Source organism: Artibeus jamaicensis, unplaced genomic scaffold, assembly GCF_021234435.1.
Source record: "Artibeus jamaicensis isolate MK-2021 breed Jamaican fruit bat unplaced genomic scaffold, CSHL_Jam_final contig_1582, whole genome shotgun sequence".
Lineage (NCBI taxonomy): Eukaryota > Metazoa > Chordata > Mammalia > Chiroptera > Phyllostomidae > Artibeus > Artibeus jamaicensis.
In genome coordinates this window covers 389,424-672,649 of record NW_026521309.1, presented here as the reverse complement: position 1 = coordinate 672,649, position 283,226 = coordinate 389,424, and the positions used below count along the sequence as shown (strand labels likewise).

Genomic DNA, 283,226 nt, shown 5'->3' with positions numbered 1-283,226 from the left:
TTTACAGTCTAGCAGCAAGAAGGACTGCCATATTGGTCTCTACGCTGACCCCAGCTCATGCCTTCCCTCCTTTACTCTGCATTTCACATTGGTAACCCCCCGGCTGGGCCAGCACTCTTCTTCCACACAAACGACTTTGCCTTCAAAGGCAAAGTCACCTCCCAGCCATGGTGTTCCTGCCGCTGGGGGTGGGGGGGAGTGTCTTCTGTGAAGGTTTACCAATTCCTGGATCCACAGGCAACACTAAGATGCTAGAGACATAATGCAGCTCTGTCCCATTCAACAAAGCATGGTCTAGAAGTGCATAAGAACTTCCCGCTCCCCACTTGTCTTTTGGAAAACGTCGAAGGTATCAAAATATATGGTCTACTGCAACACAAATGGGAACCTCCTTTCCTTTCCTCTCCTCTCTTCTCACTTCGCACCCCACAGCTGGTGCAAAGCTGATCTAGAAGCTGCCCATGAAACCTCTTCTATCCCTCTTTAAAGCACTCTGTTCCTTTCCTGCCCATCTCAATACTTTATTGTGTATATTTGCACAGTCTTTCCCTCAGCAAGCAATTCTTCCTCCTTCTGATAAGTGAGATGGGGGAGGAAGGAAATCTGATATAATTATCGAACCCTTTTGAGCCATCCAGGGAAGGAGGAAGTCTGTGAATGCATATGGGTTGTACCTATGGGAAAAACAACACAAGAGGTAAGAGCATCTGCGAGACAGCCAACCTCCCACGCAGTGGAGTCAAGGTGTTCAAAAGGCCATTTCCACATCCTGCAGGGCCAGATGGTGGGGTTCGTGGTAAGAATAGGACATCACCCCATACTTCTCTTGCTGTAAGGCAGCTTCTAGACCAGAAGCAATGTTGCAACATCCACCAGAACAACATATGAAGCAAGTTCAGGAATGGTGGTACTAGCAGAAGCATGATACACAAGTAAACTCAATTCAAGTCCCAAACAAGCATCTTTTGAGATATGGACAGATTGCTGATGACCCCACAACAGAAGAGTCTGGATGGGGTCACCTTAGCCTGGCTGGTCCCTAAGGAAGAAAGGCGCCATAGTGGATTCTGGATTGGTGCGATTTTGCTGCCAGTGAGCACTCCGGTCAGCCTTGGAGAGAGAAACCCTTGCATGGCCTCCTTCCCTCCCACAGTGGCCACTGTGGTCACGAGCCCACGGAGCAAGCTCTGGGCTGGCTGGGGGGCAAAGCACGCACAAGAGTATTTATAGGCCACAAAGTTATTGGAGCCTCCACAGCAGCGAGATGTCCCTTTGAGTCGGAGCCCAGAGTCAGGGAGCCTGGTGCCACGGGACTGCCCTAACAGGGAACGTGACCTCCATCAGCGATAAGGTGAGAGGCACTGAGGGTTGAGTAACCTCTGATAGAGCCCTATCTTAAATCAACTTCTTTCTCCTTGGGCCTCAAAAGCTGCTTTGTTTAACTTCATGCTATTTGGATAAAGTATATGATAAGGTCTCCAAAGTTTAAATAAACTTAGAAGTCAATGGACTCTACTAGCTGCCATTCCCTGGGAAGGGGGCTTAGCGAGCTGGGGACACGAGGCCTCGAGGGGTGGGGACTGACGTCTCACAGTCCTCTCTCTCTGGCAGTGCCCCAGTCCCAGCCAATTCCAACTGAGGTCCCCTTGAGTTTCTTTCTTTTCTTGTGGCTCATTTTGTCTACCAGTAGGGAACCCAGGACCAGAACATCGAACCACAAGAGCTAAGCCAGGGGTCCCAAACTCAAGTGTCTATAGAGGATGAATGGGAAATAAAAATTTGTACAAGGAGCCCAGTGAAAGGCAGTCAGTAGGAGACTTCCACATCCAAGAAAATGAAGAAGACGTGTTTCCCTTTGCCTTCTGCCAGCTACAACAAAAACCCCTGGGCTTTAGAGATAAAACAAACAAGGGAAGATTGAAAGTGGAGAGAAGGCAGACCAGCTAGGGACCTCTAGACCCAAGGATGTGTGACAATTCATGGTTGACATCGTCCGGCTGGTCACCTTCAGGCTCCTTGGGGCGCAGGGTGAGTGTCCTGGGTTTTCTTTTTCCCTCATGCCTCCCAAACATGGAACCGAAGAAGCAGACAACTGAGACACACGAACTAAAGAAATCCAAAAAAACCCTTGCTTTCTCTAGTGAAAGAACCAAAAAAGGGGCAGCCCAGAGAGACAGGAAACTTTTAGACAATAATCGCTCTCCTCTAGCCAAACACCAGAGATAAAGCTGTGGCCCCACCCCTCCCACACTACAAAGGCCAGGTTGGGAGCCTAGACTTCCACCCTCAAGGGGTTGTAACAAAGTACACCAATAGCCCCCGCCCCCACGGTGACAGGGGAAAACACATGGGAAGTCTAGCCTACACCCACCAGGTAGCAAAAAGGCACCACACCCACTCTCCACCAGGCTGGTGTCAGAGGAAGCCACCCCAACTGTGCAGCCAGGGGAAACCATCGGGGGAGCTGGAACTCCCACCCTTGCTCAGCAATAACAAGGAGCCACCTTCCTCCCTGGCCCCAGGTGTCAATCAAGAGCAAACAGGGAACCTGGGCTTCTACTTCTACCTGGCAATATAAGGAAGCCCCTCGCCCTTCTCCTGTAGTGTCAAAATAAAACAGAATGTTTAAATAAGATCCAAACCCTTGGAACATATTACAAAAATACCCAGGATTCGATTGAAAATCACTCATCATACTAAGTCCAGGAAGATCTCATACTGAGTGAAAATAGATGCCAACGCCAAGATGACAGAGATATTACAACTGTCTGGCATAGATCATTTTAAACCAACCATTTGATTACAGGAGCAATTATGAATACACTTGAAACAAATGAAAAATATAAAAGTTCAGCAAAAATAAATATATAAAGAAGAACCAATGAAAAGTTTGGAAATGAAAAAATAACTGAAATAAAAAATTCAGCAGATGGACTCAAGAACAGAAGGGAGGACACAGAGGAAAGAGTGGGTGAGCTAGAAGACAGAACAATAGGAATTACCCAGTCTGAGCAGCAGAGAAAACTAGACCAGAGAAAAATGAACAGAGCCTCAGGTAATTGTGGGACTACAACAAACATTCAACATTTGTGTAATCAGACTTCCAGAAGGTGAGGATTAAGAGGGCAGAGCTAAAAAAGTACTTGATGAAATAATAGCCGAAAACTCCCCAAATTTGGCAAGAGACACAAACCTACAGACTCAAGAAGCTAAGCAAATCTCAAACTGATTAAACCCAAGGAAGTGCACTCCAAATATCATGACCAGACTTCTGAAAACAAATGACTGAGGAGGGAAAAAATCTTAAAAGTGGCCAGAGGCCCTGGCTGGTGTGACTCAGTGGATTGAGTGCTGATCTGAGAACTGAAAAGTCACGGGTCGAATTCCCAGTCAAGGCACGTGCCTCGGTTGCAGGCCAGGTCCCCAGTTGAGGGTGTGCAAGAGGCAACCAGTCAATGTTTCTGTCACACATTGATGTTTCTCTCCCTCTCTTTTCCCCTCCTTTTCCCTCTCTCTAAAAATAAATAAATAAAATCTTAAAAACAAAAAAGCAGCCAGAGATAAATAAATTTTCCCTACAAGGGAAAGCAATTAGAATGACAGCAAATTTATCATCAGATACTATGGAGACCAGAAGGAAGTGAGATAATATCTTTCAAGTGCTGAAAGAAAAGAACCTAGAATCATACTTAGTGAAAATATTCTTCAAGAAAAAAGAAAATACCAAGACATTCACAGAAAACGGAAAATTAAGAGAATTTGTCTCAAGCAGATCTACCTCAAAAGAATTGCTACGATTGCTTCTACAAAAAAAATCTATAGAAGTCTACCCTGGCTGGTGTGGCTCAGTGGACTGAGTGCCAGCCTGCAAGCCAAAGACTTGCTTGTTTGATTCCCAGTCAGGGCACATGTCTGGGTTGCAGGCCAGGTCCCTAGTAGGGGGCACACAAGAGGCAACCACACATTGATGTCTCCCTCTCTTTTTCCCTCCCTTCCCCTCTCTCTAAAAATAAAATAAATAAAGCCTTTTAAAAAAAGAACATCTACAGAAGTCTAGCAAAAAATTTCCATAATAACTGAGTTCAGAAAAGTCCCAGGTAACAAGATAACATATAAAATAAAACATAAAAATAAAGTTTTTACTCTGTGGAAGACCTGGGTTAAGAAAACAAAAGGACAAGTTGTAGAGTGGGATAATATTTGCTAGCCACACATTCAACAAAGAATTTTATTTTTATTTATTTATTTATGTATAGAGAGAGGAGAAAGGAGGGAGAAAAACATCCATGTGTGAGAGAAACATTGCAGCTCCCAGTGGGGGACCTGGCCCACAACAGAGGCATGTGCCCTGACTGGGAATGAAACCGACAACCTCTTGGTTCACAGGTGGGTGCTCAACCCACTGGGCCACACCAGCCAGAGCTCAACAAAGTTACTATCTCAAATATATAAGGAACTCTCAAAACTCAACATTTTTTAAAAAAAAGCAAGCAATCCAAAAGGCATAAAGAGACATTTCAATGAAGAAGATAGTAAGCATAGGCAAAGATGTTTAACATCATTAGTCACCAAGGAACTGCAAATTGAAACCACAGTGAGATGCCACCACACACCCAGCAGAGTGGCAATACCAGGTGCCGGTGAGGACACAGAGAACCTGGACCGTGCACACACTGCTGGTGGGCATGTGAAATGGGACAGCCTTGCTGGGAGCAACTCTGGAGAACAGTGTGGTAGTTTCTTAATAAACTACACATGCGAGAACCGGAATTTGCCCTCCTAGGCATTTATCCCATAGAAATAAATACATGTTCACACAAAATCTGATGGTTACTTCCTGGGCATTGGACACTAGTTAGGAGAAAGGAAACAGGCTCACCTCCTAGCTGAGGGGACTCTTCTCTCAATTGCTCTTTTCTTAGCCCTTTGCTCTGTGGAATATTACACACACACACACACACACACACACACACAAGATTTTACCCAAACACACCTTGACCCCCCAACAGCTAAATCCTGCTCCACCAACTCCTGCCCAACCTCCTATAGGAAGCACTGCCAGACCAACACAGCCACAGAATTCTCCTTCCTACGGTCACTTAGCACTTGCTGCAGGGGTCCATTCCTGGAGCATCAGACCCACCTTGGGTCATGCTGCTGTTTCTGTACAGGAGGCTCAGGAATGTGTACGTGTGTAGGGATGTGTGTGTGTCTATGTGTGTAGGAACGTGCATGGGCACGGTGCCTCGAGCCCAGAGCCTCCCCCTCCTCCCCCACCCTCACGGCACCCTCCACTCAGAGACAGCCTCACCCCGCCCTCGTTCCCACCCTCTGGGGCACACACATACCACATACACTGCAGGCCCCAAGCACCACAGTGGTTTAAAAGCTTTATTGACTTCCAGCCAAGATGGAGGCATAGGTGGAAACACTGTACCTCCTCGCACAAATTTAAGGACAACAAAGATTTAGAAACAAAGACACAACCAAAACAGACAGAAAATTGAACTGTACCGAAGTCCAACAACAACCAACCGTTCATCCAGACCGGTAAGAGGGGCAGAGTTGGTGGCCAGTGGAGAGGGGTCCGGGCTGGAAAAGGTGGTGGCTGGTGACCCAGGCACGGGGAGGAAACCAGCAAACCCAGTGAGGCACACAAGGCGGCTGGCTGACCTCGGACACAGGTTTGAGCACAGATAAACCAGGCAAAAAAATGGGCAGTGAGACAGACCTCGCAACCCAGGGCCCCAGTGATGGGAATTAAAGACTAAAAGCACCAATTGGAAAAACTTTCAGGGGTTGAGGTGCCAGGAGAGGCTCCCAACCTCACAAAAGAATTCGTAGGAAAGACCCACAGGGTCCTAGAATGTACACAATCCTACCCACCTGGGAACCAGCACCAGAAGGGCCCAATTTGCCTGTGGGAAGCAGCAGAGGGAACTGAAATCCAAGAGAGAGAGCACAACAAACGTCATTGCTCCCTCTCTGACCCCACCCCCACATGCAGTGTCACAACCCAGCAATTGGGTTGACCTGCCCTGGTGAACACCTAGGTCTTCGCCCCTCATACATGATAGGTGCGAACAGACCGAAACATTATGGCTCAAGCAGAAAAACAGCTCAAAGCCCCAGAGCCAATACTTCTAAGTGATAAAGAGATAGCCAACCTATCAGATGCACAGTTCAAAACACTGGTGATCAGGATGCTCACAGAACTGGTTGATTTTAGTTGCAAATTAGAGGAACAAATGAAGTCTACACTAAGTGAAATGAAGCAAAATGCACAGGGAACCAACAGCGATGGAAAGAAAACTGGAACTCAAATCAATGGAGTGGACCAGAAGGAGGAAAGAAACAACCAAACAAAAAAGAGTGAAGAAACAAAAATTCAAAAAAAATGAGGAGAGGCTTAGGAACCTCCAGGACATCTTTAAATGTTCCAACACCCAAATTATAGGGGTACCAGAAGGAGAAGAGGAACAGCAACAAGTAGAAAACTTATTTGAACAAATAATAAAGGAGAACTTCCCCAATCTGGCAAGGGAAATAGACTTCCAGGAAGCTCAGAGAGTCCCAAAGAAGGTGGACCCAAGGAGGAACACACCAAGGCACATTCTAATTACATTACCCAAGATTAAAATGAAGGAGAGAATCCTAGAAGCAGCAAGAAATTAAGGGGACAGTCACCTACAAAGGAGTTCCCATCAGACTGTCAGCTGATTTCTCAAAAGAGACCTTACAGGCAAGAAGGGGCTGGAAAGAAGTATTCCAAGTCATGAAATCCAAAGATCTACAACCAAGATTGCTCTATCCAACAAAGCTTTCATTTAGAATGGAAGGGCAGATAAAGTACTTCTCAGATAAGGTCAAGTTCAAGGAGTTCATCATCACCAAGCCCTTATTATATGAAATGTTAAAGGGACTTATCTGAGAAAAAGAAGATAAAAAAGATGAACAGTGAAAGGACAGCAAACTCACGGTTATTAACAACCACACCTTAAACAAAAGCAAACTAAAAGGACAGCTAGATCAGGAGTGGAAACGTAGAAATGAAGATCTCATGGAGGGTTAGCCACAGGGGAGTGGGAGAAGGAGAAGGGGGGAGAAGGTACAGAAAATAACTAGCATAGACGGTAGGTAGAAAATAGACAGGGGGAGGGCAAGAATAGTATGGGAAATGTAGAAGCTAAAGAACTTATGACACATGGACATGAACTAAAGTGGGGGAATGTGGGTGGGAGGGGGTGTGCAGGGTGGAGGGGAATGAAGTGGAGGAAATGGACAACTGTAATGGCATAATTAATAAAGTATATTTTTTCCAAAAAAAGCTTTATTGAGGTATAATTTACATATCATATGACTCCCCAGTTTAAATTGTACTGTTGAATGGTATTTTAGTATAATCATAGAGTTATGCGTTCATCAGCACAATCAATTGTAGGACATTTTCATCACCCCCAAAGAAACCCTATACCTATTAGCAGTCACCCCCACTTCCTACATATTCCTGAACACCCCCACCCCAGCCCCTGGAAAAGCCTAATCTTTATAGATTTTTCTACTCTGAAGAGTTTCTGTAACTAGAATCACACAATATGTTACCCTTTGCAACTGTTATCTCTCGCCATAATATTTTTAAGGTCCACGCCTGTTGCTGTATGTGTCAGAATCTTATTCCTTTCCATGGCGAAATAATATCCCATTGCATAAATATACAAATCACTTTTGTTTGTCCATTCATCAACTGACATTTAGGATGTTTCCACTTTTTGGCTATTATTATTATTATGAATAATGCTTCTATGAACATTGTACAAATACTTTGTGTGACCATGTTTTCATTTCTCTTGGGTAAGTAGTAGAATTGCTGGGTCATATGATAACTCTACCTTTTCAAAAGCAACTGTGACTCTTCACATCCCCACCAGCATCATAGGAGGGTTCTCATTTCTCCACATTTTCTTCTTGATTCTCATCCCCTGAGTGAGAAGTGGTATCTCTGTGCAGGTCAGGTCTGCTTTGCATTTCTCTCATGATTAATGGTGTTGAACATCTTATCACATGCTTTGTGGTCACTTGTGTGTCTTCTTTGTCTATTCTCAACGTCTATTTAGATTCTCTGACAATTTTCTAATTGTGTTATTTGTTTTTCTATTATTGGTTTTTAAGAACCATGGTAGATATTAAGCAAAAAGCTCTTTGGAGCTGTTTTGCCCAGAGCCAAAGTCTATTTGCAGAGACTCTGAAGTTTGGCCCCTGGTCATGAAGCTTTCTGTTCTCATCTCCCACAGCCCTGCCCAGCGGGTGTTCCTCACTTGGGCCCCCCAACTGGCCTGAGTGAACCAGACCATACCCTTCTGCACAGATGAGGAGACTGAGGCTCAAGGTGGAAAAGGACTTGCTCAAGGTCACATGACTGGTGGTAGTAGAGACCGCCTCAAATTCAGGTTTGTCCAACTAAACCCCACACTTTCCCCACAGGGTTTCTCTGCACACTTGTATGCCCCGACTTGGTTGTTTTCTGGTTTACCACACACTTACATCATTTTCATTCTCATCACAGCCCCATGAGGTGAGCCATGTAGACATCATTTCCTTCATTTTACAGAGGAAACTGACCCTAAAAGAGGACACTTGACTTTCTCTAACCTCACAGCTAGCAAGAGACAGCTCACAGCACCCCACCCAGACACAACTAGCAGGGAACCCATTCTCTGACCAAAGGACCTGACCTCAGCCCTCCTCTAAGCCTAGCCACACTGCCTAGGGGTTCTGCCTCACTTCTGGGCCAGAGTCACCCCCACTAACCAGGAAATTAGCAGCCAGCAGTCCACTGAAATGGACCTAGGCTCCATGAACTTCCTCCATGGCAGCCCCCACCCAGCACCAGGTAGGCCCTCTGGTCGGGCACTCCCAGCCCTGCCCAGCCCAGCCTTAAGAGGCCCTGCCCAAGACCTTTGCCCCTGCAAGAAGTAGGACCCTGGCTGGTTTCCTGGGCCTCTGGTCCTGTTAACCTTCCTCTATTACCCCAGGGCTTGGGCACTTATTGAAAAGGACACAGGCTACATGCCTGATATTTGAGATCTGTGGAGAAAACTGGAAAAACCCCTAGGTCTGGCTAAATGAGGTTTCTTATCTAGCTTGGAAGTGCTCTTCCTTCCTACTAGTTACAAAGCCTTCTGATTCAGGTAACACAGCAGCGACCCATTATCAATCATTTATGCCAGGGCAGGCGAGATTGCAAGAACATAGGACAGGGATGCCCTTTCTTCCTTCAAGGCAAGAAACTAACTTTCTCTCGAGTAACCAGCACTGTTCTAGGCATTGTCTGTGGACATTCTGGGTGTCCCAATGGAGCTGACATACTGGAACAGAGAGAGAGAGAATAAAAAATAAATAAGAAAAATATAGAGTATGGTAGGTGGTGTTAAATGCTAAGGCGAACATAAAGAATGAAGAGGACAGAGCACTGTGGAGTGAGTAGTAGTCATTTTAAATAGCGTGGACAGGGAAGGAAGGCCTTGCTGGGAGCAAAGAGCTGAAAGGTAGGAGTCCTGTGGGTACCTGCAAGTGTCTCATTGTCACACGCACAGGGGCCCTGAAGTGGGAGCTTGTATTATACTGGAGGAATAGCCAGGAGATCCAAGAGCTGGATTGAGGGGAAGAGAGAATACTGGGAGGCAGTGAGGTTAGAGAGAGACAGACCAGTCAGAACCTCCAAGGCCAACTATGAAGGTCTCCAAGGAGGGTGAGGGACAGCCCAGGCGTGGAAGCAAGGGCATTGTGCAGGCACGTGTCTCTGACGTCTCACTCTTGCCCAGAGCAAATTTCTTTCACCACCATTTCATTAAGATGGATCCCAACCACGACTCGGAGCCTAGAGGGAGGGAAGACAGGGCTCTTTGAGGGGAGGGGACTAAAAAAGGAGAAGGGGACGGACTTGGGGTGGGGGGTACCGCGGGGGTGGGGCGAAGCAGCTCAGCTAAAGAGATTCAGAGTCACTGCGAGGAATAAGAGTTGAGAAAGCTGTAGCGGGGCTTGAGGGAAATTTTAGTTCAGCACTGACTCAGGGGCGTCTTTTGGGTGCCTTTGCGGGCTGTCCCTGGCTACAGAGTCCAGCCCTACAGGGCCGGCAACCCCATGGGCCTGAATCGGGCCAGAATCCGGAGCGGCGAGGGCCCCCTCAAGGGCCGGAGGGACAGAGCAGGTTTGCAGCTCCTCGCGCCGAATAGCCACGCCCACGCCGCCCCTTTCAGCCTCGGGGATCCGGCACTGCCGGCAGCGCCCCCGGCACCACGCCGCCCGTGCCAAGGACATCGAAAAATGCGGGCGCTCGAACCAAACAGACTGCAACTTGCGTTCCATCCCCGACCGGCCAAGGGGAATTAGTCTCCGAGCAGCGGGGAAGAAAGAGGCAGGGGCCTCGATGGCCAGGCCCCGCCCCGCCCGGCACTGCGCCGCCAACCCGGGAGCCGCACTCAGCTCTCCCTCCGCCCGCGCTCCGTCCAGGTGGGAAGAGGGGCCACGTCACTGTCCCCAGGTCCGGGAGAACGCGACTCCGCCCCTCCCGCCCCCGCCCCCCACGTAGCGCTGGGCACAAATCTAAGACCAATGGGCCGCAAGTCGGGGCCAGCTCAGTTGCCGCCGCCCACAAAGCTACAGGCAGGTGCAGACACAGCCGCAGCCGCAGCGCGAGCAGTCAGCGCGGAGCCGTTAGCGAGCGCGCGGTAGTCCCTCGGTCCGTCGGGGAGTCAGACAGTCGGCGCGCCGCAGTTCCTGCCGGGGCCCAGCGGCCGCGGTCCCTCGTCGTCCCTGCACCCGGAGCCGCCTGGCAGAGCCGGCTTTGGATCCGCAGCCATGTCCATGGGCCTGGAGATCGCGGGCACCTCGCTGGCCGTGCTGGGCTGGCTGGGCACCATCGTGTGCTGTGCGCTGCCCATGTGGCGGGTGACGGCGTTCATCGGCAGCAGCATCATCACAGCACAGATCACCTGGGAGGGCCTGTGGATGAACTGCGTGGTGCAGAGCACCGGCCAGATGCAGTGCAAGGTGTACGACTCGCTGCTGGCGCTGCCGCAGGACCTGCAGGCGGCCCGTGCCCTCATCGTAGTCGCCATCCTGCTGGCTGCCTTCGGGCTCCTCGTGGCACTCGTGGGGGCGCAGTGCACCAACTGCGTGCAGGACGACACTGCCAAGGCAAAAATCACCATCGTGGCGGGCGTGCTTTTCTTGCTGGCCGCCCTGCTCACCCTCGTGCCGGTGTCCTGGTCGGCCAACACCATCGTCCAAGACTTCTACAATCCCCTGGTGCCGGAATCGCAGAAGCGCGAGATAGGCTCTGGCCTGTATGTGGGCTGGGCGGCCGCGGCGCTGCAGCTGCTGGGGGGTGCGCTTCTCTGTTGCTCGTGCCCACCGTCTGAGAAGAAATATGTGCCCGCCAAAATCCTCTACTCAGCGCCGCGCTCCGCTGGGCCAGGCACAGGCACAGGCACCGGAACAGCCTACGACCGCAAGGACTATGTCTGAGGGGCAGCCGCGTTCCACCAGCCCACGCGCTGGTGCACCCACCAGTCCAGCGTGTTGCCGTGCATCGGAGACCAGCCCAGCACAGATCTCAGACACCTCTTCGCTGAACTTCGAGGGGTCAGCCCATCGCTCTCTTCCCCAGCCGCCACCCCTCTGCGTGCAGGGAACGGACAGTGGAGCCTGGGGACCAGCCCACATAGACAATGAAACCTCCCCCTCTGGAGTGCGGGGTAGGGTGGCCGCGGCTACTTGCCCGTCCCTTCGGGCCCAGTCCCCAAAGCCCTTGTTGGGCAGGCACCGGCAGCCTTGAAATTCTTCAAGGCCACTTGATATTCTTCAATAAAAGCCTTTTGTTTTGCAGTTGTCGGCGCGCCTCCTTGTCCTGAGTGCCAGGGCTGCCAACAGGTCTCCAGCCCCCTGCAAGGGTTGGTCTGGGCTGGATTATGCTAGGGGTGAAGCCTAGAGAGGGACAGAGGTTCAGTAACCAAGGAAGTGAGGTTGTAAACTGAACTGGGTGCTGGGTAGGTGGCCATTCGGCCTAGTCACTGGGGATTCAGCTGAGTGCGTTGTGGCAGAGAGAGCCATTGGGGTCGGGCGAGGTTGTCACGGACTCTCTTCTCCACACTGTGACTTCTGAGTTTGTGCTTGAAGCATTCGTTGTCCACAGCGTGGCTGCGCACCAGAATCTCCCCTGTGCTGCATGAAAGAGCACATTCAGTGCTATGATTTCATATTTGGAAAAGGGGACAAAAAGACCTATTGTTTTTTTGTTTTGTTTTTGCTTTTACCAAAAGTAATGCTGGGCAGAATCTTTTCACCTGGGGGAGAGATGACAGAGGGTCCTCGTTTTCTTCCTGGGATCCTCCAAGGAGGGAAAAGGGAGACTCAGAACTCTGGTGGCAGTGTGATTCTGGAGATAGACAAGTTTTGGAAGCACTGGCACCTTGGAGAAGGTGCAGGAGGTTCAGGCAGTGGGGAAGTGGGCCAGTGCCCAGGGCCAGGAAAGAGAAATTCCATGTGGCTGGATAGATAGCAAGGAGAGAGGGGAAGTGCCGATGAGGCCCAGGGGCACAGAAAAGACAAAGGCCCAGGGGGCCTCCCGGGCAGAATGACAGACTTTGGACCATACTCTGGTGTTCTGGGAGTCATGGAAGGGATGCACCTTGTCAGAGTTTTGTTCTAAAATAAGCTCTCCAGCAGCCCCTGCAGAACTGGGGTTAAAGGAAGCCAGTGAAAGCAGGAGACCATCTAAGAGGCTATGTAGCCATCCCAGTGAGATGATGTGGGCTGGGAATAAAGCAGGGACAGAGGGGCTGGGAGCAGGGCCTAAGGGGGCTGCTAAGGGAGCAAGATGAACAGGTCTTGAGAACCATTGGAATATATGAGGTGGGGACAGAACCCTAATTAGGAGAACCCTAATTTTCCACCTTAGGTCATTGATTAGATGGTGGTGCCATTTACCAAAACAGGAGACCAGATTGCTGGGGGGAAATGATGGGTTCATCTTTGAATGTACAGTTTGACAAGCCTGTAGGACCTCCAGGAAGAGGTGTCCAGGAAGTGACCAGGCATTTATAGAGCTCTGGAACTCAGGAGTAGTAAACTTGGCTGTTATCATCACGCAAAAGGGAACTGAAACCAGGTAGTAGATGAGGTCAGTCTAGAAACCAAAGGGAGAAAGAGTTTCTAGAAGGCAGGTATTGGCCACGGTGTCTGAGATTACAGAAGTGGTCATGCAAGATGAGACCTGAGGAGTAGCTGTGAGATTAAAAACTGCAAGGTGGCCCTGGTTGGTGTGGCTCAATGGATTGAGCACTGGCCTGCGAACTAAAAGATTGCTGGTTCAAATCCCAATCAGGGCACATGCCTGGGTTGCTGGCCAGCTGGGGGCATGCAAGAGGCAACTAATCTATGCTTCTTTCATACACTGATGTTTTTCTCCCTCTCCTTTTCCCCTCCTCCCCATTTTTATAAATAAATAAATAAACAGAACATGTAGATCCTGCATCCAAGGGGTTTGCTTACAAAAGGAGTCAAGACCAAGAGGGGAAGGGACAGCCCCAGGACAGGTATTTCTGATGGGGAAACTTGGAATTGCTTCAAAGTCACTGTATCTCAAACTTCTTTGCCTGAAGCAAAGCTGAGATAAAGGTTCCCAGCAGCAACCAGATCTCTCAGTAGAATACTCCACTTAGCTTCCAAAAAATTCCCCTCTGGTTAGCGAACACAGACAGGCTGCCGCCCCAACCTGTCTGACCCAAGGAGGAGACAGCAGGTTACTATGAATAGTAAGAGCGACCTACAGCACCCTCTCTGAGATTCAGGAAGGGACTGGGGTTGTCCTTACCTCTCTCCAGCCAGTTCCACCTTGGGAACCACTCTTCTAGCCTGTGGGGAAGGAAAGAGGGAGAGTGAACAGATATGATATAAAGCTGAGGGGGACAGTTGGTGGAGATAGGTCCTACAGAGAGCTGGAGAGGGGATGTGGGCTCAGAAAAGCAGAGGGGCTCTGCGGGGTGGGGGGGGAGCAGTCAGTGAGGGGGAGGGTCAGAGAAGGAGGAGGCTTAGCAATAGGTGAAGGGGAGACAACTGAGAGGAGAAATATTCTCTGGGCCTGTCTGGGATGGGATTTGGGGGTGCGCAGAGAGCCAAGGGGTTGCATCTGACTTCATCCCATAGTCTCTGGCCAAAGAGGTAGGTTGGGCCAAGTGAGAACTAAGTTGTACTAGGTGGCTTCTTTGTCCTCAAGTGCCCCGCAGTCAGGAACAAAGTTACTCGTTTACCACTTGCTTCGAGAGAGCAGCATGGTCACCTCACTGCCTGTGGCAGAGATACTGCCTGTGGCAGAGATGCAGCCTGAGGCCCAGAGCCAGCTGACCCACTCCCAGCAGCCCCAAGCCAGAAAGATGTGGCAGAGAAGGGAGGCAGAACCGCCCCTCAGAACCTTGGGTGGGGTGGGAAGGGCTCCAGAGCCTCAGACTTCCCGCTGGTCCCCTGGCTTCTCCCCAAGCCTGGGCTTCCCTGGAGCTTCTGGAGGGGTCGTGAGGTATCCTACTCTATCCTAGGTGCCCCCAACAGGCACACCCATCCTCGCCTGGCTTCAGGGTCTGTCTTAACTCACCCTATTCTTATCCCTTCTGGCGTCAGCGTCTTAACAGAGTTGGTGGAATTTTCAGCACAAGCTGAGGAGGGAAATCTTCAGATGGCTGGAGAAGAAAAAGGCATTTGGTGTGAAGGAACACTCTGGCCGGGGACTTAACTGCTTCTAGATCGGCTCTTTTTCCTGTGTGACTCGGAGCAATTCCCTTCCCCCTCTGGCTCTCTCGGTTTTTCCATCATTTCAATAAGGGTTTTGGACCAGATGCTTCATGAAGGCCTCTCTAACTTTCTTTCCATCCCCATTTTCACCCTTATCACCTCCTGCAGAAGGAAAATAGAACCAAAGGGACCAGGAAAGCAGGCCAGTTCATTCCTCCGAATCTTGGTTTTCTCATCTACAAAATGGGTATGATAATAGCACTGGGCTGTGTTGAGGATTAGCTGAGTCATCTTCTGGGTTCCTGTGTAGCCTACTCTCACCCCATCACAGCACACACTACACTGTGTTGTGTTGTTTTGCTTCTTGTCAGATTTCCCCAACAGAAGGTCACCCAAGGTCAGGGGCAGTGGCCTGCGTTTCTCTCTGTCTGCAGCACCCAGTGCAGGCCCGCAGGTAAAATAAAGTCACGCCTCTGTACATGAAAAGCACCTGGCACAATGCTAGGCATACAGTAGGACCTTAATTAAGGTGATTAAGTATTGTTAATATTGTAGTGTATTCGGCCAGGCAGGCACCTGGAAACATGAGGGAGATGGCTGGGTTGTGAGAAAGGTCCAGCGTTTCGTTACAATCCACTGCCCCGAAGCGCACTGCCAGGCCCTGGGGCTCTGGCCCACCCCACTTTCCACTGTGGTGCCGCAGGCCTCCTAGGTCCTGCCACACCTGTTCTAGCTCTTCCTCCTGCTGAGACCAAAAGCCAAGTGCTTTATCAAACAAACAGCATTTATTATGGCTCCCTCAAGGTCTGCAGGAGGCAGGGAAGAACAGATAGTACCTTCCTTCTCCCTCCCCTACCAGGGCTCCATTAAAGGTCATCCACGCCAAGACAAGTACGCTGTGCAGAGCAGGCAAAGAAGAGAGTGAGGACAGTGGCTCTGGTGCTCACTGAGGGACCTTGGGCAAGTCACTGGGCACCTCTCATCTGTAAGAGAGGTGATACTGTGCCTGGGAGCCCCATAAGGACCCTGCAATGTAGGCATTACACGGTGGGGCTGATGCTGAGACATCAGTCTGGAAGGAAGGAAACTGGAGCCATGGAAACATTTTTGTGCAGAAGCTGTCACCTCCCTGGGGTCTTGGTGTGCTCCCCTATATCTCTGGTTGTGGTAGATGCAGCTTTTCCTATTGTGTAAGCCAGTTCAACTTGGGGGTTCCAGTCAAAGGCATCCCAACCAGTACAACTTGGCTGCCACAAAAAAGGAATCGAGTACAATGTCTCCTGTGAAGAAGTCTTGCAGAAAAAGCAGAATAATAAATCGAACCTGAATCTGACCCATTTTCTAGATCAGGTTCCCATTAACACCCCACGCAAAGGAAAGAGGAACACATTAACAGAAAATACAATCAGCAAAATCCAGGTGTGGAGAACTCTACAGGACAAATAAATGGGTTCTTTCACACACACACACAAAAAAAAAAAAATTCAAGGGGAAAAAAAAAAGGAAGATGAAGGGAAACATGTAGATCAAAAGAAATTTAAAGATATATCAACAAATCACAGTCGTGGGCCCTAATTGGTTCCTGATTCAAACTGTGGAAAAGTTTACGGCATTTTTGAGACAATTAGAAAGGTGAACGCTGTGGATCGTTGATAACAGAGTCCCTTTAAAATGGATCCGGAGCTGCGGTGCCAGAGGAACTGCCTTACACGTCTTACACTTCAAACGTCGGAATGTTAGAACAGGGCAAAATCGCTTTAGCACCCGGCCTAGGCAAACTTGTGCCTCCTCCCCCACCCCCAAAAAACTGCTTGCGAAGATAACAAGAAAGCAGCTATTGTGACTAGTGTGGCTGATGGCTACGGGACTAAACATTAAAAACATTATTTAGAATGAACATCGCTGTGTTATATTGTCTTCCTTCTATTGATGGAATTGGTCCCCTTCCTCTTCTCCTAAGTACCCCTGGCCTTTGTTTCCTAGTTGGAACATCATTTGGACTTCTGCCTAAAATACTGATTCCTGAATAGCTGTTCTCAATAATCTCAAATAAATGCTTGTTTGCCTCTCACTTTGAAAAGGACTTTTCATTTTTAAGTTATCACAGGAATTACTACTTTTCCAAGTGTGTAAATGATATGGTGATTTTTGTTTAAAAAAAATAGCCCTTATGTTTAAAAGAAACGTACTGGAGTATTTACAGATGAATTATTTACAGATACGATGTCTGAAACTTCAAAGAAATGTGCAGGTGGGAGAGGAAACACGTAAGGTATAGATGAAGCAAGACTGGCCTTGGGAAGTCCTCATATGTCAATAGTCACCCTAAACGTAAATGGACTGAACTCACCAATTCAAAGGCACAGAGTAGCAGAATGGACTTAAAAACAAGACTCATCTATGTGATTCCTTCAGGAAACTTTTATCAGCTATAAAGACAAACATAGCCTCAAGGTGGAGAGGTAGAAGATAATACTCAAAGAAAATGACATCCAGAGAAAAGTGGGTGTAACCATACTTACATCAGACAGATTTAAAGATAAAAAAGGTAACAAGAGCCCTGGCTGGTGTGACTCAGTGGATTGAGCTTGGGCCTGCAAACCAAATGCTCACTAGTTCAGTTCCAGTCAGGGCACATGCCTGGGTTGTGGGCCAGGTCCCCAGTGTGGGGTGTGCTAGAGCAACCACACATTGATGTTTTTCTCCCTCTCTTTCTTTTTCCCTTCTCCTCTGTCTGGAAATAAATGAAATGCTTTTTTTAAAAAAAGGTAACAAGAGACAATGGTGGACTTTATACTGTGATAAAGGGGACAATTCCTCAAAAAGACATAACATGATAATATGCACCCAACTTGGGAACACCAAAATATATAAAGCAATTACTAATGGAACTAAAGGGAGAAACTGATAAAAAGACAATAGTGGCCCTGACTGGTGTGGCTCAATGGGTCGAGTATCGTCCTGCAAACTGAAGGGTCACTGGTCACTGGTTCCTGGTCAGGGCACTGCCTGGGTTTTGGGCCAGGTTCCTGGTTGGGGCACGTGTGAGAGGCAACTGATTTGATGTTTCTCTCCCTCTCTTTCCCCCCCCTTCCCCTCTCTTTAAAAATAAATAAGTAAAAGCTTTTTAAAAAACACAATTATAGCTCTGGCTGGTGTAGCTCAGTGGATTGAGTGCGGGCCTGTGAACCAGAGTATTGAGGTTCGATTCCCAGTCAGGGCACATGCCTGGGTTGTGGGCCGGGTCCCCAGTGGAGGACACATGAGAGGCAACCACACATTGATGTTTCTCTCCCACTCTTTCTCTTTCCCTTCCCCCTCTCTAAAAATAAATACATAAAATATTTTTTAAAATAAACTTAAAGAATCTACATTTAAAAATTTAAAAAAATTAAGAATAGAGCAATCCCTCTTCTGGGTATCTACTTAAGATTTTTAAAAACACCTCTTGGTAAAGATATATGTACCCCTATGTTCATTGCAGGATTATTTACGGTAGCCGAGAAGTGGAAACAATCTAAATGTCCTTTGATGGATGATTAAAGAAGCCGTGGTCTCTGTATACGATGGAATATTACTCAGCCACAAGAAAGGCTGAGAGACCGCAGTTTGCACGGACAGATCCAGAAAGTACATGCTGGGTAAAATAAGTCAGATGGAAGAGGACAAGAACCATGTGATTTCCCTCGTGTGGGATATAAAACAGAAAGCAACAAACAAACGAACTCATAGACACAGACAAGAGTAAGGTAACTGTCAGAGAGGATGGGGGGGGGGGGGGGAGAGAGGGCAAAGGGGACAAATGTACGGTGACAGAAGGAGACTAGACTTAGGATGGTGGGCACACGATGCAATACACGGATGACGCGTTATAGAACCATGTACTTGAAACTTGTGTAATGTATTACCCATGTTCCTCCGATTAATTTAAAAAAAGATCGGCCTTGAGTTGATAACTGTTGAAGTTGGGTGATAAGTACACGGAGGTTCCCCTTCTAGCTCCTTCCTTTTTATACTAAAAAGTTAACAAAGAAAAGGTAGGTTTGTAATGACAGAAAATATACCTCAGAAATACCTTTTCTCTTACATTATGAAACGTCACCGCCTCTCTACAGTATTCTTCGAATCGACATACAAAATGTTTAGGTATTTCTGTTCTTTAAAAGGAAAAGTGTCCCTGACTTCACATCTGCAAACAGATGCCACACCATTTCTCTGCTCACCTTGCCTCGAGTCATCTCACCCTGAACTTCACTCCCTCCCCTCCCACGCACCCGCCAACCAGCTGCTCCAGGCTGCTCCCAACCCCACCCTTTCACAACTTCAAGCTACTCCTGGCAAGGTCCCTGGGGGGCCTCCGGATTGCCCTGGCCAACAGCTACTTTTCAGTGTGAAGCTTACTCACAACTCGCAGCAACTTTTGGCATAATTGACCGCTCCCTCCCCCTTGGGACCAGCACTTACGGACAGCATCCTCACCTTTGTCCTTCCTCCCTGCCTACTCCTCCATCTCCCTTCCCTGGTCTTGCTCTACTTGCTCCAAGGGTCCTCTGTCCTGGGTCCTCTTCTCTTTCTCTAATGTGCTGTTTCCCCTTTGATTATCTCACCCATTCCCATGTTTTAACAGCCAGGTTTTAACATTCTCTGGCTTTGGGAACCTCTGCTCCAAGTTTCCATGCAGACATCCAGCTGCCTCCTTGGATACCGTGGAGGTAGTGGAAGGCAGCAGTTTACGGCATGACTCCTAGAGCCCAGCCACTTGGGATGGGGTCCTGCTCTGCAGCTTCCAGGCTGTGTGATCCCGAGCAATTAATTAACCTCTCTGTGGCTCAATTCACTCAGCTATAGAGGAGGAATTATAAATACTACATATACCTTTTCACAGTCATTATGAGGATCAAATGAGTTAATGGATATAAAGCACTTAGAACAGCACCTGGCATATGTTAAGCACTCAGTAAATGTTAACTATGGTTATGCCTCAGTATCCCCACGGGATTGGTTCCAGGACCCGTCCAGACACCAAAATCCAATGGCCCGGTCAGTGTGACTCAGTTGGTTGGAGCATCATCCTGCACACCAGAAGGCTGCAGTTTCGATTCCCAGTTAGGACATACCTAGGTTGTGGGTTTGATGCCAGTTGGGGCATATACGGGAGGCAACCAGTTGATGTTTCTCTCTCTCTCTCTCTCTCTCTCTCTCTCTCCCTTCCTTCCTCCCTCTCTAAAGTCGATAAACATGTATATATTTTTAATTTTAAAATAATTAAAATGTTGTAGTGCCCTTGCTGGGTAGCTTAGTTGGTTGGAATATTGTCCTTATACATCAAGGTTGCAGATTTGATCCCCAGTCGGGGCACATGCAATGGGCAGTGAATGCATAAGAAGTGGAACAACAAACTGATGTTTCTTTCTGTCTCCCTTCCTCTCTCTCTAGAATCAATAAATTAAAAAAAATTAATAAAAATAAAATGGTGCAGCATTTACGAAGAGGCTACAGCAAGGTAAGCCTACATATCATTTCATTCATATGAATTCAGGATGGTACTCAGCATGTGGCAAATTCGGGTTTTGTTTCTGGGACTTCATGAGATTTTTTTCTAAATATTTTTGATCCATAGTTGGTTGAATCCATGGCTGTGAGACCCGTGGCTATGGAGGACCGACTATATTATAACATGATATCTCACTGGCATCTCAAACTCAACAAGCCTCAGCTGGAACTCAAGATTCTCCTTATCCCACAGAGAAAAAAAATCATAAACGCTCCTCACCAGACTTCCCCATGCCAGAACTACCCACCCATGAGTTCAGTCCAGAAACCTCACCACCATTTTCCTCTCTACCCACCCAATTCTTCATCAAAGCCTATGATTCCAAGTCAAACTGTATCTCAAATCTGTCTATCTCTCTATATTTCCACAACCGCTCCCCAAAGTTACCATCACATCCTAACCAAACAGCCTGTTGGCTGATTTGCCTTCCTGTCCTCCATTTCCCCTTTAATCTGTCCCCCACCTTCTCCTATGCCGCCAAACGGTCCTATAAAAATGTAAATCATGTCTCTTCCTGCTTAAGTCCTTTCCTAACTCTCATTTCTTTTAGATTAAGGACCAAATGTCCTATCACTTCCCTGCTTGGAGCACCCCTGGTCCACCTCATATATGCCTTTCTCCCCTTGTTTTCTCTGCTCCACCTTCCTTTAACAAGGGGAGGTCTTGTGCACCTTACAGCCATTGCACTTGCTATTCCCTCTGCCCAGAACACTTTTCCCCCGGTGTTCAAATGATATAACTGCCTCCTTATCCTCCAGATTTCCCCTGACCTGAGGTCTTTCCTTATCACCCTACTTATTAGCTCCCACTCCAATTGTTATTGAACAGAACACCCTGATCCGTGAATTTATTACAATTATTGCTTATATATTTATTTCTTTGTTTATAGCCTGTCTTCCCCATCAGAGAGTGGAAAACCTGTGTGTGTGTGTATGCGTGCTCCTTGAGAAATAGGTCCATGTAATTGCCATATTCCTAGCTCCACAATTCATAGAGCTATAGCGAGCAACAGCGAGTGCTTGGTAAATATGTGTTGGGTGAATTATTAAGATGTCGACTTAAAAAGAAAATCATCTGGCTCTACTTAGTTGGTTAGAACATCGCATCACTATATGCCAAGGTTTCAGGTTTGATCCCTGATCAGGGCACATAAAACAATCAACCAATGAATGCATAAATAAGTGGAACAAGAAATCCATGTTTCTCTTTCTCTCAATCAATAAATAAACATTTTTTAAAAGATTTTATTTATTTATCTTTAGAGGGGAAGGGAAGGAGAGAGGGAGAGAAACATCAATGTACGGTTGCCTTTAGTGCATCCCCCGCTGGGAACTGGCCTGCAGGGAACCGGCCTGCAACCCAGGCATGTGCCCTGACTGATAATCGAACTGCGATTGTCTGGTTCGCAGGCCCACGCTCAATCCACTGAGCTACATCAGCCAGGGCTAAATAAAAACATTTTTTTAAAGTCTGTTGACAAAAGTATACGGCATTGTGGCAATTATGAAAGTCAGTCCCCCAACTCAGACATGTAATGACATCATTTCCTGGATGCGCCATTCTGCCCAGGCAGTGGAGAGCAAGTCAAGCTTTAATCCTCCTGAGGTTGGAACAGTTCCAGGGTGTTTAGCCGGACACATTTGCTGGGGCGGGGGTGGGGGGTGAGGAAGAAGTCTGGAGGGGGAGGGGGAGGTTGGACAAAATCCAGCTCTCGAACAACAGGAATCAGAGGCCCCTTCAGTCTTATAGTTTACACCATGTCTGTTTGGGTTTAGGACCTGGGAATATTTTGCCCGGGGTCCTGCCTGCCCAGCAAACCGGTGAGCCGTTCCTCTCTGCCATCCCTGCCAAGAAGCAGGTGGCAGACCCCTCCCCCTCCTATTCTCCGCCCAGACACTTGTCTCTGCTGAGGCATTCTCTTCCCCTCAGGGCTTCAGCTTTTGAAACACACAAACCAGCTTTTCTACTTTGGGATCTGCCACACATGTTCATCCCTGGGGGCAATGAGCACACAACCCAGAGCACAGAAAAACTGGAAAATATAAGAAGAAAGAAACAAGATTAACATATAGAAATACATTATATGTTGTAAAAGATCATGAGGGACCGAAATGGGTAAGTCCAGTGAGGAGGCAGCTTGCAGGGGACAGAAGTGAGTAGATACACCTGGGAGGTAAAAATCAACAGAACTATGTGAGGCATCACTGGGGGAGGGAGGGAAGAGGGAGGCATCATGAATGACTCCAAAACGATCCAGCACTGGGAGATGGGATGCCTTTGCCGAGGCACAGGGTATTCCCAATTTTGGATCACTTTCCTCCACTGTAACCCCTTCCCCTGGCCAACTCCCAGCTCTCCATTCAAGCAACGCTTCTTCAGAGCCAGCTGCCTCACCTGACTCCAGGGCCTGTCGAATTCCTCGGTTTTATACTCTCACTTTCCTTTGTATATTTACTCAGTGTGTGATCACACTCCCATTAGTATAGTCCTCACCAGACAGCCAGGTCTGTGAGTTGATCTGGGCTCCCCCTGGCATCCCCGGGGCCTAGCAGGCAGTAGGTATTCAATAAACGAAGGCTCCCAAATGCAGGCAGAAGAGACTGGCTTGCACCTTGAAGGCTGGTGTGTCTCAAGGGGGAGTGGAGGTCACCGGTTTTCAAAATACACGGATTCCCTCCACCACCTTCCCTCCAAGAGGGAAGGTGTCCTCATCTCACTCCCTTTAAGAATCTATGCGTGTGGTGAGACTGTCCTTGGGGTTACAGTGACTGTGCACTTGAGACATGGTAGGAAAGAAGTTCTGTGGTAGGACGAACGTTGTTGTTAGTAGAACCTGTCCAGGTTCTGGAAGCGAGAGACTGAGAATCTGTGGGCCTGCGGGGAAGCTCTGAGGGGAGGAGGTATGAGTGGGAACTGAAGGTGGCAGAGAGGCCCCCACAGGTGTTCTTGACACCAGGGCTAAGATCCTGAGCAGTCCCCCCCGGGCTTCCCCAACATGCTCAGAAGAAAATAAACACTCCGAGGAATGCAGGGGCGTGCGGTGCATGAGCTTGTGGTGTTTTCTTCACCGCTGTGACTAGGAAGGTGCCTGTGTGTGGAAAGGCACCTGGGAGAGAGGTTCCAAACGTGCTGATTGTAGAAGAAAAGGAGCTCGTGTTTTCAAAGCGCTCAGGGAGTCTGGGGGAGACACAGGAGATGCCACTCCCAGGTGGGAAGGCTCCTGTGTGGATTAGAAAGATAATGTGTAGGAAAGTCCTGGCAGTTTAATAAACTCAGGTTCAAACTCTGGGAAGAGAAGCTGAACTGGGGTGGTGGGGGGGGAGGATGGGATGGGAGGAGGCTGGGTGGGAGTCACAGAGGCACCCCCTGGGGACAGCCTCACGGGAAACCTACTGGGGTCTTCAGGAACCGCAGCATGACTGTCACCGCTGCCCCACCCGGCGGGCCCGCAGGAATTTGCCCTGGTGACCTCCCCAGGCAAACTACTGTCACCATGGCGACCAACCCCGGAACAAGCGGCCTGATTGTCCCTGCTCAGCGGGGCAGGTGAAACCCTGGCCACGTGACCGATACTGGTCCAGGTGCGGTTATGGGACACCCGCCACCTACCCGCTTTAACCCATTCAGCACCGCCACCACCTGGGTACAGTGTCCCAGCCTCCGCAGGCCGCACCCGCTGGGCCTGCTGTTCCCAAACAGGTGGGCGGAGCACTGCAGGAGGAGTCCCTCAGCCTGGGGAGGAATTAGGGCTGGGCGGCACAACGGCTAAGGGATTGGAGCTTGGTTACTTCACCTCTCCCTCTCCATTTTCACATCAGTAAAATGAGGATGAGAATGTCCTCTCACTTCACAAGGGAAGTCAGGACCCAGAAGTGTAGACCGGACCTCCTCAGAGGTAGCCAGAGTTATTCTACACTCCTGTTTCTCTTCCCCATCTCTACAGCCTGTCGGGCTCAGAAGGCCTCCCCTCCAGCAACTTAATGCCCACCCTCCAAGAGAGAGACCCTCCCCAACAGTGAGTCTACTGGCCTGTTCCCAACAAGCTGGGGTAGTGGTGGGAAGACTCCAGGTTGACCCTTCCCCAACACACTGTTACCGGGGCCCTTGCCAGGTAACAACAAATGCAAACCTCTAGCAAACTGCTTTTTCTGTTTGTTGACCCCATCCTAACCAGCCACGTGACAGAGTTGGGGGTCTCGAGGTTGTCTCTGCCCTTAGACCCAGAATTCTGGCTGGGGACTGATGGCGAGGGTCTGGGGCCAGGCTCAGTTTACTGGGCCAGACAGGCTGGTATGGGAGTGGGAAGCAGTTTCAAATACTACTTTTCTGAATTACCAGCGTTACATGAACTCACTTCCCCTTCTTCCAGCTCTAGCTAAACACTGATCCACTCTCTGAGGCCCCCTCCCAAGCCTTAGACCAGCCTCCATCCAGGGCTCAGGTGTCCTCCTCACTCCCCTTAATGATTATGCTGGTAACGGATGATCACACCACCTGTGATCAGAGTATATATAGAGTCTCCAGGTGTATATAGAGTCTCCAGGTGTATATAGAGTCTCCAGTGACTTCAAAGCCCTCCTCAGGTTAGAACAAAACACCTGCCAGTCCTCAGGTTGATTTAAGCTGGGAGCCACTGTATTAGGTAAGGCACTTATTAGGCCTTAGAGTGAGAATGCCTTCTGCTGGTCCTGACTCCATCTGGCCTACTCTCAAGAGGGGAGGGAGAGGTAGGTATCCCTTGCTAAACCAGGTTGTCATCTCCTGGAGGGGTCACAGACCCAGCCACCAGCTGAACCTTCAGTTAAGCTTCAGTTAAGCTTCAGTTACTGCCCTGAATCTCTCCATGATCATTCAGTAAAATTACTACCTCACTAAGCACCAGGTGAACCCCTAGTTTCCCCTGTATGAACTCCCGGTCCTCTAGGAGCCCCCAGCCTATGGTGGACATAGAGAGAAGGCCAGGTCTATAGTACTGTATAGTACACTGTGGAATGCTTTGAGAACATAGGGTGAAAGAGATTAGTTTCAACCAGGGAAATCTAGGAAAGCTTGAGGAGGGGGCAGAAGTTATCCTAGACTCAGCGACTAGCTCTCTAGAATGCAGGTGCAGCATCCCAGCAGGGAGAGTGGGGAGTCGTGGTAAAGACCTAAAGGGAGGTGTGCAGTGTGGTTCTCAGGGCGCCTCACTGGGGAGTAAGAGAATGGGGAGAATGGGTGGCAAAGTAGGGAGGATCGGACTGGCGGAGGCTTGGAATGCGGTGAAGTTTCAACTTTCAACTTTAGAGATGGGGAGTCCCCGAAGATTTCTGAGCAGAATGCTGTAGAAAGAGCAACCAATCTTGCAAACCGCCGAAGGACGGACTGCAGTCGAAGCGCAGCTGAGATGTGAGAGGGCATCACCACCGCCACCTCTACCCCAGACGAGGGAGGAGAGATGGCAGTGGGTGACGGTTCCAAAAAAAAGGTGATTTCTCTGCAGGATGTACTGAGTTCTAGGGGTGGAAGGACTGTTTATTGCTCTATTGGTAAAGGGGGGCTAAGGAGAAGGGAGTAGTTTTGAGCCATTTCAACTCAGATGCCACTATCAGTACAAACATCTAACCAGGGTTTGACCCTGGCCTCCCCTTTTGATCACATCATGAGCGGCAGGCAAAAGGTTCCCGTTTGCCTGTTTCCCCATCTGTAATGAAAGGGGATAAGAGATAGTTGAAGTTAACCTCTGGAGTCCCTCCTATCTCTTTCCACAGTCCACAACTTCCGCATGGGTAAGAGGTAACCCTTCCTGCCAGTCCTTTCCAACCCCCTCGCTGTGAAGCACCGTGCCTCCAAGCTGGAGCCCTAACGCTGAGGAGCCACTCCAGGTGCCTCTCGCCCGCGCCCCCTGGCGGTACAGAAAGTGTAGCACCCACCCAAGTCGTTGTGTGAGGGCAGAGGAGCTAGCTGACCAGGTGCGGCGCCGGGTGCGGGTCCTGGCAGGGCCTCCTAGCCTTGCCAAGAGCGTGCCCTGTGGCTGCCCAGAGCTCGTATCAAAATCCGGGACTTTCACAAAAGCTGGGACTGGATTCTCATATCACAGGACTCAGTCTCAGAACAAGGATTTTGCCCCAGGCCCGGAGAAGGTTCGTGGGACTGGGCCAAAGCCTTTAGTAGCTTTGTTCAGGGCGTGGCCAAGGGCGGTGCTTTCTCCAGTGGGTGTCTACAGGATTACATACAGGCACAAGGGGCAGAGCTAGAGGGAAATTGACTGTTCTCGGGGATTACGTAAGGAAACGTGAACGAAAGAGGGAAATTCCGAGATAGTGGGCGGGGGGGAGGGCGGAGCTCCAGTAGGAACTGGGCGGGACTCAGTAAAGACGAGAGGCGGAGCTAGGACACAGGAAGTGCTTGCAAGGTGAGTGCTGGGAAGTGGTTCCCGGGCATGCTCAGCTGGGCTCGCACGTGGAGGCTCCCGTGTGGGGGTCTGGAGCTCTCCAGAACTAGCTTCTTTAGGGTGCTTGTCGCACCCAGCAGCAGTGGCCAAGGCGGTGCCGAGCCAAGGTCAGTGAAGTGAAGGGTGCCCGGTGGGAGGCCGTCCTTCAACCCTCCTCCTCCGGTCCGGCCCCTATGGCCCCACCTTCTCCGCTTGGGCCCGCCTCCTCCTAGGCCTCTTCCAAAACGTCTTCCCCAGCGGACTCAGAATGTACCCCCATCCTTGCTCTATTCTCCAGACCCGTGCCGCTTTCCTACCAGCTTCTGGATGGAGAGGCGGGCCGCCCAGCCCTCGTATTTCTGCATGGGCTCTTTGGCTGCAAAACCAACTTCAACTCTGTCGCCAAGGCCCTGGCCCGACGGACAGGCCGGAAGGTGAGCTTCCGGGAGAGGAGGAGCCCGGGGAAGGCAGGGCCTGGTGGGCAGAATCAGGGATAAACTCGAGGCGGGGACAGCTCCTTCGTTCTTTCTCCTGGGCCCGAGCTGAGCAATGGCAGGGCTCTCTGAGCAAAAATGAAAATAGAGGTTCACCTTCTAAAGATGGATCCCACAGGGTAGGCCCTGGCCCTAAATGGACCCCCTTCATTCCCTCAAGCTCCCATCCATCCAGTCTATCTTCATCCGCATGTTGGAAACTGAACTGGGCTCCACTGTCCAGTGCCTAAATGCTGACATCCTCCCCGTTAAGAGGGCCCAACCCCCTGCTTGTTCATCGGGCATGTGAGGGGACTTGTCACTTATAGCAACCCATCCTGCTGTGCTTCAGCTGTTGGAAATTCTTGGCATCTGCTTTCTCTGGAATTGTCACCCAGGCAGGGCAGACCTACAGAGATGTGGTCACACTCCTTGGGTCTTCTCTTCTGTGTCAATGACCCCGGGTTCTTCCTCTGGGCCTTCTCACCACGTGGACCCTTCTTCCACTTAAGGATCTCTCTCCAGGTTCTCCACCCCCTCAACCCGCAGGTCTTCCAAGACTTTGTCTATGCCCTGAATGTGAATTCTGGTGCTGTCCCCCTCTCACCCAACTCCTCAGGTGCTGACAGTGGATGCTCGTAACCATGGTGACAGCCCCCACAGCCCAGACATGAGCTATGAGGCCATGAGCCAGGATCTACAGGACCTCCTGCCCCAGCTGGGCCTAGTGCCCTGTGTCCTCATTGGCCACAGTATGGGAGGCAGGACAGCCATGCTTCTGTCACTACAGAGGGTGAGTGGTCCCTATCTGGGCCTCCCTCCCATCCAGTATAAATCCTGAGTGCCCAGCAGGCAACCTGGAACTCAAAGGAGCCTGGGTGGTCCAGTTCAGGATCAGTGAATTATGCCTGTGACCTGCTGTGCATGCCCTAAGGCTGGTCCCCAGTCCACTTCTCTCCCACAGCCAGAGCTGGTGGACCGTCTAATTGCTGTGGACATCAGCCCGGTGGAGACCACAATCAGCTCAAAATTTCCAGCCTATGTGGCAGCCATGAGGGCCATAGACATCCCAAATGAAGTGCCCCACTCCTATGCCCGAAAATTGGCCGATAAACAGCTCAGCCCTCTTATCAAGGTAATACCCTCCAGTCCCCAGATGGTGGGTTGGGACCTGTCAAGGGAAGAGTGTCAGTGTCAGCCTGGGCCTCCCGCTCCCCCAACAACTGGGCCCCACCACAGGACCTGGTTTTGCGGCAGTTCCTGCTCACCAACCTGGTGGAGGCAGACGGGCGCTTTGTGTGGAGGGTGAACTTGGATGCTTTGGCCCAGCATATGGACAAGATCTTGACCTTTCCACCACGACAAGAATCCTACCCTGGGCCAGCCCTCTTCCTCCTTGGTGGAAACTCTAAATATGTGCAGTAAGCCAGGCTAGGTGGTAGGTGGAGCATGCGTTACAAGGGGGCCTGGGGAGCCTGCCTTGGGAAGGGCTTGGGTGTGGGCAGGGAGTTCCAGAGAGCTTGGAAACACCATGAGGCATGTGGCTATCCATCTCTTTCTGCTCTTTCTCTTCCCACTTTCACCCCTTTTGGGCGGCCTTTTCTTTGACGGACAGTCCCAGCCACCATCCTGAGATAAGACGACTCTTCCCTCGAGCCCAGATGCAGACCGTGCCTAACGCTAGCCACTGGATCCATGCCGACCGCCCACAAGACTTCATGGCTGCCATCCAAGGCTTCCTGGCCTAAGAGTTACTGGCTAGAGGGGCCATGTTTGAAGCCCCAGGCTTCAAGGTCCTGCGGCCTGTTCCATGTTTTTTCACATAAGGATTCACGCAGGTGCTAAGAGGGCACGAGGTGCAAAGGTGGTCAGACATCAGGTTTTAATAAATAAAGACATTGCTCTCAACGTTCAGGGCTGAGCTGTCTCACCACCAACGCCCCCACCGACCCAGGGGGAAAGGGACTCGTGCCCTGGCTGCTCCAGGTTCCGTGGGGACTCTCACAGTGTCCCCGGACTCTCTCTGCAGCTTACTGTCGACCCGCTCCCTCACCATCTGCTGCATATCCTCCTGGGGGCGGGAGACCAGGGTCAGCAGCAGACCTACCCACACCTCCCAGGCCCAGTTGGCATTCACACCCTACCTCCCAGGCCTCCACCTCCTGCCTCAGCCTCAGTTTCTCCTCCAGGACCTCCAGCAGCTGGGCCTCCACAGCTCGTAATTTGGCTTTGCATGTGTCCAGCTCAGCCTCCACTGCCTGCTTCCTGCAGGTGGCAGGAAGAATAGCCTGAGTCCTAGTACCTACAGATCTGATGCTGGGTCCTGGGGGTGGGCAAGTGTGGCCGCAACTCCTGCCTCATGACAAGGTGGTGGTTTGTGTGGCTTCTCTTCCAGAAATGCCTGGTTTCCCCCTCCTTTCTATCAGGACAGAATCCTGAGGGTGAGCCACCCACTGCCCCCACAACCCCCACAAGCAGGTGCCTCTCACTTGGCAATGGCTTCATCCCGCTCCTGAAGGACTTGGTCCAGCGAGGCCTCTACCTGGTTGTCCCCCAGTGCTCCAGCCACTTAGGATTCTGGGCTCTGTTGTAGGGTAGCAGAGGAAGGAACAGTGATCTTGGGTTTACTTGGATGAGATGCCTCATCCTGGTCTTGGTCTTGGTGCTGATATCAGGAGGGGACGGGTCTGAGACATTCCATACCAGCCCTTCAGTGCCCCAGTCTCCTGGACGTGTGAACGTACAGCACGGGGACTTACGCTGTGGTGAGAGTGTAGCAGGTGTAGTCTGTGCCTGCGCTAAGGTTAAGGAGAGAGGGTCTGGTGTTTGGACCCCCAAGGGGGAAAGGAGTTCTCACCTGACCCCTAGGAAAGAGACAGGTGGGTTGAGGAGGATACTTACCCCTCAAGGGCCCCAGACAGAGAGGGTGGCCTGGTGACAGGAACTCTTGTCAGCTGGGTGGGGCAGTTGGAGGACAGGGCCCTTTGCCCTCCCTTCCAGGCACTCCCTGTTTGGCACCGCCTCAGGCAGGCAGGCCAGGTCCCTGCCTCCCCTCCTAGATCCTGGAACTTTCTGTACCCCGAGGGGGCCCTCTACCTGCATCAGGAAATGAAAAAGGTGGGACAGACGGCTGAGACAGGTACCCCAGCCCCACAGCCTGAAGGTTTGGCGTCTTGGTACCTTGAACAGCATTTCCACACATATAACTATAACTGCACCGCAGCAGGAAACAGAAGGGGAAGTTTAACCATTCCTGGCACATTCCTACTAACATCTCCAATGTTCATCCTCTCTATTCCTCCAATATTTCCCCATCCTGATCCTTGAGCAGGGGTGGGTCAGCTGTGCCCTGGAGGGGGTCTCGGGTGTAAAAGGGAATTTTCCCTATTGAGAGGCTTCTTCAGCAAGGTTGCAGCTTGAGGACTAGGTTCTCAACTCAACGCTAAGGAAGGTGTGGGTCCTGGGAGTTGGAGGAGGTGTGAGGGGATAAACGGTGAGGGATGGAAACTTGGGGTGCTGAATACACACTACACTGTGCACATGATGAGTTGTGAAATTGTGCACCTGAAACCTGTATAATTTTATTAACCAATGTCACCCCAATAAATTCAATAAAAAGGGAAAAATAGTTCATCCAAGACCTCCCAGGAAATCCCCTACAAACATGACTCCTGGTTGTCTGTAGTTCCCACCCAGGTCACGTCCAGCTGCCAGACTTGACAATTTCTTTGCTGTAACCCCAGGTGAAGAGGTGGGGTTGCACTGTACCCCCAGCACACCACCACCTTTGTTGAGATTCAGTGTTTCAAGAGGCTGCTTTGTGCCATGATCCAGGCAGGACCCCTGCTCTCAGGGACCTCCAGGGCTAGCCAGGGTGAAGCATACGTATCGTCAGCACAGGGTTTCAGGGGCCATGGGCAGTGGGGGCACAAAGGCCCCTTATCCGCACTTAGCCAAAGGGGGTCCCACAGGAGCTCGTTCAGAATGAATCCTGAAGGCCTACAGGAGTCAGCCAGGGGAAGGGCTAGCACTCTTACCAGGCATTTTTTAAATTTTACATTTTTATTTGGGAACATTTTAAATTGCTCTTTGTTGTCCAAAAAATCTGATGTGGTCCCAAGCATTGCACTCAGTTGTCACATCTCTAGTCTTCCTTCCTCTAGAACAATTTGAAGGCTGAGTTTTATGACCTTGACATGTTTGAAGATTACAGGGAAGTTATTTCAGACCACCTTTCAACTTGGGTTTGCTAACATTTTGGGAAGAAATAGCACAGAAATGATGCCATGTTCTTGTATCCAGCGTCATTTGGAACCATGGCTGAGGGGTTACTGTTGACCACTTGGTTGTGGTTAATAAGTGTTGGGGAAGGGAGGTGATTTGAGGTGTTGAAACTTCCTCTTTTCATCCCGCTTCCAGTCATAGGTTTCAGCATCCATCACAAATGATGATTTTTTAAATTTCACCATTCTACATTTATTTGGTAGCATTCTATTGTAAAAAAAAATGGTCTCTTCACCCCCATTTATTCATTTGTATCTGATGGACTTGTGGTTTCCTATTTTATCCAATGTATTATAACCCACTTCTATCACTTATTTCAGTGCTCCAGTTGTCCCAGGTTTAGGCGGGCACCCCTTGCCGATGTCTCACCGCTTTGAAATGCACCACCATCCTTTGAACACTGCCTTTCTTTCTGGTTCAACAAGATAGTCCAGACTCATCTTGTTTTTCCCTGAGCCAGCCCTAGAGTCGGCCATTTCTGCAAGCATACCTGGGTTTTTTCTGTTGGTTTTTTTCTGGGGGGCGGGGGGAGTATTTAGAAACCAGGGTGTGCTTGTTGCAATCAGGGTAATCTCTGCTCCCAGGCCCACTCAGGAGACACACATTTAAAACACACAGACATGTTTACAACTATATTTCTTTATCTGTGTGATGTTAATTTTATGTGTGAATTGGACTAAACATTATGTCTGGGTGTGTCTGTGAGGTTGACTTGGTGGGCTGAGCAAAGCCGATAGCCCTCCCCCGTGTGGGTGGACATGATCCAGCCCGTTGAGGGCCTGAACAGAACGAAGAGGCAGAGGAAGGTTGAACTCTCTTTTTCTCTGACTGCTTGAGCCGAAATACTGGTGTTCTCCCGCCCGGGAATTGGCGCCTCTGCCGTTAGTGCTCCCGGTTCTCAGCCATGGTACTCGGACTGGGACTGGGACTGGGACCGCACCACCAGCTTTCCCCGTGCATCTTGCAGGCAGCAGATTGTGGGCCTTCTCAGCCTCCATGACCTGGAAGTCAATTCCACATAATAAATCTCTTTCTGTATATTTATCCTATTGGTTCTGGTTCTCTGGAGGACCCTAACCGATACAATTAGCATATATGGAAAAAATTTACATTTAGAGCTTAAATTCCAGTCCAACATCACAGGGTTCATCCCAGCTTTCCCCCTTTCCATATCTTACCCCTTTGCCCCATTTGCCTTCAGAGTGTTTCATAATTTGCTCAATGCCCCTGTATGTAGCTTATCTCCCAAAACGACTGGGCTTGCCCTGGCTTGAATGCCCTCTTTACGTGGGCTCAGTTCCTGCAGGGCTGCCTTCCCGCCCCACTCCAGTGCCTTCCTCATGCACGGCCTGGTTGCCACCAGGATATCAAACATTTCTAAGGCCTTTACAGTCATTCACTCAGTCCACAAATATTTACTGAGCACCTACTATGTTCCAGGCATGTTTCCACATGATGGACATAAAACAGGGGGACAGACTGAATTCTCTAGGACCTTATGAGCTCACATTCTAATGAGGGGAGGCAGTCAGTAAACAAATGAAGAGTATATCAGATGGTAGCAAGTGCTGTGAAGAAAAATTAAGCAGGGAAAGAGAATGAGGAAGGACCCAGAGACCACTATTTTATATAATTCTGTGCTACCCTAAGGAGATCACAAATATCAATCCATCCCTTAGATAAAAAAAAACATTCTCATGACTTGGAATAATATTTCCATCAGCAGCATCATTCATGGGCTCAAAATGTGCTGTATTTTTAAGCACAAGCAAAGATACCATTCTCAAGAAAACTATCAGGAAACTTAGGCCATGCCAGGGACAACATAGGACACTGAAAGGCAAAAATGCACATGAAGGGTTTGAATAAGCTTTCACAAAGCACAAAAGTAAAAATTGTTTCAAAATAAAGTTATTGTCTAAAGTATGTGATATCAAACATTTAAATTTTCTTTAAAATATTTATTTGTAGAGAGAGGGGAAGGGAAGGAGAGAAACATCAATGTGTGGTTGCCTCTCATGTGTCCCCTACTGGGGACCTGGCCTGCAACCCAGGCATGTGCCCTGACTAGGAATCAAACCAGCGACCCTTTGCTTCACAGTCCCGTGCTCAATCCACTGAGCTACACCAGCCAGGGCTCAAACATTTAAATTTTAAATATTTTAATGAAATATAAGCAGGGAGATGCTTATCTCATCTGCATCCTTAAATGTTTAAATTAGGATATCGGGCCAAAATTTTTTTAAGTCTGCTCATTGGGAGAAGGAGGGAATGACTTTATGTTCAGGCACATAGTGAATTCCATCCCAAGGCCCTTCCGCAGACATCACACACTGAGCGGTGGGACTTATCTCCAGCTGCCCACTTCCCACATCTCTACCCTGTCCAGCTCCTCGCTGAGATGGACTGGGGATGGGTCAGGAGCAGGGTGGAAGCTGCCAACTGGGCAGGGGGCTGCACTTTGTGGTCAGAACAGCTGGGATGTGTAACGCTGGGCAGCTTGCAGACCAAGTCACCCAACCCTCATGACCTTGGCTGTGTTCACCTCCCTGAGGTCATCCTCATCTGTGAAGTGGGCTCATGGAGGGCTGCACTGATAGGGTCACGGGAAGGGTTAGGTGAGGTACCTCACACAACGGCCAGTACTTTGATGCACCAGGGTCAGACTTCAAAGGAGAGGAGGAAGAGGGAGTAAGCCTGTTGGAGAGCCGCAGAAAAACGAGAGAATGTCAAACACACACACTCCCCACGGTTGTGCCCCAGGGGCAGTTTTGTTCCTGAATCCAACACAAGTTGCCTCCTTTCCTCATCCAGATGTCTACAGTCCTGTACTTCCCCATCATTGTCTTGTCACTGTCAAGGTGTTTCTCCCACCAGCTGGAGGGCTTCTGAAAGGCCAGTGGTGACTGGCATCACCCCAACCTCGGCAACAAGGGTGCTGAACTCTGACATCAGAGAGGCAGCACTGGCCTTGTCCAGCAGGTGGCAGCAGTTGCCAACATCAGGGATCCAATGGGCAAAGGGCCACCCTGGCCTTGCAGCCCATAGGATAGAAGCCCAGGGTCCTTGGGAGCTTTCAAATGGCCAGCCTTTTCCCAGAGCTCTATGGGAATACTGCTCATGCCAACATGCAGGTGTGTACCACTGACTCCACAAATACATTTTCAGTGCCAGCCTTGGTTAACCAATGAGAACGTGATCCTGTTCCTTCCCTTCATCTGATGAGCGGACACACCCCCACCACAGACTAGATCCACACAGGACAATGAGTGCTATTCCCCATGTGGCCACTTCCTACTTATACTTTAAGCCACAATTCAAATGCCCTGCCTCTGTGAAGTGGTCCCTGATTGCAGGGAGCTGGCCGCTCTGGGGACCCACGGCATCTGGTGCAGCAGTGTCCACTTCAGCCTTTGCCAGGTTCTGGCTCCTCTGTCTCCGCCCACCCTCACCTGCCACTTCCGCCTTCAGCCCTTGTTTCTTCTTCCACACACACGCACACGCACGCACGCTACAACCCCCACCTTCACACAAAATCAGACTGCTCCTGCCTCCCAAGTCTCCAGCCGGTGTTCTACACCAGCTCCTCCCCGAGGCCCTACGTGTCTTCCTGGATGTCGGGGCTACACATCCCGGTCTGAAGTCTTCCACTTCCCTGGGTCTGCGCCTCCTCCAAGCACCAGTCCTGCTCTCATCCGCGCACAGTCACCAGGGCCTGTGGTCACTAGTTCATAATATCTGTCATTGTTTTTGTTTTATGTAAGATGCAGTCTTTTTTTAAAAGATTTTATTTATTTATCTTTTAGAGGGGAAGGAAATAGGGAGAGAGAAACATCTGTGTATGGTTGCGTTTTGGGGACTGGCCTGCAGGGATCTGGCCTGCAACCCAGACATGTGCCCTGACTGGGAATCGAACCGCGATCCTCTGGTTCGCAGGCCTGTGCTCAATCCACTGAGCTACACCAGCCAGGGCTTAAGATACAGTCTTTTAATTATTGAAATACAATATAGTGATGTTAAATAAGTCTCTTGAGTGCCTTTGACACTTTCCTGCAGCCCAGTGGGTCCTGCTCACATTCAGATGGCCAGGGTCTCTGGTCTCTCTCCTGGGTAGTGCAGCAGGCTGCTGTAGACAGCTGCCCTCCGTGCTGCTCCAGAGGCCCCCTTCCCCCACTTGGAAAACTTCCTCCGTGCTGACCACTCCCAGCCTGGCCCTCTCCCATGAACCTCAGAGTCTACTTACCCTCCCCCATTGGGAAGTCTAATGTGCAACCCAAACTGAACAGGTTCCAACCCCGAATCCTGATTTACCCCCACCTTCAGCCTGCTCCTTCTCCAGTTCTTCCTCCGCCTCTGCACATGCAACACCCTCTGCCCTGGTGTTCAGGTCAAAACCCCTTGACTCCACTCTTCCTTGCGTTCTCTCTTTCTCTCAGCTGGCTCTACAATTAAAGTGTATCCAGAATATGGCCACTTCTCACCACTACCACTGCCATCATCTGTCCCAGCCACCTGCAATATTGCAACCACAAAATGATGTCCCTATGTCCTCTGTGTCCCCTTCAGTTTATGTTCCACCCAGCAGTCAGAGTAATCCCATTAAAGCCCAGGATGGATCCTGGCCCTCCTCTGCTCAAAACTCTCCTATGACAAAAACAAACAAGCAAACAAAAAAACAAAACCTCCTGGGCTCCCATCCCACTTAGAGAGTCAAAGCCAAAAACTGCCATCACTTCTTAGGGCCCTCCCTCAACTTCTCTGACGTTGGCTCCTCTGAGCGCTTCCTCGTCCACGACGCTGCACGCATCCTTGCCTTCTTGCTGTTTCTCTGACAGGCTCCCTGCTCATGGTCATTTTCCTCATGGTCAAGTTTCCCTGCTCATGATCGAGTTCCCAGAGGGCACTTCGAGTCCCTCTGCCCAGAATGCTTTTCCACCAGAGGCATGCGTAGCTCACTCCCTCACCTCTTTCAGATCTTTACTCAAATGCTACCCTCTCAGGCCTCCTTGACCACCTCATTTAAAATGGGAATTCCCACCTCAGACCCAGCACCCCCTACTCCTTCTTTCCTACTTTATCTTTTCCATAGTATATCATCACCATTATATATATATTTTTTGTTTACTATCTCTTCCCTCTACTACAACATGGACTCTATGAGGACAAACAAGAACTTCTGTCTATCTTGTTTTCTGCCACATCCCCAACACCTGCAACAATCAGCACATAGTAAATGCTCAATCATTACTTTTTAATTAAAGGAGTGAATGTCTGACCCTTGATCTCCTCCTTGTCTGCACAATAAAATTTAACATTCAAGCCCTCCTTCACTTATCTCCTATCCACGCTCACTCTCATACCTAAGCATAGCACCACAGCAGGCTCCTGCAGTCCTCCAAATGCTCCCGACCCGTGCCTTTGGGTACACTCCTTCCTCTGCGCGGGAAGCCCGCACCACCGCCTGCCGCAATCCCACTCCTCCAACACCCAACTCGAACATCACCGCCTCTAGGAAGTACCCTGGACCCCTCACATACTGAAATCATGCCTGTCTTTCCCACTACACTAGAAGCACGTTAATTTCAGAACAGGGGCCCCAGAGCATGGTTTCCAAGGTCATATTGGGTAAGTGATTGAATGAGGATAAAACATATATGAGGCCCTGGCTGGTGTAGCTCAGTGGATTGAGCTTGGGCTGCAAACCAAAGGGTGGCCAGCTCGATTCCCAGTCAGAGCACATGCCTGGGCTGCGAGCCTAGTCCCCCACTGGGGGCCATGTGAGAGGCAACCACACATTGATGTTTCTCACCCTTTCTTTCTCCCTCCCTTCCACTCTCTGTAAATGAATGAATAAAGTCCTTAAAAAAAACCCAAACATATATGAGAAAGGCAGAGTTTCAGGTGAAGGGCACATGTTCATTATTTATTTTCTATGTTATCATTTAATATGCATTTCAATACGTGATGCTTGGCATGGCATTTGGGATCTCTGAGGGTAGAAGCTGGGCCTCCTATTATTGCCCTCTCCCCATATGGCCAGGCACTGGGCCCTGGGGTACACCCACCCCCCACCCCACTGAATTATGCTGCGTGCACGAAAGCACTCTGCACCAGGAGTCAGGCAGCACCTTCCCTGCCGTTTGTTCCCTGTAACCCTGAGCCAGACCCTCTAGCAGGTGAATCCTGGTTTTGCATCTGTCAAATGGGCAACACCAAAAAGGGTGTGGGGAGGGGGAACACCACCAAGCTTGTTCTGTGGGACACTCAAGGTCTGGACAACCAGGAAGTGTGTGGCTGTCTCTCATGCCAGGCCACCTCTGAGCTACTTTTGGGCCAGATTTTCCATAGATGGCTGGAACAGTGTCTCTAGCCTGTTTACCAGCCAGCTAACCTGTGCTCACAGTCTGGGACAAGTGCCAGGCCCGGACATATTGGGCAGCAAGGGGCTGGCCCAGCTCCAGAGCAATACCTTGGCAGCCGTAGGAAAGGGAAAAGGGTGTTCTTGGCCTGAGGTCAAGAGGGTCTGGGCCAGGGCACAGAGGAGACAGCTGGTGTGTGTGTGTGGCTGCTGTCTCAACAAAATGCTGGCAGGGACTAGAAAAGGAGCATTTGCTATTGACTAGCCCCCACCCACAGCCCCTCTACAGTATTACTAAGATCTTCCCGTTAGTGCCAGAGGGAGCTGGGTCCCAGCTACTAGATAGGAAAGAGGATCTCAGGCTTGGAGCTGGGACTCAGGGCTGGGGATGCAGGGATGAGGGAAGGAGAGGGAGCTATAACCTTGATCTCCCTTCCCCAAAGATAGAAGTGTTCCTGTATCCTGCTGCGAGTGGAAACTACAGGAAAGGGGGGTGGCCACCCACCATCAGACTTGTGAACTGAGAAATACTTCTGGGGAAAGTGGGGATCAGGGCCTGAGTCTAAGTGAAAGGGTGGGAAAAGGGTGTAGGACAGGGGCTCAAAGGCTGGAACACCGGAGGAGGTTTTTGAAGGGGGGGTGCTGAAAGTTCCCAGCATTAAAAGCAAGAGAGGGGTTCAACTTCCAGCAAATCCCTGGGAATGTGAGGGACTGGGGCGGGAGAGGGTAGGGTCCAGAACGAAGCTGAGAGGCTGAGTCGAGGGAGGGTTGGAGAAAGGCTCTGAGACCCAGTCTAGGCAGGGATTACGGGTCAAGACGCAGGGGGACGAGATCCCAGGGATTTGACCCAACAGAGGTCCTTGTGGGAGGTGAGGGTAAGGAGCCCGACTTCCAAGTCCTATGCTACGTTAGAGCCTGGCGGGAAGGGGCGGGACGGACGCTGGGCGCGGCAGGGCTGGGGGCTGGGCCGGGGTCCCCGGGGCCGGGGCGGGGCCCGGCCAGCGCTGCGCAGCCGCGGGGAGGCCGCCGCGCATGCGGGACTCACAAGGCTGCAGCCGGCGCCGCGGACACTCCCGGGAGCATGAAGGACCGAACCCAAGAGCTTCGCACGGTGAGTTCGGCCTCCGCTCGCCTCCCATCCAGCGCGCGAGCCACTCCTCACTCAGCTCCTGTAGTCACCGGAGTGGCAGCCCCTGCGTCCTGGACTGGGACCGGAGATAGCCGGGCGGAACCGGGAACCCGGAGCCCCCAACGGGTCCCACCCCTCCGACCCACTCGGGGTCACGGACTGGCGTGAGCTCGGCCCCGCTGGCCGGCGGGCTGATGGATAGAGTCCGGGGTCCTGGTTAAACTTTTTCGCCCTTCCTTGTTGTGAGGGTGGGGGGTGGAGGGTCGAAGGGGTACTGATTGGATATCGATGGCAGGACAGAAGCCTGACCTCTCTCTGGGCCCGCGGAGCGAGTCCGGTCTCCATCCGGAGCGAGCCCACACGGCGCCTGATCACTGACCCTCCTGTCCCAGCTCTGGTATAAACAGACAACCGGACCGTGGTGGGACGGGGTCCGGAGGGGTCCCCTGCCCAGAGCCCCGCTGCGGGATGCGCTGCGGAAACCCGGCGGTCGGGTGGGGCCCGGCTCCATGGCGGGCGCTGGCTCACGGGGTGCCCCGCCTCCCCTATCACCTCCCATCACCTGTAGCTCCCATCACCTGTGGCTCCCCAGTGGGTCGCGATTGGGATCTGCTGCCAACCTGGTTGCGGGAGGGGTCAGATTCACCCCCCAGTCCATTTTCATGGCCTGCGGGCAGCCCAGCACAGCATTTTGAGACCCTTCAGGGGTCTGTGGTCCGTTTCAGACCTAAATCTGTTTCCCACCTGTGTCTCAGAGGTCCCGGGGTGTAGCTCCCGCGGCAGGATTTGCGGGGAGAGGGAAGATGTGCAAAGGTTCTGAATTAGAGCCCACCCTCTCGCAGCCCTGACAGAGACCCCTGCCGTCTGCTCTTAATCTATAGCCCTTCCCTCTCCCCTCGCTTCTGCTTTTTAGCAAAGTTTGTACCTCTGTCCTTAGGGATTATCAAGCTCGCAGGCCTGTGGGGCGGGGGTGGGGGGGCAAGCAGTGAAGGAAATGAACCCTGCCTGTGGGGAGTGGGGGACATCAGTGCTCTAGAGCAGGTTGAGTTGTGTCTGGTCCCCAGGCTGACCGGCGTGCTGGTAAGCCCTGCCTGCTGTTTTCTGTGGGAGCTTTAGCTCAGCGGCTCCCCAGGGCCCTTCCCCTGCTGCCCACCTTGGAACCAGAGACCCTGGTCCCCTCATATGGAAAGTTTCAAGTGTCCTTTGGGCTTTTGATCCCATGGCTTGTCCTCCTGCCCAGAGGCTCCCTGTGTTTGTGCCTGGGTCTTCCCCAGCATACCAGTCTTGTCCCCTGGGCAACCTGGGGCTGGGCCCTGTACATTCCTGCCTTTATTTCCTTCTTGCTCTGACTGCTAGCCCCCACCCTACCCAGCAGACCTGTGTTATTCCTAAGTGTCCAGCCCCCAGGGTAAACCCCAGGAGGTTTCAAAGGAAGAAGGCAGTCCCTCATGTCCTATGTGGTGTCTGAACACTTTCCTGCCAGCCTTTGCGGTTGCCCTCAAGTTTCCTGTGCTGTGTTGAGTCAGAAAGAGTAATCTGTGCAGTCAATGGTCTTGTGGTGCTTCTGCTGATGTTTGGGTACCAGGTGGGTCAGAGAAGAGTGTATGTGGGAACCAATGGTCAGAGGGAGGAACACAGTCCTCTCTACATAGGACAGAGCTTCTGGCTCTGCTGAAGGGGAAACTGAGGCACAAGAGAGCAAGTGGCTTGCCTGATAGATCAAGAGGGATGGTGGAAAGGGGCTTTGCGTAGTCCTGAAGGCAGGTGGACTGAGGCCTGGCTGGGACTCTACCAGGAGAGTCTGAGTTGTAAGGAGCTTGCACCCAAGTCTGTTGGCTCGGTCTGTGTTTCTGTGATCCCTCCACTCCATCCGCCCTGGTGGGTGCTTAGATGGTAAAGCCTGGTTTCTCTGTGAATCATTCCTCTCCAGACCCCAGCCCTCAGGTATTCTGAGCCCATGGAGGCTGCCATACTCATTGCCGGGGGCCTGCCCATTAGGGGTTTCTAGCACCCTGGGTGGGGTACTGGAAGGAACCCACAGTGGCAGGGGAGGGGTGTGGAATAGTTAGTCTGGGGCTGCCATTTCCACAGGTTTCCCCCTGGGCCTCAAGTTCCCATCTATGAAGTGGAGATAGGAAAACCTAGAACCCAGATTCTCAGGGCAAGAGGTGTGGTCACAGGACTCCTGGCTCTGACTCCATATTTGGGGGAGACCTTTAACCCCTGGAGCCAGAATTTTCAGACCAGAATTCTCAGGAACCAAGAGGCCAGTAATGGACAGAGGTGGTGCTTGGGACAGCAGCATGCAGTGCCCCCAACCTCCTCATTCCCCTTCCCCACCCAACCCTACCACATTTGGAAAAAAAAGGCCGGCAAAGGAAATTTATTTATAAAAGTCACTCTAGGTGAGGGGGCTGGCTCGTTTCCTCAGCATTGCAGGCCAGGTCCAGCCCTCCAGCCTTCTCCGGTCCCCTGATCTCCCCTCCTATCGTATGGAGAGTGAAGGGATCATCAGGGCCAGTGTGGGGCCTCAACACTGTGGACAGCCCTCAGAGATCAGAAGCACAACTGGAGGCTCAAGAGCAAAGAATAGCCCAGAGTCACAACTTGGGAGACTTTGGAGACAAGGTGCCCAGAATCCCTGCCCGGATGCAGCTGCCTCCTTCCCCCAATTAGAAGCCTCCCTGGTTTTCTTTCTGAGAACTTCTTGGAGCCGATCCACCCTCCCTGGGCCCAGCACTGTGTTTATGTGCATGCTAGGCCGTGCAGGACACAAGGGAGCTGCTGCAGCAGCCAGAGGACAGAGGGAGGAGAAAGAGTCTATGTGGCCAGACCCTGGAAGAAGCCTTCCTGGAAGAAGAGGACTTGGGATGACTCAGGAGGAGGAATTTGATATGAGTGGGAGGGGAAAGGTTGTTCAAAAGAAGGGGCCAGAGTAACCTAAGGCAGAGAGGTGGGAATGCCCAACAAGAGTAGGGGGGCGGGGTGCTGACACCAATCTGGTGGCCAGGGAGGGCCAGTGTAGGTAGGAAGTCTAGTGCCTCTTTGCCCACCAGTTTCCCTTTTCTCCCTCACTGCTAGGAAGAGACCAGGGGTCCCAGAGAACACTAGACAGGTTTGTGCCGTATTCTCTCTGTGCTCATTTCACCTATACAGTGGAGCCAGCAGGATCTGCCTTGAGGAATAGAAAAAATGGGGGTGTAAGAATAGGCCCTTCTTCCTTCCCTCCAGTGATCTCCTTGGGGTTTCCCAACAGAAACAATGGATTTGAGCACATTTTCATCTGGGATGCAGCTGGAATGGCCTTTGGGGACACTGTGGTCCAACCTCCTATCTTACAAGTTGGAAAACTGAGGTACAGAAAGGGTCAGGGGTTTTCCCAGGTTACACAGCAGCTGGAGCAGAGTCCAGCCCCTGTCCACCACCTGAAGCTGCCATCCTGAGTTCCTCTGTGGCCCTGCTGAGAGCAGGGATCCAGTGGAGGAGGGAGAACACAGGGTGGGGATCAGACTGGAGAGCCCTCTTGCCTGGAGACCCAGCTGGGCCTCTCACACACCCCACTCGGCTCTGGACTTCTGTCCTCTAATGATATTGACTTTGATTAGTCATTAAAAAGATGAAGGGGAAAAAAATAGCCCTTGAGGCAGACAACAGCAACTCCTACACAGGAGGAATGAATCAACCTTGCCGCTAGCCTGCTGCTGCCATCCCTGGGGACCGGCCTGCAGGCGCCTCTTGGAAGAATCAAGCTCTTGTTTCCAGGAAAGTGTCATGGAATCCTGGAGCCTCTGCCAGGCGAGACCACCAGGACTGCCTAGCCTCCACTGGCAAGAAGCTTAGGGCTTCCTAGTGGTTCTAGCAGGGATCCTCTCCCTCCTGAAGGTTGCTGTGGTTGGGGCAGCATCCCCTCCCACCCCACCCAGTTTTCATTCCTGCTTGCTCAGCCTGGAGGCGCTGAGGCCAGGCTGAGGCAGCCAGCGTGTCAGAAAAGAGTGAGACCAGACCAGAGGTTCTCAGTCTTCAGGGGCCTCACCATCCCCACTCCCATAAATTCTGATTTGATCTTTCTGAAGTAGGACCCTGGAAGCTGTTTTTTTCAAATCCATGGGGTTGAGAACCATTGAAAGATGAACAGAAAACACTAGGACAAATTGAATGCTGGCTGGGTGTGGGGGGAGGAGGGAGAGCGTTGACGTCTCCCAGTTTCTGACTCAAGGAGCCCTTGGGAGCAGGGGCTCTGCACAGGGGGTCTAGAGGAGGGGTGCAGGAGAAAGGGACAGAGCCTGTCTTTGGCCAGGTGGCAGGTAGCATGCCCACACGATGGCTGGGTGGGTTGACCCAGAGGACTTTTGAATCTTCAAGCTTGTAGTTGCCCCATGGCTCTAGCTGCCACTTCTGTGCGGGAGCTACCCAAGTACCCAGTTCCACCCCAGCCCTCGTTGTGGGCCTGTGACTACCACTCAGAGAGGATTGGTGGATTCCCAGGGGCCGGGGCCCTAATCATTCAACAAATACCACTTCCTGTATGTGTATGATATTCACTCTGGCCTGTCCAGGAGTGTGTCTGGGCTGGGGGCAGGGGAGGTAGCGGTGCTGGGTTCCTACATCCTTGTCATTTCTTCAGTGTCCATCGATGAGAACTGATTAGCGTCTGAGTTGATCTGGGGGACACCTCTAGAAAGGCGCTGTTCCAGGGCCGCGGCCTAGATGTGGGTGAGGTTGCAGGGCACGACAGACTCCTGAGCCATCAGGTTCTCACAGACTAGAACAAGGATCGGAACAAATGAAGAAATGAAACAAAAAAGTTCCTTCACACAAAGCCAAGATCTAACCAAGAAGACAGTGATAGGGAAGGACTTGAAGCTTTCCTTGGCAGGGAGTGCTATAGCATCAGATAATTTATGTGATCTCTGGCTGCATTAACAGAGGTAGAATATGTAGAAAGAGGGAGGGGATGGGCCAGCTCTTTGGCACTGCTCAGACCACAACAGCAACAGATTGCCTTTGTATCCTGTACTACAGGGGAAGACAGAGACCAAGCTGAACAAGTTATGGTCAGGAGCTATAATTTAGGGCCCCTGTGAAGGATCTGAAGGGGCGGGAATGGCCAACTTAAAAACTCAAGGAGGGTGTGGATGCTTCCTTCAGATTTCTGGCAGGGCCAGCCAGGGGAGAAGACACCAACAGGTTCTTTATGGCCAGGGGCCAAACCAGGAAAGGGAGGGATTTTCTAGCAATTGGGGTTACCCAAGATGGGCAGAGCTGCCTGGGGAAGCTAATGAACTCACTATTACAGGGAGTATGAAACTGGAAGCCAGGGTCAAAGAGACTTTGCAGATCCCTTGGGGTTTGAGAGTCTGTGACTGTGGCTCCATCAGGGGTGTGACTAGGGTGTGGGGAACCAGAGGAATGAGGTACTGACCCAAGGGAGCTTGGGAAGACTTCTGGAAAGAGGTGGCATCTAGGGATGAGGAGAATGTCAGTGTCATGGAATCAGCGTCCAAGGCAAAAGGAACTGCATGGGAAAGCAGGGAGGACTGTGGGTGGAGTGGAGGGGTAGGGATCAGTTTCGATTTCCCTGGAGCATCCCCTCAGGTTTTCACTTGGAGTGACAGCTGGTTTGACCAAAGCTGTGAGGTTAGGCGCTAGACTCTCCAGTTGTCTTTGGGGCCGATCGGAATGGCCCAACCTGGGTGCCCCAGTTAGACCCTGACTCACTGTCCTGTTCCCAGCTCTACTCTCGTAGATGGAGAGCCTGGAGGGCTTTCTTGCTAACCTTCTGTGGGAGCCTTCAGTCCTCTAGGGAGCCGTGAAGGTAGCAGGTCAGAGCTGGCTGGACATCTGGAGAAGATACATCACTGTTTTACAGATGAGCAAGCTGAGGCCCAGAACAGGACACCATCCCAGACCCCAGGGGTCTCTGGCAGTGACTCTTATTTCTGGTGACTCCAGTGCCCTTGCTTTAGGCCCTAGGGGGTCACTACTTTCTCTGGGAAGAGAGGCGGGAAATTCTTCTGCCCCTCTGAGTGCACCCCTGTCCTCCGGGCACTGGGACAGGGCGGGCAGGGCCCTGAATGGCGAGAGCTCCTAGGGTCAGGTGCCAACCTGGCAAGCTGCCCAGGAAAGGGAACTGGGCTCCTTCCAGGCTGCACTCTGCCTCAATTTCCCTAGAGAGTGCTCCTCTGGTTCAGCCCCTGGGCAGGGCATGGTCTGAAAGTGTGGAAATGGCTCCTAGATTTCCTGTGCCTATGAGTGGGCTTGGGAGGGGGAGGGGGGCCACCTGGTAGCCGCTGCAGGCACTTATGGGTGCCAGGATTTATTTTAGCTGCTGGGGGAGGAGGTGTGATCTCTCGATGTGAGGGGCCCCTCCAAGCTGTCTCCATAAGGCTCCTAGCCCAGCCCCACTTTGGTGGGGTAGTGGGACCCCGAGAGCCCTGGAGCACAGCCCTTCACAACATGTTGTGCTTCCCCATCCGTCCTCAGCCCTCCCTCCCTGCAGCCAAGTGTCCCTGTCCCCCTTTTGTAGAGGAGCAAATAGACCCACAGAGTGAGTCCCTTAGCTTCCCTCTCTTCTCAGCCTCTGCCTGTCTCTCTCCTGGGCCCTGACGAAAGAGAGAGAGGAGGTAAGGGCCAGTGCCTAGCCAGCTAGTACCTCCTCCCCTGGGGACACCGAGAAATGAGGAGGTGTGACTGAGCTTGAGAACCCCCATCTGAGAGGGACAGTCCAGCCCTGGGTATCCCGGCCTTGGCTGTGGAGAGGACCTGGGTCTTGCCAGTCAAGTGGGCGGACGCTGGCAGAGTCAAAGTGTGGGGTGGACAGTAACGTGCATGGCCAGCATGCTGGGAAGTCAGAGGTGTAATCACCACACCCCCACTCTGTGATGAGGGTGGCTTTTGTACAGCTGCTCCTGGAGCAGCAGAGTGGGGCTTGCACCTGTGGCTGAGGCCGAAGGTGGGCCCCAGCCAGGTTACAGCATGACCGGCCTCTTGTACCTGCTGGGCCCAGCTCTGGGCCTGGACAGAAAGAGGGTCATGTCCCCACATCAAAACTGACCAGGAAAGAGAGTAGCCTGAGAGGACTGAGTAGGTAAAGCAGGCACCTGGCAGAGCCCGAACAGGCAGTCCCTCTCTCAGCTCGTCTGGGGTGTTGTAGGGATGGCCCTATGTCTGAGCCATCTGGCCTTCTGGGAGGGAGGCGTTAGCATGTCCAGGCCCTGCACGGCATAGGCCTACCCCTCCAGGAACCGCCCAGGAAAGAGGGCTTGGGAAGGCCTAGCTAGGACAGTAGACAACTCTGGCTCCCAGGTGGCCTGTTTCAAGTGAGGTCTTATGAGTTGGGGTCGATGGCCTGGAGACCAAGCCCTGAGGTCTTCTTGCTCGGCCAACGGCAGGGCCTCCCGAGCAGCACTGTAGAATGAGGGAGGTTCTGGGAGGACCTCAGTCCTGTGGGGAAGGGCAGGCAGCTGGGCAGGGAGGGGAAGGAATCCGTGGCCTGGAGATGGAGACTTGGCCCTGTCACCAACTTGACAAGCAAGGCCCCTCTCCTTTTGCCAGGTCCCCAGGAATCTTTCAGGTCTCACTGTGGTTGTTCCTGCCCTGGAGCTGTAGCCTGCAAGCCTGCCATGTATGGATGCCAGGCAGTTTGGGCTCCCGGGTCCAGTGGTCCTACCACAGGTATGCTCACGTGTACCCACCCCTGTGCAGGCTAAGGACAGCGATGACGACGATGATGTCACTGTCACCGTGGACCGAGACCGCTTCATGGATGAGTTCTTCGAACAGGTGGGAGCCAGCACACCTGGCTTTACCCATATACTGGTGGGCCCTGGGTGACCACAGCTCAGCACTGAGCCAGGCCCTGCGCCTACATCCCCGTTACCAGCTCGGCAGCCTTCAGACACCAATTAAGGACCCTATTTAGAGGGTGAACAGACTGAGGCTCAGAGGGGAGCGGAGTTTAGGGTTGGCCCAGCCCACTTCTCCTCGCCCTGGTGTGGAAGGTACTTGGAGCAGCCAGCTCCCCGCCATGAGTGGAAGCCTGGCCCTGAGCCTCTCTCTGGCCCCACGCTGGATAAGCCGTGGGCCCAAGGAGCCTCAACCTTGGATTTTCTCCTGATGACCTGGCCTTGGCCCACAGGTGGAAGAGATCCGAGGCTTCATTGACAAGATCTCTGAGAATGTGGAGGAGGTGAAACGGAAGCACAGCGCCATCCTGGCCTCCCCCAACCCTGATGAGAGTGAGTGTGTAGGTGTGAGGGATGGGTTTCGGGCCCTATCAGCCTCCAGGAAGGCGCTGCGGCCCAGGAGGGGCACCTGGGCCTGGCCAGGATGGGGAGGAGGTCAGTGCCCAATATCACATGCCAGACCGAGGCCTCCCACAAAGACTTTGTGGTAGGATGGGTGGCCCTCCTCTGGCCTGGGTGGGGTCAGGCAGCCAGCCTGCCCTCCTCAGGTAAATGCTTTTTCCCTAAGGCCCTGGGCTGACTGCAGCCCTGGGGTTCTGGGAGGAAAGCATGGTGGGAGGGAGCTCCCTCTGATGAATAGGAAGCTTCTCGGCCCAGCCCCTCCCTTTCCCTTGCCTCCCTGGGGAGCAGATGGTGCTCTGAAGCAACAGCGCTGTAGGAGGGCAAGCTGGCCAAGCAGGCAGAGCTTCCGGAAAGAGCCAGCAGCCTTGACACCTGGCCACTGGTACCCTGGCACTGGGCATTCTCAGGACTCCAGGAAGTCACCTCCCTCCGCACAGGGAGCCTGTGTCCCCAGACACGTCTCCCTGACCCGGCTGTCCCAATTCCTGTTGAGGTGTTGATTACTACACTATTATATGCCAGGTTGATAAGGTGCAAGCCGGAGATCCTCTCCCCTGGTGGGGGCAGTGGCAGGAGCCAGGGGTCACAGCCTGCCACCCAGGCACTCAGGACTTGCTTTTAGTTTCATTTCCAGCACTACCTCCCTGTCCATGACCTTTTACCTCAGGCCCACAGGCATCCTTAAGCACCCAGAAAACTACCTCTCCACAGCCCCTTGGGTTCCGGCCTTGGACCGGAACCCAAGGCCAATGCCATACCACCAAACCCAGTGCCAGGCCCCTGGAAGACAAAATGAGTCAACTGGCAGCCTGGGTGACTGTCCCAGAAAGGGGTAGAAAGGAGGGGGAACCACCCAAAGCAGGGCACACACCACACATCCAGTGCAGTGGCCGTGCTTCGCCTCTCCCCACAGAGGCTTGTCTGGGACGGCAGCACATGACGTGGTTTGTCGATGTGCCCGTGTGTGTCCACGGTGGGTCGAAGGGGGCTGGCTGTGGGGCAGGAACTATAAAGAGCTGCGAATTTGGCCTCTCACCTGCTGGGAGGTGGAGCGGCATGGGGTGACGCACTGCCTAGCTCCCCCGCCAGACTCCCTCGTGCCACTTTGGCACTTCTTCCCATGTCACACAGCAGCAGCTAGTTCAGAATTGCCACCTGTGAACGGAGCAGTCAGGAGGTCGCTGAGACGGGCTGAGTGAAGTGAAGCATTCTAGGGCAAAGGCAGGCAGAGTTAAGGAAGAGTCACGAGAAAAGATGGCAGTGAACGGGGGGACTTTCCTGGGCTGAGGCTTGCTCTGCCTCCTCTGGGAGCAGCCATCCGGGCTGGGCTATTTTGGGTCTGTGCTTAAAAGGCTGAGACATTAGAGCGGCTGGTGCCCAAGTTTTCCTTTGTTCATACGAAAGAGGTTTCCCTCCTCCGCTCCTCAAAGCCCCTACTCTACCTCACTCATATTCTACTCTGGAGCAGCCCCACCTGATCCTCCACTGTAAACACCCCTCCCCAATCCTTTATAGACCCTTCTAGAAGAGACCCCAGCCCTGGAGGCAAGCAGAGGGTGGGTGAGAAAGGTTGCAGCCCAGAGCTCAGTTGTTTCTCCAGAAAGTGGAGTCAGGGGTGGGGGGCCAGCCAGCACCTGCGGGAAAGCAGCCATCTTGCCCCCTTTGCCAACCAACCGCTCACAGGGAGTGGGGCAAGCTGGGCACCCTCTTGACCTCTGCCAGCTTTAGGGAGATTGTTCCAGTTGGAACAGGGCCCAGAAACACCAGCTACCACCCTTCCTTCAACCTCTCCCTCTCATAGGCCCTCTGACTGCTTCCTCCAGGGGCCCCACCTCTTTGAAGCTCTTTCCCACCCAGGCCTCCAGGTGCCTCCTGACCCCATCCAGCCACTGGGCACTCAGCTGTTGGCCTCCACTGAGCTCAGCACCTGGGGAGGGGGACTTTGTGAGTAGAACAAGGTCTGGCGCCTGTCTCCCTTGCCCCCTGGCCCAGCGTGTCTCGATGTAGGGGCTGGCTTCTGCCTCCCTGGTCCCTGGTCCCACCTGCCCACTGGTGGGCCACCAGGTAATGCTAGGTGAGCCCATACCCCCCGCCTTTGAATCAGGCAAATATCAAGTAAATGCTCCCCAGTGCCAACTGCAGCATCACCAGCTGCTCCACAATTTATTTTTGCCTTAAATTTAGACCCATCTGTTATCTGCAGGGGTGGGGGAGCCAGGGAAAGAAGGGAGGCTCCTTGGAAGGCAGCACAGGAGGGGGTGAGACTGCAGCTGGTATGGCCCTGGCTCAGATTAGAGGGGCAGACAGAGCCTTAGCCAAGAAAGAGGGAAAAGGCAGGATCCAGGGTCTATCTAGAGCCCCCATTCGGCAGGCCCCCTGTGCAGGAGGCTGAGCCTAAACACTGGCATGGGGGAACCCAGGGTGTCTATCCCCACCCTTTTGCCCCCACAGAGACGAAGGAGGAGCTGGAAGAACTCATGTCCGACATAAAGAAGACAGCAAACAAAGTGCGCTCCAAGTTGAAGAGTGAGTCTGGGCTCCAGCTTGTCTAAGGTGGGGGGGCATTCTAGGCCTGTCTCATCCATGCAGCCCGCAGGGTTTTTTCAACTTAGAGGGAGAACACTGAGCCTTGCTTTCCTTTATGAGGCCGCCATCTTGTGCCATTCACTCAATAGCTACCTTGCAGGCCTGTTTATGCCAGGCTTTGGGCCGGCCCTGGGGACATGTGCCTGAGGCTTCATCCAGGGAGTGCTCCACCCTGGGCACTGTCCTCCACTTCATACCTGAGAGGAGTGGCTAGCACTGCCTGGATCCACACAGAGCCTCCATGCGCCTGGGTGGGCACAGACATGCATGCCTGGAATGCACAGGCTGAGTGCCTGTGTGCCCTGCAGGTTGCAGCCACCTGGCCCTCCCCACTCGGGCATGGCCTCATGTTGGTTGTACAGCCTTCCTGAGCACCAGAGAGACAGCATGGGCCTGAGCCGCCAGGCCCAGCATGTAGTAGGTGCTCACAAGTGGGGGTGCATATGTGCACACATCTACACATGCATCGTGCCTAGAAGGGCCCCTGGTGGCTCCTCCATCAGTTCCCAGCCCTCCCTTTTTCTCTCTTTTCCATGTGACTCCACTTATAGGTCACACAAGACTTCCCAGGGAGGTCCTAAGCCAGATCCTGGGGGTGTGGGTCTGGGGTCAGTGGTGAATGGGGGGCAGATTATGGCTGAGCAGCTCTCTGTTCCCCCAGGCATCGAGCAGAGCATTGAGCAGGAGGAAGGCCTGAACCGCTCATCCGCTGACCTGAGGATCCGGAAGACACAGGTGCGGGCTGGGCCTCGGGTGGGCACCTGGCCTCTGAGGCTCTCTGGCCATTCGGAACCGGGCCTGACACCTGCACCCCCATCTTGGACCCCCAGCACTCCACACTGTCCCGAAAATTTGTGGAAGTCATGTCTGAGTACAATGCGACACAATCTGACTACAGGGAGCGCTGCAAGGGCCGAATCCAGAGGCAGCTGGAGATCAGTAAGCTGAGGGGGTGGGGCAGGGGCTCAGGTGCCTGGCAGGGCTGCCACTGAACTCCCTGGGGAGGATTACACTCTATGTGACTCCTGCTTGCAGCTGGCCGGACCACGACCAGCGAGGAGCTGGAGGACATGCTGGAGAGTGGGAACCCAGCTATCTTTGCCTCTGGGGTGAGTATGGACCCCATAGGCATCCCTTCCACCGAGACCTCTCCCACCATGACCCTGGAGTGCTTGATATGGGCAGTGTTTGGACACAGCCACCTTGTGGGGCAGGTTTTAGAGAAGAGAAGGACGAGTCCCAGAGAGGAGGGGACCAGGTTGAGGTCACATAAATGTTAGTGGCAAAGGTCTCCTGGTTCCTCTCAGTGGATCCACTTCCTTGCCACCCCTGCCCATTCCCCACTGGCTTGGGCCTCCTTCCACCATCCTTAGGACCTTTTTCCACTTCCAGAGGGTGTGGTGCTCTTGGCCATCTCTAAATTCAGGTAAAGCTCTGTTCTGCTGAGCAGGGAGCTTCCTGAAGGAGGTGGCATACAGGTGAAGAGGCAGTGTAGGGGTATGGGTTCTGGGAGGACAAAGTAGAGGACAGCTGTATTTAGTAGAGGAGGAAAGGGGACTGGAGAAAGGCAGTGTAACACCCAGGCCAATTGGGCAGTCATCTTAGGCTCTGTACCATGCTGGTGATAAGAGCTCTCACTCGGCAGTTACCATGCACAAGCACAGGTAGGGAGTGTTAACAGACCCAAATGACAGGTAGAAAATCAGGTCTCAGAGAAGTTAGGTAATAGCTAGTAAGAGTTGAGCAGAAAGTGGGGGAGGGCCGCAACTAAGAAGGAAGCCTCAGGCTCTCCTTCCAGAACCTTCTGCTCATGCCACTGCCCATCCCAGCTGCTTTTGCAGTTGGCTTCCTGTTTTCCTGGTCCCTACCCCCTTTGACAAGCACCTGGGTCCCAGCCCACTGCTCCTGTCCCTAGATCATCATGGATTCCAGCATTTCGAAGCAGGCCCTGAGCGAAATTGAGACTCGACACAGTGAGATCATTAAGCTGGAGAACAGCATCCGAGAGCTGCATGACATGTTCATGGACATGGCCATGCTTGTGGAGAGCCAGGTGAGTGCCCAGAGCCCTGCTGCTCTATCCCCCATCCCACGGCAGCACCCAGGGCTGCACTAACCCCCACCCTTTCTGCCCGACACGCTGCCCTGCCTGGGAGGGACCATGTCTTCAGGTAACTAACCACTGGCTGTTGAAATTGCCTTCAGGGCCTCACCCCTGGAAAGTCCCCTCTGCATGGCTCTGCTTGGCCCTCCAAGATCCCAGGCCCTGCATGGCCCTACCCACCTCTTCCTACCTTATCCACCAGCTGTTTGTCATGTAGGCAGGGTGGATGGGCATTTTTCTAGGGATGGCTGAGAGCCAGCTTCCTGGAGCTGATGTCTGTTGGATGAAGAGCAGCATAAGTAAATGACAACTGTCATTCCAGTTGTGCCAAGTACTCAGGAAATGTTAGAAGGCAGCATGGAGATAGAACAGTAGTTCTCAAACTTCAAAGTACCCAAGAATCACTTGGAGGGCTTTTCTCGTAAGTTTCCCTGTTCTAATTCCCATTCCCAGAGATGAGTAGGTTGGGGTAGAAGTTTGCATTTCTAATATGCTAAAGGGTGATGCTGATGTTACTAGTCCAAGGGTAATACTTGGAGTACCACTTTGATACAGTCACTGTGGAGGCCACTTTGGATGGGATGGTTAGAGAAGGCCTCTCAGAGGAGGCAGTGTTTGAGCTCTAGAAACATCACAGAGGAAGAATGAAGAGCTGGCCCAGGCAGAGGGACCAGCAACACATATTTGAGGGGCAGAAAAGAGGTCCATGTGGCCGAGCACGGGGGCACTTGGAGATGAGGTAGACAGGGGCCTTGGCAGGTGGAGTCTCTTCTAGACTGGAGGGTCTTAAGTGTGGGAGTGGTGTGACCCACTATCAGGAAGCAGGGAGCTCCTGAGCATGCTGCTGCTGCCACCTAGGTGAGAAATTATGGTGACACAGACTCCTGTGGAAGCGGTGGACTTGGAGAGAGCTGTCAGTTGTCAGCACAGCACTGCTAGGAGTTTTGTGTGTGTCATGGTCAGAGTGGCCTCTGCAGGCTGCATGGGACCAGACGGCAGGGCCCAAGAGGGCTGTGGGGCTGTAGGGGGTATTCTTAAACATTGAAGATCCCCATCATGCCTGGAGAGGATGGAATCGGGGGCTCTCTACGGTCACCTTGTGAGCTACGGCCGCACTCCAGCCCATTCGCTCCTACCCCTGCCTTCCTCTGCCCCACACAGTCCTCTGCACCAGGCAATAGGGTCAGGGCCCCAGCTGAGCATTCTTTGCATGGTCTGCATGCCCTTGACTGACTGCATGGCCAGTTCCCTCCCCAGGATGGCTGCTCTGTGGAGAGAGGCGGGAGCTACCAGGGGTGCCTGGCCTGCAGGGCATAGGTAAGAGGCTGAACCCCATTCTCCTCACACCCCTTTTCTCTCTCTAACCTCAGGGCACTTTCCTGAAGTCCTGTCCCAAGCCCCCTCTGGACCCTGAGGAGGGCCCTCTGGAGCTCGCATGCTCCTGGCCCCACAGGGGGAGATGATTGACAGGATCGAGTACAACGTGGAGCACTCCGTGGACTACGTGGAAAGAGCCGTGTCTGACACCAAGAAGGCCGTCAAGTACCAGAGCAAGGCACGTCGGGTGAGTAGCCCCAACACTGCCCAACCACGTTTCCCATGTACCCATTGGTGATCACAGATCACCTCCTGACTCTGCCTCTGTCCCACCCCTCCCAAGTCTGCAGTGCCTCGTTGTAACCACCCCCAGGCCCATTCCAGGTCATCACCTTCCCCACAGTTAGCCCCCCAGCCTCTACAGCCCTCATCCATCATCACAGCCCCAGACAGACCTGAGACTGCTTATATATATGGGGCTCTGCCAGGTGGCACCTTTACCCACTCAGTCCTCTCAGGAGACTCTAATAGCCCCAGTCTCCTCAAAGCTCTGCCTAGCCACAGCTGCTCCCATGCTCTGACTGAGGACTTGCCTTTCCTTCTTGCTTCTCTGGTTCAGAAGAAGATCATGATCATCATCTGCTGTGTGGTCCTGGGCATTGTCATTGCCTCCATCTTTGGAGGTATCTTCGGATAGAAACTACTCCACTTGCCACTCTACTCTGGATGGTCCACCCTAAGGAAGCCCCCTGGCTGCTGACGCCCTTCGGCTCGGAACCTCTCCTTCCCACCCCACACTGCTCCTTTCTGTCACGGGGCCCTCCATACCCACCCTGCCCTGAGCCGTCGTGTGCATGATCTTTGTAACAGTGTGCGTCTGTACAAGAGAGGTAGAGGGGAGCCAAGCTGGGAAACAGCCAGTGGGGCAGGGACAGGTCAGCAAGGGACAGACTCAGGCCCTGGCCCAGGCTGCCTCACCCTTCCTAGGCCTCTAGTAATTCCACTGTTAAACTGAGGGGTCTGCCCTCTCTGGGTGTCAAGATCCTCTGGACTCTAACCTTGCCTCCTACTGACGCACTCACCTGCCCTGTCTTCTCCAGCTGTCCCCCTAAACCCAGCCCCCTGAGGGGTGGGGACCAGCTGGCCACATGGTGCTGCTTTTCAGGTTAGGGGAGGGATGGCCCAGAGAGACAGCCCAGCTCTAAGCCTCTTAACAGCCAATCACTGCCAGGGAGGCTCAGGGTGCTGTGGCCAGATGGCTTCTGGCCATGTCAAGACCAGGCTCCCTCCCCTACCTATGGGCAGAGTCCAATAGGTCTTCAGCTGCCTCAACCTCCCTTCCCACATTCCTAGAGTACCAGAAGCAACCTGGCCTCTGCCTGACCCCAGATCACATCCTGGAAGAGGCTGGCTGGTATCTGGTCTCCAGCTACCCTTGGAGCTAGAGAGGCAGAGCAGGCCCCAGTCAGGCCAAGCCCACAAACCTGGGCCAGCCATTCTCCTCAGCAGGCCTTTGTTAGGTCCTCAAGCCATTGTGTTGCATGTTTGGGACAGTGGTCCCTGCTCTCTTGTGCTCTGGGAAGTCAGGTGTCACTTCAGGCCTGCAATCACGTCCTTCCCTTGCTCGTCCCTCATTGATGTGCCACATGTCAGATGTCTTGGATGCAGTATTCAGCAGCTAGCCAGGGAGAGGTACCTCCCTCCCCACCATCTTGGGGCTTTTCAAGTCAGAAACATGCCCCCACTTCAAGACCCTTCTCTTCCTCGTTGACAGGCAAGGAGTGTGCATGCAAGTGCATGCAATAGGGAGTGGGGCCAAGTCTGAGCCTCACTTCCCTCAGCTTTGCTCCTGCCCAGTGACTGACCACTGTCCGTGTTGCCTTCTTTAATGACTTCCCTGCCCTCCTTTACCCCTTCACCAAAGGTCTTGGTACAACCAGCTGCCCATTTTGTGAAATTTTTATGTAGAATAAACATTTGTATCTGTACTGTGCCTCTGCTCTAGATTCCTTACTATTACGTTATGTATGGCCTTAGGACTTGGGGGTGAATGTGTGACAATATGGGGAGGGGGTTCAGCAGCAAAGGATCCCAGCCTCCTCGCTCAGCCTTCCACTCCCAGACCTGGCCCCTCCACTGCAGCCTGAATGTCTCAGCTCCTGCTCAGCGTCTGATGTCTGTTCTACATTGAGGGTGCAGATCTTCCCACTGTTCTCAAGTCACTGGCAACCAGTGGATTCTCTCTCACCATTCTTCAGTCCCTCACACACCCTAGTGTAGGGAGGACCTGCCCTTCTGACACCACTAGTGATCAGAAAGGAGACACCTGAGACAGCCAAGTGCTGGGCTAGTTGGTGGCTGCCGATGCAGTTCAGGGCCAAAGGTCAGCCCAGACTACTGGGCTGGACAATGCCTTTTTAAAAACTGATTTTAGACAGGGAGGGAGACAGGTACCAACTTGTTGTCCCACTTATTTATACACTCATTGGTTGTTTATTCCATGTGCCCTAACCAGGGACTGAACTCAACTGTAGCATGTCCGGATGACACTCTAACCAAATGAGCTACCCAGCCAGGGCTGGCTAATACCTTCTGACCACAGGGAAACCAGAGACTGGGCAGCAGCCTCAGGCCAATGGGCACCATGGATACCTTTCGTCTTGCCCATCCTTCCCAACTGTGCCTACTGTTATAAACCCTAAATTAATCTACCTTTGTTCTTTGTAGGTTAGGATAATGCTTTCATACAAGTAAGTTCTTTAAACCTAATTTGGACCCATGGAATCGAGGTATCAAGTGGTAGCTCCCACCAACAAAGGAACTTTTAAATTTGTGTCAGATCACAGAGCTGCAAAGTGCCCGAGTTGCACAGAAAGTGGTTTATTGCTTTTAGAACAAAATAAGAAGCTCTCGGAACTCTAAGAAGAAAATACTTTTAGAACTTTTCTAAACACTATTTTGTCAACTGATGAAGTAGACACTTCAATATATAAAACTTTCCAGAGGCAAGTGCCTGAGCTGGATGGCACAGCTCCCAACTGTGTGCACACCGAGCTGTCCCATCTGACGCAGCTAACTGCTTAGAAGTAGGGCTTGCGCTTTCGGCCAGTGTACTGAGTGTCAGGTCTGACTTCCCTGTGAAAAAATAAAGGGTGGGAGGAACATGAGTTTTGGAAGAAAGAACAAAAAACCTCTGGGACCCCTTCAAATATAGGTAAGCCTTTAGTTTTAATGGTCAAGACAGCCCTTTAACCCCAGCAGCCTATCCCCAATCCAGATACTCACTTGCCCTGACGCCTGCGGCGCTCCTTCTTCTCCAGCACCCACTCGCGGCTCTTTTTCACCACTCCGCTGTTCCTTACCACCCCACTCCTTGCAGTCCTATATGGGACCCTGTGCAGGAAACAGAGCTGTGAGCTGATGTTTGGAGCAGCCTGGCTAGCACCCAGATGAATCCAGACAGGGAAAAATGGTGAGCTTCCTTTTTATTTATTGATATATTTTAGGGAGAGGGGGAAGAGAAATACCTGCCTGTTCCACTTACCTGTGCATTCTTTATGGTTGATTCTTTTCTATGTGCCCTGACTGGGGGTGGAACCCACAACCTTGACATACCAGGACAATGCTCTACCCAGCCAGGGCTAAATGGTGAGCTTCCTTCAAGTTAGAGGTAGCCTCAGATGCCCCTTCTACAATAAAGTCCCACTTGTGGATACACCTCCCCATCCTGGGGTCAAAGACATTTATTTAAGTAGGAGGGCCAGGAGGTGCAAGGTCCCACTCAACTCATAGGCATCTTTGTGGCAGGTGACAGCTTATTGGGTCTGCATACATCCTTTCTGTGGTACGAGCAGGCGGGGCGGGTAAGGCTGCTTTTGGGGTAACCTAGACCAGAACTGGCTTTGTAAGACCCTAGCAGTATCCCCAGAAAGCTAGAGGCCCAATGCCCACTGCTGCTACTTAAGGCCCTAGTCTGGTTGTGAGGTCAGCATACCCCATCAAGTAGGGGTTCCCAGCAACAAATAAATGTCCGAGGCAGGAAAACACAGCTGCCCAACTTGTGGCAGCCCTGACAATAATCCTCAAGGGTTGATCTTGGCCTCCAGTCATGGCTGAGGAGAAAAGAAACCCCCTGCAGCCCCATGAGAGACAGGCCCTGAGAACAGGGAAAACTGCCTGAGCTCCCAAACCCCTTTCCCACCTGGCAGTTGGGATCACACTTTCCAGCCTAACTCCAACCAAACAGGGAAGCTTGCCATTTGCGTGATCACCATTTCCCGAGCACCTGCATGCACAGCCCATGGATATTCCATAATGGCTATGAACCCGCCTTGCCCTTGAAGAGTTCATGGCTGGGCTATGGCAGAGATCATTCACACATGCAAAGTAGAGAAAGGACCAGGAGCTGCTAAGGGAGTGACAGCAAAGTAATAGCACAGGGTCTGGCAAAAATTAGAGGGCCATGGAGATAAGCTGGTATTTCTACAGGCAGGTGGTGGACACAGAATTCCAGACAAGCAGCAATACATGAAACGAGATACTTAAAGGAGTAAATAGGGAACATTAGGGAAGAGGAGTCCTGTGTGCTTGGAGTCATGGGTATAGGAAGTGTCCAAGTGAGACTCTAAGGGTCTGTGGAGGATTAATTACCTCCTGCACAAGTTCCCTCCTGCTTGAGGACCAGTGGAAGCCGGACTGTATGACAGACCCTTTCTGTTGCTACTTTTCATGTTTTAGAAAAACTCAGAATCTTATTATTTTTTTAAATCAATCTCACTTGGCTGGGCCAGTTCATGGAGATGTGAACACCAGCAAGGAGTGTGCCCTCCCTTCAGTAAGCAGTGGGAAATCGATGATGTTTTATACCAAAGGAATGACACAACATGACCAAGACTTTATAGAGTGTAGGGGCAGTGATTCGTGAAAGAAACTTAAGAAAGTCCACAACTAGGGAGCAGGAAACAACTGCAAACTGGGACCTGGAGATGCAGGACTAATCCTTATGCATCTGTAAGGAAGGGCAAGCCGTGAGCCACAGCAGGAATGATGGTAGACAATCATCAGGGGACATTAAGGTAGCAGGTGAAGATGGTGAGTGGCCCAGACCACAGGTGGGTAACAGTAGCAAATGCCAGAGGTGGACTGAACCTTTCGAGAGTGGTTTAGAAGTGGTTCAGAAGCAGAGGGCAGATAGCAAGAATTAAGGAATGCACAGGTGAAATAATATTGACACAAAAGAAATAAACAAATCAAGTAAAGGTTTTTAAAACTTTTAAATTCACCTATTTATTTGTAAGTGGCCAGAATGTAATTAGAGAGAAGTGATAGTAATGGGTGAAGTTTGATAATCCTTCCAACAGGCAAAAGCCTCTGCCCTTCCCTCCCCAAATCAGGACTTGGAAGAGTAAGAGCCTGCCGAACCGGGGGAGACGATGTCTGTGCTAGCCACTGTGCCGAGTCTTGTAAAAACATGTTTTCTACTCCTCAACACACTGCCCAAGTAGGTGGCAATATCTCCCCTTTTTAAGTAGATAAATGTATCCTCAGGTCATAAAACTTACCCAAGTTTACAGTTAGAACATGCTGTCTGTAGACACCGGTGTAAGGACAAGAGGGATCCTAAGATGGATGGAGTGAGTTAAACAACCTGTACTTCATCTGTGAAGTAGACAGGACCACTCACTAAGAGCAAGTGTTGGGTGCCTTAGAGCAGAAAACATCTAGAAGAGCTCCTAAGTCCCCATGGGGAATGGGCTGAAGAAGCTAAGAGAGAACTACAAGGGACAAGGGAGCAAACTGCATAAATCTGTAGTAGACACAAAAACACAATCATTTTCACTATCAATGGGCCTTCCAAAAACTCATTGAATTCTCTCCCCTTTATTCCTCTTAAATGTCTTCAAAGTCTTAATCCCTTCCACTTATCAATCAAAAGTAAGAAATAATTCCTCCTTCACTATCCTTAATTCTTCATTCAACAAATATTGAATACCTTTTATTAACAAGACTCTCTTCTGATGTCAAGGATATAAAACCAGTCCCTACCAAGTTTTCATTCTCACTGGGGATACAAACAACCAAGTAAACAAATACATGACTTAGAGCACTTAAAGGTGTTAAGGAAAATAAAGGTAAGGAGAACTCAACTGAAGATAATAAACAAAGGAATTGCAAGATATTTTAACAATGAAAAAGGAAAGAATCAGCCTTGCTGCTGTTTGGAAAATGGAAAGAAGCAAAGATTGAAGGCAGGGAGACAAGTGGGCAGCTTTCTGTAATCGAGGAAAAACTGGTGGGAGTGGGGAAACGGGCTGGAATTGGGATATACGTTGAGGGGAGGGGTGCAGGATTCACTGACAAACTGACTGGGTATGAAATGTAAGGAAGGCAGGAATAGCTGAGAATGGTAAATAATGGAGGAAGGAGGCTTAGGGGTGAAAACCAAGAGCTCTGTTTTATTCTAGACCTGTGTGGGAAGTTCAGGTATGGATACTCAGAAGGCACTTTGGAAATCAGAGGCAGGATTGAAGCCAAGGATCTAAGTCTCAGACTTATAAACCTGTAGTTGGTATTTAAGGCAGTGCAGAGAGAAAAGGGGTCCAGGATGGGTCCCAGAGTGCTTCAGAAGAGGGGCCAGCAAAGTGGACTGAGAAGGAACAACCAGTAAGGTTAAGAGAAAACCAGGACAGTGAGTGGGGAGGCCAAGTGAGAAAAGTGTTAAGTGATGACACACTGCGTCAGCTCCTTCCGAGTAGGCAAGTTAAGATAAACAAAAAGTAGGAAAAAAGGCTGAGAAGTGACCACAGACTTGGCAAGACAGACTGGTGGTGGCCTTGACAAGAGCAATTTGTGATGAAACAGAAACATGAGCCAGAGAACAGGATTGAGAGAATGGTAGGGGAGAAGCAAGAAGAGGCAAGTAGTTTTGTTATGTTAAAAGAAGCAAATAAATAAGGTGGTAGCTTGGAGTTTTTAATGGGTAAAAGGAGGATCTCTTGGAAGACATGAGAAATTTGTGCAGCATGTTTGTGAACTGATAGGAATAATCCAGAAGAGTAAAGATTAGGATGCAGGAGAGGGGAGAGTCACAGGAGTCAAGAGGGAATGGGATCTAGGACGCAGGTGGAGGAGGCAGCCCAGGGAAGGAGGGGACAGCTTGCCAGGCATGGCAAGAAGGCAGGCAGACAGGAAGGCTGCAAGGCTGCTGCTCACAGACATTCCAGTTTAAGGCAGGAGCAGGCACAGGCATAAGGGGTTCCGGTTCTAATACCACCTTGGTGTCACTGCCACATCTGATCCTGAGACTTGGTGAAAGCAGAAGAGAAATGGAGTAGTCTTGCTATCTCCAGCTTCCTCTGCCACGTCTAACAAACCTAGCAGCAGCAGCTCCTTGAAGATGAGGGGTGTTCACCTATGGTTCACTTTACCTCTTATTCATGAATGTGGATTCCCTGGCTGCCTCTTCATCCTTAACTTCATTCAGGCCCTGTGGGAACCAAAGCACTTTTAGATCACCCTGGAGATCTCTCAACCCATCTGTCCTACCCCAGAAGGCCTGGACAACCACCACACCTAAGCCCTCCTGAAAGGGAGGCCAGCCTCACAAGAAGGGAACCCAAAAGACATGGGCCTGAAAACTCAGGCTCCCTCACCTTTGGCAGAAAGGTCGATGGTCCAGAAAATAAACAGAGGTAGAACCTGAAACAAGAAAAGTGCAAGGACTCAAAGCCTTGTAGGGCAAGACAAGTCCTCACCTGCCCTTCCAAAACCAGACGCTGTGCCTCAGGGACCCAATCACCAACACTACTCTGGTCCACACCACCACCCTCTGTCCAGCAGCACAAGCAGCACACTGGTCCCCAGCACTCACTTCTTTGCTTTGGCACTGTTGGGGTAGTCCACCACCACACCACCAGTGAAGCCAGCCTTAATGGCCTGGGTTGTAATCAGCTCCAGCTGAGGAGAGAACATCTGTGAGTCAGAGAAACTGGGGAAACATGGCTTTCCCTCACTCCCTGTAAGCCGGTCTAAGAACAGACTTTGCCTGGGGGAACTAAAGGTCTTCTTCATTAGATTGTTCTTAATTCTGAGTCCCCAAAAGCCATGTAGAGGAAAGTGCAAGCTAGAAACAGCCATGGCAACCACCTCCCTCAGGGAATTACAGAATGAGCACCTCACTTCTTAGCTTAGGGACCCATCTACCCACTCAAACCTCAGGAAAGAAATGGCCACCAGCTGGGAGGCTGATCCATTCATGGTATTATCCAGGGGCAACACACAACTTATCAAGGTCTATAACTCTGACCTCCTCATTACTCCTGCATATTGCATTACACTCCATAGAAAAGACAACTGTAGATGTTCTCTGAAACCTCCCCCATTTATATATTTGGTTATGGGAACGAGTAATATATCATATTACCTGTGATATCATCTTATCTATCACAAGATAATAAACAACCTACCCTACCCCCACAGATTATCAGTCCTGATGTCCTCCTTAGGACATCAGGTCATAAACGTGCCACCGGGGCCGCAGGGACCACTCTCATGCACTCATTCCATCATTTTCCCATCGAGCTACATAAATTTCCTTGTTTTGTCACTTCCCAATAGTAGGAAGGCAGGAAAAGGACAGTTTACCTATTCTGGGCCCCTCCACCTTCCCTGTACCTCCTGGTAGCCAAGAGGCTCACCTGCTCTGAGTTCTCAGGGTACAGCTGCAGAACAGCTCGGGCTCCCCGCACCTACAAGAAATGGAAACATTCACTACCTTACAAATCTCCCATGTGGTCAGGACCCAGACACTCCACCCTTTTGTATTCATTGATATTGGAGTTCCATTATGTACAAAGCACTGTTCTTAGAATTGGGGATACAGCCATGAACAAAAGAGATGGCCTCTGAACTTTTGCAGCAATGATTAAAAGCCAAAAAGAAAAATAAATGAGGGCAAAAGGATAGTGAATGACAAGAGACTGCTGAGTTTACTTTTGGTTCAAGGAAGGCCTCTCTTGGAGGGATACTCGAGCAAAGACCTGAATACAGTGGGAGTGGTCATTCAAACATGAGGGAAGGGCATCTCAGCAGAGAGAGAGAGGCAAATACAAAGGGCCTCAGAATTTCAGGGTTAGCCCCAGTGCACAAAGAGAAGAGAAACTTTGTAATGCATAAGACCAGCCAACCACAGGAACAACCCATCCTAGGTGAGATGGGGAGACTAAGGAGACCAAGAAACACCTGATTCTTTCAAAAATGCAAAATAACGTTTTTGGGACTTCCTGCTTCCCATCTTGAACATCAGCAGGTAGGAAGAGGAAGGGATGGGAGTTGGAGGATGTGGGCACTCTGGAAGGTATGCTCAGTGTGTCCTGGACATGATGTCCCTGTCCCCACTCTGTGGAGTCCATGTCCCCAAACCAACTTCTGATTAAAATTCAGGAAAGTGGACACAGAAATTGTAATTGGTCTCAGATTTTGACATCCGCATCTTTTGCATTTCATTAAAGAGTATTAAGCCCACTGAGCTCTCTGTTTAGGCTGAGGATCACAATAAGGTCCTGCCACCCCTTGCAGTCCCATGTGAATAGCCCTGCCTTGAGACTCTACTTCATCTCTTTACCTGCAGGGCAAGGGAGGGATAGGCAGCGAACCCAGATGGATTGATCTTATACTCACCAGCACAGAATAAAGAGAAGTGAAAAAGCAGTACAGGCGCTTGGCAGGGATGTCAGACTTCTTATTAGCATTACAAAGCCACTGCACAGCAGAAATGCTAAAAAAGTGGAAGGAACCTAGTCAGGAAAGTGACCAGCACACACTGCTCACCATACATCTTCAGGACTCATACACCACACATCCTTGATCTCCAGGTAAAACCCTCCTGCCCACTCCCCCCTCTTTCTTTTCTTGTACAGGTCCACTTCAGGTCACTATTCTACAACACTGGACCAAACAGGGTATACAGGTCAGCACTAACTTCCTTGCAGTCAGTTCAAAGAAACATTTTCTCAACCTTTTTCTACATGTATCTCAAGTTCAAAATTACTCAACCATATCAAAAGGCTCTCTCCCACCTACCTCTTAACGTTCCCTAGCTCCAAATCAAGGGAAATGTTTCGCAGTACTTACAAAGTCATTCACTTCCTCTCTTCCAAAATCAGATCCTTCAACTGTACTTGCCAAGTGTCTCCACAATCCCAATTAAAATTTCAAGCAACTACCACATTGTCCTTTCTGGCATTCACTTCCTCAGTGCTGTGAACACCCATCCACAGAACCTCAAACCCTGCTGATCTGTGCACTGCCTCTCCAAGGTTTTATTTTCCTCTACCCATCTCCTAGGTCAGCACTTATCCCCTCAATTATTTCAACAACCTCTCCTCTCTTCTAAATAATATTCCTAAACCACAGATCTTATGTTGTCAATCCCCAGCTCCCCATCAACCACTGAATAAAGCCCAAGCTTCTTAGGACAGAGTTAAAAATCTTCTAGAACTCAACTCCACACAATCTGAACTTCCATGAAATTTCGCACTCATGCCTATGATCTATTTGATAGATTCTATCAGACTCCTCTCCCCACCCACCTCCCTGCCTTTGCTCACACGATTCCTTCACTCAGAAAACCTCTCCATGACTATTCAGACTCTTCCCAGCCTTCAAGACCCAACCCCAGCCCCTCCTTTCTTAAGATTTTTCTGTGCTCTCTTGCTTCTCTTCACAATCCTGGCGTACAACTCCCTAGTACACCTCCACACTCAGCCTTGTGTTTAACTTGGTCCATGTCTTTTAAACATGGAGCCTTAAGAACAGGGACTGTATTTTATCTCTAAACTCCACAGCACCCTGTACAATGTCTTACATATAACAAACATTAAAAAAGAAAAAAGGAAGGCCTGCCATCCTATCTCACCTCTTAAAAACGAACTAAAAATGACTATTTACCATTAAAACACACAGATCATATAAATGGTAGTTTTCTACAACTTTAGAACATCTCACCTAATCATCACTAAGAAACAATTACTATCCTTGAAAGAACTTTTTTCTCTGATCTTGTTCCCAGAAGTGAATAAGAATAAAATCTTCGAATCCAAATTTTTACTCACCCAGATCCCTACTCCGCATCCTTACTGCTCAACCCACTATCACAGTTCTCTCCACCAGATAATGATTAAACTGACTTCCTCCCCATGCCCTATCTCCACTCCATCAACAAAACACTATGCTGGATACTGACCAGAACTTACCACCTAAGACAAAGAACAACTTTGTTTTAACAGTAACTTCAATTGCCTAAGATTCATTATTAAAGTACTAAGTACAAGCTAAACCTTGACTGACGGCCCAGAAAGGATTCCTAAGCTGCTGAAGATTTTGGAGCAGTCTAGGCAACACTCCACTGCAAACTTCTAATAAAGCAACAACATGGCTGGTAGAGCCCCCAAGATGGCTGCGGGGGCTTGATGAGATGGCTGGTGGGACCCACAAGATGGCAGCTGGGGTGCACAAGATGGCTCCTGTTCGCTCAAGAAGTCCACCCCTCCCCTACCACAAACACTCAAAACTGACAGAGAATCCATACCTATGGTGCCTGGACCTGGCAGTGCAAGACAAGCACAGGAGTAGTGGACAGTATTGAAATACAAAAAAAAAACAAAACATATTTTGGGGCCTTGCTCCAACCTTATATAAATCTAAAAATCCCATGGTATGTTTAAGTATCCCATATGACTCTGCTGCACAACCAGGTATAACAAAAAGGGCCTGCAAGTCTATAAGCAAAACATGAAAACTTTTACCTAATACAACCATCAAAGGAGCCTGGTTTAAAGGGGATGCCCTGGCCCATGTCCCCCAGAAGCAGGTCTCCTAGTGCTTCTCGGTCCAAGGCTGCATCTACATCGGAGGAGAATAAGGGAAACAGATGATATGCATAAGCTGCTCCATATTCATGAGTGTAGTCCACTGCAGTGCTAAATGCACTTACCTAAATGCACAACATACTTACCTAACATGGCGGGGCTGATGTCGATGCCCACCCATAAGTGCCCCTCATCTGTGAGATAATCTCCACTCAGCCCAGTACCACAGCTGGAAAATACAATCAAATAGAAACTCAATAGGATGAATAGCAAAAATGCCCCACGACCTAGACAATCTGCCTAGGCCCCATGATCTCACCCAACATCCAACAGGTAACAGGGCTTATCATCAGGCAGACAAAGGAGCTCCAATGCTCGCCCAGCCATCTTAGTCTGGATATCAATCATCCTAGAGCTAGGAAGGCAAAAACACAAGCAAGTGGTAAAGTCCTGGGCAAAAACTGCATCCAGACAATGATGATGACAACAACAAAAAAACCAAATGCACTTTCCCCGTCAACAAAGTCAACCACAACTACTTAAAAGTGACCCCAAATATCCAGATAACACAGTGTTTTATTGTGACACAAAATATAACTGTACTCAATGCAAAACTAATATAAAGGAATCAAAGCACATAACTAATTGGGTATTTTCAAATGTATCAGGCTTTGATGTTGTATTACTTAAGAACATTGTCTGGAAACTTACCCACCACACTCTCAGACATAAGGATCAACAATGCACGACAAAAATCAATAGCTGTGATATCCATGAGAAATATAACATAAGCCATATATGACTTTAGAGTAACCATGCTTCAAATGAAACTGTATAAAATTAACTGTAATAGTCCAATACACCTAAATAATATATTTTACCTAACCCAACATACTCAAGTTATTTCAATACGTAATCAATGTAAAAATGATCAATAAAGTACTTCACGGTTTCATTTTTAAGTTATTCAGATTAGATATGTTCTCATGGATGACTGATGGCTGGCTACTGGTTACCACTGTACAGAATAGGTCTATAATATATCCGGCTTTCCAAAAATCCAGTATCCGCAGAAGAATTTTCTATAGAGTGGTGTATCGGAAAGGACAGATCTGAAAGTCTCTGCTCTAGCCTTCTGTTATTTACTTTCTATTACAGAAATAACTACCCTCTACGAAACTCAGATGCCACACCAACATTTGTCAAGAGGACTTAATGATATAATACAAAAAGAGAACACAATAAACATTCTATGAACATTTCCTTTCCCCCAATAGCGCTAACCTCTTACACCTATCCACTGCTTCCAGCCTATGTTACCACATACCTAAAACCAAGTTGTCACAATAAACTTTGAAAACAACCCGGAGAAACACGGCATCATTCCCATATTTATGCTGAAGTAACTGATGGCCATTTGATTCAAAGATTTAACTGAAGTAGATTTTGCCACTCTAAAAAATTAGATGAACTCTGCTCCCTTCCTCCCACCTCCATCCCCAAAATTCTGCATGCTTTCCAAGCAATGTCCCAAATCAGGGTGACTTGCGGGTTGCCGACTCCCGACGCTGCTCAACATCCAGACCCCCTTACTTGCGTAAGTATTTCCGGGCTTCAGTCTTGTCATAAAACTGCGGGAGAGAAAAGGGGAGTAGGGGGAGAAATTAAGACACGAAGAGCCTGTAACAACCGGATGCCCAAGAGCCACACGACTCACCAGCTCCGGGGGTCCCCCGTACTCCGGTCTGCGTCCGCCACACGCCATTCCTTGACCTCCTCTGCCAGGTGGCTCAAGCGTCCGGCTTTTATACGAACAGCTCCACGCCTGCGTCGTAATACGCGTGTTCCACTCCTCCCTGCCTTCTGTTTTCTCGATTGGCTACAGGCCCGACACGTAGAGAACAAGGCACGTTTCCCATTGGCTAGTTAATGTTTGCACCGCCCTCCAGATTCATTCAAGATGGCAGCCAAGCTCGACCTGAGGTGGCCGCGGCTGTTAATGTGGAACCTGTGGTTGGTTCGGGGGCCTCCACAAAACCGGGTGTCGTGCTTGGGCTTAGAAGTGAGGGCTTATTCTCGGGGCGACGGCCCGTACTCGCGTACGGCGCTGTATGAGCTGCTCGGCGTTCCCTCCACGGCCACGCAGGCGCAAATCAAGGCCGCCTACTACCGGCAAAGCTTCCTCTACCACCCAGATCGCAACTCGGGGAGCGCTGAGGCTGCCGAACGCTTTACGCGCATCTCCGAGGCATACGTGGTGCTGGGCAGTCCCACCCTGCGCCGCAAGTATGACCGCGGCCTCCTCAGCGACTTGGATCTGCGCGGACCTGGCGTCCAGCCTTCCAAGGCTCCCTCAGGGGACTCTGGCTCGCCCCGCACCTCGCCGCCTCGGCCCCACAGCGGTGGTCAGACTGCGTCGGGCGCCAACCGCACTATGTTCGACTTTGACGCCTTCTACCAGGCACACTACGGAGAACAGCTGGAGCGCGAACGCCGTCTCAGGGCCCGGCGTGAGGCCTTTCGCAAGCAGCAGGAGGATCGGGCTAAGAAGGGCTTCCGTTGGGACGAAACCCGAGACACGACTTTAGTCTTCCTTTTCCTTACAGTCTTCATCATCATGGGCTTTCGTTTTTAACCGCAGAGAGAGAAGGGGAGCATCCCCCAGCCAGACCCCAGAAAATGGCCTTTCCTGTCTTGAACCCTTCGCCTTCCATAGTCTACCTCTGCTGGGGTCCGAAGGAACCGCTCTCTCCTCTTCCCCACCCTCCCAGCATGGCCCTACCCTTGCCGACCAGAAAAGGAGACTTTTTGGTGCCCAAGAAGGAGGCCCCAAAATGAAGAGCCCTGAAAGGCCCGAGAGTGAAGGGTTTTCTGGAATCCCTTGGGTACCTGTTTCCAGAAGTTGCCTTCTGATGTTGTCAACTTCTGGAACACTTACTCTGGCTTTTTTGTAGAACACTGAGAAAGAATTGTCTACTCCTGCCCCCATATTCGTACTGGGGGTCTCTGTAACCTTGAAACGTGCAATGTGACCAATTGTTGGCTGCCAAAAGAAAAATTCTGGGGTTGTACAACCTTGTCTTTCTGTGAGTTCCACAAGCCACAGGTGAGACCTGATGTAGGCACAAAATGTGATGTGTGGAAGCCTTGCTATTCTGTGGTCAGTCCCAAACTCCACTCCCCCTTCTATTGGTGACATGAGGGAGTGGGAAAGCAAGGTCATCGAGGATAAGGAATGAATGTTCCTGTGCCCATAGTTATCTAACATATGACCTTGGAGAAGTTACTCTGTGGGTATGACAGCAGAAAGCAAATCATTTGCTTTCTTGAGGTCTGTCACACTTCATTGTTTATAGGTCTAATGGGCTCAATGGTTAAAACATGCTAGTGGAGTCAAGTTTATCCTTGGATCAGTATACCTGTCTCCTGGTCATCCCTGTAACAGGAGCGAGCCCTATGGCTAAGGATACAACCCAAACCTCCTAGAAATAAAGCTTCTCAGTGTAGCCCACCCTTTTCAGCTTGCAGTGTTCCATGTAGGTCCTAAAAGCCATGTTCTAGAATCGTGCATGGTTGCTTGAGGCTGTGGGGAATTTGGGGAGTTTGGAGTTGGTGAGACTACTGAGGATTAGGAGGCCAGGGGTGGAAACTCGGTTGCTTGTTCAGAACTGCATGTGGATTTTTTTCTGTTTTGAATTTGTGCTATGCAGTTGGTCAGCCCACTTGACTAGAGTGGTAATAGTTACCCTCTCTTAACCCCTAGTAACTGCACATGGGGAGTGTATGGCTGTGAGGTTGTCAGTGCTGGAATGTTTACGTACTGGGGCTGAGTGTAAAGCTGTATGATAGAAAAACCTTTGCAAGAGATCTATAGATCCACAAGGGTACAGGTCTGAGTCTAGAGCGTAGACACAGCCAGAGGTGCTTTAGTATATTCGTACCAATTCCTGCATTCACACTCCTGTGTGAAATCCCTGTGTAAATTGGGATAAACCCATAGCTAGTTCAGTTTGGTCTCTTCAATTCTCTCTAGTCTTAGAAAAGTCAGGGGCAAGCCCTTATGGCAGTGGTCCCCAACCTTTTTGGCACCAAGTACCGGTTTCGTGGAAGACAGGTTTTCCACAGACCGGGTTAAGGGGGATGATTTCAAGATGATTCAGACACATTACATTCAAGCTCACCTCCTGCTGAGCAGCCCATTTCCTAAGAGGCCCAGACCAGTACCAGTCCACTGCCTAGAGGTTGGGGACCCATGCCTTATGGGTTTGTAGTAACCACACAGTTCAATAGTAAAGATTTGAGCCCACCCTGGTTCAGGCCAGTTGTGCTTAGTGAGCCTGAATTTGTGGGGTGAGGCATATGTACTTTGGAAAGAACATTTAATGTTAATTATGTTTCATATTTGAAAAACAAGAGGGAGCGTCTGTTCTTGAAATAGAAATTTCTGGTAGTGAAGCTTAGTAAAATGTACAAAAACTAGTGACTCTCAACCAAGGAATTGGGGCATAACAGTGTCCTTGGGGCAATATGCTATCAAAAGGAGTTGGAGTTCTTTTGGATCTTGTTTATAAAAGCACTAGTGATTTGTAATAGCTGGGATCTTTTGCATGGGGTCCTTGACATAGATATTTCAAATTTGTTTTCTTTTTGTGAAGATCACAATCAAGAACATTTCTTGGGGCCCCAGCACATAGAAAGATATAGACATTTCCAGAAGATTTCAGATGGGGTGGGGGCATGGTCCAGACTATGTGACATTTCTGGAATATTCCAGAATATTTCATGCAGGGTAGTCAATAAAATTTATTAACTGTCTAACTCAGCTTCTCCTTAGGCATAGAACTAGTAAAGTACTCCTGTAGTACCATTCTCTTGCCTCAGGTTTGTTTTTTGTTTTTAGGACAGATCTGAACTCTGAGACACTCCACTTTCTACCACCCCTAAACTGAGTCTGGGAGATAATGTGGTAGGCTTTTTGAAGGACCCGCCTCCCAATGTTACCTTGTCCCCATGGTAGCATTTCTTCCTTCCTACTCTGGAAAGGAATCAGGCTGTCGGCATTAGTCCCTGCCTTCTAGGGTTTGTTCCCCAATTCCTCATAGTGGAGGAAGGCTCAGATATGCTTAACTTTATTCCCTTTTCCATGAGAGATGGGCAAAAGGGGCCCAGCCTATCGGGCTATGCTCATTGGGATGGGATGGGATAGCAAGTATAGTACAAGGCTGAACATACAGGTCCTAAGTAGGGAGACACAGGCAACAAGATAGGGTCAAATGTGTATGTGTTTAGGCAATTGTGATATTTATTGTCTTTGGAATTGATCAGGATTTGATTTCTCCTGAGGCAAGCTACTTTTCCCTCTGTTGCCCTTTATTTATTGCTGGGTGAAATCCTTTACCCACCCCAGTGATGAAGGAGTAGGATTTCTTGCTTCCTTTTGAGGTTCTGGCATTTTGTTCATAGGATGTACCTTGCCCGTTATAATGGTTCCAGCATGAGCCAGAACAAATAAGAATAGCCTGTCTTAGGCCAGTTAATTATCCATATGGTCATATTGTATGTACATACATATATACATACAATATGTATATGTATGTATGTATATATATATATATATATATATATATACACACACACACACACACACACCCCTTACAGCCTGAGGTTGAGGCACCAGGGGTAGAGCCCAAATGAGTGGCCACCACACTTCCTTTTGGGAAAATGGTGACGGGACCGAGGCTATATCTTGGACCTTTGGGCTTCCTGGAAGGTCACCATATCTCATGAAGAAAGGCCGAGAAAGGACAACTGGTAAGTAGTGGCGCAACTTTAATTTACTTTGTCTTGAATTCAGTGCACTGGAAAAATGGTCTCTCTCTTGGCTTTTGTCTCCTTTCAGTTCCTCAGCCCTGTGATGAGATCATACACTGCTATACATCTAGCCTATGGTCAGGATCATAGGACAAGGCCTGCTTTGCCTGCTCTCAGGCCAAGCTTGTAGCCCTGGCAGCCATAGGGTTTCTGCAGAGAACCTGAGGGTCCTCTGTTAGTTTGTTAGGATGACAATAAGACCTGAGTTTGGACCTCATGAACTTGCATATGCTGAGAACACTCAGTGCGCTCATCCCTAAGAAGCCAGTGCAGGGTTCACCTTCACCATCTGTTGTGAGGTCATAGTGTCAGTATGCATGTAGCCGTCATGCCTCTCTTAAGACTGTCCGAGCCTGGGGTCCTGTCACTAGTCTTGAGGTAGGTTGGCCCTACCCATCCTGTTTTTGCCTCCTCAGCATTCACACTCTCAGTCCTGGGAAGAGACTGCCACTAGACAAAAGAAGGCCTATTTCAGAATGACCAAGGACAGACCAAGATTCATGGTCACACAGTGTTTTCCTGTGGCTGGCACAGCATCTTAAAATAACTTTAGTCAACATTTGTAACTGAGGAGACTTTGCATAAAAATCTAGATTTCTAACTTCTCTCAAAAAATGAGAAAATGTGCCACCATTGAGCTAACTCAGTTAACTGCATTACTGCCTGGGAGAAGCTATAGCATCTGCCTTTTAGACGGGGTATTTCTCCACATTTCGCTGCACTCCCACCATCAGGGGAATTGTAAAAGGCCTTGATGCACACACTTGCACCATTTTGCTCACAGTAGAGAAATATCTTTATATCCCATGTCTATCAAAAGGGGAAATTTTGAAAAAGGACCATGCATTTCCAGAAAAGATGGGAGAGTGTGTATTTATTTGTGGAAATGGACTGCTTTGCACCTCTGTGATCTTACTGGACCCTGCAGGCATTTGAGTGTACATCATATATAGGAACTCACACTTTATGCAGGTAGGCAGAGTGAAAATCTTATTTTCATGTAGGACCAGAAGAATCTGAAGAGGTATACAGCAGTGGTAAGGTCCTACACAAAGGTCCTCCCTCTGCAGAGTATAGTAACACCAATTCCTATGCTCAATCTTTTGTGTACAGTCCTTGAATAAATTAGCTAAACCCACAGCTAGTCCAGCTTGGTCTCTTGGAAACCATTTTTCTCTAACCTTAGAGGTCAGGAGCAAGTTCCTAGCCATGGTTCTGCAGTGACCACATGATTCAGTGTGGGCAATATTTGAGCCCATTCTGGTAAGCCTTGACTGGCAAAAAAAAAGACAAGAAATAAGTAAAACCCCACATTTAATGATATGTTTCTTACTTGGAAAACAAGGGAAGAAGCTTAAGGAAATGCAGAAGCTAGTGATTCCCAAACAAGTGGGTACACACACTTTCTCAAGAAGCAAGAATTCTTTATCAGAAAGGGATGAGAGTTTTGTTATTTGGACAACTCTTCACTTTTACTTTATAAAAGACTGATAGTCTGTAGTAGGTGGTGCCTACTCATGGGCTTCTTGATATAGACCTTTAAATTTGTTCTCTTGCAGAGGATTATGGTCAGGATCGTTCCCTGGGGCCCCAGAACCTGGGAACAAAAGTTCTAGTAGGTTTCAAGCAGAAAGAGCCCTGCCTGCAACCTTTCAGAACATTCTATGTATCTTCAAGCAGGAAAGTTAGTGAAATTTATTAACTGTCCAATTTTAAGCCTTTCTCAAGTCCCAGAACTAGACCCATTCCACGCTGGTGGTATCTGTACCCACTTGCCACAGTCTTTTCCAGGCTGGAGCTGAACACTAAGGGGCTTCAGTCCCTAACCCCTCTAAAAGTCTGTGCTCCCTGAGGTAGGAGTGGACTTTGGAAGGATCCCATCCAGTTCCACGATAGCACTCTTCTCCCCTCCTTGTCCTTCCATTGCTTGGGTGGTTAAATTTCTTCTTAATTGCTCTGGTGAGGGGAGGCTGAACTCTCCTTTTTGAGGCTGCTCCCCAATTCATGATAGTGGAGGAAGGCTTAGACATGCCCAACCTTAGCCCCTTTTCTCCTTTTAGTTAAAAAAAAAAAAAAAACTGCCTGGAAGCATGGATCCAGAGTGGGAGGCCAGGGCAAGGAGGGCCCATCTTGCTATAGGTCGTACATAGAATTTGGGAGGTTTTCCAGAGCTGTTTTGTCTATCGTTCTCTCAGGCAGAGAGGATTGATGTCCCTCAGCCTCTAGCAGCTCAAGTGCTAACAGGAAAGGAGGAGAACTAAGGCCAATTGGATGGAGGGTCTAAAGGGGGCACTATCAGTACTTTCTTTGATTGTATCCCTACGTGATAAATCTGGACTCAAAGGGCTCTCAAAGGCTCAGATGGGCTAGGCCCTCTAATGCCTAAATCTCTGTAAAGATCAGCCTCACTCCTGCTATTCACACAACTTTAGATGGAGACATCTACTTCATATAGCAGCCCTGACTTAATAGCCTCATAATGAGCCAAAATATGGCTCCTTATGGTTTCCATCCATGGGTCTAGGCTCTGACTTCTGGCTCTACTTGGTTCCCTCAACTGTTCCACGTGGGACTTAGCCCAGTCCTCTTTCTTATTACTACTTCAAAGGTGCTGCTTTGGGGGAATCCCTCTTACAGTGTAAAATTTCAGTAAAAAGCCAGCCCAACACTTCCCTCTGTTTAGATGGTTATATTTCTGTTAACATCGGCCAAAGTCACATTCACTTCTGGAGCACTCTGACTGTCCCCTCTCTCATTTGTAAGAACTTCCATGCCTCTTGGCCAAACTTTATCTCATCAGATTTGACCTAAGCTGATTTGAGTCATGTTTCTACTCTCCCCTCTTCTTGCCCCACACTTATCAGCCAAGCTGGCCACATAGTGTTTATCCTAGCTGTAGACCTCTTCAGTGCTATAGTGCTCCCTCCCATCACTCAGTGGGGGTGACCATTTGGGAGGCCAGAGAAGGAGCATGTACCATCTTGACTGGGCATACAGGCAACCCAGGCGTACAGGTGAGGCAATTGGAGAACAGTAAAGAAGTAAAGTGTGCTTCAGGCCAGAAGTACCAGGAAATGAAGAGTTAGGAAAGTCTCCCGTGGATTGGTAATCAGAAAAGGTTTCACAGAAGAGGCGGGAACAGTGCTGGGCCTGAAAGATAGCTGGGTTTTGGATGGGCAGAGAGAAAAGGGCATCTGAAGAGTAGGAAGTGCAGGAACGGAGATGTAGAGGTTGCAACAGCAGATTGGCTGGTTGAGGGAGCAGAGAGAAGTCCAGCAGCATCATCATCCTCATCATCACATTTATTGACGGCCCCTGGGAGGTGGGGCTGGGGACAGAACATACAAAGACAAGGACCTGCCCTCAAAAATGTTCCATTCTAAGGAGACAGGACAGAAAAATACAGAATGGTCTTTCCTGGGGATGGCCGACTCTCACCTGTGCAGATCAGGAGTCCCTGGCCTACCTTGTCCCAGGGTCTGGAGCATGAGTGGGGTCCCAGGGCCATGGTGTCTCTGACCCTGCAGCTGGGACCTGACCACCTGGCTCCTAGGCGGTGGGCCCCAGGGGGAAAGGTAGGCTCAGTACATGACAGAACACACTCCTGTCAGCCTTGGCATTGTGCCTGCCCATTGGAGTGGTAGGGTGCAACAGGCCCATGAGGCAGGGCCCCTTGAGGGAAGTGGGCACCTTCCTAGGTTGCCATGAGTCAAGTTCTTTCACTGGGTCTTACCCATCACCTGGGAGGCTCCAGCCAGGAACCAAAAAAAAGAGGCAGAGTTTCCTCAATGCCAGAGGCATAACACCCTGCCTGCCCACCCCACCCCAAGCCCTCTCTGGGCATCTTCCAGGAGACCCTCCTCCCCAGCTCAGCCTCCAGGGCCAGGGCCTGCCTGAGGCCAAGGGGAGGGGCCTGCCCCTCCCCCCACCCAGGCAGTGGGGGAGGAGGAGGAGCCACGCATCAAGTTTGTCTTGGCCCCCTACTGGGGAGCCATACCCTGGATCCTACCGGTGGGGGGGCTCTGGCTGCGAGGGCCGAGGGCTCAGCAGAGGGGCTGGGCCAAGGGAGCACCCGGGGGAGCCCTTCAGTGGGGGCACTGGGCGGGAGTCCAAGGGGGGCAGGCTCCGGGGCACTGCTGGTGGCCCCCGGGCGGCCCCGGTGGGCAGGACCGCTGCAGCAGGGAAGGGTTTTGGGGGATCCGCAGCAGCAGTCGGGGCTGGCTGGGAAGACCGCTCCCGGCGCCGCAGCAACTCCTGCAGCTTCTCGGCCTGGGTTCGCCTCAGGTGGGCCAGGGCACGGCCTCGCTGGAAAGCGGGCAAGAAAGCCTCCAGGCTCTGCTCCCCCAGCAGCAGCTGCTCCATCTGCTCCTGGGACAGGAGGAAGGGACAGTTTGGGGAGCACAACCAAAGACTGAGGACTGGCCCTCTCTCCCCCCCATCCTGAATCCCTTCCAATGGCGACCACTGCTGGGGGACAGGCCGCTTGAGTTCCAGCTTGGGTATGCCTCTGAGTTGCTGAGTGACTGCAGACGAATGTCCCCTACTTTCAAGCCTCTATTTCCTTACTATCCCCAGACCTGCTGGGTCAGAGATGAGGCAGGATCAGCGATGGGGACACACTTAAGTAGACTGAGGTGTCACTCATCAAGGTTAGGGCCAGGGTCCCTCCTCCCCTACCTCCACTGACTCACTGAGCACTATGCTCCCAACCTGGCACTGAAAAGTCTGTCCTAGCTCCTCTGTAGACCCAGCCTACATATCCCTGAGACATTCACTGGGGAGTTCGCCCGGGGAGGGGCCTGGCACTCAGGACAGACTTCCTGGAGGAGGGGCTCTCAAGCCTGCAAAATGTAAAAATGAAGGGGAGGAAATGACAGGATGGGTCTCTCACTCTCCCCAGGCCCAGCCTCCCCTCCCCTCACCTCAGCCTCCTGCTCAGCCTCTTCCAGCTCAGCCTGCAGCCAGCCCAGTGCACAGTGGGGGCTCCAGCGATGCATGCTCTCCTCTGAGGGCCACAGAGGGACAGAGTGAATAACCCCTGCCCTCAGGACCTGTCACCCAAGACAGACAGGCCACAGCCCCAGGGCCCAATCCTGACTCTTACTGACCCTGTGTGTGATTCTGCGCTTCCCTTCCCCTCTCTGGCACCTCAGTTTCCTCATCTGTGCAATGCCCACGTCATCAGTTTATGCACCTTCCCCCAAGGACCTATGCACCCCTAGTACAAAGAGGAAGCAGGGGCTTTGTCTCCTAGAGCTCTGCAGGCCCATGGGTATTAGGCCCCCTTTTCTCTCACTGCCAGAGCCCCCATCTGGCCTCTACAACCCAGCTCTGCTCACCAACGCTCACTTCCCTTACTGAGTTTTCCAGGAGTAGCACCCACCAAACTTACCCCGGAGAATAGGTCTGCCCAAGTCCCACCTTTCAGAGCCTAGCACTTCCCAAAGCCAACTGCCACCCACCCCAGGCAGTTCTCCCAGCTGTCCCCTCACCCAGTCGCTGCAGCTTGTCCGCACAGCTCTCAGCCACCTCTCGAAGCTCTTGGTACTTGATGGCCAGGGCAGCCCGACCCATCTCCAGGCGGGGCCGTAACGCTAGGTTCTCCTTGGCTAGTGCATAGTTGGAGGCCAGGCATGCCTCGCGCTCCAGCTGCAAGCCCTGGAACTGCCACCAGAGAAGAGCCAAGAGGTGCACTCAGGGAGTCTGCCCACATCCACCTACTGCCACCCTGAGCAACAGTGGCCACGGGTCAAGCCGAAAGCACCCCAATCTCAGGATGAGGAGCCAACAGGTGTAAGGGCTGCAAGAAGCCAAGACAGCTTTACCTCTAGCTCCCTCTCTGGGCCTCAGTTTCCTTCTCTACAAAGTGAGCTAAAAAACACTACCTTATAGGGCTGTGGTGAGACTGAAGTGAAGAAAACTATGAAGGCCTCTACAAATGTTAGTTAATTTTTAATTTTTCAATTAATATGTCTGCTCAGGTCCCTGAGGAGTCCCCCTCCCTCTTCTGTCCCATTTTCCATGCATGGGCAGCTAGCTTCCCTCTCATTCCAGGCCTTTGTCTGCTTCCTCCTCAGGTGTTTGTGCTGAAAACACTCCCACCCCTGCTCTGACTCTCCAGAGTGGTCTTCACCCTGTCCCTGCATAGTACCCCCTCAAGCCACCCTCTCTTCCCCTCACACCTCTTCTGCCCTCCACTGGAATCCCCACACCCCCAAGGAATACACACCCCCTTTTCCTCCCGGATTCCCTAGCACCTGCTCCCAGCTTTCCTTCTCTTGCAGAAAGCAGAGCCCCTTTCTTTCCTAGCTCTAGAGAATGCTTTTTCCTTGTTTCTAGGAGCGCCCAGCCTCCCCTCTCTGCCCCTGGGAACACACTACCCTCCATCTGTCCCCTATAAGATGCACATGCCCCTCCTGTCTGCCTCCCTCCAACAGACACTTTCCCTTTCTACCCCCCACAGCCAACCAGCCCGGGCCTATCGCCTGTGAAATATACAACTTTCTCTTATGGTGGCCTACGGAATACACACCTCAGCTTTCAGTACCCCTACCCAAAGAAAGACACAAAGCCTCCTCTTGCACCCCCAGGATGCTGGCCCTCCCACAACAGTCCCCCCCAGGTGTTAAACAGGCCCTTAGTTCTTCCCATGGAAAGCACCTCCCCTTTCTGGCCCTACAGATCGTGGGTGTGCGAGCCAGGGCCCCCACAACACAACCACCCCTGTCCCCCGGAACACACCTCCCTGGAGCATCCGCTGTAGGACACGCCTCACAGCCATCCCGGGGGTGCATTGGCGCCTCCCTAGGTCTCCTAGCGCCCCACCCGCCCCAGGCTGGCTCCGGGCGCCCCCTCCCCTGGGGGCGGCTCCGCGGGGCCCACTCGTACGTGCCAGGCTCCCGCGCCCACTGGCGGCCCAGCAGCCCGGCCCGCGCGGCCCTTTGGTTGCTCGGCAGGTTCGGCAGGCCGCGGCCCGTCCCCCGCGACCCCCGCCCGCGACCCCCGCGCTACCTTTCTGCTGAGCCGCACGATCCGGTCCAGCTTAGGTTCATCCTGAAGCAGGTCTCGGAGCTGCCCGGTGCTGAGGATCCCAAAGCGCCCCGGGCTGCCGGGCTCAGGCCCCGCCCGCGACGCCCGGGCCCGGTACATGCCGCCCGCCCGCGCCCCCAGCTCGGCTGCTGGCTCGGCCCGCTCGGCCCGCTCCGCCCGCTCCGCCCCAGCTCCGCTCGCTCCGGCTCCGGGATCTGGCTCCGGCTCCAGCCGCGCGCGCCGCTCGGCCGCCAGAGGGCGCCCCGCCCGCTCTTAAAGGGGCCGCGGCGCGGGGACTGGGGGGTGGGGTGGAGAGGGGACGAGCCGCACCCCTCTCACCCCGGCAATGCAGCGCCGCGCCGCGCCTCCCGCACCCTCGGACTGGCAGGCAAAACCATCTTCCCGCCGCCATCTGGATATCTGAGGCCGCCTCTCTCCGCACTGCTCCTCTCGGTCATCCATCATTCACCACGCCCCCCAAGCACTGATTCTCCCACCCTAGGCGTTTACAATTTGCAGGGCTATTTCACATTTCCCACCCCCACCCCCCAATTCGCACAATTTTCTGAGTTTGACCGGGCGCTAGGAGCTCCTGCCCTGCAGCTAACTTGGACAAGTCGTTGCCTTTCCAAGCCTCAGTCTTCTCTTCTGCTAAATGGGGTGATGATGTGCAATGTGAAGATTAGAGATAGTGTTGAGTGTGACCTGTAGTAAATGAATACCTAGTATGCTGTTATCTTACAGATGAGAAAGCAGATTCACAAGGATGATGTCATTTTCCCAAAGTCACACTACAGGTAAATGATGGGCAATCTCAGTTCTTCCCTTCTGCGCAGGGTGCACAGAGCTTATAATGTCTGTGTACTGGGCTAGGCCCTGTGGGGGAACCCTTTCTTCCCTGGCAGAGCTCATGGATTTAGAGAGAGTCACATTCTCACTCAGCTTACTCTAGGACAAGACAAAATGCTAAGTGTCACCGCATGATGGCTGCCTGTGTGATTCCTATATGATGCCCAAGGATGTCATGTACCTTATCTTCACACTAGACTTGTCCAGTGCCATTGTCAGGAAACAGATACTCAGAGAGTAAGCAACTTGTGTAATATCAAACAGTAATGAGTAACCTTGTTCCACTTTACCATACTAAGAAAGCACAGAGGTGGGACCAAAGCAATCAGAGAGGCTCACCAGAAGAAGTGACATTTGATCTGGGTTTTGAAGGATGAACAGAAGTTCTGAAGTTGAAGGAGAAAATAATGAAACCAAAGAGAAATCCATTAGCCCAGGTATAGGGGCTGAAAGAACTCAACAAAGACTCTTGCAGCCCACCCAGCCCACACTGGGCAGATGCCTGAGAAGGAAGAAACAAAACTGTTGGAGTGGGATGGGACAGGCTTGTTGACGAACTGTAAAGCCATTTTTCTACATTGTTATAACTGAAATTTGGTTTCCCCTTCAAGACTCAGCGGAAACATCACCACCTCCAGGAAGCCCTCTACACCCTACACGGGATGTGTTTTGTGCCCCTCTCCTCTGAGATCCCACAGTCCCTGTTCTCCTTCCATCATGGTCCTGGGCATTAGTGAGAGCCTCTCCACACATCCCAGTTTCCTGGCTATGATCTCCCTGGCTCTGCTCTGCCACCTCAGAACCCACCATTTTCACTAAGCTTCCAGGGGCCTTCTAGACAACCCTACATAGCCCTCCTTTGGCCCCTTTCACTCTGGGCTCCAAGCCTTTTTCACCCTAACAGTACTGGTAAGTAAGACTTGATGGGAAGCCCCTGCCTCGGCTTGCCCCCTCTGTCTCACCAGTTCCCCTTTGTTCAGCCCATTGGGCACCCTGTTGAATGCCCCACAACCATGAACTCTGTAAACTTTCCCCACGCTCTTCAGACCCCTAAACCCCCTCCTGCCTGTCTCAGTAGATAACTCTGCTGTCCATCACAGGGAGAGGCTTTTGCTGCTTTCTGCCTCACCTCTTTGGATTTTTTTTTTAATCTGCCTCTGTGTCCTTCCTTCCCTCCCGCCTCCAGAAAAGGTAGCCACTCCTTTCTAAGCCAATCCAGGTATGCATTCTATGGATCTCACCTTTACCTGCCTTCTCCAAGATGCCTTGACCTATTCCATCAGTTATCTCTCTTTCTCTCTGCTTTTACACTGACAACCTCCCTTTCACACATTCTCAAATATTTTGAAAGTACCTATTATGAGCTGAATGTTTGTATCCCCACTCCAAATTTGTATGTGGAATCCCTAACCCCCAATAAGATGGTATTTGAAGATGAAGAATTTGGGAGGTTATTAGACTGGATAGCATCATGAGATTGGGTCCCCCATAATAGCATTAATGTCCTCATAAGAAGAGAGAGGAGAGTTGTTTCTCTCTCAACGTGAGAGCACAATGAGAAAATAGCTGTCTACAAGCCAGGAAGAGGGCTCTCACTGGAAACTGTTGCTAAATCTGCTGGCACCTTGATCTTGGACTTCCCAGCCTCCAGAATTGTGAGAAATCAATGTTTGTTGTTCAGGCCCCGGAGTCCGTGGTATTTCACTGTGGCAGTGTTAGGTAGCCACCAGGAATGAGCGGCTGGAGGGGAAATAAAGCAGGGCCCCCGCCCAGTGCAATCTAATGAAGAACTTAAACTAGGAGTCTAGAAACAAAAGGGAGACATGTTTCATCCATTGATTCAGCAGCCCTAAGCCCGGTCCGATAAGATTGCCAGGTGTTCCAACATCACAAGCAAAACTGTGATAGTGCAGGAGGAGGGGAGCCCTTGAAATTCAGTGTGTATCATTTCCACTGGCTGGGAAAGAAGGCTTTTGTGACTGTATTCTATTCCAAAGGTCTGGAAGGAGGAGGAGGATGAAGAACCCAGGAGCTGGCTAAAATATATAACCCCTAAACCCCAATAGTCCGGGCACTCAGATTAGCTAGGTGCCCACTTGCAGCTCTGAGCTCAAGTGTATAGAACAAACTGACTAACAACTTTATTTCCTCCATACGTGGGGCATTCAAACCAGCTGGGTGACTGTAGTTTCATGCTGAAGTGTATTTCATAAATAAACTTGTTATGTCATTTCCACTATATGTGTTTGTCACTCGCCTGAATTCTTCTCTTACGAGCAAGGAAAGAACCAAGGAGGGCAAGCTGACCGGGGCACACCTTCTGCAATCTGCATTCCCTGTGTTCTTTTCTTAGCCTTCCTTATTTCTTGACTTGGTCTGATCTCACCCCCCTCTTACCACTTCAAGGGAATTTCTCCAGCCAAGGTCATTGACCACATCGTCACTTCCAGGGCCCCTCTTTTTCACATTCAACACCACTGACTGCTGTCTCTTTCTTGACCACACAGCAGTCGGAGCCCAGAAACTTCATGGTTGTCAGGTTGACAAAAATCAAAGTCAGATAATAGCAAGTGTTGGTGAAAACAAGGATGACAGGAATGCTATGTGTGACCAGGAGGGGAGAAGCTCACTGTGGAGAGCAATGTGACAAACCAGTAATTCAAAGATGCTCATATCCCACTGCCCAGCTGTTCCCTTTGTGGTAGGCAAAATAATGGCCCCCAAAGATGTCCATGTCCTAATCCTGGACCCTGTGAATGTTCCATGGCAAAAAAAGTATGTGCAGATGTTATAAGTCAGAGGTCTTGCGATGGAGAGATTATCCACCCGATGCAATCACAAGGGTCCTTATAAAAGGAGCCATGAGAGTCGAGGTCAGAGAAGACGTGACAATGGAAGCAAAGGGCCAGAGTCGAAGGAATTTGAAGACACTGTGTGCTGGCTTTGAAGATGCAGTGAGGAGCCACAAGCCAAGGAGTGCAGATGGCTTCTGGAAGCCCCCCCCAAAAAAAATCAAAAACAAAAAACAAAAAAACCCCAAGGAAGTGGATTTTCCCATAGAGACCCTAGAGGGACCGTGACCCTGCCAAAACCTTCACTTCAGCCCGGTGAGACCCATTCAGACTCTCGGCTCCAGCGCTGTAAGATAATGAACCTGTGTTGTTGTCAGCCACTAGTGTTGTAGTCATTTGTTTCACAGCAGTCATAGGAAACTAATACCAACTCCTAGGAATTCTCGCTCTCTAGGACCAGGAGACATGACCAAAAATGTTCATAGCAGCTTGACTTGTAGTAACAAAAAACTGGAAGCAACCCAAACGTCCAAGCTGAGGACAGTGGCAGAGGAACTGGTGTACCTCTACACAGTGGAATACTTCATACTCTACAGTGACAGAAATGAGCAGAGTGTGACACACCTGTCAACCTGGATGAACCTTACAAACAACAATGAATGAAAAACGGCATCTCAGAGGGTACATTCAGTATAATGTGTTTATATAAGGCTTAAAAACACGCAAAACTATACTTCGTGTAGCTTGGAGATACATACAAAGGAAAGCACGGGAAATATAAGCACCGAATTCAGGAGCACGGTTCTATCTAAGAAGAGGGACAGCATCAGAGATGAGGCAGAGGAGACTTCAATGGCATTGAGAGAGAGAGTTTGAGTTCTTAAGCTGAGTTACACTTTTGGTAAGTCTGAAAACTTCTATATAAATTTAAGAATTATCTTAGGGTCTATTTTTAGAACTTAGCTTTGGAGTCAGACAGACCTGGGTCAGACATTCTGAGCTCTGCCACTTCCTATGTAACCAAAAGCGAATCCTTTAATTATATCATCTGTACAATGAGGAGCTGAAGGATTAGGTGACTTTTTATTAGCATCTAGCATGGTGACTAGCTATAGTCAGTGCTCCAAAATCAGTAGCTGCAATGGGTTTATCTTTCTGGAAATGCTCCCTTGGTTTGTGACGAATGGAGGAACTACTATCTCCCAGGAAATTCCAAGAGCTGACTGTACAAAGGGGACACTTCGCCTCCATGGTTCTCCTCCTTGCTTCAGTCTGTAAATTCATTGTTCTCCAAGGATCTGATCCCTGGCCACTTAAAAAAAAATCAGCTATATTGATATATAATTCACATGCCATATAATTCAAAATTTAAATTGTACAACTCAGTGGTTTTGGGTATATTCACAGAGTTGTGTAATTGTAGGCACCATCAATTTTGAACATTTGTCATCACCCCAAAAGGAAACTCTGTACCCACTAGCAGTGACCCCCATTTCCCCAGTCCCACCACCACCACCACCACCTGCAGCCCTAGGCAATCACTAACGTACTTTCTATCTCTATAGACTTGCTTATTCTTGATACTTCACACCAGTGGAATCTTGTAATACGTGGTCTTTCTTGACTGGCTTTATCATTTCACATAGTGCTTTCAAGATATGTTCATATTGCAGGGTGTATTAGTAAATGATCCCTTTTGCTTTTTAAAATATGTTTATTGATGAGAGAGAGGGAAAGAGAAAGAAACACCAGCTGGTGTGGTTCAGTGGATTGAGCACCAGCCTGTGAACTGAAAGGTCACTAGTTCGATTCCGGGTCAGGGCACAAGCTGTTCCTTTTTAAGGCTGAGCCATTTCCGGTCCTATGTATAGGCCACAATTTGTTTGTTCATTCATAGGTTGACGAACATTGGGATTGTTCCCACTTTTTGACTATTATAAATAATGTCACTATAAACATTCACATGCAATTTTTGTGTCACATGTTTTTTCTCTTGGTTATATACCAAAGAGTGAATACATGATAAACTATAAATTTCACCTTTTGTGAAGAAAGATCTGACTATTTTCCAAAGTAGCTGCACTATTGTACGGTGCACGAGAATTCCAGTTTTTTCACCACCACTCGTTGCCGTCCATCTTTTCTACTACAGCTGTCCCGGCAGATGCGAAGTGGAAGCTCCTCACTCTGAACTGCGCTTCTCTCGTGACCGATGACATGGAGCACGTTTCCCTGGGCTGTCGTTCACTTTCACATCTTCTTTGGAGAAACAACTATTTTGATCCTTTGCTCACTTTTCAACTGGGTGTTTGTCTTTTTATTGCTGAGTCATTAAGAGTTCTTTGTGCAGTCTAATAACTAGTCCTTTATCTGATATATGACTTGTCATTTTCTCACTCTGTAGGTTGTCTTTTCTCTTTCTTGATGGTGTTCTTTAAAGTACAGGAGTTTTTATTTTGATCAAGTCCAATTTACCTATTTTTGGTTTGGGTGCTTGTGCTTTGGCATCAGATCTAAGAACCCATTTCCTAATTCAAGATCATGTTTTCTCGGGGTTTGTATAGCTTTCGGCCTTCCATTTATGTGGTAGATGCATTTTGAGTCCATTTTGGTGTGTGGTAGGGATCCAACCTCATGCTTTTTTATATGGCTATCCAGTTATTCCCTCACACATATATACCCTCCCCTTTTCAAAGCCTGGACCTCAGGTACACAAACATAGATTAATATTAATCCTTGTTTTTCTTGTCGATTGAATATATCACCTTTAATATAATTTTAATATATCTAATCTTTAGTTTATATGTGGCCTGATTTTATTCCATTTATTCGTGAATTATTAATATGTAATGAGTGCCCGTGAATTCACCACCCAACCTCAGGACTGGAACCTCGCCAATCCCCTAACAAAGCATGTGCCCTTGCCTGCCCACACCCAAGGTAACGACACTTCTAAATTTGGGATTTATCACTCCCTTGCTTAAAAAAAATAGCTTTATTGAGGTATAACTGATGCACAATAAACTGTACATATTTAAAGTGCACAATCTGATGAGCTTGGGCATAGTATACGACCCTGCAACTATAACCAAAATCAAGGCAATGAACATGTCTACCACCCACCCAAATTCTTTTACTTTCTTGTAATCCCTCTCTCCAGCCTTTCCCATGCTCCCTAACTCCATCCCCAGGTAAACCCTGACCTGCCTTTTGTCACCCAGGTTAGACTGGATTTTCTAGAATTCTATGTAAATGGAATCATACAGTATATACTTTTTTGTGTATACTTTTCACTCAGAATAATTATTTTGATATCTTGGCAGGTTGTTCCTTTTCATTGCAGTGTAGTGTTCCTCGTATGGAATTCCACTGTAGTGTCAGTATTGTATGGATGTACCACAGTGTGTCTATCCATTCACCTGTTGATGGGCATTTTGGTTATTTCCAGTTTCTTTTCTTCCCTTTTTTCTTTTTTAGCAGAGGTTTTTATTTCACTTGGGTCAACACCTAGGAGTATGATTGGTTGCTGGATTGTGTGCTAAGTGTATGTTTAACTTAAAATGGGAAAACCATTTTCCATAGTGGTTGTACCATTCTACATTCCCACAAGCAACCTGGGAGAATTCCCACTGCTCTGCATTCTCACCAGCACTATGTATTGTTTGTTTGATTTTAGCCATTTGAATAGGTGTATGGTAATGGTAAAGAGGTTTCTCAATCATCTGGGCTAATTTATTGGTGGTGGGTTATTACCAGTGTCAGGCTTTTATAACTAAAGATGCTAAGAGCACGTGTGTACAAGTCTTTGCATGGATGCATCCTTTCATTTCTCTCAACTGTGTACCGAGGAGTAAAGTGTAGGTCAGACAACAATTGCATGTTCCACATATTTAAAAACTATCAAATAGTTTTCCAAACTGGTTTAACGTCCTGACTACAGGATATCCATTCCAGATGCTCCACATCCTTACCAACATTTTATATGGGCCGTCTTTTTCATTTTAGCCATCCTAGCAGGTGTGCAGTTCCTTTGTTTTGTTAAAAGAAGTTTATTATGTAGACACATGCTTATAAACAATATATTTGTTGTGGCTGACTTTGGACCTCATAGAAAGTGAAAGGTCTGACTTGAGCCATCTTGTCTTTCTGCTGAGGGGACAGCCTCCCACCCCACTGTGATCATGTTCACACCAGCACAGGACTAGGCATGCAGGAGGCATCAGTCCAGGCTGAAGAAACAAGCAGACCGATACTATCCGCTGCCTCAGAGCCTGTGCCAAGGCTCAGACCTTACCTGCCAACCTGAGGACAGTAGCCTGCTGGGTGTAACCCACTGGCAACCCTTCGATGCAGTATCTCCTGACTCTGCCCACAGTTTTCCTTCTACCCCCTTATTTGGTTTAGGAGCTCAGCATCCTCCTGCCAAGTGATCAGACTCAACCCAGGGAAGCCTCTGGAATCCTCCACCTCTCTCACCCTTAAACCTTCCATCTGTCTCCAAATCCTCTTCATGCAATTCCACCTGACATTCACAGCATCTTATCTTAGTTCAGGTCCTGTTCCGGGCCTGGATCCAGAGTTGAATGAGACCCAATCCCTTTGGAGAAGCACATGAAGGAGTCACAGCAACAATCTGTCTCTTCATTCCACAAGTCCTCCATCCCCCTCTCCAGTGGGCCTTGTGGTCCTCACCCAGCTCAGGCAGCCCAGCCACTCTTGGGCTGAGGCACCCACTGCTGGGGACCCAGGCTCTTCTCCGCAGTGCTTCTTCCTTGCTGCAGCCCCAAAAATCCCAGGTGGTCCTGCCTTGGCCAGAAACTCTTCCATGGGCCCTTGTCCTTCCTGGGATGGAGTCTCCATTTCTTTGTTTGACACCTGTGTTCTTACCTGATTCTCTCCCTTTTGTCCTTTTCCCTGATCTGATACTCGATGTATAGATCTCCCTGCAGTCAAGCCAGACTCCTGACTATTCCCCAATTTTCTGCAGCATTTCCACACCTCCCCTGCTTTTGCCCAAGATGTTCCTCGACCTAGAAAGCCCTTCCTCTCAGTGCTTTGTCCTGAAGCTCTTGGAGAACTGACCCATCCTTCTTGGCCTCGCACACAGTTCCTCCTCCACAGGCCGAATCAGTCTTCCTTCTTGGCACACTCTGTTGCAGCCCTGATCCCAGCCTGACCTGTACCAGAGTCATTAAAGACTCACCTGTCCCCTGCTGTTAGACTAGAAGTCCCCTGAGAGCAGTCCCAGCCCCTAGCACAGGATCTATTACACAGCTGGTGCAGGGCGAGGACACCTGGGCTCCAATCCCAGCTCTGCCACCTGCCACCTGTATGAACCTCAGAAAAATTACCTAACCTCTCTGTGCTTCTGCTTCTTCATCTTTAAAATGGGAGAAAATACCCATCCCATCTGGTCATCAAAGGGATGTCGTGAATTAACACATAAAGGGTTCAAGAGGCGTAGGTGGAGCCCTGGCAAGTAGCCAAGGCCTGGCAGATGTTAGCTAGAAGGGGAAGTGATCTGTTGAGTTAATGAGACCCTGCTCTCACTCTAGAGAATCTTCACGTGAAGGGGCAGATATTTTCTATTGATCTTCAGGGGACTTAAAAAAATTTTTTTTTTTTACTTTTTGGATTTTTAATGACTAAAACAAAAAAAGATCTAAAACTACAGCTTCTGGAAGAACTATTTGTTCTTACCGGTCTTGTACCTCTCTTCAAACTTGACCTTGGCCTCCCATTGGGTTTTGTGGTTCAGAGCAGGGTCTCTGAAGATGTCCTTGTTGACTTGAGTTTTGTCCAAGGGGATATCCACAGAGTATCCTGTGGGCATGAGGTGACTGTATTATACACTTTCACAAAAGACTTGATCTTAGACCTCTTGGCGATTTTCTTCTTGCCCACGGCAGCCGTCACTTTGCAGGAATAGCAGTCAATTCCAGCCACCAGAGCCTGGCTGTAGGGGCGGGCTGACGTACCATCGTCAATGTTCTTCACCACGAGCACTCTGCGTCTGGAGTAGCATGCAGCCAGGACCGACACCACCTTCCTGGGTTTCATAAACATGCCCATTTCGACAGCAGCCACTGGGGCCTAGAGCAGAAAGCAGCACTTTCTTAAATGAAGAAAAAACATGCCTCCCCAGCTTCCCTGAGGAAGGGGGAGCCATCCACCAGAGGCCATCTAACCCTTCCCTCTCTGCATGACCATGGATATCTTCCCCCTATAGGAAGCCTTCTAGGACTAGATTTCTTCATGGAACTTCTTCCCTTGGCCTTTCTCTACCATGAAGGTCCTATGACCACGTCATAGGAGGTCCTAGCCATCTCCTCTGCCCTGCTCCCCATCTTGACCTTGCTCTCCTCTTATTCTGCAAGGAATGCAAATACCTTCAGACCTCTTCTGGGCCAGCTTGAGGTTTTTCACAGCTGGGGCTCAGAGGGGCCTTGGAGAGAGAACATCTTGTCCAAACGTCCCTTCCTCCCCTGTTCTACATACGGATATGGTAAATCCAGGATGCTCAGTTAAATTTGAAATTTAGATAACATTATGAATAATCTTTTAGTATAAATATGCCCCAAATATTACATGAGGTTTAATTATACATAAAATTTTTGTTGTTTTCCAAAATTCAAATTTAACTGAGCATTCTGGATTTTTATTTGCTAACTCTGGCAACACTACGTGTAGGGAGACTAAGGCCATGGGAGACGGAGTGAGTACCTTGCACAGTTGCAGAGCCATTTAATAGCAGGACCAGAGTTATACCCCAGGCCTTACACAACACACAAACATGCAGGCGCACGCCCTGCTCCTTCTGCCCTACAGAGCCCCTTGGAGCTGGCAGGTGAACCAGTCCCCTGAATCCCCCCTTTCCAGGTAAAGCCCACTTAGCATGGCCTCCAGGGACTTGTATGTGTCCTTGCTGGACTCTGAGAATCAGAGGCTTGTCCACTGTTGGCCTGGCCCAAGCTTTCTCTGTGCTGCTACCTTGAGGGTGTGTAGTGTACTGGTTTACTGAACATTAAGAGTAGGAGGAATGTGAGGAGCCAGAACCCAGATTACATGAGAGGCCAGTGGGTTCCCAGAGGCAGGAAAGGGTGGAATAGGGGAGATCAGGAAAGGGGTGGGGTTCAGGGAGAGAGACAGAGGCTCAAGGATGAGAGTCCAGGATGGGGGGTGTTCAGAGAGAGGGAGGAAGTTTAGGAGGAGGGAGGGACTCAGGGGAGAGATAGGAGGTCAGAAAGAGGGGTTCCAGGAGGGAATGGGAGCTCAGGGAAGGTAGAGGCTGTGTGTGTGTGTGTGTGTGTGTGTGTGTCCGTGCACGCGTGCTTGTGAGGGGTGGGAGGAGGGGTGTGAGAAGGAGGTAGCTGCTTAGGGAATGGGAAATCAGGAAGAGAGAGGGGACGCTTAGGGGCAGGAGGGGGCTCCTGAAGAGATCCCGAGATGTAGCTGGTGCTCAGGGAATGAATGGGATTCTATTAGCTGGCTAGGAGCTCAAGAGGGAGGGGACTTGGGGACTAAAATGAGGTTCGAAGAGGGGTTGGGGCTCAGGGAAGTAACCACCTCTGTCTCTGCCCACTTGGGCCTGGGCCCACACCTGTGGTTCTTCCCTTCTCAAACCCAGCCCACAGTTTGGGAGCCCAGCACCAAGTTCCTGGTGAGAGGAGGGGGTTAGAGGTGAGCAGGCACGAGCAGATCCCAGGCAGGGATTGGCAGGAACTTGGGCACATGGTCCAGGCCATGGCTGCCCCACAAGCCGCCAGCAGGGTGAGCAGCTGCTACCCACGTGCTAAGGAGAGAAGAAAGCACCAGATCAAAGGGCAAAGGACAACTCGAGTGGGCATCAGGCGGGCGGGACAGGCAGTGCCTGCATCCACACCCACTGCTAAAAGCCGGGCTGCAGTGCGGTGCAGCACACAGAGCCCTCTGCCACAGGCGCAGGAAAGACACCGGAGAGCAGCTTCTGCCCTGAGCATCCCTAGGAACCCAGGGGACTCCGCGGCCCTGGATTGGACCCACCCACCTGCAAATTGCTCAGAATCCAGGTGAGAGGAGTGGAAGGGATCAGGTGAGCGCAGGTGCCTAGCCTGAGGGGCACCAGTGCTTCCCCTCTGCTGGATCTCAGTCTCTCCACCTGACAAATGGGGAGGGGCGCTTCTATGGCTCTGCTGGGGGGAAGGGCTAATACTCCTTCAGACCCACCCCCTTATTCAGGCTCAGCTGCCAGGGGGAGCAGGGGCAAGCTCTACCCCAGAGAGGATTTAGGATCAAGAATCCCAAAAGTTCATCCTGCCTGTCCTTCCAGGTTCCTACTGCCTCCTGTGTCCCACTAGCCAGGCTGGGGTTGAATCATGGTTTAAGGGGCTCTCCCTTAAACATGGAGCTCAGTATGGGCCCAGGGAAGGCAAAGGGAAGGCCCTGCAGGTGCAGAGAAGAACCAGTAGAGAAGCTGGTTCCAGGTGGGCCCTCAGATCAGGGGCAAGGACCCGGGGTTCCCATAGCTGGGCACGGAGAAGTCACATGTCATAGTGGGGCAGGGAAGCCAAGTAGATTCACAGCCACCAGACTTCCAGCCAACAGGTAGGGGCTAGAGAAGTGGTGAAGGGCATTCCCACTGTCAGGCCAGGGAAAGGCCGGGGCTTCCTTCTGGCTCCCAGGTACCCTGCCTTCACCTGTGTCTCCTAAGGCCACCGGGTGGGCAGGGAGGCCATGGTCAGACCTGGGTTGTGTTGGCAGCTTTGCGTTCCTGTCTGTGGGTGACTGTGTGACTTTGGACACTTCCTTTCTCTGAGCCGGACTCTCCTTTTGTGACATGGGAAGACTTGTTCCTGGGCCACTAGTGTGGAGATATGGACAGAATAAAATGTGACACCAGGATGCTTTGGAAGACAGGGCGACCCACTCCAAACAAGGGTTCTTTGCAAGGGAGATGAGGTTATAAGGCCGGCTTAGGTGGTAGGTGGAGCTGGGGTCTAGCCCAGGCTTTCATTTCACCCAAGTTCTCCTCTTATTCTCAGCATCCAGCCTCCCCTGCCTCCTGCCCAGGCCCCAGACCCAGGGCAAGGCTCAGAACAGGGCTCTGGGAACCTCAGGCCTGGGACGCTGAGCAGTGGGCCCAGGCCCACCCAGGGAGACACAACTCCTCAGCCTAAGGCTGCTTTGAGGGAGGAGGTGGATTCCAGCTGAGGAACTCAGGGCTGTGGCAACCACGGGATCCCCTCTCCTGAAAGGGTGAGCCTTCTCACTTGTACCCTGTCCACACGCATACACCCTAAGGACACAATCTACCCCAGGCCAAGGCTCAGTTTGGAACTGTGCTTAGGGCCAGGCTGGGATCAAGATCCAGCCTGAACCCAGGTGAGAGGGTCGCTGAGATCTGGGGTCAGGTCACCACCTGAAGACCTGGAATGCTGTGAACGGACCATCTGGCCTATATAGGAGCAGCACTGAGGAGGTGGCGCTGTGAACTGAAGTGGAAGGCATCACAAGCTTTGACGAACTGCAGAGTAAAATGGAAGCGGGAGGGGACGTGCTCTCGAGGCTCCGACGGACCACTCCTACCTCAAGTGGCTGCTGGTCCTGTGCTGTCCTGCACTTCCCCTCTGCTGGGTCTCAGTCTTTCCACCTGACAAATGGGGAGGGGCACTTTTGCTCTGCTGGGGCAAAGGGTTAATACCCTTGCTGGACCCGTGTTGGAGCCATTGGGCTGGGAGAGGCCCTCGTTAGCCCAATTCTCGCATCCTAGTCAAGGCCAAAGAAGGGGTCTGGGCTTGAATATTAAGTAAAGGAGGAAGAGAGGGGATTCCCTCAGGGCAGGTGAAAAGAGGAGGAGGAACTGAGATTACTGCGCGCCTACTATGTGCCAGGCACTCTACAGTGCTTCTCTGTCAATTTCCTTCTTCCTGATAAACTGAGAGGGAAAGGATATTCTCTCCATTTTACAGAAGAGGAAACAGATGCCCAGAGAGATCAAGGCACTGGCTCAGATCACACAGCCTAAAAATGGCAGGTGTAGGATTCAAACCCAGGCAGCCAGATTCCAAAGCTCTGGTCTCTGCTCCCGCTGCTGCCTATGACTCACCCCCAGGTGACCCTGTCTCTTCTGGGCCTCACTGTGCTCATCGGTAACCGGGGTCTAAGCAAGCTTGCCTGGACGGTTGGCAGCAGCTGGGGGTAAGTGAGTGTTCCGCACTGGGGGAACATCACACAAGAAGGATGTACTCCTAGGGCTCATGGTTGTTCACAATGACTTGCGCCCACCTTCACCGGCTGCCTTTCCTACTCTTGGGCTTCAGGGTAAGGCAGCTCATGACGGCTTTCCTCTTTGAGGTAGAGCAAGCTGATCTTGGGTAGGGGACCTCAGACAGGACAGCAAGGAACAGGATATTTCCAGGGCAGGGCTAGGCACTGATAAATAAGTGATGCATCCCCCTGGCTGGCCCTGGCATTTGAGACAGGCTTGCAAGTGGATGGGTGGGCAGGTGGCAGTCAGCTCCGCCCAGCCCAGAATCCCTGTCCCCTGCCACGGGGTAGTTCTGGGAGTCATATCGGCTCTTGTCCCACACGTAGCTCCATCAGCTGTGTGACTCTGAGTGAGAGATATGCCTCCCCGGGACGCCTTTCCATGTCAGTCTACCAGCCTGAGGCCCTGCTGTGGCTGCTATCACACAACAGGGGCAGTGTTGGCCACCACAGTCCCCCCTTGCCCCCCACGTCTCTGTGCAGGGAGCTCTAGACAGCAGGCATCGTCTGGCCCCAATGCTCCGGGTAGACAGGAACCTGGGGGGGGGCAGGGAGCCCCAGGCTTCGACCATCATTCCACCCCCTCCGAGGCACCCCCCATTCTACTTTCCTGGGACTGACTCTGACAGCCAGGCACAGACCTCACCCTGGCACACCGAGGTGGCCAGGAAGGCCACTGAGGCACAAAGAAGGAGGCTGTGCTGCCAGACACACCTGCTCTGCAGCCCTCCATTTCCTCACCTGTAGAAAAGGTAGATGACACTGCTCTAGGCTCTCTCTCATGAGACCTTGGAGGTGCGGTGCGCAGGGCCCGGAGCTGGGAGGCAGCAGGCCGAGCTTGGTCCCCAGAGTGACATGCCAGGTGGTGTGAGGCCAGCCCCTGGGCCAAACTGAGCCCCAGTTTCTCCCTGAGTAACGGGAAGCCTGTTGCCTTGCTGACTTTCACCACTCATTCAGGTCCCAACAAACTCTAGGTAGAGGAAATGAGTCCTGAACAGGCTCTGTGACCCTAAGGCCCACGTCCCCTCCTGGAGAGCAGAGGGAGCTGGTCTTGCAGTCCTTGGCTGACTTGGCCCTCATCCACACAGTGCCCACTCTGTGTGGGTGGCTCCCTCTACCCTTGTCACTGCCCTTAGCTCTGTCGTGGGTGGGTCCACCTGACACGTGATATCTGGGGGAGGTCAGGCTTCTTTCGGTTCCTCTGAGCCGCCTGATGGAGGGGTGCACGTTCACTCTGCCATTAGACGCAACTGGGTTTAAACCCAGGCTGTGCTACTTACTGTAGGATGTGGGATAACTGTCCTGCTCTCTGCACAAGTCTCTGATCTGAGCCAGGTGTGCTCCGTGAGGTGGGGGCCATCAGCCCTGTGTGACAAGCGGTTAGTGGGTTGATTAGACATGACACGCAGTATACAGGGCCTGGCGGCCCGTGGGACGCATGGTTGTGGGGTGGTGGGAAAGGTGTGTATTTGGTCTTTATCCCTGGTTCCTGGTGCACATTCCTAAAACCCTCGGAGTCGTCATAGTACTAAGAGTGTCTTTTGTATGCTAATGAGATGACTGGTGGCTGGGGCTTCCAACAGTTTCAAGATATGAACTGGTCACCAGGAAAATCAGGCGTGATTAGAGGGTTGGACGATTAGCCCATGTCCTGCCTCCCGGGAAGGGCAAGGGGTTACAGATTGAGTCCAGTCACCAATAGCCAATGATCTAATCAGCCATGCCTACATAGTGAAAGGTGTAAAGGAAGTTCAGACAGCCTCTGGGTTGGTGAGCATGGCGGGGGGGCTGAGAGGGGGGGTGCACCTGGAGAGGGCCCGGGAGCCCCACGCGCCCCTGCCCCCACACCGCGCTTGCCCTCCCTGTCCGTTGTTTCCATTGTGTCCTTTACGATAACCTGGTAAATGTAAGTAAAGTGCTTTCCTGAGTTTCTGAGCCTTTCCAGCAAATTATCAAACCTGAGGAAGAGATGGTGGGATCCCCTGATTTATATCGCCTGTTGGTCAGAAGTACAGATGACAACCTGGGCTTGTGCTTGGGTCTGAAGTGGGGGCAGACTTGTGGGGCCGAGCCACTGACTTGTGGGGTCTGACGCTAACTCCAGGTAGATAATGTTGGAACTGAGTGGAGTCGGAGGACACCCAACTGGGGTTGGAAAATTGGAGGATGGTTTGGAAAATACATCATGCATTTGGCGTCAGAAGTGTTGTGAGCAAAAACTGTCCACTGGTAAATGGTGGCCTCAGACATGTTTGCAGACAGACAGACTGTTGGCATAATGACTCTTCTCGGTGAGACACTAACCCCAGATGGACCCCCACCCCCTGTAATACTGTGACACTGACCGGTCGTTCCCTCCCCTGGCTGTTCACAGCATGCCACGTCACAGGGAGGGCGGCTGAGGCCCGAGAGGGTGGACAGCTTGCCTGACCCACAGGACCCTGACGAACCAGCCTCCTGGGTCTGTACCCTAAAGAGAAGGTGCCCCCCGCCCCAACCCATTCTCACAGAGTAAGAATGAGTGTCAGAGGCTGGAGTGGGAGCATGCGCCTTCATCTTGACCAGTGTCTGGTTGGCCAAACAGGCAGTGTTTTCTGTTGCTTAGTCAGCTTTGATCTCCGGGCTTTGGGGTCCTCAGAAGGACAGGAAGGGGTTCCCATGCTATCATCTAATCCACTATCTTCTTTTATTTTCTTAACTTAAAAAAGTTATTGATTGAGAGAGAGAAAGAGAGAGAAAAACATATTTGTTGTTTCACTTATTTATGAACTTATTTATTAATTCATTGGTTGCTTCCTATATGTGCCCTGACTAGGGATAGAACATGTAACCTTGGAGTATTGGGACAATGCTCTAACCAACTGAGTTACCCAGCCAAGCCTTCTTTACTTTTTTGGAGGGCTTTTTTTTTTTAGTTTCAAAAACAATACACAAGTACTATGTAGCTTTAAAATTTATATGGCCCTGTGGTTCAGTGGATTGAGCGCCAGCCTGCAAACCAAAGGGTTGCCAGTTTGATTCCCAGTGAGGGCACATGCCTGGTTTGTGGGCCAGGTCCCCAGTAGGGGGCGTGTGAGAGGCAACCACACATTGTTTCTCTCCCTCTCTCCCTTCCTTCCCCTCTGTCTAAAAATAAATAAATAAAATCTTTAAAAACAATTAAATGAAATGAAATTTATAGAAATCTGCTAAATGAATGTCTCTGATACCCACCCACCAAAAGACCACCCATATCATAGTTTGATGCCTTCATTTCCCGTAAGTGAATGTTTACTATTATTAGCTTTTACAATTATTGGTTTTACTAGTATTAGTTTTTACTCAAATGGGATCACACTTCACATATTGTGACTTCTTTTTTAACCAGCATCGCATCTTAACTACCTTTCCTTACTTCTATACCTATATGATAAGGCTGGCATTTACTAAGCACTTTGCAGGTGCTAGTTCACTTAATTAATCTCACAGCTCTCCTCAGGACATCTTCCTGGCCCCCCTCAGTGCCCTTAGCACCACAGACACTCTAGGACGTGCCCTGGACACTAGCGCCCATGCTGTTTGCTGTTCTTTCTCCAGTTGCTTCTTCATTCCTCTCCAAAGCCTTCCCACCCCACTCCCCAGCTCAGCCTTGCTTAGGAAGGAGCTCATGGGAGGCTGCCTGTTGTGGTGTCAGTCCTGGGTTCAAATCTCAGCCCTGCCACCTGCCACGTGTAAGAACCTGAGCCAGTCATGCTACAAAATAGGGATGATGGTTCTTGCCCTGCCCTGCTCTCAAGGAAATGGGACAGTGACCATGAAGCCACTTTGGCAAAGGGTACATAAATGGAAGCTGTGCTAGCCACCAGTGCTTCTCAGACTTCCTATGGCCCAAACTAAATGAGCAAAGAGCCCATTTTTATTTTCAATCTGCCTGGACATGTAAGTATGCAATAAAAAATAAATTACTTGAAAAATTAAATTGAGCCCTAGCTGGTGCGGCTCAATGGATTGAGTGCTGGCCTGGGAATCAAAGGGTTGCCTGTTCAATTGCCAGTCAGGGCATGCGCCTGGGTTGCCCCCAGTAGGGGATGTGTGAGAGGCAACCACATACTGATGTTTCTCTTCTTCTCTTTCTCACTCCATTCCCCTCTCTAAAATAAATAAATAAATAAATAAATAAATAAATAAATAAATAAATAAATAAAATCTTAAAAAAAACAAAATTAAATTGAAAAAATAGATAAACTATAAGCCCAACATTTTATTATTATGTTTAACAGACATCAAGTTACTCTATTAAATTGATATAAATGTTTCTGAACACTCTCAACCTATGTATTTATCTTGTCACAACCTGATTGAGAGAATCCATGACCTGGCAGTGATCCATGGGCCACACCCTGAGTGACACTGGTACAGATGCCTCAGCGCCCACTGGAGCCAGGCTTAGGGGCAGGGCCAGGGGGTGGCTGCCACGAAGCGAGGCAGCTACATGGGCTGCTGGTACCCTGCTCTCACCCCAGCCAGGTGAATGACTTGCCACTCTGTCGGTCCCCAGCCCTGCCTTGCCTCTGCTCTCCCTTCCCTGAATACCTTCTCCTCTCGCTGCATGTCTAATTCCTGCTCTTTCTTTCAAGGCCCACCTCAAGCATACCCTCTCTTTTAGCATACTCCCAGACTGCAAGTCAGTCCTCCCCCCATGAAACTTCCACGGTTCCGGACAGTGTCTCTGCCCCTCTCTGAGTCACTGGTGGCTCACTCTCCTCTGCAGAGCTGCTTGGAGGCAGAAGTCATGTTACAAGTATCTGACCATCGCCCGACGCCCCACCCAGCCTTAACTGAGGACTTGATATCAGCAGGCCGTTAATACATGTGCTGGATGGGCAGATGAATGCGTATTTGAGTGGGAGGGATGGATGAAAATACGGAAGGTGAAGTGCATGTATAGATGAAGGATGGAGGGACAGATGGACAGATTGGTAGGAGATGGAGGGATGGGTTAACACATTATGAATGGATAGACTGGTAGATGAATGAAAAAATAGATGGTCAGATCAACTATTCAAAGATGGATAGATGGATAGGTAAACGGCTAGTTGGACAGACAGATGGAGAGATGAGTGGGCGAGCAGACAAATGGCTGGTTACTCACACGAGCTTCACTCTGTTGCGCTTTCTCCACTGTCTCGCCCGCCCTCTCCCTCGTCCTCCGCTCTCACGACCTTAGCGCAAAAGATACTGGTTGTCAGTTGGGATCAGAGACAGTCTACATAAGACTTTTTTAACTTGTTATTTTTTAATATATTTTATTGATTATGCCATTACAGTTGTCCTATTCCCCCCTTCATTCCCCTCCCCCTGCACACCCTCCCCCACTATTCCCCCCTTTAGTTCATGTCCATGTGTCACAAGTTCTTTAGATTCTATATTTCCCATACTATTCTTGCCCTCCCCTCTTTTTTTTAAAGATTTTATTTATTTATCTTTTAGAGGGAAAGCGAAGGAGAGAGGGAGAGAAACATCAATGTATGGTTGCCTTTTGTGCATCCCCTGCTGGGAACTGGCCTGCAGGGAACTGGCCTGCAACCCAGGAATGTGCCCTGACTGGGAATCGAACCGCAATTGTCTGGTCCGCAGGCCCGTGCTCAATCCACTGAGCTACACCAGCCAGGGCCCCCCCTGTCTATTTTCTACCTACTGTCTAGGCTACTTATTCTCTGTAACTTCTCCCCCCTTCTCCTCCTCCCACTCCCCTGTTGCTAACCCTCCATGAGATCTCCATTTCTATGGTTCTGCTCCTGATCTAGCTGTTCTCTTAGATTGCCTTTGTTTTAGGTGTGGTTGTTAATAACTGTGAGTTTGCTGTCCTTTCACTGTTCATCTTTTTTATCTTCTTTTTCTTAGTTAGGCCCTTTAACATTTCATATAATAAGGGCTTGGTGATGATGAACTCCTTGAACTTGTCCCTATCTGAGAAGCGCTTTATCTGCCTTTCCATTCTAAATGAAAGCTTTGCTGGATAGAGCAATCTTGGATGTAGGTCTTTGAATTTCATGACTTGGAATACTTCTTTCCAGCCCCTTCTTGCCTGCAAGGTCTTTTTGGAGAAATCCGCTGACAGTCTGATGGGAACTCCTTTGTAGGTGACTGTCCCCTTATCTCTTGCTGCTTCTAGGATTCTCTCCTTCATTTTAGTCTTGGGTAATGTAATTCTATTGTGCCTTGGTGTGTTTCTTCTTGGGTCCAACTTCTTTGGGACTCTCTGAGCTTCCTGGATTTCCTGAAAGTCTACTTCCTTTGCCAGACTGGGGAAGTTCTCCTTTATTATTTATTCAAATAAGTGTTCCACTTGTGGCTGTTCCTCTTCCCCTTCTGGTACCCCTATAATTTGGATGTTGGAGCATTTAAAGATGTCCTGGAGGTTCCTAAGCCTCTCCTCATTTTTTTTTTTGAATTCTTGTTCCTTCATTCTTTTCTGTTTGGTTGTTTCTTTCTCCCTTCTGGTCCACTCCATTGATTTTAGTCCCAGATTTGTTTCCATCACTATTGGTTTCTTGTGCATTTCCCTTCATTTCAATTAGTTTAGCCTTCATATGTTCCTCTAATTTGTGACTAAAATCAACCAGTTCTGTGAGCATCCTGCTCACCAGTGTTTTGAACTGTGCATCTGATAGGTTGGTTATCTCTTAGTCACTTAGAATTATTGGCTCTGGGGCTTTGAGCTGTTCTTGAGCCATAATGTTTTGGTCTGTTCACACCTGTTACGTATGAGGGGCAAAGCCTTAGGTCTTCACCAGGATGGGGCCACCCAGTCCCTGGGTTGTGATGCTATGTGTGGGGGCAGAGTCAGAGGGGGCAATGGCATTTGTTCTGCTCTCTCTCAGATTTTGGTCCCCCCTGCTGCTTCCCACAAGCAAACTTTGCCCCCCTGGTGCTGGCTCCCAGGTGTGTGGGCCTGTGCACCCTCCAGGACCCTGTGGGTCTCTCCAACAAATTCTCTGTGAGCCTGGGAGCTTCTCCCAGCACCTCGACCCTGAAAGTTTTTCCAATTGGTGCTTTTAGGCTTTAATTCCCGTCACTGGGGCCCTAGCCTACGCGGTCTGTCTCACTGCTCGCTCCTTCACCTGGTTTATTTGTTCTCAAATGTGTGACCATGGTCAGCCAGCCGCCTTGCGCCCTCACTGGGTCTGCCTGTTGCCACCCCACACCTGGGATCTGCCAACCGCCACCTGGCCTGCGCTCCTGGGTCAGTCTGGTAGATTTTTCCTGTCCGACCTGCTCCACCAGCCGCTGACTCTACCCCTCTTACCTGTCTAGCTGAATGGTTTGTTGTTGTCAGACTTCCGTACAGTTCAATTTCCTGTGTTTTGGCTGTGTTTTTGTTACTAAAACTTTGTTGTCTTTAAACTTGGTTGTGCAAGGAGGCACAGTGTTTTCACCTATGCCTCCATCTTGGCCAGAAGTCAGCCAACTTATTATTTTTATAATTTAAAATTATATAAACATTGCCAGTGATATCTTGGACAAGGGTTTGATCTCCAAAATATATAAAGAACTCACACAACTCCACACCAGGAAGACAAATAATCCAATTAAAAAATGGGCAAAGGTCCTGAACAGACACTTCTCCAAGGAGGACACACAGAGGGCCCAAAGAAATATGAAAGGCTGCTCAGCATCACTAGCCATCAGAGAGATGCAAATCAAAGCCACAATGAGACACCACTTCACACTGGTCAGAGTGGCCATCATTAACAAATCAACAAACAACAAGTACTGGCAAGGTTGTGGAGAAAAGGGAACCCTAGTGCACTGTTGGTGGGAATGCAGATTGGTGCAGACATCATGGGAAATGGTATGGAATTTCCTCAAAAAAACAAAAAATGGACTTGCCTTTTGACCAAGCAATTCCACTGCTGGGATTATATATGAAGAATCCTGAAACACTAATTCAAAAGAACCTATGCACCCCAATGTTCATAGCAGCACAATTTACAATAGCCAAGTGCTAGAAGCAGCCTTGGTGACCATCAGTAAATGAGTGGATCAAAAAACTGTAGTACATTTACACAATGGAATACTGCACAGCAGGAAGAAAGAAGGAGCTCCCCACCTTCAGGACAGCATGGATGAAACTGGAGAGAATTATGCTGAGTGAAATAAGGTAGTCAGTGAAAGACAAATACCATATAATCTCACTTATAAGTGGAACCTAATTAACAAAACAAACAAGCAAGCAAAATACAACCAGAGACATTGAAATTAAGAACAAACTGACAGTAACCAGAGGGCAGGGGCAGGGAAATAATGGAGGAAAGAAGGGGAAGGGTTGTAAATGAACACGTATAAAGGACCCGCGGACAAAGCCAGAGAGGGGTAGGATTGAGGGTGGGAGGTGGGGGTAGGTGGGGCAAGGGAAAGTGGTGGTGGGAAATGGAGACAACTGTACTCGAACATTAATTTAAAAATGATTTAATATATATATATATATATATAAACAGCCCTGGCTGGTGGCTCAGTGGATTGATCACCAGCCTGTGAACCAAAGGGTTGCCAGTTTGATTTCCAGTCAGGGCACATGCCTGGGTTGCAGGCCAGGTCCCTGGTAAGGGCACCAAGACACAACCACATGCTGATGTTTCTCTCTCACTCTTTCTTCCTTCCTTCCACTCTCTCTGAAAATAAATAAATAAAATCTTAAAAAAAATATATATATATATATAAACACTATGACTGCTATGTGTAGTGTCACTAAACATAAACATAGAAGCAGAAAGTCTATAAATGTGAAATATGCCTCTTGCGAAGAAAAGTTGTTTTTTTCATTCCTATATGTTGAAACCTATATTTTTGATAGAACAATTGGATGGATGCTCCAGACATGAAAACTAATCTAATCCATCTTCCTCACTTTAGTGTGGTCATTTTTATCCATTTTTATCCTTCATGGTTTATTCATCTATTTCACCAGTGCAGAAACTGATGCCCAGGCAGGGAAAATGTCTTCCCAACTTGCCACCAGTTAGAAACAGCTAAGACTCCTTCCTCACTCTCATCCACCTCTCCATCTTCTTCTTTCCCAACTCATGCGACAGAGCCCTCCTCCCCAGCCAAGGCAGGCTTCAGTGAGGCTTCCTGATTTTGTATGTGTACGCAAGTGCAAACCCAGTTCCCTTTTATAAGATGTTAGTCTAACACACATATTAAAAGTGCACACATCATAACTATTCACAATGAGCATGCTCATGTAACCTGAACCCAGATAAAGAAACAAAATATTAGCAGCACCCCAGAAAACCCCTTCTAGTCATCTAGGCTGAACATAACCCTGACTCCTAACACCATAGATTAGCCTGTTTTGGAGCTTTACAGCACATACACTTCTACATCGGGCTTCTTTTTTACAAATATTTTATTTATTTATTTTTAGACAGAGGGGAAGAAGAAAGGGAAAGAAACGTCACTATGTGGTTGCCTCTCACATGCCCCCTACCAGGGACCTGGCCTGTAACACATGCACGTGCCCTGATAGGGAATTGATCCAGTAACCCTTTTGGTTCACAGGCTGGCACTCAATGCACTGAGCCACCCCAGCCAGGGCTACATGTCAGGCTTCTTTTGCTTACCATACTGTCAGTGAGATTCATCCATATAGTTGCGTTTGGTTATAGAGTGCTCACTCTTGTTGTTGTGTTAATATTCTATAGTGTGCCCATACTGCAATGTATTTATCCACTTGCCTGTTAAGAGACATTTGGGTTGTTTCCAATATTGAGCTAATAAGAATAATGTTGTTCTGAATGGTCTTGTGGTGCACGTATACCCACATTTCTTTGGAGTTGCTGGGTCATAAGGTATGTGTGTGGGCATTTGGCTCTAGTAGATAGTGACAAATAGTTCTCCACAGTGACTGTGCCAAGTTACACTGGCAGCAGCAGTGGATGAGGTTCTGCTCACTCCACGTCCCCACAGATGATCACTAACCCTTTTCATTTAAGAAGGTAGATGCTTGTGGGGAAGGCTGCCATCAAGTTGCCTGTATTTGAATCCCAGTTCTCTTCTTACCTTTAGACTTCCAGCAAAGCCGGTTCACTAGTCTACGAATAGGTTGAAAATCATGGGGCTGTTAAGATCTCACAGAGCAGTGAGGTTAGTCTCCATAAACATTGGCTATTTACAGTTAATTCTCACTGGGATCCAGCGAATCACTTCACCCCTCTTCACCCCTCACAGCCTTGGTTTCTCCTTCTGTAAAATTGTGATAAAAATACTGATAACCACATATACACAGTTGAGAGGATTACCAACAAATGAAATTGTGTATTAAAGTGCCTATTTTTTACTGAGATATGATACAATATTATGAAATTAACCCCTTTTCAGTCACTTGTAGCACATTCACAAAGTCGAACAACCATCACACTAATTCTGCATTTCCATCACCCTAAAAGAAACCCCATACCCTTTAGCAGTGATTCCCCATTTCTTCACACTAACTACTCCCAACCCCGCAGCAACTGCTAATGTACTTTTTACTTCTATGGATGGTAAAAGTTCTGAATCTTTTCTGTTTTTTAACTTTTGAAAAGTGAAATACCTTGCACTGGGACAGGCACATAATATACACTTAATAAATGTTATCTCTGTGTGTGTGTGGATGGATGGATGGATAGTTAGCACAACTGAGTAGGTAGATATAGCACAAACCCATTCACTCAGCAAATACTCATTTGCATATTTGTACTTGAGAGGAAAAGAGTCTGTAGAGAGAAATAGATGTGGTTTTTGCTTTCTGGGAATTCTCCCTCTAGTGGGGAAGAGAGGTATGTGCACCACTCTCTGTGAACACAGAGCCAGATGAAATTGGTTGTATCTGAGCAAGGGTTGTGGAAACTGGGGGAACACGTGGGAAGTGCAAGTGGCACTTCTAGGATGGCTGAGCTTTCCCAAAATGAAAGGGAAGTCTGGGGGACATATCCTGAGAACTAAGACTGGGAAAGAGGCAGGGTATAGTGTCTGGCAGGATTACCAGGACCTTGTCCTGCATCTTCATGGTCATGAACAGGACTCATGTGATAAGAAGCTATGAACACAGAACAGTGGGTGATAGAGGTCAAATGGGAAAGGGAGCAAGAAGGTGAGCTGGGTCAGCTCACACAAGCCTATGGTGAGCTGGTCATCTGGGCAAGAGCACCCTGAAAACGTCTGTGCCCGCTGCCAGGTGTGCCAGGCCCCTCATACCACCAGCTGGTTGGACTTCTCCAGTAGCAGTGTGGCTAGAAGGATTTTTAAGAGCAGAGGGCTGCAGCCTCATGCATGAGGGAGACTGGACCTCAAAGTCAGGCTTGGTTCTGCCCTTTCTTAGCTGGGAGCAAGTGTATCACCTCTCTGAGCCTGTTTCTTCACCTGTAAAGTAGAGGCAATATACTTACTGCAGGAGGGTTAGAGACGATGGTTGAGAGGTTGAACACAGTGCCTGGAATGAGGAGTGCATGCTTCCTTAAATGGCAAAAAAAAAAAAAAAAAAAAAAAAAAGGTTGGGGAGGCTAGCTAAGGCACACAAAGCACACATTCAAAGCCCAGTATTTAGTGTTTTGGGGGGAAATTAGTAATTATATATATATATATGTATATATGTATATGTATATATACACGTATACCATTTTAATTGAAGACGTGGTCATGGAAGAAATCAGAATTCATGGACTTCATTGCATGTATTGTGCAGTTTAGAGTTTTGCTTTGAATTACACCGGTAGGGATGGTCTTTCTAGTGCTTAGTCCCCCAAAGGTGTTATCAGGCCCTGAGGAGGATGGAGATGAGGTGCAGTGACTTGTTGAGTAGTAGCTGGGGAAGCAGAAGGCCGTAGGGTGAGGGATATGACCCATTCTACTGAGACCCAGCTCAGGGGGAAGTCTCTTGAATCAAAGGACATTCAACTGGGGAGATTGTCTCCTGGAGATGGGAGGCCTGGGGGAACATGGTGGGATGAGCTGGGGATGCTGATGGCAGAGGCTTAGAGCCAGAGGTGGTGAAAATTGTAGGACCCTGAGAAATCACTGAATTCAGCCTCCGATTTCATAGGTGGAGAGACAGAGCCCCAGTAAGACAGATTTGCCTAGAGTCATTCGTGGAGTTATTGGCAGAGCCAGAATCAATTCAGGTCTCTGCTTAAGCCAGGACCCCTGAAGCTAGGAGATGTCAAGGGACCCTGCTTTCTACCCCTGTCCCACTACAGTGGCCACCAGATCCTCTTAGCCTCAATGTAAGGCGGACCTCAGGGTGGGTGAAAGGAGGTTCCCCAGAGCACCTGAGCAGATGGCCTGCCTAGGGGATATCCAGGGGGAGGAGACCAAGGCTCCGCCTTGCGGGCTGTCACCCATCACCACGGGTACTGATTCTGCTTGGCCTAGCAGGATTCACATTCGAAAAACCATCTGAGGCTCTGTGCAGTGCAGTGATAACTATAACGGCAACTGGGGGTCCTGAGACCCTCCAGTGGGCTAGGCCAAACTAGACTTCTGAGAGGCGCTTCCAGCTGTGTGGATGAGTTCGAGGAGGTGAATGGGAGGCAGGAGATCAGAGAGGGCAGGAGGGTAGTTGTTAGGCGAGGAGCTTCACGGGAAGCCCTTCTGAAAGTGGGAACCCCAGGCACTAAAGTGCTTTCAGGCTCAGGTGTGCATGACTTATAATCGAATCCTGAGACATCTTTTGGGCTAAGTAGGGCGGTTCCACCAAAGTCCAAGTGGTCACAGCAGAAGGAACAGCGTTTGGGAAGGTAGGGACTTACTCCTCAAAGGGGCTCCGGAGTGCTCCCACGTGACGTTTTATTTTAATTTAAGCCCCGCCTCTGTCCACTCCCTCACGCGGAGTACTCACGGCCCCGCCTCCTCCAGCAACCTACCGGGACAGAGGGGCGGGGCGATGCTAATGAAGTCTGTCGGGCCACAGTAGCAGCCGTGCGGCTCCACCAAGCCTAGGAGAGGGGGCAGCAGCGATGGCCCTGACCGGGACGCTGGCCGGTCTGGCCGCGGGTTTGCAGGGCCCACGGGTCGGCCCCAGCCCGGACTCGGACTCAGACACAGACTCGGAGGACCCAAGTACCCGCCGCAGCGCCGGCGGGCTGCATCGTTCACAGGTCATCCACAGCGGTCACTTCATGGTGTCGTCTCCGCACAGCGACACGCTGACCCGGCGGCGGGACCAGACAGGGCCCGTGGGACTCGCCGACTTCGGGCCGCGCAGCATCGACCCCACACTTACTCGTCTCTTCGAGTGCATGAGCCTGGCCTACAGGTGAGGGCGGCTCCTGGGCCCGACGGCCTCAGCCCTCCATGGCGGGACCACGCACTGGGGCCCCGGACACCCCGCCCGTCCCGAACCTTGGTCCCTGGCTGTTCTCCAAGACTATGGGCACATCCTGGATTCCCCCTCCTCCCACCCTGAGCGTCCTCTGACCCTGGCTCAGGCTGCTGATCCCCAATGGGCCCGCGCACCTTCTGCTTCTTACCCTCACAACCATCACTCTCCCCAGGGCACAGACCGCCTGCCCTCCACCTTGACCTCCGTAGGCCCACCGGGGCCCCCTCCCCATCCCCACTCCTCTGCTCACAAAGATGCCAAGGCATCCCTCGTGCTCCCAGGACCCTAAACCATCCTGTCACCCCCCCACCTGGGGGCCACTGTACCCGATCACCTGCAGCCTTCCACACACCGCAACAGTCCCAGTCCACACTAACTCTATTTCTGCACCCTCGCGATTCGCCTCTTGCCAAACGGTTATCCCAATTCGTTGCCAACCGTTGATTGAAATCCAGTTTCTCATCCTGCACCCTCCCCCCCCCACCAATTGCCAGGACACCTGTTTTTGACCTGCCAGGTCGAGGGTGGCATGAAGAGGATTCTCCAGGTGGACCCAGGGGGACACATCTTGCAGAGCTTCCCAGCCGTGGCCGGGCAGGGGGTGCTGCAGGCCCTGAAGGGCTGGTGCCCTGGAGGCCTGGGCTCCCATACCCCAGTCCCGGCTGAGGCTGGGCGCCTAAGACCTCTTGCTTGGTGCACTGCAGAGAGCAGCCACTTGGCTCCAGCTCCATGCCTGCGTCCCTGGGGAGGGTGCGAACCTGGGTCCTGGCCCACTGCCCTGGAGCAAAGTTCCCCAGAGCTGAGGGGCCAGGATAAATTATCAACGGAAAACCACAGGGTATAAAGGGGGATCGGCAGGCCTTGATCTTTTCTCTGCAAATATTCCTTTTCCTCCAAGGCACTCCTCCCCTTCAGAGAACTGTTGTCTACAGACCAGCACTTGCCGCGCTCTGACCGGGAGCCGGAACTGGGGTGGGGATTGCTAGGGAGTGTTGCCCACCCCCAAAAGTGGCAGCCCAGCCACGACCCCATTGGCTGGAGGCATGTAACCTTGGCCCTCAAGCTCTGGCCCCGGGCCCAGGTCATGTTGCAACCTGACCGTCTGAGGCACCAGACCAATGTGGAAAGTTCAAATTCCCAGCCCCTCCACCCCCTGCCCCACCCCAATCACAGACCGCCGGAGCAGGGCATTTAAGGTCCTGGTACACTGAGAATGGGCACCCCTCCTCCCCAGGCTCCCTCAGGGTCTCCCCATTTCCCACTCACTCTCAATTTCAGCTTCTCACTTTATACTACACACCTCTACCTGGGTCGGCTAATGTGCAACCCCCACCCCAGACCATGGGTGTCCAAAAGGGGAGGTTCAGGGGAGGTGGCAAGGTAGGGGATAGAGCGGATTCCAAGAAATGCTCCCACTAAGAGGTGGGAGGTGGCGTTATCCCAGTCAGGGGCAGCTGGGATGGAGAGTGCTGTGCTTTCTCCCTGAACACCCAGAATATTCACTCCCTCTGGCCTGCTCCAGGGATAGAGGTGGCTTAGTACTAGAGGAGCCTTTGGGTCCTTCCATTTGACAGAGTAAAAACTGGGGCTCAGACTGGGACAGTGTTTTAGCCCTCTTTTAAAGAAAAAAAAAGATTTTATTTATTTATTTTCAGAGAAAGAGAGGGAGAGAAACATCACTGTGTGGGTGCCTCTCATGCATCCCAAGCTGGGGATCTGTCCAGCAACCCAGGCATGTGCCCTGACTGGGAATCGAACCAGCAACCCTTTGGTTTGCAGGCTGGCACTCAATCCACTGACTTGCACCAGCCACGGCTCTGTTTTAGCCCTTGAGGACCCTCATTATAGGGTTCCCTGGAGGGGAGAGGATTGTGGAAGCAATCTCTAGGGTGCCCCTAGAGAGCGAGTAGATGGGATAGGACAGTAAGGCAGAGGTCTAGAGGTACTGGGAGAAACTGGCCAGCTTGACACAGAGGACAGCTTGGGGATGCCTGGCCAGCTTTCACCATCAAAAGGGCAGTGTGGGCAGAGGAAGGACTTCTCTTCTGGGAGGAACCGCATGTTCCATGGTTCTGTGGGTGGAAGCCCCAGGGAGGCAGGTTCTAGAAGTTCCAAGAACACACTTACTCACGTCAGAGCTGGCCAGAGCTATAATCAGAGCTCTGGAAAGAATGGCCTCAGGGAAGTAGGGGAATAAGCTGGACCCTGTCAAGGAGACTTTAAGAGAATTGCTACAAGGTAGAGATGTGTGGGTAGGAGGAACTGGACTAGCAGTTCTGAGTTATCCCCCTCCCATCCCCAAGACTCAGATTTTCTACTGGTCAGGAGCAGTCCTTGAACCCTGGCCTCAGGCTTTTTGCTCCAGGTTGGGCCCCTCTCCTTCCCTCCCAGCCAACAGGTCCAGCACCTTTCCTCCTGGGCTTAGATGTTGTCACTGTTTCATCTCCCCTACCTGGCCACAAGCACTATAACCTCAGGAACAGGAAGGGCAGCAAGGGGCCCCTGGGCACTGGGTGATCAGAGTGGGTTGGAAGGTTGCTGGGATACAGGTGGGGCCGTTAAACTCAGGAGGCTACTTCCCTCCCCATCAAGTGCTACAAAAGAAACTGGCCCAGGAGAGGTGAGAGTGCCCCTCCCCCCCCCAACTTCTCCAGACAGATGGTGTTTATCTAACTTAAGAGAGAGGGGGCCAGCCAGCAGGCCTGTGTACTTAAGCTATGTACCCTATTTGGGTAATGAGGCCTGGTGTGCCTCGGAGCTTGGAGACCAAAGAGGAGAGGGGACCCAGTGACCCGTGCACTGGGGCTTCAGGAGTCAGACTGCCACCCACCCACCTCTTACCCCCAGGATGAGGGAGAGGCTCCAGGAGACAGTAGGTATACTGTTCTGCAAGACTAAGCCTTGAGGCCTCAGCCTTCTGTGTGAGTAAGGGTTGGAGAAGGTATGCCAGAGGGGACTGGTATACATGAAGAGGGAAGGACAAGCAGGGGTCTAAGACCCTGAACATCCTAACCTCCTAGGTCAGCTCCCTGGAGGTGGCAGACTTGGCCTGTGCCTAGCAGGACCCTGAAGGTCAAGCCCCTCAGCTGTGTAGAGCCCTTTCAGCTCATGGATTTGATTGACTGCTAGGGTCAGGGTCAGGGTGCTGGCTCCCTATTGCTCACCACTCCACCATCCTAGCCACCTTCCTTTGGACCCTAATAGTACTGTCTTGGGCACATACATTCCTGAGAAGGGGCACACCTTCCAGCTCAGTCTGGATTGCCAGCCCAGGATTCTGGGCTGGGCAGACACCAGAAGGGCAATGAAAATGTGGTGACTGACTGCTTGGAGCTCACCTCAGGGGAAGAGGCCTCCTCTCCACCCAGACAAACCTTGCCCATCCCCTGGACCTGAGGAGACCAGCAAGACTGGCAAAGAAAAAGCCCAAGTGAGTCTCTGCCATGTGGTCCTGGGCATGTCCCTTTGCCTTCCTCATCCTCAGTTTCCTTCAGTAAGAGCTGTATCTCAGAACCCACCCTAGTTGCCTGTGAGGCCGCTGGGTGTTACCGTAATGAGGACTAAGCTAATATATATCTCCCAGTCCCGGCCTTCGTTCTCATAGTAGATTAGCAAGCACATCTCACCAAAGAACACAAGGTCCCCTAGTGGGGACCCAGCAGGGTGCTTTAAAGGCTACACCTTCAGGAACAGGATTTCAGGCAGGTTAGAATGAGGAGCAAGATTTGAGAGAGTCCCTCAAATTGCCCACCATAGAGAGTGCCTAGTTCATGAGAAGGGTGTAGGGCCAGCCCCTGCAGAAGCCCCCTTCAATCTTCCCCTTTCTTTGCCACCCCCGCTGACCCAGGCCTCTCCCTCTGACAGTGGTAAACTGGTGTCTCCCAAGTGGAAGAATTTCAAAGGTCTCAAGCTGCTCTGCCGAGACAAGATCCGCCTCAACAATGCCATCTGGAGGGCCTGGTATATCCAGTGTGAGTGGGCACATGGGCGTGCCCAGTGGAAGGGCTGCAGTAGGGTGTGGGGTGGGGACATCGGGGAGGAGGGGTGGCTGCCCAGGAACCCCCAGCTAGCATCAACAGAGTGCTTTGGGGGAGGCCACCAGCACCAGCACCCTGGACGACTTCTGACCCCCAGAGAGTCTTGGGGAATGTGTCTCTAAGAGCGCTCTCATTCTTGGAAGTCCTACTGTGGGCAGAGATTTGATGGGCAGTTCAAGGCTCATTCTGCATCCCATTAGTGTTAGGTGTTAGACACGATCTGGGTCAATCCCGTCACTTTGCAAATGGGGAAACTAAGGACCCTGCATGGGTTTCTTCTAGCTATTCATTAAAGTACTTACTAAACCCCCACCAAATGCCCCCAGTGGAATTTTGTGGGAGCAAGCCCAGAGAGGCCATGTGGTAGAGTGGAAGGGACTCCAGACTTGGAGTACACAGAGCTGGTTTCCCACCCTGTTTCTGCCCTTGCTGGCTGTGTAATAGCAGGCAAGTTGTCTAACCTCTCTGAACCTATTTCCTCAACTGTAGATGAGGCCAATAGTCCCACTTTTCAGGACTGATGTGGAAATAATGGGTGTGAATAGGCCTGGCGCAAAGTGCTCAGTGAATGACGGTTGAATCTGAGGTACCCTTAAGAAGGTCATGGTCATTCATTTGGGGATACAAGACCTCCCCACCTTGCCCCCTGGCAAGGCAGCAGAGGCTGAGGGGCATCAGACTAGTTGGCCCTGTGTAGGGACCTCATCAAGCTCAGTTAGGTCCCGCCGTGCAAAGGCTACCGGAAACAGATGGTCCAGGGGGACGACACACCGTGTTCTCTGCACAGGCCTCACTAGATTGCATGTAGGCAGAGAGAGGGAGTGTTTTTGGTTCTATTCATCTATGTGTCTAGCACTTTCATAAATCATCTTATTTGAGGCTTCCTAGCAACCTTGGGAAATAAGTATTATTACCCTCATTTTATACATGAGCAAGTGAGGCCCAGAAGGCAAGTGACTTGCTCAGGGTCACGGAGCATAAAAGGAGCAGAGCTGTGGCTGGGAAGTCCTGGGCTGTCCAACTCTGGACCCAGCACTCCTTGCACTGAACCCTCCTGGCTGACTCCCAGTCCTCACCTGGGAACCGGCCTGCCTGCACGGGGAAGCTGGTGGGCTCGGGGAATCAGTATCATTGTCTGTCTCCTCCTCCCTACAAAGCTGGTCGGAGTGCAAACCCAGGGCGCTCATTCAGACAGACCTTGGTCTCCAGCTGTTGTACAAGCTGCTGGAAGGACCCCAGGTTCTGAGTTAGACAGAGGAGGATTTGAATCAAGTTCTAGGATGTCCTAGCTACGTGTACTTCCAGCCTTCCCTAGCCGAAGCTTGCTCTTTGGTACATTGGCCATAACAATAGGTCCCACTGCTGAGGTCTGCTGTGAGTTTTCATTGTGATCCCATTTCCGCACCAGGCGGACACACACAAGGGCTCGCTGAGGGTGAGCCCTGGGGTCTGTCACTGCTATTTCTGTAATAACAAGAGCATGGGCAGGCGGAGAACAAATGTTGGCTCCTCCTCCTCCCTGAGCACCCTAGGTTTGGAGGCGGGCTTCAGAAAACTCGGGGGGGGGGGGAGGAATAGGAGAGAGGTGTGGCCACTGCTGGAGGGCTGCCTGTCTCATCCCAAGCTCACCCTGCACCTGCCACTGTTCTGCAGGCTCCTGGCCTCCAGGACCCCTTCTTTTTTCCCCCAATCCGCTCAATTTCCTCTGAGTTGCCAAAGCACTGGGCCCCTTTCATGGGCAGGCTCTCCACCTGATATTAGCACTTATTCCTTCTTGACCCAGAGTCATCCGTGGATTCTGTCCCAGCATCTACTCCTGTATAAGTGCAAGGGGCTAGGTTGCTGCATGAATGGATGGATTTCTCACGGTTAAGTAAAGCCTGCCCTTTTGTGGAGAGCACAGTGCCCCTGGATGGGGGAGGGGCTAGTTGGCCAGACCTGCTCCTCTCTGACTCTCCCAGGCCCCTGGGCAAACTTACTCTTTCCCGGTGCTCATTTCCTCATCTGCAAAGCCAGGCAGATGCTCTTTGAGACCCTTAACCCTGCAGGAGTCCACGCACCTAAGGGCCTATTCTTTTGTTTTCTATCCGAGCTGGGCTCAGTAACCCTCCCCAGTCTCATAGGGATCATTTTGGAGAATGACGTTTAGGGCAGAACTTTGTAAATGATGTTGGAGTCCCAAGAAACTCCATGTTTGGGTAGTCCCGCTCCTCTGTGTCAGTTGTCCCAGAGGAAGTTTGCTGAGGGCTCAGCAGGATGGGCCACCACGGGCACCCCGAAGTCCTTTTGTCAAGACTGCCAGAAGAAGTCACTGCCCAGGGCTTTGAAGGCCTGCTCTGTGCCAGATGCAGGGATTCTGGTCAACAGGGCACAATTCCCGCTTTCACTCCCTGTGGGGAGGGCGGCATGCAGAAAAATAGTCAAGGAAGGTGGAGATAGAGGCAGACGTGACCAGGCGGGTTCAGACGAGGGAAGGCTTCTCTGGGCTCTCCCGGCACGTTGGCAGGTGAGCACGAGGCGGAAAAACAATAAGAGGGTGGGCTGTGTGGGGAAGCTGTTGGCTTGAAGATGGGATATATGGAGACAGAAGGGCAGAAGAAGCATGGGACTGGTTGTGGAGGGTGGAAAGCCAGGCTTGGGGATGTGGGCTTTATGGTGGAGGTTTAGGGAGCCCTGGAGGGATTCCGGCCTGAACTGTGCCGTAGGAAGAATTGACCTGGCTGCAGCAGGAAGGCGGGCTGGAAAGTGTGAGACAGGTCAGAGAGGTTAAGGTGAGAAATGACACCAGACTAGGAAATGACAGTGAGAATATGGAGGGGAGGGTACACTGGAAGCAAGGTCATACATCCTTGGGATTAAGATGGTTAGTCTGTGGATTAGACAGGAATCTGGGAATCTGGGAGTTTTAGTGACTAGGAGGCAGTGCTGGCTTCCCAGAGGAGACGCAGGCTGGGGAGGGAATTTCCCAAACACCGGAGAGTGGCAAGTTTTGGGACATCCTAGTGGAAGGTCCAGAGGCAACTGGGAAGTGGGTCTGAAGCTGGAAAGGGGCAGGATGAGAATGGGTCGGGGGTGGGCGTGGGGGCAGGTGCTGAGTGACAGGAGGGGAAGATGAGATTGGGAGGTGTAGAGGCAGAGGTGGCAAGTGACAACCCTTCTGGAGTTTGGAAGGAAAGCCAAGGGGAGAGCAAAAGGGTTAGATTGTTGGGTAGCCTAGGGAAGGGGAAGGTTTGGGAGGTAAAGGAGAACCTGGAGTGTGTATACAAGCACAAAGGAAAGAGCCTGGAGAGAGATCAGGGCTAGAGACAGGGAAGGGAGGGGCGGAGGTGAACAAGGGCTCAGGAAGGTGGCCTAAAGTGGGCAAGGCATGGCTCTCTGAGCTCAGAGTGAGCTGTGCCAAGAAGCCTGAGGCAGGGCACAAAGGGCTCCGGGCCGCAGGCCTGCCAGTCTAACCAGGATGTTCTAGGGACAGCTCACTCCCCGTGGTTCCCATCCCATTCGGCAAGCACTGCTTTCACACCTATTAGGCTGGGTTAGTTTCACAGAGTTGCGCAGAAGAGGAAGATTTGGTAGCACTAGAGAAGGTGGGAGGACTTCCTGGAGGAGGTGGCACTTCATCTGAGCATTGAAGGCCAGGCAGAATCCCGTAAGGTGACACAAGTTCCAGTCCCCTTGGGGTGAAAGAAGAGGGAGCTAGGCACCTCTGACCTGGTCCCCTTCTTTCAGATGTGGAGACAAGGAAGAGCCCCGTGTGTGGTTTCGTGACCCCCCTGCAGGGGCCTGAGGCTGATGAGCACCGGAAACCAGAGGTAGCTGAGACTCAGGGAACCACGGTCCACCTGCCTCCCCACCAGACCCGACCCCTCACTCCAGTTTCTCTCCGCACTGGGCCGGACCAGCCCAGACCGGGACTGAGTGAGGGGTGCAGCCAGTGCGACCTTTCAAACTGAGCCTCCTCCCCACCTTCTGCAGGCCGTCATCCTGGAGGGAAATTACTGGAAGAGGCGCATCGAGGTGGTGATGCGCGAGTACCACAAGTGGCGCATCTACTACAAGAAACGGGTCAGTTGGGGCCCCAGGGAACGCCCTAGACCTTTCCCCCTGCCGGTGCTTGGCCACTGCTTCTCTTCGAAGACCCCTAGAGGAGCTCCCCCAACCTCCGACCCCGCCCTCCTTTAAGACCCAGGCTGACTGCGCCACCGTGTGGCTATTCTTGCAATCTTCTTACTTCCCAGGGCGGAGGAGCTCCTTAAGGGAAGTGGGAGATCCTTGTTTTGGGGGAGCTTGTGAGACCTTGGCGGGGGTTGATAGAAGTGGGGCAAAGAATCCAGTGTTCACGTCTCTGTGTTTCTGCAGCTCCGTAAGTCCAGCAGGGAAGGGGATCTCCTGGCCCCAAAGCAGGTGGGTGCTCTCTAGAGCCAGAAAATCGACAGCTTCCCTCTGGGAGCAAAGCAGTGGTGAAAAAGGCTAGGGTGTGAGGGCGGGGAATGAGGGGAGTGGGCATGGCCCCCATCCTCTGGTTTATTAATTGAGCCCTTCTCCCCTTGGAGGAGTGGTGGGAAGATCCTAAGCCTTTTGGTTGACTGAGCAAGTGGTGGGGAGTCATGGAGGAATAAAGGCTCCTAAAATGTCGGGCCCCTGGCAGGAAAAAGTATAGAAGGCTGGAGGAGTACCTGTATTTATCTCCTCAGTAGCCCTCCCGGTGTACCTCTTTCGGGTAGTTGTTAAAGGCCAAAGGGGCGACCCTAGCCTTCCAGGCAGCAGACTGGGTCCGACAGGCCCTCTGGCAGATTGCCACCTCGCCAATTCATCCCCCGGCGGGGGGGGGGGGGCGGCGATATGGAAGGGCCAGGGCAGTGGGCCGCCCCTGCGCCCCCACTCTGAGGAGAAGCAGGAGCAGCGGCACCCTCGCGCTGCTACCGCCGCCTCTGTCTCCCTAGACTGATGGGGAGTGGCAGCCACCGGAGGGATGGCCTGAGCAGCTCTTCTCCAGCGTGGTGCCTGTGCTGCTGGGGGGCCCAGCAGAGGAGCCCGGTGGGCGGCAGCTGCTGGATCTCGGTTCCTTTTTGTCGGACATCTCCGACACGCTCTTCACCATGACCCAGCCCAGCTCCACACCCCTGCAGCTGCCGCCCGAGGACGGTGAGGCCTGTTCCTGGGAAAGGAGGCCTGTGAGAATCAGGCAGCGAAGGGAGGGTGGCCCAGGACAGGTGTGCCCATTCCAGCTTCCCGCTGCTCCTGACCTCACCGGTGCCCCTTCCAGCGTACATCGGCAATGCTGACATGATCCAGCCGGAACTGACACCTCTGCAGCCCAGCCTGGATGACTTCATGGAGATCTCAGGTGGGGCAGGCCCCGCCCCTGGGGTGGAAGGGCAGGGTCAGTGTGAGGAGAGCCCCATGTTGACCTCAGACCAGCTCCATGCCCCTCTGGAAGAGCAGATAGTCTGGGTGATGTCTGAGGGGTTTTCCTGATGTCCCATTTGTCTGGCCTTGGGATGAAGTTGGCATGGCCTCAGGTGGGAGCAGGGCCAGGCCCAGTACCTGCACAGGGGACAGGGAACCAGAGTCATCGAAGCGTTAGACTCTGGGAGCTCCCAGGAGAGTGGCAGACGCTGGCACTCTTTAAGGGGGCAGAGGAACTGTGATTTGTTTGGGTTTATTTACTTATATAATTCATTTAAAAACTTTATTAAATAACATTTCAAACATACAAATAGAGGGAGACAGTTCAATGAACCCTCATGTACTGTACCCATGGTGATGTACCCATCACCAATTTCGATATTCATCAACTCTTGGCCAGTCTTGTTTTATCTAGACATCACCCATTTCTCCTCTTCTATTTTTTTTAAAGATTTTTATTTATTTTATCTTTAGAGGGGAAGGGAAGGAGAGAGGGAGAGAAATATCAATGTATGGTTGCCTCTCAAGTGTTCCTTGCTGGGAACTGGCCTGCATCCCAGGCATGTGCCCTTACTGGGAATCAAACTGCGATCCTTTGGTTCGTAGGCCTGTGCTCAATCCACTGAGCTACACCAGCCAGGACCTATTTTATTTTTAAGAAAATCCCAGGAATTATATCTAGTAAAGCATTTTTAGTATGTTTCCCTGCCTCTCTTTCCTGACCCCAGGGCCACCAGGTCACAGGAGTAAATCCTTCCAGAGATGCTCATGTCTGTGTAAAATGAGCACACGTGGATAAATGTCTTTTTTTCTATAGTAGACATGCCCACATTGCTTTCTTCACATAGCTTAGATCTTGAAGACTGCTCCTGATATTCATACACTTAGGGGACTTCATGGCCATTATAAGGATCAGGCAGACATCGGGGCTCAGCCAAGGCCGAGGGGCAAGGGGTTCCTGGGATAAAGGCTTAGTTTCCGTGACCCATTCACTCCTTCCCCACAGGGTCCTGGGCCTGTCAGTCAAGAGGTGGAGGCCTATGGGGCGGGGACTAGGGAATGAGGAACCACCCCCATCCCTGCCTCAGCCCTGGACAGGGGTGGGGGCTGAGGGGGCAGAAGTGTTGATGGCAGTGCCCTGGGAGCAGACCAGCCTGGGAGGGCTGAGGCCCTGCCTGGGCACGCAGACCCCCGCCACAGGTAGGAGCTGAACCACCCCCACTCCAGGATCTGGGCGAAACCTGGGGCTAGGAAGTGACTTCCCTCAGCCCAGCCCTGCTGGGGTGGGGGTCGAGTGTGGGCAACCTGTTGTAGGGGGTGGCATGCAGAAGAGATGGCTAGTGTGGCCCCTGCGGTGCTCCATGCACTTGGAGGGCAAGGAACATTAGGGCTACCTGGGCTGCCTCTTTGATTATCCCCACGATAATCCTCCTCACTTGAAAGGAAACCCAGTGAGGTGGCTGGAGAGGGCAGGGCTCAGTGAGGGGTAAGGGGCTTGGTGAGGGTGCTCAGAGGAGGGGAGGCGGCTCGGGTAAGAGAAGTGTGCTGGGAGAGGATGGCAGGTCTGTGGAGGGAACAGAGACTGGGGAGAGACTCGGTGGGTGGCTACAGCTAGGAAGCAGTGTCTTTCAAGGCCGGGTGAAGACACATCCATAGTCTCAGATACAGGGATGGTGGTGACTCAGTGATGAGATGGACCGGCTGCTCCACCTGCCAAGCCCTGGGGAGACAGCAACAGCAGTGAGTAGGGAGCTGCTCTGTGGCCCTCAGCATCCTGGGACCAGACCCAGGACGAAGCTGGTTCCAGAGCCTAGGCTTCAAGGGGCCTCATGAGGAGACCCATGGTCCCTGGGGGCTGGAGAATGAAGGATCAGTAACTGCGCACCCTCTGCCACCCAGTCCCTTCGTTAAAAGGAAGCGGCAGGACAGCAAGAAGATCCCTTATGACTGTGGCTGAGAAAACACATGCATACGCAAAGATGTGGGCACAGGGCAGGTATGCATGTGCCCAGCAGCTCACATCAGGGCAGGTGCACACAGACCTAGAGCTACAGACAGTGGGACGGACAGGGAGACAGACAGGTGCTGCTAGAGACCACACACTGACAGGTGTAGTTGGCTGCCCAGTGACATGTGGGCCCCAGAGTCACATAAGATGTACACGTAGGTATGACCCCTGTCAGGCTCAAGGTTTGGTGTGGTATTTTCTGTCCCACTCCTGGGTCTCCTTCGAAGGGGCCCTCCACAGAGAGGCCTTACCAGCTCTGTTGGCTGGGGGTCTGGGGCCCATCAAGGCTCACGGGGTTGGGTCTGACCAGACTAGGAGGCCTTGGGAGCCGGTACAGACTGAAGGCTGGTCAGGGTCAGAGAAAGGTGCCCGGAAGGGAGCGGGCAGGCGGGCGGCACCCAGGCCCGGGATGTGGTCAGGCCACAGCAGCTGCTTCCCAAAACCAGAATAGCCCGGGGTTTACACAATCTGCACCTCAAACAATCTGGCTGCCTCCTCCCCACCAACTCTTCCCAGCTTTCCAGAACCCCCTCACTCCAGCCCCACTCTGAGACCATCCTCTGACCCCTGCTATCATCCCCTTAGCTCCTTCACCCCACTCCTGGATTCGACCACTGAGGCCCTGCTTGTTGGCCTTCCAGCAAACCAACTTGTCCCGCAGATGCACCGACTGCCTGACCCCTCTCACCCCTAACTCACCTCTTGAACTCTTGTCGCCCTGGGGCTCCTCCTGTGGACCTCACCCCTTTCCCTTCCTGGCATACCCTATTACCCTCCCCTAATCCTAGGTCCCCAGCAGGGCTGGTGACAACAGTATACAAGGGGAGGGTCCAGGCCTGGGGATGGGAATGGGGGACCTTGTGAGCCAAATGTGGGGCTCAGCGGGAGGCTGACTTCTGGAGTCCTACTCATATCCCTGCACAGTCCCCTGCTGTCTCTCACCCGGGCCCGTCCCACCCGAGCTCATGTTGCTGCTTCCCCTGAGTGAGACAGAAACTCTCCCAGTTTCACAATCTCCTGTGGAAGCCCCCCCTCCCCAGCCCAGCCTGGGGACAGGGCACGAGGCCCGATCTCCTCCCACAGCCTCCGGCCATGGCCTTCGCCCTAACTGCTGCCACTCTGTGTCTGAGTTACAGATTTCTTCACCAGCTACCGTCCCCCACAGACAGCCACGCCTGCGAACTTCCTGGAGCCCCCCAGCTTCAGTCCCATGGCTGACTCCCTTTTCAGCAGTGGGATTCCGGGCTCAGAGGTGCCCCCTGCCTCCTTGGGCGTGACTCACCTCTCAGAGCATCACCACTTGCAGGTGAGCTCCTTGCACTCCACCCAGCTCACCTGTCCATGTCCAGGAGGTATTCTGGGTACTTTCTGGGTGCCCAGTCCTGTGTTTGTTTGGTCCACCCAGTGAGGCTGGAGGGGCAGAAAGACCCCTGAAGGGTGAGAATCATCTGGGGAGGAAAGACCCTCATGAAACAGAACTGACAAGACGGCTATGGGGTAGTTAGGCTGAGGGCAGGAAGAGTGTAGAGCAGCACTACCAAGGGCCGGGTTGCTTGTGGAATGCTTCCTGGAGAAGGGGGAGTTCTGGGCTTTAGAGCACATGTCGGGTCTGGACAGAAGAGATCAGTAGAGAGCCAGTCAGATGAGAGAAGCTCAGACGAGTGCACGGAGGCAGCAAACTGAGAGTGTGTGTTTAGAAAACACCAAGTCTACCATTTTGGCTCAAGAACTCCCAGACCCAGTTTGGACGTTATCTCCCTGCTGCTGGGTTAGGTGCCTTTCCCTCCATCAGCAGAGTTTTCAGGCACTATTGCAGTTATTGTTGAGGGGTCTCTGTGCTAGACTAGAAAGTGAGCTCTTTGCTGGAAGGGCTATGTTTTGCTCACCACTTCGTCCTGCATACTTAGCACTGTTCAAACACACCAACAGCACTGGGTAAATGCCCAATAACTGAGCAAGTGAGTGAATGAATGAGTGGATGGATGGATGGGTGTGTTGGTGGATGGACAGATGAGTTGTAGATGGGGCTAGATGCTTAAATGAGTTGGTGTATATACAGGTGGGTGAGTGCTTGGTTGGATGGATGAATGGGCTGATGAATGAATTTGTAGATGAATGAGTAGTTTGGTGGATCAACGAATGGGCTAGTAGGTGGATAAGCAGCTGGTTAATGTATGGTGGATGAATGAAGGAAGTACAGATATAATTAGATGGGTTGGTGAATGGGTTAGTACCTGGTGGACTGGTGGAAAGATAGATGAGCTAGCTCATAGGTGAGAGAGTAAACAGATAGGTGGATGGATGGATGGATGAATTACTTGGTGAATAAGAGTGTGCAGGAAGATTAATACTCTTTCTCGTGTCTAATTTGTGCATAAATGTGTTCCACTGCTTCCCCTTGTTAGATTATAATTTCCCTGGTGTGTGTGCTGACAGGCAGGGATCATTTCTCTTATTTCTCCCGGTGCCCAGTCCAGAGCTCAGCCAGGGCAGGGGGCTGCCTGGGTGGCGACAAAGGCTAATTTTCTCCCCTGCTCTCGGTTCCCTCAGGCTCGGAGCAGCTGCCCTGGCTCCCTGGACTCCAGTGCCTTCCTGAGCTCTGATTTCCTCCTTTCTGAAGACCCCAAGCCTAAATTCCCGCCCCCTCCCCCACCCCTCCCCTTCCCCCAGTACCCTGCCCCCCCTAAAGGGCCTGGCCTTGAGCCCTGTCCGCTCCCCCTCTTCCCTTCCATGGCTCTGCCCCCTGCTGTGCTGCAAGAAGAAACTCTCTTCCCTCCCAGATCCTCCTTCCCTACTGTCCCCCCTGCATCAGGAGTGTCCCCACTGCCTGCTCCCACAACCTTCCCTTCCACCCGACAGCCTGGCCCAGGCCCTGCCCCCGCCGCCTTCCCCATGGACCTTCTACCCTCCGGGTATCCAGAGTCCCCATTTGGGCCTCACTTCACAATACCCCAAGATGTGCAGCCCCAAGGCAAGCCCCCCACCCCACCTCCCAGGGCGCGGAAGCCCAGCCCTCCCACCTTGGCCCCTGGCACTGCTGGGGGCAACAGTTCCTGCCTCACACAGCTGCTCACAGCAGGTGAGATAGGAGGGGCCCGGCTGACAGAGGGAGAGCTGGGAAGCAAATGGGGAAGTGGGAAGCCTGTGGGAGCAGAGGGTGAAGGTTGAGGGGCAGGCTCAGCTGGGGGTGGGGACAGGGTGGTGAGGAATTCTTAAATTCCTCACCACCACGGGTCCTGAACCCGGAACGGGGTGTGGGCTACTAGGAGTGGAGAGATGGGATCTTGGGAGATGACCCCAGAGGCCCTCACAGTCTGCCTGTGCACAGCCAAGCCTGAGCAAGCCCTGAAGCCACCTCCTGTGTCCAGTGCCCTCCTGCGGCCCCCAGAGTCCCCGGTAAGATAGCGTGCAATGGGAGTGGGGGGTAGCCTCAGAGCTTCACCCCAACTCTCCACCCTTCTCCACCCCAGCAGGAGACGGTCCCTGAATTCCCCTGCACCTTCTTTCCCCCGACTCCGGCCCCCACACCACCCCGGCCACCTCTGGGCCAAGCCACACTGGCCCCTCCCAGGCCCCTGCTTGTCCCCAAAGTAGAGCGGCTGTCACCCCCAGCACCCATCGGTAAAGAGGGGTTGCAGGGATTGGAGGACGCTAGAGGTTGGAGGGAGGGGAAAGAAGAGGGGGGTTGATGTCTGGGGCCAGGATGAGAGGGACAGGTCAATGGGACCCTCTCCCCTATGTTGGTCTGTCTGTGGGTCTGTCTGTCTGCCACAGGTGGCGAGCGGCGAGTGTCTGGGGAGCTTGACCTGGCCCCGGGCCCAGGGACTCCGAGGGTCCGAGTCTCTACTCCTCAATCCATCCTGAGCAGGGGTCGTCCAGAAAACAAGGTGGCACTATCCCAGCACCCTGATATCTTTTTGCTACCCCTAAGCGCTCCCACACTCCTTCCTAGGCTCACCCCACTTTCTGCACCCCCAAGACTGAGAACCGGCGCATCACACACATCTCTGCAGAGCAGAAGCGGCGCTTCAATATCAAGTTGGGGTTTGACACCCTGCATGGGCTGGTGAGCACGCTCAGCACCCAGCCCAGCCTCAAGGTGAGCCCCCCAACCCAGGCTGGCACCCCCAGAGCCACAGGGCCCTTCATGGACCGTCCACCTAAGACTAAATCCCAGGGCCGTCTAGATGCCCAGTTGCCTCTTCCCGCCCCCAAGTGTCTCAGTGGGTCCCAGCACCTGAGCCCACACTGGCAATGCCCACAGGTCAGCAAAGCCACGACCCTGCAGAAGACAGCGGAGTACATCACCATGCTGCAGCAGGAGCGGGCGGCCTTGCAGGAGGAGGCCCAGCAGCTACGGGACCAGATTGAGGAACTCAACGCTGCCATTAAGTAGGCAGGGACCTGCAGGTGCTGGGGCAAGGGGGGGCCTACTGCCTGACTCAACACCTGACCCTCCCCATGTCCCCAGTCTGTGCCAGCAGCAGCTGCCAGCTACGGGGGTACCCATCACACACCAGCGCTTCGACCAGATGCGAGACATGTTTGATGATTATGTCCGGACCCGAACGCTGCAAAACTGGAAGTTCTGGGTAGTATCCTCACTTGGCCAGCGGCAGGGTGAGTGCTGCAGCCAGACCGGCTTGTGCCTGGCTGCAGGCTCAGCTTCACAGGCCAGGCAGGGTTTCAGAGCTGCTCCAGTTCTACCTGCTCCTTCCAGGCCTTAGAATCTTGGCCAGCAGTGTTGCCAGTGATGGGCTGGACACAGAGGGAAACTGAGGAAGGGGCCTCTGGGTAGGGGGACTGTAACCTCGCCTACAGAAAGCCCCAGGGGCAGTTTGGGACCTAAACTCTGAGCGGCACAGTGGGCTGGGCCTTGGGGAAGACATGGAATCACTAACCCCCTCACCTGGTCAGGCTCTCAACTGAGCCAGGGCAGGAAGCCCAAGGATAGGGGATGGCCCAGCTCAGAAGGGCCATGGAGGAGCTGGGGGAGGGGGCTGAGCGCCGCAGGATGGGAGGGAGGGTGGCTGCAGTGGGGGGTCCTTGAGGTTCAAGGCTTCACAGTAGCCAGGCCTTTTCCCTGGTTGGGCCAGATGCCAGGGCTACACGTGAAGTGGGTGAGGATACTGGCTGGAAAACAGACCTGCTCCTTGACCCGGGCCAGTTCAGCATCCTCATCCGGCCTCTGTTTGAGTCCTTCAATGGAATGGTGTCCACAGCAAGCTTGCAGAGCCTTCGTCAGACCTCACTGGCCTGGCTGGATCAACACTGCTCCCTGCCTGCTCTCCGGCCAAGTACGTGAGCCAGCTGCCTGCCCAGTGGGATGTCTAGGCCTCAGGGCAGAGGGGTGCACTCTGCTCAGACTCCAGGTTCAGCCTGCCTTCAAAATAGCCTAGAGTTTAGCCATCCCACCATGCTCCAGGACACCTACAGACAGCCATGCAAACTAGCATCTCCCCCTACCTCTTTGTCTTTAGCATTCAAGGGCCGGGCCCTAACCCCAAGAGGTGTCTCTCTCTCTCTCTCTTTTCTTAGCTGTCCTGAACTCCCTCCGCCAGCTGAGCACATCTACCAGCATCCTGACGGACCCAGGCTGTATAGCCGAGCAGGCCACACGGGCAGTTACAGAGGGCACCCCTGGCAAACCGCTGTAGTACTGACCAGACCCTGCCATTCACTCAATTGCCTTGGGGCTACTTTCCTTCTTCTTGCCCCAGGCCCTGGCTGTCCTGTTTCCTGAGAGTGAAGCAGGACCCTAGCCTCTTTCTTACCTCCTGGAAGCCAGGAAGAACTGAGTTCCAGTCTCTGCTCTGCCAGTAACTCACACTGTGACCTAGGAGACTCCTGTTCCCTCTCTGTACCTCCATTGTCCAGTCTGCAAAAAGGGGATAGGGAAGCTTCAGCCAGAAGATGACCCCAAGGCCTCAGCAGCTGTGACACTTGGGGCCTAAACTGGCAACTCAGGGAGCTTGAAGGAGGAGGAAACGGGACAATCCTGTTTCCCTGTCATCCTGCCTGCTCCCCAACAGGGAGGGCGAAGGCCTCTGTCTCTGATCAGAGAAACAAAAAAGGAGGTTCCCTCTCTCTGTTCCTCTGGTAACCTGGGGCGCTGCAGGCCTGGGTGGAGGAGGCTGAGTTCTGATCCCAGGAGGGCGCACAACAGGGGAGGTGGCCAAACCAAAGCAGGCATCGTGTGTGTGTGTGTGTGTGTGTGTGTGTGTGTGTGTGTGTGTGTGTGTGTGTGAGTGAATGCATGTGTGCGGGTTTTGTAAAGAATTCTTGACCAATAAAAATTTAAAATGTTGGGGACTGTCGGTGTACCTTACTCTGGGGTGGAGAGTTGCTTGGCAGTGGGCGGTGGCCTTGAAAGGACCTTAGCTTTTCCTCTGAGCTGGGAAGCCACTGGAGGGTTTTGACTAGAGGTGGGACAAGATCAGATGTTCACTTGTGAACAGGATCCCTCTGGGTGCTGAGTTAAGAATAGGCTGTTGTGGGGCAATGGTGGGAGCAGGGCAGCCAGATTTAGACTGTTGCTGTCATCCAGGAGAGCAATGACACACGTCCCAGAAATCCTCCCTCCCTGGCCAGCAGAGGGTTCAGAGAGGCTCGCCACTTTCCAAGTTGGAAGAGGGCAGAGCTAGTGAACCAAGGAGCAAAAGTGACAGGGCCACTCCTCGGAACCACCCACGGGAATGTGCTGCTGCAGAGGGTGGTGACGTCCCCACTGTGCAAAACACCCAAGCAGAGTGGATGGCCGCTTGGTTGGGTTGATCCTTTCGTTAATCCATTTAGCAAAGACTCCCTGAGTGCCGACTGTGAACCAGGTGATGGTCTTGGTTCTTGGGATTCTGTTCACAGCTGCACCCCTCTCCTCCCAGAGCTGACTGTTCAGGCCTGGCAAGTCCGAGTCCTCTCACATCTCAGAACTTCTGGAAGCATTTGCAGGACATAAACACAGTCTTCTGTGACCTTTGCTCTTTCCTCAATCATGTAGGATAATAACAATAACTGCACATCAATCCAGTGTTTACTATGTGCCAAGCACTATTCTAAGTGCTTTATGTATATTAAGTTGCTTAATCCCTACAATACCTATCTTTAAAGGCCTGTCATGAGGATTTCAAAGTAAATATAAGCCCTGGCCCAGTAGCTCAGCTAGAGCATTGTCCCAATATGTCAAGGTGGAGGGTTTGATCCCCTGTCAGGGCACACACCAGAATCAACCAGTGAATGCACAAGTAACGGAACAACAAATCTCTCTCTCTCTCATTCTCTCTCCCCTTCCTTCCCTCTGTCTCCCTCTCTCCCTTCCTCTAAATTAATTTAAAAAATTTAAAAAGCCCTGGCTGGTGTGGCTCAGTGGATTGAGCACTGGCCTGTGAAGCACAGGGTTGCTGGTTTGATTCCCAGTCAGGGCACAAGCCTGGGTTGCGGGCCAGGTCCCCACAACCACACATTCATGTTTCTCTCCTTCTCTTTCTCCCTCCCTTCCCCTCTGTCTAAAAATAAATAAATAAAATCTCTTTAAAAAGTTTTTTTAAGAGTACATATAGGGTCTGGCACAAGTAACACCCCCCTTTTATTACAAAATCATAAGTGTGTAATTCTGTAACATAACAATATCACACTCAAGCACACCAGATGACATTTTAGGTGAAATGTTGAAATTAAAACTATAAATTATTACACCCGTATTATTACCCTATCAACCACACTTAAGCAGGCCTGCCTTCTGCTGGAAATATATATATCTATATATATCTATATATATATCGATATATCTATCTATCTATCTATCTATCTATCTATCTATCTATATATAGAACAACAGTGCCAGGCAAAGAACACTACATGTGTCAGGGTTATCATTATCATCCCCATTTTACAGATGAAAAATTGAGGCACAGAGAGGTTAACTAGCCTCAGGTTGTATGCTTAACAAGGTGCCCACCCAGACTGTCTGACTCTAGTCTCTGCTCTAGCCACTTCTTTTACTGTGCAGTGACAGGTGCACCCAGCCTGTAAGTGCTGTTTGCTGCTGCAGACCACAGCTTGAAGTAGCTCTTTGCAAGGTGAAATCCTGGCAGTCTGCACTGTGTTGTTTTCACCCACTCATAACCCACCAGGAAGGTCTCCCTAAGGCACCCCCTTGATTCTGTTCCCTGCTAGATGCCACCCTCCTTTGAGAGAGTTGTCTTGCTCTCCCTTCTCCCCTCCCACTTACCCCCAGCTGCCTGCCTTTGGGCTCCTCCTCCCACCTTCCCCCCCAGCCTCACCCCTGCACTGGGTCCTTCACCCAGGCCCCTTGACTCCCTCATGGCCAAACCCAATGACCACTCTGCATGCTCTTCTTGTCTTTCCCTAGACCCTCAGACCATCTTCCTGAACCACTCTTTCGAATCCAAAATTTTTGCCAGCCTCTCCTTTCTCTTGCCTGACAGTGTCTTCCTGCTGTGGGAGCCACCTCCTCCACCCACCCCTTTCCCTGGCCCTCTTCCCTCTCACTCTGAAAAGTTCCAGGCAATGCCATACCCTCTGCCTCTCTCCTGAGGACCCTCCACCCTGTATCTGTCTTGCTGTCCCCCCAGAGCTACATAACCACATATTTGACTGCTGCCCTGACCCCTCCCTCTGACAGTTCTACAGCTCCCTTAACCTTGAAGGAGTCAAAACAGAGCTCATCATTCCTGAGACTGTGCCTCATGGTCTTCCCCATCAAATCTGGTCCTCTTCACGTGCTCTACATGCCCAGGAAAGGTGCCACCATTCAGACGCTTGTGCAAGCTGCTTCCATCCTTGGCTCCTTCTCCCCACACGCCACTACTTTACGGTATCTCTTACCAAGGCCTGGCCAGCTGACGTTGTAAGCATCCGTCTCCACGGCCACCACCCTGATCCAACAGAACATTGCCTTTTGCACGAACCTACTTCCTGTGTCTCTTACAGCTGCTTTTCAAACATAAATGTGCATTTAAATAATTGGGGGAGGAGGACTTTTACAAATTTTCATGACCAAGTCCAATGTGAACTAAATTAAATCAGAATCTCTGGTTGTGGGACTTAAGACATCAGTACCTTTTAAGGTGATTCCAATACACAGCCAAGGTAAGAACCACTGTAACAGAGGCTTTGAGCTGCAAATTATATATGTCTGGGATGCAAGTTAGTTTACTCTGGTTCTTAAACTTTAATGTGCATCAGAAATCATTCAGCAACCTTATTAAAATGCAGATTGCCAGGCTCCGGACCTCCAGAGTTTCTGAATCAGCAAGTCTGGGACAGAGTGTAAGATTTTGCATTTCTAATAATGTTGTGTCTGGAACCCCAACTTTAAAAACTACTGCTTAAACCATGATGAAATTTATCATTTCACCTAATACAGGCCAGAGGCAGGGAAGGCTCCAATTACTTCTTTGGCTCCTACGCCCCTCCGATGAGTCCAGGTTTCTGAACAGATGTTCCAGGTGCTTTGTGACTGGGCCCTGCTGCCCCTGCAGCCTCGTTTCTTTCCACAGCATCCCTCCCTTCAATTCCAAGGGGTCTTGAAACTCCAGTGGTTCCTGGGATGCATCCCTCTGCTTTGCCCTTAAAAGACCTGATCAGCCCAGGAGGGAGGAGGCAGGCCTAAACTTTTTAAAATAATTTTTTAATTTTTCAATTTGAGTTGACATACAATATTACATTAGTTTCAGGTGTGTAATCCAATGATTAGACCATTATATAACTTACTAAGTAATCACCCCAATAAATCTAGTACCAGGCTGACACCATAGTTATTAAAATATTATTGACTATATTCCCTATGTTGTACTGGACTATTCTTTTTTTTAATATTTTATTTATTTATTAGAGAGAGGGGAAGGGAAGGAGAAAGAGTGGAAGAGAAACATCAATGTGTGGTTGCCTCTCATGTGTCCCCCACTGGGACCTGGCCTGCAACCCAGGTATGTGCCCTGACTGGGAATCGAACTGACAACCTTTTGCTTCACAGGCCCATGCGCAATGCACTGGGCTACACCAGCCAGGGCCATACTTGACTGTTCTGTAACTAGTCAATTTGTACTTCTTAATTGATTCACCTTTTCACCAATCCCCCAATCCTCCTCCCATCTTCTAAAAACTAGTCCCCCAACCCCCTCTCCCTCAGGCAACCACCAGTTTGCTCCACCTCTGAGTCTGTTTCAACTTCATTTGTTTGTTTTGTTTTTATAGATCCCACACATCACTGAAATCACATGGCACTTGTCTTTTGCTGACTGACTTTTTTCACTGAGCATAATACCCTCTAGGGCCTTCCATGCTGTCACAAATGGTAGAAATTTGCTCTTTTTTTTATGGCTGAGTAATATTTTATTGTATGTATATACCGCAGATTTTTTTTATCCACTTGCCTATTGATAGGCACTTGGGTTGCTTCCATAGCTTGGCTATTGTAAATGATGCTACCATGAACATAGAGGTGTATATATTCTTTAGATTTACTATTGTGGGTTTCTTCAGGTAAAGCCCCGGAAGTGGCATCAGTGGGTCATAAGGAGGCCTAGACTTTGCTGTGTCCCTGTATGCGCCCCTTCCTCCCAAACCCTTTCCTCTGACCCCGTCTGCAGCACTCACTCAGAGAGGCCACCACAGTCACTCCCTTCTGTACAGGAACCAGTTACTTCTTCCTCTGCACCAGGGGTGTCCAACATTTTGGGTCTCTGGGACACACTGGAAGAAGTGTTGTCTTGAGCCACACATTAAATACACAAACACTAATGAAAACTGATGAGAAAAAAAAAGGTCTGTGCATAACTTTTGTGATATCCATCATCACAGATAAGCAAAAAAGTCCTTACATAATAATCCTAATTATGCAACAGCCCTTTCTATACTCTTAAAATTATTGAGCAAGTTCTACATTTGTGATCACTAATGTAGAAAATGTATATGTATCTAAGTTATAAAACTTAGTATGAAACTTAGTAGTAAAACTAAGTAATGTTTTAAGTAAATTTATGATTTTGTGTTAGGCCACACTCATAGCCATCCTGGGCCACATGTAGCCCACAGGTTGCAGGTTGGACGCCCCTGCTCTACACCTTTGCTCACACCTTGTTTCCCACCTAGAATCCCTCCTGGACTATGCTTCACCTGTCTAAACATCCAGCTCTATAGGTACTGCCAGGCCTTGCTACCCCTCAAAAGCCACTGGCTGATCTCCTTCCCTGATCTGTGCAGCTTTGCCAAATCCTGCTTTGTGTTATTACTTACACTTCTGAATGTTGGCCTTGGCTTCTAACTGGGCTTGAGGATAGAACAAGGCCTTCCTTACCATAGCCCAGTGGTGTGGTGGGAGGAGTATGGATTAGGAGTGTTGCAGACACAAGTTTGACTCTGGGCTCTATCCCTCATTTCCTAGTTGAACTTGGGTAAGTTGCTTGACCTCAGCCTAGTTTTTTTCACCTGTTTAACATCATTTCATACCATCTGAAAGGTCTATAAAGATCAACTGAACTCATGATGTGAAAGAATCTTGTATCCCTGACAGAGCTGTACAGAGATAACCCCTACTCTTGCTTCTCTCTGTCCTCCACATCAGTCTATGATTGAAGTCATAGACCGGCATGTGTACCCAGGTTCACTCGTTACCTGTGTGCCCTCCGAGAAGTCACTTAATGAGCACCTCCAGAGCATCGGTCTTCTAATCTGTGGGTTGAGAATGTGAGAAGATTAAGTGAAATGCAAAGCTCTTGGATCAAGAAATACCATGCCGCCCTGGCTGGTACGGCACAGTGGATTGAGTGCTGGCTTGCAAACCAAAAGATTGCTGGTTCGAGTCCCAGTCAGGGCACATGCTAGGCCAGATCTGGAGTTTGGAGCATAAGAGGAAACCAGCCCTGGCTGGTGTGGCTTGGTGGATTGAGCGCAGGCCTGAGAACCAAAGGATTGTGGTTCGATTCCCAGTCAGGGCACATGCCTGGGTTGCAGGCCAGTTCCCAGCAGGGGATGCATGAAGGGCAATCATACATTGATATTCCTCTCCCTAAAAAAAAAGAAAAAGAGGAAACCAGTTGATGTACCTCCCCTGCATGCATTGATGTTTCTCTCCCTCTCTTTCTCCCTCCCTTCCCCTCTCTAAAAAAAAAGTCACATGCAAAATGCTTAATAAATTAAATTCTTAAAAGTACAGCTTTGTCTCTACGTGGTAGAGAAAGTGGTTCTTGGCTAGGCCTACAATTCGAAAAAGCAAATTAAGAACAGTTGGTTAGAGCATCATTCTGATACACAGTTGTGGGTTTGATCCCCAGTCAGGGTAAATACAGGAAACAATGACTGCATAAATAAGTGGAACAACAAATTGATTAAATTGACCTTTCTCTCTCTCCCTCTTCCTCTCTCTCTCTCTAAAATCACTACTAAATAAAAAAAAATTTTTTTTAAACAAATCAAGGTCAGTTGGTTAGAGCATTGTCCTGATACACCAAGGTTGTGGGTTTGGCCCCCAGTCAGGGTACATACAAGAAACAACCAATGAATACATAAATAAGTGGAACAACAAATCGACATTTCTCTGTCTTTCTCTCTCCCCCTTTTTCTCTCTCTAAAATCAATAAACAGAAAATAAGTTTTTTAAAAAAGCAAATTAAAGTGGAAAAGCTCCAGGATGCTCTGAACACTCCCTCCAGCCCTTCCTACCCCAGTGCCCACAGCTCTGTCGACCCACACATGGGACAAAAGGGAAGGAAATGAGGCAGCTCCATTTGCTCTCTGACTAGATCTGCTTCCTCACCAAGGCTGTGGGTGTGGGTGTGTCTGTCTGTCATCTAGTCTCTGCAGCAGTCTCTCACCTCAGACGGCCTTTCTAAAGACTAGAGGGTCTGCATTGTCAGGAGAGGCTCCCTGGTAGGCGTGAAAATATTTGAATCATGAATCTCTGACCCTGGTACTTCCACTTGCTGTGGGTTTCAGGGCTGGGAGGCCCACAGAGCATGCCTGTTCTGGAACTATTCCTTCTCCAGCCAAACAGGTCTCATTCAAATTCATTAGCCTTTCAGAATATCATCTTTTTTGCTGAAATCTGAATAAGCTGTATAGACTGTGTCAATGCCAATTTCCTGGTTTTGCTATTACAATATATTTATGCAAGATGTTACTATTGGAGGAAACTGGGTGAAAGCTATAGGGAAACTTCCCATTCATTTTCAACTCCCTGTTAACTTTTAATTATTTCAAAATAAGAAATGTGTTGTTTAAAAAATCGTCTTTTCAACGTCCTCTCCACTCCCTTGGCCACCCTTAAGTCCAGGCCCTTATCAACCCCCTCTTGGATCCTAGCAAACACCTCCCGGTTTTCTAGAGAAAAGGGGGAAAGAATCATAGATGTGTGGTTGCCTCGCACGTGCCCTGACCGAGAATGGAACCTGCGACTGTGGTTCGTGGGCCGGCACTCAATCCACTGAGACACAGCAGCGTCCATCCTTCTTCGCTGAGGCTGTTCCACGCTCTAACTGCAAGACTACCTTTTCTCTTCTCCATTAATAGCAGCCGCCCCTCTGAATTCCCTGGTACTCAGAAAACTTTCCCCTAAAGGCCAGGCCCCGCCCCTTGGGACCCTCAAACGGGCAGGACCCGCCCATCCAAAGGCTGTAACGGTTAGGCCCCGCCCCACTTGCGTCCGTGCGTCTCCCCGCCAAGACGTGCAGGCGCCTGCGTAGCCTGAGGCTGAGGTGGCAGCAGCCAAGCCAACATGGAACTACCACAGATGCCGGAGCTCATGGGTCTGTCGCTGTTGCTCGGGCTGCTGGCCCTGATGGCGACGGCGGCAGTAGCGCGGGGGTGGCTACGCGCAGAGGAGGAGATAAGCAGCCGGTCGGCCGGTTAGTGGGGCCATGGCGAGCAGGGGTAACCCGCGGGGACCTCGCCTCCGACCCTCAGTCTGGGCCCTCGGGGGTGCCGGGTCCCTCTGGGCCTCAGTTTCTTCTCGTGTGGAATGAGCTTCGCTTTCCGACGAGAGGTGCTGCCAGGGCGGCTTGTGGCGCCCCTCAGGAAGACTCTTTAGAACCTGGGTCCCACTCTGCGGCTTCCTCCGTGCCACTTTGCCTTTTGAGTCTCAGCTTTTCTCCGGGGTTGCTGCGAGGTGGCTCCTAAACTCCCCAGCGCGCTATTTGTTCGTTATTTTATGAAAATGGACGGGGAGGTGAGGGAATGACGGACCGACATTCACTTGTGAGCACTCTGACTGTCTCCTTGATTAATATTGTGTATCTACTATCTTTATAGGGGTCTTTTCTTTTGAGGAGTCCACTTCGGGGTAATACAGAAGCACGTCTAAAAGTATTAGCGAAAAAATACCGTGTAATATGTTTTCTAGAAGGGGTCAGTCCTAGAAACAGGAAACCCTGTGGTGGGAGTGGCCAGGCCTGCTTTTTTGGTAGTGGTGGTGGGGAGTGCGTGTCTAGAAAACCTTCACTGATTGTAGGCAACACATGAGATGCGGTCTTAAAGCATAGATGTGTAAGAGTTTGCCAGGAGGCCAAGGAAGGAAGAACATTCTTGGCAGAGGCAACATGCTCAAGGCAGGGAGCCCTCAACATCATTTGATATGACTTTAGTGGGAGGGGAGAGACTACGGGGGCGAAGGTGGAGGTGGTTAGACAAGGCTGGCCAGCTATCAGAGGGCAGATTGTGGCCATCTTTGTACTCGGGTCTCAGGAGTATTTTGCCTGCAGGAATTGAGGAGTGTATGCAGTGATCTAATACCTGCAGACTTTGTGCCTGGTCTGATTCTCAATTAAATTAGTTATTTTGTGCAAAAGTGACCTGCACCATTTCTGGGGCAGGGTAACTCAGTGTGTGGCAACTGCCTCTCATTCCTAAGTTTTCTCTGAGTCCTCTGGGTCTTTAATGCTTGTTTTGGGTGCTCTACTTGTCATTTTGTGTATATTATCAAATTCTCACAACTTTAAGGAAACCAAGGCCCAAAGCAGTTAAGTAACTTTCCCAAGATTGGGGCTGCCTGGTTCAGTTGTGCACATTATTCTCTGTGTAGGGATATCTGACCAAGGATCTGTACTCTGGCCATGCTGTGTGCCCACTGAGATGTACCAGCCCAGACAGGGCACCTTTTCTAATTTGCACTGAGGTGCTGTATGGACTAACAGCAGGCAGCCTCCTCAAGATCACAATCCAAATCCAAGTCTGATTCCAGAGCTTCTTTTTTTGCCTGCATCTCTCTTAAGGACAGAGTCCACATCTGGTCATCTCTTGTTGCTCTTCTCAGTGCCTGGCCAACTATAGGGGGTGAGTAAATGTTTATTGAGTGAGTAATGAAATGGATGAATGATACGGCCCTTCCTTATAGGCCAAAAAGCAAATGGACTCCCACTTGACAAGTCCTCGAAATCGAAGAAGCAGAAACAGCAACAGCGTATTCGCAAGGAGAAGCCTCAACAACACAACTTCACCCACCGCCTCCTGGCTGCAGCCCTGAAGGTACATACATTGGTACCATGCACAACACACATACAAAGACTTAAACCCCTACACAGACTTTTCCTTTGTAGTATTCTTTGCATATTACAGACCCCTTGGTCTCTGACCAAAGTCAGCCTGGATTCCCCATTCTATCCCTTCTCACCACATCCCATTAGCACCTTGCTATTAATCCAGGCAACTGGGCCCTGGAGTCATGGCTGCACATCAGCATTCCCCATCTGCCCAGAGGGTTCCTATTCATATGTGCAACCTTTCCCCCTAGAGCCACAGTGGGAACATATCTTGCATGGACTTTAGCAGCAATGGCAAATACCTGGCCACCTGTGCAGATGATCGAACCGTCCGCATCTGGAGCACAAAGGACTTTCCACAGCGGGAGCACCGCAGCATGAGAGCCAATGTGGAGCTGGACCATGCCACACTGGTGCGCTTCAGCCCTGACTGCAGGTGGGAAAGGATGGAGCCTTAGGTTTGCCTGTAGAAGCCTAGCCTGAGGCTTATGGCCTTCCCATACATGGTTTGGCATAGTGAGGGGGGACTCAGGGTTCCCCTTGGGGTAGCAGAAAGAGAGCATCCAGACAGATCGAGCACTGCCTGGGGCTCCCTAGAGGACTAGGCAGTTATATGGCAAGGAAATAACTTGGGAAGTACCAAAGTCTGGCTTCCAGATTAGTCTTGGAAGCTATAATGATTTTCTAAGCCCTAGAAAGAAATTAAAGGAATGAAAACTCTTAGAGTTCTATCTAGTGGGGAGTTTAGATTTTGAACCAAGGGGTTAAGTTATAACACTAGACTGTGGGGCATGAGGGGAGATCTTGATTTTTCCTTCAAATCTGTTATAGTGTAGGACCTGGCTCACATAGGGTCCATGTTCAAATGAGTGTGTGACTTACTTGTCTTTAGAGCCTTCCTTGTCTGGCTGGCCAATGGAGAAACCCTCCGTGTCTTCAAGATGAGCAAGCGAGAGGATGGTGGATATACCTTCACGGCCACCCCAGAGGACTTTCCTAAAAAGCACAAGGCGCCTGTCATCAACATTGGCATTGCTGACACAGGTAAGAGGCATTCAGAGGGTGGAACTTGCCTAAGGCAGGAGGGAATGGCTCTAGTTATAAATGCTGAATGAGTTAATGTTGCCTCTCAGCATTTTGCTCAGCCTCAGCATGGTAAAGGAACTCTAGCTCTGTGTTTCCTTGGAGTCTGGGAACCATAGTAAATCCCCAAGTAAGGCAAGTAAGAGCCACATTCTTCAGTAGTCTTTATCTGCGTTGACCCTTGGCCCGGGAGGGGAGCATGGACACTTTGGGCAGCAGTGGATTTCATACGTGTTTCAATGAAGATTGATAGTTGGTCAGGTAATTGACCTCAGCTTATGTCACTCCCCTCACTCCTCAGGAAAGTTCATCATGACTGCTTCCAGTGACACAATTATCCTCATTTGGAATCTGAAAGGTCAGGTGTTGTCTACTATTAACACCAACCAGATGAACAATACACATGCTGCTATATCCCCTTGTAGCAGGTGAGGAAGGAGGGACTTTGGCATCTGGGATGTGTAGAGGTTGGGGCTGGGGGCTAGTGAACCAGCTACAGATAGTGGAGAGAGCATACAGTGTGGGATCAGGACACCTAGATTTAAGTCCTTAGTTTCTATTTCTTCATCTATAGTTTTCAAAAGGTTGAGTTGGGGTATTATGTATTTTATAGCATAGCTTTGTGGATGAACTGAGATCATGTGTATAAAAGCACTTTTAAAAGATGGTACCAATTAGATATAAGATGAAATTTCTTAAGGAAGAAGCTTAATAGGTTTGTAGAAATAAGATGCCCTTAAAATTAAGTTTTAAAGGAACCTGGATTGTATGACAGGTTTGTGGCCTCATGTGGCTTCACCCCAGATGTCAAAGTTTGGGAAGTTTGCTTTGGGAAAAAAGGTGAATTCCAAGAGGTTGTACGAGCCTTCGAACTGAAGGGCCACTCAGCAGCTGTCCACTTCTTTGCCTTCTCCAATGACTCTCGAAGGTGAGTGAATTCTCTGATTTCTTACCAATGGCTCTCAGCCCCTCTTGGTAACCAGAGTCTTTCTGCCTGTCTCTGTAGTAGCCCTGAACTGGGTGGGGTGCCTGACCCTTAGCAGGAAGTAGACATAGTAGTAGTGGAGTTGGCTTCCTAGTTGGAGCCCTTAGTGCTGTCCCAGTGCCCTCTCCTCCAGGTGTGTTGACGCTAGAGCTGTGATTTTTCTATGCTGCAGGATGGCCTCTGTCTCCAAGGATGGTACATGGAAACTGTGGGACACAGATGTGGAATACAAGAAGCAGCAGGACCCCTACTTGCTGAGGACAGGTCGCTTTGAAGAGGCAAGCAGCATGCCATGCCGCCTGGCACTCTCCCCTGATGCCCAGGTCTTGGCCTTAGCCAGTGGCAGCAGTATTCATCTCTACAATACCCGGCGGGGTGAGAAGGAGGAATGCTTTGAGCAGGTCCATGGGGAGTATATCACTGACTTGTCCTTTGACATCACTGGCCGGCTTCTGGCCTCCTGTGGGGACCGGGCAGTGCGGCTGTTCCATAACACCCCTGGCCACCGGGCAGTAGTAGAGGAAATGCAGGGCCTCCTGAAGCGGGCCTCCAATGAGAGCACCCGTCAGAGGCTGCAGCAGCAGTTGACCCAGGCCCAGGAAGCCCTGAAGAGCCTGGGTGCCTTGAAGAAATGACTCTAAGAGGGTGCAGCAGGGAGGATCTGGCCTGCTGCTGCCACCACTGCTGCTACTTTCCTTCCCAGGTACTCCCCAACTGGAAACCTTTTGAAAGGAGTATCATGATTTTTTTTTTAATGGTGACCCCTCCTTTTTCCCATTGAATCTGTTCTTACTACTTAGATCCTTTGCTTCTTGCTGGTCGTGACTCCTGGCCTGACTTGACCTCCCGGGGTAATGACTAGGGTGTTTTTTCCTGGGCCTAAGGGGTGGAATCTCTTTACTGGGCACTGAGAAGAGTGGTAAATAGAAGAGAAGGGGAGCATGGTCTTTGACCTTGTGGCAGCACACCCCAATACCCAGAGAAGTTTAAAATGTGGAAGCAAAATCTAAAGAATGCTCAAGTATTAACCAGCAGTGTTGCAGGGCTGGGAGACTGGGATGTCTTACAAATACATGACTGTGGTATGGGTGAGGAAAAGGCTAGTCTGAATCCAGGTAGAGTAGATAGCACTATTAAAAAGTAAGGGATTTCATTGTGCCACAATTATTTGTAAAATGAAGAATAATCTTTTGACCTCCTCAGAAAGGTGTTGTGGGGATATGAGAGTAAAAAGTCCCTAGATTTGAAAGAAAAGTAGAAAAGAGTAGTATCTGTTATCCAGTATCATTTATTGACTACTGGGTAAAAGAGGGTCTCGAACACTGTAGTCTGAAATTAAATTAGAAAGGAAAAAACACATCTGTTGGGAAGGTGAAATTTCTGGGATCATACATTTCATCTCTGGTACTGCTTTAAGTTGTGTGGAGGAATCGTAGAATCCACAATGAAGTCTTCTCTTTCACGAGGTTATATCTTGTTGGAGGGTACCCCTTTTTAGTCCATTAAACATTTGAATACCCAGCCTGCCCACCACAGCTCAAGGCAAGACATGATCTCTGCCATCAAAGATGGCTGGTAGGAGAGTGGTGCACGTGTCCTTTAAGTGCTTAATATTTACTATTAAGTGCTTTTTGTTAGTTTATTCATAGCTGTAGAAGGCCCTTATAAAAGTCCAGGTAAGAGAATTGAACCTGGATAAGAGGCAGTGGAGATGAAGCTGAAGTTGAAGGGATAGATTTGGTAAGAGATTAGGTATTTAGAAGTTTGAATGTTTGGATTGGTGGACTATTTGGATGTGGGAGATAAAGGAAATGAATCTAGGAAGACTTGGGTCTAGGTAAAATTTATTCATCCAAAATCACATTCTTATTTCCTTTCTTTAAAATGGGGACCTCCTCCCTTACCCCAAGTTCACATAAATGTCTGAACAAGCCACAGCCTTAAGAGTTATCTTTAATTACTCCCTTTCTTCATTCCCTCCGCCCCACTACTCCTACTACCATCCACTTCACCAAAAATTTTTGGTTATACTCTTGTATTTATATCCTAAATTTGCTACTGCTTTCCATTTTTTCTGTTACCATCCTCGTCCTAGCCACTGTCATCTACTGGATAATACAGCTTCCTTGTTGGTTTCCTTCTTTTTTTGCTTCATTAAATCACTGTCCATATAGCAGAGTGATCTTCTGAAATGTAAACAAGATCACATTGCTCCCCAGTTAAAACCCTCCAAAGGTTTCCCATCACACTTGGAAGAAAATCCAGAATGCTCATCATTGCCCTCAGAGTCATAAGTAATCTGGCTTCTTCCTTGTGTGTGCTTTTTACTACTCTCCCAATCACCCCAACCTTGCTGTTCCTCAGCCAAGCCAAGTTATTTCCAGCCTCAAGGGGGATTTGTGCCTATGTTCTTCCCTCTGCTTGGAAGCAGTTTTCTTTTCTGTTGGCTGAGTTGTCGTGCTTGTCACAATTCAGGTCTCAGTTTCAGTTAACACTTCAGAGAGACGGTCCCTAACCACCCAATTTGAAGTAGCCCTTTCCACCAATCACATCACAACACATCCATCATATTAGTGCATTTTATTTATTTTGTATTTCATAGTGCTATCCGAAATTATCTTGTTTGGATATATTTGCTTCAGGGGTTTCAGTATAAATGCTTATGGATGTCAAGTGGGTAATGTAAATGCACGAATTGGGTGTCTTCTGGGTGTAAGACAATAGGAAATAGTAGGGACTGAAGTGATCTCTAGAGGGCATGTATCCTGGGTAAGGGGCAGGGTTGGCTGCCACTTATTCAGAATCCAGCAGAAGTTGCCGGATTCAGAGAAGCTAAAAGTTGGCAGTTTGTTATTTAAAAAAAATTAAGCACTGTGTGGACCAAACAAAACACTAATGTGGGCCAGATGTAGCCCACCAGTTCTCTTAATTGGCAGCTTCTGGAATGTTCATTAACCCACTGGAATGTGAGATCCACAAAGGCAGAATCTCTGTCTTTGTGGATCTCACAAATTCTGATTTGCTCTATCCCAAGCACAATACCTGGGACAGAAAAAGCCCTCAATAAATGAACTCAAACCAGTGCATTTGACAGGAAGTTCAGTACCCTCTGTGAATATCCTCCCATTCTCGCTTTCCACTGTGGTTTTATGTTCCCAATAACAGATTTCTGATTGGTAATGCTATGCACATGGGTCCTGGTGAATATTAGCTTTCTGATTGTCAGAATAATGAGACTAAAACTCTTCTTTACATATCTGCTTGGCACTGGCATTCCTCACTGTGAAGTGTTGAGTTACTGAAGTCAGAAGTCTTCCGTTTTGGTTTCAGCTGGATCACGGACTGATTTGAGATCTTGAGCAGATAGACCACTGACTACTCTGAGTTTGTTTCCTTATCTGTAAAATGGGACTAAATCCTGTCCCTGTGTTTCTGATGAGCTGAATGAAAGCACTACAAAAAAAGTGGTTACAGAGACTTCATGAGGACAGAAAGCTCCTTTCACTAAAAATGAGCCTGCTTCTCTTGTAAGCACGGGGAAGCTATCTGGATATTAATGTAGAACAGAGACTGCTGTGTTATTTTGATCAAAAATCCTTGTGTATGAAGGCAGCATAATATTTTAATATTACTATTCAACTTATGTGGGTTTGAAATTTTTCAAAATAAAAAGTTGGAGAAATGTTTTAAATGGTGGTATATAGTTTATTTTATCAGTTATCAAAAATAAAAATATTTAAACTACAGTTTTCATCAAGGTAATTATATTCATATTTAAATGATTATTCTGTAATTAGAGATTATAGGAAGTTAGTAGGAAGCACATACTAATGTGATGAGTTATCAGTGATGCTGGGTTATTTCATTTAGTGCTAGATAGACCCAACACTGTCCTAAATTGGCCTCATATCTAGGAACTTAATAATTTGGAGATTCATGTACTCCTCTAAAAAATTCCAAGAATAGGGATCTTTCTTGTGAGAACGGCTTGGTTTCAGCCCACAGCTCTTCAGGTAGAAGCCCACAGACGGACACAGGTTTGTAGCCACAGCAACTGAAAGCATGATTCATACACACAAAATCGTGAATGTCTTCTGAGATTGTGACTGCATTTCCAAGTCTTCATTTCAGGCTACAAACTTCCAGAGCTCAGGGTGGTTAGAAAGTGAGTGTGGTTTCTACTTGCTTTCTATTCAGTATGCAAACCCAATGTGAGCCTATCTGCATTTTCTTGATTACGTTAATACTGGCTAACATTGAGTGCTAAGCATTTAATCCTTACCAACTTGCTACTGGTTTTGCCTCAGCCATTCTCCCTGTAACCACATGTTTTTATTTGGTGAACTACCACTTCCCTGACTCGTGATCCATATGATTTACAGAGGATAGACCCAGATGCTCCATAGTGGAAGTATGATGAATCAGTAGATCCCTGGACATGACCAGAACTTCAGAAAAGTGAAAATATCTTTCATTTTCTGCTGGGATTGCTTAGTAAGTAAGATGTAAGCTTGTTATGTGTAGTCCTGTCTGAGAATGAAGCTAACACAGGAAAAGAGGGCCAAAGATGTAGAGAGATCACATGCTGATGATGCTGTTTAGACTGGCAGATTCAGGCAAGCCTGAGGTTTCCACCAGTAGAGTTGTCAGTTACAAAATAGTAAGTTACTGTAGATGATTAAGTCAATTTGAATCTGGATACTCGAAACCAAAAAAGCTTTAACATTAATATTATTAGTAAATTGTCCGAGGCATATAATAAATGGCATGCCCTGATAGTTAAGTTTAGGCCGGTCTGGTACTAAGTTACATACTTCTAACTACCAGGTCCATCCCCAAGAATACAAATGGAGGCCCATATGCACATCTTAATATCTAAACGTTATAACTCAAACTAAGCTCAAATATGCTCTATCCTATCTTGACAGGTACAACATCCCAGAAGGCCAAGCATGCACTTTTATAAAAATCAGTAAGATCATGACATGATAATATGGAAAGAATAGTAACCTCTCATTATATATATTTTCCCAGCTGATTCAGAGCAGCTGTTATGAGGGATCAGTTATCCCTATATTGCAGATGAAAAACTGAGGCTTTGGAGGTTAAGTGGCAAGCAAAAACTCAACCCTGGGACTGAGTATAGAGTTCAAGCTTGTTCTTGGAGTTCCCTGACACTGACTCTGACCTTGTCTTCAGCGGTAGGTTCCTTGAGGGCAGGGACTTTATGGTCTTAGGAGTTCGTGCTACACCTCTTTTTATCCCTAGTGCACCACATAAGTGGGCACACAGTAGGTACTTCATATTTGTTGGTAAACGAATGTAGTTATTGCTCAATAGTAAATGAGATCCCTATCACCACCCCTTCCTCATCCACCATGCAACTGTGCTGCCAATAGAAATTCCATTACTTTCTGGGGTCACTGTGTTTTGTGAGTTCACACAATGTAGCATGTGACTCCCAAGAACTAATGGCTCCTGAGCAAGAAGATAACATTAAGACGCAGAACTGAAAGACCAATCCCTGGGGTTAGGAGCCTACAGCCCCGAGCACCTGCTAGTACTTCAGCTCACTTCCATCACAACCAGATGATTTGAACTCTCCACATAGGCAAGAATGTCAACAGCTACAAAGCAGCATTCATGCCCGTACATAAGGGATGAGGTGAGGGTATCTACAGTTCATCAGACCCCTAAGACCTCACTCCCCTGGTCTCTCCAAGACTTCCCGGGAACCCTGGAACCCAGAGCCATGGTCTCCCCATGTAGAGATTCCAGGGTGTCAGCTGATGGGATCAATGAGGAACATCTAGAATCCATTATGATGTTGCACGGTCTCTCTTGCAATTACATGAAGCTATGTGTTGAGTCCTAGAATGTGTGCAGAGGTGATCAGTTTAATCTGGGACTGCCTCTCCAACCCATCCTGTAGTTCTCTATGCTCTCTCTTTTCTCTGCTAGCTGAGAGCAGAGGATTCAGTGGAGATTGCTGATGCTCTATCAGGGGCGTCCAACTCGTGGCCTACGGGCCGCCATACGTGGCCCAGGATGGCTATGAGTGGGACCCAACACAAAATTGTAAGTTTACTTAAAACCTTTTTTTTGTGCTCATCAGTTTTTGTGTTTGTGTATTTAATGTGTGACCCAGAGACACCAGCATGAATGAACCAATAGATGGAGGGGGAGCTTGGGCCCTGCATTGTATTGTGACCATGCACAAGAAATAAATTTATACTGTATTAAAACCATGGAATGTGTGGGATCATTTGTTACAGCAGCCAGCCTATCCTAACTATTACACTTAGTACAGAATATCTCTTCACTTAACCTATGAATGTGATTTATAATAAGAAATACCTATTTTGGTCTTTTCCCATGATTTCTGACTCAGCTTCCATAACCCTTGTAATTTCCTAAGAGATTAGAGCAATAGGGGCAACTTAAAAAAAAAAAGATTTTATTTATTTATCTTTAGAGGGGAAGGGAAGGAGAGAGGGAGAGAAATATCAGTGTATGGTTGCCTCTCATGCGTCCCCTGCCGGGAACTGGCCTGCAACCCAGGCATGTGCCCTGACTGGGAATCCAACTGCGATCCTTTGGATCGCAGGCCCGCACTCAATCCACTGAGCCACACCAACCAGGGCTAGGGGAAACTTTTAAAGTAATATTTGGTTTTGACTTCAGAAATATCTCCAGAGAGGTGAAATGGGTTTGTATTGTTATTCAAACAAGCTGAATTATATTAATTCTGTGAATTCGGTGACAGCTTGCTGCCAAGAGAACCAACCAGGTAATTATAGTGTTGGAACTTCCAGTCCCATTCTTCCCTTCTTCCAAGGAGGGGAGAGGGGCTGGAGATAAACTTAATCACCAAAGTAAATGATTTAATTAATAATGCTTACATAAAGAAGTCTTCATAAAAAGCCCTAAGTAGTTCTAAGCTCTACAGGGAGGCTGAATATGTGGAGATGCTAGAAGGGTGGCTACGTCCAGAGAAGGCATGGGAGCTCCGTGCCATTTCCCCCATCCCTTGCCCTATGCATCTCATTCCATCTGGCTGTCCTGAGTTGTCTTCTTTTAAAACAAACTGGTAATCTAGTAAGTAAACTGTTTTCCTGAGTTCTGTGAGCCAATCTAGCAATTCAATAGAACCCGAGGAGGAAGTTGTGGGAACCTCCAATTTACAGCCTGTGGTTGAGAATCACAGGGGACAACCTGGATTCTCCATTGGCTCTGAAGTGAGGATGGGAGAGACAGTCTTGTGGGACTGAGCCCTTGACCTATGGGATCTGATCCTTACTTCAGGTAGGTAGTGTCAGAACTGAATTAAATTATAGGACACCCATGGTGACTGGAATTGAGAACACTAGAGGAAGAAGCAGGAGTGTTTTTCCTGAGCAAGCTCTGAGTTTCGGGTACAGGAACCAGCTAGTGTGGCAGACAGCTTTCTGTAAATCTGAGCTATGAGATCCAGATTTACTCCACCCCACTCCTCCAATTGTTACACCTCTTCTAATTCAAAGTTACCCTTGCTGAGTCTACAGGCAGCTGGAATAGGCACAAGACCACAGAACCAAAAGCCAGAAGTCTGGGGTTCTATCCTGGCTCTGCCTCAAACAGGTTGCTCTTGAAAACTGTGGTAAATAGAAGTGAAAGCCAACTAACTGTGAAGTATTAAAAACCTGTTACCTCTCTGCACAAATCTGGCTTCCCATTTGGGGAAAAGTAGGAGGCATAGCCCAGGTGGTCTTATTCAGTCTTTGGCTGGTACCCTCACAGAATTATACCTGCCTCCAGGAATCTCTCCCTTCCCTGTGATGTCCAGTACTTGGGGAATGTATGTGGGGGGAGGACTTTAGGAATTCTTTCCCCATTTAAGCCTATACTGAGATAAAATGTCCTTCCCTTAGTTCCTAGTCTGGGAACCTGGGATGTCAGGAACCTCCTGCTTTGCTCTCAGGGGTGCCCCACATTTCTATTAACTTCTCAGCCTCTTCCTGCTTTCCACTTTTGAGGAGTTCTCACACACACATATCTTTTCTTTTTTAATCAAGGAGAACTTGGGGACCAAAGGGTCCAGGTGCTCATCTTACAGAATAGAGGCTCAGACCATGGGAGTTATTTGCCTAAGGTCATTCAGCAAGTTGTTGCGCAATGGAGAACAACACTTGGGCCTTCTCTCAGCTTAGCTAGACTATCTCCTCTCCTGCTGCAGTGGGCATAGCTCTAAGGTACTCTTCATGACTCCTGCATTCGGTGTTCATGCTTCTATCTAATCCCCTCCCTTTAAATGTGGGTAGGACCTGTGACTTGCTTCAGACCAATAGAATCTGCCAAAGAGGATGGGATGTCACTGGTGATCACATGACATTATATAAGACTTCTTGTTAGCAGACTCTCTCCCTTGCTGGCTTGTAAGAGGGTCAGTGGAAGGGCTATGTGGGCAGCCTGTAGAAGTTGAGGGCTGAAGCCTTTAGTCTTACAGGTTCAAGGAGTAAATTCTGCCAACAACCAGAGTGAGTCTGGAAGTGGGTCCCTCACCAATCAAGCCTGCACATGAGAACTGAGCCCTGGTTGACGTTGATGGTAAGCCATATTTGGGATCCTGACCCACAGAAACTAACGTTATTAGATGTGTGCTGTTTTGAGCCACTAAGTTTGTAACAGTTTATTATGGAGTATAGAAAATTAATATCCTGGACTTCTGGTCAAGATAGAAGCATAGGCAGACATGGCTTGCTTCTTTGCACAACTGGATCACAATTACAACTAAAATCATCATTCAGAGCCATCGGAAATCAAGTTGAATGTAAGTCTGACAACCATGGAATTAAATAAACCACATCCATCCAGATTGGTAGGAGGGGCGTAGATGTGGAATAGACCAGTCCCACACCCAAGTGTGGTAGATAAAAATTCAGGAGGGATGATGTCTCAGGAGCAAAGAGTACCAGACCCCCCAGCCCAGGGTTCCAGTGCCAGGACAGTAAGTCCCCACAACTTTTGGCTGCAAACTGGTGGGGATTGTGTCAGTGGAAGAAACTGCTGGAGCCCCAAGCAGTTCCTCTTAAAGAACCCACACATGGACTCACTCATTCAAAACTACTCCCTCTGAGCTCCAGCACTACAGTAGCAGCTTGAAAGGCGCCAGTCCTATATAGGGTGAGACTTAAGTGTCTGGCATCAAGGTGAGCAGAGGCCATTGTCCCTTTTCTACTGCACCCCCGCCCCCCAACTGGCAAGCTGGTGCCATATCTGAGACTCCATCAACCTGGCTAACACTGTTTGACCTGCCTTGGAGATTCCCAGACTCCGCCCCACCCAGCTTACAGCCCACCCAAACTGCTTTTCCACAAGAATGGCTGATTTGGCTAATGCTTCACAACTTTGTAAATCCTATCAAACAAGCAACAGCTGGCCTCAGTGAGCCCCAGGCCTAGCACTAGCAGCAGCCAGCTTAGATTCACAGCTTGGATTTGCCTGGGAATCTCTAAGCCCAGCACAACTAGTAGCCATTTCAGATATTGCTTTATAGCTCAGGCAGGGTGGCCCTGGGCAAAACATAGGTGGGGGCTGACCTTAGCCTGCAGCACCCAGAAAACCCCAGGGCCAGCACACCCAGTGGACAACTATAGACCACACCAATGTACCACCACCCTGCCTCTGCACAGCTGAAACTCCATGGAGGGCAGAGGTTGGTGGTAAGTGGTCACAGCCAGTCCTTGTAGCTGACTGGCCTGGGTAAATCCCTCCCGTTGAATTTCTGGCCAAGATGGAGGCGTAGGTAGATACACTGTGCCGCCTCACACAACCAAAAGAAGGACAACAGTAAATTTAAAAACAAAAACAACCAGAACTGCCAGAAAATAGAACTACATGGAAGTCCAACAACCAAGGAGTTGAAGAAGAAACATTCATCCAGACCAGTAGGAGGGGCAGAGATGAGCAGCCAGGGTGGAGAGTACATGGGGCGATGTAGTGGCTAGAGGACTGGGGCAGGTGGAGGCGGCTGGCTGACCAGGTGTTCCCACATTTGTGTGCAGGTAAACTGAAGGAACAACTGGAAAGCAAGGCATACCACACAACCCAGGGTTTCAGCATGGGGAAATAAAAGCCTCAAAACCTCTTACTGAAAAAACCTGAGGGGGTTGTAGCGGTGGGAGAAACTGCAGCCTCACAGGAGAGTTTGTTGGAGAGACTCACAGAGTTCTAGAATGTACACAAAACCAACAACCTGAATATCAGCACCAGAAGGGCCCAATTTGCTTGTGGGAAGCAGGGCAAGTGACTGAAAGCCAGTGAAGAACAGAGCAAGCGGCATCATACCCTTCCCGACCTCTTTCCCACATACAGCTCCACAACGCAACAACATGGGTTGCCCCACTTTGTTGAGTACCTAAGGCTCCCTCCCTTACTACATAACAGGCGAGCCAAGACAAAAAAAATATGACCCAAAAGAAAGAACAGATCGAAGTTCCAGAAAAAATACAAGTAAGTGGTGAAGAGATAGCCAACCTATCAGATGCACAGTTCAAAACACTGGTAGTCAGGATGCTCACAGAAATGGTTAAGTATGGTCACAAAATACAAGGAAAAGTGAAGGCTATGCAAAGTGAAGTAAAGCAAAATGTACAGGGAACCAACAGTGAAGGGAAGGAAACCGGGACTCAAATCAATGATTTGGAGCAGAAGGAAGAAGTAAACATTCAACCAGAACAGAATGAAGAAACAAGAATTCAAAAAAATGAGGAAAGACCTAGGAATCTCTGGGACAACTTTAAACCTTTCAACATCTGAATCACAGGGATGACAAAAGAAGATGAGGAAGACCAAGAGATTGAAAACTTATTTGAAAACATAATGAAGGAGAACTCCCCAATCTGACAAAGGAAATAGACTTCCAGGAAGTCCAGGAAGCTCAGAGAATCCCAAAGAAGTTGGACTCAAGGAAGCACACACTGAGACACATCATAATTTACATTACCCAAAATTAAAGATGAGGAGAGAATCTTGAAAGCAGCAAGAGAAAAGGAGACAGTTATCTACAAAGGAGTTCCCATAAGACTGTCAGCTGATTACTCAACAGAAACCTCCCAAGCAAGAAGGGGCTGGAAAGAAGTATTCCAAGTCATGAAAGGTAAGGACCTACATCCAAGATTACTCTATCCAGCAAAGATATCATTTAGAATGGAAGGGCAGATAAAGTGCTTCCCAGATAAGGTCAAGTTCAAGGAGGTGATCATCACCGAGCCCTTATTATATGAAATGTTAAAGGGAATTATCTATAAAAAAGAAGATAAAGAATATGAACAGTAAAGTGATAACAAACTGACAACTTTCAACAACTGAACCTAAAAAACCAAAAACTAAAACCAACTAAGCAAACTACTAGAACAGGAACAGAATCACAGAAATGGAGATCACATGGAGGGTTATCAGTGGGGAGGAGTAGTGAGGAGAATGGGGGAAAAGGTACAGGAAATAAGAAGTATAAGTGATAGGTACAAAATAGACAGGGGAAGGTTAAGAATTGTACAGGAAGTCGCCCTGGCTGGTGTGGCTCACCAGATTGAGTGCAGGCCTGTGAACCAAAGGATCGAAAGTTTGATGATTCCTAGTCAGGGCACATGCCTGGGTTTTGGGCCGGGTCCCCAGTTGAGGGCATGCGAGAGGCAACGGATCAATGTATCTCTCACACATTGATGTTTCTCTCCGTCCTCTTTCTCCCTCCCCTCCCCTCTCTCTAAAAATAAATATATAAAAAAAAAGATTTGTATAGGAAATGGAGATGCCAAAGAACTTACATGTATGACCCATGGACATGAACCAAGGGGGTGGAATGTGGGTGGGAGGAGGGGTGATGCAGGGCAGAGGGGAATAAAGGGGGAAAATGGGACAACTGTAATAGCACCATCAATAAAATATATTAAATAAATCCCTCTCATTGATCTGCCAACAGTAATCAAGGCTCAACTACAAGAGGAGAGTGTACTCAGCACACATGAAGGGCACATCTTGAGTACCCAGTTTGGGTGATAGGGGAGACTGTGCCACTGGACCCTACAGGACACCTACTACATTAGGCTACACTACCAAGACATGGAGTCAAAGCAGCTCTATGTCATACAGAAAAACAAACACAGGGAGGCTGCCAAAATTAGGTGACAAAGAAACATGGCTCAAATGAAAGGATAGATCAAAACTCCAGAAAAAGAGTTAAATGAAATGGAGATGAGCAATCTATCTGATGCAGAGTTCAAAACATTGGTTATCAAGATGCTCAAAGAACTTAGCGAAGACCTCAACATAAAAACAACCCAGTCAGAAACAAAGGATACACTAATTGAAATAAAGAACCATTTACAGGGAAATAACAATGGAGTGGATGAAGCTGAGAATCAATGATTTGGAACATAAGAAAGCAAAAACGAACAATCAACCAAAAAACAAAACAAAACAAAACAAAAACCAATCCCTCAGAACAACAAGAAGAAAAAAGGAATAAAAAAATGAGGATAGTATTAAGCAGCCTCTGGGATGACTTTAGGAGGTCTGCCATTCACATCATAGGGGTGCCAGAAGGAAAACAGAGCAAGAAAGAATAACTATTTGAAAAAATAAGGAAAGAAAACTTCCCTAATTTGTTGAAGGAAATAGACATGCAAGTCCAGAACACAGAGTTCCAAACAAGATGAATGCAAAGTGGCCCAACCCAAGACACTTCACAATTAAATGCCAAAGATTAAAGATAAGGAGAGAATCTTAAAAACAGCAAGAGAAAAGCAGTTAGTTACGTACAGGGCAGTTCCCATAGGACTGTTAGCTGATTTCTTAAAAGGTAGGCTAGAAGGGGCTGGCAAGAAATATCCAAAGTCATGAAAAGCAGTGGCCTACAGCCAGGCTATTTTTAGAATCGAAGGGCAGATAAAAAGCTTCCCAGACAAAAAATTGAAGGAGTTCATCATCACCAAACCATTATTATATAAAATGTTAAAGGGGCTTATTTAAGAAAAAGATCAAAACTAGGAAAAATGAAATGGCAACATATATATCTATAAACAATTGAATCTAAAAATCAAACTAAGTGAACAAGAAAAACAGAAACAGAATCCTGGACACGGAAAGCTTTTGATGGTTCCCAGATGGGAGAGGCATGTGAGGAAAATGGGTGGAGAGGTGAGGGGATTAAGAAGTACAAATAGGTAGTTATGGAATAGCCATGGGAATGTAATGTACAGTATAGAAAATGGAGTAGCCAAAGAACCTATATTCATGACCCTTGGATATAATAATGGTGGGAGGATGGCCTGAGGAAGTGGGCAGTGCTCGGTGGAGGGGGGCAAAAGGGGAAAAACAGGATAACTTAATAGCATAATCAGTAAAATATAATTTTAAGAAATGTTTATTTTTAGAGAGAGGGGAAGGGAGGGAGAAAGAGAGGGGGAGAAACATCCATGTGTGGTTGCCTCTCATGTGTCCCCCACTGGGAACCCTGCCTAAAATCCAGGCATGTGCCCAATCTGGGAATTGAAACAGCAACCCTTTGGTTCATAGCACAGCACTGAATCCACTGAGCCATGCCAGACAAGGCAAAATATTTACTTTATTTTACTTTTATTTATTTTTTAACTTTATATCTCCATAAGAAAACATAGCACTATTGAGTGTCTATTACATCCTATAGAGAACTTCAATCTTAGGTCACAGAATTAAGAGCTCCTGGTTTTGGTCCCATAAGCTCTCTTTGAAATGACCTAAAAAAATATTTTTTTAAAAGCACTCAAGGTCGTGGATTCCGGAGGGACACTGGAAAAACACCTGAGGGAGGTGAGACAGGCACGCAAATATATGAGGGATGTGTGTTCCAAGGGGAGGGACCTACAGTGCAAAAGCCCTGAGGCAGTTTTCCTGGCTGTATTCAGATGAGCAAGGAGGCCAGTGTAGTTGAAGCAGAGACAGCCAGAATTAGTTGTAGGAAGTGAGGTCAGAAAATTAATGAACATAGGTGTGGGGACAGGTGGGGCATTTGAGGCCACTGTAGCTTTTATTGAGAAAGGGAAGCCACTGCCTCTAATGCAAGTTGCTCAAGGCAGAGGTCTGGCCTGGCTCATCTTGGCACCTAGCATAAGTCTTTCACCTAGAAAATATCAAGGTGCAAATTTTCTAAAATAAAAAAAAAAAATTTTGTGTGTGATTTGTGTGGCTTGCAGGGCATATAGTTGTTAGGTGCCCATTTTGGTCACTATCTTAGGCAGAAAGTGCTGCAGTGGAGACATGGTGAGGAATGTAGGGCCAGGTGGACAAATGTGGGCAGAAAACAGATGGATCACTAGATCTTTGGGAGCCAGGGATTACCAAGGAAGATGACTGACTGGCAGGGTGGGCTGGAGGAGAAAGGGGTGAAGGAGGCTAGTGCAGTCAGGACAAGCAGCGTGCTATGCGGCAGACAAGCTGTAGGAAAGAAACCTTAGCCAGGAGGCTGGCTGGGATGTGAAAATGAATAAGAGCTTAGACAACTGCCAGGAGTTGGGCTAGGTGCCTAGACTGGGGGGACTTATTAACAGAACTGGAGAGGTCTAGAGAGTCAGCCTCTCTCACAACACTTACCACCTTATGCCTTCTGTCTTATTTTTGGGTTGCTTTTTCCTTATTCTCGAGGGTAGAGAGTATGTCCTACTCGCCCAGTGTCCACTGCTATACGGCATATACCAGGTGCTCAGGCAGTGCTTGTTATTTTTGGATCAGTTGGACTTGAGAAACAGGTGTGCCTACCTCCTTTTATCCCATTATTTCTAGAATGATTCCTTCCCTCCATATGTTGGTTTCACAAGTCCACTCCTCAGTCAGGCAGACGCTACTCCTGAGCCTCTTACTAGCAAGACAACATATGCTTATCAAGCCTTGCTATTGGTCAATCATTGAAGGATGAACAAGTCACAGACAGAGGCTGTGTGAAGTTCAGGGTTAGCTAGGTATTTCTCTGGGGCACACAGGAGGGAAGTTTCTCTAGAGGTGACAGGAGTAGCCACTACCAACCAATGTAAACTGTCACCTGCTTTGTCTCCTGAAACAGCTGATACAGGACCCTCCCTGCATACTACTGTAGGCATCAATAAATGCCTGTCTGGTGGGAGTTGCACTGAATATTCAGCATTCACCCAAACATTTACTGAGCTTCCACACTGTGTGTGGACACAGTTATGCCTTGGAGCAATTACATCTACACTATTTTCAGAAGTCAACTTCAAGGTCATTTCCCCCCAGAAGCCTCCTGATACCTCTCAGTTAGATTAAGGTTGTCCTAGTACCTTGTACTTTCCTTAGCATTTATAAAATGGCATTTTAATGCCTATTTTCTGGTTTGTATATTCTACTAAACTGTCAATTCTGTGAAAGCAAAATCCCAGATTTTGTCCACAGCCCTTAGGATAGAGCATTGTACAATACAGGCAACATTTAATTAACTATTGCTTAATTAAATAAGACAGTGAGGTAGTGTGGTAAGTATGAACAAAGTGGAACCCCAGGATGTCAGGTGAACGCTTCTCAGTTCAATTGGATGTTGAGAGAGTACCAAACAGGTCAGTTCCTCTGGTGAGGAACACGTGTGCACGATGTTGGAAGGCATACTGAAGAAAGGTGTGAAATTCTCTGTGGTTGGAACACAGCAGCATATCTGGGGAACTAGGGCACCAGACAAAAGGGGCAGAAGGGCAGGATGATGCCGAATCGCGGTCTCCTTAAGGTCAAGTCCCTAAGACACAGATAATGGCAGCAAACCTGGCCTGAGAATGAAGGTGCCCACCCCTGAATCCTCTGGGAAAGTATCAGCGATTCCATTGGCAGTGCCTCGCACCTCGCCCTGCCCGCAGCACATGCCCGCCGCTACCTGGCCGCGGCGGGCTTGGGGGTTAAGGGAGATCCCTCCCCGGGCACCCAGGGGACCCAGTCACCAGAGGCGGGGCGCGCGGGCGCGCAGGCGCGCAGAGGCCTGGAGCCCCAAGGGGCGGGCGGGTGCGCGCGATGCCTCGCGCACGCGCGCAAGGAGGGGGTGACGGCCGAGGTGACGCTGCTGCGGCGGGAGGGTAGTGGCGCGTGAGGGGCGCGATTCCTCGGGTCTTGGGAGCAATACCCTAGCTCCCATCGCTCCCGCCGCCACCATGTCGGGCAGGTCAGTCCGGGCCGAGACCCGCAGCCGAGCCAAGGACGACATCAAGAAGGTGATGGCGGCCATCGAGAAAGTGCGGAAATGGTGAGGGGCCAGGACTGAGGGTGCTAGCAGGGGTCCCCGGCCCAGGCCCAGAGGAGCGCCAGACTGACGGGTGGGATGGAACCTACCGGCTGGTGTTTGGGGGAGGGGGTAGCAGAAGAAGGCGGGAGGAGAATGCGGCTTGGCTGGCGTGAGGTCAGAGGGCGCATTCGCCGTGGCCAATCAGCGGCTGGGCAGGCTCTGGCCACGCCCACCTGTCAGTAGGTGGTGCGTCACAGGGGAGCGCCGGTATCCGGTTATACTGGTCTGCTTGGCTTCTCTCCTTGCACCTATATGGGCACAGATGCATCTCCTTGTCAGCCTGACTCTGGAACCTTTTGCATTGTGAACTGACCCATATAGTAATTAACTGACTATCCCGTCCGCCACACTAAGCGCTGTACATATTAACACATCGAAGTTTGGTGAGAGGTACTCGGTACCTACCTGCCACGGGAGCACACTTGGTATGGGAATCAAAACTTGGTATGGGACACTTATGGTCAAGATACTTCCTATATTTGACTTTTAAGCCTCAAAAATGGCAATTTGATATAATTAAACTTAATGATTAAGTGAGTAATAGTGAAATGAGTTGTTTGATGTCTGTTTCCAACTGAAGTGTAGGCTCTGTGATTGTAAGGACTGTGTATCTTGTTTCTTGTGTGCCCAGGGCCTGCCACAGGGTTTTGTATATTAAATATTTGTTAAATAACTGAGGAAATGGAGTCTTGTCCAGGAATTAACTTCTGGTATTCTAAGTCTGTAGTTCATTCTTTCTGTTACATCAGTTTTCTTTTATACTTTCCTGTGATGTCATTTGATGAATAGTATCATCAGTAGCAATAGAAACAACAGTTACATTTTTTGCCTTTTTATATGATCAGATTTGGACTTGAATTTTTCACAAGTCATATTTCAAGTGCCCCATCTCTGCTTGTCCATAATTTACTGCCTTATTCAAGAATATCACTTGCTTTACCCTAGATGTGTGCCTGGGAAGAAAAATAAAGCTACTTGTATTTTTAAGGCTTATCTCAAAAGTTACTTCCTCTAAAGTAATACCATAAATCAGCCCTTCAATGGCTTGGTCTTCATCTCTTCCAGAAGACAATATAAGGCTTGGTTCTGTTAGCTGGAAGCATCCTGGCCTGTGATTATTTTTCAGTGGAGTTGTGTTTCAACCCAGAGTTCCACAGGAGTCATAGGAGTTAGCTCATCTATGGGATATCCTAGTCTTACTCTGTCTTTTTGTTTTAATTTTATTTATTTATTTATTTATTTATTTATTTATTTATTTTAGAGAGAGGGGAAGGGAGGGAGAAGGAGAGGGAGAGAAGCATTGATATGTGAGAGAAACACTGGTGGATTGCCTCTTGCATACCCCCAGTTGGGGACCTAGCTTGCAACTCGGGCATGTGCCCTGACTGGGAATTGAACCAGTGACCTTTCCTACTGCAGGCCAGTGCTTAATCCACTCAGCCACACCAGCCAGCACTTACTCTATCTTTCAGCCTTGTCATTCTTGCCACCTTCAATGATTTCCTTATTCCTTCCAATGAGCTCCCCTGGTAGGGACCATATCTTATACATCTTTTATATCCTGTCCTGCAGGGCCTTGTATAATAGGGCTGTATAAATATCTGTGAAATTGAGTTAAGTTTTGGAAAATAGATAGATGCTAGGTAGATACCTGAGTTTGGAAATGTGCTGGCACTCTATATTGGTATAGTGAGGAGAAAAGTGGCTCTGGTACATTGTACATGAGGAAAGGTCAAAGTACAGAGTTCAGATCAAAAGGAATTTGACAATTTTTCTGAAAGAATGACTGTGCACTGAAAGTTATGGTGTAATTAGACAGATAGGAAGTTTGGAAGGTCTTTAAGATTGAAGGAATGATCTGCTGAGAAATAGGGCAGCACAAGTTATGAACAGAAAATCTATTTTATTCTTTTATCAGTCCTAAGAAGTGTCTTTCTTTTAGGGAGAAAAAGTGGGTGACGGTGGGTGACACATCCCTTAGGATATTTAAGTGGGTTCCTGTAACAGACAGCAAGGAGGTAAGTGTGGAAGAAAATCCCAACAAAAAAGGTACTGTTTTCTTTCTTTGATTGACTTTTAATGATAAAGGAATTTATTTCCCCAGACTTGAGAGTAAAATACATAAAGGCACCACCCCCTGTCACTGGCTCACACAAAGCTTCCCTTTATTCCCATTCCTTAACCTATCCCTCTTTTCCAGGGCTTGGTGAACTGCAGCTCAGGCTGTTCCCTGTGGGTGTTAGTGCAGCTTTTTTGGAACTCTGCTGTGCCCACTGGTTTCCTTATTGCATGACTGCTTTTGAGTTATAATGGCAGAGTTGAGTATTTGCCATAAGACCTGGTGGCCCACAGAGTCTAAAATACTTATTATCTGGCTCTTTGAGAAAAAGTTTGCTGACTCCTGCTTTTATCCAATTAGCTACTCACTGTAATGTACTTTTATGTGTTTTATATGTGTGTATGCCATTCTCATTTCTCTTCCATGGGTTTATTTGGACAGCTGCGTCTTCTTACAAAATATGTATTCTTGCATAGCATTGTTTCATATTGGTGTTTTAAAATTTTCACATCTAAATGTAGCATTGTGCTAAAAACCTCTATTCTGTTTTGTTCAACCTTGTTCTTGAGAACTCTCCATGTTTCAATCATTGTAAATAGAGTTTCTGCCTTTGACTCTTGCATTGTGTTCTCTTATACACAGTGATCCCATTTATCTACACATTTCCTGGGTAATAAAATGCCCAGATTATCTCCAGCCTTTTTTCCCTAATTGTTTTTGAAAAATCTAAAATATAAAACACATAGAAGTATATAAAACATAAATGTACTGTATAATGAGTAAATGTAAAGCTGATATCCTTGTCAAAACAACCCAGGTCAAAAAATACAGCAATTCCAACTCTCCCCGAGGTCTCTGTGTGACTTTTCCCAGCATCCCCTCTCTCCTCTCTAGAGGAAATGTGGCTCCTACTTTTCTTTTTCTTACCACTTTTCTAGTCATTTGCAAGCATTGTAAACTTTATATAAACAGTATCATGAACTGTCTTTTTTGTGTGTGTCTTGCTTTTTTAAAAGCTCAGCATTATACTTATAAAATTCATCCATGTCGTCTTTGGAGCTATTTGCTCTTTTTTGTTGCTACATGGAATTTCATTACAGAACTATACCATCATTTATCTTTCTGACTCTTCTGTGCGTGGATGTTTGGAGTGTCCCCAGTTTGAGACACTAAGAACAACGATCCTGTGAGCACTCTAATTCAGTATGTGAGTCAACGTGTGCAAGAGTTTTTCTGGGAGAGACTCCTGGGAGTGGAGTTGCTGGATCTTGGATTTGTGTTTTTTTGACTTAAACTAGCTAATGCTAAACTATTTCCCAAAGTGAGTGATTGTATCAGTTTACAGGGATGGGCAAAATTAGGTTTAAGTATCCACTGTTGTCAGTCATTGGTTAAATTACCAGCCATCATTACCTAAAAGTTAAATTATAAGTAAGAATATGAAATGCTAACAATAATAAGAAGATGAAAAATAATACAGTAATTAATTAATAAATAATATTATAAGAAGAAACTCTGCCCTGGCTGGTGTGGCTCAGTGGATTGAGTGCCAGCCTGCGAACCAAAGGGTCAACTGATCCATTCCCGGTCAGGGCACATGCCTGAGTTGTGGGCCAGGTCCCCAGTAGGGGGCGCACGAGAGGCAACCACACACTGATGTTTCTCTCCCTCTCTCCCTCCCTTCCTCTCTCTAAAAGTAAGTAAATAAAATCTTTAAAATATATATTGGTTTAAAAAAAAAAACAAAATCCCCCTAAAACTCCATATCCATTCAACAATTCCCCGTTCCTGTACTCCATTTTTGACTTTGTATTCCAAGGTCAGGCTTTAGCTATCATTCATTCAGCACATTCAGGTTCCAGGCAACAGGAGGAATGTAAGGATGGCAAATTGTATTTTCAGGAATTTAAGGAGTTTCCTAGAAATTGCCTCAGGACAAATATATACACTTACTTTGTGTGTTTATAATAGCTTGTGGCACATCTAATGTCCAGATAGGCTGGGAAAATGTGACCACCTAAAAACCCTATTAATATGGGCAAGGATTTTTGCCATACAATTGCTTTTTTCTCTCTCTTCACCTCATGATGACGAGATAAATTTTCTTCTGCTAATTTGAAAGTCCTATCCTTTTTTTACTATTGGCTACCTCTAACTTAAGAGTTAATATTTGTCCCTGTAAAGCTTATCAAAATCTGTATTTTCCCTCTGACCCCGCAATGCTTGCAACTCCTCCCGTCTCTACTCCTGTATCCCCTCCATCACTACCATGGACTTAGTTTCTACTGGAATTTTAGGTTAGATATTCAGTTCAGATATTTCAGTTTTTTACAGATAGTTCTTGTTTTACTCATTGCTCAATTAGATAAAGTAAGCATTACTAATTATTTACTAACCCTCTGCTACCTATTATTGTTTTCTCCTATATTCATTTCTCTGTTTGCTGGAATCCATCCTTTAAGGGTTTTTTCAAAGAGGGCTTTTATAGAATAAACTTTCTGAAAATATCTTTTTATTCCTAAAAAATCTTTGTTTTCATGTTTAATTGATTATTTTACCTGTATATGGAATTCTACATTCAAAATTCTTTTCTTTCAGCATTTTAAAATTATTACTCAATTGGGCTCCTGGTGTTGCTGTTGAGACGTTTGACATCAGTCTAAATCTTTTTTTTTTCTCTATAAACTGGTAGTTTTATCTGTTGTAGTTTTTTTCCATTGGCATTTAGTCCCCTTAAAATAATTCTTGATTCTTTGAAGGTGATCCTCTTGTATTCCTGGGAATTTTTAGAATTTCTTTTCTGTCTTTGTTCTCCTAGGACTTCTATAAGAATATCTATAATGTTCACATCTAGTTTCTTTATTTCTGAACTTTTTTCTCATTTATTTCATCTCCTAATTCTTTCCTAATATCCCTATTCTGATTTCTCAACCCAGTTTTTGCTCATCAATCCTTTCTTCACCTGTATCTATTTCTGCCACTAAACTCATTTACTTAATTTTTATTTTGAACAATTATTTATACCAACTTTTTCAATTGGTTCTTTTTTGAAACAGCTTTCCAGTACATTTCTTATTTTTGTGAGCTGACTCACTGTGTTTTCATTTAAACTTTTCTGTCCCATTACCATTCTGGTATAGCTTGTTCTATTTATTGTCTTTCATGGTGCTTGTTTTCCCCCAGTGTCTGGTTAGTTCTTTCTGGGCATTTACCTGTTATTCCTTTGGGACTCTAAGCTCTCTTGGCTAATATATGTAACTGAGGGGAGTATATAAGCTTAAGCTCTGGTTCTCCCTCCTTTAAACGAATTTAAGGGATGGGGTTAGCCTTAGGATTCAGTCTTTCTCTTTTTCCTCTGCCATGTACCCCGCTTCCCCGGGGACCTTCCTAGTACCAGTCTTCCATGTGCTACCTTTATATAGGAACAACCATCCTTCCTGTCATTGCCAGGCCCAGGGAACTGGAGGGTGAAAGCTAGGAGAGCTCTGGAGCCACCCTTTTTTCTTCATCCAACCAGGGTTGGATGATACCCTGGATCCAGTGATACCATTTTGCTAGAAACAACCTCCTCACCCCACTCCATTTCTGCCGTATAAGTACCCGGCTCTTTCCTATTCAAATTCTCTCTGCCCAGGACTCAGCTCCCTTTGTCTCTCCTGAGGGTTTCTCACAATGTTTGCGTTGCTTTCTTAGCTGGACCCTGAGGGCCATCAGTTTATTTTATCCTCCAGTGATCCATGGCAGTGAGCAATGCCATCTTCTAAAGTACCAGCATAGACCTGTTAGATTAGGAAATGGAAAATGACAATCGAATTGGTAAAGAAAAATTGTGAAGGCCCTGGCTGGTGTGGCTCAGTGGACTGAGTGCCAGCCTGTGAACCAAAGGGTCGCCCATTCAATTCCCAGTCAGGACACATGCCTGGGTTGTGGAGGGGCGTGTGAGAGGTAACCACACACTGTTTTTCTCCTTCTTTTTCTCTCTTGCTTCCCCTCTCTCCAAAAATAAATAAAAAATCTTTTTTAAAAATTGCGAAGAATATAAGGGAGTGGAACACTCACTGCTGATGGGAGAGTAAATTGACACCAACTTTATACAGGTCAAGTTGATCATAAAGCTTTCAGTAATAAATTTGTTAGCTAGATGGTGGGAGAGATAATGTATACGAATATCAAGTCAACACAATGTACACTTTTAAAAATCCTACTGTTTTATTTGTCATGTATAACGAACTCAGTAAAACTGAGGGGTTAAAAAGCTTTTAAAATATGTATCCCTTAGGTCTAGAAGTTTTATTTCTAGCAATTTATTGTCAGGAGATAATCATATGTGTATGAGATACATCTGCAATGTTCATCATTACATTATTGTTCAGTGTTTAAAATTGCAAGCAAAATGATTCTTATTGTAGGATTCATTAAGTTATTGTGCATCTATATCTTGTGAAGCTTTGTAACCATAAAAACATTACTCAGTGGCATAGGAAAATGTTTTTAATGCAGTGAATGAAGAAAGGGAAGCAAGTTATAATATTATGATCCATTTTCATACAAATATATGTATAGGTTGACTGAGATTTTCATCTTTTTCTGTATTTCCAGAATTTTCTTGTAGTAAAATAGGTACTTTACGTGAACACATGTAATTCAGTCATTAAAATAAAGACAGAAGAGAGATCAGAAAAAAATAATGATAAAGCCAAATGTTGGCATGGGTGCTTATGTAACTAGTATACCAAATACCTATATTGCCACTGTCCTTTTAGAGAGTGCTGTTTAAGGAAAATAATATGTTTTTGCTTTCTGATCTAGAAGGAATATATTTTTGTGAATTTTATCTGAATAATCCAGGAAAAAGTGAAAGTTGAGCATTGTGACTTTATTCCTAGTAATAATAAACAAACACAATCCTAAATAAGCTAAAGCTAAATGTTCATTAGTTGAGTGAATTAAGTGAAGTTGAAGTTATTAAATGAATTATGATATAGAGAAATTATGCATTTATTAAAAATTATGTGTGCTTGCTTCAGTAGCACATATACTAAAATTGGAACGATACAGAGAAGGTTAGCATGGCCCCTGTGCAAGGATGACACGCAAATTCGTAAAGCGTTCCATATTTTTAGGAGCTACTACCTTTTGCAACGACATGGATGGAACTGGAAAGCATTATGCTGAGTGAAATAGGCCAGATGTTGAAAGACAAATACCATATGATCTCACCTTTAACAGGAAGCTAAACAACAAAACAAACAAGCAAACAGAATAAAAACAAAGACACTGAAATAGAACAAATATGAAGGACACAGGGAAGAGAGCTATGAAGTATTTCTAATGGGCAACTTAGTTGCTTAAAATAAGCAGTTGTTTGCAAGATATGACAGGTTTCATTGTGATATTTCCTTTTAAAAATCTATATGAAGATGTCTTTTGCCCTGGCCGTTGCAACTGAGTGGATTGAGCATGGGCTGTGAACTAAAGGGTCGCCAGTTCAATTCCCAGTCAGGGCACATGCCTAGGTTGCAGGCCAGGTCCCCAATGGGGGCCATGTGAGAGTCAACCACACATTGATGTTTCTCTCCCTCTCTTTCTTCCTCTCTTCCCCTCTCTCTAAAAATAAATAAAACTTTAAAAAAATTATGTTTATGTAGATTAGTAAAGAGGTAAAGTGTCATTACATTAAAATTATGTTTGTATAGTAAAAAAATGAAGGGAAGGACATACATAAATATGTATAGTTGATTTATTACAGAGATAGAATTGAGAGTTATAAAAAAAATTACATTGTATTACCAGTACAGTACACATAGAATAAAGAGACATGTATAAGCAGTATGAATTAGTGAATTTGAAATTACCCCTAAACTTTTGGTTGTTGTGACACTCTCATTTGCAAATTTCCTTTCCTGTGGGTTTGTTTGTTGCAAGGTAGCCTTTCCTACTGTGGTTCTCCATCATGTGTAACCTACATCCTGCTTTAATGAAATCATGTTATAGACAAAGATTGAAGTAGGCTGATCATTTTGAATGGACGAACTGGTTCATCCATTGGTCAGGAATAGAACTAGCAGGAGCCCTTTTGTCTTATAACTTCTTGCATTACATGTAAAGTGACTCTTTCCTTTTTCTAGTCAGAAGTCAATCTTCTTTCACTTATTTTTCCTGCTGTGCTACTAAAATAGGAATCTTTTTCAAATGAGTATTTTGTGTTTCTTGCCCATCCCATAAGGAAAGGTTGGATAGAGCATTCTGATCAGGGCAGAAAGCAGAAGAGTACCACAGGGAGATCTAGGGAAGCACGTGTATCTGTCTCTCACTTTTCATTCATGATATTAGCGCTGAGAGGGTCCATTTTACAGATAGAGACACTGAGGCTTGTGGCACCTTGTCCAGGATTCTGTTATGCCGTAGGCCCTGTAGTCTCAAAACCACTGTTGTCACTCCTGTTCAGTCCTAATCTAGACCTCTGTGGTGTCTCAACAAGCACCAGTCTCCCTCTCTGAGTCTCCTGGTTGGCTCTGTCATATTCCTCTTTTTTTCCTTTTCTAGAAAGAAAAGTCAAAAGCGAACGGCTCAGCAGCCCGGGAACCTAATGGCTTTCCCTCTGATGCCTCAGCCAATTCCTCTCTCCTTCTTGAATTCCAGGGTGAGTTGCATCCATGTCTGCCTTGCAGGAAAATGAAAACTTAGATGAAACCATCGATAATAAGAACAGTTCTATGTATCATTTCAGTGCCTACTGTTTTGCTGGAATCTTGCTAGGCACTATAATAAATCTTTTCATTTATACCTTACAATAACCCTGGAAGATAGATGATAGTATTCTCGTTTTCCATTTTAAAAAAAACAGGCTCAGAGAGGTGAAGTTATGTATATAAAGTCACATAACTCATAAGTGACAAACTTCACATTAGCTTCTGGTTTTCTGGATCAGAAGCTCTTTTTTTTAGACTCTATACTGTATGCCAGTGCCTGAGAGTAGGCCACCTGAAGCCAGGGCATCTGCCTGTCCCCTGTTGGCACAGGTTCTGCCCCCTAAATCAGTCTTCAGTAAGCATCTTGACTGTGTCAGCACTGCATTCATTAATGGTGACTCTCACACCCACGTGTCAGTTACTGTTTGTGAAGCACTTGCACTTTGGTTTCTCGTTTTTATCCTTATACCAGCCTGTGATATAAAGCAGGCAGTTTATCATCTCCAGTTAAGGAAACTGATGCTCTAAGAAGTGTTTGCCTAAGTTCAAAAGTGATAAAGCTTTATTCTTTTTTTTGTATTTGTTTTTCTTTCTTTCCTTTTTTTTAAGAGGTTTATTCTTTTTATAATAAAATGCAACTTTCAGCCGTGACTGGTGTGGCCCAGTGGGTTAGGCATTGTCCCCCAAACTGAAAGTTCGCCAGTTCAACTCCAGGTCAGGGTACATACCTGGATTTTGGGCCAGGTCCCTGGTTGGGGGCGTGCAAGAGCAACAGATCATTGTTTCTCTCGTACATTGATATATCTCTCCCTCTCTTCTTCCCTTCCCTTCTCTAAAAACAAATAAATAAAATCTTTAAAAAAATAAAATACAACTTTCATTTTAGCATAGAAGATAGTGGTCTTCATAGGAGTAAAGACTAGAAAGGGCTTATGATTTTTCTCCTCGTGCAGGTATCCCCTCCCCGCCCTCCCCCAGTCCAGTCCTGACCCCAGGGTCAGTGTGCTGTGGGAAGGGGAATATAAGGGAAAGGTTCTCTAGTTACGTATGGGGAGTTCAATAATTATAGAGATGCACAAGGCTCCATTTTCTCAGTCCGGCCACCATCTCATCCTTTTCATTCAGTGAACACGTAATGACTTTCTGTTATCTGCCAAGTACTGTGCACGAGAGATCCAAGGAACAGTAAGCCACAGAGCCTGTCTGCACAGAGTATAATGGAAGGAAGTGGGTATGTAAAGTAATAAATGCAGATGTGCACAGCATACAACAGGAGCATAAAAGAGAGGGTGGTCATTTTTACCTAGGGTAGCCTGGAGATCAGAGCTCTGTGGAGGACAGGATGCTTGAGCTCAGCATTGGCCTGTATAGGGGCTTTCCAGGAAGACTAGAAAAGCAAATTGTAACAGGCACCTGTGCATGAAGCAACTCTTCACTTAGGATCAATCTTGGCTGGAGCCAGGGGGTGTGTATGACCTGTCAACAGGTAGTGAGCCTGGAGATCACGAAAAGACTCTACATTTTGATAGGGCCTTCTTGTGCCTCCCCAGAGAAGCACTGGGGTTTGAAATTTACCCTTTTGGCAGGAGGGAATCACTGAGGGGTTTAGAAAGATCACGTGAGCTAAGGTGAGGAGTATAGTGGGAATACATGGTATTGAAGGAAGGGCAGCGAGGTGGCTGTTGCTGGAGGCCAGGCCAGAGATAGTGAGGCCTGAACCAGGGCCGCAGGAGACAAAAGAGTGAACACAACTGATAGGGCGGTAGGATGAATCACAACTGCTGACTGGCTGCAGGAAGGTAAGGGAGGAGGAGGAGTTGTTCACTCCTATGTTTCTGACTTAGGTGATGACTTTAGTCTTCAGACAGCTTCCTAGGTGGGACTCCCTTGGCCCTTGAAGCCTCAGATGGTGCCTGGGCCACGGAAGAGCCTGAGCTGAAACCTCTAGGCACTACCACCCTCCCCCTTCAGGTAGCCTAGACCAACAGGAGTGTCCAACCTTCTGGCCTCTTCTCTGCGCCACACTGGAAGAACTGATGTCTTGGGCCGCACATTAAATACATTGTGACACATAATCACAAAAAAAATCTCAATGTTTTATGTAAATTTATGAGTTTGTGTTGGGCCGCATTCATAGCCATCCTGGGCTGCATGCGGCCCATGGGTTGCGGGTTGGACACCCCTGGCAGAGGGCCAGACAATTTTATAATTTTCTACACTTTGTGTTATGAGAAAGATTGAGAGGCACAGCTATGTCCTTCCCTTCCACTGGACAGTAAGAAAATACCAGGTCTTGAGCTATCAATGTTAGGTAATAATAAGTGTATCTTGACCTTCCTGAAATATACATGTTACATAAATTTAAAGATTCTAACTATATCTGGTGCTTAGAATATGTTGTGAAATAGAAAATGCTTAATCAACTTAGACTGTTGATAACTTGCAGTGCATAGAAGCCCCTTGTACGTCAGCCTTCATTTCAAGAGTGCATGCGCAGCAATGATCGTTGTACCTGGTGTGTCTGTGGCTGCCTAAGGAGACACCAGGCCCTTGCTCTGTACCAAGTTGGAGGACAAATGACCACTCTCAGCTGTTGCCTTTGTTGTGTTTTGTTTTCAGATGAAAACAGCAACCAGAGTTCTGTGTCTGACGTCTATCAACTCAAGGTGGACAGCAGCACTAACTCAAGCCCCAGCCCCCAGCAGAGCGAGTCCCTGAGCCCAGCACACACCTCTGACTTCCGCACCGATGACTCTCAACCTCCTACTCTGGGCCAGGAGATCCTCGAGGGTGAGTCTCAGTTGACTTAGGACGAGCACCTTGGATGGGCCTTGCCTCTTGCTCTTTCTCCTCTTTAAGTAAGTGGTTAGAAAAAATGCTGCGAAGTCTGGCAGCCTCAGGCTATTGGTTAACAGTTTGGACACAGACTGAAGGAAGAAAACGAGTAAAACCAATGAATGCCAAGCTCTATGTGAGGCACCTTTAATATTTAATACCTGGTATAATTCTCTCCCAGACCCTATGAAACAGAAGTTACTATCTCTGTTTTACAGATGAGGAGGTGGAGTCTTAGAAAGTTTGAATTGCTTGTCCAGGATCACATAGGTAGTAACTGGTGGAACTGGATGTCTCCAGTTTCATTCCTTCTAACTTCAGAGTTTATGCTCTTTGCATTATCTCCTGTGAATTTCTTCTTATAGTACATATTTTTTCTAAAATATGTCTGTTGATTCTTCAGCCAGTGTTGCCTCTTCACCAAGGCATGTCTACATAGCTCTTAGGAAAGCTCCCTTAGCTTAAGGCAGATTCTATAGGAGTCTCTCACCCGAGGAGGCCCTGCAGTTGTGCTGACTTTGCTGTTTTCAGAGCCCTCCCTGCCTGCCTCGGAAGTGGCTGATGAACCTCCCACCCTCACGAAGGAAGAACCAGTTCCACTGGAGACACAGGTGAGTAGGTACTTTGGGCTTCCCAGTTTCTAACATAAAAAGGAAGTGCTTCATTGCCGTGAATGTCACCTACTTTTTTGAAATTGCTGTAGTAGGGTGGAGTGGGGAGGCAGCGAGGGAAACTTGTGTCTCCAGGTGATAAGGTTGGGGAAGATGTTTGGTTATCCAGGAGGAGGTTGGCATTGGGCTTCTGTGTTGTAATTAGGGTGGATGGGGAGGTCTGGTTCAGAGGGTTGGCCCTGTAATTCCATGTTCTGGCTGCTCCTAGATTGCTGAGGAAGAGGACGACTCGGGTGCCCCACCCCTAAAACGCTTCTGTGTGGACCAACCTGCAGTGCCGCAGACAGCATCAGAAAGCTAGCACCATCGTGGCACCCTTCACCGCCTGGCCCCCTGCCTCTATTTATTGCATTCTGGTTCTGGCCGTGCTTTGTTGCTGGGATAAAGGCAAGCACTGGGGTCCAGAGCCTGCCCATAGGAGCCTTCTAGACTGGAAGGCTGACATAGGACTTGGGGTTTTAGCATCATCTTCCCATCCCTGGCACCTGTGTCTGCTTGCTCCTGAGGAGTGTTCATGTCCTTTCTGTACCCCAAGTAGGCTGGAGCATCAGCCATCCCAAGATTCATCTGTCACCTCCAGATAGCAGTCTCTGCTCCAGAACCTCTGGACTGAGCTGCTGGCGCTTCTAGAAGAGGAGAGATGTGGAAGGCACCCTTTAGAGAGGAGTGTCAAGAGTTACTTGAATTTGAATAGTGACTGTAGATTCCTGGACTTGCCCATAGGGCTAGGCGCCCTGTAGGCGGCTATTGGAGAATGCCTGGGCAGGGACTTTGAAGGGAAAGGGCTTTTCTCCACAAAAGGGCAGAAAAGTCCGTATAGATTTCTTGCTGCCCTGGCACTTCTGCCCATTCCTGAGGCTTTCCTGCCTCTCATGGGCTCTCTAGCTGCTGACAATTCTTTGTCCCCCACCATAACCATCCCCTTTCCCAAACACTCATACACGTGCAGCTTTCTGTTTTCTCCTGTACATTTCATTCCAGCGTTCTCTGCCTCCGGCACAGTCCCCAGCTCTCATGCCACAAACTGCCCTAGCAAGAATATGAAGGCTGACGACAGTACTCATCCCCCACAGGTATCCCTGCAGGTCAGACTTTCTAGAAAGATTCCTTTTCTTTGAAATCTGCATGTTTAATTGAACCTTGTGATTTTATTTTTTGTTTCATAAAAGTTTAAGAAATGGAAATGGGCAACAGTGAGTGAAGACATATTTTAGCACTGAATAGATTATTTTTAAAATTAAACTATTTGAAATATGTCCTGCTGGTATCTGAGTGCTTCATTCTTGAAGGTTGTGGGGGTAGGGGCTGGGCGTGGTGGTGGCCGAGTGCTTGTGAAGTCACTGGGCTGCCCGTTGTCTTACTCCTGCTGAGTGACTTTGATGAAATGATTGGAGGCGCCCTTTGAAGTTGTCCTGAAGTTCAGTTGGTACATCTGTTCCTTTGTGCACTGCATGCTACCAACTGGTGTGTGTTCCACAGCACTGGGTCCTTAGGGGGCATTCATGAGTTCTATGTTTTGTTTATAGCAAAATACACATAATGTAAAGTTTATAATTTTTTTGAAATTTATTTTTTTAAATTATTTTTTAAAAAGATTTTATTTATTTATCTTTAGAGAGGAAGGGAAGGAGAGAAGGAGAGAAATATCAATGTATGGTTGCCTCTTGTGAGTCCCCTGCAGGGAACTGGCCTGCAACCCAGGCATGTGCCCTGACTGGGAATTGAACCTCGATCATGTGGTTCGCAGACCCACGCTCAGTCCACTGAGCTACACCAGCCAGGGCTTAAAGTTTATAATTTTAACCATTTTGAAGTGTACGGTTCAGTGGTACTAAATACATACACTGTGCAGTCATCACTGCTTTCTACCTCCCAGCTGTTCACTACCTCAAACAGAAACCCCATAGGTATGGACCTACCCATTTGCCCCTCCCCCAAGGTCCTGGCAATTATTAACTAGAGGCACTAGGGGTGCCTTTAGTGTACCCCCTACTGGGGATCTGGCCCTCAACCCAGGCATGTGACCTGACTGGGAATTGAACTTGCAACCCTTTGTTTCACAGTCTGGCGCTCAATCCACTGAGTCACACTATCCAGGGCATGCTTAAAAAAAAAATTAGCCCTGGCTGGCGTAGCTCAGTGGATTGAGCACAGGCCTGTGAACCAAAGGGTTACAGTTCAATTCCCAATCAGGGCACATGCTTGGGTTGCAGGCCAGTTCCCAGCAGGGGACGCATGAGAGGCAACCATACAATGACATTTTTTTCCCTCTCCCTTCCCCCTCTAAAGATACATAAACAAAATCTTTTTTAAAAATTAACATAATGTACTATAAAGTTGTCAGATTGTCACAGATACTGGAATTGTACATGGTACATAAAATAAGTATGCTTTAATGTGTTTAAACAAAGGAAGTTGCCCTGGCCAGGTAGTTCCCTTGGTTAGAGCATTGTCTCAACACACCAAGGTTGCAGGTTCAGTCCCTCCCTGGTCAGGATGCATACAAGAATCAACCAATGAATGCATAAATAAATTGAACAACAAATCGATGATTCTCCCTCTCAAATCAATCAATAAATTCTTTAAAAACAGGAAGTTGTTGAAAGTATAATAAGATCATAAAAAATGACCAGATTTGGAAAAGAACCAAAATAGAGTTTCTGTAAATGAGAAAAAATTTATTGAAATCAAGTGTCACAAAAGGTAAGCAGGAGAGAAAACTTGTTAGAAAACTAACAAGATAGCGGTTGACATTTGTGGTTACATCATGATTAGGGGCTAGGACTGGGAACAGGAGGCTAGGAACTCCATCCCTCAGGAGGCTGAAAGACTGGCTCAGGGGCTGCATCTCTCCGTGGAACTACACAGTGCAGGGGTCCCCAACCTTTTTGGCACCAGGGACCAGTTTGCTAGCTCACCTGCTGCTCACCTCCTGATGTGCAGCCCAATTCTACGTGGGGACCCCTGACGGAGCATAGTGTGGCAGGTGCTGGGGTAGAGCCCACAAAGGAACATGGAGAATGATGGAAAAGGTGTAATAGAAAGCACTCTTTTCTCACATTGACTTCTATTTTATTTTATTTTTTTTTAATTAATTTATTTTTTAGAGAAAGAAGAAAGGAAAAGAGGGAGAAACATCAGTGTGTGGTTGCCTCTGGTGCACCCCAACTGGAGACCTTACCTGCAACCCAGGCATGTGCTCCTTACTGGGAACTGCACTGGCGACCCTTTGGTTCACAGTCTGGTGCTCAATCCAGCTGAGCCACACCAGCCAGAGATGACTTTTATTTTAGCACGACTTAATTAATGTTCTAAGAAATTCAGGCTAGGACTCTAATACCATCCTAGAATCTTGATGCGGGTAAGGGTTAGGAGGAGGAGTAAAAGAGAAGGGGAAAAGCATGCTATAAACAAATAACTTGTAAATTTCCTCAAGGTAATGGTAGGCCCAATATATAGGCACATTTGAATTACTAAGAAAAATCTATATGAACCCAGTCACTAAGTTCACTGAACATGAATAAGCACAAAAAAATCAATAAAGCTTGATTTTTACACAAGAGAACTTTGAAGTGTGGGAAAGGTAAGTGCATGGGAACTATTTGCTCATTATCTTGGAAAATGGCATTTATTTGTTTTACAAATATTTGTTGAAAGCATGCCCTGGCTTCTCTGTAAAGTACAACTGGTAGACACGTGGTCTCCGCCTTTCTGGAGCTTGTACTCAGGTGATGCAGAGAAGCTAGATAGGAGCTTGTGCTGTGGGTGTGGTGAGGGGAGAATACTACTGGGGCTCCGAGAAGAATCTTGGAGGCTTTGAGATCAGAAAAGCTTTTTTGTTTTTTTAATGAGAGAAAGTTAATTGAGAAAGTCACAGAAGTAGAAGAAGTGAGCTTGTAGGTATTGTCAGTTTGTCCCCTTATTGGTGATGAGTTTGATCAGTTAGCTAAAGTGATGTTTTCCAGACTTTCCACCTTTAGGATGCTTTTACGTAAGTAATCTGTAGGAAGTGATCATTTTACATGGTTCCCCAACAACCTTTCACTCACTGATTTTAGCACACACTGATGATCTATTTCTGAATCAATTACCTCATTGAAGGTTGCAAAATGGTAATTTTTGTAAGTCATTCTTTTCACACTGACAGCATTTTGTAAAAGATTTTCCTTCTCTTTCACTTTTGTTTTTTCTCTCTGAGTTTCATTACGGGCCTATGGATTCCTTTTATTTATCTTTTTAAAAGATTTTATTTATTTATTTATTTTTAGAGAGAGGGAAAGGGAGGGAGAAAGAGGGAGAGAAATATCAATGTCTGGTTGCCTCTTGCGCACCCACCACTGGAGACCTGGCCAGCAACCCAGGCATGTGCCCTGACTGGGAACTGAACAGCCAACCCTTTGGTTTGCAGGCTGACACTCAATCCACTGAACCACACCAGCCAGGGCATGGATTCCTTTTATATTCAGTGTGTATTATATTAAATTCATTACTGTCAACTTTTTTAATGTTCAAACTCCTAGATTCAGCCAGTTTGTGGCTCCTGTGTCCTTTGGACATGCTCCCATCATTATTTGAGCAGTTCCTTTCTTTTAGGAAAGGAGTCACCTTGAACTTTGCTATCCGCAATCATTTTTCCAAGGAGCCTTGGCTCCTTTTAGTGGGAAATGGTATTTAGAAACCTAGATAAACTTGGCTTTGCTGAGTAAGGAGTTTGAGGCATGTAGTAGAAAGACCTGACAGATTGCGGAGGGCCTTAAAGGTCAGGCTAGATAGTTGTGTTTTACTCTGTTGGCTTTAGGGAGCCAACCACTGGAAACCAAGACCAGGAGAGTGACATAATGTGCAAGATCCTATGGAAAGGAAAGCAAGGGAGGCAGGGGGACAAATTGGAAGGACATTGCCCACATGATATTTTTGCACATATTGAGAGGAGACATTCCATTTAGGCATACAGTGAGAAGGTATACGTACGTAGAAAACAAAATAAAAATAGACAAAGCAAATCAGCGAAACAAAGGAAATCAAATCAGTCACCATGTGGATCATATGTGAACAATACAATACATAATTACAAGTTATACACAATTTTTATTTAAGGAATTACAATATAATTATTTGGGGAATAGCCTTATATATGTATACATGTATATAGTGTTTCTGGGGGGAGAAGAAGACTAAGTTCTCATCTTCCACTGGAGAAAGTAAGCAGCTAATATTAAAACGAAAAAATTAGCCCTGACCGGCATGGCTCAGTTGGTATAATGTCATCCTGCAAAGTGAAATGTTGCAGATTCGACTCCAGATCAGGTCACCTGCCTGCATTCTGGGTTTGATCCTCAGCTGGGGGCCTGCAAGAGGCAACTACTGATGTTTCTCTCCCTCTCTCCTTTCTCTAAAAATAAATAAATAAAATCTTTAAAAAAACTGAAAACTAAAGAATAGCATTATCTATGTTATTTAGAAATATGGAGGTAATACCGGAGGAAACAGCTGAACAAATCGAAAATGGCTGCCGGGGGAGCAGGGCATAGATGAGGATGGGCTGCAGGGCTGCTTTTTGTAGAACTATTTGGTTTGTTGTTGTTTTTTTTAAACTGTTGATATGTTTCCTTTTTGGGACTAAGGACATTTTATCATGAAAAACATAATTTTAATATATTTTAAAACAAGGAAGTCACAGTAGTAGTTTTGGCCAGAGATAATAAAGGCCTGAAGTAGGAGGGTGGGGATAGATCAGGATCTTAGGCAGGTAGAGTTGGCTTTATACTGGGTTTTGCCTTCCATGGTCTCTGCTACCCAAGGTCAACTATGGCCTGAAAATATTAAATGAAAAATTCCAGAAATTAATTCATGAATTTTAAATTGCATGCCTTTTGGAGATTGTTCTGTCTCTCTCAGGACAGGAATCATTTTTTTGTCTAGCATATTCTAACCACACACCTCTCGCTGGTTAGTCACTTAAGTAGCCCTCTTGGTTACCATTGAAGTAGTTGTGTTCAAGTAACCCTTATTTTCCTTAATAAAAGCCCCAAAGCACAAGAGTAGTGATGCAGGTAATTCAGATTTGCCAAAGAGGAGCAATTAAGTGCTTCCTTTAAGCGGTAAGGTCTGTCCTGGCCTGGTAGCTCAGTTGGTTGGAGTGTACCCCATGAACCAAGGTTTAGATTCAATCCCTGGTCAGGGCACATGCAAGAATCAACCAATGAATGCATAAATGAGTGGAACAACCAATTGATATTTCTTTTTCTCTCTTCCTCTCTCTCTAAAAAAAAAAAAAAAAAAAAGGAGAAACTAATTGTTTTTTTGCTCTGGCTGGTGTGGCTCAGTGGATTGAATGCCAGCCTGCGAACTGAAGGGTTGCCCATTCAATTTCCAATTGGGGCACGTGTCTAGGTTGCCAGCCAGGTCTCTGGCTGGGGTTGTGAGAGAGGCAACTGATGGATGTATCTCTCACACATCAATGTTTCTCTCCCTCTCTCCCTCCTCCTTCCTCTAAAAATAAATAAAATCTTTAAAAAAGTAAGTATTTAAAAGTGATAAGGTATATATGTATAGGAAAAATGTGGGGTGTGTTAAAAACTTTTATGGCTGAAATTTTTTCTAAAAGACGGGTTTATTAAGCCAAATGTAACCAGAAAAAGGACCAGGTCCTGGAACATGAATTCTAAACCACCAGTAGCACTGCTAGTTGGAGAAAAACATATTCACAGTCTTAGGATTGATGGCTGCCTCTTTTATGCAAATAGTCTGGAAAAGACAGATGTACTTTGTTTTGAAAGAATTTACATTAGCTGTAGATAGTGGGAGAAGGTGAAGCTGGGGCTAGTTCAGACTCCATGAGGAAGAAACATTTGTTACTTTAGATTGGTTGTGGGTGACTGTCAGGAAAGTTCAAGTGTAAACAAGAAGTTGAATTTCCCGGTAGTGAGCTACTCAGCTATTCTCTTTAGATAATCCAGTGGAAATAGCCACCTAGAAGTTCATTCAGAGTTTTAACATATATTTAGAAATGTAAGTAGTCTTTTGTTGCCTTTGCCCTTTATCTGTTGACTGAGTAATCTCTCTTGTCCCCTCCTTCCACTCTCAGGTCTACTGCAATTTAATTTAGGACTTCTCAGAATTTTCTCTCTGTCATATACAGACTTCGGTACTATTTGTGGTTTCAGGCACCCACTGGGGGTCTTGGAAATTTCCCCCATATATAGGGTTAGTGGGGACTACTGTATCTGGTTGACCCTATGATTGTAGAGCTCAAGAGATACCGAGGCAGAGCCTGTGAGGTTGTGAGGAAGGTGGGGTCCTTAACAGAAGTAAAATAGCTCCGGCTGGTGTGGCACAGTGGATTGAGTGCCTGCCTGTGAACTGAAAGGGTGCAGGTTCGTGTGGCACAGTGGATTGAGTGCCTGCCTGTGAACTGAAAGGGTGCAGGTTCGATTCCCAGTCAGGGCACATGCCTGGGTTGCAGGCCTGGTCCCTAGTTAGTGGCATGTAAGAGACAACCACACATTGATGTTTCTCTCCCTCTCTTTCTCCCTCCCTCCTCTCACTCTCTAAAAATTAATAAAATCTTTAAAACACAGATAGAGCAGATATTGGAGGGAAAAAAGATAATAAACTATGGTTTGGGGATGTGTTGAGTTTGAGGAACCAACAGTACAGTCAGGAAAAGAGTGGCCAGAAGATGGAACTGTCTAAGCAAGGGTCTATGTCGGCATCAGCAAAGGATGGGTATCTGGCAGGGCACAGATCTGTATGACACTGACCACAAAAACAGACCCTGCCCATTGAGCTCATGTCATAAAGCTATCCAGTGGAGATCTGCATAGGGAAATGTGCTACGCTTCTGCAGTGTTATTCCCGCTCCTAAGCAGTCCCAGTCGACTTTGACCAGTAAATACTCTGGTGTAGATTCCTGGAAACTACACATTTTAATCTCTGCCCTTTATTATTACTTATTCAAATGTTGAGAGAGAAAACACATTAAACAACAAATTTTGCTAAAATTATGATTAAAACTTGAGAATTCAGCAAATGCATTATATGGGCTGGAACAATCAGGAAAGGTATTAGGAAAACAGTGTGAAATTCAGATGCACACAGGAGAAAGAAATACACTTTTGGCAGTGGGGAATTCTGGGAATTAGTAGGAAGTGGTTTACTTGGGGCTTGCTGAGACTTAGGCACCAAAGACTGGATAGGACGTGTAAACTCGGAAGAGTCAACTCAGAAGGTATTGTAGGCAGCAAGAGTCAATGAAAATATTAGAACAGAAAACTGGTAAGTTGCATTCACTTAGCCTCTCCCTGTTTTTTTTGACACCTTCAGGACAAGATGTTAAAATATTATGTGAATCGGTTACATTATAAATTTGATCCATAGAAATAGAGGAAATCCGCCCTAGTTGGGTAGTTCAATGGGTTAGAGTATTGTTCAGATAAGCCAAGGTTGTGGGTACAATCCCAGGTCAGGGAACACACAAGAAGCAACCAGTGGATGCATAAATAAGTGGAACAACAAAACCAATGTTTCTCTCTTCCTCCTTCTACATCCTTCCTTCTCTTAAAAAATAAATCATAGGACATCCACCAAGGAAGAGTCACATTAAAGTTTTTTTTAACATTGTTTCTTCATGCTGTTTTCCTTTTATGGAGGTGGGTGGAAAAAGAGAGAGAGAAACATCAATTTGTTGTTCTGTTTATTCGGGAGTTCGTAGGTTGACTCTTGTGTGTGTCCTTGTCACAGATGGGCGCAGGTAACCAGGTTCTTGGTAATCGTGGACAAAGACTTGAACCGAACACACAAAAAGTTTATAGCATAAAGAGAGAAGGCAGATTTATTAGGCAATAGTATACTCGACAGAACATGGGAGTGGGCTGACTCCGAGCAGAGATTAACCCCAGGGGCTGGAGGGATTCTATTCTTTTTTTTTTTTTTAAGATTTTATTTATTTTTAGAGAGAGGGGAAGAGAAGGAGAAAAAGAGAAAGAGAAACATCAATGTATGGTTGCCTCTCACACACCCTCTGGGGACTTGGCCTGCAACCCAGGCATGTGCCCTGACTGGGAATGGAACCTCTGACCCTTTGGTTTACAGGCTGGCACTTGATCCACTGAGCCACATCAGCCAAGGCTGGAGGGATTCTATTCCTATAGGGCAGATATTTCCTGGCAAGTTTGGGTGGGCTTTTATTGCGCACGTACAAGTAGTTGTGTTACTTTAAAGCTACTGCGTATGTGGCTTCCCGAGATTTTCCTTGATTGGCCACCAGAGAAGGGGGTCCCACAATGTTATATAATACTATTATAATGAAGCAGGGGTCATGTAGCATCTTCTGTGCAGGTGCATTCATGAGTCACCATGATTCAGTGCTTTTCCCAGAATTCGGAACAACAAGTCTTAGAACAGGGTCTCTGTCTGGCATCCACGTCCTTTATCTTTGCCCTGGGGCACCTCGGAAGTTTCCTCTTTCCTGACTGTCTCCTGCCTCACCCTGATTGGGGATGAAACCCATAACCTCAGTATATTAGGATAACAGTCTAACCAACTAAGCTACCGGGCAAGGGCCTTAATATTTTTGGTTTGGCACTTACTGTTTTTGGTCTTTACTATGTGTATAGTCTACTATTAGGTACCTAGTCCTGCAAATGTCTATCCCATTAGTCATCTAGTCTGAGCCTCTCAAATCTGTCAGCCTGTCTCCACTGATCTTACATTTGAGGCCCTTGGTATCACTGCCATAAACAACTGCAGTTGTTTTCTAAGTGGTCACTCCAACCACCACAAACTGTGACCAGGGTGATCACTTCTTTTGCCATTCCCATCTCTTGATGTTTTCTGCCTCAAAACCTCTACTTTATAGGCACATGTCCTGACTTTACTAAGTCTGCCCTGCTGATCCTTCTGCCTACAATGTTTGTTATCTCATTTTTCTGCCAGTGCTACTCATCTTTTCATAATCAACTCAAATGCCACATCCTCTGAAATTTCTTCTAATCCTCTGAGAAGAAATAGCTACTGAAGAAAGATGAGCTCTTTCCTCTGCTAGGTGATCAGAGGAAGGTTCATACAAATGGCCTCTGATCTAGAACTTACTTAGACTAGGGGTATACTTCTCACTTCAAGGTGAGAAGAAAAGGAAAACATGTCTGGTATTAGCATGCTGCACTCATAGTCATCTAGCAGTCTAGCCCTGTTGAACAAGCTGTGAAGGATGTTCTGGGGCCACTGAAATCTTTGACTCAAGGTAGACAATTTAACAGGGAGAAAATTATTAGCAGTGTGTTTCTGACTGCATTGACTAGCTGAACAGATTCTGGACTATGTTGGTCTAGTCTGCTTGGAGAAGCAGCCGAAATGTCCTCACTCCCCAAGCAGTTATTGCTGTCTTACTGTGCATTTTGGTGAACACTCATCACAATCACATACAACTATGATTATTTTTTTCTTTCTCTTTTGTGCGTGTGTATCCCAAGGTCAAGTCTCTCTCTCTTTTTTTTAAAACCCTCACTTGCGGGTATGTTCACAAATTTTTACAGAGAGAGAGAAATATCGATGTGAGAGAGAAACATGGATGGGTTGCCTCCCACATGCGCCCCAACTGGGGATTGAACCTGTAACCTAGGCATGAGCCCTGACTCTGGGATCGAACTTGTGACCTTTTGATTTAAGGGACTACCTCCAACCAGCTGAGCCAACTGGCCAGGGCATTTGTCTCTTATTTTTTCAGGGAAGTCTGTCTTATTTCTTTCCCTCATAGCACCCAACAGAGCCCTGAATGTTGTAGGTACTAGTAAAGACGATTTGAAGGAATGGATGTCTCTTTAATAGGTGTGTCCTTTACTAAGAAGCTTCCACGTTATCCTTTCCAGCAAGCCCCTAGAAAGGAGCACCACACTAATACCCAGATCTTAACCACACTCTCATCCAGAATTAACCTTTGGGGTGAGCAAGGCTGGAGCTCAAGTTGTTCTTCAGTTGAACCTCTTTGCTTGGGCAAGGTTTTGGAGTTACTTACCGCCAACCCCTCCTCCCATCTGCTCTACCCGCGCATCCCCGGGCGTGGCCCAGCGCTGCGCCTTTAAGAAGGGGGCGGAGCACAAGTGGAAAGACAAAGCCCCTGGTCGCGCGCTCCCCCTTCTCCCTCACCAGCGCACCACACGGACAGTGGTGCCCGGATGTCGATGTCGCCGTTGGTGACAGATGGCGCAGTGTCTATGTGTTAAGGGATTTCTCTAGCCTGCCCGCCTTAAATGCCCGACTTTACGATTCCCCGCTAACCCCACTTTCAACTCCAATGCTGGACGTCCGCACGCCTGTCACCAGCGCTTACATAACGTGACCTTTCACCTTTTCGTACTGCCCTATAGTGCGCTGCAACCCAACTACGCGGTCGGGGCAGGGGGCGGGAATCCGAGCGCCGAGCGGCAGCTTCTCTGAGCCAATAGACTGTGAGCCCGGACCAGCTTCCCGCCTATTGGAGCATTCGCCAGCGGCGCAACAGGGGAGCAAGTTAGTGTGTATGCTGGCCCGGCGCGGGGGAGGAGGGGAATCTCCCGCCATTTTTCAATAATTTCCTCCTGTGCAGCTGAAGAGTCGTGACTGCCGAACGCGGGACCGGTAGCGGAGGTTGGCTGGAGGCTGCCAGGCGGTGCATCGGTGTGTGTTGGAATTCTGCGCCATTGCGTCCGGTTCCATGGCCTTCGCACTGCCGCGCCAGTAGTGAGGCAGCCGAGTTCGCGCCGCCCTCTCACCCCTCCCCTCCCCCACCCTACCCCCAGGAGCCAAGCGCTCGCTCCGGGCCGCGGGGCCTAGTGTTGCGCCTAGGGCTCTAGGAGCTGCTGTCGCCTTCCCTTCCGTCGCCGCGATGGCGCCGCTCTTGGGCCGCAAGCCTTTCCCGCTGGTGAAGCCGCTTCCCGGTGAGGAGTCGCTCTTCACCATCGCGCACACTCAGGAGACCTTCCGCACTCGGGAGTATCCTTTTCTACCCGCACCGGCCTGGCCGCCTGCGGGGTGGGGCGGGGTGGGCCGGGGGTCCCTCGGGCCTGGGGGCCACGCAGCCCCACGCCCGTGGCAGCTGTCAGCGTGCCCGACGCGGGCGGGCCTACATCCTGAGCCCGAGTCCGCGGTTCTGAGGGGTGGGAGGGGGTGCGGACCGGCTTCGTTCAGGGCGCCACGGAGCCCCGCGCCCTCCATCCCTTCCCCAGCTCCGTACTTTGTGCCTGGGCCTCGCAGTCGGGGAGCGACGCCCGGTACGCGCACACATCCACTGGGGTTGGTTGGCCTTAGGCCCAGGTACCACGGAGAGAGGGGTTTCCTTTGCTCTTTTCTTTTAAAATTAAACCTTCAACTTAAGTTTTTGAAATTGTACCCGCGTGGTCTCGTGATCCGGCTTGTACAAGTGTCCACTGCGTTTTTACCCTAGTCTTTGCGGGAGAACTTGTGCTTTTCTCCTCCCGAACGGATTCTAGGCTGTTGATGAACTGACAGGATTGTGAGGCACAAAACCAACAAAAAAGTTCCAGATTTAAAGAGCAGAGGAAAAGAAGAAAAAAGTATGTTGGAGGAGCTGATGCCTTCTTTCCTTAGGCAAGCACATTTGAAATGACGATTTAGGAGATTGGTATTTGAAGTAAAATTAAAAACATACCAGGACATACTTAAAGTTTTTTGGATGTAATTTAGGAGCTTGAGGCTAATGTTTTACATTCTAAACATTGTCTTTAATGACTTTTTTGCACGAGCTTAATTTTTTTGGTTAAAAGTTGTACGACTTTTATTTATTTTATGGATGCCGGTTAAGTCCTTTTTGACACGTGAATGTAAAAAAAAGGTTTTTGAGCAAAACTTTAATGTACAAAAAACTTCAAGAGTGAAGGCTAATGCATTTAGTTTTTTCAGCCCTTTCCCTTTGGAAGGACTTCATTTCCTTTTTTCTTTTTTTATTTCTCACCTGAGGACATGCTTACCGATTTTTAGAGAGAGGGGAAGAGAGGGAGAGAGAGGACGGAGAGAAACATCTGATGCGACAGAGATAAATCTATTGGTTGCCTCTGCAATGTGCCCCAACCGGAACTGAATCCACAACCTAGGCAAGTACCCTGATGTACTGGGAGACCCTCCAGTTTACAGGACAACACTCCAACCACCTAGCCACACCAGCCAAGGGAGAACTTGATTTCTTGTAGTTTCTTTTTTTTTTTTAAGATTTTATTTATTTATCTTTAGAGGGGAAGGGAAGGAGAGAGAAACATCAATGTATGGTTGCCTCTTGTGAGTCCCCTGCTGGGAACTGGCCTGCAACCCAGGCATGTGCCCTGACTGGGAATCGAACCACAATCCTGTGGTTTGCAGGCCCACGCTCAATCCACTGAGCTACACCAGCCAGGGCTTTCTTGTAGTTTCTTACTGCTTTTGTGTAGAGGAGGAAGTGTCCATGAAGGGATATCATTTGATTTCATTTGTTATTGATCACCCATTTAATGGAATACTTTATGGGATAATCTCATTCTTGTTAGAGTGCAGTTTGTGACTGTTGAGTGTTTATGTATAAAGGGGCCTGGAAAGTGAGTTCTTGCTGTTAAGAAGGCTCTCGAAATGTAACTATAGCATCTTGGAGCTGAATGGGTCTTGGAGAGGAGAGGTTCAAGTTTTCCTGCCTGCTTTGCTAGGTGGTCCCAGAGAATTGAGGTTGACGTAGTGTAAATGATGAGTGTCAGGAGTAGAATCCTGTGCTTTTCCTACCTCATCCCTGTACGTTAAAAAAAACCAACAACCATGGACCCTTACGGTTGTGGCTCAGGGTGTCATTCTGAAAAGCAAAAGATTGCAGGTTTGATTCCCAGTCAGGGCACATGCCTAGGCTGAGGTTTCAGTTCCTGGTCTGGTTGGACTGTGTACCATTGATATTTATCTCTCTCCCTCCCTTCCCCTCTCTCTAAAAATAAATAAATAGAAATTAAAAAAAACAATGCTATTCCTTCCTCCTAATGATGTCACTTTTGTGTTAGTTTGTGGTATAAGGTCCATTTAAGGGTGAGGTGGGGGTGGTAGTCTGCTTTTTTTGGTCCTGTAGGACTTTTGGATTGCTTTGGAGAAGTACTCTAGCTCTGCTAAATATAGCATTATTCTAAACGTGCCCTACTCTAAGAAAAAACAACGCTCCAAACATTGGTGGAGTAGAATTACTTGTGAGAATCTGCCATATCCTTTCAGATGTCTTTCAGATATCTTTTGAGCGGTTGAACTGTTATCAAATATTAGTTTTTCAGGTCTGATTCTAAAGGAGTATGAGAAAAATTCTAAGTCTGTGATAGATACTGAACCATGTAAAAATGGCAGTAGCCACCTAATTTAGAACTGGCAGCACAAGCTTTTCCATATTATTTACTGAAATCATTGAAATAAAATGATATATATAAAGAGTTCCTCTTAATGATAATTGAAAACTGAAGGCTGAAACTTTTTTAAAAAATTGATTTTAAAAAGAGGAAGGAGAGAGAAACAGACTTTTGTTATTCCAGTATTTATGCATTCATTGGTTGATTTTTTTAAAAAGATTTTATTTCCCTGGATGGTGTGGCTCAGTGTATTGAGTGCTGGCCTGCAAACCAAAGGGTCACTGGTTTGATTCCCAGTCAGGGCACACACCTGGATTGCCAGCCAGGTTCCGCAATAGGTGGCGCTGAAGAGGCAACCACACATTAGTGTTTTCCTCTCTCCATCTCCCTCTAAAAATAAATAAATGAGATTTATTTATTTTTTAAAGATTTTATTTATTTATTTATTTATTGAGAGGGAGAGAACCATTGATCAGTTGCCTCTCCCATGCAAGCAGCTGTACACAACTGGTGACCTTTTCGGTTCACGGGCCAATTCGCAGGCTGGCACTCAAATTCGCTGAGGCACATCAACCAGGGCTCATTGGTTGATTCTTGTATGTGCCCTGGGGAGCTCACCCACGGCCTTGGTGTATTGGGACAACACTAACCAACTGAGCTGCCTGGCCAGGGTAGAAGCCTGAAACTTATAAACTGGTATGTATTAGAAATCTGCATTAAAAAATTCCCACACCACTACTTACAGGATGCTTTTAACAGGAATTCTTTAAAAAAAAAAAAGACTTTTTTTGTTTTTAGAAGGAGCAAAGCATCGGCATGTGAGAGAAACTTGGATCAGTTGCCTCTTGACAATGCCCCAACTGAGAATCTGGCCTGCAACCCAGGCATGTGCCCCAACCTGGAACTGAACCTGTGACCTTTAGGTTTTCAGGCTGGTAGTTAATCCACCCAAGCCACACCAGCTTGAAACGGGAATTCTTAAATTGTGTTACATGTTGCGGAGGAAATTGCTCGCTTGGGAATGTCTACAAGTAGAAGCACTTTAAATTGTGTTGTATGGTTAGCAGGTTGGCATAGTTCTTTATTAGGCAATCAGGTTTTATAGAGGAGAACAAGTATGTGGTTGGGAATAGCTGCCTTTGAAATACTGTTATTTCTAGATCTTAATTTATATTTACAATTGTTTTTAATGCGGATTTTCTCCTAAGTACTACTTTTTGACTGCATGTGTATCCTATAACATATTTATATGATTTTTATTGACTTAAAGCTGTGAGTGTTGATATGTCCTTAAAGGCCATACATCTTTTTGTACATCTTTATTAAACTTACAGTGGTAGTTGTGAATGATGCATACATTTAATGACTAGGTATTATATATTATTGATGACTGTGTTTATTGAACTGTGTCTGCATCTGTGCTACATTACTCCCTAGGTAGTAGTACAGGCAGGACACTAGATCTTAGTTGGAAAATTTCACTTTTTCAGAATCAGTTTTTTTCTTCAAAATATTTTATTTATTTTTAGAGAGAGGGAAGAGGAGAGGGAAACGTGAATGTGTGGTTGCCTCTTGTGCGCCCCCTACTGGGGGGGGTGTGTGTGTGACTTGGCTCGCAACCCAGGCTTGCCCTCAGTAGGAATTGAACTAGTGACCCTTTGGTCTGTAGGTTGGTGCTCAGTCCACTGAGCCATACTAACCAGGGCAGCAAATTTTTTTTCTTCTATTGATTCTAGAGAGAGAGAGGGAGAAAACGAGGAAGAGAATCACTGATGTGAGAAAGAGGCATTGATTAGTTGTCTCTTGCATGTACCCCTACCCGGGACTGAACCCAACCCATTACCTGTGCGTGTGCCCTGACTGGGAATCAAATGTGACCTTTCAGTTTACATTATGACACTGGCCAGGGCTATCAGAATCGATTCTTTTTATTTTTTTTAAGGTTTTATTTTATTTTAGATAAATAAAATAAAGGGGAGGGGTGGAGAAACAGACAGAAAAACATCGTTGTGTGGTTGTCTTTGGCACACCCCTTATTGGGGACCTGCCCCACAACCCAGGCATGTGCCCTGACTGGGAATTGAACTGGCAATCTTTTGGTTTATAGGCCGGCGCTCAATCCACTGAGCCATACCAGCCAGGATCAGAATCAATTCTTAATGTGATTATTTGACAGTAGAATGTTACACACATTGTATTAAGTGAAGATGGGTTTTAAGGAGGAACTGAACCCATAAGCAGCCTGTTAGATTAATATTTTTGTTGTGTTGTTTTAAATAGACTAGTTTCTAAAGCCCTGAAACAACTGGTTAACTTTTAGTTGGTGTAATGAGAAAGGGCTATTAGAATATGGCCAGAATAGCTTGACTTGAATAGAAAAACATTAAGAGTTGGAGTTGGTTGTTGCAAGACCGGATTTTATTGGACAGTGGAATACTGAGCTCTTATGTTGAATTTTTTTATTATTTAATTTCTTTTTTAAATATTTTATTTATTTATCTTTAGAGGGGAAGGGAAGGAGAGAAGGAGAGAAATATCAATGCATGGTTGCCTCTTGTGAGTCCCCTGCTGGGAACTGGCCTGCAACCCAGGCATGTGCCCTGGCTGGGAATCAAACCGCAGTTGTTTGGTTCTCAGGCCTGTGCTCAATCCACTGAGCTACACCAGCCAGGGCTAATTTCTTTAACATAAGAGTTACTTAAAAATATTTTACTTATTTTTAGAGAGGGAGAAAGAGAGGGGAGAAACATCAGTGTGTGGTTGCCTCTTGCACACCCTCCACTGCAGACCTGGCCTGCAACCCAGGCATGTGCGCTGACTGGGAATTGAACTGGCTACTCTTTGATTCTCGGGCCAGTACACAATCCACTGAGCTGCATCAGCCAGGGCCATAAGAGTTATTTTTAACTTAATGACAAACTGTTCCAAATAGAGAAATAGGATAAAAACCAAATCTTGAGTTGGCACTTTATTGTCTCCCTTAGAACTCTTACAGTTATAGTTGTGTTTATTTAACCTCCATGCTTTTCCAGACTACTTCCTTGAAAGCTGTTGAGTACTTTATTGAAAGAAATAGCCCTAGCTGGTGTGGCTCAGTGGATTGAGTACCGGCCCGTGACCTGAAAGGTGGCTGGTTTGATTTCCAGTTGGCGCATACCTGGGTTGTAGGCCAGGTCTCCAGTTGCGGATGCATCAGAGGCAACCACACATTGATGTTTCTCTCCCTCTTTCTCGCTCCCCCTCTCTCTAAAAAAAATTAATAAAATCTTAAAAAAAAAAAGAAAGAAACAGTCCTATAAGGCTAAGTAGAACAAAGAAGCAGCATATTGTGGTAAGGAGGTAGCCCTTGAACTCATGAAAAAGTGAAATCTTAATGAAATAGTCTAGAACTTGAAAATGTCTTATTAACAGTTTACACAACCTTTGGAGAATTGCTTTGACATTTTCTCTGCAATTATATATGTGCAGCAGCCACTGGAACATAAAAACCTCAATTGGCACTTTCTCTCAGTGGTTATTTGAGAGTAACTTACTTTGGTAACCTAAAATCTGAAATAGGATTTAGAGGTAGCTGACTCAGTAGCCTTCTAGTCAACTTATTCTCCTTTCATATTCATTTTATTCTCTCGCTTTCTTTTAACATAAGTCAGTAATAACCAGAACAAAATTATACAAACTTAAAAATACCCAGTGTTAGAGGTTGTTGTAGGAATTTGTTTTAGATGTTTGAAATTAATCTAATTTTGATGATTAATCAATTAAGAATTTTGTGTTATTGTCAGAGGGCATTTATTTCTAGATATAAACCTTAGGTTTTTAGTGTTGTCCAATTAGAAATATAATGTGAGTCACATGGATTTAAAATTTTTCTTGTGGTCACATTTGAAATAAAGATAAACGGGTTAAAAAAATGAGAGACATTTTTTTTTATTCTAATACCCAGGCTGAAGGAGCGGTCCCAGTCTTCATGTGCCTTTCTACTGGCAGAAATAGCTGGAGGAAACCCTGATGGCTTTTTAAGCTTATTCCTGCAAACAGCATCTATCACATCTGCTCACATCTGTTGGTTAAAGCAAGTCATGTGGCCAAGCCCAACATCCACATGGAGGAGAAATTTTCTCCCTTTTTTATTCTCACCTGAGTACATGCTCATTGATTCTAGAGAGGTGAAGAAGGGGATGGAAAAAGAGAGACAGAGAGAGAGACAGACTTTCATGCCAGGGAGAGAAACATTGGCTGCCTCTTACAGATATTGTGACCGGACCAACCTGCAACCTAGGCATGGGCCCTGACTGGGAATCAAACATGTGACCCTTCAGTTTATGGGAGGATGCTCTAACCAACTGAGCCAGGGCTTTTTGTTTCTGTTAATTCCTAACCCAAAGGTATGTTTATTGATTTTTATAGAGAAAAGAAGGGAGAGAGAGAGAAACATCAATGTGCAAGTGAAACATTGATCAGTTGCCACCTATATGTGTCAACTGGGGATTGAACCTTTTGGTGTATAGGTGATGCTTCAACGAGCTGAGCTACCTGGCCAGGGCTGTTTTTCCTCTTCACTTGAGGTATTGCGAACCACACGGCAGTTGGTGGAGATATAAAAATCTCTGATGGAAGGGGAGGTAAATGTTTGGGAAAAATATAATCTACCCTATTTCAGGGTTTCAGGGGATGTATTTTGGGGAGAGTTACTTTTAAGTTGAGATCTGAAGGATGATTAGAATTTAGCAAGATGAATAAAAGAGCACTGTGTTCTCCCTGGCTGGTGTAGCTCAGTGGATTGAGCACGGGCCTGCGAACCAAAAGATCACGGTTCAGTTCCCAGTCAGGGCACGTGTCTTGGTTGTAGGCCAGTTCCTAGCAGGGGCCAGTTCCCAGCAGGGGACACACAAGAGGCAACCATACATTGATATTTTTCTCCCTCTCTCATTCCCTTCCCTTCTAAAGATAAATAAATACAAAATTTTTTAAAAAGCACTATGTTCTTAGAAGCGTTTGTGAATTTGAAAGTTTCTTGATTTTAAAACATTGGAAGATGACTAGAGCAAAAAAGTGGAATGGAAATGGAGTTGCCTAGTGGTGAGATAGAGAAAAGGGTCCCATCACACCGATCCTTGTAAGGTAGGTTGAGGAGTTTGGACGTTACCTTACATTTAGCGGAGGCTGTTGAGAAAAATTTGTACAGAACTGAAGCAGGTGTATAGGTCAGGAAGATCACTGTGGTTGCAGTGGTGAGAATGGATCTGCCACTGGATTTGTGAAGTGGTCATTAGGTAATTCAGCCAGTAGATAACGGTGGTCTGAATAAATTTGCTAGTCCTTGACATGTAGAGAAATACAATAGGTAAATATCAGAATAAATTATTATACATAGGTTAGACAGAATTTGGTGATTGATTGGGAAGGACTGAAGGATAATATTTTGGTTGTTACTTGGTTAGTAGTGTCATTCTCTGATGCAGAGAACTCTGAGAGAGGAACAAGTGTTTATTTCTTTTTTGGGCTGGGAGTGGGGAGGATGGGATAGTAAGTGAAATTTTAGTTTGGATGTTCTTATATTGAGTTGCTGTGGATATCCAAATGGAGATGTCTGTGTTACTAGTGTGTATGTGGTCCTGGAGTTGAGAGAGAGGAGACTGAACTGGTAATAGAAGTGATTAGTGTCCAGATTTTGATTGCAGTAATACAATGGAAATGGATGAGGTCAGCCAGACTAAGATTGCTATGCTGATAACGGTGATTTTCAAAGGAGGGTAGGAAAAATATGTATCTGGGCAGAAGGGACTTTAATCATTTGGAAAACCGTAAATCATTAATATTTGGTATTTAAATATGTATTGCTTGAAAAAAGTTTCCCATTTTTTCCCTTAAAATAATACAAATAAACAAATATACCTCAACAAAATCTTATTTGGTGTGAATCAGGATTGTTTCCCTGTTTGGGAACATGTTTGCATTTCAGGGGGCCTGAGGGCAAATGAGATTCATAAAGTAATCAGAAGAAGAAATGGTTTTAAAAACAAACAGTTGAGAAAAATGGACATTAGGGTGAGAAGCACAAAGGACCAAACAAATAAAATAGAGTGTTATGGTGAGAAGCACCAAGGACCAGAGAAGAGGAGGATTACCAGTGAGGCCAATTAAAATGTTTTGGCTAGGTGAGAGATGAGTATCAGAGAGGCCGGATTTAGTTAATGGCTCTGTTGTTGGAGAGAAAGGACTGAATTGAGAAATACGTGAGTAGTTGCAGTTAGGGACTGAAAAAATAAAGATGATTTTCTGATTTCTGATTTGGGCACTAGGGCCATTCAGTGAGACTGAAAATACCTATTAAGAAACAAAGTTTGGGAGAATGAGGTGTGATTAATAAGAATTGAGCTTAGCCCTGGCTGGTGTGGCCCAGTGGATTGATTGAAGGTGGGCCTGTGAACCAAAAGGGGGCTGGTTTGGATCCTGGTCAGGGCACATGCCTGGGTTGTGGGCCAGGTCCCCAGTTTGGGGGCAGTTAGTGTGAGAGGCAACCAGTCAACATCTCTCACACATCAGATGTTTCTCTCCTTTTTTTTTTCTCCCTTTCTGTCTTTCTAAATAAATACATAAAATCTTTCTAAAAAAGAATTAAATTTAGCCCTGGCTGGTGTGGCTCAGTTGGTGGGGCACTGGCCAGCAAAGTGAAAGGTCTGCAGCTTGAATGCCTGGGTTGCAGGTTTGGTCCCTGATTGGGGCAGGTCTGAGAGGCAACTGATGTTTCTCATCCTCTTCCTCCATTCCCCTCTCTCTAAACTAATAAGTAAATACAAATCTTTAAAAAGAACTTAGTTTAGAAAAAGTTGGGTTTGAGATATCACTGAGGCATCCAGGTGATCTCAGTACATTGTTGACTATATGGGTCTAGATCAAAGTGAATGGACTGGGCACATTTACTTCTAAAAATAACTAATTAAAAAAACTTAATGTTCTTTGTTTAGGATGTGGAATATATTTGCTAATGTCATTTACATTCTCCGGTTACTCGGTGAATTTCTTCAATGAAGCTGAATAACTATTAAAATGTTAAGCTTTTTGTATTTTAAATAAATCTACTTACTGGTTGTCTTTAACTCCCTTCCCCCAGTGTGTGAAAAGACAAAAACAAAACAAAGTCATCTTGTTGATTAATTAGTTATGGTAATAGGAGCCATGCTATTGCTATTTTTCTCTATACTGTAGTCCCACCTTTCCACAGGGAATTAGTTCCAAGACCCCCAGTGGATGCCTTGAAACAGTATTGAAATACCGAATGAGGACTGTCCAGGAAAAGCCCAGCCATTGTTAATATAAGGAGAACAGTTTGTGTGCCACCTATGTAACCTGGCAGCCAAGGGCAGTGGGCTGGAATGTACATGTGTGAACTGTGATAACTTTACTAGTCAGTTGGGCCGTAGATGCCATTGAGTAAGCATGTGTACTGTTTGGTTGTCTCATTCAAAATGACTGAATGAGCCTCAAATCTGCATCAAGTTTTGTGTTAAGCTTGAACTTCCTCTGTGGAAACCGTTGGGATGATTCAGTTGCCCACCAGCAGCTATGGGCATCTGGTGATTGGCAGCCTCGGCAAAACAACACACCCTTTGAGCATAACATCTCGTGCAGAGTTTTTTAGTGAAACATCAAATCATCCAGGTGACTCAGCTCCGCTACAGCCCAGATTTGTTGCTTTGTGACTTCTGGCTTTTCCCAAAACTAAAATCACCTTTGAAAGGGAAGAGATTTCAGAGCCTCAATGAGGTTCAGAAAAACACACAGGGCAGCTGATGGCGATGGGGAAAACTGTGTGTGATCTCAAGGTGCCTACTTTGAAGGGGACTGTGGCCCTTTTGTTATTGTCCTGTATACAGTGTATCTTGTATCTTCAGTAAATGTCTCTTTTTCTTATGTGGCTGAATGCCTTCTGGACAGATCTCTCATATGCTATGTTTTATTCTTTATATATATACCTCTGATAAATTGAAGGCTTCTCTTTGGCAGTTAATTTCCCGCAATATTTCTCTTGCGCTTTAAAGTCATTAAGTAAAACAAAAGTTATTTGAACACAAGCACAGCAATAACCATGAGGGTTGATCCAGTAAAAGAGATGGCTACTGAGTGACTAATGTGCCTGCATACACTGGACAAAAGGATGATTCAGGGAGTGGGATGGTTCAAGATTTAAAACTTATAAATTGTTTATTTCTAGAAATTTCCATTTAATATGTTTGAACCACATTTGACAGGATAGCTGAAACTAGAAAGCAGAATAGCTAAGGGGGACTAACAGGTTTTTGTAAATTTTCAATGATTGGATATACATAACTTTGTATGGAAGTCTGACTTCTGGTTTTTACTTTTTCTGTATTTTGTTTAATTCTTTAAATATTAGTGCCAACCCCAATGAGAAAAAGAGACTTGTTGCTTTGTTTCTGTCAGATCTGGAAAATGATGTGGGAGAAGGTGTTTTTACTATTGGCTAAAATAACTATTTTGGATTACCTCTGAATTTGTCCCTGTTAATTGTCTTTTTATTGATCATAACTCTGGAAAACCAAGAATCTTCATATATTGAAAAGGAATTACTGTCCTGACCAGTTTGGGTCAGCTGTTTGGGTCTTTGTCCTGCAAAGCAAAAGGTCTCTGGTTCAGTTCCTGGTCGGGGCGTGTATGAAAAGTAGCCCACCGATGTTTCTCACATCAGTGTTTCTCTCCTTTCTCCCTCCCTTCCCCTCTCTAAAAAGAAATGAATAAAATTTTACAGCAATTCTTTATTTGTGAGGTAATATTACAGAGGGAACTATTTAAATACTTTCATTTCAACCTCTATAAAATAAAGTCACTTGGAAAGTACTGAGATTGGCAGCTAATTCTCTAGTTGTGGTGTCAGTTTATTTTCTTGCATAGCATTTGTTGTCCATGAAAGTGTATTAGCTAATTATTTGAATTTAAATGTGGCTGGCTAATAGTGAATTCAAGTTGGAATATTGTAGAAAGTTACCATATGTATGGCACTAACTTATGATGTCCTCTTCCATCTCTCATGATGACTGGACAATGACTGGTAAATGACTTGTGAATGTATTGCTATTGTAGACAACATAAAGACTGAATAAATATTATATCAAAATTATTTTTAGGACTTTATGGAGTTTTTTAAACCCTAAGCATCAACAGGTATTCCAAAAGGTAGACTAGAAGACTTTTTAAAAAATCTTTTTCTTTTAATATATATTTTATTGATTGTGCCATTACAGTTGTTGTATTCCCCCCTTCATTCCCCTCTACCCTGCACACCCCCTCTCCCACCATCCCCCTCCTTTAGTTTATGTCCACTTGTCTCAAGTTCTTTAGATTCTATATTTGCCCTACTATTCTTGCCCTCCCCACTATCTATTTTCTACCTACTGTCTATGCTACGTATTTTCTGTTCCTTCTCCCCCTTTCTCCTCTTCCCACTCCCATTGCTAACCCTCCATGTGATCTTCATTTCTATGGTTCTGCTCCTGATCTAGCTGTCCTCTTAGTTTGCTTTTGTTTTAGATGTGGTTGTAATAACTGTGAGTTTGCTGTCCTTTCACTGTTCATATTTTTTAATATTCTTTTTCTTAGATTAGGCCCTTTTAACATTTCATATAATAAGGGCTTGGTGATGAGGAACTCCTTGAATTTGGTCTTATCTGAGAAGCGCTTTATCTGCCCTTCCATTCTAAATGAAAGTTTGGCTGGATAGAGCAATCTTGGTTGTAGGTCTTTGGATTTCATGACTTGGAATACCTCCTTCCAGCCCCTTCTTGCCTGTAAGGTCTCTTTTGAGAAATCTGCTGACAGTCTGATGGGGAGTCCTTTGTAGGTGACTGTCCCCTTATCTCCTGCTGCTTCTAGGATTCTCTCCTTCATTTTAATCTTGGCTAATGTAATTATGATGTGCCTTGGTGTGTTCCTTCTTGGGTCCAACTTCTTTGGGACTCTCTGAGCTTCCTGGGTTTCCTGGAAGTCTATTTCCTATGCCAGATTGGGGAAATTCTCCTTTATTATTTGTTCAAATAAGTTTTCCACTGGTGGCTGTGCCTTTCCCCCTTCTGGTACCCCTATAATTCGGATGTTGGAACGTTTAAAGATGTCCTGGAGGTTCCTAAGAATCTCCTCATTTCTTTGAATTCTTGCTTCTTCACTCTTTTCTGTTTGACCATTATTTGCTTTCTTCTGGTCCACTCCATTGATTTGAGTCCCAGTTTCCTTTTCATTGCTATTGGTTTCCTGTGCAATTCCATTCATTTCAGTTAGTTTCGCCTTCATATGTTTGTCTAATTTGTGGCTATAATCAGCCAGTTCTGTCAGGATCCTGATCACCAGTGTTTTAAACTGTGCGTCTGAGAGTTTTGCTATTTCTTCATCGCTTAGATTTATAGGCTCTGGGGCTTTGAGATCTTCTTGAGCCACTTTTGGTCTGTTTGCGCCCGTTAAGTCTGAGGTGCGGAGCCTTGGACTCCCAGGTCGCTGGGTTGTGACTCTGTATGTGGAGGCGGGGTCAGAGTGGGGAAATGGCGTCCCCCTCTGCTGTTTCTCACAGCTGGGTGACGAGCAGAGCCTTAGGTTGTTCACCTGGGCAGGGCCACTTAGGTCGCTGGATTATGAGGCTGTATGTGGAGGCGGGATTAGAACGGGGAAATGGCGGCGCCCTCTGCCACTGCTTGCTGCTGGGGCTGCTGGCTCTCGTCCAGTCACCCACTCCCTCACTTGTCTATCCACACACGAATGCGCGACCACAGGCAACCCGCAGCCCTGCTCCCTCGCTGTTTCCCCACGATTGCTTGCTGAGTTGCCCACCTGGTCCAACCCTGCGCCTGGATTCCGTGCGCCTGAGTCCGTCTGACCCAGTTTTCCTGTGCTACCCTGCTGTGCCAGCTGCTGGTTTTGCCCCTCTTACTGGTCAGGCTGAAGAATTTGTTGTTATCAGACTTCTGAAAAGTTCAATTTTCTGTGTTCTGGCTGTGTTTTCTGTTGCTAATATTTAGTTGTCTCTAAACTTGGTTGTGTGAGAAGGCACGGCAAATCCACCCATGCCTCCATCTTGGCGGAAGTCTCTCCAAATGTGATTTTTTCAATTCATCCAAATTTCATTTCACAAGACTCACACAGTACTAAAAATTGATAAGAAAAGATAAAGGTGAAATAAGACAAAGTCATTAAGAAATAAGAATTTAAGGTATGTGGAATTATTACACAACTCAGATGGCCACCAAGTTTAAAGATTTTATTTATTTTTTTGGAGAGAGGGGAGGAGGGAGGGAGGAAGAGAGGGAGGAAACAGATGTAAGAGAGAAACATGGGTCAGTTGTTCTGACTGGGACCAAGCTGCAACCCAGGCATTTACCCTGACTGGGAATCCAGCTGATGACTTTTTGCTTTGTAGGACATCACCCAACCATCTGTGCTACACTGGTCAGGGCCTGCTTATTTTTGTATTTATTAGTTGATTCTTGTATGTGCTTAGACCAGGGATCAAATCTGCAACCTTGGCATATTGGACTGACTCTTTAACCAACGGAGCTGCTCGGCCAGAGCTAAAGGTGGTATTGTTTTATTTGTAAAATGTGACAAACTATTCTGATTATAATGTAGTCTTATTCATCTTGTTTGGATTTACCAATTGAAAACTGACCTCAGTTTTATCTTCTCATGCTGTATGTCATAGAAAGAATACTATAGGTTTTATTCTATGTATGATAAATTTTGGGGGGTATAGATTAGTTGTCTCTGTTGCTTGAATATTGTTTTCCTGAGCCCCCGCTAACAGAGAATATGAAGCCCGCTTGGAAAGGTACAGTGAGCGCATTTGGACGTGTAAGAGTACGGGAAGTAGTCAGCTAACACACAAAGAGGCCTGGGAAGAGGAACAGGAAGTTGCTGAACTGTAAGTAATATAAACATTGCTCTTCTAGTACCATCTTCACATTAGTAGGAAAGGGGATAGTAATTGTAAAGCAGTGTTTGTATTAAAATTTATGGGGCATAAATTGGAATATATTACATTAGTATACTGTATTGGTGTTTAAGTACCCTTGCCTAGTGGAATTTTGCTAGTAACATTGTGGAATATGTAGTTGTGTATATACTTATATAGGTATTTACCAGGCTTTTGAGTGCTCTTGCTCTGTACCTTTATCTTGTAAATATTTTGAAAATGTGGTTCTGAGCAACAGAAACGAATATATATGATCTAGAAGTAATGTGGAGGTGTGAATAAGTGGCAGGTTTTTCTTAATTTTGTGGTCATTTGAAATTTGAGATAGTATTTACAGCAGCTATTAAAAATAAGTATGGAGTTCCAAGGCCATTTATCTAAGTGGGGTTGTTGAATGAGGAGTCTTAAAAAATACTGTCTCTATTCAGAGTGCCTGCTTGACTAGGTGTTGTCTCAAAGAAAAACACTTGGAATTTGGGCAGTAGAAACATGCAAAAGATAAGTAGAAACTATGGATGATAAATTACTCTTTTGGGAGTTTGGAATAGATTCTTTTTTTGTGGACTTCTCATTGACCTGTCTTGATAGCATATAAGCAGAGAGCATATAATTCTGTTCTCCTGCTTGCATTATAATAACACTGGGTTTAGTTGAGGTTTTGGTTCTAGCTATAGCTACAGCACAGACTAATAATTAGTCAAGGTTGTTAACCTTGTGCCTATTTTTTCTTTTCTTGGGTCACTTATGTCATTCTGTTTTAGATTAGTGTTATTTATGTATATGTATTTTTTAGTGTACTAGACCAGAGGCTGGCCATCCTTTTCTGTAAAATGACAGGTAGTAAATATTTTAGGGTTTGTGGTCCATATGGTCTTTGTTTCAGCTATTCAGTTCTGAGGTTATAAATTGAAAACAGCCACAGATAATAATACATAAATGAATGAGAATGACTGTTCCAATAAAATTTTATTTACAAAAACTGATAGCAGGCTGAATTTGGCCCATAGGTTGTTGCCTCCTACAGTAGCCTCTAAACTTCTCGAGGGCAGCTCTCATATTTTACTTCTAGGTTACAGTACCTAGGCACAGTCCTCTGCACTATGTAGGTACTATTTGCTCTTTGCAAATAGAGATAATACTACTTTCTTTTACATGTGTTTTTGGGACAAAAAAAGAAACTAACCGGGAGTTGTTAGGGAAAACTTCATGGGACTTTATGAAGATGGTAACATTTGAAGGATAGTTTGTGCCATATTATAGAAACAAGATGAGACATTTGTATTTAATTCAGTGAATAGTGTGAGGACAGCAATAATTTTGAACAGAAGAACAAATGATGGTTTGGATGATTGAGGTTGGGCTTTGAGAAGATTAATCCAGAAGCGGTTTGTAGGATGAGTTAGAAAAGGAAGAGACAGGTGTAAAGTCTATAGGCTAGCTAGGATAGTATCATGGTATTATTGAGAATAGAAAGAATGAGGTGGATTCTCTAATTCTACCTGAAAAGAGGGTTGTTTTTGGCTGTAACTTTGGCAAACCACTGCATACTTTGTTCTTAATACACATTAGTGTATTAGGTAGTTTTCAGAAGACCTGTAGTAAAGAAACTTCAGCTTGGTTTAATCTTGTGGATTTCAAACTTGACCTTAGAACTGATAACATGAGAGGGAAGTTCTGAAGAAGAACACTCTTGGGGATTGTTCTATGTGATTTGATAGCTCATAGAATATAGTGGGTGGTGGAAATAATTACTGAAAAATATGGGTTTTACAACTTTTATTTAAAATAGAAAACTTTTCTGATTATAAAAGTAATGCATACTTGTTACAAGAATGTAAGTAATACATTCATAAAAGAATCTGAACATCACTGTCCAACTTCTTAGAAATAACCACAGCCAGTGAAGTTTTCCGTCAAGTGACTGGGAGGCTTAATGGAAAGAAAGTGAATTTATAGGGGCCAAAAAAGGTTTCATGAAATTGAGGAAGTCTTAGGACATCTGGGAAGGATGATTAAGCTGAGAAGCCAGGACAGCAGGGAGAGGACAAAGGTAGGCGAAGGCAGGGAGACGAGAATCTTACTGATTGTGACTGGAGAATAGAAGATAACTGGGTTAAATAATTGTAAGGGAGTATTATGATAAGAGATTTTAAGTCTAGCAGTGATTTGGTGCAACATTTGTAGTTAAGAACAGCAGAGAGTGATTGACAATATTGGAATATGAAATATTGGAGTAATACTTGTATTTGCCTGAATGTTCTCATGCCTCTTTCTTCTCTTTCCCTCAGCACATATATTAAACTCTGAGGGGGAAGGAGGGTGCAAGGCTACTAAATAGAAATGGGGGAAAAATACAATAAAGATTAAATTTTAAAAAAAAGACATACTAACTGGTTAGAATACAAATACTAACTGGTTAGAATCTAACTACTATCTATTAAGTTTGCTTCCTATTTGCTGCTACCATCAAGAATCCAGCAGTAAATATATTTGTGTACACATGATGGTTTTGATAATTGTTGTCAAATTGCTTTCTAAAAGAGTTGAAACATAGGCTGTCAGCAGTGTATGAGTATTACTTTACACTATTTATTTGCCCATATTGGGTATGATAATTAAAATTCTTTTTTGCTAGCTTATTAAGTGAAAAGTAGTACATCATGGTTTTACTTTGCAAGGGTTTTGGAGTTCAAGTCATGGTTCTAACATGTTAACTCTTCCTGATTTATTTTCCTTATCCATAAAATGAAAATCTAGATACCACATAAGGTATTAGGAGAACTAAATGAATGAATATATGTGAAAACATGTTATTGATTCAGACATGATACAAATAAGAGTCGTTAGGGTGTCCTAACTGAAAAAAAATGGGAAAAGGCAATGAATAAAATAATTTGTACTTGCAAAGGGAAGTCTATTGCAGAAACAAACTACCAGGAAAATGACCAACCTTACTAATGATATGCCTATTATTTTCACTGTATAGATAAGAAAATTAACCTGGATAGGTCAGTCTGACAAAGCTGTTTTTTAAAAGATTTTATTTATTTATTTTTTAGATAGGGGAAGGCAAGGAGAGAGGGAGAGAAACATCAATGTGTCGTTGTGGTTGCCTTTTGCATGCCCCCCAGTGGGGACCCGCCTGCAACCCAGGCATGTGCCCTAAACTGGGAATTGAACTGGTGACCCTTTGGTTCCCAGGTCAGCACTCATTCTACTGAGCTACACCAGCCTGGGCTGACAAAGCTAGTTTTAAGTTCTTTGTTTTTCCTGTGTATCGCTTAGTTTTTAATCTTTGTATTCTCCAATGCCTTGCATATATTCTCTAAAGTCTGTTTGAATGGATCTGAATTAAAACTCTGGATAGGTTTTTTTGCATTTTCTTTGGTAATTAATAATGTATTTGTTTAGTTTGAAGGAAGAGTTTCCTGCCTGGTATGAGAAACTTGTTCTAGAAATGGTTCACCATAACACAGCCTCCTTAGAGAAGTTAGTAGATACTGCTTGGTTGGAGATCATGACCAAATACGCTGTGGGAGAAGAGTGTGACTTTGAGGTAAGTGTCTTTTTTTTTTTTTTTAAATGTGGTTTGACTTACCATATGTCAGGGTTGGAACTTCTGATGTATATTACAGAATACATTTCTGTATGTATAAAATTGTGTTATATGAAGTCTTCTCTTCTTACGATCAGTATAAGGGCCAAATTTAGAATACTGGGCTAGTCATTTTATATAATGTCTTGCATAGTCTGTACAGATAATGTTGAGGTTGTAAACAGGCTTAGATATTTAAATAGATTTTCACATTGTTATATAAATTATGGGTGATTTCATCTGAATGTAATGAACTATCTAACAGTGGCCAGTACTTTTCAGACTTCAGCCTAAATAAAACCAATTATCCTTAAACTGTTTGAAAAAACTGAAGAGGAAGGAATGCTTCCAAACTCATTTTATGAAGCCATCATTACTCTGATACCAAAACCAGATAAAGACATTACAGAAAAAAAGAAAATTATAGGCAAATATCCTTGATGAATATAGATGCTAAAAATTTTTTTTTCCTTTTTTTATTTTTATTTTTTTAATTTTATTTAGTTATTTTTCAAGTACAGTTTTTTGTCTATTTTTCCCATCCCAGCCTCCCCCGCCCCTTGCTCCCCCCTCCCTCCCGATGCTAAAAATTTTAAGGAAATATTAGCAAACCTGATTCAACGATACATTAAAAGTATTATATGTCATGATCAAGTGGGATTCTTCCCAGGAATGCAAAGGTGGTTCAACAGCCATAAACCAATCAAATCATTGTAATACATCACAACAAAAGAAAGGTTAAAAATCATAATGATCTCAGTAGGAGAAAGCATTTGACAGAATTCAACATACATTCATGGTAAAAGCTCTCAACAAAGTGGTTATAAAAGGAACATCTCAACATAATAAAGGCCATATGTGGCAAATCTACAGCTATCAGACTCAGTGGTAGTGGTGAAAGGCTGAAAATTTTCCCTCTAAAATCAGGAACAAGACAAGGATGCCCAGTTTTACCACTTATAGTCAACATAGAAGTGGAAATCCTAGCCATAGCAGTCAGACAAGACAAAGAAAGAAAATTCATCTAGATTAGAAAGGAAAAAAAGTAAAACTCTCATTAGTTTCAGATGACATGAGATACTATGTATAGAAAACCCTAAAGATTCCATCAAAGAACTATTAGAATTAATGATTTTAGTAAAGTTTCAGGATATAGAACCAGTCTACAGAAAACTGCTGTTACATTTCTACATAGTAATAATGAATGATCAGAGAAAAAAACTTTTTTAGATTTTATTTATATTTAAAGAGGGGAAGGAAGGGAGAAAGAGCAAGAGAAACATTGATGGGTGAGAGAGACACATCCATCTGTTGCCTCTTGCATGCTCCCAACCAGGGACCTTGACCCATACCCCAGGCATGTGCCCTGACCGGGGATTGAACTGGTGACCTTTTGGTTCATAGGCCACTCAATATACTGAGCCACACCAGCCAGGGAAAGAAGAAATTAAGAAAAATCTCACTTACAGTTACATCACAAAGTATAAAATACTAGGAAGAAATTTAACCAAAATGATGAAAGACTTGTATCCTGAAAACTATGACACTGACAAAAGAAGTTAAGATACAAATAAATGGAAGGATATACCTTGCTCGTGGATTGGAAGGATTAATATTATTAAAATGTCCTTACTGTCTAAAGTAATGTACATATTCAGTACAATTTTTATTAAAATACCAATGTCATTCTTCTTGGAATCAGAACAAGTAATCTTAAAATTTGAATGGAACCACAAAAGACTCCAAGTAGTCAAAGAAATGTTAGAATAAAACAAAGTGGGAGATATCGTGTACCCTATATCAAACTATATGCAAAGCTATAGTTTTGTAGTATAATCAAAATAGTATGGTACTGGTATAAAAACATATGGAAATCAGTGAGATGAAATAGCCCAGAAATAAATCCTCACTTACATGGTCAATGAGTCTACAACAGAGGAGGCAAGGATATGCAGTGGGATAAAGACAGTTTCTTCAATAAGTGGTATTGGCAAAACTAGACAAATACATACAAAAATATGAAATTGGACCACTTTCTTATACCATAGACAAAAATAAACTCAAAATGGATAGAGACTTGAATGTGAGACCTGAACCCATAAAACTCCTAGATGAAAACATAGACAGTAAAGTCTTTGGCGTGACTCTTTGCAGTATCTTTTTAGATGTGTTTTCTCAAATGAGGGAAACAAAAGAAAAAAATAAACAAGTGGGATTGCATCAAACTAAAAAGGCAGCATTACCAGTAATAGCCAAACAACCTGGAGAGATGAATGGATAAAGATGATGTGGTAAATATATACAATGGAGTATTATTCAGCAATAAATGAAATATTGCTATTTGCAACTACATAGATGAACCTAGAGGTTATTATGCTAAATGAAATAAGTCAGAGAAAGGAATTCTGTACGATTTCTCATATGGAATTTAGAAAAAGACAAAATAAGTGAACCGACAAAATAGAAACAGACCCATCGGTATAGAGATCAAGCTGATGATTAACAAAGGGGATAGGGTAGGGGAGATGGAAATTTTAAAAAAGAGTGCAAGATAAATGAGTTGTTTAAAAAAGAAATAGGGTGGGTACTGTATTCCTATTTTGGATAAGAGTTTTATTTACAAGTTTGATGTTATTACGTTAGGTTGACAAAGAATCTCACATAAATAGACATATTCACATGGGCATGGATATAGTCAAATAATGAGCCCACCAAAAGAAAACGAGAAAAAGAAAACACACACACACACACAGACATGAGGATAGAGAAAAATAAATCGAGAGATATACGTGAATATAAGGATCCTTTTCTTAAAAACCCGTCAGCTTGGCGAGTCTGCCTCTCTTGGGAAATGATAGCTGGTTCAGCTTAACAGGGAACAGCTGACTAATTGACCTTGAATGATTCCTTGTCCAAAAGGTTTGACTATATGACCACTGTTTCAGGCAAGGAGATGATAAAGCCTCATGTCAGGTGCCAGCTTGTGGGTCCAGTTAACCTTCAGCTTTGGAAAAGGGACAGAAATTCTTTTTTTTTTATTAATTAATTTTATTTAATTATTTTTCAAGTACAGTTTTTTGTCTATTTTTCCCATCCCAGCCTCCCCCGCCCCTTGCTCCCCACCTCCCTCCCATTTCCACCCCCCTTAGTTCTCATCCCTGTGTCCTTCCTATTTATTCCTCCAAGTCCCTCCCCCTTTTTCCCCTTAACTTCCCTTCCTTCTCCCCTCTGGTCACTATCCCCTTGTTCTCTATTTCCGTGTCATGTTTTTTTTTCCTGCTTGGGACAGAAATTCTTATCAGCCTGGTCTATCAGTCCTCTCTGATTCCTCCTTAAAAAAACGTTTGGAGAACTTCTGAATATACATTCTTGGGCCCTATCCTCTGAGAGTTTGGTTCAGGAGATCTAGGGTAGGTTCTAAAGATTGGCAATTCTACCAGCTCCAGGGAGTGGTGATGTTAACATTCTGGAGACAGCACTTTGAGTAGCATCAGTTCAAACAATGAAGACGCTTGATAATCTCACATAAAAGCAACAGGGGAGTGGGAGGAGGGGAAGGGGGGAGAAGGTACAGAAAATAAGTAGCATAGACAGTAGATAGAAAATAGATAGGGGGAGGGTAAGAATAGCAGGGGAAATACAGAATCTAAAGAATTTGAGACACGTGTTCATGAACTAAAGGGGGAAATGGTGGGGGAGGGGTATGCAGGGTGGAGGGGAATGGAGGGGGGGAATAGAGCAAATGTAATGGCATAATCAATAAAAAAAAGTTAAAAAAAAAAAAAAGCCTTGGAGCAAGGCGATTCCAAATTTGGTATACCGGCTGAATAATTTTTTTGAAGGACCTAGACATTTTGTGGGCTCTGGCCAGGTAGCTCAGCTGTGTAGAGTGTCGGTCTGATAATCCAGGCTGTGGGTTCAGTCCCCAGTAAGGGCACATGTAAGAATCAACCAGTGAATGCATAAATTAGGAAAACAACAAATTGTTTCTTTTCTCTTTCTGTCTCTCCCTTTCTCTCTCTAAAGTAAAAAAAAAAGTGTGAAATTGTTTTGAGTTTTGATAGAGGTAGAAAGGTAATTAAGTGAAGAAAAGATAGTCTTTTCAATACGTGGTTCTGGAATAGTTGTATGACCATATGTATAGTTGATTTTTTTTATAAAATGGAAATTCTTGAACAGTAATTGCACATATTTGTGGTTTTGTGCAATGATTGCCCTTCAGCTTAGTACATTGATACATGAATTTTAAACTAGATTCTGTGCATTTTACTTTTTAAGATGTCATATTTTACTGGGTGAAAAAGGTAAAGGGATTAAGAAGTACCAATTGGCAGTTACACAGAATAATCACAGATATAGAGTGAAGTATAGGAAATATAGGCAGTAATATTGTTATAACTATTCTGATGTCAGGTGGGTACTGAACTTATTAGGGGATTGCTTTGTAATGTCTAATCACTATGTCATACACCTGGCACTAATACAATACTGAATGTTAACTGTAATTGAAAAGTAATAAAAAGAAGTACCTTCCTATTATAGAAAAAGAATAAACAAATGAATGCATGGGGGAGAAAGATGTCATTTTAAACCTAGAAGTCTGAGAAATAAAATTTAAAAAATCACTGTACTTGGTACTTCAGAGTTTCAATTAATTTTTAAGTGGGATGGAATACATAGGATAATATATTCTAAACATTATCTTTAGGTTTCTAGTTCTTATTTATTATCTCTGAATCTCACTGCTGTATTTGTAGGTTGGGAAGGAAAAAATGCTTAAGGTGAGGATTCTGAAGATTCATCCTTTGGAGAAAGTGGATGAAGAGGCCACTGAGAAGAAAACTGATGGTGCTTGTGATTCTCCCTCAAGTGACAAGGAGAATTCTAGCCAAATCGCTCAGGAGCATCAGAAGAAGGAGGCAGTTCTAAAAGAGGATGAAGGAAGGAGAGAAAATATTAGTACGTATGATGCTAGCTTTCCTCTGTTGACTATTTTATTATACACAAATATTTTACATTTTTTAGCAATTAAATTTGTAATTGAGTCTTGTGGCTAGAGAGACATGCTTTTTTTATGATTGAGAAAACAACTAAAATATCCACAAAGTGAGTCAAGACTTAAATCACCCTATATAATTAAGACCCCCCAGGAAGTCATTTCCTCTTGTTAGAAATCTGTGTTCACAGAGTAGAAGGAGCAAATTGTAATCTCTGTTTCTTTTCGCACTGCAAGCCAGTTGTGGTGGTTTTAAGATACTTCCTTTTATCTATATTCTGTACCTCAAGTCCCTGTCAGATGGGGGCTGCCAGTTTAGTTAGATCAAAATCCTGTTTCCATAGTGCCCACAAGACAAATTCTGATCTCTTCAAAGGGTATACAAGGTTCTTTATATTTACCCTCATACTTACGGGGCATCTTTCTCTTTAATTAATTAATTTAGTTAATTTATTTTTAAAGATTTTATTTAATTTTTAGAGAGAGAAAGGGAGAGAAACATCAGGGTGTGGTTGCCTCTCCTGTGCCCCCTACCGAAGACTTGGCTGGCAACCCAGGCATGTGCCCTGACTGGGAATCTAACCTGCGACTGACTGACTGGTTCATAGGCCAGCACTCAATCCATTGAGCCACACTAGCCAGGGCTCCTAATTTTTTTTTTTTTTTTATCATATAATAGATTATAGTCACCCATACCTCATTATTTGCAGTCTTTGGACAAGTCATATTTGGATATGCTTATTGATTTGAGAGAGTGGGGAAGAGAGGGTGGAGGAGAGGAACATTGATGTGAGAGAGAAACAATTATTGATTGTCCCATACATGCCCCTACCAGGGACTGAACCCCCACGCAGGCATGTGCCCTGACTGGGAGTTGAACTTGGAACCTTTCAGTTTATAGGATGACAATCCAACCAACTAAGCCATGTTGGCCAGGTCTAGTCATATTTTTTGTAGGCCTTTTCTGCCTATCTTCCTAAGTTAGACATTGCTGCTATTCCATATTATTTTTCTATATTCACGCCTATAATAGAATTTCCACATTTTATTATAATTATGATTGACTCTACCCATAGACTTTAGCTAGTTGAGGTAAGAATTTTATGATTTATCTTGGCACCCCATCAGTCAGTGCCTGGTGCAGAGTAGGTGTTCAGTAAAATAATTATTAATGAATGGATGGATAGAATTAAAAGAATTATGCCTTTCACTAATTTTCTGTTGGTTTTACTAGATGACAGAGCACGTAGATCTCCACGAAAACTACCTACTTCATTAAAAAAAGGCGAAAGGAAATGGGCTCCTCCAAAATTTCTGCCTCACAAATATGATGTAAAACTACAAAATGAAGATAAGGTTAGTTGGCACTCTATGTAGTAGATGCTGTTTAAGGAAATATTACAGGGTTAGTTTGTCAGAGGAAAATGTGCTAAAGGAAAATATAAATGAAGGTGTTTTTACAATACAAAAATTCTGAGTGTTTTCTAGTCTTAGTAATTATGACTTTAGATTGTATTTTATTTACTAGGAGATTACACACTTTTTCATTTTGATAGGAATTATTAGGGTTAAGAGTAATTTGCTTTTGAGCTTCAAACTTAGTTTTAAAAATGAGAACCTGTTTCCAGCAGTTACAGACTTTCCAAGGCAGTAGCTCTTCCTAGTTCAAAGTAGAACAATTTGTAATGTAATTAAATTCAGAAACTGAGTCAACAATAACCAGTGTTTTTACAAGGAATCTGTGAAATTAATAACCTAAAATAGTAAATACCCTTAAAATAATTAAGTGCTGTGTTTTATTGATTCTAAGGTGTTCATGTTTCATACTACTTTATTTATTTATTTTTAGAGGGGAAAGGAGGGAGGGAGAGAAGGAGAGAAACATCAAAGTGTGCTTGCCTCTCGTGTGACTCCACTGGGGACATGGTCTGCAAACCCAGGCATGTAAGCTGACTAGGACTTGAACCGGTGAGCCTTTGGTTCACATGCTGGCACTCAGTCCACTGAGCCACATCAGCCAGGCTGTTTGACTGTTTTATGGAAGAAAGAGCTAAGGCCTGGGAAATTTAATAATTGAAGTTTCTAATCCAGAAAGATTGGGAAGGATTATAACCCAGATCTTTTGCCTCTTTAGGGTGTTGTTTTTCTACCTCAGAATGTTGACAAATCTTATTCCATCTTGACTCTGTTTTATAGTTAGTGATCTGAATACATACTTGGATAGTTAGGATTTTTTTATATTGTAAAAGTAAATCGTAGCCCTGGCTGGCATAGCTCAGTGGATTGAGCGCGGGCCTGCAAACCACACAATCGCGGTTCGATTCCCAGTCAGGGCACGTGCCTGGATTGCAGGCCAGTTCCCAGCAGGGAATGCACAAGAGGCAACCATACATTGATATTTCTCTCCTTCTCTCCTTCCCCTGTAAAAGATGAATAAATAAAAATTTTTAGAAAATTAGATTATAAGTACAATTATGTACTAAGTTTCTTCCCTTCCATTCAGCAAGTTAGCTAGTTGAAACATTACTAGGGAGTCTGAACCACTTTCCTAATTATTATTTGTATTACTGTTTAGTGTAAATTGATTGTAAAATGTAATAAATACTGTTCATAGGAAGATAGAAAGTACAAATAAGAAAAAAGATATCTCTGATCTTATACTCAGATGATAATTGATGAATATGGTGGTTTTAAAAGTCAGCTTTTTGGACTTCCGGCCAAGATGGGGGCGTAGGTAGAAACGCTGTACCTCCTCGCACAACCAAGTTTAAAGACAACAAAGTTTTAGTAACAAAAATGCAGCCAAAACACAGAAAATTGAACTGTACTGAAGTCCAACAACAACAAACCATTCAGCCAGATGGGTAAGAGGGGCAGAGCCAGCAGCAGAGCAGGGTGGGGCAGGAAAGATCCACTAGACTGACCCAGGCACACAGGCAGCCGTTGGCAGATCCCAGGTGTGGGGTAGCGACGAGCGGACCCAGTGAGGGCCCAAGGCAGCAGGCTGACCACGGTCACACATTTGGGTGCAGATAAACCAGCGAAGGAGTGAGCAGTGAGACAGACAACACAGGCCCCAGCAGTGGGAAGCAGCAGAGGGGACCGCCACTGTCCCTCTCTGACCCTGCCCCCACATTCAGTGTCACAACCCAGCAACCTGGGTGGCCCCGCCCTGGTGAACACCTAAGGCTCCTCTCCTCATACATAACAGGCACAAACAGACCAAAACATGGCTCAAGAAGAACTCCAAGCCCCAGAGCCCATAACCCTAAGTGACCAAGAAATAGCCAACCTATCAGATACACAGTTCAAAACACTGGTGATCAGGATACTCACAGAACTGGTTGATTTTAGCCACAAATTAGAGGAACACATGAAGGCTAAACTAACTGAAATGAAGGGGAATGCACAGGAAAGCAATAGTGATGGAAAGGAAACTGGGACTCAAATCAAGGAGTGGACCAGGAGGAAGAAAAAAAATGACCAAACAGAAAAATATGAAGAAACAAGAATTCAAAAAAATGAGGAGAGGCTAAGGAACCTCCAGGACATCTTTAAACGCTCGAACATCCAAATTATAGGGGCACCAGAGCGGAAGAGGAAGAGCAACAGATGGAAAACTTATTTGAACAAATAATAAAAGAGAACTTCCCCAATCTGGCAAAGGGAGTAGACTTCCAGGAAATCCAGGAAGCACAGAGAGTCCCAAAGAAGTTGGACCCAAGAAGGAACACACCAAGGCACATCATAATTACATTAGCCAAGATTAAAACGAAGGAGAGAATCCTAGAAGCAGCAGGAGATAAGGGGACAGTCACCTACAAAGGAGTTCCCACCAGGCTGTCAGCGGATTTCTCAAAAGAGACTTTACAGGCAAGAAGGGGCTGGAAAGAAGTATTCCAAGTCATGAAATCCAGAGATGTACATTCAAGATTGCTCTATCCAGCAAAACTTTCATTTAGAATGGAAGGGCAGATAAAGTGTTTCTCAGATAAGACCAAATTCAAGGAGTTCCTCATCACCAAGCCCTTATTATATGAAATGTTAAAAGGGCCTAATCTAAGAAAAAGAATATTAAAAAATATGAACAGTGAAAGGACAGCAAACTCACAGTTATTACAACCACATCTAAAACAAAAGCAAACTAAGAGGACGGCTAGATCAGGAGCAGAACCATAGAAATGAAGATCACATGGAGGGTTAGCAATGGGAGTGGGAAGAGGAGAAGGGGGGAGAAGGAACAGAAAATACATAGCATAGACAGTAGGTAGAAAATAGTGGGGAGGGCAAGAATAGTAGGGCAAATATAGAATCTAAAGAACTTGAGACAAGTGGACATAAACTAAAGGAGGGGGATGGTGGGAGAGGGGGCGTGCAGGGTGGAGGGGAATGAAGGGGGGAAATAGAACAACTAATGGCATAATTAAAACATTTTTTAAAAAGCTTTTCACTGACTTTTAAAAGTAGGAATAGTTTATATATACTATTTTATAGCTTGCTTTTTTCATTTTCTGTCTGGTAAGTATAATATAATTACATGCCTAGATATTAATTAATTAATACTCTATGTGAAAATTACTTCTTTACCTATTTTATACCTATGTTTTATGGATGGAATTGTGATTTTTCTGGAGAGAATGCAAATTTTTATTCTCATTGATTAATTGCTTATTTACCCCTGTGATGAATTATTTATATTTGTTAACCTAGATCATCAGTAATGTGCCAGCAGACAGCTTGATTCGTACAGAACGCCCACCAAATAAGGAGATACTTCGATATTTTATACGGCATAATGCCTTACGGGCTGGAACTGGTGAAAATGCACCTTGGGTGGTAGAAGATGAGCTAGTGAAGAAATATTCCCTACCAAGCAAGTTCAGTGACTTTTTACTTGATCCATACAAGGTAAGGTTACTATTAATTTTTGGACAGCAGGGTAGAGCACTTAGATGAATTAATTTTGTCAGATGGGTCCAATCGTATTAGATTTATAGCAGATTTTGAACTTAGCTTCAGATAAGCAATTCAAAAATTTTTGGATTTAATCCATTTCATGTAGGTTGTGTGTTGTGTGAGGTTGGTAGGGGAGAGGATACATTGAGTATCTCCCCTAGTTCAATTTATTTTTTACTATGATCATGTAATTAAAAAACAAACTACATACGTGTGCTTTTTTGCCTCAGATCCTTCTTGGAATGAGGTATGGTATAAACAAAAAAATATTTTGCAAATTGAATTCTAAAGATGAAAACTGATTTTGTACATCAGAAAAGATGATCAAATAGACTGCCTGCCTTGAAAAGGACTTGGAATGAGTATTGCTTTGTATAACAGGTTAGTAGAAAATCTAGCATTTCCCTTTTGAAACGTCATTTTAAAAAAAATTATCTTCTTTGATCTTCAGAACATTCTTATGAAGTTCTGTGGTATGTATAAATATATTAGTCTTACTTTCTAGATGGGGAAATGTAGGCTGGTCTAATTAGAAGGAATAGTAAGTGAATGACAAAAGGCAAGACATTGGCCTCCAATTTCTGATTGTCTTTTCTATCTTAGGATTTTTCTAGTAAGATTTTGATGTAGGTTATGACAGTGTTTATGCTTCTTGTGTTGGTAAATTTTCTTATTTGCATACTGATGTTTCATCTTGGTTTCTGGGCCAGAATGCAAATGAGAGAGCTGCTGGTCCATTAAAACTAAGCGAGTTGCAGGATTTCTCCTCCCTTTCTTGTTTTTAATTGTGAAAAACAAAAGACATCTTGAGTCATAACTAAATTATTTCAATTATCTTAGTTTGATTTTGCTGACAACAGTGTGCTGAGAAATAAGTTTATTTCTCCAAACATTGATGAAGTCCTTTAACCATGCTTTAACATTTAGCATGTTTTTGTATTCTAGAACAGCATAATTAAACATTAGATTTTGTTGTGCTCTTTTAAGTTGTACTATTTACTTAGAAGAATTTAGGAATTAATTGACTTTTTCTAGATTAGACTAAATTTTCTATGGAACTGTAGTAAACTTAAATTTTCTCCCTCAGTATTTAAAAAATTTCTTATTTATTGATTTCAGAAGGAGACAAGGGGAGTAGAGAGAAAAAAAAGAAAAATTTGTTGTGCCACTTGTTTATGCACTCATTGGTTGATTCTTACTATGTGCCCTGACCAAGGGGCCAGGGTCCTGGGATCAAACCCATAAACCCTGGTGTATCAGGTAGATGTGCTCATCAACTGAGCTACCAGACCAGGGCTCTAATATTTTTCTTAATATTTTTTTATTTACTGAGGGGAAATTATAATTCATTGTAATTTCATTGCTGTAACATTTTTAACTGGATACAGCTTTTGGTGGTTATAACATGAAGTTACTGTTTTTACTATATGAGAGTACTGTATAAAATCATGTGAATGAGTTTTAGACTCTTAGGCCATTTGAGTCCTTTAATATTTTCCTATTTTTTATTTTATAGTTATCTTTTATGTAATTTTAGTAGTAATTCAAGTACGAAAGACAGTATTTATGGGTAAAAAAATCTGGTTTATTAGAATGAAAAAACTGATTCATACTTTTTGTAGGAGTCACACTAGAATTACAGAAACTTATATCTTTAAAAGCAATATTTGAAGAAATCAGCTATTCTCAAATTTTCTAATGAGGGCTTAAAATATTAACTTAATGAGATTTGGCTATAATTCAGATTGAGACTATGAAGTACAAGCTTGTGTAGACTAAATTGTTATGGGAAGATAGTAATTCTACTTAGTAAGAGAAATTGAGACTCATGTAAAATACCCAGTCTACAAAATTAAGAGCCACATACACATTATCTTTTTACATATTTTTCCTGTCTTCAACAATAATTTATTATTTCTCAATATTAACTGTTGGATAATTTCTCTGACTTTTGTCTCCTGAGTTTTACATAAAATTTTCTTGTTCTTTTTTGTAAAATAAATTTTCTTAAAGGCCTTTTGGCATCTTAGCCAAGACAGAATATAGTAAAGGCATGGAAAAGTAGACCATAAAACAGCGCTTTTGGATACTTTCCTCATTTAATACATTAAAAATGAGAGTGATCACACATATTCCACTTATCTTAAAGGCAGTAGGTTAAATAAAAAGTGTTTTCTGATTTTATTGTGTTTGGGTTTTGTAGAATTTAATGTTCTATTAGGCTGCTGAACTACAACTATTGTTAAGAGAGATGAGGCTTGGAGAGAGGAAGTGAGTTCTGAGTAATTTTTTAGGAAAGGAGTGATGGGGGGGAGAGCTTAAGTGGCAGAGGAAAATTAGTTTAGAGGTGCGGAATTTTGAAGTGTTATTTGAGTAGGGTTGAGTGGGATAATCAGGGTGTTTGTTGTCTTGCAAACTCAAGAATATAAATTACTTCAGAACAAGCTCTTACTCATTTTATATTCTGTTATGTCTAAAAAAGAATAGGTAAGTGGCTAGTGAATTCATTTCTTTAAGAAATTCTTGTTAAGGCAAAAAATGCTACTGACAGTAGAGTTTAGGGATAACAATTTTTTGTAGGCCTAATGACTTGGAGGAATGATTAATAAAGTAGTTGGGTAATAACTCACTTAAGATGAAATCAGCCATCTTATTAGCTCATTTCCCTTTTGTAATACATGCAGCTTTAGCGTTTTATAATTCTATCCATAATGTTTGAACTCCTCGTTTTAACTGTTATATCCTGGTAGGGAAGCTTTTGTGTAGAGACATAACAAAATAACACTTTTAAAGACATTTGGAATCCTGAAGTAATGGGGGCTAATTTATTATGGTTCTTAAAACATTTTATCTATTCATTTTTTAATTTAATCTTGCTTGTATTTTTTTCCCATTACCATTTAGTCCCCTTATACTCCCCTCCCACCAGCAATCACCACACTGTCGTCCATGTCCATGAGTCCTTTTTCCTTTCTGCTCAATCCCTCTACTCCCTAATACGCCCTCCCACCCCCCAGCTGTCATCCTGTTCTCCATCTGTGAGTCTGTCCACGTTTTCTTTGTTAGTTTGATTTGTTCATTAGAGTCCACATATGAGTGAAATCATAAGGTATTTGTTGTTCTCTGGCTTATTTCACTTAGCATAATGTTCTCCAAGTCCATCCATTCTACTGGAAAGGGTAAAATTTTCTTCTTTTTTTATGGACGAGTAGTACTCCTCTTAAAACATTTTACAAACATTATATTTTGAAATAATTTCTTATAGCAGAGTTGACAAAATATAATAAAGAATTTCCATTCAAGTAGATTGTACTCTTCACCTCAATTTGTCAAATGTTGTTACCACATTTGTTTTATTATTTTTTCTTTATCCCATATACACATTTTTTCTGAGACATTTGAGAGCAGGTTATAAGACAGGATATTCTTTTTTAAAATACTTCATTAGGTGTTTCTTAAAGACAAGAATATTTTCTAATACAGCTCAAGTACAGTTATCAAAATCAGTAGACTAACATTGAATCAATACTGCTATTACTTGACCTACATTTTTTACTCAGATTTTGCCATTTATCACAGTTAATGTCTTTTTAGTCAAAAAGTTTTTTTTTGTTTTGGTTTCAGTGAGGATCCATTTACTTAGCCCCTCAGCTTTTCTTCGTCTTTTAAAAATCTTGATGTTTTTGAAGAATACAAACCAATTATTATACTCCTTAATTTGGATCTATTTCCTCATGATTAGATTCAGAGTATGAAATTTTGGTATAAATACCACAGAAATGATGTTGTATTATTCTCAACTGAGTTACATCAGAAGGCACATGATATTAGTATATATTTTATTTTATTTTTTAAGTATTTTATTTTTTAAAACATTTTATTTATTTATCTTTAGAGGGGAAGGGAGGGAGAGAGGTAGAGAAATATCAATGTATGGTTGCCTCTCATGTGTCCCCTGCTGGGAACTGGCCTGCAACCTAGGCATGTGCCCTGCCTGACTGGGAATCGAACCGCAGTCATTTGGTTCGCATGCCTGTGCTCAATCCACTGAGCTACACTAGCCAAGGCTAGTATATATTTTAAAAGATGTTTCTTATCTGCCCTGGCTGGTGTGGCTCAGTGGATTGAGAGCTGACCTGCAGACCAAAAGGTTGCTAGTTTGATTCCCAGTCAAGGCTTATGCCTGGGTTGCAGGCTAGGTCCCCAGTTGAGGGTGCGTGAGAGGCAACCAATTGATGTTCTCTCCTTTTCTTTCTCCCTCCTTTCCCCTCTCTAAAAATAAATAAAATATTTAAAGTATTTTATTTATATTTATTTATTTATTTATCTTTAGAGGGGAAGGAGAGAAACATCAATGTATGGTTGCCTCTAGTGTGTCCCCTGCTGGGAATTGGCCTGCAGGGAATTCGCATGCAACCCAGGCATGTGCCCTGACTGGGAATTGAACCGTGATCCTCTGGTTCGCAGGCCTGTGCTCAATCGCCTGAGCTACACCAGCCAGGGCTAAAAGAGTATTTTATAGTAATTTCACAAATTTACTGATAAAAAGGCATCTAGAGATTGAGACAAGACTGATATATGAATGTTGCCTTGAAACTCCTCTAACATTCCTTCGGTGAATGAAAAGAATGAAATAAGAGTCAAGTTCTTGAGTGCCAAAATTTTCTAATTTATGGTTCTTGCTGCTTCTATCAAGTTAAATTTAGCATCTGAATGAGCTGCTTTAAAGATTTTTAAAATTTTTATCTTATTTACTAGATTTTATTTGTGGCGGTGATTTGTTCCAGGGAACAGGGAACAAGTATAGTATATACTGTTTTTCTTACATCTGCTCATGTTGCTAAGACAAATATTTTTTCATGTTTAGCAGTGAGGAAGGGAAAACTATAATACTGCCAGTCCAGCTGCCCATTCTTTTCTCCCTTCCTAGTCACTATTGACTGAATGGGGGTTAGGGAAGACCCTTAGCACATAAGTGGTTTTATACTTTTTCAGATCCCCCTGAGTCCAGCCATGCCGGCTCCCATTTGGCTGTGGTTGCCCCCAGTATGCCCTATCCTGAGATCCAGTTACTGAAGGACTGCTCACTCAGGGAGTTGGTCTATTGGGAGGGGGTTGGGTGAGTTAAATTTCTTTCATTTTTATGAGAAAAAAAATTACACAGTGTGACTTGGCAAAAAACACATCTTATGAATGAAAATGGGTAGCTGGACCCTTTCATGGTTAAGCCATCCCAGCTTTTTCTTTTATTGTTTTTGAATAACACAATGCTTCTAAGTAGAAAAAATTTAAAGAAACTTTAATATTAAATTTGACTTTTTGAATAGAAAGAAATGTAACCAGTAAATTAAGTGGCCCAATTATAATAGATCATTTTAAAACAGTAAAAATGAAACAGTCTCACGTTAGTCTTCTTTTTAGTGATAAATTTGACTTTAGAATGACTTTAAATATAACCTGTCACCCTGATCATTAGAAAAACTGCAATCTGTATGTCTGTACTCTGAAGATTTCTCAAAGCTATTGAGGAGGATTAACTCTTCGGAGGCACATACTTGTCTTTAATTCCTGGCAGGATAGTGTTCACAGCAATTTTCAATCCATGTGCTGTGGCACACTGGTGTGCCAGAAGAATTTTTAAAACTTCCAATACCTGACTAAGAGGTCAGGGTCGCTGAACTCTTTTCCCTTAGATTGTCAAATGAAAAAATGACAGCCAACACAACAATAACTGGCTGGCGTGAATGAATCAAAATTATACCTACCTTTTTGGTGAGATTGGCAAGAAATGTATTTTTTGGTGTGCTGCAGAATTTTAGTAATTAGTTTATATGTGCCATGAAATGAAAAAGATTGAAATTAGCTGCTCTATGATTTTTTTTAAAGATGTTATTTATTTTTAAACAGGGGAAAGGAGGGAGAAAGAGGAAGAGAAACATCAGTGCGTGGTTGTCTCTTGCACACCTTTATTGGGGACCTGCCCAGCAACCCAGGCATGTGCCCTGACTGGGAATTGAACCAGTGACCCTCTGGTTTTACGGCTGTCATTCAGTCCACTGAGCTGCACCAGCCAGGGCTCTCTGTTTTTTAGAATGGTCTTGAAATCTTTTTCTTTGGAGTATTGGTATTGTCGTTGTCGCTGAGGAAAATGGAATCTTTCATTAGTTATCTTTGCTTATTGTTTTTAACCTTTTAAAATTTATTTCTGGGGAACAAGAACTGGGAAATTCTACTTCTATGAAAAGCATCCCTTGAAGCACTGCTTCTGTTTTGTAAACTACAAAACCGCTTTGTCGTTCCATCCTGAGAATGATAGTTGAGAAACAACCAATTTTAGTTAGGCACCAAAAAACAGCCAGCTAGAGGAACAATAATCTGCAGTTGACTGTAATTCTTAAAAGGCAGGTTGGCCTTTAAAGTTATAGAACTTGGTCAGAAGAAGGATTTCTTGAGTATAAGCCCATTTACTGGAATTGTATATCATATTTATACCTCTTATGCTGCCTTGGTTCTGTGAGTTTGTTTTTCTGGTTATATTGTTTTCTTTGTTAAAATTCTTTTTAATCTTTTATTTTAAAGATTTTATTTACTTATTTTTAGAGGGGAAGGGAAGGAGAGAGGGAGAGAAATATTAATGTATGGTTGCCTCTCATGTGTCTCCTGCTGGGAACTGGCCCGCAACCCAGGCATGTGCCCTGACTGGGAATCGAACCGAAAAATTTTTTTAATCTTTACCAGAAGATACATGTTTTTATTGATTTGGGGTGGGGGGGGGAGAGAAACATTGATTGCTTCCAGTACATACTCCTGAGTAAACCAGGGATCAAACCTGCAACCTAGGTATGTGCCCTAATCCAGGACTGAACCCATGATCTTTTGGTTTATGGGATAATACTTTAATCACCTGAGCCACCCGGCCAGGGTTCTGATTATGTTCTTAATGTTTGTAAAATTAGCATTGTAGTGTAGCTTACTAAGTTTCACTATACCTGTTTGTTTACTCCTAACAAGAGCGTAGGTATTCTTCTGTATCATCTCTGGGATTTATTTCATCATAACCATTTCCCTGTTGCCCTTTTAAAAGGGCTCATAATTTCATATTCGATAGCCTTTAGGCATTTCCTTGCCTACAGTCTCATTTCACACTAATTTGTCTTACCCACTGCCTCCAGAATGCTTCTTTACACATTGCTATTATTAAGTTAGTTCCTTCCACTCAAAAGCCTGAAGTTTTTTTTTTTTTTTTTAAGATTTTATTTATTTATATTTAGAGGGGAAGGGAAGGAGAGAAATATCAATGTATGGTTGCCTCTTGTGTGTCCCCTGCTGGGAACTGGCCTGCAACCCAGGCATGTGCCCTGACTGGGAATCTAACCACGATCCTTTGGTTCGTAGGCCCGCGCTCAGTCCACTGAGCTACACCAGTCAGGGCTGAAGTTTTTTAGAATTTAAGTATTTGGATGTTATCTAGTCTTTCTCTTAATCACTTGAGACAGTACTTTTTTTTAATTGGCTGTACCTTTTCATTGCTGGCTGATATTTAATTTGTGTTTTGGCTGCCGGTTGTTTGTTTTCTTTTTAATTGTATTTTTTAAAGCATAGAAATCAAGTTTTTTTGTTTTTGTTTTTGTTTTTAATACACAGAAACAGTGGTATTATGACCAGTTGACTGGTTCTAACCCATTAACAAATTCTGTATAATAGGAATAAGGTGCAGGGGTGTCCAGCCTTTTGGCATCTCAGGGCCACACTGGAAGAAGAATTATCTTGGGTCATGCATTAAATACATTGCAACACATAATCACAAAAAAATTTTATAATGTTTTAAGTAAATTTATGATTTTGTGTTGGGCCACATTCATAGCTGTCTTGGGCCGTGAGTTGGACACAGCTAAAGAGGTTTGAAGAGACAGGAGAAGATGTGTATCTAAGAAAGTGTAAAATGAATGAGCTAAGGAAATACACTATGATTACTGGGTGGCATTTAGGACCCATTTGAAGTACTTGGTTATGACTTTAAATAATACCACATGCTGTGATCGTATCTTTTTCCTAGTCATGTTTAAGCTGAATATGTGCAGGCCAAAAGTGACTAGATAAAATAGAGCAAGGGAGACCAGGAAAGTGTAGTTTTGTGCAAGATTGATTATAATGATTAACTGTGGAATTTAATCTGGGTAAGAAGGGGAGTGTGAGCATGATGAAAATGGGATAAAATTAATAGATTTAAGGTCCTTGACAGATTGAGGTATTACAGAGTTGGGGTACTAGAGGGACTGAATTAGAAAGATGTGAGTGGATGATCAAAGAGAAAATTGTATGAACTTGAGAGTTTAGAGGGCTTATAGTTACTCATATTCATGGGTATGAGTTCTTGGGTTATGGGGAGAGGTCAAAAGGGAGTTTGAGGACCTGTGAGGCCAGGGTCATGAGGGTTCTTTATTTGTGAGCAGTGTGTCTTTGTTGTTGTTAGTACACTTACTGATATAAGAAAATATGCTTCCGAATTTAGACAAAAATGCTTAAGTGGTAAATTTTAAACAAACCTTAAGAACATAGACTACTCCCAGCTGGAACAAAGGCTTAAAGATAAAAACCCAGTCCTGTCTCAAGAGCAATGCTTTTTATTTTATATATATGTATATACATATGTGTGTTTAAATCTTTATTATATTTTTTCCATTACCATTTAGTCCCCTTATACCTTCCTGCTCCCAGTAATCACACTGTTGTCCATGTCCATAAGTTCTTTTCAGAGCAATGCTTTTTTAAAAAAAGTTTTATTTACTTTTAGAGAAAGGGGGAGGGAGGGAGAGAGGAAGGGAGAGAAATAGCAATGTGTGAGAGAGAACATTGGTCATTTGCCTCTCTGTCACACCCCTAACTGGAGACCTGGCCTGTAACCCAGGCATATGCCCTGACTGGGAATTAAACCAAAGACCTTTTGGTTTCCAGGCCAGCACTCAAATCCACTGAGCTACACCAGCCAGGGTTGTACAGCAGTGATTTTTAAATTTCTTACATGGGATCTATAAATTTCTTAATCTGGGATCCATAGAAGGACTCCAAAATTGTATGCATGTTTTTTTCTGGGGAAAGAGTTTACAATTCATTATATTTAAGAACTGCTAATCTGTATGTAAACAGAAAACTAGTTCCATAGCAAAACTGTCTAGTAGTGAGTGTAGACACTTAAGCCTGGGTATGAAGAAAATGTTGTATTGATACAGCTAAAACATTAGTAAACTTCATTACTTTGATTTTTCAGGGATATAGTATCTATGAAGAGAAATGAATGTGTAGTTTTACCTGAATTCCAGAAAGAGGGCCTTTAGGATACTTAAATATTGCTTCTTTAAATTAGTTTTTAAAATTAACTTTGTTCCTATTCTTAAATTCTAGTATATGACTCTCAATCCTTCTACTAAGAGGAAGAATACTGGATCCCCAGACAGGAAGCCTTCAAAGAAATCCAAGACAGACAACTCTTCTCTGAGTTCACCACTAAATCCTAAGTTATGGTGTCATGTACACTTGAAGAAATCCTTGAATAGTTCACCACTCAAGGTGAAGAACTCAAAGAATTCCAAATCTCCAGAAGAGCATCTGGAAGAAGTGATGAAGATGATGTCAACCAACAAGCTACATGCTAACTTTCACATTCCTAAGAAAGGCCCACCTGCCAAGAAACCAGGGAAGCACAATGACAAACCTTTGAAAGCAAAGGGCAGAAGCAAAGGCATCCTGAATGGACAGAAATCCACAGGGAATTCCAGATCTCCAAAAAAGGGCCTGAAGACTTCTAAAACCAAAATGAAGCAGATGACTTTGTTGGATATGGCCAAAGGCACTCAGAAGATGACACGAGCCCCACGAAATTCTGGGGGTACACCCAGGTCCTCTAGTAAACCTCATAAACATCTGCCTCCTGCCGCCCTACACCTTATTGCCTACTACAAAGAAAACAAAGACAGGGAGGACAAGAAGAGTGCCCTGTCCTGTGTTATTTCCAAAACAGCTCGTCTTCTCTCTAGTGAAGATAGAGCTCGTCTCCCAGAAGAATTGCGAAGTATTGTTCAAAAACGCTTTGAACTTCTAGAGCACAAAAAGAGGTGGGCCTCTATGTCTGAAGAGCAACGCAAAGAATACTTGAAAAAGAAACGAGAGGAGTTGAGAGAAAGGTTGAAGGAGAAAGCCAAAGAGCGGAGAGAGAAAGAAATGCTTGAGAAACTAGAAAAACAGAAGCGATATGAGGACCAAGAGTTAAGTGGCAAAAACCTCCCAGCATTTAGATTGGTGGATACTCCGGAAGGGCTGCCCAACACACTCTTTGGGGATGTGGCTATGGTGGTGGAGTTCTTGAGCTGTTATTCTGGGCTACTCTTACCAGATGCTCAGTATCCTATTACTGCTGTGTCCCTTATGGAAGCCTTGAGTGCAGAAAAGGGTGGCTTTTTATACCTGAATAGAGTGTTGGTCATCCTCTTGCAGACCTTATTACAGGATGAAATAGCAGAAGACTATGGTGAATTGGGAATGAAGCTGTCAGAAATCCCTCTGACTCTGCATTCTGTTTCAGAGCTGGTGCGGCTCTGCTTGCGCAAATCTGATGTTCAGGAGGAAAGTGAGGGCTCAGACACAGAGGACAATAAAGATACAGCACCATTTGAGGATAACGAGGTACAAGATGAGTTCTTAGAGAAGCTGGAAACATCTGAATTTTTTGAGCTAACATCAGAAGAGAAGTTACAGATTTTGACAGCACTCTGCCACAGGATTCTCATGACATACTCAGTACAAGACCACATGGAGACCAGGCAGCAGATGTCTGCAGAGTTGTGGAAGGAACGGCTTGCTGTCTTAAAGGAAGAAAATGATAAGAAGAGAGCAGAGAAACAGAAACGGAAAGAAATGGAAGCCAGAAATAAAGAAAATGGAAAAGAAGAGAATGGATTAGGCAAAACTGATAGGAAAAAAGAAGTTGTGAAGTTTGAGCCCCAGGTAGATATGGAAGCTGAAGACATGATTAGTACTGTGAAGAGCAGACGACTGCTTGCCATTCAGGCTAAGAAGGAACGGGAAATCCAGGAGAGAGAAATGAAAGGTAAAATCTTGTCTTAAGAGAAAGAGGGAAGCCCTTTAGAAGATAGTAAACATAAGGAAATTACCGAGGTAATGGTAGAATCTGTTTGTCACACCTACTAGTAGTTCTGTATGCAACAATCCAGACCTTACTGTGTATATAGTATGCTAGCAGAAGTGTTTGGCTTGGCATTCTGCAGTTAATGATAGTTTGATTTAGATTAATGTGATGTAGACATTTTTTCTGGTTTGAACCAAATCCACAAATAGGTATAGTGGAAATAGCATGACTTGGGAATTGCTGATATGGGTTCAGACTCCAACTCTGACTTAGCTATATTCCTTTGGGCCAGTTACTTATGCCTCATATGGTTGTAAAGATTATTGTAATAATCGAATGACAAGGTCTTTCGAGTCTTCTGCACAATTGCCAAATTAGATAATAAATGTTTTGGACTTTGATAGCACCATCAAACTTGAACTTTTAAATAATTTTATTAAGAAATAATTAATATACTATGCAGTTCTTTCATTGATAGTGTCCAATTCAGTATTTTTAAATACATTCAACAGATAATATGCAATGTTTACAATTTTAGAACATTTTCATTATCTCAGAAAATAAACTGCATATCTTTTAGCTATCATCACCCTTCCTACCCATCCTCTCCAGATCTAAGCATCCATCCATCTACTACTGTCTCTCTAGGTTTGCCTATTCTGACATAACATATAAATGGAACCATATAATAAGTAAGTGATCTTTCATGACCTTCTTTTACTTAGCATAATGTTTTTATAGTTTATACTGTAGCATGTTTTAGTAGTATTTCTTTTTAATAACGGAAAACCATTCCATTGATTGGATATACCACATTTTATCAGTTGATGGACATTTGATTTGTTTCCACCTTTTTTGGCTCTTAGGAATGATGCTGCTGTAAGCATTGCCGTACAAGTTTTGGGGTGTATGTATCTTTTTCATTTCTTTTAGGCATATCCCTGGGAATGTAATGGTTGGGTCTTATGGTAACTTTCTGTTTAACCATTTGAGGGTCTGCTGAACTGTTCTTCAAAGTGGTTGCATACTTTTACTTTCCTACAAGCAGCGGATATGGGTTCTGATTTCTCCACCTTTGTGCATCCTCACCAGCACTTGTTATTCATGTGATTTTCATTATTGTGAATTGGTATCTTATTATGGTTTTGATAAGCACTTCCTGATGTTGAGCATCTTCATGTAACTGTTGCTCATCTGTATATCTTCTTGGGAGGAAGGCTAATTCAGATCTTTCGCCCATTTTCAAATTAGACTATTTGTCTTTCTTTTATTACTGAGTTGTAAGAGTTCTTTGTGTATTTTAGATGCTAATTCCTTTCCTATCAGATACATGATCTGCAAATATTTTTACCTTTTTATGTGTTGTCTTTAACTTTTTTTATAGTGTTTATTGAAGCACAAATTTAAAAACTTTGATGAAGTCCAATTTATCTTTTTTTTTTCCTTTGGTTGCTTGTGGTTTCAGTGTCATATCTGAGAATCCATTGCAAAATCCAAGGTCATGAAGGTTTACCCCTATGTTTTCTTCTGAAAGTCTTAAAAAGTTTTAGTGTATACATTTAGGTCTTTGATTCATTTTGAGTTAGTTTTTGTCTATGGTATGAGGAAAAGGTATAACTTCATTCTTTTGCATGTGGCTATCCAGTGATGTCCTATTATCATTTGTTGAAAAGATTATTTTTTACCCATTGAATGAGCTTGACACTGTTGTCAAAAATCATTTGACCATTGATTTATTTCTGGACTTTTGATTCTGTTCCATTGATCTATACATCAGTATTACAGTGGCTTGATTACTGTTTTTGTTTTTGTTTATTTTTGTAATAACTTTTGAAGTTAGAAGTATGAATTCTCTAACTTATTCTTTTTTCAGGATTGATTCTTTTACCGCCTGGTTTATTTCACTTAGCATAGTGCTTTCCAGTTTCATCCACGGTTTCACAAAGTGTAGGAGTTCCTCCTTTCTTTCTACTTTGTAGTATTCCATTGTGTAAATGTACCGCAGTTTTTTGGTTCACTCATTTACTGATGGATACTTAGGCTCTTGCTTCCAGCACTTGGCTATTGTAAATTGTGCTGCTATGAATATTGGGCTGCATAGGTTCTTTTGAATTGGTGTTTTAGTTTTCTTAGGGTGTAATCCCAGCAGTGGAATCACTGGATCAAAAGGCACTTCAATTTTTTAAGTTTTTTTGAGGAAATTCCATACTGTTTTGCATGGTGGCTGCACCAGTCTCTGCATTCCCATGATATTCTGTTATTGATGTAGAGAAACAAGGGACAGAGAGTATTAACACTTCTTCCAAAGCCAGTTTTTGAATAGTAAGAGTTCAGATCTTTCAATATATAGTTTAGTGTTGTAACCACTGAAACTAAGTTTGGTTGTCTTTTGATTACTTACCTTAGATTGTTTTTCGTTTGTAGCTGCAGGAGAAGGAGCTTTTTCTTTATTGTGATTCAGCCATCACTCTTTATCATTTACCTTTGTGTACTGATCTCTACTGTATTGTTGTGAACATAGTTCCATCCAGGCTAGAAAACTTTCATAAAGGTAACATGCCATGGTGGTTTTAAAAAGTAATAATATTAGATTGATACATCTTTCCAATATTGAAGATGTTGTTATCAGTAGAGGATCAGGGTTAAAAATTCTGACATTGTGCCTGGCTGGTGTAGCTCAGTGGATTGAGCATAGGCCTGTGAACCAAAGGATCTCAGTTTGATTCCCAGTCAGGGCATGTACCTGGGTTGCAGGCCAGTTCCCAGCAGGGGACGAACGAGAGGCGAGCATACATCGATATTTCTCTCCCTCTCTCCTTCCCTTTCCCTCTAAAGATAAATAAATAAAATATTTTTAAAATTTTGGCATTGTAAATAGCAGTGCTTTGTATGAAAATTTGTTACAGTTATGCAAAAACTTACAAGGCAAGTAACTGAGCTTTTGTTGTTAAGGGAGATTTCTGTCTGGATAGAATAAACCTATATAATGAATGATCAGACGTAAACTGATTAAAACTTTCTGTATGTGTTCTTAACAGTGCTAATTAGAAAAATAGTATTTAGTATGCAGTAATTGTTATTTTCCACCAGTGCTATTCTGCCCTTGCTTTCTTAATTCTTTTTTCTTGTCACACGCTAGTAAGCTATCAGATTCCTCAAGACCGAAATCTATTTTTATTTTAAATAGCTATTCTAGTTGTATTCATCCCACATTTTGAGGATCTGATGACTGATCCTGTCATAAAATGTTTCAATTCCATTTAAGGACTGTTTTAAGGTTACATTTTAAGTTATAAATAAAATCAATTCCATTATTAAAATTAATAAGTCAAGTTTCAGAGAGGCAAGATTTTGCAGGGAGTTGATGGCTAAGACAGCACCCAAATTCAAAGTGCATAGGAAGACCAGATCAAAATTGCTGACTTTCTGTGTCATTTCTTATAGCAACTTAGAATTAGGGGAAGGAAACTAAAGTTTGATGAAAATGTTCTTCATACCAGGCGCTTTTCACTCCCTAAGTTATTTAATTTGTAAGAGTGGAACTTACTAGAAAAAAAATCTAGTTGATTCTTTTTGTCTCTAACAGTGAAGCTAGAACGAGAAGCTGAAGAGGAACGAATACGAAAACACAAAGCAGCTGCTGAGAAGGCATTCCAGGAGGGAATTGCCAAGGCAAAACTAGTCATGCGTAGGACACCTATTGGTACAGATCGAAACCATAATAGGTAACTTACTTAACTTAATTATTTGTCATCTTGTAGGGCCTTTATATTTTTACTAGTTAGGAAATTGTCTAAAGTGCTAAGAATACGTAAGCTTCCCTTTTCACGAATTTTGGAAAACAGAATTGCTTATCACACATTCATTGAATATTTACTATGCAGATGGTATGCTTACAAAATTAAGTAAGACATGACCTTGTTCTTAAAATACCACAAATAAAATTATGGTGGTAGGTGTAGAGGTCTTTGAAAATGGTGTTATAGGCCCTGGCTGGTTTGGCTTCAGTGGATTGAGCTCTGGCCTGCAAACTAAAGGGTCATTGGTTTGATCACCAGTCAGGGCACATGCCTGGGTTATGGGCTTGGTCCCCCATTGAGGGCATGTGAGAGGCAACCACACATTGATGTTTTCCTCCCTTCCCCTTTCTAAAAATAAATAAAGAATGCCTTTAAAAACAAAAATGGGATTATATTTGTTTCTTAATTCATTCAAACTATAAGAGAACGTTTATTTAGAAAGTCACAGAGGTAGAAGTGAACTGTGGAAGAACTGGCTCAGGAAACACATTACAGAGGCCTTTGGCCTTAGAGGTTAGGAGAGAGAGGCAAGGAAAATATGCCTGCAGGAAGTGGGTAGGGAAAGATGTGCTCCATAGAGAGAGCTGCCCAAAAAATGGTATTATATTTTAAATACATATATTGTTTGGAATCTAAAGTCAAATATTAGAAGTTATAAAAATTACAGATGTTAGACAAGTCTTAAATCCTAAAAAGTTTGGGGGTTTTGTTTTATAATTTTTATATTTCTGAATGTTTAGTAATATTCTATAATTGTGCTCATGATCTATCATATGTGGTTGTGATTTGTAGATACTGGCTCTTCTCAGATGAAGTTCCAGGATTGTTCATTGAAAAAGGCTGGGTACATGACAGCATTGACTACCGATTCAACCATCACCGCAAAGATCATGCTGACTCTCCTGATGAGGATTACTGTCCCCGTAGTATGTGTATCTATTAGTTATTTTACCTTGCTCAAGTAGGGTAAACATTAAGGACTGTCTGTCCTCTGTCTCCTTTTCCGTTTGTAAAATTTCTTTGTTGCCTTCTTAGGTAGAGGTATTTGAGTGGGGTAGGAGGATGTGAAATGCACAGAAAGGAGGGGGGAAACTAACACTTGAGTACCAAATTTATTCTAGGCATTGTGTGAAAAGATAAAGAGCTTGAAAACTACAAGTATAAAATCTATATGACTGTGATAGCTGTTTGGGTATTAGATTTTGCATGCATAGTTTTCAAACTTTGGTCCTTGGAAACCTCTTTGTAGGTACCTCAAGGGTTAGAATTAACATAACGGGGCCAAAAAAGGCTGTGTCTTCTCTTCACCTAATTCAACTATTTAATATTTATGGATCATCTTTTATGTGTCTACCAATTTTTCATGTGCTGCAACACAAGGTAGCAAGCAAAACATGTAAAGTTTTGAACTAAAGTTTGATGATTTAACTAAACTTCTAGTGAGGAGAAACAGGATTATCTAACTAAAAATAACTGAGGGAGAGGGTCATGAAGGGGGACTGATAATGCTGTTTTTCTTTGGGTTCTGGTTACATGGGTATGTTCAGTTGGTGAAGTAAATACAAAAGTGTACTTTTCTAAATATATAAATATGTAAATGTGTATATTTGTTGAGAGAGAATACAGTTGACCTTTGAACAACACAGGTTTGAACTAAACAGGTCCACTTAAATATGCAGATTTTTTTTCAATAAATACCTGCACTGTTTTTCCTCTGTGGTTTGGGGTTCATGGATGTGGAGAACCAACTTTATACATTGATCTACCCCATTTTATATAGGGAACTTGAGCATCTGCAGATTTTGGTAACAGCTGGTGGGGATGCATCCTGGAATCAATACCTCATGGATACTGAAGGGAGTCAAGTTTTGGGGAAGTCAAAATTATATATGGATGTTTTGGGGCAGGGGATCGCAATGGGGAAAGATGTAGGACCACTTTAATTGAACAACAATTTTTTTTTAAGTTATATATGGATTTTCAATTGCCCAGGGGTCTATGTCCCTCACCTTTGTGTTGAAGTGTCAACTATATAATATTTCAAGGAAGAAATGAAACTTTTTTACTAATTAAAAAAATTCAGATGGTTAAGTTAGGTCAAGCTTTCACAGCCTCAGCTTTATTGACATTTTAAGTCAGATAATTCTTTGTAGTGGCAGGGGCTCAGGGTGTTACTTTATGCATTGTAGGATATTTAGCAGCATCCTTGGTTATCTGCCCCATAGATGCCAATAGTGACAACTAAATATGTGTCTAGACATTGCTAAATGTCCCCTGGTAGGCAACATGACTTCCTATTGAATCATTGGATTCGGTGATCAATAAGCTTCCTTCTAGCTTGACTTTCTATAATCTAATAAAATTTGCTTCTCAAATAATAGATTATGTTTTAGGGGGTAGAAATCTTCAGTTTTTTTAAAAAGTAGTTTTTCCAGCCCTGGCTGGCGTAGCTCAGTGGATTGAGCATGGGCTGCGAACCAAAGTGTCGCTGGGAAACTGGTTCGATTCCCAGTTAGGGCACATGCCTGGGTCGCAGGTGAAGTCCCCACTTGGGGGCACACAAGAGGCAGCCACACATGGATGTTTCTTTCCTTCCCTTCTTCTCTCTCTAAAATATAAATAAAAATAAAATCTTTTTTTTTTAAAGTAGTTTTTCTTCATTTTAGATCAACTCAAAACCTAAACCTCAAACTCACAAAGTTGAGCCCTGGCTGGTGTAGCTCAGTGGATTGAGTGCAGGCCTGCAAACCAAATGACCGTGGTTCGATTCCCAGTCAGGCAGGCCACATGCCTGGGTTGCAGGCCAGTTCCCAGCAGGGGACACACAAGAGGCAACCATACATTGATATTTCTCTCCCTCTCTCCTTTCCTTCACCTCTAAAGATAAATAAATAAAATAATTTTAAAAATAAATAAACTCACAAACTTGATAATAAGAAAATAATACATAGTCCCAGACTTCAAGTGTAAGACATTTTTCTGTTAAATCAAGTATTAGACTGTAATATATAGTTGAAAAATCTAGTTCTGGTAGACTGTAAATACCCAGATGAAAGCAGTAATGTTTGAGAGTAATAAATGTGAAGTCAGCATCTTCAGGCATGAGAGATTCCAGTGGGCTGAGAGACAGTGACTGTTTCCAAAGCTCAATGGCTGTCCCTAGAAATCGGGCCTACACAGTTAGAGCTTCCCGAGGGAATGTTGGCATCCACGTCCCTTCACTTCTGTTACATCCTTGTGGATGTTGTTGCTTTCTTCACATTTTCTAGTCCCAGTATGTCAGTGTCTCTCCAAAATTACCTGACTGAAAAAACTAAAAAAAAAAAAGATTGTGTTAGTATTTCAGGGGAAAGAATGGGAGCAGGGGAACAAACCAATTGTAGTATGAGGTAAGGCTTCAAATATTGGCTTAAACTCTATCTGTATTAATATCATATATTAGTATATAAGATTTGGTTTACAGAAAAGTTAATCATATCTGACATTTAAAGCTTCCAGTGGTTAGTTTTTAGTAGTTGATATATGTCAGTTGACTCTCCTTCACCACAGATGTCTTTGGGTTAACACTGGAGTAAATTATTTGCTTTTATAAAAAAGTTATTTAGGTATTTCTCTCTGTGTTAAGTTGCTAAACTCTTAAACTTTGAACTGTATACAGCTGTTCACCTGTATAGAGAACAAATATCTCAGATAATGTGCTAAATGTCAGATATTTAGAAGTTAGCATCTATTGTGCTTGTGGATGGATTTTAATAGGTGGCATCTGTGTTATTAGTTGTTAGTTTTGGCACTGTGCACTGTTTAGTTTTGAAACTAGGAATTGGATATTTACTATATTCAACCTAATGTATTAATTTTTCTTAGGTAAGAAAGCAAACCTAGGGAAAAATATAAGCGTGAATACACAACATGGACCAGCAACAGAAACTGCAGTAGAGACCACCATACCCAAACAAGGACAGAATCTATGGTAATATGAGCATTTATCTGGCTGCTCTTTCATTTTACTTTTAATGTTAAAAGATTATTTAATATATTAACACCAGTGAGTTACTGATTATCTGTTGGGATCATTGTGTGCGACTTTGATTTCTTAGATAGGTAAACTCAATGCTTTAAAAGCAGACTTGACATTTTGATAAATACTTGTTTATTCTAAGGGTTGATACTATGATTTTTCACCTGTAATGTAACCTTGTATGTGATAGATACCGCATATCATTGGAAATGCTTTTCAGTCTGTTTGTAGATAGAAGTATTTAGGATTTTCATCTTCATGAATTAAAAAATTAAAAATTGTATGCATAGCCATTCATCTTTTGTGTTGATTTTGCTTTTAGGCGGGGAGCTAGGTTTTGAAAGGGCTGTTACTTTGTGATTACATTAACTGCTTTAGCTGTGATCACCTTTGGTTTAATGACGGTTTATCTTTTATTTTTGGATAAGTTCACTCTTTGAAGATGTGTGGACAAATGTGTCTGTTAACTTTAGGCAGTTCGTCTCTATATTTTAGTAGGAAACATTAGCTCCAAAGTTCAAGGATATAGTTAACATTAGACATAGAAATAATAAATTAGTTCTCCCTGTGAGCAAGTTTGGAATTTTGCTCTCCCAATCCTAGATTCCTTTCTTAGTGGTTGACTTTTATTTTCTCCATTTAATTATTCAGGTCTCTTTTATCCCTACAGGTTTTTATGTGATAGTCAGAAGGAACTGGATGAGTTGCTAAGTTGCCTTCACCCTCAGGGAATAAGAGAAAGTCAGCTTAAAGAGAGACTAGAGAAGAGGTAAGGATTTTCATCTTGTTTCTCACATCTTATTTCTCTTCAGCATTAGATATTATAAAGGTCTTAGGTGTTTCTGCTTATCCATAAAAACAATTAACTTTTTTAAAATGTCTAATTTTTATATCTCTTTTGCGTGGCATTTTCTTGGCACATCATACTTACTTGGAAAAATATTCTTTTAAACCACGTATATACAGAGCAGCAGAATTAGTCATTGAATAATGTATGCCATGTACCACACTGAGAGCCCCTTGCAGTTAGGTAGCCTTGCACATGCAGTTCCACGTTAGTTGGTAATCAAAAGTATTCTGTCGGTATTCAAAATAGTCACAAATGAAACAACCTAAATGTGCATCAGCTAATGGATAGATGCAGTTCATATATTCATAAATTCAGCCATAAAAAGGAACGAAATACTGATATATCCCAACAATGTGGATGAACCTAAAAACATGCTGAATCAGAGAAGCTAGATATAAAAGATTATATATTGCATGATTCCATTTATATGAGACATCTAGAATAGGCAAATCTATAGATAGAAAGTAGATTAGTGGTTCCCAGGGATTTTAGGAGATGGGGAGAATTAGGAGTGACTGTTAATAGATATAGGTTATGAAAGTGTGTTGGAATTAGGTAGTTTTGATGATTCCACAACACAAAATCACTGAAAAGGAATGCTTTCAAATGGGGAGTTTAATGTTACGTGAATTATTTCTCCAAAAGAGAAAAAGTACCGAAACTCCAAACAAAAACCATTCTGTCTACAAAATTAGCATCGACTCTATCTAGGTTTGCTAGTGTCCTTCCTTTTCTTAGACATTGTTTCTATCAAAGCCAGGGCAAGGTTTTGGCTTAAAGGACTTTTAATTTCTGACTATATACTTTCATGGTTGAATTTAGATTTGATTGAAGAGAAAAGAAAAATACTACTTAGTACATGCTCTGCAGTTTTGCCAGACTTTTATGGATACATCATAATTGGTTTTAGCCCATTCCTTAATGTGAAAAATTAAATAAAATTTTATCAGGATCATGCTGTATTAATAATACCAGTGTGACTAGGAAAATTAAGAACAAATATGGGAAATTGTCATACATAGAACCACAAAAATATATATTTCTATGATGTTATTTTCTGTTTAAAATATTTGCGCCCAGGCTGGTGTGGTTCAATGGATTGAGCACCATCCTGAGAACCAGAGGGTCACAGGTTTGAATCCAGGGTTGGCACACATGCCTGGGTTGTGGGCCAGGTCCCCAGTTGAGGTTGTGCAAGAGGCAACCAGTTTATGTTTCTCCTCCTCCCTCTCCCTCTCATTCCCTCTCTCTTAAAAATAAATAAATAAAATTAAAAAGGTGTGTGGTACCAACCAATACCATACCATGCTATATACTTGAATGAACGAATGAATGAATGGACAAATAAAATATTTGGTAGGTACATGAGAAAGATTGAAAGGACTTCTTCCATTCACTAATATGAAAATATGAATAGATGAAATCCTTCCGGTAAAAGATTAGAGATTGTAAGGGTTAAAAACAAAACTACACACACACACACACACGTATTTGGTATTGTTGAACATTAGAAAACTATCTACCTTGTCTTGTTTTACTTGGTTTTGAACTTTTTAATAGCTTTCAAGTAGTATAGATAAGTCTTCAGGACTTAACTGCTCTTTACTTGACAGTAAAGAGCCATCCATTTTTTAAAATAACTGTATTTTTCTTTCTGTTATTCCATGACTGCAGTGTTTGTGAATCTGCCCCAATATATCTATGTGTTTTCTTGTGGGTGGTTGAGTTGCTTCATCTGGAGATGGCCAAGGGGATAGGACAATAAGTCACCAAGCATTTTAGGTTCAAATTTATTTTTTTTTAAATGCCTTTTAGCCCTGGCTGGTGTGGTTCAGTGGATTGCACACCAGCCTGCAAACCAAAGGATCGCCAGTTTGATTCCCAGTCAGGGCACATGCCTGGGGGGTGCATGAGAGGCAACCATGCACTGATGTTTCTCTCCCTCCCTCTTTTTTTTTTTAATTGAAGATTTTATTTATTTATTTTTAGAGAGAGGGGAAGGGAAGGAGAAAGAGAGGGAGAGAAACATCAGTGTGTGGTTGCTGGTTGCCTTTGGTGTGCCCCATACTGGGGACCTGGCCCGCAACCCAGGTATGTGCCCTGACTGGGAATCAAACCAGCAATCCTTTGGTTCACAGGCCTGTACTCAGTTCACTAAGCCACACCAGCCAGGGCTCTCTCTCTCTCTCTACCTTTCCCTGTTTCTTAAAATGAATAAAAAAATCTTTAAAAAATGCTTTATATAAGAAAATATATAAAGCAATGAAGGATCTAAATTAAAGGGTTTGCAGTCAGTTGTTAAAGCTGAGTTAAAAAATTTAACTGTACAAAAGAATACTAGGCCAGTTGGAAGCACAAAGAAGTAAATTTTTGGTCACATCCATTGAACTTTTATAAAAATTGGTGATACACATAGCCAAAGAAACAATCTCAGCAAATTAAAAAAGCCGCAGTATACATTCTCTGATCAGATTGCAATAAAAAATTAGAAATAAATTTTTTTAAGGTGATTAAAAAGATCTTAACTGGTAGTAAGTTAAATATATTTCTAGGTAACACTTAAAGAAGAAAATAAAAGGGAAATTACGTTGTATCTAGAAAGAATCCTTTATAAGAAAACATGGGATACAATGAAGTTGTATGTAGAGGAAAATAATATCAAAAACTTGCCCTGACTGTGTGGCTCAGTGGATAGTGTCAGCCTACAAACCAAAGGGTTTCTGGTTTGTTTCCTGGTCAGAGCACATTTGGATTGCAGGCTAGGTCTCCAGCAGGGGGTGGTTGAGAAGCAACCACACATCAGTGTTTCTCTCTCTCTTTCTCCATCCCTTCCTCTCTGTCTAAAAAATAAATAAGATCTTTTAAAAAATTTTAAAAAAACACCATTAAAAACCCTTATTATTAAGAAAGAATAGGGAACTTAGTACTCAACTTAGATGACTTTGAGTTTTACTTTTCATTTTGGTATGGGAAGCTAACAGTGAAGCTTACGGTCCCAGCCAGGACAGATCATCTTATTGGAGTCATGCTTTCTGGGACCTCAGATGGTTAACCTTTACTTGAAGAACAAACGTGAAAGTATGTAGATTTTCAGTTGAAATTGTTTGTCTTTTGTGTTGTGAAGAATTTCAGGCAGATAATTTAGAATTGTCTTGGGTTGGTAGCAATTCCTGGCAACTGACATAAGCAAATGCACATTATCTCTTGAAGGAGCACAGCATCAAATCAGGCCTCAACGAATTGCTGTACGTAAAATTCCAAGAAACCCATAGTAAAAAAAAAAAAGTTTAAAAATACACAAACTAGGTACCATGAATAAGAGCTAGGAAAAGCAACCCACTTCATATACTGGAATTTATCAAATACAAGATAGAATAAGTATGTTTTTAAAATGAAGCCAGAATGGCTTACTTGGTTGAGCATTGTCCTTGCAAAGCTACAGGTCACCAGTTCAATTCCCAGTTGGGCACATGCTTGGTTTGTGCTGGGTTCTTGGTTGGAGTATGTGTGAGAGGCAACTGATCATCTCTTTTTCCTCCTCTCTTCTCTTTCTCAAAAAATAAAATCTTTTAAAAAATAAATTTGAAAATTCATGTAAGAAATATCAGACTATTAAAAATTACCAAGGAGAGATTTAAAAAATCTAAATATATCTTACAGAAATAAGACATTATTCAAGTGGTTGAAATTTATGGACCATCTTCAAAAGTTTTTGTATTTTTCCCTCCCACTCACCCCAACTTTTTAGGTACCAAGACATTATTCATTCTATTCATCTGGCCCGGAAACCAAATTTGGGTCTAAAATCCTGTGATGGCAACCAGGAGCTTTTAAACTTTCTTCGAAGTGATCTAATTGAAGTTGCAACAAGGTTACAAAAGGGGGGTCTTGGTTATGTGGAAGAAACATCAGAATTTGAAGCTCGGGTAAGAACCTAGGAAAACACCCTCTGAAATCTGTTACTCATGAAAACCGAATTTGGAATTGTTCCCGGATAGTGTTCTTGATTCTCCACGATGGTCCTGGAACTCATATTTTGGTTTATCTTGAAAGATGTGTGCAACTTAAACTTTTCTGTACACATATGGTATTTTTACTTTGTCATCTTTCAGTGGTGTCCAGAAAAATCTAATAGTTGGCTCAGAGCCTTTGTTCAAAAAGAGGTTTTCTATTAAGTTGAATGGAAACAGGTCCTGGAGCCTTAGTCCTATGGCATTATTTAACATGTTCATTCACATATGGTACCTGTGCTTTAAGGTCTGAAATGTATCTGTGTAGTCTACTTTCATTCATTTCAGTCATTACACCAGGTTAGCTCAGAAGCATTATGCTTATATTAAAACAACAGCCATGCTGTTAAATGGGTACATTTCAAAGCTTCTTTATATTCCTCTCATTTACTGATCAGTAGGACCCATAAGTGGTATAGGCGAAGCAGTTCAAGAGAACCAACATTCCACTTTAGGTTTAGGTGTCAAAGTTGGAGAGATTGGAGAATATTCTCCGTCAATTATTATTGTAAAATGTTTTTTATTGATTTTAAATAATAAGTCCATATTAATGCCAAACAGTATTTGTGGGTCTTTTAAAATTATTTATATGCATTATTGCATGTGTATTATTGTTGTATGATTAAAATTTTTTTTTCAACTATAGTTGACATACAATATTATGTTTCAGGTATAATTGTGTGATTTTTATGAGCAGTTACATCTTTTCCCTCATTTTTCCTAATTTATAAACATTTTTTATTTCTTTGTATCACTTTGGGGTATAAAATAACCCATGGAGTTGATACGATTTTAAATCTTTCACTGTCAAGAGTCTGTGTTTCATTTTCTTCGCTGTTAGAATTAGCAAATTATATATCCATCTTATAGATGCTACATTTTTCTTTTTAATTAGTCTAGTTATGAATTCTTGGTATATTTCCTATGGAAAAGAATTTGAACCTTATGTCTTTCAATGATTTTTTGAAGAGTTACCCAACGCGGTGACTGTCATTTTTAAATATATTATATTTACTCTTATTTATTTTGCAAATATTTATCCATTGCCTACTTTGTACCAAACTATATCTTACTAATATTGGGTTTTCATTATTCTTTATTTCTCTTTGTGATTATAAAATAGTGCCTTTTAATTGACATATCTTGCATGACTGAGAAGGTAGTGTCTGGTATTTAAGAGTATGATTTGGGTCAAAGCAATTTAGCTTCTGTAGCCTCATCTGTAAAATAAATGTGAGGCTTAGATGAGGTCAAGTATGTAAAGCATATTATCTGGCTGATAGTTTGTAAGCCAGTTGTTCAGAAAAAAATGTTTTTCTCAGTTTTTTTTGCCTCGAGACTGTAGTTTGCACATAGTTTCTCAATGATTTGCGTAACTTCCTTAAGTAGACCAAGTTTCAGTATTTCGTGAATCCCTTCACTGAGGAAAAGGAACTGGTCAGCTACGTTTAAATGCATAAGCCATCCAGTGAACTGAGGAAGCCCATTAAATTAATGTTGTAAGTGACCTATTGGTTGATTTAAATTTAGTCAAGGATAGTTTCATTTTTCTCTTGACCTTTCTGTCCATCTGATTTTTAAATCAATTCCTATAGGTGGTCTCTTTAGAGAAACTGAAAGATTTTGGTGAGTGTGTGATTGCCCTTCAAGCCAGTGTCATAAAGAAATTTCTTCAAGGCTTCATGGCTCCCAAGCAAAAGAGAAGAAAACTCCAAAGTGAAGATTCAGCAAAGACTGAAGAGGTGGATGAAGAAAAAAAAATGGCAGAGGAAGCAAAGGTATCTAGTTAATGAAGATGTAGTTTTATGACTGTAGAAGAGTGTGATTTGATTTTAAATTAGTTTAACCCTGTGCTTTTTAGGTACTGTAAGTGTTATAGGAGAAACTTGCTTCTTCTTGCTGATGCAGTAAAGAGCTACATATAGATCAGCAAGCCTATTAGCGTGCAGGCAAAATTTATTGGTGCTAAGTTCTAATGGGAGAGCAAAACAAGGGTGACCAGAGAGAGGGTAGCCACGGGTCCCTGGCTAGAGGCCAGGTGATCAAGGGTCCCCTGAGTGGCAAGAGAGCAAGTCCTTGGTTATGAGGACTTGCATAGTTGGTGGGATGTGAAGTTTACATATTGATTGTAGACAGGTAAAGGTGGTGCCAGCTTTCCCCCAGGGAGACATGATTACCCAAACACAGGTATCTGTGGGTATGTATATTAACCCAAATCTTTGTTGTTTTTTTTTTAATTTTTAAAAAATATTTTATTTATTTATTGTATTTTTAGAGGGGGGGGGGGAAGGAAGGAGAAAGGGAGAGAAACATCAGCGTGCAGTTGCCTCTTGTGGGCCTCCTATCGAAGACCTTCCCTGCAACCCAAACATGTAACTGGGAATTGCACCAGGGACTCTTTGGTTGGCAAGCCAGTGCTCAATCCACTGAGCCACACCAGTCAGAGCCCAAATCCTTATCTTGCTCTAAACTCTATTTGTTTATTTTGCATATATGATAGGAGGCAAGCAGTTAACTGAAGTTGTTTTCTGGGCTTTTTCTTTAAGTACTGTGGACCCCCCACCTTTCCCCCCTTCTAGGCCTTGGGATGAATACACAGCCTCAAGGTTTTCCTTTTCCCGGTGAGTGGAGGTGATACACAGACTTTCAAGGGCTCCCTACCTCCTGCACTATTATAGTTTTGCTTGTGTTGTTGGAAATGCCAAGCAATATTATGGGGCCAGGCTCAGGACTGCTGAGTTAGCGGGGGAGATGTGTCTTCCTTTGCTTCCAGCCTCTTGAATTAAGTTCTTTGTTAGATTATAATGGTGAGGGCCCTGCTTTTGTCCCCCATTCCCCCACCCCCGCTCTTAATTCGTAGCCACTATTTAACAAAAGCACCATGAACCAGTGTTCCATTTTTGTCACTTTCACTGAAGTTTTTGGTTTTCAAACTGTTCTGTGGAGCACAGCTCTGCCTCTAGGCCTGGGTAGTGGGTCAGAATGCCCCCTTCCTCTTTCTCAGCTGATTTTTTTTAAGGTAATAGAGGTTTTTAAGTTTTTAAAAATTGCTGTAAAAAAATATATAACAATTAAATATTGTAACCATTTTTTTGTGGTATAGTTCTGTCATTTAAGTATATGCACATTGTTCTGCAACTGTCACCATCATCCATCTTCAGAACTTTTTCATCTTCCCAACTAAAACTGAGTTCGTTACAAAGACTAAACTACTCATTTTTGTACCCGCCCCCCACTCCTGGCAACCACCATTTTCTTTCTGTGTCTATATATTTGGTTGCTATAGGTACCTCATCTCATATAAGTGGAATCATAGAATATTTATTCTTTTGTGACTGGCTTGCTTAGCTTAGTGTCTTCAAAGTTCATCCACATTATAGTGTGTGCCACATCGTCTTCTTTTTTTAACTCTTAATAATGTGTTATTGTACGTATGTAATACCTCATTTTGCTTGTTTGTCTGTGGATGGACACTTGGGACACTTCCACATTTGGCTATTGTGAATAATGCTGCTGTGAACGTGGTTGTACAAATATCTGTTTCAGTCCCTACTTTTAGGTCTTTGGGGTATAGACCTAGAAGTAGAATTGCTGGATCATGTAAGAATACTATTTAATTTCTTGAGGAATTGCCATAACGTCTTCCATAGCAGTTGGACCATTTCACACTCCTACCAGTGATGCACGAGGGTTCAGATTTCCCACATCTTTTCCCCGGCTATGCTCTGTTTCTTTGATAGTAGCCTAGAGTATGAAGTGGTATCTTGTGGATTTGATTCGCATTCCCCTAGTGATTGGTGATGTGGAACATCTTTTCATGTGCTTATTGGCCGTTTGCCTATGTTCTTTAGGCATAATCCATGTGGTCATTTATTTTTTAATTGGGTTGTTTGGAGTTTTTTGTTACTGAGTTGCATGGATTCTTTATATATTCTAAATATTAGTTCTTTATCAGACACATGATTTGCAAATATTCTTTGCTTTTTTCCATTGATAATGTCTTCTGATGTACAAAAGTTTCACATTTTAATTTTCACCTTACCTATTTTTTCTGTTGTTGCCTCTGCTTTTGCTGCTGTCATATCCAAGAAATTGTCAAATTCAGTTTCATGAAGCTTTTCCCCATTTTCTTCCACAAATTTTATAGTTTTAGCTTTTATGTTTAGATCTTTGATCCATTTTGAGTTAATTTTTGTAGATAATAAAAAGTAAGAGTCCAACTTCATGTTTTTGCTTGTGGATATACAATTCTCTTGTATTTTAATTTTAAAAGTAGTGTGCTCATTGTAAGTAAATCAGATGTGAGAAGTAAATAAAATATAAAACAGCTCTCACCCTAATTTCACTCTCCAGTAATACTGCTTTTCAATAGTTTGATGTGTTTTCTATATACATACAAATATGGGTTTGTGGGCTTTCACAGAATGGAACCCTCAGCATAATGTTACACAGTTTTTCACTTATCATCATGTCCTGACCATCTGTCCTCTCTCCCTCTGAGTTTATGTAGATGTTCATTTTTCTAACATCTTAATTTCATACTGATAAACATTATGTTGTCTCTTTTTTTTTTTCTTTCTCTCTTTCTTATTTATATATTTACTTATTTTTAGAGAAGGGAAGGGAGGGAGAAAGAGAGGGATAGAAACATCAATGTGTGGTTGCCTTTCTTGCACTCCCAGCTAGGGAACTGGCTCACAGCCCAGGCATGTGCCCTGATCAGGAATCAAACTGGCAGCCTTTCAGTTCGCAGGCCAGTGCTCAGTCCATTGAACCACACCAGCCAGGGCTCTTTCTTTTTTAAAAAACAAAACAAAACATTTTTAGTCATTTAATTGTTTTAATTTTTTTTAAGATTTTATTTATTTTTAGAGAGTGGGAAAGGAAAGGAAAAAAAGGGAAACATCCATGTGTGGTGCCTCTCATGTGCCCCCTACTGGGGACCTAGCCCGCAACCCAGGCAGGTGGCCTATCTGGGAATTGAACTGGCAGCCCTATGGTTCTCAGGCCCAGTGCTCAATCCACTGAGCTACACCAGCCAGGGCTAATTTTTAATTTTTTTAATTGAATTTATTGGGGTGACATTGGTTAGTGAAATTCTATGGATTTCAGTTGTATAATTCTGTAATACATCATCTCTATATTGTGTGTTCACTGCTCTAAGTCAAGTCTCCTTCCATCACCATTTATCCCTCTATAACCTCTTCTACTTCCTCCTACCCTCCTTTCCCTCTGGTAATCACCATACTGTTGTCTGTGTCTAATGAGTGTTTTGTTGTTTTTACTTAATTTGCTCACTTTTTTCATCCTGCCTGGTTTTTCTTTATTAGAATAATTAGCAGCTCTATTTCTGTATCTTCTCTTTATTTAATTTCTGTTCAAGATTATTTAAGAATTTGAAAAGAATACATTATGGGAGAGTTCCCAGCTATTATCCAGTGGCATGTTTTCCTCTATTTTTGATTTCTCCTTTTCTCCCTTCTTTTTTTTTTCATAAAAAATTGGTAAAAGCTTACTTGTGCCAGTCACTGTGGTTAGTCTGGAAATTACAGAGAGGAGTTAAAGCTAGAAGTCTGCTCTCAAGGAACTCAGTTTAAGTGTGAGAGACGGTTATAAGTAGTGTAACAAGTAGTGATGATGAAGAGCAGTACCGCTCACCAGGGATACCTAGCCGCAAATTAAAGAGAATGTCCCAGAGGAGAGAGCGTGTTAGCTGGGTTTTGAGGAGTAGGTTGGAGTTAATCAGGTCATGGAAGGGTGCATAGGTTGAACATGTCCTTCTTGTCATTGACAGTTGCCCTCTCATTTACACAGAATAAGTCTACTCTCTCAAGCTCCTCAGATATTTGAACACAGTTGTCATGTACCCCCTAAGTTTCTTCCTGAGGTCAAGGGTGATAATGTGGTACAAGGAAGATCATTTGGGGAAGAGGTAAGCACAGCAGAGAACTTAAGACTCAGTTAGATAAAGGTTTAACTATTAATTCATGACATAGGCTTGGAGACTTGACACATGTCATTATTGTACTAGCATTTAGTTCTCGCCTTCCTTACGTTCTTTTTTATTTCTTTTTCTTTTTTAAATTTTAATTGTTGTTCAAGCAGTTTTCTGTCTTTTACTCCCAGTCCACCCACCCATCCCTCCCCACCTCCCTTCCATCTTACGTTCTTTTTAGTGGTTATATGGCATACAGGTAACCTTCCAGATGAAGTCTAAGACATTAAATAGTTAATGGTCTCCTTTGCTAAATCACTTCTCATTAGGCATAATTTCTAGCTTACTGCATACTATATGGGTTTTGTTTTTAACTCAGTTTTATACAGAAGAGTCTCTTTCTAGATGCGATCTTTCTTTGCCATTTCTTTATCTATAATGTTTTCTTATTGAGAACTAAATGTAGATTTTTCCTTTTTTTTTAACTCAACCCTATAGTGAAGTAACCTCTTCTCAGCTTGTCATGTGATGAGACTTGATTCTTAGCTTGATTAGGGAAGAAAATAGGAGCACTTTGCAGGTTTAACCTTGGGGCCCAGACACATAGTACACAAATGGAAAGCATGGGAGAGTTTCATGGAAAATCAATTAGGTTGCCTCCTGAGCAGTTCAGCAGTGTTCTCAGTTAAAATGGCATTATGCCCTTCAGTTCCCCACCAAAGGTCAACTTTGCCACAGCTCTGAAATTTTCCACTGTTCTTTGCTTTGAAGGTTTGCACTCAGCATGGGCGAGGGTTGTTTTTTCATTTGGCGCTACATTGTTACATGAGCTAATATCAGTCTCTAATCTGAGCTTTAGTTTCTTGATTTATAAAAGTATATTTTCTCTCAAATCTTTTTGTAATAGTCGGTGATTTCAAATATGTAATGCTTATTTCATTTTCTTGTATTAAATGGGAAAGATACTGTGTAATTTGGCAAAATTCTGGGTTCTTTTAGGTCCTCTGTTTACTTTGGATTCATTTGTCCTGACAACCCAATTATCTGTTTCTGTATTATATATACAGAAAGAATATGTGAAAGAATATGGTCTGAAGCCTCATTAAATTTTTGGCAAGATATACTGCTTTTTTACTGTTAGGTAGAAGGACTTGAATGTAAGCCAGCTTCCCCTTGGTTCTGTTATACTCACTTCTTATTGGGGCCGACTTCATTTAAATTTTTTTTAAAATCCTGATCTGAAGATGTTAATTTCAGAGAGAGGGGAGAGGGAGAGAGCGAGACATCAACATGAGAAACACTGATCTCTTGGTGATTCGAACCCACAACCTAGGTGTGCCCTGACTGGGAATCCAGCTCACAACCTTTTGGTGTATGGGATAACGCGCCAGCCAACTGAGCCACCTGGCCAGAGTGGGACTAACTTTATTTAAATGTGGAAGCAACTTTATTTAAATATGCCATAGAATTAGAATTTCTTACCAGGATAGTGTGTCTAACCTTGCACAGAGTATTTACTAGATTCCACCAGTGTTTAATGCCAAAACTTTTTCTCACGGCTGTTGATGTTTTTAAAAACACTGTCTTGACTATGATAGGGGTTTTTGTTTTTCTTTAATGTGCTGACTGTTTTGATTTTTGTGCAGTAAGAGAATACCAGAATGTTTTTTTTTAATCTTGAGTGCCTCATGTTTTTGTCCTCAAAATTCAAGGCTGGTCTTGATGTATAATTTAGTCAGTGTACAACAGGACACTAATGATTAGTATGTAAAATGCCAAGAGCATTGCATTGGGATAAATTAATGCTAAATTGCTGTGAGACCTTGAGTAAGCTTTCTTTCTGTGAAAAATAATAAATGAATGTAACCCAGATGTACACAGTTCATAACCAACATTATTCACAATGGCCAAAAAATGGAAAACACCTACATTTTCATTAACTGATTAATGGATAAACAAAATGTAATATATCTATACAATGGATATTATTCAGTAATTAAAATGGAATGATGTACTGTTACATGCAGTGATGTTGATGAACCTATAAAACATGTTCCATTTTTTAAAAGCCAGTCACAGAAGGCCGCATGTTATGGTTGCCTAGGGCTGGGGAAGTGTGGTGGGTGGTTAGTGTTAGGGAATGGGGAGTAACTGCTGATGGGTAGTGTTTGTTTTTGGGGTGATAAAAACGTTCTGAAGTTCAGATCTTTGATAGTTGTATGATCCTGTAAATATATGAAAAACCATTGACTCTACACTTTACAAGGTGAACTTGTTAATATAAATTTTATTGCAATAAATGTTTTTAAAATGAGGTTAAATAAGCCTATTTCCAAGATCTCTTCAAGTTTTTTATTATAATGAGCCCAGTTACTGAGTGCTCAAATTTATAGGCAATAACTTCAGGAAGTAAAAAAAGCAGCACTGTATTTTCATAAGACTTTTTCTTACATACTTCTTTGCATCTGAGTATCCACTAGGGGACAGCAAAGCCCATTGTAGCCATTTCCTCCTTGCTTGTAATAACTCTCTTCAAGTACTGAATCTAAAAATCTTAAATTTATATTCCATTTGAAGAATTTGGGTTGTTGTTGTAGTAAGAGAATCTGTGGTACTGTACAGCAGGGGAGAAAACCAGCAGTTGTCATAATGGGTTTCATGTTTTACTGAGCAGCTCTGAAGAGGGAAGGAAGGAAATTGTGCTGTGTTTTGAAGGCGGATATTGAAATATCTGTAGTCAGAGGTTGGAGTAAGGGATGAGTCAGTGTCCACTAGAACTTCAGCAGCCTCTTAAACAGATTTTTTTTGATGTGTTTAAATTATACTTGCTATTCATAAATGTATACCTGCAAGGCTCTCTTTGGTTCTCTATTTCTGTAGGAAAGAGAAAGGACAGCATTAGTTTCTCTCCCTCACATGACAGCTTCAGAAGTGGCTGGACTACTATGTTTGTCCCTTGACAGCTCTATTTTAAAGCCTGTGGCCTTCCAGAATAACTGGCCTTTCCTATAGGAAGAAGACTATATTACTTAAAATAGACCTCTTTGCCTAGAGCAGGGCAGTGAAATCCAGCAGTGGTGTTGTCAGTTAGCTAGAACTAGCTGGACTCATAAAAGTAGCAGGGATTGCTAACCTACTTTAGTTTAGTCATGACTGAGTCAAGCAGTGTGACCTCCACAAAGCCGATGATACTAAGATAACCTACCTACTCTCTCACCTTCTGGTGAACTGTCTTAGCTTTACCTTGTCCATCTCAGTTGTGTTTTCTGAGTATAATACCCCCAAGTTAGCCTTTGTTTATGTAGATGCTCACCTAATCATTTAGGCAAGAAGTGATAATACAAGTAAATTAATTATTGTAAAATGGCATTTCTGTTCTTCATTAGAGTATATATATTATAGAAGAGAGGGCTGTACTTATTATCAGAACTCCAGATAATATTTTCCACCATGCCAATTAGGTTTTGCTTCGCTGAATCTAAATTAATTTGCATTTTATGATCATGGGAGGAGGCAGTGCAGGTTATACTGAGGTTACCTGCCCAGAATGAAATTAGGCTAACTCCTGGGACTTTGAAATTTTCATTTAACTTAGAAATTGATGATAAATTTACAAGGAATATTTTGTCAGTACTTCACACTTATTAACTGTATAGGAGTACTTTATGTCGGGTTAGCCAAAAAGTTTGTGGGTCCCCCCCCCCGTAAGATGACTCTAGTAGTGTTTAGTTGTCTTTAACTTCACTCCAAACAATTTTGTTAGATTGTATTTGTGACAGCTGTCATATCAGTGTGCATTTACAAATAACATCAAAATTGGTGAATTTTTGTATAGCCATAATAATATTGAAGATGGAAAAAATAAGCAACATTTTCAGCAATAATATTGAAGATGGAAAAAATAAGCAACATTTTCAGCATATTAAACTTTAATATGCTGAAAGGTATTTTAAGAATATGCAAGTGAAATGCAAGAAAATGATTTGTGCAGTATATGGATTGGGTGCTGTGACTGATTGATCATGCCAAAAGTGGTTTACAAAGTTGCATGTTAGAGATCTCCCACTGAACGATGCTCCATGGTTGGGTAGACCAGCTGAAGTTGATAGCAGTCAACTTGAAACATTCAGAACAATCAGTTTTACACCATATGGGAAGATAGCTGACATACTTAAAATATCCCAAGTAATAAAGTTATTGCTGAAAATGAACAGCGTGTCTTTTACTTTATGGAAAAAACTAAATGAACTTTTTGGCCAACCCAGTAGGATTTTTAAATATTTAATATTTAGGATTGTGGCACATATTAGTGCAAAAACTAGTAATTTTGTTAACCACAGTTTTATTAGCTATGTGACTTGCACATCAGCATTTCCACAATACAGGGGTTCCTGCCTCTGAATGATACAGAATCTTGAAATAGTTTTCACTAGAAGAGATGTGTCTTTAGTTATTTCCCTCCTTTAATTCCTTGTGTGACCTTTGGCACATTTTTTCACCCCCTTAGAGCTTTGATTATCTTCTATAAGATAATTGAGTTAGATAGGAGGAGCTCTATGAGGTAAATGTACTCAGAATTCTCTTGTATCTTTACCTATTCCTAGTCTTCTTTCAATGTGTATATACTCAGTATTATGTGAAAAATCCATGTTTTCAAGGGCACTGTGGTAATGCTGGCCTGGTTTGGTCTCTGTTTAGGTTGCATCTGCTCTAGAAAAATGGAAGACAGCAATCCGTGAAGCTCAGACCTTTTCCAGAATGCATGTTCTACTTGGGATGCTGGATGCCTGTATCAAGTGGGATATGTCAGCAGAAAATGCCAGATGCAAAGTTTGTCGAAAGAAAGGTATATTTAGGACAATATTGCTTATCTGAGTGTGTATTAGGACCTAGGATTTCCGTTCCCCAGGTCTTTTCTTCCCTAAAGAATTGTACATACACAGGTTTTAATGTGATGGGATAGATTTTACCTTCTGGAGGTCTACAAAATGCTATACTAAAATCACGTGCTCGCAAGTCAGAGCAGACCCTTTGTCCCTCAGTTTTGAGTATAAAGTAAGAGCAGTTGCTGTTTTCAATCTTTAAATATTAGTTATGCAGGAAACAAAATTAGTTAACCTAATTTTAATCCCTTTTATTATCTGTGAAGTAAGACGGATGCTACCACCAGAGGGCAGTACTTGTACATTGTACATTTTGAAGAATGTAGGGTGTTTCAGCCCTGAGTTCTCTAGACAGGCATTTGGGAACTGCTTCATGCTGAGAGCTTTCAGAGTCCATATGTGTAAAAGGGACTTCATGGCTAAAAGCATTTTCTGGTGATTAACTTTTCAGTGGCTAAAACTGTTTTATGAATTTGGCAAGAATTTAATTTCCAAGTATGAAAGACCTATGTAAAGTCATTCAGTTGCTGTAAAAACTGATTTAGAGTAAAAGGTTGGGGAGGGAAAATGACCATGTTAAGTTGGTTCAGTGTATTTTCAAATGTAGGGAAACTTGAGTGTTAGAAGAGAAATGTACCAGGTGTGAGTTGGGAAGTGTTTAGGGGGGCGTCCAGAAGAAGGAAGGGCATAAAATGTAATACTTCATGGGGAGTCATTTCTTAGTGGGAAAGGAGCAGCAAAATTTTTTTCTATCACTTGGTTTTTGCTGCCTCTTAGTAAATGTTAACTGTCCTGTTCTAGCCCTTGGTAGATTTTGGGATATGAGTCAGAAGACCTAAGCCCTAAATTGCCTACAGACTAATTTGTAATACATTTGTTTTTCGGAATATTACTGCATTTTTAAAAAATACGGGGTAGCATTATACTAGAATGTTTGTTCTTCCATGGTGTCAATTGAGGGTGAGCGGCTTGCTCTTATAGCTCATTGACTGTTGCCATGTTCCTGACAGCGTTATATAAGTTTATCTCTTTGCAGGTGAGGATGACAAACTGATCTTGTGTGATGAGTGTAATAAAGCCTTCCACCTGTTTTGTCTGAGGCCGGCCCTCTATGAAGTACCAGATGGTGAGTGGCAGTGCCCAGCTTGCCAGCCTGCTACTGCCAGGCGCAACTCCCGTGGCAGGTGAGAATTCTTTTAAAAACAAATAAATGAATAAGTAGCTATTATAATTATGCTGTAGTTACTCAAACTGAATGATTCTAAGGACCTTTAAGTTCATTTATTGAGAATAGATCATGTGACCATTTTAAGATATTGAAATAGGAATTCTGATTTAATTTTAGCTTAATGCTAACATTTGTACTTTCCAGTACCATGTTCTCTGTCTTCTTGACCATACCTCTGCCCCTGCTTCCAGTTTGCAACTACCAAATCTTGAAACTCCTTATCTTCCTTACCCAGACCTGTTACTTTCCTTCCTTATAATGATTAGAATTTGGGTGTCACTTGGCCATCTTCCTCTCCCTCCCCTTCCTTAGTCGTTTATTTGCCATCTGTAATCAGTGAGTGTCCAGATGTCTTAGGAATTAATCCGCTGTTCATTCTCCAAGGTCCCTATTGTCATTGGTCCTCCTGCATCTCTCACCTTGTCTCCTTCAGTGGTTTCTCAACTCCTCACCTTGTATCTTTATCCTCTTAGCTTTCCAGCTTTTGTAGTTGATACCAGAGTGTTTTACAAAAGGCTCTTAATGTATAATACTGGCATGTTTTTATGAGCCCTTCTTCCCATATTTGTGTGCTTGTGACAGACTATTCAGTGTGCTTCCTTCTCTCTTGTGCTTTCCTCCCAGCTTCCCAGAAGTCCCTCATTTTACTGGGTAAAATACCAAAAATGTCTTGCTCTTTTGAATTGTCCTCACATCCTTAGAATGAATCGTTCCTCTCTGTGTTCCAGTTGGCTGTTCAGTCTCTGAAACAGTATTTTGCTGCATTTTGCCCTTGATTCATTTTATACCTGATTGTCATCCTGTGAGATTTTTAGTGCCCTGTGAGTAGAGGTGGTACTTTGCTATTCAGTCTAATCCCAATAAGGCCAAACACAGGGCTTCGTAAAAAGGAGGTGCCTAATATTTGCCAAGTTAATACTGTTGTTTTCCACGTCAAAATTTGAGGTTGTAAAAGGGCAGCTTATAGGCATTCTGGCTTGGTCTCTCTTTGAAAGGGCAGAGCTGTTTGATCCTGACCCCACCTAACAGTATTACTTGGTTATTTCTCACTCCATTCCAGCTACACTTAGAGAGATGAGGCATGCTATTCTGAAATGGTGGGGCTTTGGACCAGCTGTTCTGAGCTGGGATTACCATTGCTTTGATGTTATGGTCATCTGCAAGCTGTTTCAGCTCCTGGAAGGGGGCCATCAAGGTGGAGTAACACCTGTCTGGGCTTTTATTCTTTCAGTCTATCCCAGAGTTGGGGCCACATTTTAATACCTTAAATGTTACATTATCTGGCTGCCTTTGCGAGAAAAGGAATAGAGTTTTGTATTGTTTTGTGTGGGGAAGGATAGGGATTGCGTTTTGCCATTGATTTCCGTTGCCATTGGTATCTCATCCAAAGCATTTGGGGCCTGGTGGAGGAGGTGTGCAGTTGAAGTTTAGGTTTTTATTCTCTTTCCCGTGTCCTGGCCTAGATTCAGTTTCCCTCCCCTCATCATCAAATCTTTGTAGAGCGTGAAGAGGAAAATGTTGCTGGGATCCCCGTGGGACTTTATACCCCTGGGCACACTTTGGCCTAGAACCACATTCCCCACGTGCTCTTCCCACCCACAGGAATTATACTGAAGAGTCTGCTTCTGAGGACAGTGAAGATGATGAGAGCGAGGAAGAGGAAGAAGAAGAGGAAGAGGAGGAAGAGGAAGAAGATTATGAGGTGGCTGGTTTGAGATGTAAGTATTTAGTTTGCCTTCATAATTAACTTCATAGTCTTTTAGGCTGACTTGGAAAGACTGGGTCGGCTGGCAGTAGATAGTCATTGTCACTGTGGTACCTTCTTCCTTCTCTCCCATGTTGTGGCTGCTGGGGTGACTTCACTGCCATGGCTTTGTTTTATGTATGTGTGTATGTGTTTATAAAAATTCCCAGAATATTCTGTCTTTTTTGGGAACATGTCAATTTTCCTTTAACTTTTATTTTTTCTAGAGAGAGGGGAAAAGAAGGAGAAAGGGAGAGAAACATCAGTGTGCCAGAGAAATACTGATTGGTTCCCTCTCACACTCCCAGCCAGGGGCCTGGCCCACACCCAGGCTCGACTGGGAATCAAACCGGCAACCTTTTGGCTCATAGGCCAGTACTCAACCCACTGATCCACAATAGTCAGGGCCACTGCCATGGTTTTAAAAGGGTTTTCAAGATGCCATTTAACTGCCTTCCTATTAGGAGATTGGGTAGCTTGATCTCAAGAACGTCGATTTATGGCAGATTTACTTGATCCAAGACTTAGTGGAATTCAAGGTCCCAAGTATGTGTATGACAGGTGTTCTGGTTCCAAATCTCTCAGTGTCTGGGGACAGTGGGTAAAAACAGTCCAGGCCCATTGCCATCCCCTAACAGTTCTTTTGCCCTCTGTTGTAGTTATGCTTTCAGAGAAGTTATTTTCCTCTGGTTAGATGAGTTTTTCTTTCGGGTAGTATGTAGGATCATAGCTTTGCTAGCTTGAAGAGGGAAGACTGGTTTTTCATGAATTTTCGGGTATGTAAAGTTGTTAGGAAGGTTTCGATCTGGTTCACACTAGGTGCCAGGAGGCGGGCGGGGAGGCATCATTTATGCTCACCTCGTTGACGGTTACTCTCTCATGTTCATTTCGTGTGAGTCTTTAAGACCCTTATTATTGTCATAGTTAAACCTAAAGTTCTGCAGTTTACCCTTTGAATGGCCTCCCTCTTTCTAATAACATATCCTTTGTAGGTTAGTAGAAAGAAAGACCACAGGTCAAAATTTTGATGACCTCTTGAAGAGATGGTCTGATTCCCAAGTTCATAGCCTTCCGCATGGCTGGGCTTTGTATGAGGAGAGAACGGATGGATGTTGGGCATGACCAGTCCCTTACTGCAGTGGTGCTGACAAACTTGAGGGCTTTGGATGTGCACACCTGCTCCCATCTCTCCAGTCCTGCAGGCTTTTAAGTTGGGACACCTCAATTTCACCCATTCCTATTGGGTTTCTTTTGTTTATTCACTAGGCACAATATTCCATATATATAGGGTAAGGAGACACACAGTCCATTAAACTTGCATTACAAAAAGACCAGCATCTACTAGCGGAGAATTGTGATTCAGATGCATGTTTATCTGGGAACAGATTCTCAACAGAACAATATATTGCTTTTGTTTATTTTCAAACTAGAGATTACTTTCCACTTCTGAGTTGTTGCTCTGTTTCCAAGGAATTGTTTTCTTTCCAGGTTTCAAGGGCTTTGTCTGCCAAAAGGATATAGGGGGTATTTGGTACTTTCTATTTTTTTGTCTACTCTACCTTTTAGGCCACCAAAGATTCGGTTCCCTAGTTCAGTGCAAGTCTTTGGGTTGGTGGCTGTCCCCAGCACCCCAAGTTTTATCCTTGGCATCAGCTTCTTACTCTCTATTGCTAGCCTAGTCTTGAGCTTGAGATGCTGAAATAGCTGACAAAGGGCTGTATCATGGTCTAGAAGTAGAATATAAAACACTGTTTAGCCCTGGCTGGTGTAGCTCAGTGGATTGAGCGCGGGCCTGCAAACCAAACAACTGTGGTTCGATTCCCAGTCAGGCTGGCACATGCCTGGGTTGCAGGCCAGTTCCCAGCAGGGTACGCATAAGAGGCAACCATACATTGATATTTCTCTCCCTCTCTCCCTCCCTTCCCCTCTAAAGATAAATAAATAAAATCTAAAAAAAACAAAAACAAAAAATAAAACACTGGTTATTCTTGGTGTCACTGTGCCTATATGCCCCTGTCTTTGTCCATATGTTACCTCCTTGCTTTCCAGGGAAATTTGTTTAATGGAGAAACCCTGAGCTGATCCTTGTGGAGCATTGCTCCTTAAGGAGATACTGATGAGCACCTGTCGTAAACCTGCAACACAATTAGTCTTGGGTGCTTTTGTATTTTTTCTCTCTTTGGGGATCCTGAGCAGGGCTCTTATGGAAGTGGCCTAGCCGTCTGTCTGTGGTTTTCAGAAATGCAAGAAAGCAGGACTGCGGCTATCCCTAAATTGTATTCAGTGAGGAAGACTTGGCATACGTATTTTACATAAGTATCAGCTTTTCTCTGAGAAGATTGTGATGATGAATTTAGGATAAACTGGGAATTATAAAACAGGATCTCTTCTATAGTCAGATTTCATCTCAAATGTAAAATACATTATACTCTTTCCACCTGAGTGTGGGCTGTAGGAATTCCAGGCAGACCTGTAGCCACTGTCCTCTTGGTAAGTCAGTTTACAATTGAGTCCTTTAAGGGCCTGGATCTCTGGAGTAACTGAACAGGGTGGGGCCAGGGGATAGAAGAACTGAAGGAACTGACTTTCTGAAGAAGCTCTTAAAAGGAGTTTGGCAGCTTATGAAAGTTGTCCATTCTTCATCTACCGCCACCTTTAAGAGGTCCTGTCAGGTAGGGCAAGAGATATATTAGCAAATAGCACCCCGTAACCCAAGGAAGCTGTTGCTTTGGTTGTCCCGATTATCTCCCCATTCTATAACGTGCTTCTTTTATTCTCAGTTGTTTTCCTCTCAGTCTGTGTGTTTAATTTCAGTGAGACCCCGAAAGACTGTCCGAGGCAAGCAGGGTGTGGTCCCCCCTGTGGTAAGACCAGGCCGACGACCAGCCAAGAAGCCACATCCTTCTACCAGGAGGTCTCGGCCAAAGGCACCACCTGTGGATGAAGCTGAGGTTGATGAGCTGGTAAGAATAATTTCTTAACTCTGCCTCTAATGTTTGTTTCTTATCCCCACTCCAGCATTAGGAATTCATTTGACAACAGGTGGGAGCCTCCCCCTCTCCTCCTTCCTCTCTGACTCTGGAGGCTGTTGGGTGGGCCTACTGTAGCAGACGGAGGCAGCAGGCCCTCCAGGAACAGCTATGTCCGGCATTCCCCTGCTGTAGCTTGTGAACATTGTCTCCTTTAGTTAACAGGCAGCCTGTGACTTGTTATGGATTTTAAAATAGTATCCATGTGTCTCCAGTGGCTCAAAGGGGCTGGGTCTCCATTGTGGGAATGTCAGCAATGTTGGAGCCTCACTTACTCGCTGGTCTTTGCTGGCAGTTGTTATGGGAGGGACATTACCCTCCCCTCTGCTCCTCAGCCAATGTGATTTTAGTGGGTTTGTTTTAGATTTCACTTGAGCTCTAAAGAACAAAATGAGGCCTTTGAAAACTTTGTTTCAACAGGCCAAATTGGGGTTGGGGTGGGCTAGGGTCATAAAGCAAACTATTACGGGAGCTCAGAGGGCACAGAGAGATTCTCCTACTTAGCCCTAACCCCTTCAACTCTGTAGCTTCTTCTGCTTCAAGTCACAGCATGTTGTTGGGTACCTGGGAGGGAGGCCCTACCTCTTTTCTCCTTAGTCACTTAGCGCCCACATGCCTGCAGCAGGAGAGCATAGGAAAAACATTGTACCTCTTTTTTTCTTCCCTGAGACTACCTACCCCCACAAAATCGTCTGCCAGTGGTCCCCATAACCCCTCTGGCTTTCTGCAATTGCTTGCTTATACCCATCCACAGTGTTACCACAGTTCCAGGTCCATCTGCTCTCACGGGGCTAGCACCCTGTTGACAGTGGCCTTCTCTAGCTGCCCTCCATCAGGACTGCTATAATGCGGCACCTGCTGCCTGCCCTCTGCTGCTTTGATCACTGTCTACAGGCAAGATGCCCACTCCCTGCCTGAGAGGGCTTTCTGACTTAAATGTCAGATGATTTTGACTGTGTCTGCTCCAAGAAAATGGTTGAACTCTTTCTTTCTCTCTGTTTAAAGCAGACAATACATTTTCTGCTTTGTCTACTCTTCCCCTCTTGGACCCGTAATAACATATCTTCTTCCTTTGGCACAAGGTGCTTCAGACCAAGCGGACCTCTCGGAGGCAAAGCCTGGAGTTGCAGAAGTGCGAAGAGATCCTCAGCAAGATTGTGAAGTACCGTTTCAGCTGGCCCTTCAGGTGAGCTCTGTGTTCCCAAACACAGGGTGAGTAGGACCGACCTAGCAGCTGAGGGAGTGATTGTTTGAACCCCAAGGAACTAACGCGATCCCTTCTTTTCAAGACGTCTCAGTGGCAGGGGATTAGTGTTCCAAACCGGTAGAGATAGCTCTTGGTACCAGGTGAACACACCTTCTCTGTGCCTGCCAGTTGGCTGATCTCAGCAGGGGTGGGCCTTCTGTGGCTGATGGTTGAACAGCAAAGTTTGTCTGTTGTATTTAAGGGTGTGCTGATAACTCATTTGGTTCTTCTCTACAGGGAGCCTGTGACCAGAGATGAGGCTGAGGACTACTATGATGTGATCACCCACCCCATGGACTTCCAGACAATGCAAAACAAATGTTCCTGTGGGAACTACCGCTCTGTACAAGAGTTTCTTACCGACATGAAGCAAGTGTTTACTAATGCTGAGCTGTACAACTGCCGAGGCAGCCATGTGCTAAACTGTATGGTGAAGACAGAACAGTGTCTGGTGGCTCTGTTGCATAAACACCTTCCTGGCCACCCATATGTCCGTAGGAAACGCAAGAAGTTTCTCGATCGGTTTGTGGAAGATGAAGGGGACAGTGAGCCAGAGACCATTGGACAGTCGAGGGGACGAAGACAGAAGAAATAGAAAGGCGGGGCCCTGGTAAGGGAGAGGGAGCTGATGTTGGGGGAATAAAGGGGAGAGCAAGGGAAGAGTGGAAGGGAGGAGAGAGAGGAAGATGGAGAAGAACGTGGAAGGGAGGAGGACATCACAGGGAGTCCAGAAATGCCCGTCATCCCAAGTTGGTGGTTTTTCTAAAACTCTCCATAGGGCCTTAATCAAGCAGAGCTCTTTGGAGAGAGTAATATTGTGCTGGTGGTCTCTGCCTAGAAATATGGGTGGTAGATGGCCTTAAACTCCCCTCCCCCTTCCTGAGAGTTTCCAGGAAGAGCCCATGGGTCCGAACCCAGTCTCTTTCCTTCTCCTAAGGTCCCTTCTACTCTGGCCACCACAATAGTGCCAAGCCCTCTGGTCTCCAGGGGCAGGATTACTGTATTTCATAGCAGGAGCAAGTGTAATCAGGCCAGTTAGGGAGGTGGTGTTGATTTTTAAAAATCTATATTTATATACAGCCTCATTTCTTTTTAAGCCCATGCTCTGTCTCTTCCTCCCTCTCCCTCTCAGGTGACGATATCAGTGAGTGCCATACAGAATTCTGTATTCACCAGCATCATGAAACAATTGTGCTCTTTTGAGTTGATCTTGGCAGAGTAAAGGGACATTTCCTGGAGCCATTCCTGAGTACCCTTCCCCTTCTTTGTGACAACTCTTTCTAATCCCACCCCACCTCACCTTCTCAAACAAACAAACAAAACTAAGGCACTTCACTTAGAGACTGGAGTCCTGCTTATAATCATGCATATAATCTTTAATTTGATGGATCTGGCTAGAGGGGTGTTGGAGCCCAGCCCACCCACATACCAGACAAGCTCTTAGGGGAGCAGAAGAAAAGCAGGAAGAATTGAAATGTTTAATTTTTTTAAAATCGACTTTTCTAGTTATTAAAAGTTGCTTGTTTCAGCAGTGATATTGTATAAAGAACATCTTGTAAAATATTTCTGTCATCTTGCTTTGGCACATGTACAGTACAATTTATATGATAATGTGTTTGCTTTCCTTCGCCCCATCTCCTCCCTCAGCCCATTCTCTCCTTTAGAGAAGTGGGTTGGAGGTTCATCATAGCAATCAATGTGACCTGGTGGGGGCAGGGGCACACCCTGCCTGCCCCTGTGGCTGTTCCCCTCCTCCATGTCCATCTGCACTGCCCTCTTCCCATGCCTCTCTGGCCTCAGACTCTGTTCCCTGAGAACCTGGATCTTGCAGTGGTGTCAGTGGGAGGAGGGATGGGAAGAGAAGTTAGACAGCCCCTCCCCTCAATGACTCTAGTGCTAGTAGTTACATTTAGGTGAAACTTTGTAGTCTTCTTTCCCTTTTATGAAAGATTTTGATAAAAATACAAAACAGGGTTTAATTTTTTTTTATCAACTTGGAAATTGGAAATTTTGAGAACTTAGGTTCTTCTATACCTATTTAAATTAAGGGAAAAGAATTCCACCAAGGGGATTGCAACTTATAGAACTTGAGAATAAAGCCTCTTAGTATTAAACTTTTAAGGTGTGGTTCCTGTCTCTCCCGTCCTCTTCTTTCAAGGACTTTGGGGATTTGCTCCAGTGGCTGGTGGATAGGTTTACCGTCCCCTCTCCCACAGGCTTGGAATTAGCACTGACAGGACAGTTTCATAATCCCAGCCACCGACGCCTTTTCCTGCCTCTTACCCTAGAGCCAGTCTGTTCTTGTTAACAGTAAGAATCCTGTGTTCCCACTTTAGTGACACCTGAATTGTTTTTTAATTGTCTTTAAGGAGGAAGGGCCCCATTGAGGGGTGAACTTGTAATAAATTGGAATTTCAAATAAACATTATGTACTTGTGTTTATAAAGAAGAAACCATTCTGGTGAATCTTTCTTTCTGCAGATGGTAGTGGGTGTAGTACATGTCTTGAGCAATTGTTTTCCTGTCGACTCTTGGAACCAGTTTTTCCTCAGCATCGAGAGGACCCCTGACTTTTTAGCCACAGGTTAGGCCTGGCTTCTGACTTCTTGCCTCAAGAGACATTTCCGACGCCCTGGGCACCAGAACATGGCCTTCAGGTTTCTCCTAGCCTTGCCTGTGTCTGAAACCCCCCGGGTTCCATTTGAAATTTCTAGGAGTAAGGGGAGGTACTTTTTTTAAGACTTCACTGTGGAAATTTATGTACTCCTTCAGTTAATTTTGGGGAAACTCATGACATTTTAAAACACTTTCAAGGAAAATTTCAAACTACACAAAAAGGGAGAAAGTATAGTGGATTGTCGTATATATAGCTTGAACAATTCTACCACATAGCCAATCTAGTTTTCTTTAGACCTTCATTTATTTCTTACACTGGGACTTTTTATAGTCTCGAGTGGTTGATTTCAAGTAGGAAACTGCTGGGTGGCAGCTTGTCTGTGGAATTCAAAGATTTCTTAGAGCCACGGCGTGCGTGACCCCGTTCACTGAGAAGGGAAACTGCCAGTGTGTGACCAGTGGAGCAGGGGTAGCGTGTGGTAAAGTGGGAAGGTTGAGGAGGCGCATAAGCCCAGGGTGCGGCCCCTGCTGCTGACGTGCTGTGTGGCCTTGCTGAGTGTGGCCTTGCTGAGTGTGGGCTTGGGGCCAGGCCTGTGCTGGGCACTTGGGGGTTTTCAGTCTTGAAGGGGAGGAAGCAGTTTGCCCCAAGGTCAAATTGGATTTGATCCACCCTAAGGTTCTGGATAAAGGAGGGTGCTACCTTGAGCATTTTCTATGCGCAGTTGGACTCCCAGCTCACATGTTGCAGTCCCGTTCCTTAGGCCACACTAGGACAGTGCCTGTGGAGCCATGCGACTTCACCCAGGGTCTGTATCTTGGTCCAGTCCAACTTCTCAGCCCTGTTCCTCCCTACTCCTGCAGTGGTGTGGTCCTGCTCGGAGCCGCCTGATTTTGTTGACTACTACAAACGGAGATGAGAATTTTTAAAGACAGATCTGAAACATTACTTCTGAGAGCCAGTGAAGACCTCTCCCTCATCCTGCTCTTTCTCCTCAGGAGACGAGGCCCTGCAGGGGTGCCAGTGAGGTGGCATCAGGATTCCAGAGCCGTCATGTGTGGGCAGTGCGTTGTCTACAATTTGCCAGGGAACCAGGGTCTCCTTAGCAGGGGTGAGAAGACTCAAGCAAGGTAGAAGGTTGCTCTTGTTACCGCTTTGATGACTACCCCTGCCCAGGGCCTTCAGGCATTTTTACACCCAGGATTGCCCCAGGATCCTGGAGCTTTCTCTTTCAGGGTGGTGCTGATAGCAGCTACTGACACCCCTGAGGCCTCACCTCAATCTGACCTCAGTCAAGACTCCTGTGAACTTTGGATTGTTTCTGGGGAACTAATACCGACTGAGAAGTTCCTTTAACTCAGGCCCTCCCACGTATGAGTTCTGACTGTGGCCATGTGCATACCAACATGCTGTGCGGCTCTAAGACCCACCTGCTGACCACTAGGGCCACTGAGGGTAGGGGCTGGAGGCACGAAATGCACAGGCTAGCAGGTGTTGGTTGCTGAGGCATTTGGGGGCACTCTGGAACTACTTTCGTAGGGGTGGGGGGAGATTCTGCTTTGGGATGGGCTTCTCTGGACAGTACCACCCAGGTTACAATGTCTGCAGTTGTCCTTCGGGAGGTGGTGGTAGTGGCCAAAGTCACAAAAGCTCTGGAGGCTGCAGACAATCTGGCTCTCTGCCCTGGAGCCCAAGTCCTCACTTGCCACTGGGAAGTGGGGAGAGGACCACATTGAGGACTTTGGTAAAGGGTCATCAGTGGATGTTTCCTTCCTTTTCCTCTGGGGTCTGGGACATTTCCACAGTGGCTTCCAGTGCTGAGAAGCCTTGGCTGGCAAGGCCCATGCTCCCTCCCAAGTGAACTGAACCATCTCAGCCTCAAAGCAGACAGAGCCCCATTGCACCTCCCCCACAATCCCCCACGATCCCCTACTCCCTCCCAGCTCTGGAAGCCAGTCTGGTTTCTGCTGAGTGGGACATAGCCAAGCACCCCTCCCTCGTCCAACAATTGGCAAGGAATAGGGTGAACTGGTGCCACAATAATGCTAACCCTCTGCCGGTACACACTTGCCTCTCTTCTTACCTCCTGAATCCTCCCCTTTTGCTCTAGCTGCCCCTGCCCTATACAGGCCCTCAGTGCTTCAGCTCTACTCCCTGCAAACCTGGCCTATCAGCCCAGCTTGGTGCAGCCACTGCCCCTCCCACCCTGAACTTGGGGCCCCTGTCACCTTTTTATAAGCTCATCTTGTCTCACTCAAGGAGGCCTCGTAGGGTGAGTTACCAAGTGTTGGTCACTTGGCTGCATTGGTCAAAGAAGGCACGGGGACCTCCTGTGTACTCCGTGAGAAGGGAGAGATCGGACAGGGAGGAGGCCACACGTAGGACATGCAGAAGCAAAGGCACAGGGTTGCAGAATTCCCCCAGCAGCCAGTACTGTGCCTTGCGATGAGGTACAGCCCCAAACCCCTCTCAACCGATGGCATAGCTAGCTGTCTTCTGAGACAGACACGACTTCTGTTTTTGTTTTCTTGTCCTTTGAGATGTGTGGTTGGAGCAGGGCAAGAGCTCTGGCCTGATCGGCCCTGGGTTTGGGGGCTGAGACCTAGCAGTAAAATGAACCAGTTGACCTGGGGCCTTCACTTGGCTCTAAAGTGAGACTGGCCACGGGGCTGGATCCTTGGGGTGCCCTGGCAGTGACCACGGTGTGTCTTACCCAGGAACACTATCAAGACCTTCTTCACCTTGGCTAAAACTGAGGCCAAGAGAGGGCCCTGGATTCTGACCCCAAGCTGATGGGGGTCTCTGGGGCCTGGCACACAAACACAGGGACCTTTTCCTATCCTTCAGCACAGAAATCTGCAAGATGCCCCAGGGATCCACACGTACTCCCCTGTCACATTTCTCATTGCTGCTCCCAGCACCTCAAATCTTTCCACAGCACAGCCCCTTAGGAGCTGGGGGCCCAATACCCACTGTACTCGGGGAATCCCACCTCAGCCTACGTCTGCTACCAAGATACCCAGATACCAGTCTGGGCACATCTCCACTTCTCCTAGAGAGGTGACAGGTGGGGTGGGATGCACTGACTGGGGCCCCAGTGTGTGACGCAGGCGCACTGACAGTCTTTGAAGGCAACGAGGATGGTCAGAGTGTAGCCACAGGCCCCAGGGAGGAGATAGTAGGCTGGGCTACAAGAGGCAGTGGAGTGGGTCCTGAACCTTTGAGAGGCTGATGCCCTGATTTTCTACACAAATGAGGAAAGCGTCTGAGAAAAGACTTACCCACAGCCCCTAACAGGCTAGACTCTTCAGGGTCAGAGGTGGGAGTGGCATCCCAGCAGGCGTCCCAGTACTCACTTCAGGAAGCAGGAGCCCAGGCCTCAAGAGGCAGGCGAGCTGGTTGCCAAAAGGAGCAAAGACAGGCAAAAGGGAAACACACACACACACACAGAATCTGGGACTCCAGCAAAACAGCTGTTCCATGGGGCACGTTCTCCTGATTGGTGGGGAGTCAGAGAACAGGGGCAGGGGGATGAGCCCAGCACCCACCCTAGCTCTGATCACCAAGGAGACTCCTGCAGAGCACCACCCTCCTACCTTCCCCCTTCCCAGGCCAGAGAGGACTCAGGGTGCCACAAGGGGGTTTATTCCAGTTACAGCTTCCAGAGAAACTCAACAATAAATTACATCATTAAATAAACTCCCGCCTGGACCATGCCCCCTTCTGCCCCCTCTCCACATGCTCCCCCAGGAGGCAGTGGAGACTCAGCCAGGCCCACCCCCTGCACTAGGCCACAGGGGAGTGAGCCTCACCAGGACCTCACATGCGAGGGCTGAAGGAGAGTCTCCCCGCCCTGGTCCTTGGCCCCCTTGCACTCACTTGCCTGACCTTGACAGCTGGGCAGCTGCTAGTCAGCTGTCTCCTCCGGAGGGTGTGTGTAGGAGGGGGCAACAGCCGCCCTGCACAGGCCTGTGTACCTAGAGGTGTGTGGGGTTCTCCAGAGAGGGGTCCGTCTTAGTCATGTGCAAGACCACGGTGGGGGCCTTATAGTGGCAATGAGTGCCACGGCCATAGCCCCCTGGGGCCCGGCAGGCCTTTACGCGGGCCCGGCTAGCTGCCATCTTGCGGTGGCATAGACTCTGCCAGGTCTGGAAAGTCTTGGAGCTCCATACCCAGACACCGCTGGTGATGCCCACCACCAGCGACATGAAGATTTTGAGCATAAAGACAGCCACAGTGGGCACTGAGCCCTCTTGCAGTGAGCAGTCCCTCCGGCCACCAGGCATGCTGGCTGGGGAACACAGCTGCTCTGTAGCCCGAAGGCGCCAGAAGTCCATGTTGAGACGTTCATAGACGTAGCACACTATGACACATGTGGCTGGCACTGTGTAGAGGATTGAGAAGACCCCGATCTTGACCATGAGCTTCTCCAGCTTCTCTGTGTTGGTTCCACCTGTCTTCATGATCTTGCGGATGTGGAAGAGGGCCACGAAGCCAGTCAGGAGGAAGCTGGTGCCGAGCACCAAGTAGCAGGAGAGGGGCACCAGCACGAAGCCTGTGAGCGCAGCCGCGTCCATGCTGGCCACGTAGCAGAGCCCCGTCAGCTCGTCCCCCGCCACCTTGCGCAGAGTCAGGATAATGATGGTCTTGAGGGCTGGCAGGCCCCAGGCTGCCATGTGGAAGTAGCTGCCGTGGGCTTCGATGGCCTCGTGGCCCCATTTCTTGCCGGCTGCCAGGAACCAGGTGAGTGTCAGCACAACCCACCACAGGGAGCTGGCCATGCCGAAGTAGTAGAGCAGCAAAAAGACGAGGGTGCAGCCTGTGTTCTCTAAGCCCTCCTGGATCACGTAGAGCGCACCCGCCTCCTGGTCACAGGCTACGCTCTGGGCGCCGGCCACCGCGCGGATGAGGAAGGCCAGCGAGTAGACGTTGTAGCACATGGAGAGGAAAATGATGGGTCGCTCCGGGTACTGGAAACGGTGAGGCTCCAGCAGGAAGGTGAGTACGGTGAAGGCCGTGGAGAAGAAGCACAGCGCTGACCACACGGCCATCCAGACGAGCGCGAAGTCTTTGTCACGCCGCGACCAGAACACCTCGACACCCGGCCCGCAGCGCGGCGCGCAGGAGCGGCTCTTCTCTACGTACTGGAACTTCTCCGGGTTCTCGCAGGTGCCACCACCGCCCAGGCCCGGGGCTGCGTCTCCGGGGGGCCGAGCGGGCCGCGGCGCCACAGGCAGCATGCCCAGACCCTTGTGAGGTTCGGCGGGGCCGGCCGTGGCGTTCTCGGGTGCCTCCATGCAAAGCGCGTGGGGGTCGTTGCGTGTGGGCAGCCTGGCGCAGTCCAGCGAGTCCGGCCAGCCAAAGTTGAACTGCTCCATGATGGGCGCGCAGCGCAGCCGCGCCTGCTCGCACATGGGCCGGCAAGCGGGTATGGGCGTCGAGACCTGGTCAGTGCACATGGGCGCGTAGAGTGAGCACAGGAAGAAGCGCAGGTGGCTGTGGCACCCGTACTGCACGAGCGGCGCAAACTCGGTCAGCTCGGCGGCTGCCTCGCCTTGCGACGTGTGGCCCAGAAGGTTGGGCATACGCGTCAGGTTGTAGCCAATGCCGCGGCACATGGGGATCTCCACCGCCTGGCACGGCGGTGGCCCGCGCCCGCGCTCCGGGTCGAAGCGGCCGATCTCCAGCGCCGCGCCGCCCGCCGCCAGCAGCTGCCACAGCAGCAGCGCCCGGCGGAGCGGTGGCACGGCCATCCCGGGCTGCCCCGGCCGAAGGCGGGAGTCGGCCCCGGCTCACTCGGGCCGCGCCGTCCGGCGCCCCGGTGCCGGCCCGCCACGTCGCGGGGCGCGGGCCATGGCCGAGCCGCCCGCGTGTGTCTGGGCGCAGCTGGCCGCTCTGAGCAGCGCGCAGAAAAGCCGCCCCAGAGAGAAGAGGCGCCGAGCCGCCACCGCCGCTGCCACTCCAGTGGCCTCGGAGCTAGAGCCGGCGCCGCCTCGGGAGGCCGCCGATACAAGCCTCGGGGTGGGGCGCCGGGTGGACAAGCCCAGGGGCGGACCCTCCGCCTGCGGGGCCCGCCCCCCGCCCGGGCTTTAAAGGCGCCGCATCCCGCAGCTACCCCAGGGCGCCCCGGGGGTGCGGTCCTGTGGGGCGTGAGGTAAGTACCACAACGTCTGTTCGCTCACACTCGGTTATTTCCCTTCTCTTGCTGCCCAATCTTTCCCCGCTACAGGACAGTCGGCTGGGAGATTCCCCCTTCTCCACACTGAGTTGTCTCTTCTTGTCCCGTGTGGGGAGACCCTTTCTAATGCTTCCAAGCGTGGGAAACCGCGGCCTTGCACTAGGTGACACTTCAACTGCTGCCTCTGACTTTTCACAGTTATACGTGACTGTGAGTTCTCTATAAACTGCAGTTTTCTTTTCTGTGAGTCTGCCAGTAATCCTGTAACAATTAACAGCACACTTTTTGTGCATGTGCTGCTTGTGGGTCGCAATGCACAGTTGACCTCACAGTGTCTTCTGGGTTCTCCTTTTCCCAGATGGGGAAACAAAGGTTCAGAGAGGAGTGACATGTACAAGGTCACAGGGCCGTTAAGTGCTGCATTTGTGATTGTCTGGTTCCAACCTTGCTACATTCCCAGTGCCCCTGAGCTCCCCTCCCAGAGGTGTCGTTACCCCATCATCCAGGAGGCCCTGCTCTCTCGGGTAACCTCTCAGCACCTCTGGGACCCGCTTAGAAACCGCTTCCCACAGGACTCTAACACCCCGGTCCCCCTCCCTGCCTCCCCGCCCCCGCCCCCTCCTCTGAGCTCCCTTGTGCAGGGCTTGCTCGGAGATCTTCTCTGCCCCGGGAGCCAGCAGCCTTTTGGTGCTGTCTGCCCCAGCAGCCTGCAGGCCCCAGAGAGACCTGCTCTCTTGCCTGTGCCTGCAGAGCCAAGGGCGGTGTACAGTGACACTCCAGGGACATGCTCGTCTCACCCCACCACTGTCAGGGTGACACCGGATTATTCCACCTGCTGCTTCTGTGGGCCGCACCTAATCCCTGGGCAGAGGGAGGACTGTCCTTCCCATGGTGCAGATGGAACCACCAAGACAGGGCACCCCGCAGTAACTGTGAGCCCTTCCCCCCTGGATATGGCCCAGCCTGCGGGGGACAGCTAACAGTAAATGAATGAGGTAGGAGGCTGTGACCCCTTCCTGCCCACCCTGCCCACCTGTACACACTCAGGTTGGGAAGGTGTTTCTGAGGGACTGGGGTCTGGGGGGCTCCTCAGGTTCCCAGAGCACCTCAGCTCAGTATCTTCCGTGGTTCCTGGGGGGTTCTGTGGGTGAAACCCAGGCACACCCAGCAGGCCACCCAAGGGCCGTGCTCTGGTCCAGGACTTGCTTTGAGACTGCTGTCCCCACTCCCTTGCCTACCTCCCATCTGTCCTCACCCCCTAGGAGTACCTGGAGGACTCAGACTCATTCAATGTGTGTGCTCAGTGCAAGTTCATTCATCCTGGCAGCTGCGCAGGGACCCTTCGTGGGAGAGTGGCCGAGGGGGTGACCTGCACTGCAGGGGCTGGGAGACGGACTGAGGACCTGCGGTGAGCCAGGCACTCTTCCACAGGGACCTTTTTACTCTCATAAAGAATTCTGTGCCTGTTTTACAGACGAGAAATTGAGGCTCAGAAAACTCAAGACATTTGCCCTAGATGACAGAGCTCACAAGGGCCAGGGTTGGCATTCAGGTTCTTCCACGGCACAAGGTTGCCCGACACCACCAGAGGAAGGGCACCTGCCCAGCTGGCCCAGCTCGGCCAGCACCACCTGGCTTAGAGCCTGGTGTGTGGTGGGGGCTCAAGAAGAAGTCAGGGCAGTGGCTGCGGTGAGTGCTCATCCGCTCTTAGAGCTGTGCTGGAATAAGGAAGGGGAAAGGAAAGAAAGATGCTCTTTGCAGGCATGCACCAGCCTCTTGCTCTCCACAGCTACAGGACAGATCGGGCATCTGTGGAGATTCGGCCGGCACTGTGCCCAGCACACACTGGGCTCACCTGAGCCATGGAGGTGCTGCTGCAAGAGACTGAACCTCCCAAGGAGGTAGCGCAGGAAAAAGGACCTGGCTTTGATCACCTGGTCCCCAAAATTCCAGTGGCTGCTTCCCATTACACAGGGTGAAGCTGTTGCTCCTGGATGTGGCAGCAGAAACTCCCCGCCTGCCTCTTCTGGCCCTGCCGAGCCCACCGCCCATCCCAGCCCCTCCAGGGAAACAACACGTCCCTCTGTCATGAGCCTCCAAACTCCTAGCTCAGAAGACCCTTCTCTTCTGCTCTGGCTGGCACTGCAGCTTCATCTCCTGGGGCAGCCCCTCACCTGGATAGAGCTGGAGGCTCTGCCCTGTGGGCCCAGGGCCCCCGCCCACCCAGTGTCCGCCCTCGCGCACTCACGGGTATTCCATCAGCCCCTCATCCATCCCCCCTTCTGCTCCACAGCAGCCGCTCAAGGAACCAAGGGAGCGTTTTATTTTCTCTGTAACTTGCCCCAAGGAAGTGCCAGTGTGCGGGTGATAGTGGAGCATGGCCCTGCCATCTGAGCCCCTACGTTCAGTGTTGGCAGGCGGTGGGAGCTCTGGCGCTGTCCCCTCCGCTGGCAGCCAGATCGGGAGTCTCAGACTGCTTCCCATTTCGAGGGCTGGCCTGGGAGCCAGGCTTTTTATGCCCCTTGCCCCCTCACTGCCCCCTTTCCCCACCAGAATGGGGAGGAGTCAGGGGCCCTTCCTCTGGCAGCCATAAGGGGGAGGCCGCCCCAGGAGCTGTGGGATGCCAGGCCTGTCACCATAGCAACAGTGTCACTGCTCCTGGGAAGCCAGAAGTAGGGAGGGGGTGTGGAACAGCCCCTCCCCCATGCAGATGCTGCCTGGGAGAGAAGAGGCCTCTTGGGCCGCCTGCCCACCCATCCGGCTTTGTCACTTGATCCCCCCCTTTACAAAGGCTGAACAATACCCAGGCACTCACTGAAAGGGAGACTATGAGGAGGACCGGAGGGGACTGCGAGGAGGGAGATTAGCATCAATGCCTAGCCCCATTCCTGCTCTACTGGAGGGACGGGGCCAGAACGGGGTGGGGGTAGGGGGACAAGGTGGAAGGTGGGAATGAAGCCCCTCTCAACTCCTCCTCCTGGGGGAGATGCCTCTCTTCCTGGGGGCCCTTGGCTGTGAGCCAAGTTTCCCTGCCTGTGCGAAGGGACATCTTCCTGACCTGTGTCCCCTTCCTACCGTTTCCATCTCCCCAGACTCCCTGCCCCTGAGGCCCTTCCTACACCCCACCGGACACAGGCTGTTCCTTCCCCACCTAGGGCCCAATATTGCCCTTTACAGGACAACCCCCACCTGACGGCCCTGGTGCCCGCCTCTGTGCCTTGCATCCAGCACACCTGTGCCTGTCTCCCCACAAGCCTTGGAGCACCTGGGAGGCTTGTCACCTGGCCTAGAAAAGGCTCTCATAAATGTTTGTTGAATGAAAAGAATGTTGTAATGAGGAGGAGGCCATGGATCCTTCCGGAAGAAGCTGAGTGCAAGTGGGGCCTGATTTGGGGGACAGCAGTGTCTGTGGTTAGATAGGAACTAGAAGGAGACCATCCTGCATCTCCGCCAGGGGCCCTGGGCACCCCTCAGGAGGCCCTGAGGCTGGCGACGGAGGACCCGGCAGGCACAGTGCCACGGCTGCTCCTGGGCAGGGACGAGGTGCACAGTGTCACTGCGGCCTGGGCAGACAGAGGCGGGCCCTGGCACCTGTGTGCTGCGTGTGTGTGTGTGTGGGGGGCAGGGTGAGCTGAGTGTGTGCACACACCCGAGGACATGCAGTGGCCTGGTCATTCCCCTGCGTGCACGCCCCCGCCCGGCCGGGGCTGGGTAAGGCTCCCGGTGGGCCTCAGGGAACTGGGCCTCCCTCCGAGTTCTGACTCTGTCAGTTTCCCTCTGTGGGGATGTCAAGGGCTGGACTATTCTGTTCTTACTAAAGCAGCGTTTTTAATCATTCCTTCCTGGGGCTTTCACAGTTTTCACAACTAATTCAACATTAGAGATGAGCAGAGGAATAAAATAATCATTTCTTCTCCCTCTCACAACCCCAGTTCTCAGGGGATCAGTGTGAAGAGTTCAGGCGTCTCTTGCTTCTTATTCTAGATGTCACATAACATTTGTGCCGTCTTGTATTTCTTTTACTAAAATGGAATTAATCCAGTACATGTCACGCCTCATTTTTCTAACCTAATAATCTATCATGAATAGATGAACGAATATGTGATAAAAAATAAGTAAAGTATTAATGGTAGAATCTAGGTGGTGGGCATTCAGGAGTTCATTACAAGTTTTGTTTAAATTTTCTGTATATTTAAAACTTTCCACAATAATATATATATATTTAAAAACTACTGTGGCCCTGGCTGGTGTAGCTCAGTGGATTGAGCACGGGCCTGTGAACCAAAGGATCGTGGTTCGATTCCCAGTCAGGGCACATGCCTGGGTTGCAGGCCAGTTCCCGGCAGGGAACACATGAGAGACAACCATACATTGATATTTCTCTCCCTCTCTTTTTCCCTTACCCTCTAAAGATAAATAAATAAAATAAAATAAACCTACTGTGAATGTCTTTCCATCTCAATACATAGGGTCTAACCATTCTTTTTTCATAAACAATCTGGTTTTCACAGTGAGAATTTATTATAATTTAGTGAGTCTCCTTTGGATAGACAATTAGGTGGCTTCTGTTATGATCCAGATTAGCCATCAGGTGCTTGGGTATATGTATCTATATATTTGGGATCTGCAATCAGTGGTCCACAAGCCAAATCTGGCCCACTGCCTGTTTTTGTAAATAAAGTTTTATTGAAACACAGCCATGATCACTGGTGTAGAATCTACTGTTGCTGTTGAGCTACAATGGCAGAGATGGGTAATTGTGACAGAGACGAGACGGCCCACAAAGCCAAACGTATTTACTATTTGACCCTTTATAGAAAATGTTTGCCAGCTCCTAAATGGACTTGGGTTTTTGTTTCTGTAGCAAAGAGTCTGTATCAATGGATATGTGGATTTTTATAGCATTATTGAGGTATGTTGTTGATGTAAAATAAACTTACGTGTATTTAAAGCATACAATTTGATAAGTTATTTTTAAAGATTTTATTTATTTATTTTTAGAGAGAGGGAAAGGGAGAAAAAAAGAGAGGGAGAGAAACATCAGTTAGTGGTTGCCTCTTGTGTGCCCCCTACTGAGGACCTGGCCCACAACCCAGGCATGTGCCCTGACTAGGAATTGAACAGGTGATCCTTTGCCTCACAGGCTGCCACTCAGTCTACTGATCCAGACCAGCCAGGGCCCATTTGGTCAGTTTTGACATATGGATACACTTGTGAAATCATCACCATAATCAATCCAGATAATGACTATCTTTCAGTTAAAATGCAATTATCATACTGGGAAGTAGCACGTTACAAAGTTAATAACTGGTGTGTATATGATAACTGGTCAGTATGGTGTGAAATGAGCTTAATAATAACTACCGCTTTTAAAGTATTAATGTGCATCTCATTTAATCCTCAAAACACCCTATGAGGTGATTATTATTTACTCTAATTTTTAGATGAAGACAAAGGCTTAAAGAGTGAAGCAACTTGCCTAAGTACAAGCCATAGTGCCAGGGTTAAAAAAAAATAATAATAATAATAAAATTCTTTACCCCCAAAAGGGTTCTCGTACCCTTCTTCCCCTTCCCAGGCCACCACTGAACCTCTGTCACCATAGATCAGTTTGCATTCAGTGTATGCAAATGGAAGGTGCATGTGACGGGCATTTGGGTAGCAAAGCCAAACTGAGCACCCTCTTGGCGTGGGGCACTGCCTCCTTTGCACTTTGCACAGCACAGGGCACAGATGGGGCTGGGTGCTGGGGGCACAAGATGAGCAAGACAGGGAACCTGCCCTCTGCTTGTTCAGGGTCAGCTGGAGTCACAGACAGAATAGTGACAACTCGGGTCAGCTGATGTCCGTGATTAGAGAGGGAACCTAGGGGCGGCTTTCACAGAAGGTGATACAAAAGCAGAGTCTCAAACCCAAGTAGGAGCCAGATCAATGAGTGGGACGAGTGTTGTAGACACAGGGAACAGCCTTGTGAGAGCATGGGGAGAAAATGGAAGTAGCCTGCCAGGGCCCACGGTGAGGCTGGAAAGCCAGGGTTTACCCTTGGGGATGGGGAGCCCCGGGAAGGCGTTAAGGGAGGGAGTGCTTTACATGGTCTGTGCACAGCAGCAGGGGCAGAAGACGGGGCTCTGCTGGGGGTCGGCCAGGACCAGAAGAGGTGACGAGTGCTTGCGTCCTGGCGAGGGAGGAGGCACTTTACGGGCAGAGAGGGGAGGGCAGGAAGCAGGCGCTTTCACTGCGGCGGCTCAGACTGGGGGGGAAGCTGCTGGGAAGGGACATGGTGCTTGCGTATGTGGGGGCAAGGGGCACCCCACCCCCAGGGAGCCCCCATCCGTGTCCAGCTGCAGGCCTGCCAGGGCCGCTGCGGCCACCCTGCGGCCAGGACGCCCAGAGGCGCCTGCCCCTGCTGAAAGCTGCTTTTGTGCGGCAGCTCCAGCTCCTGTTTCGTTGACGTTGGAACCTGCTGCTTATTTATCCAACTCGAAGGGAAATTCGGCAGCGGCCGAAGGGAAAAAAATAACCTCAGTTGCCGAGCAAGGAGGAAAGAGGCCCCTGCCACCCTCCTGCCACCCTGCCCTGCCCAGAGAGGGGCCTCACCCTGCCCCCAGGAGGGAGGCCTGGCAGGCCCGCCTCAGCGCTGGGACCTGTGGCCCTCATCTGCTCTGAGGCTGCTGGCTCTGTGTGGGGCCCCCTCTGTGGCCTCTCCCAGGGAAAGTCACCTGCCTTCCCGGCAAGCTGGTTCCCACTCCGCCCCTAGGGGGCTTGAGGTGGCCGCCCGGTGTGTTCCAATCTGTTCTCCCACCCCATCCCAGCTCGGCCACTGCAGCCAACCAAGGAGCCTGGATCTAAGCACACTGGCCTCGCAGAGTGTGAGGGCAGAAGCCCAACAAGCCTGTCAGATGTGGAGATCGTGACCTTGCGCCGCTCCAGACCGCTCCTGCCTCCCTCAGCCAGGTGTGGATGCGTGGTGGGAAAGGTGCGAACGTTGCCCCCAGGCCCCACCACACCCAGAAAGAGGGTCCCAGCTTTGCACCGCACAGGCCCACCTGCCCTAGCGTCAGCCCTTTCGGATTACAGTCTGTCCTGCATCCATGTGTCCTGAGAGGCCCTTGCACACCCACGACCTTGTCGACCCCGTTTTACATGAGGAAACTCAGGCTGAGGGATGGAGCTGGACCCCAGGCCTCCTGACACCAGGCCGTGCCCTCCCCGCCCTACTCCTCAGCCCCAGGCCGGCTTGCCGGACAGGCCCATTTGCCTCCACGGCCTGGTCAGCCCGTCTGAAGCCTCCCTCGCCTCCTTCCCAGAGAGCTGCACCAGGAGCCCCCACAGGCAGGGAGCGGGTCCATCCATCTCGGCTCACCCTGGTCCTCGCCTGTGCCTGGCCTCTCCTAGGGGTGTGGTGGGGAAGGGGAGTTATTCCCTGTGAAGGACAGAAGCACCTCCTGCCCACGACACATCTTGTCCTTCGCTGTACCACCGTCTTGGTGAGGAACCCACTCACACAGGGAAAACCTCGCGTCTTTCTTGAGGAGTTCAGCCCCTGGGAGGCCATGTCATCGGACCGTCTGGGGACTCAGATGCCTGGACTCCTGTTGTGCGCCACGGCTGTCATCTTAGGTCATCTGTCGAGTGGCTCTGGGCTGCGGTTTTCTCAGCAGGTAACGGGTGCTCTGGTGGTGCCCACGTTCCAGGGAAGGCAGGTGACCCGCGGGTGCCGGCTCCGCACAGTGCGGGGCCTTCACCCTGGCCCCTGCTCCCACGCACCCCCCCCTCCACACCGCATTCTGCCCTCTCCCCAGGACTGGGTACTGTTGTCTCAAGTTGTCACTCGGAGCCCCCACTGTCACCAGGGCAGCATTTTGACTTTTTTTGGTCCTCAGGCACTTTGCTTTCCTGGCCCCTCCCTTCATTAAAACAACATATTAAACATTGTATTTTATGGCTGACTATATGAATTATATTTTATGAGTACATTATATTTTATGAATATATTAATATTTTATATAAAAACACTTTTTGACCTAAATGTTTATTTTTTCCTTCTGTTTTTAAAAGAAGGCATTTTGGCGGGTCCCCGACAGGGTTGTGGGCCTGGCATGGCACCCGCCGAGCCCGACGGGTCAGTCGGGCCTGGGCGTTGGCCTCCCCTCCCCTCTGGGCCAGTCGTGCTCCCCTGGGGAAACAGACACACTGACGGGAGCTTCTCTCCTTCTCTTCTTGCCTGGAATCCCATCCTCCTCTCTTATGCCCGGGCACGGGAGGCGCCTTCTGTCAGCCTGGGGGGCTGGCCCAGGAGAGCTCAGCAGGCCTGCTCGCAGCCTCTGCGTACGGGAGCTCTGGGTGATTCCACGCTCCCTGCTGTCCAGATGTGCTGGCCTCCGGGCTAACTCGCTGCAGCCCTCTCCCCTGTCCGCTGACCCTACGTAGCTTCCCTTTAAAAGAGGCAGATCTTCTGGACACGGCAGTCTGCTCTGCTCCAACACCTTCACTGGCACCCAGCTTCTGCACGGTCACACCCAAAAGCTCCAGCCTGGCCATCAAGACCCCTTGCTATGGGCTCAGTGTCCAGCCTTCCTGACTGGAGCCCCCTCCCACTTGTAGAGCCCAGGACCCCGACACTCGTGCCGCTCACTGGCCCCAAACACCCCACAACCCCTGAGCTCGGACCACACCTTTGCTCAGGACAGTCTCTCTGCTGACTGTCTTCACCATTGTTTGAGTTTCTCTTTTTAAAGAGAAAGAAAATAATATATATGTAATTTAAAATCACATATACTTTAAAATAACAAGCATGATGTGCCACACCAAATTTAGACTATGCATGAGGTTAAATAATAAAAGTGAAAACCCGCACTCCAGGCCACCACCTCCCCGCTAGGGAAGGGGCCCCTCTTGGGCGTCAGCAGTATGTCCCTCCAGGGGGACACATGCACGCTTAGTTACAAGTGAATAAAATGGGAATGCGTTTATTGATTTAGAATTAATTTTGTAATCGGAGTAATACATGTGTATAGTTTTTTTTTAAAAAACAGAGATGTGACTTACATTAAAATACACAAGTCTTGAGTGTTCAGCTTGATCAATTATTAACGGTGTAATCACCACCCTGATCCAGACCCAGAGCACTCCTGTCACCGGGAAGGCTCCTCAGGGTCCCCTTGCAGCCGGATGCTGCGCTCTCTGCTCTGCCCCGCCTCAGCTCCGCCTCGGTTCCGCTGTGCCTGCTCTTAGATGTTGTATAAATGGAACCCTACGGGGTGTGCTCTTCTGGGCCTGGCCCGTTTGGTTCGGCATGTTGTGAACTTGTCTGTGCTGCTGGCACCTATCCGTGAGCTGCTCCTCCTCATTGCTGAGTCGTGCTCCTTTGCGTGGGCACGGACACTTCGTGTTTTCATTCTCCTGAGGACGACGTTTGCGTGGTTTCTGGGGCAGCACTTCCTTATGGCCCGCATGTCCGTGTCCTCCTGCCCCAGATTCCTAGGTTGGAACCCAACTCTCAGTGTGATGGTGTTAGGAGGTGATTTGGTCATGAGGAGATCATGACCTTCGCTGATCTTCACAAATGGGATCAGTGTCCTTATTTTAAAAGAACAAAGTTCCAGAGAGCTTCCGAGCCCCCCTTCCCTGTGAAAAGACAAGGGGAGAAGACGGCCGTCCATAAACTGGGGAGCGAGCTCTTGCCAGAGAGCAAATCTCCCAGACCTGTGACCTTTTTTGCACCATTCTGTTCTCGTTTCCTTATCAAGAAAATGTAAGTCCATTGAGTGAGGATCTATAGAACAATGAAAATGAATGAACGGCAGTTCTGTGCATCAATGTGGTGGGTCTTTAAATCATAAGGTTGAGTAAAAAAAAGCCAGGCTTGCACTTGTTTATATAAAGTTTGAAAACAGGCAAAAAAAAAAAAAACCCACCCTAGATTGATATTTATGATAAACGTTAAAAAATGCAAAGACATGAACATCAAAATTGTTAGGTAAGAAAAAATTGTTAGGCAGGAGGGGGCAGTCGGGTGGGGCGGGGGGCTGGTTAGGGAAGGGCGGGCAGGTGGCTTCTGGGGGCAGTCTGGCTGTGCGTTCTCCTTCTTGACTGTTTTAATGGGAGCACTTAGGTTTTGGGCACTTTTCTGCAGGTTACATTTTACCTTTAAGACGGAAAAGGTACATGAAGTATATGAAGTAAAGAGCAAAGTCCCCGTCCCTGTCCTCTCTGCACAGGAACATGGCGGGTCTCCTCCGCTTTCCTTCCAGTCAGTTCATGCATTTACATCCCTGTATACACACGTGCACAGGATACAAGTTTTCTTGTTTCTCTTCAGTGCTACAAGCATCATTCCGTAACTTGCTTTCACCGGATGAGTCTTGGATCCATGTAAAGCTCAGTCTGCCTTCTTCTTTACAGCTGTGGCATAGCACTTCCTGCAGTATGAATGCATTGTAGCTGGACTGAGTCAGTGGCAGTACCTACTGCAGGGGGTGTTGTGAGGCTTCAGTGAGACAGATGTTAGATGCAAGGTGCTTAGGACAGGGCTTGAGCTGTGCCAGGTGGGCTGTGAGCCAGTCGCTTCACTCCCGACTGCTTCAGTCTCCTTGTCTGGAAATGATAGTAGCCATAGAGTGGGATTCACATGAGGGTCGAGTGGGTCAGGGCAGGAAAAGCTGTTCCTAACAGCGCCTGACGGGTGTCAGCCTCGGCCGTGAGAACAGTTAGTTAGGTGCTGTGCCCCTCGTTTTACTGTTGGGAACGTGCATTTTGCCTTTGTACCTGGAGGGGAGGGATCCCTGTCTTTGTTCTTTATTTTGATCATTGTTTTGACTCTTCTTCCTCATTTTCTCTTCTAGGCGAATGTTGAGATCTAGTTTTATAAATAATCCTATTGGATTTAGAGATTACTTTATTGAAGTTACAGATTAATTTGGGGAGAACTGATGTCTCTACGATAATGAGCCCTACCCATCAGGCGGCAAATCATTTCTCCCTTTATGCCCGTCTTTTCCTTCCTTCCTTCCTCCCTCTCTTCCTTTCCTACTTCCTTCCTCCCACGCACACTTACTGCACTGTGTAGCACCTACTATACAGTGAGGGAGGCGGACCCGGTGCCTGCTGGTGGAGCTGATGGTCTGGTCTGGAGAGGGGCACTGGCTGAGTGCATGTGCAATGCCATGTCCAGCTGTGAGGAAGGCAGGGGTGGTGGGGTGACAGTTACACCCTGAGGGGCGTGGGAGGTAGTCATTCAGCTGGGAGGGGCTGTCCTGAAGGGACACAGAGGCTCCAGATAGGTGACGGTTGTGCACGTGTCCTGTCCCAGAGTCCTTTGGATTCTCTTCTAGCTGGAAGGACACGTCCATCCCGAAGGCCCCTGCATGCTGTGTGGGAGGAATCCATCACACTCTGGCCTCGCCTATCTGCCCCTCGGACCCTTGGAACACGAGTGACTACACCCAGTCACTCGTGTTCCAGGGCCCGAGGGGCAGATGGGGCTGAGCTCACAGGGCCTGTGAGCATCTTAACCTGGAGAGTAGTAGGAAGTCCCCGAGACTGTTAGAGAGACAGGAGCGACAAAATCAGATCTGCGTTTCTCCGAGAGCAAACACCCTGGGAACTGGGGGAGCGTTTGGAGGAGGCTGCTGCCTTCGGTCTGAGTGGCAGGGATAGAGGGGAAGGCAGTGTGCGTCCTACAGACAGGAGCCATGTGAGTGAGTGAACGAACGAGTGAAAAGGCAGCCTGAGTGGAAACTGGCGTGCTGGCAGGGAAGGCCCGGGGTCGGAGAGCGGCCAGCCTCCCCAGGTACCGTGTGCTGATGTCACGGCCCAGCCGGCCAGGCCTCGCCAGCCTCCATCCCTCCCTGGGTGAGGAGGCTGGAGGTCAGGGGAGCTGCCTGGCAGGACTTGGAACCCAGGAGGTGGAGCTAAGAGCAGGACGTTCCACCACTGAGGGGTGGCGTCTGCCCAGGACAGGCGGAGGGGAGGGCGCCAGGCCCAGCGGTTCCTGGGTCTCTTCCCCCAGCCTAGGCTGGCAGGTCGGTGCCAGGTGGGCTCTAGGCCGCGATGAGGGGCCATCCTCTGCTGTGTCCCTGCCTCATCCACTCCCACTGCCCCCGCACAGAAGCCCTTTCATAGGCAGGCTGTCTGGGAGTGCTGGCTGCCCCTCAGCCCCACGCCTCCTCCCTGCCTGGGCCCCACGCAGACCCCCTCTCCGGGCGCTGCAGCAGGCCCAGGCTGGGGCGAGGCCGGCGGGGAGCACAATGTGGCTCCTTGTTCCCCAGCCCGGCCCGGCCTCCTGGAACTGGCCCGTTTCCTGCCTGGGCCATGGGGCCTTTTCCAAGGTAAATAAACAAATACAGAGAAGTTGGGGCCTGGGGTGGAAAGTGGGGTGTTGGGGTTTTCTTTCCCTTGCCTCCAGCCCCTGGCCATAGCTGCCGTGTGACCACAGGGGCAGGGTGGGGAGGCTGAGCTCCCAGCCTCCAGTCCTGTTGGTCCTGGGAGATCAGAACCCACCGAAGGTTCGGCTCGGCAGCTCTGGTCCTCCTGTCCCACCTAATCCCAGGGCTGCCCTCAGGGAGGCAGCCAGGAGCCAGGGGACCCTGGCAGGCACCCCCAGCAAGGGAGACAGTGGGCGGACAGTGGGCGGAAAGGGCCCTGGGGTGCCCTGGACTCCCTTCCCAGCCGTGCCACTTTGGAGGGCTGTGCCTTTAGGGGGGAAACGCCCTCCAGCTGCAGGAAGGGCTCAGGAGGGGCTGCTGCCTGGAGGGCCACGTGCCCCAGCTGCCTGGTCTGGACAAGTCCCTTAAGCTCTCTGGGCCTTAGTAAAATGAGGATATCACCTTCTCACACGTGCCCTGTATTTGGGAGGAGACTGAACTTGACCCCGCAGCCTCCGTTCTCTTGTCTGTGCAGTGAGAGGAGTGAGCAAGAGTCAGCTTCCTCCAGGGCTGAGATTTCAGACTGAGCCCCCAGCCCCGCCCCTGCCCAGGCTCCTTCCACCCTCTAAGTCCCCACTGAGCCCACTCTGGACTTGCGTGAGAAAGGCACAGGGCAGAGACCGGGGACAGTCAGTCCATTCCTCACACTCGCCCCCTCCCTCTCTTCCCGCCGCTCCCCGCTCTCCACCCTGTTCCCAGCGCACCCACTTCACAACCTGCAGCGAGAGGCGCTTTCTGAACCCAAGCGGATACTTAGCCTTTGTCTCCACCACCTCCAACCTCCAATCCTCCCTTTCTTCACTCATTCACTCTGCCAACAAAACCTGAAAGCAGCTCGTGTGGTGCTGACCACAGACACTGGGGGGCTTGCTGTGCGGGGTGTTTCCGGCGACGCCTCTCAAAACGAGAGTCTGAAGATGGATTTGCAGAGCTCCAACTCCTTGAGAATTTACATTTTTAGTTTTCATTTCAACGATAATTTTAAAGGTGTGTTTATCAGTAACAGCGAAAAACCTCTCTTGCAGAAACCCTTTGCCATTACAGAAGTACCCTTGGTATACACGGTTTTGATTTCTAAGGTTTCAGTTACCCTTGGCCAACTGTGGTCCAAAAATATGAAATGGAAAATTCCAGAAATAAACAATTCAAGAGATATTTTGAGAGAGAGCGAGAGAGCACATTCATATGACTTTTATTACAGCATATTGTTATAATTGTTCTATTTCAGTATTAGTTGTTGTTAATCTATTACTGTGCCAGTTTATAAATTAAACTTTATTGTAGGTATGTATGGATAGGAAAAAACATATATATGGGCTTTCATACTATGTGTGATTTCAGGCACCCACTGCGGGTCTTGGAAATGTACCCCCATGGATAATGGTACTTTCCGTAAACTAAAGCGTTAGACCCTTAGTCAATGTTCTCCACACTCCAGTGTGATGGGAGTTTGGGGGCATATTTTTTATGGTTTCTCACATGTATTTTTTTCCTTTAAAAGAAGTATATATAGTCCGGGCTGGTATAGCTCAGTGGATTGAGTGCTGGCCTGTGAACCCAAAGTTCACTGGTTCGATTCCCTGTCAGGGCACATGCCTGGGTTGCAGGGTGTGTAAAAGGCAACCAATTGATGCTTTTCTCCTGCCTTCCCCCTCTCTCTAAAAATAAATAAAATCTTAAAAAAAATAAATATGTAGTACAACAAAACACGCTTGATGCTCCGGTCAGCTCCGCCTAGGAGTCTGGAAGGCTCCTCGGTGAGGCCAATGTAGGGGACACAGACAAGGGGCTTACATCCCAGACTCGACTCCTGACCTTGACCCGCGCAGGTGCACTCTGCAGGTGGCCTCAATTTCCACATTACTTTCTGAACCCTGGAAATCAGACCTGTTTTTTATTTCCGTCAGTGAGCTCTCTCATCTGCACGCCTGTGGCTGCCGAATTCTCCTCTCCTGCCAGACCTCCTCTCTGAGTTCCGACCCCAGTGTGTGCCTGGCACCTGTCTCCACTTGGATGTCCTGCAGGCATCAGACACGTAGCACGGCTGGGGCAGAACTTTTGCCTTCCCCCACTGCTCCTTCCTGCCCCCCCCTTCTTGCCCTCATTTCTGTGGATGATGTCACATCTAGCAAGAGGTTTGTGTTGGGAGACCTGGGACTACTTTTGGCTCCCTGCACCCAGTGCGTCAGCCCGTCGTTGAGGCTCCACTGCCTCCGGGAAGCGCCCTGCATCCATCCTTGCAAACAACCTTGTGGACATGGTCCATCTACCCAGCTAGCTACTCCGTACAACTGAACAGTAAGAAAGAAATTTTAGGGACAGATGGATTTTCTCCCTAGCACATAGACTTCAATGTGGTCCCCTGTGGGCACCTTCAGGCTAGCAGGGCTCAGTCTGAAGTCGGGGCTCTGCCTGTTCACAAGGTGTGCGGCTCCGAGGCCAGACACCAGGTGCTCACCACGAGTGGCTGGGCCGGCCCCCGCCTTCCGCACCAGGGCCAGTCCTCCGAGTGGGGGCAGCCAGCTCACCGCTGGGCACAGACAGATGACGAGTCAGGAGACCAGGGCTTCCCGGGGGACCCAGCACTTGGACATGTCACTGCCGGGAAGGACACTGGCTACAAGAGGGCTGCCCTGCCAGCCAAAGCCCTGGAGAGCCGGAGCGGAGATGGCCGGCCTGAGGCCGGCCCGAGGCCGGTCCGCAGCTGAAGCAGCGGTGTCTGGACTGTCTGCTGGGCTGGGAAGTATGAGGTGCGGGGGGCGAGGTCCACACTTTCCTGGTCCACCCTTCCCTCCCCTCCGCAGCCCCGGCACCCAGGCCATCGAACTCAGCCCTTGTCTGAGGCCTTGGTCTTCTCTGTGCAGAACGTCTTCCCAGAGGCCTTCCGAAGACAGGGGAGGCCCCCACGTGGGGTTCCCACTGCCCTGGGCCTGGGCTCTCCTCTTACCATCTTCCCTCTCTCTTGCCAGCCTGGGGTGGGTGTGAGGGTGACCAAAGGATAAAAAAAGAAAAAGAGGGGCTGGTCTGGGACTCAGAATCAACCCACCGGCATCTTTCCCACCAGACCCTACAGGTGAATCGAACTTCATGAGGGACCAGGAGGGTAACAATGCACTGGGCCAAGGAGCGTGTGGAAGGGCAGGCCCGCTGCAGGGTGCTGACCACAGGGGGACCCCAGGAGGCCCCTCAGCCGAGACCGGCTCACGGGGAGTGTGGGAAGGCTTCGCAGGGAAGATGATGTCTGACATGAGTTTTTAAGGGTAAGTGGGTGACAGTCAGGCTGTTGGGTGGTAGTGGGGATGGAGGAAGGTGCATTCTGGAAAGAGATGCACCTGCGAAGACCTGGAGATGGGGAGGGACGTGGCCCATTCTGGGAACCGTGAGAGTGGGAGGTGTTAGTTACAGAGACAGGAAATGGCAGTGGCTTCAACAAGACAGAAGCTTCTCTCTGCCCTCCCTCTCCCTCCCTTGCAGAAGCCCAGACGGAGGCAGCCAGGCCTGACGCAGTGGCTCAGGCCGCCCGAGCTCCTCTGGACCTGGGCTCTCAGCTCCCCACACACGGCCTCTCAGCCCAAGATGGTGGTTGGACTCTCGGCCACCACACCCGCATCCCAGGCACTGGCACGGAGGGAGAGGTGAAGAAGGGAGCAAAGGGTGCGTGTTGGTGTGTTGAAGGAAGGCTTTTGGATGCTGGCCGGTGACACCCTTTATAACTTGTTGGCCAGAACTTGCACCCTAGCTGCAAGGACAGCCAAGAGATTATTCTGGGCGTCCACATGCCCAGCTACAACTCAGGCATTCAAATGCCATGGAGGAAAGGGAGGAAAAACATTGAAAGACAACCAGAGGTCTCTGCCACCCTCAGTGTGGCTGGAGCCAGCGGGAGGAGGAGGAACTAGAAAGCCAGGCAAGATCGAGGAGTGGCCTGCAGCCCATGGGCAAGAGGACAGCCACGAGTGTTAAGCAAGAGAGTGAGCTGCTCGGGCTTGTTTTAGGAAAGGGCGATGCCAGAAGCAGCAGTGTGTGGGGCTGCATTAGAGGATGGACAGGGGCTGGTGGCAGGGGAGCCCTGTGTCTGCTTTGATAATTTCTGAAGACTCTTTAAGGGGCTCTTAGCCTGTCACAGATGAAAACAAACCCTGTCTCTCTGAGAACCTTTCCTTCCACACGCCTCTCACAGAGAGTGGCCTGGACTCGGGCGGGAGGGAGGGGTGCAGGGCTCAGCGTCCTGCCAGCCCAGGGCCTGCACTGGAGCCTTTAGGTGTTTGCCAGTCTTCAGGACACAGAGCTGGTGTCTGCCACCTCCTTGCCCTCTGCTGAGGTGGCCCCTTGTCCACTGCAGTGGTCCCTGTGGATGACCCACGAGCCGCTAACCCAGGGACTCCTCCTGCGGGACCCACCCTGAGGAGCCTTGGAGAGCTCCGCCTCCAGGGCTCCCTGGCCCGACCACAATGGCCACGGGTCTGCTTAAACTTGGCTGAGCCCAGGGCGGCACAGGCAGCCTGTGAGGGTCTCCTCCTCCGTCTCGCAGGCAGCAGGGAGGAGCACCCTGCCTCTCTCTGCTGGTCCCTCACAAATGCCCCCCAAGCAGAAGCCCAGGTTGGGACGCCCAGTCTAGTCACTTTCTCTCCAGCAATTCCCAAGCCCAGGAGGCGGAGGGCCCCTCACCTCTTCTCACCGACATCATCTTCCTCATAATAAACTCTGTGGTCCACTGTGGTCACCAAGCCTGGACCTTGGTAAGTTACAGTGGAAGGTATTGGCAATAAGCTGATTCTTTTTCAAGATGGCAAAGGTGTACGTTTGAACGTCAGAGGTCCCCTTGTGGTGTCTCCTCTTTCTCTTTACGTTGCATCCTCCATAACAAATCCTGGTCTTCCCTGTGCAGACTAGACAAGGACAGGCATGGCTCAGAAATATAGAGTAGAGTGCACGAAGAAACTAGGCGTATTCCCCCCACTCCCCACCTTCAGGACAAAAGCCTCTGGGCTCTGGATGGAGCTGGTGGGAGGCGTGACGCCCAGTTCCTTCCTTCTTCTCGTTGCCCTGGAACCCCCACTGTGGCCCAGGGCGGAGACAGAAAGTCCGTTTGTTAGATATCAGGCGGCAACAGTTATGCTCTTACCTCCCACTCCCCTCCGTGGAGCGTCCCCCACCCAGTCCTGCTGGGCTGGCCCCTGGGCTCCTGCTCAGCCTGCTGCCTTAGCCTTGCAGGGAGCGGTCCTGAGCCCTGCTGCACTTTCGGCCACGCGCAGCTGCCCAACAGAAGCATAAGCAAGAAATAAATGCTTATTGCTTTAAGCTTCAGGGTTTTTTGAAAAAAAGATTTTATTTATTTATTTTTAGAGAGGGAGAAGGGAGGGAGAAAGAGAGGGAGAGAAACATCAATGTGAGAGAGAAACACTGGTCAGCTGCCTCTTGTATATGTCCGGACTGGAACCGAACCAGCAACCCAAGTGTGGGCCCCGACCAGGAATTGAACCGGTGGCCTTTTGCTCTGCAGGATGACCCACACTGAGCCACACCAGTCAGGGCAGTTTCTGGGTTTTTGATTGGTTTGTTATGCTGTGTTATTGAGGTCCCTTGTAGCTGTTAGTGTCAGCGAGGGGACCAATCCTGGCCCTCAGTCAGCCAGGTTTGGACATCACTTCTCTGGCTTGCATGCTGCCTGAGTGATCTCCCCCTCTTATGAGCAAAGGAACTGAGCACCCCCAGAGCTCAGGGACAACCAGCTCTGTCTCCCCCGCATTGGAGAAGAGGTATGGTCCTCTGACTGGTGTTGCCCCGTGCCCCTGCTTCACGGATGAAGGGCAGGGCTCTTCAGAAGAGGGTGATGTCAGACAGGAGCTGCCGGCCCTTGTCAGCCCAGCCTGGCCTGAATTTCACACACGCCAATCCAAAGGTGTACACGTTTGCACCCATTTTCAGAAAAAAAACTTGAGGGTCAGAGAGGTTGAGGGACTCACCCCACACCTTGTAGCTGGTAAGTGAAGGGGCCCAGCCTGTGTTCCCGAGCCTGGGACCTCTCTGTGGCAGGGCACTGCCTGCCTTTCCCCAGCCAAAGGAGGGGCAGGACCGGGACCAGTCCTGGGCTCCAGGGGCCCCTTGGCACAGGTGTGCGGGCGCCCTCTCCGTCTCACCTTCCACTTTCCAGGAGGAGATGCTGGCCTGGTGGGCACCTCTGGCTGAGAGGCAAAGTTTCTCTTAGGCCCCCTTCCCCGCTGCCTGTGCTCCTCTCCCTTATTGTCCAGGCCCGTCCCCTGAAGGAAGCGTGACGGTCAAATTCAAACTCTCTCCTTTCCCCTTATCAAAGCCAGCCCCCAGACAGCTGTCACTCCCAAAATCATCTGATAAACTCGCTCACACTAGGGCCCTCACGGGTGAGAAGAGTGGGCTGTCACAGGGGGACAGCCACATGGAGCAAGGATGCCCCAAGAAGGCCACACACGTGTGGACACAGCTGATTGAGTCAGGGAGAGAGGCCACGCAGGACAGGCCTGAGCTTCCGCTCCCAGTGAACGGGAGTGTGGGGCCAGGTGTATTTATAACACAGCCCTGAAGGGGACCAGGCCTCACATAAATCACACTATTTCCTTGGCAGGAGTAAAAATAGACACATGGCATCCTGCACATGCTTGTGCATGGAACAGAGCCGGCCCAGCCAACCCCTCCACCCCCCAGGCCCTGCCCTCTGGTCATACGTCTTTTGACCATTGGGACGAAGTTTCCACCTCCTCCTCCCCACCAGGCACCAGGCTTGCTGCCTGCCCTTCATTTCCATGGAGGGGGTGCCCCCAAAACAGAGCTGCTGGGTGGGTGTCCCCTGCCTCTCTGTCCACCAGGCTGAGACTGCTGAGTGGCCAGCCACAGAGAGGACAGCACAAATCCTCGGCCAAGTCAAGGTGGGGAAAGAGAGCTGAGCAGTAGGTGAGGAAAAGGGGTCAGAACCGGGGGAGCTTGGGAAGAAAATCTGAGATAAGCATCTACCGCCCCGGGAAGCCTCCCATGGTCTGACACCAGGTGAAACTGCGGCAGAATGGGAAGCAGGGTCTTAGGAAGACCCTGAGCCAGGGTTGGTGCTGTGGGGAGACCCCTCAGCCAGTGCACCTCAAAGGGCAGTCTGAGGTCTGCAACAGAGCAGTTTGGGGAACTGCCTAAGCGGAGATCCCAGGGCCTGGCCTCTCAGGGAGGGGGCCAGAGCCGCATTTTAAGCAAGCCCCCTGCAGCCTCTGAGGCCCACGGTCTGCGCCCTAATCCCAGGCCTCCCCACTCTGACGTACCCCCCAACACGAGCCTGGGGTCGTGGGAGGTGGGAGGCAGGACAGGGCCCAGGCCTTTGCTTCGCTGCCCTCTATTCCACCCTCCTCCTCCCCGGGCAGCCAGCTTTCCAGCTGTCTCTGGGTCAGCAACAGTGGGAAAAAGTGACTGGCTGGAAAGTGACCTACTTGAGGCATGATCACACCCTGCCAGTGTCCCAGCCTCTCTCTGGGAAATCCACTCTTGGCTGAGGGTGGAGGAGGTGGCCTTCCTGCGGATGAAGCCCTGAGGGCAGCTCTTGGAGGAGCCGCCAGGGGAAGGATCTGCCGGCATTACTCACCATCACCTTCACCGGTCTGCATGATGAGCTGCCCCAGTAGGTAGGCTCCCTGGTTTAACACTCAAGGAACCATGGGCGGGATGTGGCCCTCGGTCTCTCTGACAGCGGCCCATGGTCTATCTAGGTCATAGTGGAAAACCCCAGATTCTTTCTTGTGTCCAGACTCAGTATATGCACAGAGCTGCCTCCGATGCCTGTCTCTCATGATGTCTGGGATGTGGACACTGGCCTTTGTCGGACCAGGGGCAGCAGGTTGCCCTGTCCCTACCCTCCCTGGGCACTGTCTCCCGGGAGCCTGGCCCTTTCTAGCCAGAACCTTGCCATGCCCTGGGTGCAGGGGAGAAGCTGTCACTGTGGCAGAGCCTGCAGGCACTTAATTCGTCTAACTAGATCTGGGCGGTGGTTCCGGCCACACCACACCCTAGGGGACCTCAGAGGAGTTACTCTCCTCTGAGCCTCCTTTGTGCAACCGATACTTGATGAGTACATGTCCGACAGCAGCCTCTGCCTACTGGCTCCACACTGGGAATTTTTTCATTCATTCTAAAAAGGTTTATGGGGTACCTCCTAGGGGGAAGGCACTGTTACAGGGCTGGAGGTACGGCAGGGGGTGAACAGATGGAGTCCCTCTCTGCATGGCACTTACGTTCCAGGGAGTATCATAGTGCCACAGAGTCAGGGTTAAGAGCAGAGACTCTAGAACCAACTGGGTTCAAATACTGGCTCTGACTTTTAATAAGATGTGACCTTGAACAAAATACATAACCTCTCTGTGCTTCAGTTCCCCATCTGCAAAGTGAGGGTAATAATGGTACCTGCTTTGTTGTAGGGGGTGATAAACAGGTTCATGGCACATGACATAGAATACTGGTTACGGTCCCAGTCAGTGCCTGACCCAAGGACTTTCCAGGGAGCCGTGGGAAGGTTATGGTAAGATAGTAGGCATCGATGCCTAGAATACCCTGATTTATCCTGTGGCAGCCCCAGTATTCTTTCCCTGTTATGAGTTCAAAGGGCCCACCCTTGCCTTTTACTGTGACTCTTTCCTCTTGGATGACAGCCTCCTAAACAAGTGATGACTTCCCGATTCCTTATGGTGACTGGAAGGACACGAAAGAAGCAGAAGAAAATATGGACACTTCCTGCCCCCTGACTTGGTTTAGTTGTTATTTTTTGAGGAAGAAATGTGCCATTTGCCCTGAGCAGCATGGCTCAGTGGTTGGGCATCGTCCTGTGAAGTGAAAGGTCGCCAGTTCAATTCCAGGCCAGGGCACAGGCCTGGTTTGTGGGCCGGGTCCCCGTTAGGGGCACGTGGAGAGGCAACCAATCAATGTTTCTCTGTCAACATCAATGTTTTCTTCCCTTTCTTTATCCCTCCCTTTCCTTCTAAAAATAAACAAAATCTTAAAAAAAAGGAAATCTGTCATTTATTTACTGTCTTCTCCCTTCTCATTAGCACCCTTCGGGGTCTTGCATTGGGTGCTCACACTTCACCAAAAATGAGAACCCCTGATGGGAACGGAGGGGAAGTGCAATCACAAAGCCCAAGTCCTTCAAGCAGGGAGAGCGGCAGAGCTGCCTTCAGCTCTGTAGCGGGAGCATGCTGACAGAGAAGTGGGAAAGACTATGGTGTCTAGTTAACAATCCGGCCTCATGACTCTCTTTTCTCAGCAATTGGTCTGAGCTATAAGTGGATCAAGAAGTAATAAAAAGAGACAGCTGAAAATGCTGGAAAGTCTAGTCATGTGGGTTATTTCAGTAAAAGGCCAAGTAGTATTAAAATTTAAACACCTGAGGATATTTCTATATTAAGAAAATCTTGGGACATATTAACAATAATACTGAGGCTGTCTGTGTGCCAGACACTATTCTAAATGATTTGCAGATGTTAATGCAATAATCCTTACAACTCTCTAATGAGTTAAAAACTATCGTACTTATTCCTTATCCTTAAATATCAGAGAGGATGGTTGGAGCAGTGGTTCTCCAAGTATGTTCCTGGATCAGCAGTAGCATCTCCACCTGGGAACTGATTAGAAATTTGTATTCTCTGGCACCAACTCAGATCCGCTGAATCAGAAACTCAGGGGTAAGGACCAGCACTGTACTTCAGCAAGCTTTCTGGGTGATTCGAACGCATGCTTAAATTTGAGATCACTAAGCTAGATTTGCTGTGCTACCAAAAAGCTCTTGACTCTCAGTGGCTTAAAACAGCAAAGGAGTATTTCTCCCTCACACTGCTTATCCCCTGGGGGTAGGAGGAAGACTTTGCTCATCACAGCCCTCAGTCCTCCTTTGGAAATGGTCCTAAAGGCTTATAACAAAGGAAGAAACATTTATTCAAGAAATGCTATTAAAACCTGGTAAGAACAGAGAGCCTGTGCTATTTGAACAAGATCTTCCCCCACCTCCACTCAGCAAGATGGAAATTCCACTCCAGACTGACACAGCCCAGAACACAGAATTTCCTTTCCCTCTAGCTCCCAGTCAGAAGGCTGTCTTCCCAGAAGGGGCAGGACATTAACATTTCTCAGCCTGCTTCAGGCTACCTGTTACTGAGGCATTGCTCTGGGCAAGTGTGCCTGCGAGGCGGGGTCTCCCTTTTCTGCCCAGCCACCACTCTACCATGGACATGGCACCACCAAGAATATTTGGGCCCTGATCTTTCGGCCCTTGCTTTTAAGGTAGAGGTTATGTCCCGAGAGACTCAAGCCGACAAGACTTGAGGCTAATGCCCTCCCCTCTCCCATTGCCCCCCTCCCACTGTCATGTAGAGGAGCAGACCATTGTCTGCATCTGCAGCTCCAGAGCTTGGCACAGAGCCTCTTCCCAGAGGAAGAGGTAGGCTTCATTTCCAACAGAGCGTGGGGAAGTTTAGGCCTAGAGGTCTCTCAAAAACAGTAGAGGTTGTGCTGAAAGGTAATTGGGAGGAGATTGGTAGATTCATTGGAGAAATAGGCTGAAACACAGACTTGCTAATTTCTCAGATAGAACCAGGGAAAAACATAATTGGCAGAAACCCTTCTGGGGTCACACCAAAAATCAAACACAACCTTGGGAACAATCTCTTCAAATGAGCCCAAATTTGATGGGATCAATTCGGAACAATTTGTAACACAGGGCATTGTTGAAAGCAATAGAGCAATTAGCCAATAAGTAGTGGAGCTTAACAGATGGGCGTGGTCAGAAAAATGAGAAACAGAGAGCCCTGCCATAACCACTGTCACTCCAGGGTGGCTATACGCATACCCAGAGCTACATCTCCTGAGGAGCCATATCAGAGGTTACACCCTGAGAAGGGGAGAGAGAGGGTGGAATAAAACTCACTTTATACTCCATTCGGTAACTAGACAAGTAACCAACCAAATAACAATAACAAGCCTCAGGCAAGGGGCAATACTGAGTTGTTGCAACATATGATCTAAAATGGCCAATTTCCAACAGAAAAAAAAGAGATATGCAAAGAAACAGAAAAATATGACTCATACACCAGGAATAAAAGCAAGAAACAGAAATTGCCTATGAGAGTGACCAGATGTTGGATTTACCAGACAAAGCCTTCAAAGTAGCCAGAACTAGGCCCTGGCTGATGTAGCTCAGTGGACTGAGCATGGGCCTGCAAACCAAAGGATCATGGTTTGATTCCCAGTCAGGGCACATGCCTGTCTTGCAGGCCAGTTCCCAGCAGGGGACACATGAGAGGCAACCACACATTGATATTTCTCCCCCTCTCTCCTTCCCTTCCCCTCTAAAGATAAATAAATTAAAAAATATATATTTTTAAAAGTAGCCAGAGCTAAAGGAAACTGCCCTGACTGGTATGGCACAGCTGGTTGGGCCTTGTGCTGCAAAATGAAAGGTTGCCAGTTTGATTCCCCATCAGGGCATATGCCTGGGCTGTGGGTTCTGTCCCTGGTTGAGAGGCATACAAGAGGCAGTGATCAATGTTTCTCTCTGATATCAATGTTTCTCACCCTCTCTTTCCTCTTACCTTCTCCCCTCTCTAAATAAATAAATAAAATATTTTAAAAAACAAAAGAAAACCATAATAAAAGAAGTAAAAGAGGGTATAATGAAAAAATGGCATCAGATAGGAAATATCAATAAAGAGGAATTATAAAAAGAATCAAATGAAAATTCTGGACTTGAAAGGTACAGTAACCAAACTGAAAAATATACTAGAAAGCCATAGCAGTAGATTTGAGCTTATAGAAGATAGAATTAGTAAGTTTGAAGATAGACTGATAGAGATTATACTGTCTGAAGACTATTGATAAAAAAGAATGAAGAAAAATAAACAGAGTCCCAGAGAAATATAGGACATTATTAAACCCATCAACATATGTGTAATAGGAGTATCAGAAGGAGAGGAGAGAGAAAGGAGCAGAAAATGTATCTGAAGAAAGGGGGACTAAATTTTTCACAAATCTACTGAAAAACATTCTACATATTCAGGAAGCTAAACAAATTCCAACTTGAATAAACACAGATAAATCTTCAAAAAAGAGGCATTATGGTATAACTATTGAAAGCCAGGACAAGTGAAAAATCTTGAAAGCGATAAGAGAAAAACAGCTCATCCCTTACAAGGAAAGCTCAGTAAGATTAACACTTGATTTCTCATCAGAAATTATATGGGGCCAGAAGGTGATGGGATAACATATGCAAAAGGCTCAAAGAGAAAAAACTGTCAAGCTAGAAGTTTATATTCAGCAAAACTATCATTCAAAAACCAAGGCAAATTACCTTCCCAAATAAACAAAAACTGAGGTAATTTGTTGTTAGCAGACTTGTCTTATAAGAAGTACTAAAAGAAGTTCTTGAGGATGACAGAAAGTGCCCTAAGACAAGTGACCATAATTTACATGACAAAACAAAGAATGCCAGTAAAGATAATAATGTAATTATAAAAGATAGTACACATGCATATTTGTTTCTCATTGCTGTTAGCTAATTTAAAAATCAATAGTATATAGCCCTGGCTGGTGTAGCTCAGTGGATTGAGCACGGGCCTGCAAACCAAAGGATCATGGTTTGATTCCCAGTCAGGATACATGCCTGGGTTGCAGGCCAGTTCCCAGCAAGGGACACATGAAAGGCAACCATACATTCATATTTCTCTCCTTCTCTCCTTCTCTTCACCTCTAAAGATAAATAAATAAAATCTTTTGAAAAAAATCAATAGTATATAACTGTTAGGTAGACATTTAGGAAAGAGGAGGGGTAGGAAGAAGTTCATAGTACTTGAAGAAAAAGCTCATAAATAACTTTGGTTAACTGCTTCTGGCCACGAATATGTTTTTTTTTAAATATATATTTTGTTGATTATGCTATTACAGTTGTCCCATTTTCTCCCCTTCACTCTCATCCACTCTGCACACCCTCTCCCACCCACATCCCCCCCCTTTAGTTCATGTCCATGGGTCATACATATAAATTCTTGGCTTCTACATTTTCTATACTATTCTTAACCTCCCACTTTCTATTTTCTACCCACCATCTATGCTACTTATTCTCTATATCTTCCCCCCTCCCCCTCCCACTCCCTTATTGATAACCCTTCATGCGAGCTCCATTTCAGTGGTTCTGTTTCTGTTCTAGTTTGCTTAGTTTACTTTTGTTTTTGTTTTAGGTGTGGTTGTTAATGATTGTGAGTTTGCTGTCATTTTACTGTTCATATTTTTTATCTTCTTTTTCTTAGATAAATCCCTTCAACATTTCATATAATAAGGGCTCGGTGATGATAAACTCCTTGAACTTGACCTTATCTGAGAAGTACTTTATCTGCCCTTCCATTCTAAAGAAAGCTTCTCTGGATAGAGCAATCTTGGATGTAGGTCCTTGCCTTTCATGAGTTGGAATACTTCTTTCTAGCCCCTTCTTGCCTGTAAGGTCTCTTTTGAGAAATCAGCTGACAGTGTTATGGGAACTCCTTTGTAGGTAACTTCCTTTTTTGTTGCTGCTTCTAGGATTCTCTCCTTCATTTTTATCTTGGGTAATGTAATTATGATGTGCCTTGCTGTGTTCCTCCTTGGGCCCAACTTGTTTGGGACTCTCTGAGCTTCCTGGACTTCCTGGAAGTTTATTTCCTTTGCCAGATTGGGGAAGTTCTCCTTTATTTTTGTTCAAATAATTTTTCCACTTTTTGCTCTTCCTCTTCTCCTTCTGGTACCCCTACAATTTGGATGTTGGAACATTGAAAGATGTCCTGGAGGTTCCTAAGCCTCTCCTCATTTTTTTGAATTCTTGTTTCTTCATTCTTTTCTGATTGGATGTTTCTTTCTTCCTTCTGGTCCACTCCCTTGATTTGAGTCCCAGTTTCCTTCCCATCACTATTGGTTCCCTGTTCATTTTCCTTTATTTCACTTAGTGTGGCCTTCACTTTTTCATTTAATTTGCGACCAAATTCAACCAATTCTGTGAGCATTCTGATCACCAGTGTTTTGAACTGTGCATCTGATAGGTTGGCTATCTCTTTTTCACTTAGTTGTATTTTTTCTGGAGCTTTGATCTGTTCTTTCATTTGGACCATTTTTTTTGTCTTGATATGCCCATCACGAAGTGAGGCATTCTCCTGGGAGGGATAATCCATGTCACTGTGTTGTGATGCTATATATGGAGAAGGGGTCTGAGAGGGAACAATGGAACTTGCTCCCCTCTCTGCTGGATTTCAGTCACTTCCCCTGCTTCCCACAAGCAAATTGGACCCTTCTGGTGCTGATTCCTGTGTGGGTGAGATGTGTACATTCCAGGACCCTGCGGTTCTCTCCAGGGAATTCTCCTGTGAGGCTGGGAGTTTCTCCCAGCACCTCAACCCCCACAGGTGTTTTCAATCAGTGGTTTGAGGCTTTATTTCCCCTCACCGGGCCCTGGGTTCCTCGGTTTGTCCTGTTGCTCAGTTGTTCCTCCCGGTTTATTTGCACACAAGTGTGGGACCACCAAGTCCACAATCTGCTGCCTTGCTGGGTTTGCCCACTGTTGCCTTGCATGCCCTGCTCCACAATCTACTGCTTCACTGGGTCCTCCACTGCTGCTTTGCCCACCCCAGTCCTCCAGCCAGTCCTCCAGCCACTGCCTTGTTGCAAGTTCTCTCTGCCCTCTCTTTGCCTGTCTCCACCCCTCCTACCAGTCTGGATCAATGTGCCTTCTTTAACTCCTTGGTTGTTGAACTTCCATACAGTTCGATTTTCTGTCAGTTAATCTGTCAGTTCTGGTTGGTTTTTGTTTGTAAATTGTTGTTGTCCTTCTTTTGGTTGTGCGAGGAGGTACAGTGTGTCCACCTATGCCTCCATCTTGACCGGAAGTTTTTTTTTTAAGATTTTATTTATTTAGCTCTAGAGGGGAAGGGAAGGAGAGAAGGAGAGAAATATCAATGTATGGTTGCTTCTCATGGGTCCCCTGCTGGGAACTGGCCTGAAACCCAGGCATGTGCCCTGACTGGGAATCAAACCACAATCCTTTGGTTCACAGGCCCATGCTCAATCCACAGAGCCACACCAGCCAGGGCCTTGGCAGTTGTTTTTAACAGAATTACAAGAGGTGGTCTGGAACAAGATGAAAATCTCAGTTAACAGACCTCCACCCAATACTCATGCTTAGGAATTCACACCTTCCTTTGGAAGAGTTCTGTGCCACCTTCTCCTACCAGATTGATATGCAATTCCCATGCCCCACCCCACAAATTATGTAAATCCTTAGGACAAAGAGATTAAGCATCTATGCTTTTCCCATCCACTCTGGCTAAGCCCATTCTCTTCTCTGAGAACATGTTACTAATAAAACCCTGCTTGCACACTAACCAACTTGCTGATCTGAATTTTTTTTACTGTGTCAGCAAGAAGAACCAAGCCTCCTACGACAAAACTATGTATTGTTGGGCTTACAGAATGTAAAAATGCAATATTTTTTGCCAGTAATAGTAAAAGTAGATGGGTGATTGCAAAGTTGGTCCTATAATTATATGGAAATATCAGGAACCCAAAACAGCAAAAACAATCTTCAAAAAGAACAAAGTTGAAAAACTCACACTTCCTGAATATGACTTATAAAGCTAAGTAATCAAGGATAGACATATAGATCAGTAGAACAGACTTGGGAGTTCAGAACTGAACCCATGTGTCTATGTGCAACTGATTTTTAACAAGGATGCCAAAACTATGCAATAGAGAAAAAATAATCTTTTCAGCAGATGGTGCTTAGACAACTGGAGAGCCATATGCAAAAGATTGAAGTTGGATCTCCACTTTACACTATGTACAAAAATTAATTCAATTCAGCCCTGGCTGGTGTGGCTCAGTGGATTGAGTGCGAGCTTGCGAACCAAACGATTGCAGTTCAATTCCCAGTCAGAGCACATGCCTGGGTTGCAGGCCAGTTCCCAGCTGGGGGCGCACTGGAGGCAACCATACACTGATATTTCTCTCCCTCTCTCCTTCCCCTCTAAAGATATAAAAATAAAATCTTTTAAAAAATTAATTCAATTCAAAATGGATCAAAGATCTTAGAGCTAAACATGAGAGCTAAAATCATAAACCTCTTAGAAGAAAACATAGGAGGAGATCTTCAAGACCTTGTTTAGGCAGCACATTGTTTGATATGACACTCAAAGCATGAGCAATGAAAGAAAAAATAGAAAATTCTACTTCATCAACATTAAAAAAATTGTGCTTCAGAAGTCATTATCAAATAAGTAAAAAGAAAACCTACAGAATGGGAGAAAATTTCAGCAAATCATATATGCTGAAAAGGGAGTTGTATCTAGAATATATAAAGAACATTTACAACTCCATAATAAAGAGATGAGTAGGGCCCTGGCTGGTGTAGCTCAGTGGATTGAGCATGGGTCTGGGAACCAGACAATCGCGGTTTGATTCCCAGTCAGGGCACACGCCTGGGTTGCAGGCCCGTTTCCAGCAGGGGACGCACAAGAGGCAACCATACATTGATGTTTCTCTCCCTCTCTCCTTCCCTTCCCCTCTAAAAGATAAAAAAAAAGTTGTTTTAAAAGAATAATAAAAATAAAGAGATGAATAAAACAATTTAAAAATGGGCAACAGATCTGAACAGTTTCTGAAAGATACACAAATGATCAATAAAAAGGTGGTCAACTACACACACAAAAAAGGTGGTCAACATCATTAGCCATCAGGGAATTGCAAACTAAAACCACAACTAAACACTATTCCACACCACTATGGTTATAATAAACAAATCAGATAGTAACAAGTGTTGACTAGGATGTAAATAAATCAGAGGCCTCACACACTGCTGGAGGGAATATAAAATAGTACAGTCACTTTGGAGAAGCACCTGGAAGCTTTTTAAACAGTTAAACAGTTAACATATGAACCAGCTATTCTATTCCCAGGTGTATACCCAACACACATGAAACATATGTTCACAGAAATACTTCTGTACAAGTGTTTATGGTGACATTATATTTATAAGATGAAAGATGAAAACAAGCCAAACACCCATCAGGCGATGAATGGATAAAAATATTTGGCAGATCCATATGACAGAATACCATTCAGCCATAAAAAAGGAAAAAAGTACTGGCACATGATACCACCTGGATGAACCTTGAAAGTATTATGCTCAGTGAAAGAAGCCAGTCACAAAAAGCCACAAATTGTAGAATTCCATTATATGAAATATCTAGTATAGAGAATTTTATAGAAAACACAAAGTAAGTTAATTTTTGCTTAATTCTAGGAGAGATAGGGAATAGGGACATGATGGTTAAAGACACAAGATTGTTGTAATTTTTTTTGAGGTTTTAACATGTTCTAAAGTTGAGTGTGGTGATGATT

General features: G+C 46.8%; 11 protein-coding genes, 3 non-coding genes and 1 pseudogene across 22 annotated transcripts; 9 read left to right on the top strand and 6 right to left on the bottom strand.

Moving 5' to 3' along the window:
* The first annotated feature begins 10,499 nt into the window (after positions 1-10,499).
* Positions 10,500-11,886, top strand: CLDN3 (claudin 3). Its single transcript, XM_037154778.2, has one exon. It carries the CDS (start codon positions 10,858-10,860, stop codon positions 11,524-11,526), a length of 669 nt encoding a protein of 222 aa, XP_037010673.1. The 5' UTR covers positions 10,500-10,857; the 3' UTR covers positions 11,527-11,886.
* A 14,849-nt stretch (positions 11,887-26,735) lies between these two features.
* ABHD11 (abhydrolase domain containing 11) lies at positions 26,736-29,128 on the top strand. Of its 3 annotated transcripts, none has more exons than XM_037154761.2 (6): positions 26,736-26,875; positions 27,046-27,181; positions 27,840-28,013; positions 28,185-28,355; positions 28,460-28,641; positions 28,836-29,128. In XM_037154761.2, exons 1-6 carry the CDS (start codon positions 26,757-26,759, stop codon positions 28,966-28,968), a joined length of 915 nt encoding a protein of 304 aa, XP_037010656.2. In that variant the 5' UTR covers positions 26,736-26,756; the 3' UTR covers positions 28,969-29,128. The 3 variants fall into 3 exon arrangements, with proteins under 3 accessions (XP_037010656.2, XP_037010658.2, XP_037010659.2); XM_037154763.2 differs by having other exon boundaries at positions 28,460-28,658; positions 28,836-28,926; XM_037154764.2 differs by lacking the exon at positions 28,460-28,641 and having other exon boundaries at positions 28,836-28,943.
* A 9,787-nt stretch (positions 29,129-38,915) lies between these two features.
* STX1A (syntaxin 1A) lies at positions 38,916-55,261 on the top strand. Of its 2 annotated transcripts, none has more exons than XR_008392384.1 (10): positions 38,916-38,973; positions 46,696-46,773; positions 47,129-47,228; positions 49,749-49,823; positions 50,545-50,618; positions 50,714-50,822; positions 50,919-50,992; positions 51,799-51,936; positions 53,358-53,551; positions 53,924-55,261. XR_008392384.1 is itself a non-coding variant. In XM_037154754.2 (10 exons), the coding sequence occupies exons 1-10, from the start codon at positions 38,944-38,946 to the stop codon at positions 53,999-54,001; spliced, it is 867 nt and encodes a 288-aa protein (XP_037010649.1). In that variant the 5' UTR covers positions 38,916-38,943; the 3' UTR covers positions 54,002-55,261. The 2 variants fall into 2 exon arrangements, 1 of the variants encoding a protein (XP_037010649.1); XM_037154754.2 differs by having other exon boundaries at positions 53,441-53,551.
* A 907-nt stretch (positions 55,262-56,168) lies between these two features.
* On the bottom strand, positions 56,169-66,995 carry BUD23 (BUD23 rRNA methyltransferase and ribosome maturation factor). Its single transcript, XM_037154741.2, has 12 exons — positions 66,889-66,995; positions 66,765-66,802; positions 65,491-65,586; positions 65,318-65,400; positions 65,109-65,205; positions 62,983-63,079; positions 62,001-62,051; positions 61,175-61,260; positions 60,957-61,002; positions 60,732-60,790; positions 56,590-56,697; positions 56,169-56,439 (listed from the first exon to the last, which is right to left on the bottom strand). The coding sequence occupies exons 1-12, from the start codon at positions 66,934-66,936 to the stop codon at positions 56,385-56,387; spliced, it is 864 nt and encodes a 287-aa protein (XP_037010636.1). The 5' UTR covers positions 66,937-66,995; the 3' UTR covers positions 56,169-56,384.
* On the bottom strand, positions 57,329-57,460 carry LOC119056376 (small Cajal body-specific RNA 20). Its single transcript, XR_005083872.1, has one exon. It is a non-coding gene; the product is annotated as a small Cajal body-specific RNA 20 (non-coding RNA).
* A 120-nt stretch (positions 66,996-67,115) lies between the features above and the next one.
* Positions 67,116-68,245, top strand: DNAJC30 (DnaJ heat shock protein family (Hsp40) member C30). Its single transcript, XM_037154742.2, has one exon. The coding sequence runs from the start codon at positions 67,132-67,134 to the stop codon at positions 67,804-67,806; it is 675 nt and encodes a 224-aa protein (XP_037010637.1). The 5' UTR covers positions 67,116-67,131; the 3' UTR covers positions 67,807-68,245.
* A 6,083-nt stretch (positions 68,246-74,328) lies between these two features.
* Positions 74,329-78,262, bottom strand: VPS37D (VPS37D subunit of ESCRT-I). The gene is made up of 4 exons (XM_037154746.2): positions 78,054-78,262; positions 76,535-76,706; positions 75,965-76,047; positions 74,329-75,410 (listed from the first exon to the last, which is right to left on the bottom strand). The coding sequence occupies exons 1-4, from the start codon at positions 78,189-78,191 to the stop codon at positions 75,048-75,050; spliced, it is 756 nt and encodes a 251-aa protein (XP_037010641.1). The 5' UTR covers positions 78,192-78,262; the 3' UTR covers positions 74,329-75,047.
* Positions 78,263-87,380: 9,118 nt separating this feature from the next.
* On the bottom strand, positions 87,381-87,784 carry LOC119056359 (60S ribosomal protein L27-like; annotated as a pseudogene).
* A 17,032-nt stretch (positions 87,785-104,816) lies between these two features.
* On the top strand, positions 104,817-123,059 carry MLXIPL (MLX interacting protein like). Of its 4 annotated transcripts, none has more exons than XM_037154736.2 (17): positions 104,817-105,233; positions 109,164-109,270; positions 113,063-113,145; positions 113,309-113,398; positions 113,693-113,737; positions 114,277-114,478; positions 114,600-114,680; positions 117,887-118,056; positions 119,301-119,829; positions 120,079-120,146; positions 120,224-120,371; positions 120,525-120,637; positions 120,730-120,849; positions 121,015-121,142; positions 121,222-121,370; positions 121,847-122,047; positions 122,289-123,059. In XM_037154736.2, exons 1-17 carry the CDS (start codon positions 104,935-104,937, stop codon positions 122,405-122,407), a joined length of 2,652 nt encoding a protein of 883 aa, XP_037010631.2. In that variant the 5' UTR covers positions 104,817-104,934; the 3' UTR covers positions 122,408-123,059. The 4 variants fall into 4 exon arrangements, with proteins under 4 accessions (XP_037010631.2, XP_037010630.2, XP_037010634.2 ...); XM_037154735.2 differs by having other exon boundaries at positions 104,818-105,233; positions 120,221-120,371; XM_037154737.2 differs by having other exon boundaries at positions 104,826-105,233; positions 120,221-120,371; positions 121,222-121,345; positions 121,918-122,047.
* A 7,370-nt stretch (positions 123,060-130,429) lies between these two features.
* On the top strand, positions 130,430-140,557 carry TBL2 (transducin beta like 2). Its single transcript, XM_037154749.2, has 7 exons — positions 130,430-130,612; positions 132,097-132,227; positions 132,493-132,677; positions 133,134-133,285; positions 133,626-133,752; positions 134,100-134,252; positions 134,482-140,557. Exons 1-7 carry the CDS (start codon positions 130,483-130,485, stop codon positions 134,942-134,944), a joined length of 1,341 nt encoding a protein of 446 aa, XP_037010644.1. The 5' UTR covers positions 130,430-130,482; the 3' UTR covers positions 134,945-140,557.
* Positions 140,558-147,938: 7,381 nt separating this feature from the next.
* On the bottom strand, positions 147,939-148,065 carry LOC119056375 (small nucleolar RNA SNORA25). The gene has a single exon (XR_005083871.1). It is a non-coding gene; the product is annotated as a small nucleolar RNA SNORA25 (small nucleolar RNA).
* Positions 148,066-150,325: 2,260 nt separating this feature from the next.
* Positions 150,326-164,113, top strand: BCL7B (BAF chromatin remodeling complex subunit BCL7B). Its single transcript, XM_037154747.2, has 6 exons — positions 150,326-150,561; positions 152,543-152,618; positions 159,206-159,302; positions 161,971-162,141; positions 162,718-162,797; positions 163,066-164,113. Exons 1-6 carry the CDS (start codon positions 150,470-150,472, stop codon positions 163,156-163,158), a joined length of 609 nt encoding a protein of 202 aa, XP_037010642.1. The 5' UTR covers positions 150,326-150,469; the 3' UTR covers positions 163,159-164,113.
* LOC119056373 (U6 spliceosomal RNA) lies at positions 157,674-157,780 on the top strand. The gene has a single exon (XR_005083869.2). It is a non-coding gene; the product is annotated as a U6 spliceosomal RNA (small nuclear RNA).
* A 10,254-nt stretch (positions 164,114-174,367) lies between the features above and the next one.
* On the top strand, positions 174,368-248,156 carry BAZ1B (bromodomain adjacent to zinc finger domain 1B). 3 transcript variants are annotated; one of them, XM_053669436.1, is made up of 20 exons: positions 174,368-174,827; positions 189,000-189,116; positions 192,579-192,723; positions 197,520-197,721; positions 198,993-199,114; positions 202,469-202,666; positions 212,117-213,818; positions 217,444-217,582; positions 218,450-218,583; positions 221,522-221,627; positions 222,346-222,444; positions 226,274-226,451; positions 228,131-228,313; positions 237,169-237,316; positions 238,390-238,537; positions 240,184-240,299; positions 243,140-243,288; positions 244,437-244,540; positions 244,838-245,210; positions 248,078-248,156. In XM_053669436.1, exons 1-19 carry the CDS (start codon positions 174,721-174,723, stop codon positions 245,193-245,195), a joined length of 4,455 nt encoding a protein of 1,484 aa, XP_053525411.1. In that variant the 5' UTR covers positions 174,368-174,720; the 3' UTR covers positions 245,196-245,210; positions 248,078-248,156. The 3 variants fall into 3 exon arrangements, with proteins under 3 accessions (XP_053525411.1, XP_037010614.2, XP_053525403.1); XM_037154719.2 differs by lacking the exon at positions 248,078-248,156 and adding an exon at positions 245,733-247,043; XM_053669428.1 differs by lacking the exon at positions 248,078-248,156 and having other exon boundaries at positions 244,838-247,043.
* Positions 248,157-250,904: 2,748 nt separating this feature from the next.
* FZD9 (frizzled class receptor 9) lies at positions 250,905-253,175 on the bottom strand. Its single transcript, XM_037154770.2, has one exon. The coding sequence runs from the start codon at positions 252,965-252,967 to the stop codon at positions 251,192-251,194; it is 1,776 nt and encodes a 591-aa protein (XP_037010665.1). The 5' UTR covers positions 252,968-253,175; the 3' UTR covers positions 250,905-251,191.
* Positions 253,176-283,226: the final 30,051 nt, after the last annotated feature.

Bases quoted from the DNA above. Each gene is read 5' to 3' on its own strand.
- CLDN3 (XM_037154778.2), top strand. From the start codon at position 10,858: ATGTCCATGGGCCTGGAGATCGCGGGCACCTCGCTGGCCGTGCTGGGC.
- ABHD11 (XM_037154761.2), top strand. From the start codon at position 26,757: ATGCTCAGCTGGGCTCGCACGTGGAGGCTCCCGTGTGGGGGTCTGGAG. The intron at 28,014-28,184 runs GTGAGTGGTCCC...TCTCTCCCACAG, and splicing joins TGCTTCTGTCACTACAGAGG to CCAGAGCTGGTGGACCGTCT. The intron at 28,642-28,835 runs GTAAGCCAGGCT...TTTGACGGACAG, and splicing joins GGAAACTCTAAATATGTGCA to TCCCAGCCACCATCCTGAGA.
- STX1A (XM_037154754.2), top strand. From the start codon at position 38,944: ATGAAGGACCGAACCCAAGAGCTTCGCACG. The intron at 51,937-53,440 runs GTGAGTGCCCAG...CTGGCCCCACAG, and splicing joins CCATGCTTGTGGAGAGCCAG to GGGGAGATGATTGACAGGAT. The intron at 53,552-53,923 runs GTGAGTAGCCCC...TCTCTGGTTCAG, and splicing joins ACCAGAGCAAGGCACGTCGG to AAGAAGATCATGATCATCAT.
- BUD23 (XM_037154741.2), bottom strand. From the start codon at position 66,936: ATGGCGTGTGGCGGACGCAGACCGGAGTACGGGGGACCCCCGGAGCTG. The intron at 61,003-61,174 runs GTGAGTGCTGGG...TTCTTGTTTCAG, and splicing joins AACAGTGCCAAAGCAAAGAA to GTTCTACCTCTGTTTATTTT. The intron at 60,791-60,956 runs GTGAGGGAGCCT...TGGTTCCCACAG, and splicing joins CATCGACCTTTCTGCCAAAG to GGCCTGAATGAAGTTAAGGA.
- DNAJC30 (XM_037154742.2), top strand. From the start codon at position 67,132: ATGGCAGCCAAGCTCGACCTGAGGTGGCCGCGGCTGTTAATGTGGAAC.
- VPS37D (XM_037154746.2), bottom strand. From the start codon at position 78,191: ATGTACCGGGCCCGGGCGTCGCGGGCGGGGCCTGAGCCCGGCAGCCCG. The intron at 76,048-76,534 runs GTGAGGGGACAG...TGTGGCCCTCAG, and splicing joins GGACAAGCTGCAGCGACTGG to AGGAGAGCATGCATCGCTGG. The intron at 75,411-75,964 runs GTGAGGGGAGGG...CTCCTGTCCCAG, and splicing joins AGGCTGAGCAGGAGGCTGAG to GAGCAGATGGAGCAGCTGCT.
- MLXIPL (XM_037154735.2), top strand. From the start codon at position 104,935: ATGGCCCTGACCGGGACGCTGGCCGGTCTGGCCGCGGGTTTGCAGGGC. The intron at 114,479-114,599 runs GTGAGGCCTGTT...TGCCCCTTCCAG, and splicing joins GCAGCTGCCGCCCGAGGACG to CGTACATCGGCAATGCTGAC. The intron at 120,372-120,524 runs GTAAAGAGGGGT...TGTCTGCCACAG, and splicing joins GTCACCCCCAGCACCCATCG to GTGGCGAGCGGCGAGTGTCT.
- TBL2 (XM_037154749.2), top strand. From the start codon at position 130,483: ATGGAACTACCACAGATGCCGGAGCTCATGGGTCTGTCGCTGTTGCTC. The intron at 132,678-133,133 runs GTGGGAAAGGAT...ACTTGTCTTTAG, and splicing joins CGCTTCAGCCCTGACTGCAG to AGCCTTCCTTGTCTGGCTGG. The intron at 133,286-133,625 runs GTAAGAGGCATT...CTCACTCCTCAG, and splicing joins CATTGGCATTGCTGACACAG to GAAAGTTCATCATGACTGCT.
- BCL7B (XM_037154747.2), top strand. From the start codon at position 150,470: ATGTCGGGCAGGTCAGTCCGGGCCGAGACCCGCAGCCGAGCCAAGGAC. The intron at 150,562-152,542 runs GTGAGGGGCCAG...TCTTTCTTTTAG, and splicing joins ATCGAGAAAGTGCGGAAATG to GGAGAAAAAGTGGGTGACGG. The intron at 152,619-159,205 runs GTAAGTGTGGAA...TTCCTTTTCTAG, and splicing joins CTGTAACAGACAGCAAGGAG to AAAGAAAAGTCAAAAGCGAA.
- BAZ1B (XM_053669436.1), top strand. From the start codon at position 174,721: ATGGCGCCGCTCTTGGGCCGCAAGCCTTTCCCGCTGGTGAAGCCGCTT. The intron at 226,452-228,130 runs GTAAGAACCTAG...CAATTCCTATAG, and splicing joins CATCAGAATTTGAAGCTCGG to GTGGTCTCTTTAGAGAAACT. The intron at 243,289-244,436 runs GTAAGAATAATT...CTTTGGCACAAG, and splicing joins AAGCTGAGGTTGATGAGCTG to GTGCTTCAGACCAAGCGGAC.
- FZD9 (XM_037154770.2), bottom strand. From the start codon at position 252,967: ATGGCCGTGCCACCGCTCCGCCGGGCGCTGCTGCTGTGGCAGCTGCTG.